This window comes from Lichenostomus cassidix, chromosome 7 (assembly GCF_008360975.1).
Source record: "Lichenostomus cassidix isolate B80296 chromosome 7, HeHo_3.0, whole genome shotgun sequence".
Classification (NCBI taxonomy): Eukaryota; Metazoa; Chordata; class Aves; order Passeriformes; family Meliphagidae; genus Lichenostomus; species Lichenostomus cassidix.
This window is the reverse complement of record NC_139488.1, coordinates 18,684,824-18,903,109: the sequence shown is the minus strand read 5'-3', so window position 1 is coordinate 18,903,109 and position 218,286 is coordinate 18,684,824. Positions and strand designations below refer to the sequence as shown.

The following is a 218,286-nucleotide window of genomic DNA, read 5'->3' as shown; positions in this document are numbered from 1 at the left end:
CAGTTCCCATAATACTAATATCAGTCATATAGGGATCTTCACACATCAGTTGAAGTTTTGCTGCTGAAAGAGAAGTAAACATGGGGATTTGCAGTGTGTTTAAAGAACTAATTACTGTTGTTAATATGTCTCTGTTATATCTCTCTGATAACATATCACATATGTTATCATATGTGATAACATAGACAGACTCTTGTAGTACATTTAATACAGCATTTCAGTTCCTGTTTATTGAAGATATTTATGAAGAGATTTAATTATGTGGAATATTGTCCAGTTGTATGTCTAATGTCTTTTGCTCCCTGTGGTATGTATACCCCTCAACTTATATAGTAAAAGGGAGAGCCAATGTGTACAGAAGGTGGCTCAGGGTAATGTGATAAAGAGCCAGACTTTTAGGTTCTGCCTGTAAATCTGTAAAGGCCCCTTTGTACAGGGAACACCATGATTCTCAGATGAGAGCAGAAGGTCTGTGCTGCTTCAGAAGAGTTAGAAGTCGGTGACACAATTTCCTGTAGATTTAGAAGGTGAGTGGAAGGAATCCAAATGTGTAACTGTGCCAGATGAGCAAATTTCTGCATGACTCAGTATCTCATCATGCTGTGATGGACTGAGGTTGGGAGCTTGTGTGGAGGGATTTTAGTCGCAGCTCTGCTAGTGGGGGTGGAAGGTTCTTGTTTCCCTAAATTATGCTGGATTTTTTGGTCTTTTTGGTGATCTGTTCTGCTGCACACTAGTCCGGCCCCTGGACAGATTTTCCACTGTCTGCTCTTGTCAGCCAATTACCTTCTTAAGTGGGTTTCAGAGAGCAGGATACCAGTTTGTTTTATACCCATGTTCTCCAGCCCCAAGTCTGCCAAACCAATGATGATTCTTGTAGAGGATTTTTTAAATGGAGAGTTTTGTGCAACACTGGCATGTTCCTGAGATTATTAATTTCAAAGGTAATTGTTTGCATATGATACAGAACTGTTAGCTTTTAGTCACTGGTATGTGAAATATAAAATTAAGTATTAGAAGCTGAGTATTGTGGGTTTTGTCTGTAAGAGCACTATGACCTACTTGTAATGTCAGTGCTATAGTTCCCTAATTAGATGAAAAGGCAACATACTTTTTAAATCTAATGGCTGGCAACCAGTGTTATATAATATATATAAATATATTTACCTTCCCAAATTAATACTCTTTCATACACATCTGAAAAACACCATAGTGGGTGTGATTTTTGTAATTTTTAAACACTTCAGAAGGTAAGGCACTCTCCCTCCCTAGGAAATACTACACAGGTTATTTCTCACTCTTTCCAGAACAACCAAGCAAGGTCCCTATAAAACTGCCATATTTTTTGCCATATTTATGCAACTGTTTGTCATCTCCCCACACACAAAAACCAGTCCTGAAATCCACAGGTGAAATGTGATCCTTCCTTAATTAAACTTCCATCAGCTTTCTCACATTAATCTAACTAGCAATTTTATGTCCTGTTTCTGAGCTTTTAAGATAACCTTACCTTTTAATTCCCAGAAATGGTAATTTTGATTACCGTTGCTCTCCTAAGGTATCTTTGAAAGAGCTGCTTCCTACCAGAAAGGCTTGCTATTTCACACTTATTTTTGTTTAGTCTCTCATTTAAGCATAATTTAAACTTAATTCATGCAAAGCATTTAGGTGTTACTGGATCTCATTTTTGTAAGTAATTTCTCTGAACCATCTCCCAAAGTGAGATCACTGCCCATAGCTGCTACTTTATGGGGCAGTCTAATCCATGTTTCAGCTCCAGAAAAGGATTTGCATGTAGTCTAGCTCACTTAAAGGTCCAACATTTGGTCCTTCGGCAATGTTGAGGAAGTTATGACCCAAGTTGTGGTACCTCTTGGACTGGGTGGATGTAACAACAGCCAGAACTTTGTCCAGATTAGAAGCAGCTGCCTTTTCACATGGATGTTTTTTAATAACTGTTCCACTTTAATACCAATTTCCTACTACCTAAATCTTGTTTTTTTCAAAGACTTTTTGTCAAATAAAGAGTGTGTGAACCATTGAGATTACATATAGTTAAGCTGTGATGGTCTGTGCTACTCTTGCAACTTGTCCAAGTATCCAGCACAAACAGAGCTGTTTTGCATGGGAGAATTCTCACAGAAGAACTCACCTGTAAGATTTGACAGGTAACTATTACAGAATAGTTATATTAATAGTTATAGTTATATTAATAGAATACTCCAAACTGTATTATTTGGGAGATGAAAAATGGGTTGCTAACAGCAAAGGGAAACTGTAGGGGCAGTTAAGAACAGTAAACCATCTTTTTTGTGTAAATTGCATTCACATTGGCTGTGAATTTCATATTTTGATTCATCAGGATGCCATTAGCAGAGCACTTAGTAAAGGTGATCCCTAGTGTACTACAGTCCCAAGCAGACTGTCAGAATTGTGGACTAGCCTGAGAGAAGGCTGGAGCCTAGAATGACAGGTAATTGCTGCAGAGTTGTGGTTGACAGCATTGAGAATTGCAAGTCAGAAGAGGATTTCCCTCTTTCCTTTAGAAACATGATTTTATCAGATGGCTTACCTACCTTTGCAATAAGCATAGGAAAATACAGGCCACTATGCAGATACAGCTAATATTAAAAAACTACAATTACCAATTTGCTGCATCGTCTTTCCATTAACAAGGTTGGGTCATACATGGAGTTAGACAAGCAAATTTATCTCTTCTTAGCTTTGTGTGGAAAGTAAAGTGTTAGTTGTTTGCCTGTTTTTATTTTTAACCTATGAGGTAAGCATTTACATTAATGTATTATGCTGTAGCTTAGATAGCTAGTAAGCCACCCACAAGGTCACCTCTCTGTCACTTCTACCTACTTGCTTAGCCAAAAAGTTAATGCAGTCTTCTCTTAAAAGCCTGGATTCCTTTATGGAAATTGCAGTTGCCATCAGTATAAAGTGTAGCATGCTTCCAAATCAAAACTATAATGATACATAGCTGTACATCAACAGTTTGCTGTATGGCCAGCATTAGTTCATGATCCATGCGTTTCAGACTTGACCCTTGGTAGCTAAGTACAGGCAGCAGTTTGAAAGGAAAAGCAGTGTTCAGGGTTGGGCAAATTGATTTCTGAAAAAAAGCATTTACTAACCTTCATTAAAATCTATGTCTGTCTTAAGATCCTGCTGATAAATAGAGCACCAGCACTGGCTGATTGTGTGTCATAGTCCCTTAGCTGCATTGCTTTTGAGCTCGAGAGCTTTCCCATCTGCTCTTTGGGACATTTCAGTCTGTATTTGTGTACTATCCAGCACACTGGCATCCCAATAACTGTTGGGTCAGTATATTGTATTGTCATAGTTGTCCTTACTATTGTTTGATATCACTGTATTATGCAGCTTCACAACAAACAGAAAATTCCAAATCACCACAGATCCAGGTGTGTGACATTCTAATTAGCACTAAGTGCATTTGTTAAAGGCACAAAGGTTTTAAAATGTCAGGACAGATCCTTCACTAAGAAGGCTGTTTTATTGAAGACACAGGCCAGTTTTACTCGTATTTTATAATAAGAAGCAAATCTATTGTATACACTTTCCTAGCTTTTACCCACTTTTGAAATCCCTGGCTCTGTTTTAGTGGATGTAATATCTCTGTCTGATTTGCTTTGGCAAATATAAGCAGGTATATTATTCCACCTCCAAAAGGAGTTGTAAAGGTTTAATTACCCGCAATAAATATTTCAGACTTCTTGCTTTAGGCATATGCACAGGTAATTTACAAACAGGCACATCACATTCTTTAGCAAATAATTTCTAAGAACGTATATTCCAATAAAGTAGTTGTCACATATTTTATGTTCTGTGCATAGCAATCTTGACAAATTCATTTTGTTACCAACTACTCATGCCTGGGATTAACAAGAAAAGAAAATGGCATGAAGTTTGAACATCTGTCTTCATTACTCAAAGCATTTCAGTTTCTTTCTCCTATGAAGATGATGATCAAATCAGATATGCTACAGAGGGTGTCTGAGCAATATGTATAACCTTAATGAATAAACAGCTCAATTTGAAATCCTGGCAATGAGGTAGTTGTGTTCTGCCTTTTTGCTTTCATACAACAGCTCTAAAATATTTGCTTGAGCATCCTGAAGTTGTTACTTTCAGAGCAGCTCAGAGGGGCTTGGCACAGACAGGTGAAGTAGGGCAAGGTATGCTTCAAAATTAACAGTCATTCCTGCTATGAGGGCAATGGCATTAGTGAGAAGCCAGAAAGGACAGGCTTTCTCTCATGGAACGTAAGGGCTTCTGTCTGGGGAAGGATGAGATGCCAACAGCAGCTGTAATGCCTCGGAGATGATAGAAGTGACAAGCGCAGAGCTGGCTCAATATATTTTTTTTTAAACTGGCTAGTCTATTGACCTACATAAAATGCCTACAGCATTCTTTTAGTGGTAGAAGCAGTTAGTTGAAAGAAATACCTGCAACTTAAATATTCCTGCTAATCTGACTGAAAAGGAGCAAATGCACTAATGAACAATGAGACCCTTGGAGTCAGGCTCCATCCTTTGCCTCATTGTCCCATAGTCAGTTACAGAATTCTCAGAGAGGACACAGGCCCTCTGTCCACAGGTTTATGGACAAACCTTTGTCCACAGGTTTATGGACAAGGCAGAAATTGAAGATTTGTTTGATTTGTCATTTGGAAGTGCTTAGTAATCCTCTGCTGCCATTCTGTTCCAAAATTGCAGCGTAATCAGTTGGCACCTATACCCTTCTTACTGCTCTTTACGTATACTGGCTGTAGCAGAGGAAAAAAAATCAATAGGGCATACCAAGGAAGATGATGCATTACTTAGAAAAGAGCAAATTATATCGCACAGGGGAGAAGAAATGGAAGATTACCTCTTACTTTTTTTTGTTAAATTGCACTCATAGGTTGAGGGTGTAGTCTGTGGTGCACCCATCAAGCTGTATGGATAAGTTTAGACAAACCAAGTGATGTACAATACAGTTCAGAGCTAACTGGGAAATATTCTCTACTGTATTAAGAGTATTTGACTAGCATCATCACATTTAAACATGCCCAAATGGCCAGGTCTTAAATACTAGTTTTTTATTCACTAGAATTTCTAAGACTGAATTTAGTTAAGATTTTATGTGAACTATGGTATGTCATCAAATAAGGCATTTTTTTCTTATTGCAACTGTCCATGTAAATATTCTGTAAAAAGGAAAACATTTTACAAGATAGAAAAATAGTATTTTAAATCAAAGCTGAGCACTGTGGCAATAATAGTCTTCTTGATAAGATGCAAAATACACACATGATTTATCTGTAACCACTATATTTCATACTTCAGGCTTAGCCATGTGAAAAGACTTCCAATGACAAAGTTTAACAGACCAGAAGAAAAACAACCATTTAGATTCACGAATAGAAATACTAACATTGTAGAGTACAAGTTAGGGTAAAAATTAAGACAATGACCTGTGACACAAGTAACTGAAGTCAGTGCTAAGTTTCAGCATACTTGTTTTTTTGATAGGTTTCAGGGCTATTTCAACCATACAGAAACCTGACAGACACATCAATGCTTTTGGAAAAGAGACACAAACTACAGAAGGTACTTTATTTTGAATATCTCCCTGGGGTAGCTAAATACAAATCAATACATCATTAATGGAAGTAATGGATCAAAACTTACATGTCCAGAGACATTCAGTTAAGGCAGTAGCTGCTGATACTGTTGTTCGAAGAATGATCCAAAATGTGTCTAGAAAACAGTGGACTAAAATACTGTTTTCATTATCTTTATTTAGAAATGAGGAGTCAGACATGGATAAATACATACTTTCACCACCAGAAAGGAAATAAGAGTGCTCTGCAGCGAAAAAGAGAGGTACAGGCTAGTTTGGTGCACACTGTTTATATGATAAAGCAGTGAAAGCTTTTCTGATGTTGGCAACAAATGCAGAAAAATTGTTAGTTTCTCTCAGTTTGAGCTGTAACTCTGCGATACAGTCCAGAGGAGGAGTACAGGAAGTCACTAAAATGACACAAATATGCAACACATTAGACTACTATTAAAAAAAATAAATCAATATTAGTGCTCTTCCATGCTTATGAAATATTAATGTAGTTTGTTATCTTTTTATGTTTTAGCTCCCACCTGCATTATTTTTGAGTAGCCTCATTTTTTTTCAGCAAAGAGAAAGCCTCAAAGAATGTAACTGGTTTTTTGATTTCCTGACCTGTCACTCAGTGCTATGCTCCCACTTGAGTTGTTACAGCAACTCCCAGGAATCCATAGCCTGCTCAAAAACTGAAATGCATTCCTAAACCATTTTGTTGCTCTGCAGGCAAGCTGGTTGTAAACTGATGTAGCCCAGCCTGTGATAGACTTTTAACTTCATCAGTTTATGTTTGAATCAGTAAAACCAGTAATCTGTTCAGTTCATACTTACAGGCATGGCAGAGCCCCAGTAGCACCTGTCTAGAAGCTATATAGCTCAAATTTAATAACTGAAGTAAGATCCATATAGCAAAACCAGCTCTGATATCCAAAAGGCTGTGCCCTTACGAAAGGGGAATGCTGGATTTCAAGTTTTATTCTTTCACCTATATCACCTTTTTTCTGCCCTCTAGGGCTTCTGGAACAAGTTGAAATATGCCTGGCAGCATACACACCCACTCTACCATAAACAAACTAAAAAATTAAGCACCCTTATCTGTATATCCTCCTTCTCCTGCTTTGCTTGATACAAAGTAAACACCATCCCCACAAATGGAGGGGAGATAAGCAGTTGTATTTTCACATAAGTTAATATAACAAACATAATTAAAGAAACTATATTACCATTGCAAGATTTTTCATTCAGAAATTGGAAGGCAAGGATGATTTTACTCCTCTCCTCCTTGTTTTCAAATAGGGACATCAGATTTAGTTCTCTTAGTTAAGTGTTCAAATTTCACATACCTTCATAATCTCCTTGTTCATTTAGGGAAAGGGTAAACATGTATGGCTTGTCAGGATCTTTGTGGTCAATGTGTCTGAATATAAACTGCAATTGTTCATCTAAAATAAACACAAACAGAATTAATTAACACCATTAACCTCTGCTGGAGAGTCATAATGATGACTAAAAATCACAACATTAAGTTAGTTTCAATTAATATTCTTAGAACACTCACAGATCAAGCAACCACTATCTCTTTGTATGATAAATGCATTTTAACATATTTTGCCATTTGAGGGGCAGTTGTAATAGCTGAGCTAAGACAACTGACCAGGTGTGTAAGCTCGTGTGTTTTTCACTGAACAATCCAAACAATCCAACATGAACCACATTGTATCAGTGCACACAGGAACTGTGGAAACGACAGAAACTTACCGTGAATTCTACGCATCTCCAATGCAAGACGCTCTTTAAACAATGTTTTAGTCTTGCTCACTTTTTCCACTTTCTCCTTGGCAGCTTCATTTTTAGAAGATTTTACTAGAATTTTAAAATCCATAGTGAGTATGAAAGGCAAAACAAGCACATGAAAAAACATTTGGAACAGCAGAAAGGCCATAAAGAGCAAGTGTTGAGAACAACTCCTTCAATTAAAATTTACTTATTATACTCCTCTTACTTTCCATTTTCTTCATCAACTCTTCTTTAAGCTCTTGGATGCTGTCAGCCAAGTTTTTCTGTTGCTCTTCTTCTTGACTTAGCTTCAACTTTATTTCTGTCAACTGCTCTTCCTTTTCAGCTATGTATTTCCTCTGCTGGAGAATCTCTGAAAGGAGGCAAGAAAATATGAACATATACAGTTGATTAAGTACATCCCTGCTATTTAAAACGTAAGTAGTTTTAAATTATTTATATGAATAAAACATAGTGGAATGCATGCTACCTTAGCTGCAGAAAGAAGTCAGTTTAACTATACCAAGAGCAACAAATGAAAGCTGAAAGTTAAAGTTATTCCTAAGAGAAGCTACACGGTATGGAGCTTCTCTGATACTTTAATAAGATGAAACTTGTTTCTGGTGCCAGCACTACATACATCTTCAAAGCATGAAAATGGTGACTCCTGCCCACAAATAATGACAGAAAGCCAAGAATGGAAACAATGACTGATAGGAGAGTTGCAGTATTTTTTACCTGATATTCTGAAGTTTACCAAATTTAGACAAGTTAACCCTAGACTGATGAACTGAGAGTATTCTCTTACTAATATGGAAAAAGCATAAATAACCTCACAATACTTACCTTTACTAAGCAATTTAATTTACTTTTCCTACTGCAGCCAGAAAATTCAGATACTTTATTGTCTTAAATACTTAAGCTCTCTGCAGAAAACTTTTACCAGACTTTTGTATTTTTGCACTATCGAAGTTTTTCAACAAACTGCTTTTGCCTTGAAATTTACATTGTAAATTTACATTGTAACCAACTCTATCTTACCCTAATTCTATCATCATTCTTACACTATTACTTACCTTTTTAAATGTGAAGTTAAAAATACTACTCAGCTGTATTGAGTTAGTTTTATAAAGGCTGGACACAATAAATAAAACACCATACTGTACCATTGTTACACTCCTGAATTTTGTCAATCATCAGGTCCTCTTCTTTCAGCTTCTTGGACCATTTCTCTGTAATGGAAAGTTACTTCAGTTATCTGAAAAAGTTTGACGATAACTTGCAAAAAGTAGAATTAACAGGAACTCAAGAGCCTTTTTACCTGAAAGAGCTTCTATAGCCTCCTTGCACGACTCTCTCAGCGCAGACGTCTGGCTGATCTGTTCAGTGCTGTAGCTGATTTTAAACTGAATCCAAAACTCTTTCATGTCTCTTTCAAAGGGTGCTATTTCATCTTCTGTCTGTTCAGGCCCCATGGCTGTACCACCCCTGTAAGCGAACAGCAGCAGGTCAGGTCACAGGAGGCGACAGCGGGTGTGACTCACGGACAAACGCTCGGGGCTGCACCTCCCGCCTCGCCGCGCTGGTGTTGCCATTGGCTCGGCGGGAGCCGCCTTTCCCTGGCACCTCTGCGAGCGCTCGGCGGCCGCTGCCGGAGCACCCCGCCCTTCCCGCCCCGCCGGCCCGGGAGCTGCCCGCCGCTGAGCCCCTCGTTAAGTCCCTGCGCTGAGCTCCGGCGCTGAGCCCCGGCGCTGAGCCCCTCGCTGAGCCCCTCGCTGATCCCCGGCGCTGAGCCCCGGCGCCGACCCCCTCGCTGAGCCCCCTCGCTGAGCTCCGGCGCCGACCCCCTCGCTGAGCCCCTCGCTGAGCCCCCTCGCTGAGCTCCGGCGCCGAGCCCCTCGCTGAGCTCCGGCCCGGGCCAGGCCCGCACCCACCGCGTCCGAGCTTCCCGCCACCAACGGCCGCTCCGCACCGCCCCGCAGCAAGCGCGCCGCTGATTGGCTGAGCCGCGCCCCGGGCCCGCCGGGCCGTTGCTGCGGTGCCGCGCGCGAGGCGTGGCCGCCATGGTGAGGCGCGGCCGCCGTGAGGGGAGGGGCAGGGCGGGCCGGGGCCCTGAGGGGGCGGCTGCCGGGAGGGGGCGGCTGCCGGGAGGGGGCGGCTGCCGGGAGGGGGCGGCTGCCGGGAGGGGGCGGCTGCCGGGAGTCCCTCCGTTTCCCCACCTGTTGGCATCGAGATGTTTTCTCAGGGTCTGCTCATGGGGCGATGGCGGGGCTGCGTGTGGGGCCGGTGAGGGAAACAGCCTTCTGGGTGCTGAACAAACAGCCCGGCTCTCTTACTCTCCTTTGAAGGCACAGCTTGTTTGCAGTGTCTGGTTGACTCACGGAACACTTGCGGTAACCGGTCCTAAATTTTGTGAGGTTCCGAATTGCTTTTTAATTCGCCCGGCCTGCATTCTCTCAAGAAAGTGGACGAAGCTCGTTCTGACTGGAGGCTGGCCTGCTGGGGTAATTCCGTCCTTTTTGGTGTGAGCAAACCCACCGTACAGCAGCCCTGCCTGTACCGAGTCAAACATTTGCCATCAAACTCTGTCATTGTGAGTTTGCTCTTTATGGCAGTGTGGCTGGCTTTTCTCCAGTTGTTTATATTCCCTTTTAGCTCTTGATAAGCTCTGGTTTGTGATCCGAGGTAGCAGCCTTCAGTTTATCATGAAAGCTACTTTTATTTATTTTGTTACCATAACTAACCAATTACTCCTACCTTTAGTTTATCCCAATGCTATTTAGATAATCTCAGAATAATGTAAATGTAGCATGGCTCTGAGGTTTGCTGTCTAAAAGTATTAATTACTACCTGCCACCCTCCGGATGCATAGTAAAGTCTGAACTGGCACCACCAACTATTAGTTGCATTACTCTTGTACAAACTTCTTGTATAGACACTCCTACCCTACTGTATTCCTGTCTCGTTTGACTTGGACACACCATCCTCCAGATTTCACAGTTTCCTTAGCATTATTCCTAAAACTAATAGACCCCTGTTTCTCACCTGCTTCATACTTAAACATACTGAAGTTGGGCTGGTCCAAGAATGATTACCTAGCCATGTATGAATTTGGGCACTATGGAGCCTATACCTTATGACTTTTTTTTTTTATGGAGCCTATACCTTATGACCTTAGGAACATTTCTCTCCTAGCCAAGTGCATGCTGTTAGTATAAAGTTTCAGAGTTGCCCCTGACTTCATTAGCTATTATTATTTCAGATTATAATTTTCTGAATACACAATTTTCCTAGACACTGGAGTTTAATATATACAAATTAATCTAATCTAAACAAGTCCTATTTTCTTATCCATAATCTTTTGGTGGGCTCTGGAGCCTGGTCTCTTCTGAATCCTTTTGTTAACACAGAGAATGGCACTAGCCCCACAGTAGCTGGCACTAGCTCAAAAATGTTAGGTATCTTTTTTCATCAGTGAATTTTTCTAGATTTCATTAGTCCTATTCCTTTGTTTTACACCTTCACCCACCAAAGACTAAACATAGCCTGTGATATTTACTGGCAAAATCCATACCACAATTGATTTATTTTCTGATAGATTTAGAGGTTTTGAGAAACATGAACTGTACTATAACCTAACTTCAACCCTACTCACTACTCTCCACAGTCAGTTTACCAAGTGTTTGTTTCAGGGAAGCACAGTGATTTTGGCAAGTATTAGTTTTCTGTTCAAACTGACAGCTCTTGCCAGCTACAAACAGGAATGTAGCCTCATGACCCAAACTAGTGCAGGTCAGATGCTTTTCCAGTCCTCTGCTAGGTCTGACTCAAGACGCTCCATAGACAGAAATGTTGTCAGCTAAGCCTCCCTAATGCTTGTTATGAAATGTTTTTGTCTAAGTATCTGTCATAGCAAGCCACAGAGTAGGCACAGATGGAAAAAAGTTCCAACCATTATTTACCCAATTTTTAGCACTATGAGTTTGGCTGGGGACAACTGTGCTATGTACCAGTTTTCTGCATTTTCTAGCTCTTCATGGGTGTCCTTTTAACCCCAGGCTACTTGGTTAAACTCAGGGTTCCAAGGGGCACAGCAGCAGGGTGACAGTTCCCTGCAGTCAAACCAGCAAAAATCTGTTGCTATATTTTATTGCTAACAGAAAGTCCATCCTGGGTTGTTCCAGTGCTGGGTTAAGCGGCAGCTGAAAAGTCTAGCTCAGGGTTGGAGGAGCTACTGCAGCTTAGAAGGACACTGCTAGAGAAACACAAAATGGAAGTGCTGGTGCTAAGAAACACAGTCAGCTACTTCTTGAGACAGGTTTCTGACTGCCTGGACTGGGGTTGGCATAGGGCTGATTTTAAGAATTAGAGAAGGCTAGTTTCAGGGATTAGAGAATGACTGTAAAACAGGGATCTTATTGGAAAGGGAAGTTAAAAAATGAGCTGGAGATTGTTGCCCTATTGGGTCCAGTTCCATTTCTGCCTGCAGTTCATGGAACTTGAAGGAATTCTATCCTCTCTAAGTTGCTTCTAATTTCTAAAGGGTAGCTCTTCATCCTTACAGTGAGTAAAACTCCTTAGATGTCACCTTTTCTTAGACATGCCAGAATTGTATTCCATGTGTTTGCATCATTTATACTGTTGCACATACAAACACAAACTAATGTAAACAAGTACTGAGCTCTGGCAGTTATAGTGCACAGATTAGTTTTGTTGGTTTTGTGTATTTGCATAATTAAATTTATAGTAGAGTAATGACTGTGTGAATTAAGAAAGATCAGATTAAGGTGGCAGAACAAAGAGAAGGAGACTGGGTCATGTTAGCTATTGCTAAGCATGTATCGGTCAGTCAAACCCTAAAAAAAGCCTGGGTCCAGTGAGGAATGCTTGAGGGCATGGGATAAGAAAGAAAGTAAAAAACAAGAGAGAGAAAGCACAAGCTTCTTGAAATATTCTTCTCTTCCTAATTAAAAAATCAAGGTGTATCTTCTCAGTGTTCCACTTAGAAAATCACCTAAGAAAATAGCTGTCAGCTGTTGTATACAGTGTCTGCTGATGAACTTAGTAAATTGCTCATTAAACCTTGTAGTTGGTCCAGTGCCAGTGGAAATATTGGTGTGGAAATTAATGTTATTGTTCAATTAACTAAGCATAATGTACCAGAAAGGTAAGCCCAGTACATAGGCCTCCATTAACAGTGTTTTAAAAAATGTTTGCTTTGCTGGCTTTTCCCTCCCTTGCAAACATTTACCTAACATCTGATGACCATTATGTAATATTTGCTCTAATATGTAAGGTGCAAGGGAGCCATAAACATTTTATCCTTCCTTCAGTGGATCATCAGCATGAGTCTTGTTTTTACATTTTATGTGTGTGTTTATATATGCATATATATACACACACACACATATATATATAAGCCCTCTGGTTTTGTATGTCTTGGAAAACATCATAAATCAAGAAATCATCAATAAATTAAAAATTATATGAAAAGATAGCATTTTAAAGGTTTTTTTCTTTGAACTAAGAATTAATCTGATTATATGAAGGCCAAACCTGTGCTCTAAAAGACATGTCTAAAAGAGTGATTTTTACTGTTGTTACTGTAAGTCTTACTTATCTTTAAAAGTGAAGTACTTTTGCAGTAAAAAAATGAAGCAAAAGGACATTTTCTGTAGCAGTAAGGTATAAAGAGTTATTAGAGAGAGATTTCTAAACAAGTGTTGTCTTGGGAAAGTACTGGGAGAGGGAAAATTAATTCCATCATTCATTTATATAACAAGTGCTGCAGACTCTGAAAAACAGTAAGGTATACAGCTTAGCAAGAAACAAACCTCCTCAAATATTTTCAGCTCAAAAGCTAGGAATTTTTTTTGTTGTTGAAATATCATGAAATTTTGCATTTGGAAGGGTTTTCCTTGAAATCAGATAACACTAATTGAAGTGAATACTTTGGTCAATATATAGAAAAATATTGTAGTTATTCAGAAGCAGTGCACAGAACTTTTAAGGTTTGCTAAATGGCTTAATGCAATTGGTAGCAGTAAACATAGAGGATTTAAATCTGCTAAATTTTTTTTTTAAACCAGACTATTAATAGCTAAAGTAAATGGGAGTAGTTAAAGTAAATGTGATATTGTGTCAGGAAGAGAAATCTTGTACGTCCATTTAATTGTCATGCCTTATTTGTTGAATCTACTTAATGTTTCCATGTGACTTTCCTGACCACACATCATAAAGCCCTCTTAAGCCATTAAGCCCCTCTTCAGCAAAAACAGTTAAGTAGTTCACATCTTTTTCTCCACAGCTTTTGCAGTTTAGCTTGAAGTGCATGGAAAGAGTGTTAGGGAAGCATGCAGTACATATATAGAGCTGCTTTTGTCTTCTGACTCACAGTGTTTCAAATACACAGATAATAATTTGATAGAAGACACATCAGAATATTAGAGCTTGATAAAGAGCTTGAAGTTTTCCTCTTGCCATCTGATAATATCAGAAGTTGGTATCATGAGGGTTTTAGTATACATTTAATCTCTTGCAGAAAAAGCTGTTTTCATTAAGCCACCTGAAATGAACATAATCTTGTATGATACAGTTATTAGTAGTAATATTGATAAATATGATATGCTAATATATTACCTGCTGTAATATTTTAAACTCCTTCTGTGTGGCAGAATCTGTTTGCTCTTGGCTGTTTGTCCTGGAGAGCTGCTCTGCTTCACTTGACAACACTTCAGGGAAGTACTTGATTATCTGTTCTCAACCTTGCTCTGGTTTGTAAAGCAGGTCTCATTTCTGTTGGGCTGGGCAGCAAGAATGGGGGCTGCAGCTCCTGCTTGGCAGAGGGGTGTAGGACTGGCGTCATGTAAGCAGTGCACAAGAATGGTGGTACTGAAAGGTGACTCAGAGACTGAGCATCCTCTGCATTGTGCCCTGCATTAACAGGCTTCTTGTATGAAGAAAACAGTTGTTTTTCAGTGTTTTAAGAATATTGCTGCTCTAAAAATAAACCTAGAGCTCTACAGCATTATTGGTATGTGGATGCTGGTTGTACTTTCCCTGACTGAAAAAATGTGTTGTGCAAAATATTAGTTGCAGCATGGTAGCCAAGTTCTGTTTCAAAGTGAAATGTACAGCTTCAGTGACAGTTCTGCAAAGGTCAGTTACTTGTGTATTCTTTCTATCCTTTAAACAGGCAACTCTTAATGAAGTACACACATTACCAATGTCCATCCTACAGAGAAATGAACTGTGAAAAAATTTAAGCAAACATGTTCCAACTGTTCATACAAAGGATTGCACAGGTCACACACTGTGTTTCCACAAAACTTTCCCCACAATTTGCTGCTGCTCAGCATGTACTTCACTTAGCTTCCTACAATTAAAATTTGCAAACAAAAAAGCTTTCCAGTGCTAACAGACTCATGTGCTTTCCTGGAGATTTGGAGCCACGTGTTTCAGGAATGGCTGGGTACACCAGGCCCATATGATATAAAGGCAACGTCAATCACCTTCTCTCACTTTTTAATAGCTCCCCTCCATGGTTCTCATTCTTGGTCACTAGAAACTTAAGATTAAAGAAACTTTACTATATTGCAAGTACAGTTTAATCCATTAAGATGGATCTCCTTCATAGCAATGGCGTGCTTATCATTCAGCATTTACAGAGGGACTACAGGGCTTACCAGGATTTCCTTAATTTTATGTCTCATGTTGGCGATCCCCGGAATATATTTTCAATTTATTTTCCTCTTTGGTTTCAGCTCAACCAAGTGGTTGGTACTAAAATGATATGGGTGGCAGTCATTGGTGATTGGTTCAACCTCATATTTAAATGGTAAGAAGTTGGATTTATTTTAAAATTTCGTATTTTTAATAATAGTTACTATGTGTACCTCAAGTTTAGAAAACTATCTGTGAATAGTGTACTAATGGACTTTCACTGATAATTATAAAATAGGAATTCACAATGAAGATATTTAAGATATCTTAATGTTTGAAATGTCATTGTGATGAGAAGAACCTGTAGAACTATTATAGGATAGTTTTGGAAATATAACTCTTCATATTCTTTGTAACATTATTTATCATGCTTTGCTGAGGCCTTCGTATGTAAAAATGTTTTCACTGAATTTATGCTTTATTTTTATTTTATTTTTTGTCAGGATTTTATTTGGCCATCGCCCATACTGGTGGGTGCAAGAAACGATGATTTATCCTAATCAGTCAAGCCCATGCCTTGAACAGTTTCCTATAACGTGTGAGACTGGACCAGGTAAGAAATGTTGGAGATTACATTAGTACATTTAATAGGGATAGTGGCTTCAAGGGGGAGAGAATGTGACTAATAAAGGTCTTATATGATACACAAATCTCAGAGCTCACGTATAAAATAGCACAAAAAACAAGTAGAGGAAAAGGAAGAAATACAGTAGGTAGGTATTTGCCGTGTGACAAGAATATTTACTTCATTGCCCTTAAAAGGTGCAAGGGAGGGGGATTTATTTTAAAAATAACTACTACTGTAATGAACTGGCATATTGGGAAGAAATTTTCACAAAACCTTTGAAATACATTGTTCAATGTTTTCCAAGACAGACCATGGGGCTGATGAGTTGAGGGCTTGTTCATTTTTGCAAGAAATATTCAAACCCCAAAAACTGAGTCGGTGGTTCAGTGTAAATAACAACAGTCTCAGCAATCAATGATATGATGTATCATGAATAGGAAAGGGAACCACTCTTCCCAGAACCAGACACTGGCACTGAATGTATGTGGGAGTATGTGTACAAATATATGGGGAAAAATTATTTTTAAGATGTACTTTTTCAATATATTTTCACTTTTTATGTCTCATTATCTTCTCTGTGGAACTCAAATGCAATACTGCTGAAGTTAAATGAACTTGTGCAATCCTATTGTGTGAAATAAGATGAACTTGTTTGAGCAAACTAAATTAGTTTAATTCACTGTCCAAGAATATACTGACTGTGGAAATTAATGTGCTTTGCATCTTGTCAATGCCACTGAAAGCTTTCAAGCAGTGTGCATAGCTGTATTTTGTTAACAATATCCTGCATTACATCTCATTGTAATTGTGAACGTGAAGCTTAAGCCCTTGTATGAGGCAGGGTTTAATAATGCCTGGTCTCTATGTGATCTGCAGTCTCTTTCAAGTCAGTTCATTTGGGACCTAATGCAAAGTATTCATGTCCTTCAGATCTTATCAAAAGCCTTCAGAACTGAGCCTGTTCAGTGCTGCATGGTTCCAAGCCCTGGCTCAGGAGACAGTCAGCGTGTTTCATTTTGATTCCTTGAACCAGAAGACGTTTCTTCTTGTTACTTTCTTTCTGAAAGGTCATTCCTATTTCTGTCCAGTGGGTACAACTGTCATATTGACTCCTTCTTTGCACTTATAATGACCACATTTTCTCCCACCTCCAGACTTATCCTGGACCATTAACACTGACACTGACCTGTTTCTCATTAGCAAGAGGAGGTGCAGTCAGTGCAGCTGTTATGTGCACACAGCCATTGTGTGAGCTTACATGGTACTTCACACGCTTTTTAAATAGAAATTTATATTAAAATATTAGAGAAGCAGCCACAGACATGAGAAAGGCAGATCCAAATACTGCTAGGATAGCCTGAAGCCCAAACTCCTTGTCTCAGCAAAAGGGAAAGCTGAGGGAACTGTTCATATGACTACATGGCAAACAGGCTAGGACCTGAGTTTGGTTTGTACTTCTGAAATTAACTGAACTAAAACCCTGCAGCCATTTTTTCTGTGCTATTTGTAAGGCTTTAAGAACATAATCCTTAAGGTGGAATTTATGCTGTTTGTAGTAGGTAATTTGCAGAAGATCTATGGAATATTATTCTTACATGACATTTTCCTAGATGACAGCAAAGACAAGCTTTTCCAATGCTGGCATAAAACATTACTGCTTCCTTATCAGTGACATTTGTTCTGCTGTGAGGTTTAGGAGTGCTCGTCTGTTAGGAAAATTAACAAAAGAGCTGGTAGAATGACTCTAAAGGTACCACCAAGCAGAACAGCAAAAATGAATGCAGGGAGTCAGAAATAATTGTGCTTGTCCTGGCTAGACATTTCTGCTTTGCTACTTCACTGAAATTTTCTTTTACTCCACACCCTACTAGATAGTGCTGGATCATAACACATTCTCAAACCAAAATTATTTATTATGACAGTGAAATAACCCCGTCCCTTCTCTTTTGTCTACACAGAAAGCCAAGCTGTAAAGGTCCAGGAACTACAGATTCCAGTGAACTAATTTTCCCTCTTTCCCTATTTTGATTTGTTGAATGTAAATCTGGTGAACAGGGGAAAGGAAGTACAGGGTAATTTTAGGAATCACTTCCCTTGTATCATACCAGCATACCTTGTTTCTTGTTAATTTTCACAGTTGTAGGAACTTCTGTGTGGCTTCATATTGTTTCCAGAAAAATCAATTAATTTTTTTAAATTAAAACAAATTACACATCTATTATTATATCTTGGACTAAAAAGAAATCACCATTGTTCTCTATATGAGTGTTCCCTGTCATAGACTACTGTTGGATATGTTACAGTATCATTTCATGTACCACTTTCACTGATAATCTGTTTTCAATCTAGTTGATATGTACAGCACCTTAAAATTTATAAGATTAATCAAACTAAAGCACAAAGACACAGTTTTTCCATCATGCTTCAGACATATTTCTCAATTTATTACAAAACTACCCAAAATGTTAATTGCCTGATTTGTAATAGTGCTAATGAGACACAGCACACAATCATTAACACCATGGTAATTGCAGAAGCAGATAAAAGGCAGTGTGGAAAGGCTATCTGAAGTTACACTGGCACTTTAGTTTAGAATCTTACAAAGAGGTAAATCTCTGTTGCTCCCCTTAATTATGGAGAGGCTCATTCAAAACTTCTCTCATATGATCCTCATATATAAATTCTACATTCTGTGCTATGGCTCTAAGAGAGCCCTAGATGCTTTTTTAAAATTTGTTTTTAAACCCAAGTAATGGGAAAATACTATGTTTTCCAATCAAGATTCTTCCTCACACCAATATAAGATGATTAAGGTGTTACCTTTTTGATTTCAGACAAGTATTACAGATTCCCAGTAGATGAACCTTCTGAAAAATTCATATAGCAAAAATTAACTTTTGAGAAGCAGTTGATATTTTTTCAGCCTTCGTTAGCCATTTTGTTTCTAAATTATTAGATGCCTGACTAACTGCAAGTAGACATTTTCTGCATGACAAATGTCAGTCATCATTCTTAAGCTGAATATTTCCTTTTTGTTTTTACTAGGAAGCCCATCTGGACATGCTATGGGATCATCCTGCGTTTGGTATGTAATGGTCACAGCAGCACTTAGCTACACAGTTAGATGGAAAGATAAATCAGCTGTTACCCTTCACAGGTCAGTGTCTTTCCATGATTCTAACTCACTATATTCAGATATTTCTTTATATACATGCAGTGTTTATAATGGGTTTAATTTAAACAGATATTTACAGTCTGTTCTATCTTGTAAAAATACCCAAAACCCCTTTATTATTATCTACTTCAGCTGAAGAAAAAGTATATTAAGAGGATTTATCCGTTTGTACAGGTTGGTGTTTATCAACTTACAGACGTTGTATGCAGTATCTCTGAATCCATCCTATTAAAGGCTGTGTCACATCTCCAGTGCTGGAAATTTTTAATTCTATTAATTGTCATTATGTATTGGATTTTTTGGTTTGTACATAAATTTGCTGCTTTGATGGTCATCCTTCTTAGCCCATTTTAAAGCAAATGCACATAATGTTGACAAAATTTGCATGTGTTGCTCAGCTCTGTGTGGAAGTCTTGCAATTGCTTTGGTGGCTGTTCTTTCCAAGGCTAACAAGGTTGTTCCCACACTATGTGGATTTTGTAATGAAATAATTGAGATTTTGCATTTTGCTATGACTTCATGATGAGAAATATATGTTTAAAGTATTAGTGTTAATTTACCCTGCGGTTGATGACTTTCATCACTTAAACCACAGATGTTTCTTGGACCTGAAACTTCTGGGGTCTGTTCCTGTAACCACTCTTGATAATTTTTTAGTACTGACTTCTAGTTTTTAATAATCTGATTCTAAACTGCTCTACTTGGTAAACCTCTGCCTGGTAAAAACGTGAGCCTCACATGGTGGGGCTTGGGGTAAATAAGTAGATGAAATACCTTGTCTTAATTTTTAAGCAACTTCCTTTTCCCTCTTAGACTAACATGGTCATTCCTCTGGAGTATTTTTTGGATTATCCAGATCAGTGTGTGCATCTCAAGAGTATTCATAGCAACACATTTTCCTCATCAAGTTGTTCTTGGAGTATTTGCTGGTAATGCTGATATTTTTTTCTTTTCTTTGTAATATATATGCAACTTTTTTTTTTTTTTTAATTGAGAGAAAACAAGAGATTTTTAATAGTTCTACTCATCTTGTAGCCCCAGTGGTTCTGTCCACTCTCAGGAAAATCAGGGATTTGATAATAGTGTAAAGGTAAAACTCATAAGGTAGAATGTACCTGCTGCCTATGTAATTCACACAGTGAAGGGAGTGAGCCCTTTTCCACATGCCAGTTGATGCTGACTGTATTATGTGCACACTGCCTCAGACTAGCTCTGACTGCATTGTACTGGCTGCATCTGGTCTTTAACTGTGCTGCCTGTGTGGAAGAGATCGGAGAGGAAGTTATTCCTCTCAGAAGGAAGCTACTTGGGCCACTTCAAATGGTGTCCAGGTGCAAACTAGCATGTGTGCAATGTGGACAACACACGGTCAGGGACCTGGGGCAAAATAGAGCAAAAGGTAAATAGCAGGACAAACTCCCCTGCATGATTTAAGATGCTAAAATACCTTTTTTCAGAGTTACTTAAGCATATTTCAAATTGGTAATCAGGGAGTCCAAGCTATGAGCAGTATCTCTAGTATCTATCTGATTTTAGGGAGGGTCACCAGCGCATTGAGCAGGGGCTGCCTGCTCATGTTCTCTTTTGTGGATGCAATGCAGCCTGGGCAGCCCTGGCTAACAGCTTTCCTTCTTCACAACCAGGGTAAAATGAGTACAAGAGAAGATAGGTGTGCTCTGTGTCTTTTCCTTCAACACTCAAAGCCTGTGTGGGAACTGGTGTTGAATTCTGCATTGCTGGAGCCAGTCTTTGAGTGAGGGTCTCTTTTGGAAAAGGAACGTTCCAGTTTACATCTAATATTTGATAGGTTGTCATCTGGGAGATGCAGTCAGGCCCTAAGGTATGCCTCATATCAAAAGCCATGTAGTGCTTGGTATTTAATTTTTTTTTCCCAAAGTGGCAGTTTTGAGTGGGAGGAAAGGTTTTGTAATGTAGTGCAGAACTGGTAAATTTTGTATGTGTATGTGTGTATACATATATATACACACACACAGGTATGAAATACACAGATATATTCTTCTGTCTTCAAAAGTAAAATTACAGGGACACTGTAGAAAATGCTTCTTCAAAGTATGAGTGTGTTGTTCCCTGTAACACTGAGTTTCTAATCCGCAGGCATTCTTGTGGCAGAAGCATTTGAGCATACCCCTGCTATTCAGACAGCAAGCTTGAGAATGTACATCAAGACAAATTTGTTTCTTTTCATCTTTGCCCTTGGCTTTTATCTATCCCTCAAGCTTCTTGATATTGACTTGCTATGGTCTGTTCCAAAGGCCAAGAAGTGGTGTGCCAACCCAGACTGGATAAACATTGACACAACTCCATTTGCTGGACTGGTGAGGAACTTAGGTGCACTCTTTGGTTTAGGTCTTGGAATTAATTCTGAAATGTTCATCACGAGCTGCAAAGGTAAAAATAGCTGCAAGATAAGTTTCCGCATATTGTGTATAGCTGCTTCTTTAGCTACGCTGCAGCTGTATAATTTTGTTAAGATACCTACTCATACTGAGTATTTGTTCTACATTCTCTCTTTTTGTAAGAGCGCAGCTATGCCTCTGACTGTAGTTGCCTTGGTTCCGTACTGTGTCCACTCGTTAATGAGGACAACTGAAAAGAAACTTAATTAGGTAAAGTTTCAAAATGGTTAGAAATGTGGGAATGGATGTGAACTGCTCAAGAACCTTTGCAGAGGCGGTTTTGCTAACTCATTTTAGCCAAGGGGATGCCACTGCATCTTTGATGTACTCCTGGTAAGTAACCAGTGCATCCAAAATCAGTACACTCAAGAATGACTGTGGCAGCTCAGAAATATTAGTTGCTGATTTTATTCCTAGAAATATTGCAACTGCAGTATGGTTAGAAATGGCCCAATACTCTGGGTCATAACAAGGTTTTAAAGTATAATCAAACAGCTTTTTTTAGCTATATAGTGGTCTTTTAGTTCTGTCCATCTCTGGCTAGATGATGCTTCAAGCATCACTTGTACATAGTGATACTCAATATTTCATTTTTTTATATATAGATACTGTGTGTTAAACTGCTACATAATGGTGTGACAGTATCACACCACCTACGACTGTATGGCTGTACCCAGGCACTGTGAAAAAGGCCAGCATAGTTATAAACTAGGCTTTAGATTTAACTTATTGAGCTTCCTGAGCAAACCAGCTTCTGATTAAGTCAGATGAGAAAAAAAGTTTATTTCCATTAGACTCTGTAGAATATATTTTTGCATTACTGTGTGGTTTTTGTAATTTTTACTTTTGAAAGTGGTCATATGAACCATGAATGATACAGATCACATCTTTGATAGTGAAAATGCATAAATATTGTGTGAAAAATCTTTGGGTTCTGTACATCTACAGAGAGCAACAAATGAAGTTGTCAATAATGAAATTATCTCAGTATATGACCTCAAAAGTAATGTTCATGCTCGTGTATTGTAAAGGTAATTCTCTACTAATTCTCTCAGATCAACAGTCACAAGCCTGAATCACTGTTAGTAGTTGTGTATATTATGAAAATATGGTTGCAGACTGTCATTTCAAGTTTATATCCTTGTCAGCTTTGTTTACCGAAGCACACAAGTAACTAATATGTTGAAAATATATTTGCTATATAAAATGGATATTCTGAATAGGCAAAGGGGGGGGTACTTTTCATTTGTGTTCATTATTTGGCATCTATTGTTGTATGTTCCCTTTCAGTGGACAATCTTTAAGCAATATGTTGCTGATACCATCCCATAATAATTAGTGTACAAGCTACATATATAAACTCTTAGTATGTAAGGCTATAATATGGGTAATGAGGACTACATATATATGATCTGAAAGCAATAAGGCATAGAAGATGTAAACATGATATTGCTTCTAGACTTCCAGTTAGGTGGGAGATAATTGAAATTGAAAGGATCTTATTTAATTGGGTAAACAAGGTGAATAGTTCGGTGTTGGCCTTTGGGAATGAACAAGATACAAATTACAGAAGCAAGGCATTTTTAATTAAGAGCCTAGTAAGACTACCCTGACTTAAGAAAATGAGTCATCTGCTTTTAACAGTCTGAGGAGTATTCTGCTTTGTGCATCTCCTGATATCTTCTGTAATGGTTCTCTGAACATTTTTTTCCACAGCAGCTGACCTGAAACCAGTCTTTTCTATACTTGTGGCTCCTTAAGCAAAATTTCTAAGCTAATGTGACTAGACACAAATAGTGAAGAACAAAGACAGTTATGACAAAGATTACAGCTGTATTCAATTGTTGTGTGCTTTGTTATTCCCTATGAGCAAGATGACCTACAAGAGGCATCACAGAACAGTGGCAGGTTGGTGGAGCTGTTGTTCTGTTCCTGTCTCCTCCTGGCCAGCAGTAGGGGATTCTTTGTGCACAGTTGTCCAAGGTTCTCACAGCAGCATTTGGATTTAGTGGCAAATTTAAGCTGGGAGTTATGGGTAGCCATCAGATTTCTAGGCTTCTAATCACATTAGAGTCTCTGTTTCCCAGCACTGACAAAAAATCTTGGTGCCTCTTTTGGGGTAGACACAGCCACAAATGTAGAATGACAGCTGGTATTTCTGCAGTATTCTTCTAAGCTCCGTACAGATACGTAGGAAGACATGGGCTCTCGCTCCCTTGCTTGGAGTATCCTATTAATTCATTCTGCAACTTCAGTGCTTCAGGGAAAAGGACACAGAACAGCTTCCTGTCTGAACCACCTCTTATTTTTTCTGCAGCTATTAAAACATCACTAAAACAAAGAATGGTGGGAAACCTGAATAAATTTTACTGTCATTTTACCAGTAACTTCAGAAATTAACTGATAGTGCAATGGCCATAAAATAAGACACTTTCTGAGCAGCAATGTTGTGCTGTGGAGATTTGTGCAACTTCTTAAAGAATCTCCAAAGAGGGCTCCCAAAACTTCAAACAGAGTTAGCCTTTTCCAGAGTGGTGGGATAAACAAGTGTCAAGATATAATCTTGATATTTTGATAGAATTAGAATTGAAAATCAGGAGCCAGGCATTTAGTTGTTGCAGTGAAATTAACCTGCATGTCCCTTACTCAGGCTTTAGTAAATTTATTGCAGTTGAAAATTACAGTTAAATCCTTGTTTAAATAGACTGTGTGACCTTATTAAGAGCTCAAATTGTTAAACATACAAACTGTAATTTCACCTGGCCTTTGATGATGTTTAGATTGTTAATATTTGGAACATACAGCACTTACACACTTAAGGGATGAGCTAACTATGCAGCCTAGTTTGGGCCACAAACCTTTTGAATTAAAGTTTTCCTATGTAATAAGGGGGTTGGAAAGCATGTGATTGATCCTTCTGTTTCCACTAGTAGGAACCCAGGGGAAAGTTAATTTTTTATTCTTGACTTAAAGATACCCAAACTGGGATAATGCTATTCCAAAAGTACTACCATCTCTGCAGAAAGATTCTCATGAGCCAGGACTTATATGAAGTGAAGGTGTCTGTTGATCCTCATACAAACTAGCTGACAAGTTGTCATTCTATTCAGTTCCTAACACTTCTGCTACTATACAGCTTATCTTTTTATCCTCCCCATTCCCTGTTCAGCTTTCCTAGTGGAAGGACTCTGGGCCCAGACAAGCTGTTCCTACCCAGAGTAGTCTAGGTGGAGCATGGGATGTATTTGCAGAGGAGTTACTCAGGTGCTATCCCAAACCAGAATAGTGGTTTTACCTATCCAGAGGAATGGGGTGGTTGGAAAAATGCAGCTGCCATGGACCATGCAGAAAAGCATACAGCAGGAGACACCAAATGACACCATCTACTGTTAAGACTAACAACTCAGGGCTAGCTTGAAAGACGTAAGCAAATGACTTTGGAATGGTTTGGTAAGATTGTCACCAAGCCCCAGGGCTGGGACTTCTTACCTGTGAGGCAGCTGCAGCACCAAGGCCAGTCCAGCTCTGCACCGGGCATTCCATCAAGGCTTGCTGCTCGTGCCCAGACACACCCAGTAGCGCCACTTGCAATCCAGTCCCTTTGCATAGGAACCAGAGGTCTTTATCATCAACTGGTTGTCAACAGCACACAGGAGTAAAGTGGCAGGAGGTGGCACCCAAGAACGTGCAGCTGTTTGTGTACATGGTGAGTGCATTCTGTTGTAGCACACTTCCCAACACTCAGCTCTCGGTATTTCCTAGCTGCCTGAAAACAGGATGATGTTACATGGAAGAGCTGTAGCAGTACCACCCAGCTTGGGCCATGTCCCTGTGCTCCTACAGGGAGACAGCAGGCTCCTGTCCAGGCAGGGGCTAGTGCCTTCTCAGCAGCTCCATCCTGAACAGCAAACCCTTGTCACAGACATGATCCAATTACACAGAAATACTTGCTGGCTGCTGCAAGATACTCATGTGCTTAGTTGATGAGTAAGAGAAGAAATGCTAGAGCACAAGAGCCAGTAAAAAAATACAATTTATTGGTTTAATTCGGGTCAGAAAAGTGTTGTCCTTTAGGAAAAGGAATTATGAAATAAGTATACATAGTCATTGTAATTTTAAATAATACTAACATTACTTTTAATAATACTAATATAAATTAAATATCATATACGTAAGTCACTAGGTTATTGATAGTCACTCTGTCAATAGTTTCAGTCCTGAGTCATCAAGCTACTTATTGCTCTGAAACATAAAAAGGCTAAAAAGATTAAAGACAATAATGCAGCTTTTTCTTTTAATTTTCAGTTAAGGTTTAAAATAGAGACTTCCTTGGGAAAATAGCCATTTCAGTGCCAGCTGTGTGAGTTCAGTAGGGTTTGTGGCAGTAATTCTGTTAATGCAGTTGTACATAAGTTGAAATTGGGTTTTGCTGCTTGGAATTAAGGGAGGTATCCTAATAAACTTTTTACCCTTACAGCTCTATTCTAGTACTGGTACTGTTGCAGTATTTTATAAGAAGTGGTGTCACTTCTTGTAAAGTAAATGGAAACCTGCTCCCTCTCACCCTGCCCCAGCCCAGGTGCAGATTTTAGGACATAGTGAATGATTTTTGCAGTTAATACCTATTGTTTAAAATCAACATTTAAATATTGAAACTCTAATCTATACTTTCTATCTGCTTTGTCCCCAAGATCCCAGTCCCTAAAGGAAAGAGTCCTGTTATGCTGCAGACAATAACTGATAACATATTTCAGTGAAACCTGCAGTAGATCTCATAATAAACTGACAGATACAAGCTTCTCCCAAAAGAAGCTCCTTCCTGACCTTTGTCATTTCTGAATACATTGTTGCTCTGTTTATCAACTCTATTTAATACAAAGAGCTAATTATGCCTATTTTTTCCACCTTTACTCATCATTATCTTGCTTTCTGAAAAAAAGAACATATCCATCTCAGTCTCAGTAGAAGTGGTTTACATAGCTGATGATTAACTGCAGAATTTTACATTAATTTAACTAAGGCATTTACTCCTATTCAGAAATCTTTTTGACAGCTTTGATCAGAGTGATGACTGTTAGGTGGAGAGTGGTGGGCTAGGAAATGATCCTCACCAGCTTCTGTTCCTTACCTTGATTACTTTCCTTACTTTGTGGAGCCTGGTGTTTTGTAAGTACTGACTGGTTTGTTGAAGGGGCACAGCTGTGTCAGTGCTGCAGGTGCACACAAGGGAAGCCCAGCCTCCCCCAACAGCACCTCTGACGTGTGTGGTACGGTACAATGGGGTGAAAGAGTGGGGGTTCTGTATGCACAGGAAGGGACTCTGCTGTAATCCTCTGCAGACCAAATGTTAGGACAGATTTGACCCCTTCAGATGTACAGCATCATTTGTGGGGCTGTTTTCACTCACTCAGCTTACCTAAAGAAGGGGTGGTTTCCAGAACACTGAATCAGAGTCTTCTTTGATTGCTAGTTGAGGCATGACAGGACTGTGCAGTCTGACTGCAGGTACTGGCAACTCCACAGATCACCAGAAAAGATATTTCCCATTTTCAGGCTTTCTTTCCCTTATTAGTGGGATAAGCTACTTCCTGAATGCATCAGCCTGTGCTTAGTCCCCTGCATGTGCAGGACAAGTGTGCTTGATGCAGACAGCTACATACATTCAGGGTTCCACAGGTCTCACAGGATGGTAGAGCACTCTGTAGCACAATGGAGCACCAACATACATGTAGTTGGTGCTAACCCCAAGTATTTGCTTACAGAAATATTTCAAATTTCAAATCTCAGTAATTCAGCTAATGGGCGCTCCAGTAGTAACAAGCTTCCAATAGGCTCCTTCCATGGCCATGAGTTCATCATGAGTGCCCCTTTCAATGATGAGTCCTTGTGACATCACAGCGATGATGTCAGCGTTCTGGATGGTGGACAGGCGGTGGGCAATGACGATGCAGGTGCGCCCTTCTCTGGCCTTATCCAGCGCTGCCTGCACGGTCTAAAGGCAACAGACAAAGTGTCAGAGCGAAAATGGGCAAACTGGACAGGGCTCAGAGCTGCAGGAACCCAATTGCTTTGCATTGATTAGCCATATTGTGCAACACTTGTAAAAGAGACAATGAGGCTAAATCAGACATTCTGATGCTGATGTGCTTAGCTGGGCCATGAACTCTGTTCACTAGCAGTACAAACAAGGGACAGCTAAACACAGACAGCAGTAGAAATTAAGCCTTTGCTCTGCTGACATGCTAAATGCCAACTGAATGCTTTGAAATCCAGACAATTAATACCCACATTTCTGAAAAAGTGCTGCCTCTCATGGGCAGTTTAAGAGCCCTTGGAGTTGGCTGCTTTTTCTTACAGCTGTGCCTTCTGCAATTTTTGGAAAGATCATTAAAGGTGAAAGTACTGAATTCACAATGGGGAATAACATGCAACTGTGTAGTGGAGTACACTGGAATATCTATAGAACAGAAAAGGTATTGTGTGTTGTAGGCCATTGTGTTAACTTCCCCTTATTGCTTATCACTGCGCATTTACCTTTTCACTTTCTGTGTCTAAGGCAGATGTAGCTTCATCCAGTAATAAAATTTTAGGGTCTCGTATGATGGCCCTTGCTATGGCAATGCGTTGCTTTTGCCCACGAGACAGCTGGGATCCTTGAGCCCCAACATTAGTTTCATATTTCTGAAAAACATACAAAAGGAACATTTTATTCAGGTGTAAGTTAACACACCAGTACACAGTGTAAAGGAAGAGCAGAAAGAGAGAAGCAAGAATGCTGACCACTGCTGCCTCCTTGAGAACCTGGGAATGCAGAAGCACTGTAGAGCAGTACATGTGTTTGCAAAGAGGTATCCAAGCCATGCTTTGTCTGCACATGGCCCTGAGGCCCAGGCAGCACAGTGATGGGCCTGGAAGAAAAATGTGTCGGCAAGATGTTGGCTGAGTTGTCTGAAGCAAAAAGAATTCTCCCTGCCCTGGATTTGGGAGAAGAAGATAAAAGAGATTTAAGGGCTTTCTAGAAAAGTGCTTTGTTTCTGTGCCTACATTGTATTCATACCTTATATGTTCTTTTTATATTTATATTATTGCAGTGCATTTAAATACTTCTTACGTGTACATAAGCAGCCAGCTTCAAATATTTTTGTCTATCTGCTCTACTCAGGCAAATCTCCCACAGCTGGGAACAGGATTTATGTATTTGCCTACTATGTAAGAATTCAGTAGTAACTCACACCCAAACTCTCAGAACACAACGAATGGTCACAGCACCCTCTCTGCTCCTACTGTTACAGCTGTAAAAGGAATAAAAGGTGCATGTGTGTAGCAACCTTTAACTGGTTTGGAGCAACTCCCACTGCAATGAACACTGAGCAGCCAAGGCCTCATGGGTACTTACATTAGGCAGAGACATGACAAAATCATGCAGTTGAGCCTTCTGGGCCGCTTCTATGACTTTTTCCATCGTCGCCTCTTTTGTGTTACTGCCATATTTGATATTATCAGCAATGCTGCAGTCAAATAGCACAGGCTCCTGCGACACTATTCCAATTTTTGATCTAAGAAACTGTACATTTATGTTCTTAGAGTCATGTCCATCTATTAACTACAAGGAAATGGGAAAAAACTTGAAACATCATTACAAAACAACAGCCTGCAACACCCAAATAGTTTATAGCAAAATGAAATTATTTAACAATATCACTAAAACACAAACACAACTGATTTAATGTGATAGGTTGAATTGCTTATATTTGACTCCTTTGTGCATGATGTGTATTTTGTGGTATGGCTTTGATCCAGCCAAACACTAGACCATTCACTCAGCCTTAAGTCCTAGAGAACTATTTAATTGCTTAAGGTGAGGCACATGCTTTATTGCCTTCGTAGTGATCACCACACAGATATTTTCCTGAGAAAGAGAAAATCGATCTAGATGGGTATTTACCTTAGGAAAACATACAAAATCTCTTTAAACTATCAGTAATTTAATAACTGAAGTTAAATCTAGGCAGGTCCCAGGCTCTTTGTTGCTCCATTCAGACTTGATTTTTGCTTGTGCACTCACAACATACAGCACACATTTTTATGTTTCATACAGAAGCTACCAAGGCAAATGCCTATGGTCTGCATAATGCATGAGGGTGCACCTGAGGCTTGTAGTTCTCTGATCTTTTCTGAATACATCTGAGATAATACTTGGGAATTTTCCAAATAGTCTACATCTGTCCTTATGAGAAGAAGCTGAAGCCTGTGCCTGCACGTGTATGTGCCACCACTTCTAGGCTGCACAGTAGGACACAGGCAGTAGGCCCTTGGAGCATTGCTGAAAGCAACAGCACAGAAATCAAATTTTCTTTGCTTACCACACTTCCTTTCTCAGGGTCATAGAAACGCTCCAGAAGCTGGACACTGGTGCTCTTACCACAGCCACTACTTCCAACAAATGCCAAAGTCTGTCCAGGCTTAACAGATATAGAGAGTCCTTTCAGGACCTGAATATCAGGCCGAGAAGGGTATGTGAATTTACAGTTGAGAAATTCAATGCTTCCCTTGAAATCATCCTGTGGAAAAAAAAAAAAAAGGAAGAAAGATGTTACAGTGAGCTTGAGCTCAACACTGAATTGTAAAATACAAAATAACTCTTCTTCAGATCCATTCTTGCATCTTTTGTTTAAAATACAACATTTGTGCTTGTGAAATTATCCCTGGAAATGGGGAAAAAAAACTATATTGGAGTATCTGTCCTAGAGATGAACCTATTAGTCATAACACTATTTCTGCTTACACTTACTGCATGGCACTGGTCAGAGGCATCAACTGAAAATAGCATTGCCTTGCAAATGGGTAAGTTTTTAATTTTAATACAGACACTGTATTTCAATTTTGTGGTTTGACTTTTCAATTCACCAGAAATTGAGCATTTTCATTTTGTCTGACAACAATTCTTTGCCTCCTCATGAAATCCCACTAGTTTGATGTGGATGGAAAAACCTCCATTATAAAATACCAATAGTCAGGTTTGTCATAAACTGTAGAGCAAGAAATAAGAATTTGAAATCATGTGAGTCATTCAAATAGTTCCATTCCTATTTATAGGAGTTTTACACTGACAAATTCCTAATGGCCAACTTTACACTACTCTCGCTGTCTAGTACAGAACTTGCTGCCAAAAGAGCAAAGACAAATACAAATTTTACAATCAGCATAACTTTCTTCTAAAGCATTGATCCTCACTGACTCGTAAATCATTAGTGCAGCTTCCATGTCTGTATTGAACTGACTGCCATCACAAATTACTCATCTCCACTCTTACCCATTTCTCCCCTTTTCCACTGTAAACACTGATTTTAGGAATCCGATCAACCAGTTGAAAAAAGCGTGCAGCAGACGTTTTGGCTTTGGCATAGTTTGGGGTATAGGAAGAAGCTCTCCCCAAAGCAGTTCCACTGGTGACAATAGCAGAGATCACCCTGTGGGGAAGTGAGACATGGTCACTCTTGGGGAGCCATCAGGAGACTGAACACCACACTGAACCCAGAATTTTTGGAAACCTGTTTGTGTCTCTGGGCAGGCTCTCACCTGAACACAAAGCTGTAGTGGAGTCCTTCAGTGTCAACGAGAAAGCCCCCGTATCGGTACGAGACAGAGTTGGCAATGAACACAATGCTCTGGGCAAAGCCATAGCAGAGTCCATACACATGTGCTTTTTTGATTGCAGCTCTGTAGGGCATAACCAGGTGCTTCTCAAAATTGTTGATAAACATTTGCTCTTTGCCTATTCCAGCTACTGTTCTGATGTTAGAGAGAGCTTCACTGGCAATCTGGAAGAGAAAAAAAAATGGGCAAAAGCTCTTAATTTTTACTTAGAAATGTAGCATGTGCTCTCAAAAATTCATGGCTCTTTCATGAACTCAGGACACCAACACAATATACAAATTCATTCAGACATGATACAGACTGGCCCCAAACATCAGCCAGCCTAAACAGAACAGTTCCTACAAGCGATTACCTATTGATATCCTCGAGAGCAATGCTCTGCTGCTCCACTGGAGCTGTTACTGCAAGCACTCCTAGGGAATCAGGCATATACTTCTCACTTGAGACTTATTTCACATAATGTGAATAAATGTGACATCCACAAAAGGAAAGATGGTTTTAGGAACTTCTTTGACTGCGTGGGTTTATTAATTAAATATGTTTATTTCAATTATTTTGTGTTACTTTTAGCAATAGTCAGAGAATTAAAAGGGATGCTATCCCCAACTTCTGTTTCATAAATTAAACCCACTTGAATTTATTAAGTTTCCTCACCTGCTCACCCTCCCTCCCTCTCTTATGTCCAAAAGGCTGATTAGATGGAACATATAAATCATCAGTGACACGATTTCCAGGATTTTTACCTTGTACATAGGCAAAGAGTAAGCAAATGCTTACCTATGCACATAGGAAAATGCAACACAGGAAATTATGAGATAATCCCCACAGAAACTTCTGTGGAACTTAAATTAATTGTAGGCTTCATACTGTAATTTGTTGCCAGTCAGAATTCAGGTTTATATCCCAAAAAAAAGGGCACCACAATTTGATCTACAGAAGTAAATTGACAGCTTGTTTGGTCCTAATTTCACCCATCTAATCTCAAGCAAATTTATTTAGAAATTGTTTTAAAATGATGTCGTTTGCTTGGACTTTGATAGTAGCTTTATAATCACACTTGGGAAGCAAGTGTGATATACTGATTATTAATGTTTTCAGCACGTAGGAAAACATCTGCATATAGATAATTAGATATCCAATTTCAGGGGTTTCTTTTCCTGGCCAAAATTAAGAGTCAATGTCTTCCACTATCATTCAGTGTGAAAGAGCAGATAAGTAGGTACTGTGAATTGGATTGTGCAGACTGAGCTTTTCCATGTTTAGCGTAAATGATGAGCAATCACTTTGAAAGAACTCAGTGTTTTAAGCATTTGGATGCAGTGCTGGCAAATAAATTAGAAAATAACACCAGACACAATCAGTCATCACCAAAACTGCTGAAGCATTAGGTGTCTTCTTCATCATAGCCTCTGGATGGTTCTATTGAGGAAGAGCTGATGCCTTAACTCATTAGTGAAGTTTCTCTCCTTGTAGAGAAGTATTTTGATTTATGACTTTTGTAAATAATTAAACCATTCTGGATATGGGCAATTGATCAAGTCCTAATTCTTAAGATGGGAAAGGCTAAGAGAGTAATTCTTAAGCTAGTAGAACCCACTGAATGAACAGTTGTCCTCTCCAAAAGCCACATACTGCTTTGTGGTTCAGTGCCAGATTCTTGGGTGTGAGCACTTCTAGGGGAACAAGTAGCACCGCTGAGGACAGCATAATCACAGGGCACCAACAAATGGGTGTTTAAATAAAACCTAGTGAAGGTGAACCAGACTGCTGAGAGATCTGTGTGTACCACTTCAGTCCAATAACTTTTCAAAGGTCAGTCACATTCCATACAGCAACTGCTTTTGCAGTTAGGGAGTTCCCAATGGTATTTCAACAGTTTGACAAGCTGAAATACTGCAACTTACTCAAAAAACATTGCCAGTTTCATGATATTTGGATTACTGATGGTCTCAAATGACTGATTTTTATCTACCCATGACTGCAAATATAAATTAGTCTTTAGACAGCATTACCTGTCCAGCAGTTTCCAGCGCTTTCTTGTCCTGCGAGGCAAATCCCGTCAGCATTTTAGCCTGCACAGCTCCAGATAAAGCCAAAAATGGCAGGAAACACATGATTACCAAACTCAGTTTCCAGCTGAAGTAGAAAGCAATGATCATGGCCACTCCAATGTTAGTAACAGAATTGACAATCATTCCTATCTGCGATCCAGTTGCCTTTGAAGAAAAGAAACAGACATGATTGACTTGTACTCCAAAAACAAATATAAGAAATTTTCCTATAAAAATTTAGAAAACTGTATATTAAAATAACATAAGGCACTAACAGCTACTGACTGCACTGGAATTTAGCCTGTTTGGATATACTGCTTCCAATTAATTGTATTAAGAGGAGGACTGCAAATGTCCAATATTCCTTTCATGCACCAAATTTTCCATTGAGAATTCAGAAGATTGTTTCTACTGATTGTGAGAAGGATAATCTAAGTATTGAAATCAGTTGCCCTGGTTCCCTGGAGAATCACTCACCTGAAAACATTGTTTAGCCTCTACATTTATCCATCTAGATATAAATAATCAACAGGACCCTTTTGTAACTTAGCTATTACCAACAAAGCCTCAGCTGTGCTAAAATCAGTAAGCAACATCACTGAAAAGGGATGAAACAAAGCGGTATTTCTGCCTATCCCTTTATTAAGGAAAAAATTAAATACAGCTTTGACATCAACTTTATTGAATGCATTTATCTGGTCCTTATATACTTCAACAACAATATTCTTTTTAATAAACTTGATTTATTTACTCAAAGTAATTTTCTTTCATAGCAGTAAACAGCACCCTAAATAGGAACTACATTGTTATTTATTAGAATAAAAATGTACATGTGATAGCCTTGATGATTTTCAGTCAAATTTATTCGCAGGATATGAACTTGGCAGCATGAAATGCTCATCATCTACTCCTCCCCTGACCTGCAGCAAGGTCTGTGTCAGGCAGTGAAAGGTGAAGGGCACTGCTGCTCAGGTAGCTCTGTTCTCCCCCAGCCCTTGCAAGCTGTGGGTTGGATGGCTGTGCCCCACTGCTCTGCATGTGCTTGGAACTAAGATTTTCCTTAAAGGGCTATTAAATGGTTCGTTCAGTCAGTGGTTTACAAGTTTATTTATTTCAAATAAAAGATGCCCTGTAAGTGCCTGTGAGGTTTGCAGCTGCTTTCTCTGATTCTGTAGAAATTGCTGCTGACTGGAAACCTCTAAACTTTTAAAACTATCTTGCCATCTTCAGTCAAGCTGAAACATGACAATTTTTGCAACAAAAGAAATCTGTACATCTCCATCCTTATTGCTAGAAAATTGCTTGCATTGGAGTGCTGTAAATGGCATCTGACTCACTTCTACCAAAGGATCAGTTCAGATAGGTAACATTTATAGCTCAGCATGATTTAACCCTTAGCCAGCAAGGAACACAATGCAGGCATTAATGTTTCACTTTCCCAAATACTTAAACTGGCTGCAGGACTCCCAGCTGGAGCACCAGCCAGTACTTCAGATTGGTTTTTCAAGTGGATTGTCAGTTTAAATCAAAATTGCCACAACATGCACAATACCATGCTGAAAACTGGAAAACATGGTTATTAATGTCACTAACATACTATTTTGACATGTTTTTGAAACAAATACTTAAGCTCTGGGGCTAAAAGCTAATTCATCTCCAGAAAAAAAGAAAATCAAACTTCTGTATTGGGTGTTCCTTCCCATTCCATTGCTGGTTGCTATTTTATTGATTTTCGTGATCTTGTTTGACCCTATTTGTACTTTGAGGATATACTATATACTATTATTAGTTCCACGGTGGCAGTCTGTGATAAACAGAAATAGCTTAATTGGCTGACCAAGAACTGATGTACATTGATCTGGCTGGTTGCATGGTGGCTAATTTCTGAGACAACATACCAAATTAGGCCTTCAATCAGTGCTTATAGTAAAAGGATTCATAGGATGCCAGGTCTTACCCCTTGGACCTGGGAGGCATCTGTTGCGAGTCTTGTAGTCAAAGCACCAGGGCTGTTCTTCCGGTCATCAAACCAACCAATGTCTTGCCCCAGCATAGCCTGGAAACCAATTTTCCTTAACCTTCTTGTAAGCAGCTCACCAGACTTGGCAAAGGTGTATCCCTGGGGTGCATGAGAATAAATACAAAGATTGTACACAGAGAGATACCCACCAAGAAAGGGTTCAAACCCAAAATTATGTGTATTGGACTGCTATTACCTGTAGAAACTGTGTGAAAAATGAAACAACTCCGACTAAGACAAAGAGCACACAGACACCATTGATCTGGTTTTTCTGGTTTTCTTCATCAAGAATGGAGAAGGTCTTGGAAAAGAAATAAATAGAAATGTCAATTTTGCTGTGTGTGAAGTTTGTTCTTGACTCCCAATTGCCAAGTGCAGAAACCTGCCCTAGAATCAAAGCCAGAACACAGAGTTCTCCTTCACCCCCTGCAAAGGTCCAATTCCTTATTTTTCCTAAGGTGAGCCTGGGTTAGAACAGAATGGGTTTTACTCCTGTTAAACAACAAGTTCAGACACACTATTTCTATTTGTAGCCAATCCCTAGTTATAATTAACCACTCCCCCCCACCCCACTGTAAACAATGATAACCAGAGAATATCAATGCAATAAATAGCAGAGCAACAAAGCAACAGTGCTGCAGCATCTCACCTCCTCTCTGGTCTGTGCCAATTGTAACTTTTTTGGCTTGTACAAAATAAAGTCGGTAAATAATTTTACCGCAGGGTGACTCCCTGCACGACGCTTACAGATGCTGTAATTGCCTTAGATAGGCTCCAAGAGGAACCCACTGTTTTCCTGAAGGAGTGTGGATACAAACTGTTAACTTACTGCTGGGCACTTCAGAAAAAGCCTTACTGCCTAAAGTGGAGCACCTCCACCCCATTCAGTACCAATCTTCATGGTATTTTCATTTTTAATATACGGTCTTTTTTATCACCTGCCAATGTTATTGGTTGCTGCTGAAGAGGTAGTCCAAATTTATCCTTTAGCAATTTGTTTCATTCAGAGCAGTTTACCTATCTGAAATTCAGTGGTTCTCCTGCTTTCTCCTATGCAAGGAATACATTATGAAAAGCCTTCCCAGTTCCTGTACCCAGGCTCTCCATGGTGCCCAGATAAAGGCTGAGAGCAACACACCTTGAGCATTTCTGATGAAGATATTTATTGGTCAGCATGGGATTCATCTTGCAAGTTTTAAATTCAAGAAAGAATGAGCTTAAGAAAAGAGTGGGCTGAAGTACATGCTTATACCCTCCCTAAACTGAGAGTAGAAACAATTTATAGTCCTGCAGAAGGAAATGGGGATAACAATCATCAGGAAGAGACCTTGGTATTGCAAACTAAGGATTTTTTTCACCCTGTACAAATCTGTCCTGTAAAATTGATCTGTCCCATTCCGCAGGTATCATAACATGCTAAGTTATGCTTTTAATCTTGATTAAAAAATAACACTGATCATGGTAACATGCAGCACGGACAATAGCAGCAGGTTTATAAAAAGAAAGATTTGTTGCAAAAGTGTCTATGTTCATATAATATAAGCCTCAGCAGTTTTAGTGTGGACTATCTTTTATCTGGAGCCATGGACTCCATGCCCAATAGCAGTAAGACCACATCCTTCAGCTGAGTTTCACTGGAAAGGATCCATACGTTGAGACAATTCCACAGGGAGAACCCAAGCATAAAGTAAAAGAAACTACTGAAAACTTTGTTCAAAAGGTACATACACAGTATATCCAGTTCTTCACTGACTTCTTGGGACTAATTTCTGAAAACTTTCAGGGCAGACTTAGCTAAATTTATCCTTCCACTTCATAGCTGTGGGGATTTTTCCCTCACTTCCCCAGCATATTTGTCCCAGAATACAAGCCCACGTGTCTGACACAACAACATTGCAGATATCTGGACAGATCTGAAAGCAGATGTATATTCCATCTGCCTGACTGCCTTGGCACCAGGCAGAAATATTTTAAATTTATGAATAATGAAACACAGATATTGGACTTTGTTCATGTTCATTATGGCTTGTTTTTTCTTGCACCTCTCTTTGATAGACTGAGGCCTTCAAGACTAGGAATTCATCCTTGGCAATGAAGGTATTTAGCACCTTGCAGGATGACATCAGCCCCAGACCTCTCAAGGTCTAGAAGACTTTCCTCCAAAGGAATCAAAGGTTAAATTCACTGTGGAATGTGTATAGCAGTGTCTCACATGCTGTCTAGTGAAAGCCACAGTCCTTGGCACAAGGTCTAGACTCTCAGAAAGTGTTTGGAGGTGGCACACCTATGCCTAAGGGCTAAGTGCACTGGGCAGAAGCTGCCAAGGGGATCAACAGGGGCCTGGAAAAACTTTAACTCTCCTTCTCCTGGGATCCTACTTAGCAAATGTCAAACTGCAAGTGAATGTGATTCAAAGTCCTGAGCAACTTCCTAGAGAAAAATGTCTATGCCAAAACAACTCCCCCAAAAAAACAGACAGCAAAAGGTCAACTTTTCTTTTGAAAGATTGCTGGCACGGCTCTTAGAATCCTTTTCTACCAGTAGCTCAAATGCTGGGGCATTCATTCATTCATTCATTCACTTTTCCCTGCCTGTAAGGTTTTCAACCTCCAATATCTGTCTACCTTTTAGGGCATATATTTTTGCACACAGTATACCTACCATGACCCAAGCAAGTGTGTGAGAAGCTCAAGTTTTATCCTACCTTAGATGGGTACCAAAACCACAAAAGAACAGTGGCATTCCCATTTTACTCCCAGTGAATGTGTCATTACTTTACTCAAAAAGATACTGCATGAACAGATTGGTTTTCTCTAGCCTAATTCTTGAAAATTTAGTACACTTTCTTAGGCATTAGTTAGAGCAGCACTGAGTATGTTCAGGCAGCCCTCCAGTTTCCCACCATCTTGGCAGGCATTTCCCCAGAAAGCTTTTATACAAAAGTGGAAGCATTCTCTTTGTATCACAGCAAGTTTTTCAAGAAATAAACACTCATGGCTGAACTAAACAAGTTTCAAGAGAGGGTGTGGATTTTGATAATATTGTATCCTTTAGTGAATGTTAAGGTTTAAAGCATATTTCTACTTCCTGCTTCCAAACCTCTTGATGCAAGTCTTTGCTGGTAGCAGTGAACCCAGTTACAATTATCTACCTCTCCCTGGGTATTCTGCAGGGAGAAGGTAGCAATGAGGTGCCTGAAATGTGCAAACAAAAAAGTGAAGTATTTTTTAGATCTGATCCAAAGCTTTCTCAAAGGCTTGCCTAAGTCTGTACAATATAATTCTTCAGAGAAGGACCTTTGCATGTGTCTCTCTCCACTGTACCTGCTTGTGAGGTTCATTTTGTCTCATCTAAAATAAACTGTATGTAAGTATAGAAAGAAACCCATTCCCAACAGTTCCTGGAAAGTGAACAAAAGAGATAATGAAGAACACATGACAAATGCTGATAAGCCTACCCCTTCAAAGAGCTTTAATGATAGTGTGATGACAGTGATATAAATATCTCTACTGAATAATTGTTTATAGGCAAGAAGGCTAACCCCATTTACTTGACAAGATCTAAAGATTTGCCAAAACATGTCAAGTTGTGCATCATACATTCACTCTCCTCTGCTTCAGAGCTAAAATACACTTTAAAATGTTACCATAACATACCCCAAGGATCTGACTGAATAACAAAGCATAGAGTGGATTCACAGCTCCATTCACAGCTGCTGCCAGGGATCCAACCACCAGGTATGGCCACTCAGAGGCATTGTATTTCAAAATTCTGGTAAATGGTACAGGCTTGGCATCTTCCTCCACAACAGATTCCTAAAAAAACCAGATTCGATTTATTAAGTAAATGCATTTCCCCAGTGATGCTCTCCCTTTGACAATCAGATAAAATAGTTAGCCTGGTTTGTTAAATTAAGCATCTTGTGCCCAAACAGCTGCTCTAGCTTTGGACAGGAGGGGCAGGGATGGCTGCTGTGTGGAGCTCTTTTGTGGCCCTAATGAGTCACAAGAGGGTTAAAAAAATGACAACCTTTTCTATCCCTGAGGAAAAAGAAAGAGATTCATATCTTGTGCAGCTCTAATTGTTCCAGATGCAGAGATTATTTACAACCAGTTTAAGATTTTTTGCCACTGAAACTCAGGCTTTTCCCTTTCAGCTGCCTCCAGACAATGTGTGATGCAGTACCAGTGCCAAAACTTAAATTTCCTCCTCACAAGTAGCTTTTTGTGTCACTCATTGGATCTGTTAAATATTAATTTTAAGTATTGTGAGTGACCACACTGATCAGACTGCATCAAATTAACAGGTATGTGATATAATTAAAACAAGAGAAATCTCAGAGTGATAGCTGGATTCAGGCTTTTTACATGCAATTATGCCTCCCTTCTGTGAAACATCCACAGACTATATGCTGAATTCCCATAATTATGCCCAGTAAGGGCAGAATATTCATCATCAAATTATAATTTACCCTGCAGTTTGATTTGTGTAGAATTTGTGTAACACTTAGTGTGCTCAGCCCTGCTCACCTCCCTCAATTCATATGACTAGAAACAACCAGACAAAAGAGACACTGTGAAGACCTGTCTTCTGGAAATATGCAGGGAGGAGTGGGTGGAAACATCTTGTATTTTCTCTTTCTTCTGAGCTGGTGCCAGAGTGACAGCACTCAAGCCCTCTATTTATCCACAGAATAGGCTTGGCAATAGCAAGAATAACTTCTAACTGCTGCTCTCTGCACTGAACAACTGCAGCCTTGCAAATTGGTGCAGGGAGCTTCATAAACCACTGAGCATATTCCTACATATTCTGTGTGATTTAAGGCATTCTGACCTTTATTTTCCATGCCTCTGATTGCTTGGGGACACTGACAGCGAAAGGATTCTGGGTTAGGTTGCAGTGAGGGTGTGTCCCTGCTCGAGTCTCCAGGTGATTTTTAAATGAAAGTGAATTTACTCTTTAATGAACAAGAAGCAATGCCATTTGTATCACTGAGTGGCCAATAATTACATTTCATAGACTGAGCAGTTTGCTTTTTGTCACTTAATTCAGCTTTTATGAATACATGTTTTTCAACTAAATCTACAACATATATCAATTTACCAACAGCTAGATTGCAAAAAGCAAAATTTCTGCGCTAGAAATTTTATGTGGACCAATATTTATAACAGCCATCAAAATGCAGCCTAGGGTTTACAGAGAGAGAATTGAAGCTTTGGTTTTGTTTAAATAGAGAAAAGGATCAAGCCAAGAAGATGTACCTGCCAACAACTCCTAAGCAACAAGCACATAGCTACAGGTGATAATTAACAAGTAATATAACCCATTCAGTTGAAAATTTCATAGCAAACTGTTGGACCTGACCTTTCTTGCTTTTCCATCATCTTCTCCGTAAGGCGTAAGATAGGCAGACTCTGCAGGATCTCCTCCAATAGACAGGGGAGGGTCAGGGACCACATTAGAGAGCTGCGATCTTGAGCGCTCCCGGAGTGAAGCTCTGTGAAGAGGACAGAAATGGTCTGTTCTTCACAGCTTAGGAAAAACAATAATTGCTTGCAAAGCAGGTACAGTTTTCATATCAACTAAATCAGAATGCACTGAAGCAATTAATAGGAATCCCACAGACTTTCTTTCTTTAATATGTTCTCTCAACTTCTTGGGAAGAAAATATCTCACCAACAGGGATAAACACTTTTCAAAATCATATTCCATTCACACTACTCAGACATCATCTCAGATGTACCATGTACTGTGTATTTGTTAAGTAAAACTGTGGTGTGTCCAACTACATTTGCACAAGTTATTGAGACACCAAGTCAAATCGCTGTTACCACTACCGGTAATTCAGTTCAGCAAAACAGGATGTGAAACAAACCTCCTCTCTCTCTGACAAAGCATTACTCTGTAATGTAGGAGATGTATTCATTTGCACATGCCTGACATGGGCTTGCCTGGAAGAAATAGTACGTGTCTAGCAACAAGACAGTCTGGCTGTAAAATGCTTTAGCTTTCATCAAGTAGAGGCCATAATAAAAATGTCCTGGCATTGATTGCATTGATTTCTCAAGTAATTGCACAGCAAGTAATTTTTCAAATGACTGTACTGAAAGTGCATTAGATATTACAAATACGGCTGTATGTTAGTAATATCAAAAAAAGAACATTGACACAGTAATCAAAACTGGAGAGAAGGTACTGTAGATAGAAACGAGCAAAATTAAGAACCTTGCTACTTATCCATGGACTTCAATCAGCCACATTATTACTCAAGCTATTTCTTTCCAAGTGAACTCTATCTCAGTAAAATGCTTGCAGCCCTTCAGCCCTCTTTTACACAGCACACAGAAAGGTGATTTGTTAGCACTACTGGGATTTTGGAATAGTGGGATGAAGTAGAAACATTGAGAGTAGTCTGGAAACATTGAGATTTACAACCATTTTTAAGACTCACCGCAAACTGGCCCGATAGCTTCCCCTCCTGAATGACTGGACATCCTCAAGATTTGGCTCAACCACATTACTCTCTGCTGCTGCAAAATAATGTATATAGAGCTCTTCAATTAGTGCTAAAATTGAATATAACCTAAGTACACTGTGGCTCTGCAAAAAAGTGCAATGTCTCCAAGTCATAAATGGAATACTTCATAGAAGACAAGGGGTGTAATACAACCTTGCTACTCAACCTACACGTTTTACAAGTTTAATATTTGTATTTGACATGATGAAATTAACTGAATATTAGCCCAAGGACAAGCTCACTTCGGATGTGACTGCTAAAGACTTTTTACCTATTTAAACTCTGCAATTGCTCTCTTATTTCAAGATAATCATATTCAATGTATGCTTCACAAAAATACAACAGATCATTCTATAACACCTTAATTTCCAGAAGCTTTGATTAAAATCTGCTTCTAGCAAAACAAGGTGGTTTCAGCATACTCTGTAATGTGCCTGAATTCCAAATGCAGCACAACTGGACTTTGGGCACTCAGTGGAGCTATAAAATGATGGATATTGCAGGTCAGGACTAAAGTTTCAGGGCAGACTTATATTACAAAGGTCGTTCAGTGCAAATGCAGCAAAACCACTTTGGCCAGGACTATCAATGTATTACTTCTATGAATGATAACATTCAGCCATAAAAGCAGAAGAAAAAAGGAAGCTACTAGCCGTTATTAAAAGAAAAAAAAATTGCATTGTGTGGGATTTTACATAATTTTTTAAAAGAAAACAAAATGCTCACTTTCTGTTTCTTCTGTGTTAGGTGCTGTGTCTCCTTTGCTTTGCAATGTCACCAACATGAAATAAACCCCTTTCCTCTTCAGGAGCTCCTCGTGAGTTCCTCTCTCCACAGCCCTGCCGTGCTCAAAGCCGATGATGACATCGGCAGCTTTGATGGCTGACAGGCGGTGAGCGATGGAGATGGCAGTGCGGCCGAGGCGAGCCTGCAGGAGACAACAACAGCCCCACTCCCAGCACTGCACACTGAAGTGCTGCGAATCAGCTGTGCAATCTAAAGGCTGGTCGAGTTAAGGAGTCTTTCTAGTGGGTTGAGCTGACTTTGACTAGCTCCATGCACAGCCCACAGAGGAGCATCTGTTTCTGGCCAAAGGAAGCTATAGATTTCTCTTGATATCCCAATGTATGAAAAAGTTATTCTCTATCAATAGTATTAAGGTTCTACTTGTACACATGAAACAGTTATTAAGAAAAGCTTCCTACCGATTTGTTGCAATTCAGTAGCACCCTCTGCAGAGTGCATTAAAAATAATTTCTGCCCTTTCAAGTCTGATTTTTGCTATACTACAGCAAACCTTATGAAGTGCTTCTTGGACAATCGCTTCGCTTTCATTATCAAGTGCTGACGTAGCCATATCCAGGAGCAGGATTTTGGGGTTTCGCACCAGAGCTCGAGCAATTGCTATCCTCTGTTTTTGACCTCCACTCAGCTGGCTTCCACCCTCTCCAACATGAGTGTCAAATTGCTGTGGGAAGGCAAAAAGTGAAAATGAAACTGATAAGAAAAAGCCTGTCAAGCTTCTGGAGAAGATATTGTTAAAATGTCTCTCAGAGTTGTCCTTGGAGTAGACTTAAAATAAATTATTATATTTGAAAAATAAAAGCATTGTTAGTGCAGCAGATTCAAGGAACAACAGGTGAAATAACTTTCTTCATAATGTATAGGATCATTTTGCCTGAACCAAGTTTCCAACCCCATGCCAAAAGTATGCAGTGGTTTAAAAGGTGAGATGTTCTGGTTCAGCTCAAAACAACTACATCAGCAAAAGCTGAAATGGAGAGGAATCACCCACCCACTCCCCATCAGATGACCCACAAGCAAAATTTTCACTGAGCTGGACATGTCTGCTGGTGACCTGTGACTCATGAACACTGTGTCTGTGATTCATGGATAACATACTCTGGTGGCATCAGGTTCAGGTAGAGAATTAAATAAACATAGCCTGCCATATTGAGAGACAGGATAATTATATTCACTTAGAGCTAAATCTTTTTCATTCCTCCATTTCCATGAAATAAATAGGTGCCTTTAAACAGCCTTTTAGTGAATAGTTTCTTGGAAGCCTGGAAGTGCATAGATGGAGGATAAAGAGAATGTACTAACATTAGTTAATGGTACTTGAATCCTGTCAATAACATTCACTATTGTAATGTTATTTGCACAAGCTACTTGGCAAAATAACATTCTAGAAAAGAAGACAGCTCTGTGCTTTCCAATTTGGGCTTTGTAAGGAGGAGTGACTGAAGCCCCATCATCATTAAGGAAGAAACTGGAGAAAAGGGAACCTCCAGCTGGCTTACAGAGCTTGTACAAGAAGTGAGGATGTGAGCATCAGTACAGACAGCTCAAGTAACATATGCTGGTTAGTGAGAGGCTTGGCTCTACATTGCTTTTGGCCTGAGCAGAAACACATCTCCATAGCATGGAAAACACAGTTTTAAATCATGCTATGATCATTACCATGATATTGAATGTTGTGTAAATGATTCCTGAGGAGCTAATTCTTCTCTGGGCTGTATTTGGTGGGGGGGGGAGGAGAGGGGGGGTTGTTTGTTTTGTAACTTGGTGGCATACATGTAGTAAGATCAAAGTAACCTGTAGTCAAAGGAAAGGTTGTTGCCTGCTGTCTGTATTAATCTTCTGCCCTTCCACCTGAGCACGAATTGCTCCAGGCTAACAGGGACAAAAAGGACAAAAGGATTATCTTTTTTTAATCAAATTCTGCCAAACACTTTCCAAGGCAGAGCATACCTGTGGTAAGTCCATGATGAAATTGTAAGCATTGGCCTGTTTGGCTGCAGTGATGATGTCCTCCATGGTGGCCTCATCGCGACCGTAGCGAATGTTCTCTGCGATGGTGGTGGCAAAGAGCACTGGCTCCTGCTCAACGATGCCGATCTGGGAGCGCAGCCACGGGATGTTCAGGGAGCGAATGTCATGGCCATCCAGGGTAACCTACAGGAGCCAGTTAGATCATGGACACAAAACCAGGAAAAAAGTCAGCAAGATTACTCCCTCCAGTTCGGAGACAAAGAAAGACACAATGGAAGTGAAAGGCCTGTGATGCTGTGTTTCCATGACCAGCACAAAAATCAGCTTTCAGACACAGAAGGTGGCAAAGTAGTGCCAGTAGTATTGGCTCTAGGAGTTGTGCTGTTTGATTTCATTTCCCATTTCTGCTTGGCCTCAGAAATAAAACCAGGTGAAAAGTAATCATGCAAGTGATGATTACATGTTTACAATAATTTGTTTCTTTGTCTTTTATATATTCAAATACAGGTCAACATGCATGTGATTATGTGTTCCTATTTGATATAGGAACACATAAATGGAGTGAGATTTTGAATAGATGTAATTCATATTCTTAGCCAAGCCATTACCAAGAGGTAATTGGATATACTTAAGCAATATTACAGGTTAATGTTTAAGTGTTCAATATCGTGTTTTCCAGAAACATTTGTCACTCCTGAATTATCATTTCTATAGGTATAGTTTTTACACAGATTTAGCACTGAATTTTTATTTTCTCCTAACAATTTGCTCTTTCACATAATTGTTTTTGTAAGACTATTAAGCATGGTCTTATAAAAGAAATGTGCAGGAAGATATTTAACTCCTTTAAAAAATAATTGGGAAAAAAAAAAGAAGACATGAAAGAGAAGTTAGTCGTCTTCCTTTCTGCATTGGAGAAGTAACCATGCCATTCTTTCAAGTTCCTGGGGCCAGAGAAACATCTTCTAGGCTATGACACTCACCATGCCATCCTTGGGGTCATAGAAACGCTGGATGAGCTGTATTGCTGTACTTTTTCCAGCTCCACTAGCTCCAACAAAAGCTGTTGTCTCTCCTGCTTTAATCACCATATTAAGGTTATCCAAAATCTGGACAGGAAAAAGAAAAGGAAACAGAATCTATTTTAATTCTCTCACAGTCCTACAAGCAAGTGAGTATATTCTGTATCTTAAAGATTCAAAGTAATTTTACAAAATTCAGAAAAGTACTATGAAGAAAGAGGATAAAGCAAGCCACATATTTTTACACTGTTTGAAGACTCAGTAGATGCAGAGCACTCATTTCCACAACAGGCAGGCAGATTTTGACCTTTCATTGTTCCTGTTGTTCATCATTAAGAACTAGCCAAATTAATAACACCAGAGAACTTAGTAAATTATATTCCCTTTAAAGAACACTGTGCATATATTGTGAATGTTAAAGCATAAATATTAAGAATGTAACAGGGAAATTCTGCAGAAAAATCTGATACCACATGTGTTTCTGTCTTTAGAAGTAAGAGCACTAATTTTCTTGTCCAATAATATGCTTTTCCAAGAAGAATTTGTCAATTCAAACACAAGAGTAGAGAAATAGTGGGATATACAGCCTGCACTCCTTTTCCTTTCCTAGCATTTTAATGGGTCCCATGGTGCATCCCAGGGTAATGGAAGAGTTTAATAAAATCCCCTCACACCATTCAGTTTATTACTTTGTGTTCTATCTCACACACATTGATACAAGTGCAACATGTATTGTAAGAGAAGCTGTAAGCAGGTGAATTTGGCTGAAATTACTGGGAGTTCATGTTCATCAGCAAGGAATATGCTGATGTGGTAGTAGATATGCCAGAATGGTAAAATAAGCAGAATGGTAAACAGAAGAACTCTTTAATAAAGGAATTATTCAGTTTTTAAACAAAGGATCTGGGCTTCTGTAAAACAACCTCTACTGAAAATCTAGAAATTGCAGTAGAACCAGGGTGTTTTGCTTCTTTATCATATTTGTGTTCCCAGGATGAGTGATGAATAATTACCTTTACATCTGGTCTGGAGGGATAATTGAATGTTACATTGTGAAATTCAATTTCACCTCGTACTTTATCCAGCTTGTAGCCATCTTCTGACATGCAGTCAATGGTGGGTTTCTAGGACAAAATGTGTTGTGTTATTTATTTGCTGTTAAACAGTCAGCAGGGCTGCAGTAGGTAAATATTCCCAATACCATACAAAGCCATGGCACTTCTGTTTGAACAGCACTTGGCTGCACAGAGCCAGCTGCAGGTTCTGCCCCAGGGATAGCAGGCAAGGGACATGGAATTGAGGGCCAGAGTGATGTCACTGGTGGGTAGCACAGACAAGAAGGATGCACCCTCTTCTCATTGTAGAGAACTGCAAATACCATGGCCAGCCACTCAGCCGGTTTTTGCTGGAACAGAGTAGCTGACTGAGTGAGGCACTTTGATTAAGCTAACCTAGCCAGCTCCTCAGGGATAAAACAACACTATCTCACTCATAAACACCAAACAACCAGTTCATTGCTGAGAATCTGCAAGCCTCACCACTTGGCAATTAAAACATCCAACCTTGCACAGCCAGTCCTAAGAGCTGAAATATTGAAGTTTTCCTATGAAGTGCTTTGGGTCTTGCATACTTTTGGCCAGGCCTTGGGTACTGTGGACTGTTAGACATGAGCAGAGAACTAACAGAAATTTGAGGAACCACAACAAAATGAAATTTTCTACAGACAGATTTCTGAAGCATGGAATACAGACAATGAATTACAGCTATAGCAACACCAACGTTCGATAATTGAAATGTGCATGATTTTTTATATAGCCTAACAGATTGCAAGTTACAATGAGAAATGTGTATATTCTAAGATGTTAAGAACAGCTGTAAGTTTGGTTCATCTTTTGGAATATAACTTACTTAAATTCAGATTCTAATCTATGAAGTTTCACTCATCCTGCAAATAGGAACCTCAATATGACTAAGTTTAGTGCCAGGGCAAGAGCTGTGCTTGCACTGTCTAATCACAAATCTACAAATGCAGCAAGCAGATGGATCTAATTTTGTCACCCTTTCTCTAGACAGATGAAATCTGACGTTGGTTTGCTTTTTTTTACCCTGAGGTTATGTGACTCAGCTTTATATTGAATTTTGTGATTAATCCTTACTGTTCCAACTCCTTACGATTTTAAATTTTTTCTCAGAAAAACATATCCCAAATTCGTCTCTATTTTTAGTTTATTTTAGAGCTTTAGCTTATGATGTGTATCTGTTTTATCATTATTAAAGTTTGAAGGGTTACTAAAAAGTCTGTTAGCATTACCATAGCCTGATGTGCTCTGTAAAAGTCAAGCAGCATTTTAAAGAGTTTTCATAGCTTTTGGCACAATAAAGCTTGTCAGTGAACAGAAACAATACAAACTTTCAGAAATCAACAGTACTTTTCCAACCACTAAATTTATAAAGCTATAGAAAGAAATCCTCATCAATAAATTACCGTGGGGTCTCCCCATTTACACACTAGATGAAACCAGTACAACTTGAGGTTTATTTAATTATTTTTCCACTACTAAGTAACACAGCTTAGAAATGCGTTACTTACTTTATCTATTGTCTCAAAAATGTTTGTGGCAGCCCCACGACCAGTGGCAAAGGCTTCCAGACAGGGAGATGCCTGGCCAAGATTTAATGCTCCTACTAAAACACCAAAGAAAACCTGAAGAAGTGGAAAAAGAAGTTAACAAAATATGACATCACATTTTTATTACAGTTTACAGCTTAGATGAGCAAACCAAACCACAGTGGCTTAATGACTTCTCATGCATCTGCTGAACTGCAGTTATTCACTATTGGAGCATTATTAGCCAACAAGAAAGCAAATAAATGCATTTTAGAAGGCGTTTTCACTGTCTTTCACTGCTCTGCCTGAGGCTGAAGTAAATCAACTTATATTTGTCTTGGCCTAAAAAAGTATGCATCTAGGTATTTACTGAGATGCCACTGATGTATTTTTAAGCCATCTCAGTTTGACTGGGTGCCTGTTCCTTGAAACAAAGTCTGAAACAGAATGTTGGTAAGAAGTAGATTATTTTGGGGATGCCTTTTACCAGTAAGCAAAAATAGAAATCAGCCTAAAACACTGTATAACAACCTCTGTATATTGCAGTTCCTGTCCCATCCACAACACAAAACTTACTTTTGGAAGCAGTACCAGCTATAGAAAATATTTTTTCTCTTGTCTCACAGAGATATTAACTGTAAGGGTTGCTACCAACACTGGATAAGCAGCTTTTTGAGGTGAGATTATTCTATCAGTGTGAGTGGACAGTTTCTACAGGTAGCACATACTCAATGTGCTCACTTCTTCCAGTCCTTTTCTAAGAACCAAAATGAAGAATTACTCACTAATGACCCTCTTCTGAAAGCTCCAGGATACTCTTTTTGCCTAAGCCTAGGACAACATGAGAGAAAATGAGCCACAGCATCCACTCTTCCTAGAAAGACTGACAGACAATAAAGGCAATAAAGGCAAATAAAGAGTACTGAATATCAGAGGACTCTTTCAGCCTTGGTATGTGGCCTTGCAGATCAGAAGCAAGTGAAACTGCTGCATATAAACTAAAATACCAAAAGTGATTGTTCAGAATTTTCCAAGAGCTGCCAATGCTTCATTTCCTATGAAAGGTTTTTATCAAAGTTCTTAAATATAGACAGGAATCGCCTAAGGCTGAAAATGCTGGCAGGGGCTTCAAAGAACAGGACACTGGAAGGGGGTGAACATAAAGAAGGTAAAGACTTATTTAGCACTTACATACCATATAGATGCAATTTATTTCATTGTCTGTTTCTAGAAAAAGGAGCAAGCTGCATTGTTAAGTATAGCTTATTCTTCTCAGTGATGCCATGCCAGGGTGTGCTTTTTAACAATTTTTGACAGTTTTTTTCCTAGAATTTACTCTGTTTTACTTCTTAGTTTTGCAGTTACAGAGGTGCTTTGGCAGAACAGATTATAAGGGTTGGATAATATCTTTGGTGTAGGCTTTTGGTCCATTTTGTTGCTTTGTTGTGGGTGATAGTTTGAACATTCTCCCTGCACATGAGAAGGCACGTAATGAAATGTCTGGTATTTAACCCTTTGCTCTAGTTGGGCCTGAAAATTCTGCTAAGAAGCAATCAAGGACCAAGCTAAGCTTTTGGATGCAACACAAGCAATACTCAGCATAAATGGGGCGAAGTGTAAAGGGAAACACTACTGTTGAGAAAGAAATACCAGTGCACAGGAGTCAGTTCTCCTTTGCACCATCATGATGTTTACTGGGAATATCCCTAAAGTGGAGGAATCTGCTGAACACATACTGTGCACTGCAAATGTCTACGTTGGGATGTAGAGATCATGCCATATATTTATACTCAGCTGTACCACTAACTAATTGTCTTGCATGAATGAGTCTCAAAGCAAGGAAGTTCTATGCCTGTCTGAGACCATCACGAACACCTGGCAGAAGAGGAAGGGAAGGCAATACTTAGTGTTATCTCAATGCAGTATGGCTATGCATGACTTTTTGAGAGAGCAGAAAAAGCATATTTCAATGTTCTGTATCTACAAAATCCCTCTCCTGCCCCCTGCCCAACTAGGAGTGTGTGATAGTAAACATAAAGTGGAAGAAAGATGACTGGAAACTGAGAGGAAGGGTAACATAAGGGAGAGTCTCTCCATTGACAGCTACAGTTTTTCAGCTACAGGGTAGCTCCCCACTGTTTGCCATTTGTCATTTGGAAGCAGTGGACTACAGTTATCATGTGCAAGGCAAAGAAATTGCTCACTTTGATTTTCACAGCACTACCTCATATCAACTACTGGCGTTGAGAGCAGGTGGAAATGATTTCCTCCTTGAACAGAATGACTTGGGTTTACAATATTCTTAGGGTAATTTGCCAAGTTCCATTTAGAAGGAAGCTTTGCACTGCATGCTGTGAATGGTAGGGAACTCTCAGGGTGTACAAGAGCCAGAGAAGGAGCAAAAAGAGATGTCTCATCAGAATATCCAGAACCTACTATGGTTCAGGAAAAGTTGTTTTGGTTTTTGACTGGAGTCTGCTATTTGAGCAGTACTGGCTTAAGCAACTAACCAAAATATCTGTGGATGTTGGCTTTGTTGCTTTGAGGCCAGCAGTGCCTAAAGCACCTTCGGTGCAGAAGGGGATGCATGAGTGCCATGCAGGTTGCATAGACTTTGTATACACTGCAGCAGCCACAGCCAGCTGTGTTTTTATCTGCATACATGTTTACATGTCCTCTGTAAAAACAAAACAAGAGGAAATAATTTCTCAAAGGAACAGAAAGTGTTCATGAGAGAGGGATTAGATATGACAAGACTTTCTTTGGTTAGGTTTCTCTTTGCCATAATGTTTTTCATCATAAGTTCTTCAGAGAAGCCAACATACCAGAAGCTCCATGCTGACCCACAATCTTGGAAAGCTAGTTTCAGGCCTCTGACAATTGTATAGTGGGCTGTCAATTGAAAGCATTATTCTGATCACAGTAAGTAATATTCAAAATCTTTAAAATAAACATGGACTTTTTTTTTTGTCTTATCCAACTGTGTTGTACATATACTGAGTAATGATCTTTGAAAGACATACATAATGTTTGTTGTCATTCAGCCACCAGATAACAGAACAGGTATGTGTTCCTGAATTATTATTTTAAAGAACAGTCCAGAAAAGTTGCATTAAGCTTAAAAGAGTACCTGCAGAAGAGTGCCAGGTGAATACTCTTCTTCTTCAAGGACAAGTTTAGAGCCATACCAGAAGGCTAATGCATAGCTTAGAAAAATTATAAACCACATGTAGCCAGTGAATAATCCCATTATTATTCCTTTTCGAATTCCCCAGTGCTGAGCAAACACCAGGTTCTTATCATATCTGTAGAAAGAGAGAAAAATAAAAGGGGATTAAATCAATTTCACAGAATTTTTTAAATGAGCAAAGACTGACAAAATGTGGCACCTTTGATGACTCAGCAGAATGTCCACATATAAGGTCGATACAGAATGACTCTGAAGTGAGAGATCATTGCTGAAACCAGTAATGCTCCCAGAACATTAAATCCTTGTATGTTCTAGTGCAGTAAGCACAAGAAAAGCCACACTCAATGCACATACTTCACCATGGGATTTGTAGTTTTAGCAGAGTAACACAGGATTTGAGAATGTGGCCAAATTCCCAAAGACATCCTACAGCCATGTTATGTTTTCACAGAATTTAAGAGAAATTTGCAGTTTAACATCATCAAATCACATCTTGCTGAAACTAATTCTCCTACTGAGTTTACAAGTACTCAAAGTTTTCAAATGTGGTGCAAAAGTGATAAATAAGTGTTTAGGGAAAAATTTGACAGAGCGTTCCTACAAGTAAGAATGAATTGAAGATAGTATCGCTGATGCTTTATTTCACTGGTAGACTGAATTATAAAATTAGTTTTGCATACATTAATTGAAACCTAAATTTCTGAAACATACATGCATATAAGTCTCAAAGCTAATAGGTAGTCATAGTTGTAGAATACAGAGATTAATTGCTGTGATTCTGATGTGTATTACAGCATTACATTGCTTCAGGAAAAAGAAATCAGAGACCTGACAGTTTGTTCAAACAAACCTTTCAACTTCTTTCTTCTCCCCACCAAAAGCAGCCACTGTTCTGATGGATGAGAGCACTTCATCAGCCACAGCTCCAGCTTTTGCATAAGCCTTTAATTCTCGGCCTGTTAGTTTTGCCACAGCCTACAAAAGCATAAGCAGTGCTGGTTACCCCTGAACTGTAGGCACAGAAAGGGACAGTGATAAGCAATGGTGGCTGTCACTCTGTGCTGGCTGCTGTGCACAAGGGTCACCTTCTGCACTCCAAGCAGGCTTTTATCATGCTTGCTGCACATTTAAAGACTCAGGTCTTCTAGTACTAGAGCATATACCTTTGCAGCATATGTTTTGCAGCAGCTCTGCTGCAGGTAGCTAGAATAAGCAGCAGACAACTCCTGCTTTCCCTCCCTCCCTCTCTCTGCTCCAACTGGGCAGAAGCAGATTGCAGGCTGAGGGATGTGCATAGTGCAAGGAAGGGGAAGCTAAAGTGCCAAAAGCAGCCCTTTAGCCACTGTGGCAGAGCCCAGCTTCAGGAAGAAGAGGTAACTGTAGTGGTGGGGGAGGATAAAAAAAATGTTGCCCACCACTGTGCTTTGTTTCTTGGGCTGACAGCAAACAGGTCCCTACCCAGCAGCCCAGAGCACACTGGATGCCAAAAAAAATTTACTTCTAAAGAATTTACTTACTAAAAAAAAAAGCTCAAATTAATGGAAGAAAATGTGGTCATGTACAATTCTACACCGAGATACTACACTGACTTGGGAATGAGTTATCATTAGAAAGTGTAATGTGTCATTCTTTGCTTTCTCTCTTCAAATACCCTACCCCATGCATCTATTAGCCCCCTTTGAAGACAGGAAGCCAGGCTAGATTGACCCCAGGTCTATTTTCTTCATGGTAAAAAACAAAGACTTGGGCTGGAAAGGCTCATAACGAGGAAACACTTAACAGTAGGCATATGACTGGAAAGAGATGGGTACAGAGAAATAATAATGAAAAGGGGGAAATAACAATAAAGGGGAATAAGGTCAGAAAGAAATTGCAAATTAAGCAAAAACATTTTGGGTTTTATTTCATTCCCTGCCAAGCTTCTGCTCTCCCACTTCATACGAGTCATTATTCATGTCCTCTCCTTGCAGTCAGCACAAGGTGCTGAAGGAGAGCTGGAAGACAAGAAATTTGTCACAGTTACATTAGAGGTTTGATAGCAAAATGATAGCCAGCTGCTCCAAATGAAATTGCCAGAGGGCTGAATGCAACAAGAATGCAGAGGATGAGCAGGAATTACCCAGCCCTGCTGAGTGTGGGAGAGGAGGTGAGCAGGCAGAGGATCCTGCCGTCTCCCTTTCCACTGTCCTTCCTCTGCACAGTGACAGGGAGTTTGTAGGAAGTGGATGAAGAAGCAGAACAGGAACAACTGGAAGAAGGTGCAGCAGCTTACAGGAGCAGGGACAGCTTGAGGTAAGTTTGAGTAGTTGTTTTCAACTATTTCATGTCTCTGAAACTTATCACCCAAGAAAGTCACCGATTTACATAGAGAAATCAAGTCCTTTATCTTGTAACCATCTAAATCAGGTAAGTAGTAATAGAGAAGGTAAAGGCCAGCTTCTGATTTTAGCAGTAATACCCATCCCCAGGATCTCTAGGACCCCCAGGAAGGTATGCTTACATTCTCATCTTAGAAGCAGGATTTATTACTCTGGGAATCAGAATAAACAAAGTGGGAGCAAAGCCCACACTCCTCCCTCCATCCCTCCCCCTCACTCAGTGCTACTGTGACCGTAATCTGCCTCTCTTGACTTTAAGGGGGTGTAACTGACTTCACCAATCCTCACAGTTCTCTGGCATGATCTTGCCTGCTCATGATTGCTCAACATGAACCTTTCACAATTCACTTACCAAGCCATAGAGAGCTGCTCCAACCCCAAGCAGAGGGCTTACTGCAATGATAACCAAGGTCAATTTCCAGCCACTGACAAATCCCAGAAGGAATCCACACACAAAGGTGGTTATGCGCTGGATGAAGACTGCTACTTGGTCAGCAATAGCCTCATTGATTTTGTTAACATCACTGGAAAACAACAACAAAAATCAACAGAAGACTGGTGAGCATAACTTGTGTTTGTGTTGGAGGTCTTGTCCACATTTTTGTTTGTTGCTTTTCACTGGAGAGGGCCCTTCCTCATCTCTATTCTTTCACCACCACCCCATACAAAGACCCTGGACTACAATGAGAAAACCTGATGCCTTTGCAATAGAGAAGGCTTCTAGGCATGAATGCTGCAGAGAAGATACTGTCCTTTCCCAGGAAAAGTTGTCCTGGCAGCAGACTCATTCACTAGCTGTCTCTTATTACTATGTCCCAGTGGATTCAAAGGATGGGGCAGAGACATCCCAGCTGGATGCAGCTATCTGATAAAGGAAAAACAGCATAGCTGATATAGCATTCCTCACATCATGGGGCACTGAGAATGTTCCATACTGCCCTGCTGAAGGGACAGGAAAAGAGAGGAGGTCTCTGACTCTCTTCTAGTTCACCTACCACCACCTCCCAGTTCCTCTCTCCTCCCTACAGGGTACATTGTTCTCTAAATGAGAGGGAGGGTGGGAAAATCAAGGAGGGCTATTTTATGACTGGAGGCAGTGTGAACACATGACAGTTCCATCACATGGAGGACAGTGATGCAGCAGGTGTCATCATTTGGCCTCTAGGCAGTTTCAGAGTTCATTTGTTCTCTCTTAGGCATTGCTAGCACAGAAAAAGTGTCTTAAACCAAAACAGTCCTTACACTTCTGCCACTCTTGGCTACTACCTAACCTCTGAGATTAGAACAATTGGGAACTCCTGGAATAAATTGCAGCAAGTGGCCTTGAGATTTAAAGTGCAAAGTTGTAACCTTATCAATAGTCGAGTGAAATTACAGTAGTCTGTTGTAAGAGTGTTGAGTAAAAGAACATGTTTATATTTCTTGTGTTGAATGTTCGCAGTCAGAAAGATTTGTAGGCACAGGACAATCTTATTCAAAAACAAAGGAACTAAGTGTTATTTATTAGACAAATATATGCTTAGTTCCTACTTTTTCCAAATAAATTCTTCCCAGGGACTAAAGCTTGACATTTATTCTTCATAAAAAGAACACCACAGAAAGTAATAGAAACCAATGAGTAAAGGCAAATAAAATCCCTTCCAACTACAGAAAATTCTTCTGCAGACATGACTATTAAGCAGGCATGACAGAGAACAGGAAGCCATCTACAGTCAGTATATTCACCCCACAGCTGCCTGTAGCCTAAGGAGCAAGCCTTAAACTCTGCTTTTTTCAGGGCTAAATGTTTACCCAGAATAAGAAGTTTTCTCCAGCTGCCTTGGGTCCCTTTCTAAAGGTAAGTGCTTGTGTCTTCTTTAGCAGAAGATTAGGCAAGACTCATTCTGTCGTTCTAAAAGCCAAGAAAAGCAAAGTGTGCCCCTAATGTAATTTTCATTTCTGGGAATTGAGAGAGCGTTCAAATCAACACTCAGACTCAGGGCGTGTGCACTGGCAGCCAGTGCACTGAAAGGACTGGGCACACAAGAAGAGAGGAGAGGCCAAACTGGAAAAAAACCCTACCCCAAAACCCATCCAACCCCCTCCTCACACACACACATTTACTGACAGACAAGGCACAAAAGGGAAAATAATTGTGGTTTTACAGTTATGGTACTCAGTTCAAAGATGGAGGAGCTAATCAGTCTGGTTGCCGCTCCCATGAGCATAGCTGAATTTCTACAAAGAGGTCTTTGTCAAATGCCTGATTACTGGCACTCTGCAGTGTTTGGAATGAATTGCGAAATGTTTGCTGTAGCATAAGGGTTTTTTAGATTACTTACTCAGAAATTCGGGTGTTCAGTTCTCCTACTGATGTACAGTCAAACCAGCCTATATCCATTCGCATTATTTGCCTGAAATAAGCTTTCCTGATTTTCTGTATCTGACGAGCTGCAGCCATAACCCAAAAGCAGATCTGGGAAAAGCACAAAGCAGCTGATAAATTGCAGCAAAAAGTCTTTCTATTCCCAACCAATCAGAAAAAGCAATTTGGCTAGAATAGGAAAAGCTATTCATAAAATTACTATTCAGGTAAAATACATTCTGGCAAAATAGACATAATAGTTGTTTCGATATTTAAATAATCCAACAATTTTACACAGCCTCTGGATCAAGCATTTGTCTCAGTTTTGATAGGATGAGAGGAGAGGCAAGTTAAATTACTTATGCTGTTACATGAATGCCATATGGACAATATTTTTGCCATCTACAACTGTAAGTAATATAGAGATGGCAGCTATCCTACTTCAGCAAAATTCTTGGCTAGTTTTCAGGAAGGAGATTGACAAATTATTTTTGCTACTATAAAAAGCTTCAAAAGCCATGGACTCTTCAGCAGACTATGCAGGAATCATCCAAGGTTTTATTCACTTCAGTCATAAGGACTGAACAATTACTACAGAGTATGTAGGGTACGATTGTTCTCCACCCCATTAGTTTTACACTAGTATTGCTCTGTAATATCTCTGTAATAGAAACAAGGCTCAATATAGCTGAGATGCCTACTGGGAATCTGCTTGCCCTTCAGCTGTTTTTTTGAAGGGCATGTGGATTCCATAGTAGCCACACTTGAGCAAGTATTGCTTGTGGTGTGGGTAGAATACATCCTTTTACAAAGGTATGCATGCACAAATCCAAGGAGCTCTCAGACTGCCAGAGCTAACATATTTCAACAACACAATGAGAACTGAAAGCATCTGTTCTGCTCAAATAATTAGCTAAGCAGTCAAAACTAACATATTTTTCATAAACTTAATTATTTAGTGATTTCAACTTTGAAATCAAAATAGAAAACAAAATACTGACTTGGAGGTATCCTAACACAAGTATGGCACAACCAATTCCTGCATAGTATCCTGCAAACTTGGTCATTTCCTGTTCAATGTCCAGCAGCCTGAAAAAAGAAAAAAAGTGAGTAATACTGTTTTAAATTTCTCACAGATTTCTAATCTGGTGTTTCCTCAACAGAGTCAGGTCAGGTGGAAGTCAGCTTGTTTTGCTGTTTTGCTTGTTTGCTAACAGTTTTTGCTTTTGTTTTGCTTGTTTTGCTAACAGTGGCATTGTCTCCCAATACTGAGTCTATTGCTAGTGGCTGGTTTCCTTGTTCTGCCTGTTGCACAGGGGTAGGGAGCTGGCAGGTACCAAAAATTGCTCTGGCATCCTGTACCAGCCCTGCAATCTCTGGGAAACCTCCCCAGAGTGCATGCACAGGGGAGACAGTGTTTCAGGGAAGAGCTGTCCAAAAAGCTTTCATTAGCTGTTGAATGTGTTTGCTTTGTGCAATGATACCAGCTAGTAACATTCAGATTTCAACTGCATTTTATGGTGAGAAGTGAAGGCTGTTGAAGTAAATTCAAATAATACTTTGTACCATAAGCTTGCTAAGCTGAAATGATAATTTTTGTTACTCAAGTAGGAGTGCTAAATTACTCCTAATATCAGTGAAGGGCATTGAACTGCTGCTTTTGCATTTAAACTACCTTGAAAGAGGTTGTTATAGGTTATGCCTTTAGACAACTTTTTAGAAACATCCTGCAGATGTACAGTAATACAGTAAATACTATTTCATTTACTCCAAATTTTGTACACTGAAAATTTAAGCCAAAAGGGAACACTATGCACCTGACCTGACCTCTGACAATGGAAAGAAACAGGAAATCATATGGGGCAGTTCTTTTGATCTGCCTCAGACATCCCCCATAAGCTAAGATGAATTGCATTCTAGAAATGCTCATTTCTTTCAGTGACAAAAGTTTTGCTAACTTGCTCAGAAGTCAGCAGGCACCTGTAGGTAACTAAGTCCTAACTGCAATCACCAGAAGTCATTATTACCTACAGTGTAATCAGAGAAAATAGATTAATGACCTCAGATATGTAACACATATATCTGTTATCAGAACAATCATGATCAAAGATTATTGTTGCTAACATCTATAACTGAAAGACCAAGACCCAAGAAGCTGACCTGTTTCTCCAGATAATATCTCCAGCTCAGAAACAGGGCTATGTAACAAGAACCATGCCTTTTTTCTACCTTATGAACAGAAAATGTAAGATTTAGAGGCTGAACAGGACCTTCAATTGCAATGTGTTTTCTGAAAAGCTACGATAACAATGGGAAAGAAACAAACACATCCATTACTTACCCACATCTTATTGTGGCATTCTTTTCATTCTGATGAATAGTACCATTAATCCACACTACAGTGTTATTTACACATGTCTTGTTTGGGTTTTTCAGCTCTTGCATTTCAATGTCATATTCAATAAATGTGTCTGCCATAGCACCAAATACAAGCAACACAGCAGGTTGGGCTACTCCATGAACAATAGCACAGAAACTACCAGCAACCATCATTAAAATCTCCATAGATGACGAAAATCGAAACTAAAGAGAGAAGAAAAATACGGTCTCTGCTGTGAGGCAGTCTTCATACTGGTTGTACAATGATAAATCATTAATTAGGTGGATCAGATGAAAAAAACATTCTCTTTAAATTTCAGAATTATTTTCAATATAGAAAGAAGACAAATCTCTCTGTCCAATCTAATCTAATTACATCTGTGATTACAGCCTCATAAATTATTATGAGCTTCCTTTTAACACGGGAACGAATGTATTATCATATAACATTAATAGCTCAATATCATTCCACATTATCATCATTCCAGAAAGTAGCTAATAGATGAAGAATAGTAACTATAATTCATATATATAGTCTGCTTTGCATATTTCCTGTGGGAATAGAGAGAGAGCAAAGGGAGGAAAAAGCCTTAGGGCATTATGTAGATCCTCTGAATAGAGTTAGCCAATTTCTCAAAAGTCTGAGAAACTGTGGAAGAAAACCAACTAAACATCTCAGAGCAAGTCCTCACAGTTAATATTCTAAAATTAATTGGCTGAGCCAGGCAGTTGTGCTTTGGCTCCTAATCTGGGAGCAATTTATAGAAATATGACAGAATGCGGTAAAAAAATGACTGAGCCAAGTCCTCCTTACATTTGCTATGGGCCAAGAGCTTTCACATAGGTAGCCCAGCAAAGATACAGTGATATAGGTTACCTTTGCCAAGATTGTGTGAAGTCTGATTCACAGGGTGAAGTCAGGTGCAAATATATAGATTAAACTGTCTGTATAGAATATCAGTATCAAAGGCTACACATTTTGAAATAGAAGTGTGAAGAGGAATCATAGCCTGCTGAAGAACCTGTCCAGGTTCTGTAGGTGCTATGTGTCTAAGAGAAGAAAGGGTAGGAATTTGCAGTACATATGGAAAAGGGACATTAGGGCAAAGACAAAATACAGGGAAAACCAAGTTAACACAAAAGAGAAATAAATAAAAGGGTTTTCTACAAAAAAAAGAAAAAAAAAGTCAGAAGTCAGAAATTGTAACACTACCACTGTTTTATAAACCTTGCTCATAAGAAGTCTAGGAATTCCCTTGATTTTAAAAAAGCACACAGAAAACGCACAGATAGGTGATATCTGATCTCTCAGCACACCTGAAGCAAACATACTGTGTTTACCAACAGCACTTTAGGAGTTAAATATTTCTGCAAAACAGGCTACAGAATTGAAACCCCTCTGCTTGCCCTCTGTGGGGACAGACAGTTCTCTCTACCCAACCAGGAGCTGAGGTACTAAGCCACATACAGTGCAAGGGATGCTACTGCACTAGCCCAGTACTGCAGCCAGGACCATATCAGTTTGGACATATTACAGGCTAACTGCCTGGACTATGTGCAAAACAGAAATAGTAAGACCTCATAGCCAAATGCTGCTGGGTTGGACAACTCTTGACTACATTAATTTTAAAATTTAGATGCACCCTATGGAATTATATCAAAAGCTAGGTGTAACACAATACCACATGGTATTGTGCATCCACAAGTTTCCATTGCTACCAAATCTTCTAAAATCTGTGGCACAATTATGAGGGAGCTAAATTATCTGCCAAATATCACACAGAAAATTTTGGCAGAAATAAGAATGAACCAAGGTCACCTAGATCCCTGCTGTGCATCTTACCTCATTTACACATATCTACCTGTAGCTTAAATATAATGTGTTTGTAAGAGATGATTTTGACACCAAACTGACAAGATGACAAGGGGTTCTATTGAATTCCCATTGAATTTTATTGGTACAATTTCAGGCCAAAAGATTTCATCCTTAAAAGTCTGGCTTAGTCACAGCTATACCCCAAAACAACCTCATTGGTTATTGTCACTTATTCAGCAGCACAATACACATAAAATATTTACAGATATTGCTTTCATTACCAGCTGAAAGAAGCCAACACGAGCACTCTTCTCTTTCTTCTCTGACGACCTTCAACAACAGAAAACATAAAATTATAAACGTGTAGTTTAGTACTTATTTTGTTCTATATGCAAAATATAAAGAATTGAACTTAACTCACTTTTCACTTTTCTTCTCTACAAAAGGTTCTTCATATGCATAGAAATTTCTGGAAAAAAGGATAAGATTTTACATTATTACTTTTACTCTCTTGGTTACTTCTCTGAAATGACATTTTATTTTAGACATTCTGCCCAGAATTTTAAGAGACAAGCTGTTTTTTTCAGATTTCTCTGGAACCAGTGATTTGATTGTTCTTTTAAATTTTAGACAGGGACTAGAATGGAGGTTAGGTTAAAATTGTCTAAAGGTTTATACTTTGTTCCATAAGCAGCTCCTCAAAACACTGTTGCTATAATGTGGATTGTGGGTCCTTTGAGGACAGCTAAAGAAAAACCTACTACCCAAATTGCTGGTTAATCCTTCCTTTAGGACAGGGAAAGTTCCTGTTCCCATTCCTTCCTATATTATTGTATTGCCTGAATATTCACATTGCCAAAGTGCAGTAGAATCTTTCACCACATGGGTGGCTTTTATCTCAGTGCTCACATTATGTGTGATCAGTTAAAATCCAAGGGAGTGACTGCACTAGTATGGATGGGATCTATACCTAGCAAGGAATCATCATCAGGTGTGTACATTCAATGATGAATGAGTAGGGATATTCTGTTTGTGGTGGGTTGTTTTGGTTTGGTTTTTAATGAAGCAAATTAATTCAATCTATATTTATCATAAAATGTTTTCAGAAACCAGATCCTAGAAAGCCTAAAGGAAGCTTTCCTTCAGGTATGTAGGATCATATGTGTGTTACATGAGAAAGTCCAGCATAACTTGGGTTTCAAGGTGGAAAGGTAGACCTTTAATATTGGGCTGGGACTTTCTTAGATGGGCAACCTGACGAGAAAAGCGATGCTCCAGTTACCCTATTCTAGGGGTAGCTCCCAGACTGGGTACACTGTGTCAGAAAGAGCTGGCTCAAATTATAGCATTAGGTTGTCCAGCCTGCTCCAGAGTTGTCCAAAGGTCTAGGAAGGAGGAGGCTCTTAATCGCAATCAGATCTCTGATAATAGCGGAAGGTCAGATTCTCTAAATCATCCCAGCTTTTAACTATCCAGAATTCTACATTTAAACCTTCATATCTGAGATTATTCCTTTTGTTTTAAAATACCACAGTTAAACTTTAAGATAAATTAATCAAGATTGATTAAAATTCCTGAAAAAGTAATTTCTCAAACTAAAAGCACAGAAGAAAGACAAATTTGAATATCAAAAACATTTTCAGAAGGAAGATCATATTGCTGGCATTTAAGTTTTTAAAGGTTTCTAGGACTGCTTTGGTCTACCTGTTCCAGTTGTATCAAATAAGGCAGTTCAACTGCTAGAGAGAATATTTTTTTTAAAAAAAATTATTTCCGTCAATTTGAACAGCTGACATTAACTTCTTTGAATATTCCTAAAAATATTGATTGTTCCATTCATGTACATGACTTACTCTGATTTCTTGAAGCTGTTACCTGTTAGGGAAAATAAAGGTACAGTCTAGTTAATGATTATTATTAAAGTGCATAATCTTCTGCAGACATGTGAAATATAAACTCTAGAATGCCAATGGAACCTGATAATTCCTGTGTTATAAACATCTTATTCCCACTAGTACATATACCCAGGATGTGATTTACACTAAAAACCTTATTCAGGACATTTGCCAAAAGTCATTTCCATTTCAAACTGTTTGCTAATATTCAGCTAGTTGTCTTGGGCACTGTCTCATTGAGGATACTACTGTAATGTCACTCCACGCATGCTCCCTGAAAGGAGGAGTGGTAGCTCTTCAGTCTTGCCTGCCAACAACTCATAGAGACTTCACATCCTGTGGAAGAGGGGCAGTTGTGGTCTTGGAGGGCAGGATGAACTTGTCACACCAATCTCTACTCTTGCAACATAGTCGACAGAGCCACAGCTTAGAGGAATGGAATCATACTACAAGACATAATTATGTTGTAGGAAAATTCCTTAGACCCCAGAAAAGGTCTGGATTTAGCCCCCTTCCAAAAGAGGTAGTGAAAGACATAATAAAGCACCAGCACAGTTTGTGTTGTCAGAGGCCCCAGTGTCATCAGAAAGTCTGATGGAGAAAATATTTGCTGTACATCACTTGAGATGATAATGAATAAAGAGCTAGTTTTAGACCTACGGAACAATTTGGATAACCTAAGGGCACTGAGCATATGCACTTTGCTCAATTACGATGCATTTGCCAGTTCAACATTAAGTTCAGAACCATGGTTTGCATTTCAAGCACTGCCTTCCTTTCTTCACATCTAGTGACACATCACTGAGCATGCACAGGGCTGTCACACAGAGCAGGCACAGAGAAGTTTGCATCACAATTCACAGAGAGTACAAAGTTGCTGCAACCAAAAATTTTGCCTCTATCATTTTTCTACCCAAGGGAAGAAGGCTTTTCCATTACCTCCAGGGTTTTGCATTTCCCAAGAACACAATGTTAGATGGAAACAGTCTGAGTTTGGGACTGAGGGAACAGCTGATGACATCCCCTTTTTGGGGTTAATAAGATAACTTTATTTGGCTTTAGTTAACAATTACTCTATTGGTTGTATTTTGCTCCCTGTTACTTGGGGATGGTAAAAAAAAATACTATTTCAGTAAGGGCACATGTATCTCAACAATCCTAGACATTTTCCAGGAAAGTTCTCATTTGTAAAACTAGTATTACAAATAATCACTTGGTGTTAAAAAACCTTTCTTTTGTGAAGAAAGAAGAAACATCTGTTTTTTTGAAGTTTGGCAGCAGGTAACAACAGTAGTGGTTTGAAACCATTCCTGGAAGATTCTTCAAGGTTTATCAGAAAAGTTAAGGTATAGAGGAAGCTTTCTGTATAGGCTGGTAATGCATAATGTTTTCCAAGAAATTAAGGAAATGGCTAGTGGGAGGAAAATGGAAGAAACAAGAGGGCGGTGAGAAAGCTCTCTGAGTCATGAATTTAGAGAGCAAAACAAGCACTCTCCAAATGTGAAGAATCCCTGATCCATGAATTTGAAGAGGGAAACAAGAATATATCAATGCTATTCAAGAGTGCAAGGAATTTCAGGCCAGCTCCTGGGGGCCAGCAGTTTTTAAACAGAAGAATTTAGAAAGAAAGAATTTTAAAAGAAAGAAATAGATGAGTAACAGTTCACACTGTGAGAACTGCAAAAGTAGAAAAAGAGGACAGAATATGATTTTCATAGAAAAGAAAGGAATGTAGAAAGATGAAAGAATTCATTAACTCAAAAGAGGAAAAGCCATAGTTATCTTTGAATGCTTAAAAAACTTTTGAAAGAGGAATTAAGGCATTTAAAAAAGAAATTTTACAACTTGGAAAAAAAAAAGCAGAGACTCAGTGAAAAGCTGAAAAACATTGACAAGAATTTTAGTGTGTACTGTTATTTTGAGAACACACAAGGAAGAAGATCTGTGAGAGTTAAGTGATGAAAAATTGTACTCAATAAGCTCCCGAATAAATCTGTCCCTTGCCTGCACTTACAGCTCTGGTGTTCAACAGTTGATCCAGAGAGGGCTAATCCTACCTAATTTGTACAAAAGGTGGTTATTGAAACAAACCTCACAGGAGATGAGATCAAGCAGCAGAATGCCAGTGATGTTCTAAAGCTTTATCTGCTGTGGGAAAGGTGCTGTAGCACTTCAACAACCTGCTCCTTACATTAAACAGAAAACAGAGTGTGTTTCCAAGGAAACTGAGAAACTGGAGGCAAACTTACTTGATAGGCTAAAAAAAAACCCCCAACTGTCAAAAGAAGAATAGTCTTTTGCCAGTAGATAGTCTTCTGCCAAAATCTCATAACAATTAAAAGCAACAAGTGTGTAAAACAAACTAGCTGACAAAAAGAACTCCTCAAACCAGCAACGTAAGTCTAAGCAACCTGGGATTTGAAAGTGAGTTTCTGGAAGAGATGAAAAGTTTTCTGTCCCAGAAACTGGACATATCCCCTTTATCTGTATTGCAATTTAGCTTCCATTACAGACTACTGTTTTGCTTTCCTTTTTATTTTATGATCTGTATAAATCTTTAACACCCTCTTTTTTTGTTTGCTTTTCTCAGGTCACAAAAACAGAACTCAAAATATTTAGTAGTTGCTCTTCATGTTTCTCCTTGACTCTTGCTGCAGTTGGACTGACAAAATGGAAAAATGCACATTGCAAAGGAAAAATGAAAAAAGGGAGGACAAGCTCTAATGAGAAGAGGGAATGCAGATCTTCACTTAGAATGAGCTCATAAGAATTCTGCCTAACATATGTAAGACTACAAATATGAGTGTTTGCTGGAAGAAACTATGCAAGACAGCACGTTTTACTTTTTTTTGTTCAATAAAAGCCTTTTACTTGTGCAACAAAGCACTGAGTGTAGAAGTTAGCTGTGTAGCTACCTTGAACTTGTTTAGTTGACCTGTAAAGATTATCCATGAGTAGGGATTGTTATATGTAGTTTTTTACAGAAAAGTTGTTTTGGAGGCAGTGTACCTATAACAGCAGGTACCACATAACTCTATTTATTCCACAGACTATTTGCTTTGTATTCTGTAGACTACTTGCTTCATTTAGGCCACCCACCACCTATTTTACATGCTTTATAACGTAAGGAGGTGACTGAAGAATAAACTTCTTACATTTGCCATCCGAGTCAAAAGCATAGTTATCCTCTCCCATTCTCTTGATGCTACGCAGGACAACTGGGTCAGACATGATGACAATTAACTTCAATCAGAAGTCCTGAAAAGAGATGAGGGTGGGGATGGGGAGAGGAAGAGTATCAGCATACATTTGTCTGTGAACTTAAAACAGTATTATGTTAAACTCCTGCTTATTTCAGTTTTGCCCTCATGACCCCGGGACAAGACCACTGATTACAGCACAAGTTGTAACAGGATAGATGTCACTGACTCAGTGAAACTAGAGAGTAGAAAAACACCTCAGAGAGTGCCTAACAGCTGTGTGATTAGCTACAGCCAAGCAGTTCATTACAAAGTAGGAAGGACTGAGAAGCAGCTTGGCTTTGAAATTACCCAAGGATGAAAGAAATACACCCATTCCTGGATTGAAGTGGAGCAACATCAGTCCAGTGGCTGGGGATGCAGGTGTGACTTCTAATAATTTCACTTCAGGTAATTGCCCAACCTTTCTTTTTTTGTTACTTTTCTCTCCAATTTGGCTTTCAAGAACTGCTGACTCCCAGCCAAACCCTTCTCTTTTTATCCTTCCTTCGTTTTATGTATACCTCTCTTGGCACATCACTGAAACATCAATAAGTCAGACTGGAAAGACCAAACTCTCTCAATTAATTCTAAGCATCTAATGCACAGTCCAATTATTCTTATCTCATTTTAACTAATACTTATCAAAGATGCCTGAAGCATTTAGAAATTAGTGCTTCAGTATCCTTCTTGCTAACGTATTTTTTTCCTAATGTATAATTTGAACCTTTTACTTCTTGTGCAATCCACCAAGGAGATGAAACATAATATTCATTTTCACTTTTAAGTAGGTTGTATTTATTTTAATAATACTAGAAAGTCTCCCTCTTCAGATGAAGAAAGCAGCTCACTCAATTTCCCTTGCCAGGGTGTATTTCTTAAACATCTGATAATTTCCACTGGTCTCCTGAGGATTGTAGCACATCTTTAATGAAGTCATGAGTTCATAACAGAACTACAGCACCAGTTTTACCAATACCAGGCAAAGGAGAAAGATTATTTCACATCATGGATTATAGTCCTGTTCAAGCAACCCAGTAAGTCATTTGGGTTTTCAATAAAATTATTCCCTTGTTGATTCACATTCATGTAATCCACCATAGCCACTATATTTTTGCAAACAATCTGCTACAGAGTCAGCTGCTTTCTAAACTACATTTTCACTAAAATTTCATTTGATTAATCCTGCCTGAAATTGTCCATATTTAATAGTCCTCTACATTCTTCAGCCCATTTTACCTGTTTGTCAGGGGGATTTTGACTTCTAATCCTCTTCAGGAATAAATGCAAAACACACCTGCAGTTTTTCCTACCTTTATGTTACAAGCAAATTGAACGAGGATATTCTCCATTGTATAATCCAGATAATTATTGACATTACTGGATTATACCATAAACAAGACAGACCTCTGCAGAACTTCATTCAGTACATCCATTCATCTGGACACTGGTTCATTGATTGCTACTCTATTGATTTAATTTTTCTTGTCTAAAAGTTTATGATGAGCAGAGACAATCCATTCATCTGATGGACAGTAAATTCTGATCCCCTCACATTTTTTGATCTAATAAATTGTGACCAAATTGTCTCCTTAAGTAAGTGTGCAATGCCAAACAAAGAACAACCACAATAGCAAAATGTCTGACCAGGACTAGAATAGGCACAACATAAAGGCACAGGAGCATTTAAGTAATCCCCATATACAAATGAAAAATGTATAATTTTAACAAGAATTTCTCCATACTCTAAAACAGGTGGCAAATGGGCTGAACAAGTTATGGTACCTCCCAAATTAAAGTCACTAACGTGCACATTTTCAAGTTGTCTTTCTACTTCTGACCAGAAATAAAGGAAAGCATCATCTACATATCACTGTTTTACATGGGATTTATATACAAATCAATAAATTTCATTTCAGCTGGATTTGCATCAAGCATAGGGAAGAGGATTTAAGAAGGGCTTAATTTCCAGATTACAATATTTAGCTTATATTACTTATTAATTGACTTTGCATTCATAACATCTGTAGAAAATTTTGCAATGAAACACTATCAAAATCAATTGCCTATACCAGCATTTAAGCTGGTATAGAACATCATGCTGGGAAGTCCCATTTCAGTGCTTGCTCTGATACTGTGTTTTAATACTACAAAATGTATTTTGTAATTGATTTCCTATGTCTGAATGCTGATACAGTTTTTATTAACAGGGAAAGTGGGAAAAACCCCAATGATTGATAGACTTGTATAAGAATTCTAGTTACAAAGACTTGCTAGAGCTAAATTTTCTGGAATGATGTTACTTTTCCAATAAAATTATGACTGTCCCATATTTCTGAAAGGAAACATTTTTATCTATAGCTCAGCACCTCAAATAATATCCTGTTCCACAGGCATCATTTATTAGCGTGTGTAAACAGATTAGTATAGCAGATTAGCATGCTGTAATAGATTATTAAAATAACCTTCCTCAAGGTCTGAATGTTTAATGGGGATCATCTTGAAACATACCGAAACATCTTGAAAAATACTGTTGCTGATGTGTGCATTTAAAATCGAGATAATAGAAATCAGAGATAATAGAAGGCAATAGATCATCGCATCTACCCATATGTGTGCAAAAAACAACCTCGTAGCAGAGAATACCTCAAAAACTGCACTCAAGTGAAACAGCATCTTACTCTAGCCAGTTACAGTATGGTTGCTGGATTTTTGAGAAAAAAAATCTCTGAGCAGCTCAAAATCCAGATTTAAATAAGTAATACTTGAAAAATGCTAACAAAGGAACGCATCCTGTAAAAGAACTAACATTAGGACCTAATCCAAAGCCCTTTGAAATCTATTTCAAATCACCTCTTTTTTCAGATCGGATCTTTATTTAACATAAAGTGGAGCAGAGGGAGGAGGGAGAAAAAAGTAATTAAAATTGGCCCTGAAAGCACTATTCTTAGTGTTTCTCTGAAGTTAGATTCCTCACACATTAGTGACAACATCTATGCAGAAAGACGTATTGCTTCAAAATAGGACTTGAATGTCTCGTTCTTCAAACAATCCCATTAAAAAAAAATAAAAACAAACAAATGAAACAACACTAACTGTGCAAAGGGAATGCAGCATTTAGCTTAAATTGTCCCATAGAAAATCATAAAAGTACCTTTCAGTTCAGGAAGTGTCATCAGTTAACTCTGAAATATCAAACAGAATAAATTTGTTACTCACCCGTGGCTGTGAAAAATTGAAGAATCAAGACAAATAGCAAGGACCCTGTTCAATTAGTCAGTGAAGCACCCAACCATTTTCCAGCATATTTTCATTATTTTAACCCATGTGTCAGAACTGAATCTTTCAATTGGGCATTGGCTATTTGCACCTGGGTCAATAACCGTGTGGTCACAATGTTTTCAGTTCATTGACATTAATGGAGGTTTAGATTTGACTAATGCAATCTCACAACACCAAGTCAGGGCACTTGGAAAACAATTATACATGAGGAGACCAGACAGTTCTCTGGAAAACAACTCACAGTGAACGTACGGGAAGAATTATTATACCATTATTTTATCAGCAACTTTATTTGCCAGACAATAATTGTGTGCACTCCTGTCCCTGCTATAAATAGCAACATCAGCTGAATAACATAATAACTGGTTCAGAGATTAAGCTAAATTCAGATTAAAAATTTGCTGAAAAGCTTTGTTTTCTTACTGAGATTGCCCCTCTCCACATGGTTTCTAATTTTTTATAGTTTTTCCTTTGAAATTAATATTTTTACAGCCTGGAAGCTCCTGAGTAGTAGTGAATTCTCTTTGGACATGAGCCCTCCATGGATTTTTCAATAAGGGACACTGATGAGGACAGTGCTACGACCTCAGACAATATGGCAAGCAGGGTTTAGTTCCTCTCTGAAATCAGTTCTCACTACAGAGGGCCCTGACTGATAGGACAAGACAAAAAGACAATGTCTTAATATACTGACCATTGGCTCTCCTCAAGTCTTCCCACTCTCAAACTTTCTGTGATAAAGCCTCATGGCCAAAAGTGTGTCACAATTAAATGTAGCTACCCAGAAATCCAATTTTCCTTGTTTAGCATCATTACCATGTTGACACTGGCAGCATAACTAAGTGCAAACCTGATGTCTTCTCCCACTATCTTAACAAAAAGAAGTCTCCATCTGTACACAGCACAGCTTTGAAAATAACATTATCAGAGGTAACATCACAGTGATAATCATTTAGTCCACCACAGCACAGAGCAAGAGGAAAAACAGTTACTTGCAGTGCAGGGAGCTACAGTTACTTGCATGGGAGTGGAAAGGCTGGAAAAAAATTATATGATAGTGTAGAATTCTGCTTTATTTCATTCACCTCTGACTGCTTCTTCAGTAGCAAAGTAGCCAAAGGCAATGCAATGCCTTTGCTTTCCAAGGTGCTTGAGCAGAACTCACACTTACACACAAAGCCACCCAATATCTTCAGGTGAGACTTGGCTTGACAAAGATAGAATATAATTTTAGCTTTACACAAATTACTTCAGTCCTCTCATTTAAAGACTGCTCATTTAAGCATTCAGAAAGTGTGCATAGAGCCTGTTTCAAACTGCTAATGAAGCAGATTAAGGCAGTGATTAATTGGAGCTGAGATCATAGGCTACCTCAACCCTTTTGAAGGGCTCTGCTCCCTTGTAAACCTCCACTTTTCTCAAATCATGCTTACAAATAATCCTGAAGATCAATAAATTCTGACCTGACTTTATGACATCAGCCATAAAACTCAATCTATGCTGAAAAATCATCCATCTGTGCAGAGCAAAGGGGAGAATATAAAGCCCTCAGAGTCACCTTCCCATTTTTACAGCTGCTAGTGGAAAAACTAGCCAAATCCACTCCATCTCCTCAAGTCCTCTTGTACTTTGTTTCCTTCTGATGTTCTGGGAAGGGAAAACTCAGTTTTTCTTGCCAGAGTCAATCCTTCAGAGAATGAAGAATTAGCCACTGAACTAAACCAACTGAGTAGGACTTCAGTAAGTCAAGGAGACCAAGAGCAGATGCTCCAATCCTTGAATTCTCATAGGGGACATATGCAAAGTCTCTGAAATTCAGTACATTAGAGATACTGTTTAGCTCATGAAATACGAGCAATAATGTCAGAATAATTCCCTTCAGTCATGGTCTGAGCAGAAACGAAACATTTTGCTTACAGATCATATAATTTTAATACCTCTTTGCACAAGAAGCAAAAGATCACAATTCATTGAGCCAAAAGCAGTAAAATAACTGCTGTTCCCTCAACTTCAGTAGCTGTTTATTCCAGCATATTACCACTCCAAATGAAGTCATTCTCTCTTCTCTGGTTTTTTCCCATAAATTCATAAGACAAATTGAATAAAAATAGATCTTACTTATTTGCATACAAGTAATTTCTCAGTAAGACATGAAAGCCCGTGCTCTCTTTAGGCACAGGACTTAGCTTAGGATGTAATCTGTAATTTACTGATCTTTATTCCAATATTAACAACAGCTAGTAAGAGAAATTAAATAAAATGCTTCATTTTTAAAGATAGCCAGAAATTTAGCACAGAGTGCTCACAGCAGTGGAGGAGTAGGTTGCCACAGTTTGCCACCAGGTGAATAGACTCAGTCTGCCACTGCAGGTTGACAGTTCAGATCAGCAAGCTGTTTCTGTGCTTTGTGCTAAAATCTGTAAGTGAGTAAAGCAGTCTGGACTCTTGTCTAATAGACAACATTGAGAAGACAGCTCTTATGCTTTACTAATTTATTTTTGAATTATCCATAGGCAAATTTAGTTTTGTTACTAGCATACAGTGGTTCCAGGGCCAAACACTGGATTTTTTGCTTGAAAAAAATCCCCATCTTAATTGCACTCCTGGAAGTGAAAGCACCCCAGACTGTCAGAATGTACTGCAGATCTCAGTACTGCAGTACACTTCTGCTTCTGCACAATACTTTATCTTCCTGACCTCTGACCCTCTGAAAAGCAAACATTTTGCTAGCTTCTTTATTTCTCCCAGTTTTTGAAAATATTTTTCGTTATTTTGCTGCACATGCTATTACAATTTTTTCACCTAAATAGTATGAAGGCAAAAGCAGAGGGAACTCAAAATAAAGGCAAGTTATAGCTTTCTTTTGGTACCCTGATTTAAGACGAGGGACATTTGAAATAAAGTAGATACAGTTTGCAGCTTGAATTATTTGGCAAATGATGTTCACACCTGTTCTTGGAGTGTCACTTGTAAATAATGTTTATGAAATTAATCTAAAAAAATTATCCCAGTTACAAAGGTATCTAGAGGACAAACCCCAAAAAATTGGGCTGGAAGAGAAGCAGCTTCTGTACAGAACTCTGACAGTGGCAGAGACTGGAGGACTGAGAAGCTGCAGGAAAGGTCAGTACACATGCAGAGTTGGTCAGGTTGGCAGCTATCCACATGCTGTGTCTTCCTTCATTCCTTGGCACTGCAACACTTATACAAACATGACAGACATTTTGTACAATGCTGCCCAGATTGTACACTGATCTTGATTTGTGATTTATGCTATCAAAAATGGAATTATGTTAATCCCATAAGTACATATGTATATTATTCCTTTCAACACAGCATGACTTCAGGAAAAAAAAAATTACTGTCCCTTCCAAACATCTTCAGCAAGTCTTCTTTTTTACACTTAGGAGCAAGACTTTCTTTTGATGGCTGGGTATATAATTTCTACTGCAAGCAAAAATCTGTACATTGATAAGGAATCCTTTTTTTTTTTTTTTCCCCATCAAACTACATTTCTTCATACTGAAATGGGGAATAGCAGACACTTTGCTTACAGTGAAATCAGGAAAGTATCTATGAGCATTATCAGGAAGTTTCTGTGAAGGTGAGTCTATATGGTTATGAAAAGTAGAAAGTCCAAGTTGTTTGCTGAAAGAAGACACGTCCAGGTGGGAGGCCAGCTCAAAGAAAGAAGTAAATTTATTTCTTCTCCCGCAGTCTAAACCATGATCAGAGACACAAAGTCACAGAATGTTCATTTCCTGGTCACAAAGATATACTATACTGAAACTAGAAAATCCTGCCTGGAGTGGGTGCAGCAGAGAGGCCAGGAGGGAGGCAGCAGGGACTGACTGAACTCCAGTAACTTGCCCTGTTTCTATAGTTAGCCTCTCACCATCTGCTCTTGGAAATTACCAGAAGCAGGACATGCACTTACTTATCCCATTGATCCTGCCCAAATCTGGCAACCAGTTAGGATTTTTTTTTCCATTCCAAATACTTGTGCAAACAAAAATAGCAGAGATAGCATCAACATTTCTTTAAAAAACCAAAAAAACCCAAACAAACAAACAAACAAAAACCGAAACAAGAAAAAAACCACCAAAAACCAAAAAACAAAACCAAACCAAACCAAAACCCCAAAATAAACATTTTTTTAAAATCAAACAAAAAAACAAAACAAAACCCAAAACAAAACAGAACAAAAGACCACCAAACCCCCACTATAAATTTTAAAAACAAGCTAAAGCTTTTTTATCAAAATTAGGTAAATCAAGATGTTAAAGTAAAAAAATCTTTCAAAAAGACATCTTTCAGAGTGTCTGCCCCACGCTCTGGGCAACCAGCCCCACAGGTAACCTCACCTGTTCCTGTCAGAAACTGGCACTGTCCATGTGAGTCTGCCTCTCCCCTGTGCCTCAGCTTTGCCAATCACTCTTGCATACCACCAAACAAATGCCTTTGGGGCTTCTCACAGAATGCCTCTTATCACTCTCCCTCCCGGAAACTGCAGAAGAAAAAAAATTTCTTGATGACTTTGGGCTTTTAGGAAGTGTTTTTTGTTTTGTTTCAGGTTTGTGGGGGTTTTTTGGTGGTTTTTTTTTGTTTGTTTTTTTGTTTTGTTTTTTATTTCATTTTTGGTTTGTGGCCCCTATAAAAAATTGTAGGCAGATCTTTACATTACAAAGTTGGACCACTGTGGACAGACTGGACCTATCAGTCTCCCTGGCAGGCTGGAAATAGAAACAGACTGAAAAGTACTCTAACTGCAAACCTTGTAATTTCAGAATTTTTATTAATTTGATATAAAGTCCCATCTGCTGATTAAAGTTCACAGAGATCAGTTTAAGTCCCATGTTTGTAGGCATGTCTCTTGTCATGGCAGAACCAGGCTTTTTCCTTCAGTCCAGCTAAATTTGCTTTTATTCTTGTTTATTGACCAGGTTACAGATCAAGCCAAAACCCTGTTTTGCTTGATTATAGCTGATGCAGGGTGTGATGAAACACATTTCTGCCTCCTTCTCTAGAGGGACTGTTTTCCAAGTGTCTCTCACCCTGGCCCTCGGTTGCTGCCAAGGCCCAGCACAAGCTTTAGCAGTCTTGAGGTGTAGCTCTCTGGCATGGCTAAAGTCCCAGGACAGGTAGGTGTGGGCAGGCAGGAGTGGCAGGAAAACAGTGCCTGTGTGCCAGGGAGGGCAGGTCTCTCCACAGAACCCAACCTGGCCCTGCCTCTGATGAGCAACAGCCAAGGACTGCCCAGACTGCAAGTCAGCTGTAGGCAAATGAAGGCTTCAGCAAAGGAACATGGCAACTCCAAGCAGAATAAGGGATATTATAAAGAGAATGGTCATTTTAATAAGATTTACAAGAAAAGGAAAGCCAGCCTCTGTGCTGGGTCTGTTATGTGTGCATACATATGCCAAGAGAAAAATTTCCTTGACCTAAAGGAAAGCTGAAATACCACACAGAGAAGGCAGTTACCTAATCACTTCATACTTTCCTCACTACTGATGCTGCAGAGGAAGTTAAGCAATAAGAACTGCATCTCTCACTTGCAACTTTTGCGAGTGCCGGGTAACTTCCAGCCAGAAAAAGAAGCTGCATTTCACCAGCATACATATTTATGTAAAGCACCATGAGCAGCCATGGGGTTTGCAGTAAAAATGGAGATATATTGAACCTCTCATGTCAGAGCAGAAAGCAGATGTACAAGCAGAAAACAAAAGCAGTGATCTTGTTCCTACTATCATGCTTAAAAATGTCAGGTGATTGCAATTTCTTTTCAAATTAAGCTTTGCCAGAGGAGAATTTGATCATAGTAAGTGCAACTGCATTGCATCTTGCCCTGTAGAACAATCTCTAATCTTTTAAATCTATTTAGAATCATTTTTTTAGTCAATTACATTAGGCATGTCCAATTTTACAGGCCAAGAGTGCCCATGGAGAAGTATAACTGAACCTTTTTCTCTTAGCGGAATTTCATCCATCATCAATAGTTACTCATAAATTCACTAATAAGTCAATTGGAATATAATCCCAGATATGCAGGCTCTTTCCAAACATATTTTGCAGTATTGATGTTTTCACACAACCTGAGCTTCAGTTTGGCAGCTGAAGTGCTGCAATTTGAACCCTCCTTCCTGTGCTCAGGGACCACAGGCAAATTACCACAGCATAGTGGTGCAAATCCAGTGCTTCAGATGCAAAGAGGCAGTACTTGCTACCTTCTTTCCTGAAGGTTCAGCCCTGACAACCAAAGGTTTTAATAAAATAAAGCATTATATTCTGGGTAGCATTTCTTAAGTATCCAGAGTAATGGGAGAGGTTCTGAGTCCTGCTTGCCTTGCTTAACATTTGGTGCCTATTGGCCTCAGTCTCACTCTTGTATCACCAGTTCTCATTTCTGCTCACGAAAGGGGGGGAAAAAGGCAGGAGAGTTTTCCTCAAAATACCATGCTATATTCACAGTTTATTTTACTTGACATTTGACAAGGTTTGTTACCTTTCATGGAGGAAGGTCTCATTAGAGGGATGCTTTATACATCGAGTTAGTGGTAGATAAATACTTGGGAATGTGTTCAAAAAGTCAGGGTTATCAATACATCATTGTCAGAACAGAAATCCGGTTCCTGGAACCTTTATTGGGACTGTTTACGTTCCCAGGCTTATCTGGGTTATGGCACAAATGCTCATTTGTGCCATAAATGCTCAGCACCTCCCATGCTGTGTTACCCAGCTAAACAACAAACTAAATAAATTCTGCTCAACAAGTGTGGTATTGCTTTAAAATTTGAATACATGTAATTAATGACTTCAAAGTTATCACACATTCCATCCAAAGCAAAAATTACATATTCACTCAAGTGAACAAATCTGAATGTAACTACTCTGGAATACTGCTTGCAGACCATCTGAAAAATAGAAAAATCCCATATGTCTGACCCGAGAAGTTGTGAAAGACAAGATGCTGCTGCCATTACTGGTGCAGTAGAAGCTGTACTGCAGTAGAGGTTACAAAGGCCCAAAATCCTATTGGGTGGACTCTACTAAATTTGAGTCTTAAATCTGGTCTTATGATGTGCCATAGTACCAATTATACTTATTGCTAAATTCCAAACTCCAGTTGACCTTTCATCTCTTCATAAAATTGCTTGAAACTTGCCAAATTGCTTTTATTTGAGCTGTGCTTGCTTTCAGGCCTGAAATGTTTTTCCCCCCTTGAAAAATTTTGATTAAAGTCAGAACACCAAAAGTATTCATTCAACTAACTCTATGAGCTGATATAAAATGGTTTACATCTTTCTATTTTCCCTCCTCCCCCCCGTTCTGAGGGCTCAGAAATGTTTTTAAAATGAATCCAGTGTTTTTTTCCCTGCCTTCACCTCATTTTTTTACACATTTCCTGTCACCCAGCATAGTTGCTCTTTGCCATACCTGGTCTTCCTCTACTGGCCTTTCTCCCACAAAAAGCCAACACCATCCCCTGCCTGAAATGCTGTGGCAGGGTGAAGACTGTGCAAAGGGCAATGGAAAGCATGGTGATTAAACCTGGACACTGAGAATAAAGCTGAATACTGGGGACATTCTCAAGGAATTCCTTCACATCACTGCCTTCTTAGTCCCCCACTGATTTTCTGTGAAGTATCTCCCAGGTCAATTAATCTAATACATTAGGTTAAAATTTGCTTCCTGACTTTCATCTCAGTTTCCCTGCAGGTCTCTGGGGACTCGTCAGTAATGATGGCATTATGGGGCCATCAGTGCTTGCACACTGAATGGACACTGAGCACTTTAGAGAACCAATTGAAGTTACTAAGACTCACAAATGTTACAATAAAGATGCTTACCCTGGAAAAAAAAAAAAAGATAGTAAATGTATCCAACGTTGTAAGTGGTAAGTTACCAAGCACTTTGTGGTGGAGACTAATTTCCTTTGTAAGCATTTAGTGGCAGCTTACAGTATAACACTCACTATGAGGAAAGACCACTCTTTTTCTTTCCTATGCCTCATGTACTAACTAAAAACTGGTAGATACAGAATAACAGCTGATTTACAACCTTAGCACTTGGCATCACTTTGGAAAACATTAGTCCCACTTGGGACTAATTCTTCTGCCACTTTTGAAACGGTACAAAGTTTGTTGGGCACACAAGCTGCCTCAAGTATTACTGCAGTGTAGTTGGTACTCTTACAGACTCACCACTAACCCATCTTAGTGTGCAGAAGAGGCCTTATTGCAGAGGAAGCTCTACTCAGGGGAACTGAGAAGTCTTTGCAACATAAAAAGTGCACCTAGAAATTTCCCTCAGCCACCCATCCAGAAAAAATACATACCATGAGTTATTGCATGATAGTAACTTTGGTCTAAGCTTTCTTCTACAAAGTGTTTTCTCTTAATTATTGTTGTAGTGCCAAATTGTCTGCCCAGCACTTCCCAGCCCTCACCTAGTGCACCGACTCTTATGGCCCAGCAGTCTCTGTCTGTGAGTGAGGATGTTTCCTGCCTGAGGCGAGCCCTGCCTCCGATGAGCGGCTGGCACAGTGCGATGGCAACGGGGAGGAGACGAAGGGCAGAGGGACAGGGTTTCTCCCTCATGCATTCACAGCCTGCACCAAGGAGGGAGAGGTCTCTTGGGCCCTGACGCGCAGCAGTAAAGAATGTGCAGCCAAGCTACCTGCGGTCTTCCAGAGGTTTACTGTAGGTCCATCAGGTAAGGGTCCAGGGACGGAGAGGCAGGACAGAGAGGCCAAGATGGGCTAAAGGTCTGGAGGTCCGGAGGCAGCAAGGCCCAGAACAACCAGTGGCAAGGGATTCATATAGGGAAGGAAAAAGGGGCGTGGTTTGGTGCGCAGACCAACCACGACAGTCAGAGGGAAGAGGGACAGGGACACAGACCAATAGTAACACAATAGGGGAGGGTACAAAATTCAAATGAACCAATGATACACAACTCAAGGGGGAACAAAGGAGAAGTCTCTAGAACCAAGTCCATATAAGGGAGAAAAGGCGGATAATTAGTTCTTCAGCCGCAGGGGCTCACCATTCTGCTTCTCTCTGTCACTGTAACCCAGACAGCATGGGCTGTCCCAGACCCCTGGTCGGCCCCTTAGCTACTGTAACCTGCAGGCATAGCCTGCCATAAATTATCACAATTGTCATGAAGATCTAGAAAACGCAGCAAACTAATCCCAGGGACTATTGCCATGGTGGCTTCCTTTAGCACAGACAAGGAGCCATTTATGTGCCTAAAAATGCATATTGCCATTTTAGATACCCAAGCACTTACACAGGACTGATAGATACCAGATGGGGCCAGAAGAAGCCCTACCACCAGTCAGAGGTCTTTCCTAAAGAAAGGATTTCCTAAGATATGTAAATTGGCTCTACATACTTGCATAAGGGGTCCAGCCAGTCTTTCAGACAAGTCAGATAACTAATGGGTTACTGCAACGTGAACTAGGATCTGAAATACACTGTCAGCTACTGTACATGCACATTCTCACTCTGGGAAGCAGGTAACATAGCTCACCCCTCTTTCATTTATGGAGAACAAGCTGAAAGTTCACAACCATGAATAAACCTTGCAGTACTTGTGTGCTAGAGTGCCATATAAAGACAGAAATAAAAGTGTTAGTACAGCAAAAAATCCAACGGTATCAATAATAATAATGTCTAATGCAATTAAATGACTGGGCTGCCTTTGCAGGAGAGATATGAAAGCTTTTGGAGTTAAGGTTTGTTGCATTCAACCCAGACTGTTCAAAACAACATTATGTAATCCAGCAAAGATTATGAAAGAGAAGGAGGTTATTTGGAACAAGTTTCTCCCTGATATTAAAACACAATAGGGAAAGTAGCATTTTCAAAAAGGTGAGGCAATTTCCAGACATTTTTGTCAAAAGAAGCAATGCATTTCTCACTGGGAAAGCTTTGCAAAATAGCATTATATCTCCTAATAATTCTGACTTTTAAGCAAGACTGTGATGTAAAAAGCTACTCTCAAATGCATCTGCACCACAATATGACTATCCACACAAAATATTTGCTCTAGGAAGACTTATTCAAATCTCAGTTAATGATTAATTATTCATGTTGGCATGCTGGTTTTGAGTGAGCTCCCAAACAGAAAAACTTTTATCTGCTGATGTAATCAATGTGCTCAATGTGTTCTTTCTGTCATGATTGTTTATTTAGAAATCAAATAGGGATCAAGTCCCTTTCTTCTGCTACCCCCAGTGATGAAGTAGTCATTCAGGACCTGTCTAATAGACACTTGCCAAGCCTGTTTGAACAGCAACTGTTTGTCTTTTAATCCTTGGATTTTCTTGTTTCACACAGAGGCTTTCTAGAAGCTAAAGCTTTTTATCTTTTCTCCACCAAGATTACTCAATCAAAAGGATTGATTAGGGAAACAAAGAAACTATAAAATTACACCACCTACTCTGATCTTTATCTTTAGAAATTACAGTTTGGCTGGTTTAATTCAGTCTCTGTCAGACCACAAGTATACCATCAGGTGCTGTAAGACACTATCACTGCAAATGTTAACATTCCTAAGAAAATACAAACAGGATTTGAGATAAGGCACACTAGATGCAAACACATTTTTTAAATTAGAAATTCAGGAAAAAGTGTCAGCTGCCTAATGTATTACTTCTGACTGGATGGAGGACCAGATTCTGCTGACATTCACTCTCCTGGGACCTGGTGCTTAATTTTTTCAAAAGCCAGCAAGAGAAGCCAGTAACTTCTGGAAATAAGCAAACCATGGTGTGCTCTGCTATGAGTAGCAAAATCTGACCTGCTCACAGGACTGTATGAGGCAGGTGAAAACATATTTAGACGTATGTTTTTAATGACTAGAAGGGACTTCTCATGGGGGAAGACCCATAATGTCCAGGAGGTCAGAACCTGGGGATTGCATCCACAGAACCCACTTTGGTTTCCTTGTTAGAGCCAGCGCAATGTGCACTTCAACACCTTTGCTTGTCCAGCAGGAGTAACTCCAGCTTCTTACTTCTCTCTGGAGAACCAAATATCCTTCCCCAATGTTATGATTCAAGTACCACAATTTTTCCTTTCTAGGAGTAAGGGATTTCGTTACAAAAATACACTTAAGGAATCAATAATAAATGAGACAGTCAAGTTCTGCTTTCTGCAGAGGAAAGACTGTCACATGCCAAGCTAACAGAAAACTACGTACAGAGCTCACATTTTGCTTATGTGATTTTTTTCCAGTAAGCTCCCTCACGTGCTCTGTTCTGAGAGAACTGGAAGACCCTCTGTGAGGAACAGAACTTAATGGGAAAATTCCCCTTTTTAATGCTTTCTGAGATGCTAAGTAGGTTCTATTCAGCTTTCTGAAATTACTTTCCGCAGTTCAAAAGCAGTTTGCTGAGAGAAAAAAAAAACAGTGGTAGAAAAAAAAGAAACTCTTTTATGTTTTTCTCTCCTACATTTGCATGGCAAGGGATTACTACCCACAATAGCAAGGCCCCTGACCTGACACTGATGGAGCAAAGATTCCCTACAACAGGCTTTGCATGCCGGGGGAGTGCTGTTCTGTGGTCACTTCAAACTAACTGTAGAGCCTATCATTAGAATCAGGAGAGACAGGGCCACACAGGTACTGCTGCCAGGCTTGTCCTGGAGAGGAAACCTTTGCCAGCCACCTGTTAAACCCCCAAATCTCCAGCAAGCTGCGCATGTCTCCTGACTGCCCCAATAGTGCTGAAAGTACAGTAAGAACCAACATTGCAGCTGGCGGCACTCTAGAGTGGCAAAAGAACCAAGAATTTCCAGGCCCAAGTGAAAAGCAGCAGACAGAGAAATTGGAGGGGAAGAGCTGCCCACCATGCAGAGGACGAACTAACAACTCTGCAATTCTTGTCAGGGACCAGCCAGACCAGGTGTCACCAGCCAGTCTGGGACAGGCTGCCATTGCCATTGTCCACTCAACTGTATGGGAAAGATCACTTCCAGCTCCATCCTACCACTTTACTTTGCCAAGTTTTAATTTCCTACTCATTCAGTTAGCTTCAAATAAATTTTCCCAAAAAAAGCTTATTCATTCATTTTGCTGTTGAGAACGGGCTTTGCCCAAGCCTCCCCGCTTACTGCAGCATCTGGCACCACACAGCACTGTGAGTGAAGAGATATAAAGAATTGGGAAAAGAAATTCTGCTGCTATGTTTATGCAGTAGTACTCAGAGTTGGATCAGAAATGCCCACTAGACTCTGGGCCAAAGATTAAGCAAACAAGCCACCCAGAAATCATATGTTAGGATCTGTGCCCATTCAAATTGTAGAGATTCCATTTGTGCAGTTTGTAGTATTTGAACTTTTATCTGAAAAACATTGAAATTGGTTTGTTCCTAGTATGAAAAAACTGCCCCTAGACTAGTAAAAATAATTTCATCCTTGGAAGTTTTCATACACAAATATGTATCTTAAAAGATTAAGTCATATCAACAATAACTTGCTCGCATGCAGGAGAAAAGTCTGAAGCAAGCTCTATTAAATCAACGGAAAGACTCCTGATGGTTTCAAGACAAAGCACAGATCAGTCCTTTGCAGCTCAGTAGATTAGTTCTCCTTAATGAGTCTGGACAGTCCCCCAGCCTCTTTAAATCACTATATATAGCCAGCAATGCTTATACAACAAAGGTAGGCAAGCAGGCATAGAGCATAGCCAGATTAATACCAAGTACATCCTTAAAGTGGACAGATCACAGCACAAGTCATTTTCAATAGCAGAGAGAGGGGCCCTGCTGATGTGCATCAAGCAGGAAAGTACCATCAGACACAGAATTTACAAGATTTTTTTTTTGAAACCACCATGCAGGTCTTGGTGCACAAGCCTATGAGCAACTTGGGCTGTTTCTGTGTTCTTGCACTGGAAATAACTGGTGAAGGCAACTCATGAGCACCTGGAGGTATAGACTGAGCTTGCAGATGTCTCCCCAGAATGTGAGTAGAGCTTGTGTCTATTGTTATAGTGAGCAGTACCTATTACATGCATTTGCAGGGTAGCTAAGGCAGCTAAGCATTTGTTTTCTAGTGCACAGACAAGAGTCTGTGCAGTCTCTTCCCTTCTAGAGTACTTTTAACAATTGTTACTTAGCTAAGCACCTACAGGGTCTGAATAAAATGCGAACTCAGAAATGTTCTTCCCAACATCTGGAATCTTTCTCTACTTCAATTACTGGGTCAGTGACCTAAGAGTTTAAATGGTTTTGTTTTCCTGGGACTTTTAACAATGCTGTGGTAAAAATAGGAAGTGCAAGCCATACAAAGAAAATGCAATCATGCTGAAAAATCAGCCTCACTGTACCAGCCTACATTCATCTCCCTACAAAATGCTGTGTAGGAGAGTTTGGAGGTATATTTCTTGAAAGGTGACATATTAACGAAGACCTTAACTTATCCGTTGAACACCAAACCAAATTATCACATTGACATATTTACACAGCAGACAAAAAAGCACTCTTTTTCCATGAAACAAAGGTGTAAAGCTCTGCATGTGCAGGGATAGCTCACCTAAGAGTGGGAGATATGATGTGTTTGTGCCTGCCTATTTATTCAATTAATTAACTGAAGCCTAGCGGGCTTGTAGGTATGGCAGGATGACTGATAATTAAAGTTGTGCTTCCTAGGCTCTGGAGAGCTGCTGGATCATCTCTCAGTGATACATCTCTCAGCCTGATAGATGTAAACCTTCCACTGAGTGCTACATGAATGCTCATTCTGAAGAACCACAGCCCCTAAATTTCCCCTTGGCAGTTTTTCCTCAGCATGCCAGGCAGGTCACTCTACTCACTACAGAGCACTCACTTGTGGAGGTTTGCTCTGCCTGCACTGTGGCAGTGAAGGGATCCAAAGCACACCCAGACCCCAGACTTCACCTCAACCCAAAGTTCTTTGGCATAAGCAAACTTGCTGTGGGAGTAAATCAGTAACTCCCTCCTTCAACACAGTGTCTATGTGCTTCAGTTTCCTTTAGTGCAGAGAAGCAGAGGGATGCTGTACTCTGCAGTCATCTAAGGATCTTAAAGGGCTATTGCAGCTTTTTTCTAAAATCAAGTGCTTTTATAATGGTACTTGTCTGGGCATGAGAAGTCAAGCTCTATCACATGAGTTATCAATTTGCAGGTAAATAAAGTTTTGATGGAAAGTAGAATTTGCTTTTAGCTATATACTGACAACATTATTAATCCAGATTCAGTATTTATGAAGATATATCAATACTCTTGAAATACCATGCTGACATTTTCTCTGGAATCACACTGCCACTCCATGCAGCTATTTCAAAATCGATACGATCATGGAAGGTAAGAGCCTTTTTTTGACTTTTTTAGAACTTCACAATTACCAAGCAAGAAATAGTTTGGATAACATCATACATTTATAGAACTAGATAATTTTCTTGAAAGAAAACTTTAAACTGAGATGGTTTCTCCTGGTTCTGAGCCCAGGCTCCTTCCAGCAGTAATGACATCATCTAGCAGAATACACAGTGGCAGAAGGCTCCAGCAGAGCAAAACCTACCATGATGCTCAGGTCATCATGTTACCAGAGAAGGAGCACTAGTACATGGGAAGAACTAGGCAGTTAGGAATTACAGCTTTAGTAATACTGGCCCAGGCTCACAGGGAAAAGAAGAGCAGTGGAGGCTCCACAGACAGTGCTGCCCTTTCAGCTGTGTCCTCTGGAGCCTTTTGTCTTACAGATCCTCTGTGCCAATTATTGCTACCTAAACACAGTGGCTAACACTAACCAGAGCAACCCCAGGCATTTTTCTTACAGAAACCAGGTTGGCATTCTGGCCAAACACTCCAGGCCTTACCCACAGAGTCCAGTTTCAAATTTAAGCTGCTTTCCTGAAATGCAAGCTCACTGCCTACTGCTTCCTCCCTACATTACAGCCAAGGAAGATGTGATTTACAGCTCCCATTTTCAATTAGGTTAATCTTTTTTTCCAAAACTCTAATTATTTTATTTAATTTTGTATTGGAAAAAAGGCAACTTGAGTCCTAAAGTTATGTATATATATCACTGCACTAACTTGCCAAATACCATGCTGTGGTTTAGTGGCCTGGAGTTACTAGAGCCTGCTGATAGCAACTCTTCTCTCTCTTTGTGTCTAGCTCTGCTCCAAATTCCAAATGAGCAGTCAAAGGAAATGTCATCAACTGGCACATCATTGCAAATGGACTGGGGGGATCTATGATCAGCTGCTGCAGCATTCTGTTTTCAGGCTTTATTTTACAGCATGAAAGCCTAATTATCTTGAGTGCTTTCACACAGTTGTAGTGGCACTTTGTCAGAGCACACTCTGAGTCCTCTCAGAAGATAAATGTCACCAACACAGGAAAAAATTACAAAAATTATTTCAAAGCACAAACATTCAGGAACACCGCAATCCTTGTCAAATTTAACAGGGACATTCACAGCAAGAAAGCAAAGTGTCCAAGCAAAGTACCTGAGCTAGAGGGCCAGTTACATCAACCTCAAAACAACAGGGAGATGGGCTGCTAAAATAAGCAGTGCAAACACCCCAAAAACTGAGTGGAAGCCCTCCTGCAGACTGTAGCAGAAGGAGAAGAAAACTCCTGCCTGAATATATTTACTTAATGTTTTAAAATCAGAGAGCATTAGTCAATAGCTCAGAAGTTCATCTTGATGGCTACTGAGGCACTCACATACGTAAAGTAAGACAATTAAGTGGCAATGAATGTTGTCACTTGTTACACTTGATTAGCTTTTTACCTGATTTAATTATTTAATGGGAGTTCAACATTCATTTACTATCAGATTCTGAGATTTCTTCCATACCTACTTGTTGAGGTGACAGCAAAATTTAGAATCAGAATAAATCCAAATCAGTCCATCAACTCAGTAGGAACAAGAACAACAGACAAGCTCTAGCAAATAGGCCTAACACATTTGGCTTCCTTTAATATTCTTGTCTTGAGATAGCAAGAACGTTACACAAAAGTCAGCCTTTAAAAATGTCACATTTTAAAGGTGAGATGACATACATATATATGTGAGATGACATTTTAAAGGTATAGACATATATATATGTCTATACCTTTACATATATGTAGGTAACTAGAGCCTAGGTGACTGCTTAGCATCTGCAAAAAAGTTTCTCATAACAGGATGTCTGGAATATGCTTATTGGATGTCCATAAATATATTTGCTTTAATTAATTAATTTGGTTTAGTTCTTGCAAAAGTCTAAAATACAAATAGAAAACTAGTAATAAATTCTTAAGAATTTAAATGCTAGAACTGTATTCTACATTTATCAAAACATTTTGCAATAAGCAAACAGTATCCTCCCCAACAGAGTTAAGAAACCTTGAGTTTCCTCAGTGCTTTTTTAAAAATGTTTTTGAGGCCCACATCTTTGTGAATTTTCCTATACAGTATGTTCTACTGTGCTGTGTATCAGTGCTAAACAGGCAGCAAGTGACAAGACTCAGGCACTGCCCAAAAGTCTACCTTGTCTAAGTGGCAGGGAGCAGATCACTTGCTGTCACACTACATGAGTCACATAACAAATTAGTCATCAGATCCACCTCTGCAGCTTACACTTCTCTGGTTGTTCTTGGGGTCACTCTGCTTCCACGTTACAGATCAGAAAAGCAGCCTGGGTGGCATCATACAAGTGGTCAAAGAGAATGATCCTTTTTCCCGTGGGAATTTCTCTCCAGTGTCAGCACAAATAATGACCAGCACCCACAACAAAACTTAGACACCACTTTCAGAAGTGATGAGGTCATTCCTTTCAGTCTGAAATGTCTTTAAAGGACTAGAAAGCTCGGTCAGCAAAGCTTGAAAACAGTGGAAATCTATTGAAAAGAAAGATAGGGAAGGTTCTCTCAAGGCATACATTATTCATGGATTCCAATCACATTGTGCCAAAGCTCCTACTCCTGCTCTCTCCTATCCTACAGTGATCTAGAAGGACCACAAGCAGAAATAAAGCCCCTTACAGGAGTTGTGTTTTAGGAAGTGGGAGGGTTGGCTGAGCACATTTGCTTCACTGCACTTCTACATCATTAACTTATTTGCTTGTAGCTCTCACTTTCAGACTCACTGCACATAGCAATTTTGGCTTCCGTACTTTCTCTTGTAATTTACTGGCTCATCAGAGACAGATACAGAGTGAGAAACGTGAATGGAAAGTATGTCTTCATAACAGGCTGTGACACAGGACTTGGAAACTCACTGGCTAAATGGCTTGACAAAAAGGGATTTTGTGTCATTGCTGCATGTGCCACAGAAAAAGGAGGCCAAGAGCTACAGTCCTGTTCTTCACTCTCACTGAAGACAGTGAATCTGAACCTAGCAGATTCCAACAGCATTGCCAGGGCCGTGGTGTTTGTGACTGAACAGACAGCTGGCAAGGGTAAGTGACAAGACAACTTCTCAGAAAAATGATTCCATATAAGCAGGTCTGGTCTAGCAAAAACTTCCATTGTTCCCCCCACTCACTGCAGAGGCATTTTTCATCTTACTGATGAAACACCTTCACTATTCATTTCTGTCATTTCTCAGTTCAAAGATATTCTCTCCAGCAATGCTTCCCACTGCTTTCACCAACAGGGTGCCTAAAAATCTAGTTGCTCAGTCTGTTAAAACCAGATCATTTCCAGGTGCGTTTTTCAAACTCTTTTTGGGACAGCTGAAGAACATCAGTGGAAGGATGGTACTAACTAGTACTATAAAATTTTCTTGACATATTCAGCCCACTCAATTAAAAATGGTTGATGCAGGCTTCTGCAGCCCTCCTCTAGTAAACAGAAGGGTATATTTTTGCATGGCTGAACAAGTCTGACATCTGCATTGTACATAACAATTGCATTGACTGTAACAGTTAAACACTTGCAATTTCAGCCAGTTTTCTTGGAGTTGTTACATAGCTAGCTCTCACTACCTCCACCATACACCTCTGAGCACTCCTGTAAAAGAGGAAGAGCTTGGATACCTATGAGACTTTAGTGATGGGCTTGGCAAAGGGTGCTAAAAAGATCTGCATGGTAAATATATTCAACTGTGGCAACACAAATTTATCAGCACTGATAGCTCAGACTAAAGGTTACCAAAGGGCATCACAGCACTTTAACTACTTGTTGTAATATACAGCTATACCAAATATTCAATAGGTTTATCAATTCATTAACTACCTAAACCAGGAAAACGTATCTTCTACCAGCAGAACTTTCTCCTCAAATCTTGTAGAAGGCTGTTGGCCTCATCATGAGTATTCCAGACTATTCTTGAATGCAGAGATTGAGAGAAAGTTTAACAAAATTATTAGCACTTACCTCCTTCAGCAGGCTCTTGCTCCCAACGTGTAGAAAGCCACAAGTTCTTGCCAGGATAATCACTGCTAATGCTGTCACCTCAGTGTGTGAGACTCTTTATGGAGGCTGAGTGCTGGACTTTCAGCCTCTCCCCTCAGGCACAAGCTGTCCTCAGCAAACTCTTGGAAACGTCACTATTTATCTAAAGTTCCTCGAGTCATTTATAAAGGTAGTAAAGCAGTATTATCAATAAACAGGGCTGACCTGGTATCTTTAAAAGCTTGACTAATCCTACACATTTGGTTCAGACCTTTAGACCCCAACCTAGAAAAATCAGTCTCTCCACTTCTATGCAGACTATTTGATTTTCCCAAGAATACAAGTGTGTATTAGGAGCCTACATACTTGAGCTGATCTAGATAAGCATGGTGGCCCACATCTCCAAACAAAATAGTCTTCCTTCAATACTCTGCCCATGCTCTTCAGCAAATTTTACCAGGTGTACAAACTAGATCATCCAAGTAAACCCCAGATAACTGTATTCATCTCACTGAAGTTTTTGCAGACTGTATGGCTTGGTTTCCAATGCACATATGATACTCTACTGTAAGATAGTGCCATATACTGAAATAAATGGTTTTACAATCTTCCTAGGGCTTTTTGGCTTGGTGAGTAATGCTGAAGGAACAGCACCTGTAGCACCCACCGACTGGCTGAGGATTGAAGACTTCCACTCAGTCCTGGATGTCAGCCTGCTGGGATTGATTGAAATCACACTCAAGCTTCTGCCACTTCTGAAAAAAGCTGAGGGAAGAATCATCAATCTAATTAATGCCAAAGGCCTCATGGCTTTTGTAGGGGGTGGCTACAGTCTGTCCAAATGGGGCATGGAAGCCTTCTCTGACACCTTACGGTGAGTAGCCAGAAACATGAGCATGAATCCAAGAACAGATTCCATATGTTCTGATGAAGGGTGACTGTGTTTGCCCATCTTGATTTGTCTCTGGAAGTCTTGCCTAAAAGGGAAAAGAAAAATAAGACGACATCAGTCACTTTTTTAGGATTTCAGTCTCCAGTACTATGGATGGCCCCAGCAAAGAACAGCACTTTAAAAATTTTAATATCCTAGACAAGTTGTTGGCATGCAGATTCCAGATTCCATGTTGGCATGTGAATTCACTGCATACTTGAAAGTAAATCAACAGTGTTGCATGGTCAGATGTCCAGTTTCTTGGGCAAGTTGTACTTGCCTGTATATTTTGCTCAAATTCTCCACAACAATCTGAGCTGGGTGATCCCAGACAGCAATCACATTACCAAAGGTACTTGTAACTTCAGAACATTAAGCTGAGCATCCTTTACTGAAGCCAGTTGTACTGCACTGATTCTAGGAAGCTAAGGCCTAGCCTAGTGAGTCAAATCTTCATGATGATGGGAAAGTCGGTCTCAAACAATTATGAGTACTTATTTAAAGAAAGTGTGTACCCCAAAGAAATAGGAAGTAATGGCTAATGTACATGTGATCCATTCCTTTGCATGCTCTGGTATGTAGCTGCCTCTGTCTCTTGAGCTGTCCAGCTAGACAAAGATGCCATTTTCACCCCAAAGGAGTTGCATTGCAGCTCAAAATTGCATAGAGGAAACCACACTATGAGGAAACACACTAACCTTTATTGCATTAACATTTATCATTTCACTATAGCTACTTAACCACAGGATAGAGAGAATAAAGTTCTAATCCAATAGAAATTTTTTTTCTTTTACTTTTTCCCAGACACTAATAATCTGCTCTTGCTGTAAACTAAAACCATGCAACAGTGTATGAAATAGTCAGAAGCTTTAGCATGATAATACATGACTAAGATGTACCTGGCTGCTGCATCCTTTGTGTGAATCCATCATAAATCACACAGAGAGTTGTGAAACTACTTGACACTGCTTTTCTTCCTCAGTTAATTGTCTGCTCTGCTTTTACAGGGCAGGTACATGGCAATGAAGCTAACTTGAACATCTCAAACAATTCTGATTTTATGAAGATAATTACTCTCCAATATTCATGTGGCACATTTTCAACTTACTTATGATTCACAGTTATGCCACTATTGGGTGGTCAGGAGCTTATTGGGTTTTTTTCTTCTAGGATAGAGATGCAGCATTTTGGAGTGAAAGTAAGCATCGTTGAGCATAGTTTCTTTAAGGCAGAAGTAGTTAATTCAGATATCATCGAGAAATACCTCTTCAAACTTTGGAACAGATTGACTCCTGAGATCAGGGACTCCTATGGAGAAAAATACTTTGTTGAATGTAAGTAGAAAAAGGACTGTATGAAAGCTCAGGGGGGATATTATCAACATACACAAATACCTGAACTGAGTCTGCAAAGACAATAGAGTCAAGGCCTTTCTAGTGTTGTCCAGGAATAGGACTCAAGGCAATGGGCACACACTGAAACACAGGTTATTTCAGGTGACTGAGGATTGGCACAGGCTGCCCAGGGTGGTTGTGGAGACCCCATCTTTGGAGATATTCAAAAGCCATCTGGACATGTCCTGGGCAACCTGGTCTAGGTGACCCAGCTTAAGTAGTGAGGCTTGGCACCAGAGGTCCTTTTCAATCTCAACCTATCTGTGATTCTGTGAACATTTGCTGGGCATCAGTAATGATGAAGAAAGAACTCATCCCTGACTGTTCTCAACTATGTGTCTATTACATAAGGCCTGAGCTATCAGCTCACACATGAGATTGGTGAGATGTGAGCTACCTTTCTTAGTCCCTCAATACTTAGTGGTGGAATGCCCAGTGGGAATGAACTGCTATGACCATATGCTACATTAATGGCTTAGTGATATCTGAAAAGTTGTGCTGTGTCACACTGCACTTACTGTACAGAACATCTGGCTCACAATATGGGCCAAGGAGGCTTTCGTTTATTGGGGTTCAGGGTGTTTTGCAGCCTTTATGGTCTCTGCTTTGCTGTAGCTATACTGCTCTCAACACTTGAGACAGTACTTTAAAGCAAGCCTGAAGCTGTAGCCAAACTTTTGAATATAAAGAACACTCTCGCAGAGATGTTGCATATAAATGCTTTCAGGTTTATTTTTTTCTTTACAGATATAAAAGCCCAAAGTTCATCAGTGAAAAGACTGTGTGACTATGATATTTCTAAAGTCATAAAATGCATGGAACATGCCCTGATAGCAAAGTACCCCAGGACAAGATACAGAGCTGGATGGGATGCAAAGTTCTTCTGGCTGTTTCTCTCCTATGCCCCAAGCTGTTTATCTGACATGCTGTTACGTATGACATTTCCAGCTCCAGCAGATAGCAGGAGACCAGTTCGTGGCATTCTAATTAATGTCTAGTATTAAAACAGTATCACCACTGCAGAAATAAATATTTATTCTATCAAAACTAGACATCCTCTTCTTTACCAGTTTACTAGACTGTTTAAATTCTTTTCAAAAGACACACTTTCTCCCTACCCCACCTCACCCCACCCCACCTTACCTGAAATTCTGAGTTTGCAGGTAGGCTCGCAAATCCAGCATGTTTTTGAAGGTCACTTCTTAAACTCAGAAATGATACCTCTGTTGGATCTGCATTCATACAATATTTAGCTACAAAGCTAGTCAATACTATTAATACAATTTTTAAAAAAATTCAAATAAGGAAAATAAAATCACTAGACGAATCAGTTTTTCAAAGAGACTTCCTCAACATACAGGCTTCTAGTGATCTTGAAATACAGCCTTGGTTTTTCAGAACACATCCACATATGTTTTACAGAACATATTTAGTCAGATTCAGTCATCTATTTCACAAACAATTTTATCATGGTCATATTCAGGAGCTGCTAATCTTCACAAGCTTCTGAGCACAAGACATGAAGTAAAATAATAACAAAGCCCAGCTATTGCAGCATATTCCAGTAATTACAATTACAGTATCTGACCACACCTAACTACCTGATTATTTAATTCTGCAGAGAAAAAACACAAGACATTTTACAGATACACAATTGCAGGGAAAATCAAAACTCCACTGTGCTATGCAAACAGAGTATCCAAACAGATATTTTAACTTTCTTCCAAGTATTAGTATAGTTTATTAGGAAAATACTAAAAACAATATGCATTCACATTTCTTTCATTCTCTGTGTGTTTCACAGGTTAAAAGGATTATTATTTCACTTATCAGATGAAACAGGTCAGTGTATACTATGGCAAATTCTTTCAATTGTACAGAGCATGTTCAGAATGGTAAAACATTAGTTGAGGCTACTGTGCCTCTTGTACACTGTTTCTCTTTCTCAAAGTGTTGGCCAGAGGCTCACAAACTGGTGTTTCTAGAGATATTAGAATTGAAGGGGTAAAGGTTTTATTTGCTAAAGTGCTGTGCTGGCGATTAATCATTAATGAGCAATTCAATTAAGCTTAAAAAAATACCATGTGCAGGTCAGAGCTCCAAATGTATGAAAAGAAGCTTCATCACTGTGTGTGAAAGGGCATGTGTGTGTGTTTGTAATGTGCAAATAAAGGTCAGAATGTAAAAAGTGTTAGTAACCTTTAAATATTTCATTGAAGTTCTATTCGCTAGCAAATGGCTTCAAGAACAAATTTATTTTACTTCATTTCATGATAAATACCTGCAGAGAGAGAAACCTTTCTATTTGGCCTGACAGCTCTAATGACAATGTACATGAAAAACCTTAATGGTATAGTTTACCAGCCCTGTAGTTGAAGATCATAGACAGCTGCTGAAATACCTAAAAATCAACTTTCTTTGAAACAGAAAGAATCCAAAATTTAAGAATTCAAGCAGGGACTGTCCTGATAAGGGAAAAAGAATGCAAGGAAAAAAAATGAAGTTAGGAGTATAATCTAAAACTTCTGTTGTACAAAGTATCAAAACCTAAATTTTAAATTTTACATAGTCAGAAAGGTACACTTTCTGTGCTACTGAGGAGTCCCAGTTAAAGCTTAGGACTCCTTCACAGTTAGATATGCTAAAGAACCAAACCTACATACTAATAATCTACAGAGTAACCCAGGGACCGTGTCCTTCCATATCTGAAAAGTTAAAATTATTACGGGGGAAAAACGCATTTCTGATACATGGCTGACACACTAGCAGTTTTCTCCAACACTGGTTCCAAATCTTTGAGTTGACGAAGACTATTCCCAAAACTCATGCTACTTTTTCTCACAGTCTGCAACTGCAGGCTAGTCTTTCCAAAGTGTCAGCCCCACCTTTTCCCTTTAAAAAACCTTTTGAACTCTTTCCTTAAGAGTAGCATCCAGCATCTCAAAGAAACCCTTACAGATGCCTCCGTTATGTTGCAGACTCTAAGGAATTTTCTACAGTAATGCACTCAGAAAAAAATGCTTTTAAAAAACATATAATGTGCTTAAAGCAAAAAAAAAATCAAAGCATCACATTGTGACTTCAGATATGAAACTTAATTGAACTAAGGTTTTAATCACTTATGTCCATACTACCTTGACTGTCAGTCTCAATAGCAAGAGTTTCCTTTTCCAAGGGCCAGTTTATTAAATGTGGGTAATGGGGCAGTTTTCACACTTATAGAGATAAAATGTCAGTATCAAGACAACATCTTACATGAAGAACTTTAGACAGTTGTGTGAAGCAGTAAGCACTATTCTTATTTGACTATCTAAAGCACTGCTGTTTTCATCTCAGAGTGCACTGAAGTCTCCACAACTGAAAAAAGTACATGGAATCTTGACACAAATTATGGAATAGGAATGTGATAAAATAATACATTTATTAGATTTATTCAGCAGCATCATTTTCCAGTTGTCTTCTCTAATCAAAGTATGTTACAAAGTAATTACAAGCATTCTAATTAGAAATAGTATATATTTTGAGAATTTAGATATAAAACAATCAAATAGCAGAAGTCTCAATGATTATAACTTTAGAAATCTTTTATATGAGTAGCTAGCCAGGAATGCTGAAGAACATGTTCCTGTAATCGGAGTTTTCCCAAATGGCTCATGTTGTGGAAACTACCTTGGCTAATCAACAGAAGAGTTAAAAAGATCAACAGTATATTCTGATGGCAGGTTATAGAAACAACCAGATAACTACAAAGACTGCATTAGCAGAAATTGTTTCCCTTTCTATTAATATCCACCTCAGGAAATAAATAGTCAATAAAATTAAATTTTCACATTAAAAAAAAACCTGAATAACTTCTGAAATGAACCAATATTTTTCATATATTGCTGTTTGGAGAAAAGCTGTTGTAGAAATCTAGCTACTTCATAGTACAAATTACTTCCAGAGACTCCAGCCAAGAACAGAGGTATTCCATTGGTGAGCAAGAGAAGAGCTCATTAAGTAGTTGTGGCACTAAAATCTAAATATATCCAATCTTTATAGGAACACTATTAATGGAATGGTGTTAATTGGAACTTAGAGGAAAAGTATGTGTCTTATAGAGTGGGAGAAAATTATCTCAGGCAGTTAAAATATTGTAAGAACAAAATTTTGCACAGGTAACTATTCAGCATAATAATGCTGCATTGACTCTTTCATCTTTTGTTTAACACAAGACAAAGAGACACCCATTTTCACATACAGTAGTATATAAAATAGGTGGCAAAGATGCCCAGAGCACCAGTAGAAATTTTAAAAGGTGCTGTTATAAAAGATATACTCTAAAGACCCTGTAAATCAGTAATGTTCCTATATCTGCCTTGTTTGGTTCTTTTTTAATTTGTTTTAAGCATTTATATATTTAATTTAGCCCTAAGTATATCACTAATTCCATACAAATTTCTACTAGCAACATCACTGAACAGGATAATCTTAGAAAAATTTACAAATGTACAATATATTTATAACATTACTTTCAGACAGCTTCAGTGCAAAGATATACATATAGTACATCACGATATTTGTTCATAAAAATAGAAATTGGCATTTGTCAAAAAACAAGGCATAGTTTCAACGTACATCTCCAGCCACTGGCCACGAAACGTATATATTTTTATAAAGCATTTGAATGTGAACCTTACTCTTCTGTTTATAAAAAATATATGTGCAAATGGATGTCTAATTTTCCCTAAATGAGTTACTTAGTTATACCACAGAGTCCTCTTTGACAAGATTGGCCGTGTCCTTAAACGTATCCTCTGTTGCCGTGTAAGCTAATGGCTGGTCTCTCTTCAGAATAATTTTGGGAGGCAATGAAGGAGAACGGGTAGGGACATTTTCTGTGTCCTGTTGCTGTTCTTTTTCCATCTGAAACAATAATCATAAAATCAAACTTTACATTCAAATGCACCATACATCCAACATCAACTTTCAGAAACGTTTATTCACTATATTATTACGATATTCCTAAAGGCAAATGTCATGGTATAAATTATTTCTGCAAATCGCCACCTGTAACAAAATTAAATACTAATTTCACCTCAGATAGTACAGCTGAGTAAAAACAATACTAAAAAACTTACTTTATACACTAGAACTCTTACTTTAATGTTTAATGTCAGGAGCAGCTGTGGCACCTGAGCTGAGTCTGCTCAACACCTCATTGTGCATGACATTTGGTAACTTCTCACAACCACTTCAGTCCTGCCCTAACCTGGACTGAAATTTCTGTTCTGTTTCACATAGCAGCACAATCTACCAATAATCTTTATCCTATGAAAGCAAGAAAAAATTCCAGCAGTACATTAGCTGAAAAACAGAATTATGTATTATAAACAATACCTCTGCATATATTGGGTTTTCAAAATTCGTGTTTTGTTTCTTTTTTCTCTTGAAGAAATTCCACTTTGATTCCTGTAACACAAAAATTAGTAGAGCTTTATACATTTTTCTCAAAACTTCTCTGGAAACTGCCATTACAGTTTTTGGATTTCACCTGCATTGACTGCTACCTCAGTGATTTCAGATGGATGTTCTTAGATCACCATGTTGTAATTCTAAGCATGGAACCCAAATTTCCTTTTTTGCTAGATAACCAAGTTATTTCACCTAAAGAAGTATTCCCACAAGGCTAGGCAATACAAATTACTAAATTACTTCATGGAAGCCTACAGTTCCAGACAAGTACATCAAAAAGAGAAAAAAAAACTGTCTTGAAGACAACACAAGTGAAATTATTGAGGGACATGAAGTTACAATAGGTTGACAGAGCTGTCATTTCAAAGCTCATCAAAGGTGCTTTTAGTGCAGAATGTATGAAAACAGTCCTTTATACAAGCCACCATCAGCTCATTCAGATGGATTTTAAGACATAAAAATGTGTCTTCCATGAATCATTAATAATCTAGATGAGGCAATATTTTGATCTTGATTGTTAAAATGTCCTGGAAGAAAACACAGACCAAGTGTCTTAAATGTCCTTGATAGCTCTTTTAAATAGGGATAAAATTACAAATAAATGAGAAAAAAATTATGACAGTACACTGACTAAATGTTTCTTCCAATTTTTCATACCACAACCCCCTGGGTTTTCACTGTTTAAAACAAAAATGCAATTTTTCTTGAGTTGTGTTCTATTTTGTGGAAAAAGAAAACCAGAAAACTCCACACACTCTGATGCTTCTATCAAGGTATAAGTCATCAAGGGTTTACAAAAGAAGTCTGAAGTAAAGCCTTAGTTATAATAATTTCTGCTGGGGAGCAGTGACAATTTACAGCAGCTACACTTTACAATTTTCAGACTAGTACCTGCCCTCAAAATGAAGTACAACGAACAGCGAAAAGAAACTCTGTATTCCAATCCGTTCACTTCAAAATAACTAGATAGGCCAGGAAGAAGAGGGAGTTTAATCCAAATAGGTCCTTATTGTGTGCCTTGAGCAACACAGTGCTTGTGCTGCTTTTCTCTTATCAAACTCTTGATGACTGGCTACTGTAAATCTTGTAAATATGGCCCAGTTAGCTGGACTTGATGCAGATGATATGCCAAGTCCATGGCAGTATTTAAAGAGAATTGCAACTATACTGCAGATTCTCTAACAATTCCATTTTGCTGATCTGGAGCAGAAAACAAATAAGGCAGCCTTAGAGCATTTCTGTTTCCTACCTGAGGTGCCTCTGTACTCTGAGGTGCCTCTGTACTCTGAGGTGTTTCCTTTGGGCTAGTAGATATCACAGAGGAATAGACAGGATTTTCAAAATTTTCATTTTCCTCTCTACCAGCTGCTGCTACCTGTAGGAGAAGAAAGAAAATCAGCATTCTTCAAAGAAAAGGTGGTCATAAGGGAAAATTAAAGGCGAAAGCCTAAATTTATCTTACAAGTGTTGGCTGAATGACTGTAACTGCACCAGCTGTGCTGGCTCCACCATCTCTGGTTGTATACATTGGATTTTCAAATGTGATTGGCTGCTTCCCTGACTCCACTGCAAAGTTTTCATTCTATGAAAGAAAAAAAAAAACAACAACTGCAGTGCAATAAACACCTCCATACTCCTAGGAAGTAACTTCTAGTCAAATTCTTCATCTTGGGGAACAACACATATTTACTTTCACATAGGCCAACACATATTTACTTTCACATAGGCTTAGATGAAACCTAGTATCTGTTAAAATTATAAAATCAGTTTACTTTTACTCCCTGACTTAGCAGCCTGGACTACTGATTGTTCCAATATTACCCCATTTCCTAGCTGGACAAAAACCCCCATACACATTTCAATACTTGACTCAAAGTATTTTATGATGAGAGAAAATGACTTTCATAAATCATACCTTCAACAGGGAAGAGATATCAAAGGAACAATAATCCCCAAAAAATATTTTAATTTAGAGACTTTAAAATGACAAACAAATTAGTAAGCCTCAGCTGATATATAAAAGAATGGGATTAATTCATTTTGTCCCAGCAAAGAGATTGCTATGAGACAAAGCAGTAAATGAGTCCCCTTACTTATGTCAGATGAGTTACATCAGGTACAAGGATAATGAAAACAAAACCCCACTCATACTCACTTCTCCTGCTCTTTGGCACAGCCTCATCACAGAACTAGCAAGGAATAACACAGGAATAGTACAGCAGCTAATTCCTTCAAACTGCCTCATTTTTACAAACCACTGCTTCATGCCACAAGGATTCATGCTTTGTGCTACCAGAATATGACTTTTTACAACACAGTAAACACTTGTCAACTCCCTCAAATTAGCTTGGCTAAGAATAGCCCCACTGAAAAATATCCCTCTAACACCTGTGCATGCTCACATAATGTTAAAATTTTAGGAGGCACATCCCATAGTTCTTCACTGCTGTACACAAAACACTTTGAATTCTTTCCCAGTGAAAATAACAATTTTTTGTTTATACTCTGAATACATTGGGAGAATTAAAACCACTTAAGTAGAAATAGTCTGGATCCAGACCTGTTATTGGCAATGTACAATGTGCATTGCTTGAACTTCAGTATGTCAATGTTAGGCCAGAAAATGCCAAGTACAGTCAAATTTTGTGCTTGAAAAAGATTTGGGGTAATATACAAGCCTAAAGCTATTTTCAAAGTATTTATGAAATGTTCGTGTGGATGTTTCAATACACAAGCTGCTTAGTTCTAACAAAGACTGTGTTTCTTCATCTAGGCAAAGGTAATATATTTTTATTAGGAGCTTATCTTCTCTAGTTGTTTCATTTCATATCAATTCACTATCAGTTTAGGGACTTTCCACTGCTTTTTGGGAGCAAGTGCTTACTATTCAAACATATCCATGGTCTGTTTCCTACAAGTAAAAATCATTTGTACATTGTATTTCTTGCGAACATGCACAAGGAATAAACAGGAATATATTGTCCATGGAAAACCTATACACAGGGAAAACACAGGATCTGCTATTTCTCAGATGTGCATAACAAAACATGGAAGAAGCAGAATTACATTTTATGATGTCCTCATAACTATTAAATATGATTTGTTTAAACTTGATAAATTAAGAAATTGTCAAACTTATACTATGTTGTCCAAAATAGTGTATCCTGTGATTACGCTTGAGTTTTACCTCTGAATTCTCTAACATACTATCTGGATTTGAAAACCACACACATTAAACTATTCTGTGGAACACAAAGGTCCTACAAAAATTCCCTGTTGCAATGCTGGCATTTGTCTATTCATTCCCTTTATATTCCATATATATATTCCATGGATACGCTGAAAGAGGAAAGCGGGTAATTGATTTAATTTTTACTATATAAATCTTGAAAAAGGTCACAGTATTTTGAAGAACATGCAATATTTGTTCTTGCCTTCAAACTACAAAAATCTATTTCAGGAAACTATCAATCGTTCACTTCTTTTTCTAGAACACATTTATCATCTTACTATCATTTTATACATAAAAGGCTCCCTTCTATGCTAATAATTACATTAAAAGCAAATAATTAGAAAAATTATTTGACAATTAAACCTTACCATTTGCATTGCTCTGTCTATAGCAGAATCTCCCCCAAAGCCAGAGACTCCTACATCCATAGTCACATCTGCTCCAGATCGGAAAGTCACCCCATTGCCATTTTCATTTGATTTTACAAGACTGCTTAAACTACAAAAAAGCCCAAACAAACAGAAACAAAAACAAAAACAAAAACAAACAAAAAAGAAAAAGAAAGCAGAAGAGATTATACAGAAAGAGGGTTTATAATACAGGTTTTTCCATTTCTACTTGCTCTTCCAAGCATAATTATCACTTTGAATTTTTGCAAGCTAGCAAGGGCAACAGAGGTTGTATTTCTTTATTAGTTCTATGAATTTTTTAACCTAAGTTAGCCCATTCAGAATAATCTCAACTACCTTTGTGTGCTCATGTAGACATTAAATGATTTCAATTAATTACTATTCCCCAAAATTTACCTATATTTTGACCACGTACTTCAGTGTTGATTTCAAGACAAATGCATGGATCCACTGCTACTCAAATTCATTGAAACTAATTTTTAAAACATGCATCTGAAGTCAAGTCAGTACAATATAATTCCACTAACACCTATACTGAAGATGTTTATGCATGCCAATCATGAAGATACCTACGAGACACTGTTTTCCTATAAATAAATGTTCAATCTGTGTACGGATTTATGACAACCACAAGTGCACACTAGATATTAATGAAAAATATTGGAAATGGTCTGAAAGCACACTGTCAGGCTCAAAATATTAAGAGGACTGAAAGGTAGAAATCAGTAACCAAATACAAGACATTCCCACACAGAAATCTGAGCAAGTAACTCCCCCAAAGCATCGAACTACAAATCTGCTCCACAGTTAACCTTTGGTGTCCTTTTGTAAAATTTACCTAACCTGAAGGAAGGCAGAAGCACTGGAATAATCTTTCCATTTGTATGTCCTCATTGGAGCTGGCTTGGCTAAAATTCTTTGCTATGGCTGGTGCATTGCACACACACATTTACCAGTTGGCCCTGTAGGCATCAGCTGATTCAATTTTATAAAGGTAAATCTCAGCTATGATTCCTCTACATGGACAAGTGCCATATTACAGGCAACAGCTAAACTATAGCTTGAGTTAATTCTGCTGTAAAGGTATGAGTTCACAGTTTAAAGAGGGATTGAGCAATGGCAGCACTAAGACGTATTCATGGCAGAAATTAATGCAAATCAAGTCTCACAGACAAAAAACTGACATCTCCTTTTCACACAGTCTCGTAAATTATGTAGGACTCATTGTTGAACAGTAAAGATCAAGTCAGTACATTAAAATTTCAGCTTGTTCACTATCTGACAATGCAGAAAGTTTCCATTCAAAAAAAGCAGGAAACAGGAAATTTCAGTGAGTACCTTGGAGATCTCTTAAAACCTCTTTGTCCTTCAGAATTTATCTGCACAAAAATTTTGCCCCAATTTAACTACATCAACTCATTAATAAATTGGATTAGAATCATAGAATGGCTTGGGCTGGAAGGGACCTTAAAAATCATCTAGTTTCAACCCCTCTGCCATTGGCAGGAACACCTTCCACTAGACCAGGTTGCTCAGTGCTCCTTCCAACGTGGCCTTGAACAATGCCAGTGATGGGGCATCCACAACTTCTCTGGGAAACCTGTTCTAGTGCCTCACTACCCTCACAAAGAATGAATTCATAATATCTAATCTAAACTTACTCTCTTTCAGTTTGAAACCATTCCCCCTTGTCCCATCACTATGTGCCCTGGAAAAAAGTCTCTCCCCATCTTCCTTGCAGACTCCCTTCACCTACTAGAAAACCACCCTTAGGTCATCCGTAAATGTATTTTTTTTCAGTCTGAACAAACCCAATTCTCTTAGCCTTTCCATGTAGGAGAGTTGCTCCACCCCTCTATCATCCTGGTGGTTTTCATCTGGGCTCTCTTAGTGTCATTGGTTCAGTGTAATACTCCAGTGAGGAAGCAGTTATAGCTTCATCCACATTACTGATTACAGCAATTTAATTAGATTGATTTAAGAGCTATTACTGTGAAATCAGTGTAAGGACTATGAAGATGTGCCTTTATGCCTTTTAAAACACATCATTTGCTTAAAGCTAAAAGAAATTCAAAGCATCACATTCTGACATCTTTTTTTTAAAAATTAATTTAAAATAATTTCAAATATGTTTTCTTCATCTTCCTTTGATTTAAAACATCAAATATTTTTTATTATATTTCATAAAGCTGGTTTTCACTGGACCGTATGACTGTCAGCAGTGTAGGCATTGTGTCAGGCATTGGAAACAAGATCCCTACACACACGTCATATTTTTAAGCACATGAATGCAGAGATGCAGGTGAGCTCAGCCTTTCAATGTTAAAAGATCCCTTCAACTCTTCAAATCATCTCATGTCAAAGTTTAATAAAAAATTAAAACATTTAACTGTGGTCTTTTGTATCTTTTTGAACTGAATAAGGAGCTTCAGATCTGGTAAACAGTCTTCTATATTGCTCATTATTTAGAAGCTCATTTAGAATGTCAAAGAGTTTTACAATCATACTTTTTTACACAATAATGATCAGCTATGGTATTGCTTGGAATTAAAAATTCACTGGAATTGCTGCAACACTGCACTTCCCATATTCCACCAGAATGGGCACACAGCAAAAAACCTATTTTTTCGTAAGTATTTGGAAACACACATACATTTTCAGTTCACTGACATTCCCTTTGAAAGCCTTCAACACATACCTTGGTAGTTTGGGAAGCGCTGGTAAAAGGGAGCCTGTTCGTCTGTAGTTAAAAAAGCCTCCAACCGCTAGCACTCCAATTATTATGATTAGAATGACTGTCAGCAACACTGCTACTGCTGCTGTCAAAGACAGAAGAATAAGCAAACATTCAAGCAAGCAGAGTTCAGTGCAAAAAAGAGCCCAGAGAATTAGAAGCCTGACCCTGAACAGGTATCATGGTGAGGTATTACACATTCTTTAGCTCAAATGTCAAGTGCAATATATACTTGAACCTTACTTGTTCCAGGAGGGACTCCTTTTGAAAATCCCATTTCACAGTAATTCCCAGTGTATCCATAAGAACATCTGTAAATGTAAGAAGGACAGCTGACTGAATGGCTTTTAATAAGTTTAGGATCTCAGCTTTATCATTATATTCTGCAACATTTATCTACAACCCAGAAATTTTAACTCCATGCACAGTAATTACATATTTCACTGACTGTATGTAAATATAGTATGTCTGCTATATTCAGAGAATTAAAAGTGAAAATAAAAAGTGCTGAGTCAGAAGGTCTGGTTTCAGTGGAGCATTGGTGGCATCTGCTGGCTATTCCAAGCTACATTTATTGAGAGTTACTTTACCATTGTTACAATTTGGGGGTGTATCATTTTATCAGAATCTTCAGAGGTTTGCCTTTCTGGGTTTTTTGTTTTGGTGTTTGTTTGGGGCTTTTTTTCCCAAACTGATGCATTTACATTACTTATTTGCTGATATTTTTATGCATGTGTTTTTCTGTATTTGTTACAAAAATGGTACTGCAGATGTATGACACCTTCTGAAGTGTTTCCAACAGATTTCAAAGAGTTTAATTGTTTTGTGAGACTAAATCAGCACAGTCTAAGCTAGGACTACCCTAGCAACATACTGACTTACTTGCATTTGGGAAGACTGCTTTCATCTATGTAACATGTTCCTCCATTCATGCACCTGCAAGCTGGTGGCATTGTGGGAGGGGTTTCAATAGCTGCAAAATTCAGAAGCCACATATACATTATCAAGACATCCTCAACAAGCTAAATACTATCAATAATGCATTTCCTTTGTCTCTACATAACTTTCATATGCAAATTCACAAACTAGTTTTCAGACTTGTTTTTGATAGCACATGTGCTTGTTGCTCTTGTGTCTACTTTCTTCTGCCAAATCAGCTTAAATTAATTGACACAAAACTTGTTCTCAGAGTATGACTTCATGGAGTGTAGGCTCAGTCAGCTCAAGAGCTGCATGTCTGCTCACTTTCTTTTGCTCATGCAATACAGGCCAACATCACCCTTCAAACCTCTCCATTCAGAAGGCAGCAGTGCTTTCTCTCTTTTATTCACTTTTCCATTCTACCAGCAGGAAGTTGCACAGAGAAGGCCAAACTGGAATGCATTTACTTATGAAGAAAAACAATGGATGGAAATGCACACACAGGAGGAGCATTATTCTAATGCTAAATCAAGTGGAAAAAAAATACCATCCTTCAGTAAGAGCTCAGGACATGCTGTCAGAAAAGTGTACTTAACACCGGAAAAGCTCTGGATCAGAGCCATTATTATAGGCTATAAATTGAGGGTGGACTTCAACAGTCTATCTTACACAGATGAGCTAGCTCACAGTACTTTTGTCACAAAATTTTTATCGGGGGATGGAGAGGAAGTGTGTTGCTACAATGTTTCTAACAGGTAAAACTCCCTTCAAGTAAATGGGAAATCCAAAGGTTTTACAGGTTTCTCAGTAGCTGTAATATGAGCAAAGGGTTAAATAAACCAAATGTATGTACAAAAGCTAAGTTTGGTCTCTACATAAGCATAGCTTTCTTAATTCCCAGACATTTTACATAAAGCAGTTTAAGCAAAGAATATCAAATTCAGTGTCCCCAGAACAACAGACATCAATTAGCAAATGCAATCAACACTGTTATTGATTCCTAAATTAAACACATATTGCATACTTTCATTCACTACTACACATTACTAGCACCTCTTTCTGCAGCTCACACCATGTGGCAATAAGAAAAATTGCTAATAATTGTTAAGAATATGTAATTTAGAGGTAAGGCAGGGTAAAAAGTTAGGACATTTTCTTTTCCAGTGCAAAAAGAATGTAATTCAGAGAAGATTAACCATAGGAAAGATGCCAGACATAATATTACAAATCATTATACATTAAACATACATTCCAAGGACAAGTACAAGGACATCTAGCTACCACCCACATCACTGTAAGCTACGACTGCAGACTCTCAGCTTTAGAGAAATAGTAATCCTGCAGTGGTATTTTTGTTCTTTTCAGTAAAGGCTGAGCAATTCTGTTTGATTTGTGCTCCTGGAAACACTGTGAGGGTTTTACTGCAATGCAACAACCAAGCATGAAATTCTATTGCCTAAAAGGCTTTCCAGAGCACGATAATTATCTAGAAGTTATCTCTGCCCACACTCTTGAGTTCTGTAAGCTTTAAGTTTTATTAAATAAATTTGATTAAATAAGAGCTTTTACAGAATTGTAAACAAAATTGTTAACAATAATTTGTCAGAAATTCTTAGTTCTGAAATTAATGCATTCTGAAAAAAATATTTTGGAATTTCAGAACAAAAATCAGAAAGTGCGACCAGTTTTGTAGCTGGGTCTGTCTGGATGGAGTGATATACATATATCCATTTTACAAATAACATGCAAAGGGATTAAAGAAAATACACAAGGTGACCACAAATCAGTGATGACTGAGAATAAAAGCCAGGTATTCTGACTTACCAATACCTATTATATCAGTTAGCTTATCCCTCCATACTCTAATTCAGTAATGCATTTTTATCACTAAAGAAAAGCTTCTGTTGCTTTCATTTCCAGTTTGACAAATTATTCTACCTGCATCACATTCTGTGCTGCTTCCTTCTAGGAACCGAGTCCCTTGAGGACATGAGCAGGTGTATCCTCCTGGTCTCAGCAAGCAGAGGTGGCTGCAGACATCTTTACAAGGATTAGGCACTGAAAAAGTGAAAAAGTAATAAAGATTTGAAGAAACAACGCAGCATATTCCTGAGGTAAGACAGGGTAATTCCATAGTAGTGTATCTCATCAACACACCTTCTCTCTGCCCTTTCTTACATCCTTACATCCTTAAGGGACACACAATGGCTGCTGGGAGCCCATATGGCACCAAGAACAAACTTCTCCCAGTGACATGGACCTTTCTGATTCCGAAAGCTAAAATGCCTTTAGCAAGAAGTATGCTGGATGCCCCTCTGGACATCTTCCCCTGTGATTACTGTGGACATATAGCAGGATGCTCTGCCTAAGTAGGGACAAAACTACTCAAACTGTACTTTGCAAAAGTTGTCAGTGATGGATGGAGAAGGGGGTCACAGTGGGCTCGGTTTTGAAAAATGCTGAGACCAGCTGACTCAACAATCACAAAATTAAACATTCTGAGGATGTGAAAAACAATGCTCCCCGACAGAAGCTGGTACTGGTGAGCATGTGGCAAAGTTCATGATAAAGGAATCAACAGGTGATAGTACTGATAACTTATCCAAAGACTGCTGAGCTGATACAAATAGCCTAAAAATATATGACTGACACTTAATCCCTTTATACTATAAAAATTCAGTTTCACATTTTAACAGCAGGGTCTTCTAATGTATCCCTTCTAGCAATGTGTGTGTGAAGATTCCTCCTCTGTGAGTGGAGAGGCCCCTCAAAGTTACTCTTTGAGGCTGAGTGAAAGACTTTTGCCCATGGCCATTGGTATGGATGAGCAACATCCACCTCTACTTCATAATTATCAATCTAGCTTTAAAATTATTAATTGAATAAGTAGTGCTCTATACTAGTAGCTATAAGTATTTATATGGTGTAGTAGATAAATCTGATTACAGTATTTAATAATTTTCATTAATTTAAATAAATTATTTTTGTATTTATATTTGGTTTGCCATTCTTAATGCCACAGGACGAAGTTGTAGAAAGGCTTAAGCACACCAATGTAATCCTTCAGACACAAACTGTTCACAAGTCTGAGACTAAAACTGAATCCAGCCACCCTTAAGACTCCTCTCTGAGAAGGCATTAAGAAAGCCCTTGCCTTCTGAAAGGGGGTCCTTTCTGAAGGACCTTCTTCCTTCCTTGTGAATCAATGCGAGGGTCTCCTGATAAACTTTGTCTGAAACATCCATTCTGCCAACAACACATCATAGCTGAAATACTCCCCTTGGAAGCAGTATTAAATGTTCAGCACTTTGCCAGGATAAATATATATGACTGCCCTTAGAATGGAGGGGAAAAAGAGAAAGGACAGGGTCATAACTTAGAACTATGAAACTTCAAAGACCAGTGTGTGGTATTCCACTGTTGATTTCATTTTGGGTGTGCAGAAAGTACTTGTCAGCCTCTTATTTCATTTTTAGATTTTCAGAACGTCATACTGTTGTATACTAGGAGACACATTATCAAAAGATTACTAAGCTCTTTGAAGACATCAATACCAACTTCTATTTCATAGCAAAAAATGGCTCACTGGGATCCTGATTACCCACCTGACTGATTGTATCTGTGCTGGTGATAGATGCGCACTTGGGTAAGCCATGGATTTACAGTTAGCACTTTCACTTTTTCTCCATTTCCAAATTTATCCTTCTTCCAGACTTCTCCTCGTTCTTTAGCTATCCAATATAAATGGCCTTCAAAGACATCAAGGCTGTATGGACTGCCTACTTCTCAAAGGAATCAAATAAGAGACTGTCAGCAAACAAATTTTCAGCAGGAGTGACAAAAATAAATACATTATTTAATGCTTTCATTTTAAGACATATGGAGTCATATATTTATATCCTCATGTGCCTGACCTCTTCATGTCACTGCGCCTGCAGACTGATTAATAGCATCCATAAAAAAGCAAGAATCCATTTTTCCACATTGTCCCCTATTTGGGTCACATAAACTCCCCTCAGGGAGTCCAGTTACCAGGCATCACTGAACCTGGTGTGCCACTCATCACTGCATAATGGAGAGAACATTGCTACGATTTACTGCTTGAAAAGCTCCCAAATCTAGCTCCACTTGTTGAGCCCAAGTGCTTGTTAGCACACATCTTTATTACTATTAATTGTATAATAAGTTCTTACCTCCGTGTAGTACAATGGTTCTGTCTGTCCCATCAGGCCGCATGGATTCAATGATATTTTCTTTAGAATCACTCCAATAGATCCTATCATTGTTCAAATAATCAATAGAAAGACCAGTTGGCCAGCCAAGGTCTTCAGAGACCAGAGTTTGTCTCTGCTGTCCATCCATCCAGGCACATTCAATCTTTGGCTGCCTTCCCCAGTCAGTCCAATACATGAGCCTGAAAGGAGAGAATAATAAATATGGTTCAGAATTTGGTCACCAAGATTATCTTTTGGAGTTTCATGGAAAAAGTCAGAAACGGACCAAAAGCTGTACAGCAACCTATGTTTTGCAGATGTGATTGGGAAGGTCACAGAGAGTTCACTGAACAAGCTTGTTTCAGGTGTCAAAATAAATACCAAAAGAACATCCATCAGTCACAATAAAGCTGTAGTGTCCAGGTGACTTCAGGGAGCTCTGCTGCTGTACTCCCACTGAGAGAAGCACATATCACAGTATCTCATGATCTATCATTCAATCTGAGTAGAAGCAAGCCCAGCTGTTGACTGTACAAGTGCATTTACATTGCTCTCCCCCATGGTGGAGGGCTTCGACTGTCCTGCTTGGAGCTGGTGAAGACACATTCCCTATTTCCCTGTTTCAGTATTAACAGAAAAATTTGGTGGGCACATAATAATGTAGAAATGAGATTTTTATTTGAACCATCTGGCCTTGTCACCAACACAAGAATCCATAAGAAATCAAATCCTAAAATGCTTTCCCATGCCCACAAACTTTGCAATATCGGTAAAGGGATGTTCCAGAATATATGCCCTTAGTCTTTCCTGAAAAATTTAGCACTGTGGCATTTTTTGGTTTTGAATAGCATTGGAAATAATTCTGTGAAGTCTTGCAGTACTCACCCACGTTTTGGATTGACAGCAATAGCTGCTGGTTGATCCAGCTGAGAAAAAATAAGCCATTTTCTATACCGTCCATCTAATTTTACCACCTCTATGCGATTAGTCCCTGCATCAGTCCAGTAAAGATGTCTGAATTACATAAAACAGAAAATATTCCAAAAGTAAATAGTTTATACTTTGAAGAGGAATAAAAAAAAGTTAAGAAGAAATTCTCTATATCAAACTCAAACAAAATTAATATAATGAAACTGCAATGATTACTGAACTTGTATAGAATATAGAGACCCTAAATACAGGTGAGTTTAGCAAATGTGATTTGTTGGCTCACTAGCTTTTTCTTCTGAAAAGGTTTCTGCAGCTACTTCTGGTCCCTGTCAAATAATCTCCATTGAAGGGCTACTGAAAACTTTCATTGTTACTTTTAAGCAGCAGAGGTGGCTAATAAGCCTCTTTAAAGACTCCAATTTCCAGGACAATGAGGTTCATTACAAGTAAAAATTTATTTACCATGTAATTTATGCAGCAGCTCTGGAGATACCCAGCTTGTTAGTTCACAGCTGTTCTCTAGACTTCTGTCTTCTGACAGAGATACTACTGAATAAACTGTTACCACATCAAACGCAAACACTTTTAGTCCTAATCAACAGGGCACTCAGTTTACTCTTCCTTGAATTTTGTTTATCTTTATCATCATAGCTTTATTATTTTTTTGACTTTAGATAACAAACAGACTCATTATTATCCACTCACTAATCACATGGTGCCTTCTGATTGAATAAATTATCTCCTAACTGGCCTGGGAATGTGAAAAAATACTGTAATTCCTATTTAGCAGATGAGCAGCAAGACTAAGTGTCTCAAACTAAGTGTAACATTTTATATAATGCGCAGATAATTACATGTGGTTTTTTAGAATACATTTCAACATTGTTCTGAAATCACTGCAGCACTATGCAGTGCTGAATATGCTCATCTAGATGAAGCTGAAGCCTCACCAGTATGCCTATGCTATAGATCCTTGATGCTTGCTCTCATGACATATGGATTTGTAAACTGAAATTCAGACACTCCCTTCTGCCTTCAGAGACATTTTATTTTCTATGTGCCTCCAGTTCATGAAGCAAACAGCAAAACAACCTGAGAGCTAGCCCAGACCCTAATGTATCTATCTCTAAGTTGCTAGAAGAAAAGACATGATTTTTCACTTTTTCTCTATTATGATTTGTACCAGGAACATCCAAAATCTGGCAACAGCATTCAGAAGATTGACTACTCTCTATAACCTCTGTCTATCCAGCTTCAAACAGAATCCTGACTACATTTCATGGTATCTATCTACAAACATCAGGTTCCTCTCAACATTATACCAAATGAACTGCAGCTGTGCCTGTCCACCCCATCCTTTAACAGTTGCAAAATGAAATGACACCATAAATATCAGCATCAAACTCCCAAAAGTCAGGCCCAACTTTCTCCCAGTTCTTTTACAAGTTAGTAAATGTAAGGAGTGCTTCATGATTTCTATGATTAAATTTTAAAAATTACCATGTTTTAGCCTAAAAAAAATCCACAAGGGAAAAAAACCTCTGAAACACAATTACAAAAATGTAACCATTTTCTGAGAAAACAAATGTATTCATCAAACTTCAGAACTATTTCCGGTTTGGGATTGGTCATACAGCACAGGGTTGGTCAGGAAGAAGCAAAGATAAAAGATAAAATTCCATTGTGGGTTAGGGAGCTTTCCTTCCAACAGCAAAGAAGCTTTTTCCCTGGAGCCTACCTAAGTTATTGAAGAAGAATCCATCTGACATGAAGGCTAGTGTATTATCACTTCACTGATGCACAACTGATCTGCCAGTTGCAGAGTAATGCCACCCTCCTCAGAGAACATGTGATGCAGTCAGCCACATGCATTTTACCTATTAACCTCCTGTCTGGACAAGAGCAGCTTACTACATTGTTCTGAACTACCTTCAGACTAGACATAGCCAGAGACAATTCATAAGGAAGAAAAAAGTGGATTTTTCACAGCCTGATCAAATCCTTGACACATTCAAGGTACAGCATTTTTCTAGCTTTTCAGTGTACTCACCTTCCAACCCAGTCAACAGCTAACCCATCAGGATTAACAATATATTTGAGATTCAAGTCAACTTCCTTTGTTGGATTGTTCCTACTGCTGTCAAATGTGGGGAGATAAGCACGTTTGATGGCTCCAAACTCAGAACCCTGTCCCAGAATGCTGAAGTACACAATACCTTAAAAAAAAAATATGACAAATGTCTAGTTAACTACATATTTGTTGACAATTCTAATCTTTCTGAGGCGCTTGTGTGAAGTTACCAGCCACATTTATTTATGAACAAGCTAAGAGTTGTCTGTCCAACTAAATTACATTCTGTTAGTGTATAAATTTTTAAGTCATCCGTCATATGCAAGATACACATCTAAAGTCATCTTGAGCTAGATTATCAAGAAATATATATCACAGTTTTGAAGAGTAGAGAATCTTAGCTCTGAAACCTTTACACATAATTTTGAGAGTAATTTAGACTCTCATAACCCTAAGGAGCAAGTATGGTCCTGGACAGTAGCCCTAGGGAAATGGCAAAAAAGGGAACCTGAAGAAGAAGCAAAAATATCAGTTAATGCAGGGAGCTATTGGCTATTCCTGATTAGTATACAAATTATTTCTTCAAAGATTTGAGCCAGGTTTGGGAACTGGCAGGAGCAGAAGAAAAAGGAAGGGGTTAATTAATAATGATCCTCTATTGCAGCATAATCCTAAAAGAGACACAATTCTACAGTTAAAATCACACTGAAATGAAAGGAAACCCAGATAAAAATCTAGCTAAACTAAATGAAAACATTAAAAGAAACCACACTGATGCTGGAGAATGACTGCAGGGGAGGGGCACATTCAACCAACACCTGGTCAGTTGATCTAATTTGATTTTGCCTTCCAGTGTAAATTAAACACCTATGCTCCAGAAACACATCTTTTTTTTTTAAACCCACCATTGCATGGCTGAGTATTAGCATACTCACTCAGGCCTATCCCTTCAGGGTCCCAGTCATAATCCAGAGCTTGGATGCGCTCCTGGTTATCGATATAGTCAGAGTACTGCTCTGATGAGATATTGTACCTTCGAATCCGCACATTATCTGGCAGCAGTAGCAATGGAGGATTACCTGGAAAACAACCATGAATTTATTTTCATGTATTTCTCATTTTAGAAAAAGCAGATGAAATTCACTCCCAATTAAAACTACCTGAGATTTTCATAAGCTGTTCTGTACAAGAAGTAGAGGGAATGTAGGGCCACTTCTAAAGTTTCAGAGCTATTCAAACTTCATGGCTTTGAAAAATTAATAAGAATTGAAATGCTTACTACTGAGGATAGTATAATCCCTTTCACCATAGACCTTGTGCAGAGAAAATTCCATAAAAATTCTTAAACATTACATTGTTGGCATATCACCACTTCACATCTCAAAACCAGAATGCCACTACAACACTACGTGGTTCCACTTCTCCCTTGAAGTACAGCAAACAATTTTGAAAGTACAAATAAATTGCCAGCCCCTTAAGCCATGACATGTCCAAGTACCACCTTTAAGTTTTTAAATTCTAATGTCTCCATGTTCCGATGAATGTTCTCCTGACCACAGCTTAATTTTCTTCTACTACTTAGCCTTGAACACTTTGTATGTCTAGATGCTTCCTGAATAAAGCCTACGAGAAAGGGTATCAAAGAACTGGATTTCTGGCACAGGCACAAAGAGGCAGCCAGGCAGAAACTGAGGTGTAAATGTCCTTTTGAATTTCCAGCCTAATGTTTCAGCAGTAAGTATTTGCTGAACTAGGCCCCTGGACTGGTAACCTGGAGACCTCATTTTCTTGTAGCATTTTTCATATTACAAATAATTTTCAGGTTTTAAAACCTCTAGTAGTGTGTGTGTTTGGTTGCAGCATTCTGTTCTGAAGATTTTACTGTTTGACTAGGCACACCATATTTCTATCATTTATCTCTTAAAGCTGTTAAAGCGTAAATATTTTTCTAAATACGGACTGTTTCTGTTTTTTATATAATACTGCTTCACTGTCACTTTTGTTTACTATCTTCACCTCTTTATTATCACTGATCTATTACTATTATTTTCTGAATTAACTCTACCTATTCAAGGACTGCCACACACTGTAGTCACTGCCCTAAGGTATGATAAAAAGCCTGATCTGAAACATTGGCCAAAGTTCTTTTGTTTGTGTACATCAGCCCATTAACAATATATGGCAATCTGTCATCAAACTGCCTTTGATTTATGCCAGTTTAATGCAACTTTTTCCTGATGCATTATTTTGTTGAAAAAATCTAAACTTTAGGAATAGGCAACATTAATTTCCTTCTGATGACAACCAAAGGATAACAGGCTTTTGTTTGCAGAATATTTCAGGAGAAATGAAGACAGGAATCCACATCAAGGTATTATTTCTAATGTTTACAACTGAAAGCAGAGATGAGCACTATTATTCCCGATTATGCAATAGGTGGAATACACAGCAAGTATTATCTTACAGAATAAGGTTTGGTTTTCATTATCCCCTTCTTATGAAAGAGAGGATTACATTCATTAAGTTTCTATCTTGCACTTGGTCTCTTTACAGGTGACAATCAATGTCTCGATCAGTTAACATACCATCAGCTGCGCACTGTTTCCCTTGTTGGTCACCCACAGACCTGAAGCCATCTGCACAGAAACATTCATAGCTTCCTTTGGAATTCTTGCAGTCCTGGGTGCATGTTCCAAAGATCTCACACTCATTGATATCTAGACACAAGAAGAGAAAAGATCCCTAGAACTTGATTTCTTTCTTGTTTAGTCTTTAGGACTCTCAGGGGCAACCTCATCACTCTCTACAATTCCCTGAAGGGAGGCTGCAGTGAGGTGGGGGCTGGTCTTTTCTATGGTGCCTGCAGTGAGAGGAGCTGAGGAAATGGCCTTAAGATGAGACAGGGGAAATTCAGATTAGATATTAGAAAAAAAAAATTTCACTCTTAGGGTGGTCAGGCATCAGAGTAGGATGCCCAGGGAGGCAGTGGAGTCACCATCACTGGAGGTGTTTCAGAGGCATCTGCATCTGGCGCTGGGGGACAGTTCAGTGGTTTAGGGGTTACAGTGGTGCTGCTGGGTTGACAGTTGGACTGGATGATCTTAAAGGCCTCTTCCAACCCTGATGATTATATGCTGGTCATCTTTACTCCATGAAGTGGTAGGTTTATGTCTCCCCTACATACTCTAAAGGATCAGGGACCTAATAAGTGATCCTTAAAATCAGCATCTGTTATCTAATAGAGCTCCTCATCGAAACTCACCTACTGTTTACCATGTCTTAACTACAGATTGCTAATAGCTGCATTACTGCAATCCTGCTTAACAGATTTATTTTCAGAGATACATTTTTGATCATGTATTTTTGTGTTAAATCAATAAGGCAAGACAAAAGATGAGGCATGATTAAAATGAGATGCAAGAGCAAAGCTTTCTTGAAATGCTGAAGTAAAGACACATAGTCCTCAGAAACAATATCAACAGGAATGATAAGGAGGAGTGGCCTTGGATCATGTTTAATAAAACCACACAAATTGTCCACCAGCACTGGAAGAAACAAACAGAAGTACTCTCATCAAAACATACTGAAACAGCAACTGGGAAGGTACTATACTGCAACCACAAACCATGGCCTTTGAGAAGACTCCTCACCACATTTTACCTGCATAAAACTCAAGGCAAAAATATGGCACAACATACCTTTTCTGTAGGTCTGTTTGGGAGCAGAACAGGAGAGTAAAATCTGCACTAAGTTTGCTTCCAATAAGGAAAAACCCCATCAAACTTCCATCCCTCAGATTGCAAAGATATGATAAAACCTATATGTTTTATCATATAGGTTTTATAAAACATATAGGCTTTATAAAACCTATATGTTTTATCATAAGGTAGATGATAGACAAAAACATATCTACATATCTGTAGACAAAAACATATCTACAGCCACCAACGGCTTAAAAGAAGTCTGAACTGGGAACCAATTTTTTGCTGAATGAGACATACATGTTAGAAAACGATTCAGCAGTGAAACTTTTTAGGAAGCATATGCTGAATATACAAAAATCCTGTTAGAATGTGAAAATGAGTGGTCCTGTTAGAATGCTGAAGTGACAGGTCACTGAACACTTATCAATGAGAGGACATCTGTAAGATTTAAAATACCTTCACAGGAGTTGCGGTTAGTTTCACTGGCCTTGTACCCAGGCCTACAGGAACAGATAAAGCCTCCTTCATTCAGGTTAGTACAGTTATGTTCACAGATATTTTCTGCACAAGTTCGTTCTGTTCCAGGATCTGGGGGCAAAAAAAAGAAAAAGAGAAAATTTTACTATTGTAACCAAATTATAACCAAAAAATGAAGTAATAAGGGGGAAGCATAATAATTTTGATCCTTACTACAACTGAAAATAGTTTTCCGGTAGATAGTTTCCTTTCCTTTTTTTTCTAACTAAAATTAGAGTCCAATGGTAACCACTGGTCCAGAGAGCTGTCAACTAAAATGCAGTGAACAGGGTCAGGATAAGAGCCATAACCATTAAGCTCACCTTCCTTAACAGAAATTACATAATACATTACCACCAATCTGCAGCAACAGCAGCATTTAAGAGATTTGACTCTAACTCCTAACTTCGACAACATACCTCTTCCTTATCCAGTGTTTTTTATCAGCAGATCAACAAATATTCTCAATTGATATCATGCATAACACAGGCCCTACATTACTAATATCTAGAAACTACAGAGATGATGTGTAGTTCATGCCAAACCTAATCTAAAGCCTACTGAAGTCAGTACAGGTCATTGCACAGAATGCATTGCCCTTTAAAACATGCCTATAATGGAAAAGCCAAGTCAGGGATAATAGTCTATAACAGATAACGAAAATTATGCTCTTCCAAACATACATATAGAATTCTATTGATTCTGACATACTCCATATATGCACAAAATACTTGAATACAAACTCAAATCTGTTATTTAAGCAGAGGAGATAAACAGCAAGTTTATTGAGATATCATGTGGAAAAGATACAGATATAAGGTAAAAACTTTAGATTAAGTTGATTATCTCCTTTCTATATACACATTCCAGTGCTGATTAAGTTTAAAGAGCTCAATTTCACACACATGTAGAAGCATAAATTCACTGTACACATTCACACACAAATATTCTATTTTCATTATAGAGAATATTTGATCTTGGGAAGGCTCCAAATGTTACCATCTGATCTGTATTCACATGTATCCCCAAAGAGCAGAATGCAGACATCAGAAGGTGTTTGTTTCACAGACTTTTTATACTTCTATATTTTCATCAAGTCATCACATTAGGCTATATTACCTAGAGACCATTAGGAGGGTAATTTAAACAGAGAAATCAGCTGCTTCAAAATGGATTGCACTATAGGCTTCCAAGTTATTTGTGTTTTGCAAGTCTACTGGATTGCAAATCACCAGTGTAGCATTTGGCACACTTTTCACTTGAAGCCATCACAGCCTGACAAATTGAAATTACAAGTATATGCTCATATTATCACTCTGCAGCCGTCTATATATTGACACAAAAAGCTAGGAATTGTTTGAGATTCCATGGAATACTGTCTCACCTCAAAGTTCAAGTCATGGATTTTGCATTTAAATGGATGCTAGTAAATTTATAATAAATAGTTAATAAAAGCTGTGCAGAGGATCTGAGAGGGCTGTCAGGTGAAGGACTGGTGGTCCCTAAAGAATTCTGTAGTCATGTCCATAAAAAGGAAAATAGAAGCATCTCAGTACACTTTTGTTTTTAACAGGGCTAGGGCAACATATATCAGAGTCTGCCCATGAATAATTCCATAGGTTGGTCCATTCCAATCATGGTTGAAATAGATGGACACTCTTGCCTCTGTAATGCAACCCATTTCAAAACAAGATCAAAACCAAGACCGAACCTACTATTTTTTGTGGTGCATAAATACTCAAAGCCTAAAAAAGACTGTTCAGAGCACTGAATATCATAGAATCACGGAATCATTCAGGTTGGGAAAGATGTTTAAGATCATGAGGTTGTACTAGGAACCTAACACTGCCAAGACCTACTAAGCCATGTCTCTAAGTATCACATCTACATGTTTTTGAAAGACATGGATGAAAGAACAAAAACAGAAGAGAATTAAAACAACATGAATGAAAATAATGAAAGAATGAAAGCAGAAAATACTGTCCCTGGTAATTGGATAATCCTAGAACAGGCTTATTAAAATCAATTAAAAAATTCACACAGGCTAATTAAAAAACAATACTTCTTAGTATGCTATTCAAGAAAAAACATGCACTGTTTTCAGTTTCAGAAAATTCTATTTCAATAGCATTGTAATTTTGTATTTTACTGATATTATTACTTACTGCAGCCCATTTCATCAAAATGGTCTCCACAGTCATCATAATTGTCACAGACATAATGTAGGGGAATGCAATTTCCATTACTGCATTTGAACTCTTCAGCTTTACAAGGTCTTGGTGTCGGCTCTCTACCTACAATCAGGAAGAGAAACATTACTCTGTCACAGTTTAAACTACAAAGTAACACCACTCAGCACTATTCCATATTTCTAATGGGGAAGCTGCTGCCATCTGGTAAACAATAAAAGCATTTTGGAAGTCTGTCGTAAAGTTGAAATGATAACCAGGATCTAACATCCTGACTTCTAGTCACATCTCCATGAACTCAAAGAAAATTGCTATTTTATAAAAAATACAGGAGAAAAATTCTTCCTGTTAATAGCTGATTGCACTTTCTTTTTAATAGAGCAAACTTATTAACATCCTTTAATTATATACTTCATACATCTACTGCAGACTTCAAGAAAATTATGGAGATATTAGTAAACTATTAACTTTTAGAATATTGTACAATAAAGCCAACAAATAGTATCATTAAGCAACCAAAAATAAGATTAAACTAGAAAATGTTCAACATAGTCACTGAGAACTATATAAGATATCTGAGGGTGAAAACCTATCAAATATTAACAGAGCAGAATTCTGCAGGGCCTAAATATCAAGACTGTTAATATGTGCATAACAGTGCCACAGCTTCAGAAAGTATCCATTTCTTTATTTTAGAAGTCCCAGCAGGCCATCCCATCCTAATTTGATGATACAGCCAAACTCCTTCTTCTTCCTCCTTTTAAATGGAGTTCATAACAAGATGAAAAAAATGTAGCTGGTGCTCATAATAAAATAATTTTTTTTTTAAATCATGCTCTTTACTTTTCAGACAAATGTTTGCTGAATTTTGCCACTTGTAGAGAGAGCTATAAATACATAGTACCAATAACCATAGCTCAAATTATTTCACACTGAGCTCTTGTTTTCATAATTTATGGTAAAGTTTGACGTCTCTTTGTTATTATTAAATATTAAGCACATCACAATTACTGAATTTGATGCTCAATTTTGTGTAAACATACAGTGCTCCTCTTTCTCATCACTTCCATCTCCACAGTCATCCTCCTGGTTGCACAGCTCATGACTGTATATACAGCGATTGTTTTCACATCGGAAACGGAATGGAGATTCACAAGCAATGTCCACTGAAAGCACAGAAGTCAAGTCAGTCACACTTTGATACTTCAGGCCATTGGGTCACAAATTACTCTTACCACTTTTATCTTGCAACATTTATATGTTTTGTGTATTTCAAAATATATTTGTATATTTCATATTTTGGGGAGGCATTCAGACACAAAAAATATTTTCTGCACATTTTGGTGATTGTATGTTAGGACATTACACATTTCTTCATCAGAAGACAGTACCTTATCTTTAGCCAAAGGCAAATTCTCTAACTACATATAACACTGAGGTTTCTAGGTTTGTTTATGAAGTAAATTGACTGGAAATTGAACATGTTATTTAAGTGCATAAGTGACAAAACCAGTTTAAGTAGCACCTCCAATATCTAATTATTAGAGCTAAAGTGAGCAATTTTCAACCATATTTATACAAAGATGTCCTGACAACACTAATAGCTTTGAAAGTTCAGCACCTTTGACAATATACACTATCTAAATTAATGTTTAATTTCAAATTGATATTCCTATTTTAGATAACCAACTTGAACATGTGAAATAATGTCCTTATCTCTTTGATATGCTTCTCACTACTTTTAGAACCACATATACAAACATTTTCAAAGCAGAGAGAAACACTGTCAGAGAATGAACTTGCACATAAAGCAAAATTTAGCACTCATCCCGAATAATTAAAATTTACTTTCTAATTGATCTGTATATTGTATGTAGAGATTAAGTATATTGTTCATTTTAATATAATTACTCTCTCTTACAGCAAAGGTGAAGTTCTTCATCAGAGTCATCTCCACAGTCATTATCACCATCACATTTCCAGTATGGCTGAATACAGACATGGTTTTTGCATTCAAACAGCATGGGTGGGCAGTATGTACCGTTAGGATACCGTGTTGCTGATGAAAAAAAAATTATTACATTTTCATTTACAATAAATATTTTATGTTTTCATGAAAAATATTCAGTCCAACCCCGCATTAGTTTTTAAAAACACTTCTCTTCATAATAGGAGATATTATATGAGGTGCTTTCGATAATAAACAAATTAATTTAACAAATGCTACTTGAATTTGTTTCTGACAACTCTAGTTCAATAACGAAGATAATTAACATCACTGGCACCAAATGTGAATGATTGAAGAAGCACATAAGATACCTATTTCCAAAAGGACTCATGTTGATACAGCAAAAAACCCTCACTCATATTCTGTAAAAGCTGTGAAAGAAACTGAACTAAATCAAAGAAAAACCAAAATTATTATTCTACCAACCTATATAAATAAACCACACTCTTGCCCTTTCAATGGCTTCTCATACACTTTCTCCTCCATTTAAGAGCAGTCAAATGTTGTATAACTCAGGTTCTGAAACACAACTGCTGTGATGTACATTCCAGGATGTAGTTACCATCAGAAAAATAAAGTACCGTGTGGATGCTCTTTCTTACTTAAGCACAGGTGTTAAAATTAAGGACATGGAAAGAAGTAGAGAACTGCCCTGATACCAACATGAAGAGAAAGGAATTGTCCCAAGTACTGAAGCCTAAAATCATGGGAACATATAAGTCAGAACCAACACACAAATATAACACAAACAGCTGATGTCAGTCAATGCAGATAGAGCACAGGGGAAATATTTTCATTCCAACTGGGAACAATACTTTCTGGGTAAACAGCTGCAGCTGTAGCCCCAGGTAAGCTACAGATTTTTTTTCACAGTAGATCAATATACCAAAGGAAAACAGAAATGGAGAAGCATTTTATTTCCATGGCTCCACTGATACTTTAGGAAACTTAACACAACTTTGGTAATTACAAAAAACCAATCTCAGTACAAAACCTTGTTAGAATTTCGCATAACTGAAACAATTTGGATCTTGTAGTCAAGATAGTAAAAATTTTTAATTTGATCACATGTGTATCTTCTCCTGGATCCTTGGTAAACACATTTATTTCCTACCATTAAGAATGTGTTTACAATCACTGTAAGAGGTGGCAAAACATTATTATATTAAAAAGCGGATTCAAAATATTATGCTTATCCTGAATTTTTACTGACATCATTGAGTGTTACAGAATTCTATACCTCTAAGGAATAACCTCACTTAAAAATAGAGGAAAGTGCAAATCTTCCCAAAAGTGAGTGCAATGAGCACCAATTGCAAAGGTTGAAACTCACGACAAGTTGCTTCATCAGAGAAGTCAAGGCAGTCTGCATTTCCATCACATCTGAAGCGCTCTGCAACACAGTGTCCACTATCACACTGGAAATAACCAGGGTGGCAGGTCCTCAGCTCTGAAAAGATTCAGAAGTAACTGTTGAAATATCTTCTTGTTCAAAAACAGATAAACTATTTACTTTTTGAGAACAATTTTCTAAAAAATGCTGGAAAATCCCATACTATTAAAACTGTGGTATTCTCTACTTTTGGTGGAGTGACTAAAGTGACATAGTGAACATTACTTCTTTAAAGATGCTTCCCATAAAAGACAATTTTGCAGAATAATTTATCACATTAGAAACAATAGTGTGAACATGTAAGAGGTGGCATCCAGATAATACACACCACAATCACGTTCATCTGAATTGTCTTCACAGTCGTCATCATGGTCACAGATCCACCGGGAAGGAATGCAGCGCAGATTGTCACAACGGTATTCACTTTCTGTGCACTCACGAGGACCTTCATTTAAAATGAATGTACAAATATGAAAAGTTCCCCAGATACAGAGTTAAATATCCACACCTGTCTCATTGAACCAGATAAAAGTAATGTGGGAAGATAATGAGGTAAAGTGCTTGAAATTAAATGATGTTAGAACATCATTCCCCCCCAAGAACTCTTCAAATATGGTGACATTTTATGTTCCTCCTGACACAGAAAAAAGGAAAATCATTGCAGACTTTGTTTCAACACAGAATTATACAGAAGCTTTAAATTCAAATTAGGAAAAAAAGATCCACTATTATTGTTTAAGAAACTATATAATACTATATTTGCACACAGGACAAAATTCAAATGTCACTTCTTAGTGGAAAACAGGAATTTTTGTTATTGTGACGATTAGATTGATCAGTGGTTTTATGTAACCAAAATGCATCCTTGTGATATCAGAGTGGTATTTCAGCAAATAAAGACAGACTACTGTATAAAACAAAGAATGGTTGCATTTAAGAGCTGTCTGCCTTGTTCTCATAAGAAACAGAAGGATATTTAAGTCAAAGTGGGACTATATCATTACAGACAAAACAAGAACTCACTGCAGTTATGCTCATCAGAGTTATCTCCACAGTCATCAACTCCATCACACTTCCAGCGCAGTGGGATACATCGATGATTGTCACAACGGAAATCTCCATAAGGATTGCAAGTCATCTCCTCTGCAAATGTAGACAGTTTGCCAACAAAACAGCACACGTTAGCATAGTCTTTGCCCGGGTACATTATTATTGAAGGCTTTCAGAAAATCTGGGTGTTTCCAAACTGGAGAAGTATTTTAGGTACAGAGCTATGTTGAAACGACCTTCTCCAAACTTACCACAGCCTTGCTCATCACTGTTGTCTCTACAGTCATCATGCCCATTGCACACTGCCCACAACGGTATGCAACGGTAGTTGGTTCTGCAGCTGAATTGTGTGTGATTGTCACACCGATACGCAGGTCCCACTGAAAGAGGCAGTTGTCAAAATTAGTTGTGTTACTTAGCTCTTAACTGTCCTCCTTGCTATTCTGCCTCTCCTAAACTTTTATAACTTACGGTCAATTATTTTGACTACAAAGAGCTATCTGCTAACTTCAGTGTTGTAAAACAGAAAGCATTAATTGTATCTGATTTTACTATCTTTTCCAATCCATGCAGCTTGTATTCTGCATATGCTACAAACCCATCACAGGTTCAAGACACACTCATTGTGTTTTTCCCTAAACTATTTAGAGCTGGTAACATTGGCAATAGCCCCAAACCTGGTAGCCAGAGGAGGCAGCTTGTCCTCAGATGGCAAAACTTGGTCACTTGTTCTTCAAGATGCCCAGTGATTCAGAGACACACGCTAGAGCATATAAGAAAATCCTAGCATCAAGAAAGTCAGAGTGACATGCTGCCAGTTTCTGAAAATCTGGCCAGCATAAATAAGCTTTCTCCCCTTCAAGAATAATTAAGCAGTAAATTATCACATAGTCTCTATGTTTTCTAACACTCTTTACTACACGAATGCAATTAGTTTGCAGAAAATATTCCTTTCCAAAAAGCTTTCAATCTTGGTAAAATTAAGTAATGCAGTTCACTCTGCTTTTGGTGCACTCTGATGTAAGCATCTTATTACAGCTGTGTGCTTACTGCATTCGTGGAATGGCTCATCAGAGTTATCGCCACAATCATCATCCACATCACACTTCCAGGACTGTGGGATGCAGCGGCCATTGTCACATTTAAATTGGCCTGGGGGACAGGTTCTACTGGCACAGTGAATGCTATCTTCATCCGAGTTGTCACCACAGTCATCCTCTCTATCACACTGCCAGGCTTCTGGGATACAGCGTTTATTGGCACACTGCCACTGATGAGTTTCACACTGATGATTAGCTGAAAGAATACAAATTAGCTGTTAGGATACTGAAACTTACAGAAATGGTCAGCTGCTCTTCTATCAATTGAGCCCTTATGTTTACACCAACAGTTAAAAACAAAGCCAGAAAAATTTTAAAATATCATATATACTTGCCCAGTTAAAACAGTTAAGGTACACATTTCTAATATCACATGTCACATTTTCCCCAGGCATCTTCAGACAAGCTCACTAACACTCAACATTTTTCTAGGAGCAAGACATATACTATCTTCTCCTAAAGCAGAGGGATGCAACCCCAGAATTCTACAAGATTGAGGCAGGGTATCCCAGTCACTTCACAGAGGAGCTAAAATGGCATTTTGGCTCTGGCCGTGCTATCAACTTAGATGTGTACTGCCTCATGAGCCTGTTTCTCTATGGATGAACACGACAGAAAACATAGCAGAAGACCACGCTAATATCAGCTGCACAACCTACAAATGTATACAGTCTATTCCCAAAGGGCAAAGCACTGAAAGCTGATGTCAACATAGCTGGCAAACTGGGGTAGCTCTGAAAACAGGAGTCAACACTTATCTCTTCTTCCAGACTTCTGTGTCTCACCATACTGCACTCTACTACTTTCTTTTAGATACACTGCCAAACTGTTAGAGACAGCAGTGTATTATAATTTCCATACATGTTTTAGGCCAAAGGATTTTGTTCCCATGCATGAGATAATGAGCAAAAGGAATTACACAGACCTAAACTGATTTTTATTGTACCCACTATGTTAAAATCAGTGCATTACACAGCTGCAATATTTCTACTTTTTAAATTCCCTGTGGCACACTTAAGAGCTTAGCTATTTGAAACTCAGTTAAAATTGACATTTCATTTAATTCTGTCATTGTTGGAAACACTTTGGAATGGAAGGCAATGAAACTATCAGTTATACAGCCACACTGCTTTCCCCTTTGCTTTATATTACTAATCTTGCAACTGCCAGAACTATATTATTTACAAAAAGAGAACCGAGGATGTGCTTTTTTAAATTACATGTAAGTATGTAGAATAGGATAGGTTTTTAAGGAGATAACATTATTCCACAAGCATAATTCCGCTACATTTCTATAAGACTGCTATCACATACAGCTCTCCAAAACAAATCTTGCCACATGAACTGGATTTTGTGCAATGCAGAGGGTGTAATAATTTTGTCCCAACACGCCAAGTAGCATAGGCTGAAAATTAGCACACCTGTTAGGCTGACCTGGGCATTAGGAAGCTCCGGGAATCACCATGGCTTTACAAAACAAAGTGAATCCTGTTTCTAATATAATATAATTTTATACCTCAGATGGTAATTTACCTCAGTGCAAATCTGTCTCAAAGGTATAAAAACTATTCATGTTTTGATATAGTACATTTTTGCTTTCCTTTACCCTGCTTGCTCTGAGGTGAATTGCTCTAGCAGGTGCAAGAATAGAAAAGACTGCATCTGTCTATCTCACCTTTTCATCTTTGAAAAAGGGGTAGTGATATTTTTATGCTGATTACATCTTTTATACTGGTAAAACACTTTAATGTATTTATTTGTTGCAACATACCACAAAGTACAGGATCTTCATCAGATCTGTCATGGCAATCCGGCTGGGTATTGCACAAGAAATGTGAACTTGTGCAGTTCCCATCATTGCACTGGAACTGCCCAACAGGACAGTACCTGTGTGGACAGGTTGGGGGCTCATCAGAGCCATCTCGACAGTCCCTCTGTCCATCACATTTCCACCAGATGGGAATACACCTACAAAGAGAAAACAGTGTCTTCTTTGTTAAGGTTATGTCTTTACAGACATACAACCATCCTTCTACAGCACAAAAACCAGTCTTGTCTCAGTGTTATTTCTTGAAACATCCAAAACATCTTGAATTTTATGTCTTCTATTTCATATGTCAAATGCTAACAAAATATGCTAGAATACTGTCACCAGAAATGTGATAAACAGATGATATTGCCAGACCTCTAGAAGGAAGTTCACAGAAAATAATAAAGATTTAATTTTTATGTTTATTTGTGGTAATCCTCTCTCATGTTTTTTAGAACAATCTCCAATTGGACTTTTAACGAGGTAACATTTCAATAATTCACCCAAACTTTAGCACAAGAATATCATAAGGGATTATCCTTATAACACTTTTTCAAAAGGCAACCCAATAAGCACACCTGCCTCAAAGGCTCCAGAGTGTGATACATCAGTACAAGAGTTCTTATATCACCATTCGTCTCCCTCCACTGCTGTCTCAGTAAAAGGGTTAGAAAAGTGCCCTCACATCAGCTAAATGGCTTTCCTGGGCCACTGGCAGACAGTACATATTTGCCAGAAACGGATACATTGTAAAAGATGTTTAAAAAAAAAAGAGAGAGAGAGAAAGTTCCAGGTTTGAGAACTCAACAGGAAATGGTTTCTGGAGGTACATTTCTAAGAACCCAAACTTTGCTACATTACCAATGCCATATAACAGAAAGAAAAGTAAAAAAGTACTACTTAAGTAGCCAGTCTAGAAGTACTTTTCCAAAATGGAAGCCTGTCTTTTCCTGGTTTTTCTCTTTGCAAGCACATCACAAGCTCACAGTGAGAGCAGAAGGAATCTCTAATTTCATGCCCTTTTGAACATACTAAACTGTAAAATATATCCTTAAAAACACATGGAAAAAGCAATGGTGAGCAGTGGACTTACCTCTCAGTGTCTGCACAGAGAAACTGAGTGCTAGAGCACATTGGAAGGCAGTGGGCTGTATTGCCGAACTGTATGACCATGAAGTTATCAGGACATTCACAGGAAAACCCCTGACCACCAGCTTTTATTAGGCAAAGGTGGGAACAACCACCATTATTGGTGCCACAAGGATTATTAACTGGGAAGAGAAGAATAAATATTACCATACTTTGTAAATCCCAGAACACATAGGTTTCAATCTACAATAGATTCCTTCTATACTGGTTCGAAACCTGAAATGTAAGAGGTTGAAAAACAAATCCTAGATAAGCAGGCATTTCAGGAGAGAAATATATGTGATTTCATATACATGAAATGTATGCTATTAAGCTGTGATGTTTTAGAAATTAATTTAAAATTATGCATTACTAGTCATTGCTGTTCAAAGAAAGGGCAATTTACAAATGTCAAGTAGATGCCTACATTTACTCTGTGCACTTTATTCCCCTCAGCAAAGGCAAAAGCTGAGCCTTTTACAACTAGTCCCCAGGTAAAAGCTGATCCCCTAAACAAAAATCTGATTCTGTTTTCTCACCATATGGTTGTCTGTATGGATGGTAAACATGGATGTCAAATGGTCTGTGCGTGGTGTTCACAAGAACAGTCCTTTGTGATCCGTCATATTTATTTCCTTTTTCAACTGTCCTTGTGTTCCAGTCAGTCCAATATATTGTGTCTTCAAAAATTGTTATTGCAAATGGATGAGGTAGAGTCCCATCGTATACTGTGTGACGATGATGTCCATCCAGGTCAGAGTACCTCCACAAAGAAAAATTTGTGCAAAACATTCACATAAATGCTAAAACTTCTTCCCATCTTTTCTCTTAACATATTACGTATGCTTATGGTACTTCATTATTGGTGAGCAGAAACATGCAATGTAGAATTGCAGCTTCTTTGTGCCCTAATGACAGATTACCACCCTTAGCTAATTCATTTTAGTATATGGAGGAAAGTAAAACAGGCTATTTCAGGGAAATAAATGGAATAGAGTAACATCCACTGAAATGTATAATCTTCCCACAGAAGCACATAAGCTAGACCAATGAAATTTTGCACATTTATTGTTTTACAACAAATTATTTTTGTCATAAAAGAGACTAGCTTGGCCTAGATGATTCAGACCACCTGTATCCCTAAATTTTGTATGTCTTTCTGATTTAGCGCTTCCTCTGATGAACTATGTTTAACAAGATTTTACACTTTTACTATCACCTTGCTATATAGGGAAATTATGAAATACAAGAGAGAAGAGAGAGAAACATACATATAATTAGTATACCTTTTTAAAAAGTCTTTTTTAACACTTCACCATAGAAAAATTTGCCATAAGAATTAATGTAGAAAAGAAGTAAATACAAATATAAATTTAAATTTGCATGCAAATATGAATACAAATATGAACACTAACATAAATACAAATTATTCTTTCAAAGTATTTTAGTGTCATGTATTTCAAAATCACTGAAATAGTCAGAATACTATTACTCATTTTTACTGCTATTTAGGTGGGAATTTTCTAGTATTAGATGCAATTAGTATATTTTTCTTGATTAACAAAAAAATCCCATTTGCTAACAGAACATTCCATATCATACCTATGGACATTCAGACACCTTCTAAAAGTTTGTACACAACTTATTAGCACATAACTAGTTTAGTTACAGCTCAACTCGCATCCACAAGCAGAAACAAGACAACCAAAAAAAAAGAGATTTTATTGTCAATTTTGCTTTGTTTCAGGTTGTATAACTAGATATGGAGAAGCTGCATATTTGAGTACAATGTGAAGCTTTTCACTGTAATTTTTGGACGATTTTCAGTGGAACCTAGAACGTGAATGTAGCAACTAGGTTGCTGTGTCATCTAATGATCCATATCATCTACTGCTCCAGTTTTTTTTACCCCAATTTTCTATAAAGTCAGTAGGCAGAAATACGTATCATTTTTACAGCACCTACAATTCTCCCACCACAATCTGACATGAGCAATTATTCAGTTGTTTTAATATTTTCTGTGCACATACTCAATGTAATTTAGATGGGCATCAGTCCAGTAGAGCTTGTCGTTGGTGTAATCTATGGTAAGTCCATTGGGCCACTCTAGCTTTGTAGAGATAATCACAGTCTTCTCCTTGCCATCCATGCCTGCTCGTCCAATATAGGCTCGATCTGCCCAGTCTGTCCAGTAAACGTGTCTGTTTAAATGAATACTTATAGTTAGGACTGTTGAAGTAAATATTAGAAGCCATGCCTCACATAATATTTCCTGCCAGAGAGCTAAAGCAGAGATTGAAAAGCAGAAAGCTAACTATTTCCTAGTTTAACTGCTACAGCAGACAATTGTGCAATCACAATTGCCTTCAACAGGTACCAAACCATACATACTTCTATCAACCATTTTAGCCTTGCAAGCAGAACTTTCTAGACCATAAGGAACCAAATTCCACTTTGAATGGTATCTGACAGCCATGCATATGTAACTAGAACAGGCAAGCTACCATTTTTCCTAAGCTGCAACTAAGTACTAACACCACGCAAATATAAATGCAAGCAGCCAAAAATCACTTCTGATTTTCAAAATAGCACAAGATTACTAGCAAAAGAAAGGAAAAGCACTCTTAAAATGTCATACCCATATTTTGGATGAACAACAATTGCTCTGGGATACTGAAAGCAGAAAGTATTGTTGGCATCCACACACCGATCCACCAGTTTTTTTCGGAATCTTCCATCAAGTTCAGAGACATAGAGACAATCTCTGTAGCCATCCACCCAGTATAATTTTCTGAAATATTTCAGAGTTGATTTATTTAATAGAATTTTTTTCTCTTATTTTGCTTCACAGCATCTCTAAATTTTTTTCTCCTAGAAGCAATGTATTCACTGTAAAGGAACACATACTTCATTGACATCTCTTCTACACCATGCTCTAGGCTGCCCTTTTCACTCCTGTTGTTCCTGTAACCATAATCAGTGATGCAAAATTCACTTGCAGGTGCCCCAGCTGAGTAATATGCCACTTGCCTACAAATTCCTAAACCTCTCTTCCCTTCCTGTCCTACCAACAAAGGCCAGGAGCAGGAAAACAGACATGCAGTGCAATGGACTGTGACCAGGGCTGTAAGATATTGCACAGAACCATCAATTGTTCAATGCTGCCACCTCTGCTCTCATCAAACAGGTAGAAAAGTCCTTTTCAAAAGGCTTTTTTAAATCATCCCTTCTGCTTGTATGATTTCTTTGCTTATATCTGTGTGTAATTCCCAAGCAGAGTAATAGAAGTGTCAGAAAATTCTAGGTGAAGTTTAAATTAGGGTGTCCAACTGTTTAGGACTTTTCTACCTGCATCCCAACTCCAACAACTGCTAGCAAACAACTGACTGATCAGAGAGCAAATCTGACATAACCTCAGTATACTACACATGAGAGCAACTAAAGAAAAGTGTTATGTATTAGATGCTGATAAACAATTTCAGAGCAGTTGAAACTGAAAGCAATCCAAACTATTTCAGTACTCATCAGGAATTTCATATGAAGTGGGGGAAAACCCCTAAGATAAACTCCTTCACATATCATTTCTTCAGTAGCCCAGAACGACAAAAAATGTATTTTCTTACCTGCCAACCCAGTCAACAGCGATACCTTCCCCGTTGGGCACATCATCACTTATCACTGCCTCCTTATGTGTTCCATTTAGGAACATTCGTTCAATGACATTCCTCCCCACATCAATCCAGTACAACCTCTTTTCCACCCTGTCAAAGTCCAGTGCCACCACATTTCTCAGTCCTTGCAAAATGAGAGAGTAAGACTGGCCATCTGCTGTGAGATTTCTCAGATAGTAACGGTTGCTAAAAATAAGGTATGGGGAGATATTACTATTTTGCCGGCAACTTTTTCCATCAGGCTCCCGGATATAGCCTGGGGCACACTTACAGATGTAGGAGCCAGCTGTGTTCTCACAAATCTGGCTACATACTGATGGAGTTTCATTGCACTCATCAATATCATCACAAGTCCGTTTATCAGACATAAGTTTGTATCCGGGGTGACAAGAACAGTAGAAACTTGTCTGTGTGTCTGTACAGTCATGATCACATCCACTGATTGAAGGGTCACTGCATTCATTTACACCTGGGGAAGAAAGGAGTTCTATTCAAGGAGCCAGCTAGCAGAGTAGTAGTGCAGTCACTTTCCAATGCACTGTCTCTCTCTCCCTGTCACCTCCTGAAAATGCTGAATGTAGATGGGGGCTGCGGTAATAAAGAACGAAAGAAAACAATCTAATCTAATGTAAAATTATTCTAGCATCTCTGAAATCTGTGACAAAACACCCTGAGTGCAAAGTATGGACTATGGCATACTTTGGAAACGCAAGGGTAATCCACATCAATGTATAAAATATATTTAGCTTGTATAATTAGCTCAATGTCACAGTCAGTTAAAACAGTACATAATGATTTAATTAAAACAAAAAAATTAAAAATATACATTTCTTATAATTTTAATTTCTGACAAATGGCCATGGAATAGATATGATTGCCATTAAGGAATTTTCTTAAGAGTAATTTTTTCAAAGACGCCTAAGCATTTTAAATTATATAGTGCAAATAAATCTATACATACCACATCCTTTTTCATCACTGTTATCTAAGCAATCATCCAACCGATTGCAGACTTTAACCCTCTCAATGCAGTTTCCATTGTCACATTTAAAATGATGGGGAGAGCATGTTGCTTCTGGTGTACTACAGAGATGTTCCAGCTCATCAGATTCATCACCACAGTCATTATCCCCGTCACAGATGTAGGCTTTGGAAATGCAGCGCCCATTCTGACAAGTAAACTGGTGCTGTTGACATGGTTCATAGACACATCCTCTTTCATCACTGCTGTCACCACAGTCATTCCGCCTATCACACCTGAAGAAGAATGAATGCTCCCTTCAAATATAAGAAGGCAATCACTGTCTCCAGGGGAGATGGATAGATACACTCTCTCAATTTCCAAAGAAGGTTGATATTTTTAGCTCCAATAGAAAAGACTTTCCTTTCAGAAACTGGGGTTGAATTACATAGCCTGATCCTGTGAGTCCTGCTAGTATTCCCTATGTGCATTACAGACTGGACAGAATCACCCCAGGAGAGGTTACTTGTAACAATAAGAAGGATGAAATGCTAATGGTGAGCAATGGGGATATTAACATAGAAAATTCTGGAGCATTTTCAAATCAAAGCTGATGCATGAACACAGAGTAGATAAACAGTTTCATTACAATATGCAGATCTACTTACAACTTAATGGTGTGAAAAAAAAGTTTGAATTAGCTCATTCACATTAAGCAGGTTTGAGAATTTCTACAGCTGCTTGGGTAGTTACAAACCTGTATGAGTTACGGATGCACAAGCCATTACTACAGGTAAACTCATTTGCTGTACAAGATCTTCGTGTGCAGTTCTGGTGTTCATCCAAAGCATCACTGCAGTCAGCATCACCATCACAGACCCATGACCGAGGAATGCACCTCCTGAGTGGGGGTCGATTGTTGGCACATGTGAACTCTGCCGCTGTGCAGCTGCGGTTTGCTGAAGGAAAAGCATGTTCACTAAACAAGTTATACTCTGTATGTGACACCCTCCTTCACCCCACACACAAACAGGCTGGATATCCACCCACAATCCACACCAGAGCCATGCCCTGCTGCACGTGCAGAGAGAGATACAACTGTACTTTCTCATGTACAAAACTGTGCATTACTCCTCGTGGAGGCTGACTGGGAGCCAAAGATTCCTTACGCAATGCTGACATGTGCAGAAATCTGCATCTTACTGGATTCTCAGTATAAGCTTTCCACATATTCAGACAGATTTTCTGGGAGCTGAACAGTCTCTATTCCCTATTTTCTTCAAGGTATTCTGTGCTCCAGGGAGCAAACAGAGGAAGCACCATTATAGCTAAAAAGGGCAAAGACTACAAGTATGACCTGCTGCTCTCAAAAAAATAAAGAAGCAGGACCAAGCTTGGTAAACGTCCTTCCCTTTGCTCACCCTCTGAACAGATATGCTGGTATTGTTCACTAGTTTTCAAAGATATTAAGCCAAAAACATGTGGTTATTAATATGCACATGATGCAGTGCATGATCACCAGGGAGTATCTCCACTGAAGCTGCTCTAGCTGCCCAGATCATACACACAACCCAGGTTAATTACAACTTCATTTAAGCTCAACAATTCAAAGAAGAGTAATTGCGAAATTAGAACAATGTTTTGTTGGGGTTTTTTGCCAGTGAAATATTCAATTTAAATTCAATATCATGAAAATGAAGGTACAGGGAGATTGTACCTCATGCTTAATGTGCACCTTACGGGGCAGAAAAATTGGCAGTGAGTGAGAGTTCAGGGGCTGCTTGTTTTCTAAAAAATACCCAAAGGACAAACAAAGCGCAATATCTATTTGCATTAACCACCTACCACAATTATGTCTTTGATCCTCATCACTCATATCCCCACAGTCATTATCACCATCACAGATCCATGTTGCTGGGATACATCTTCCATCATCACATCTGAACTGGTCGCTCGAACAAGTCCGCATTTGGGGCACTTAAGAATGAACACAGTCACTCTGCTTGTTAAACTAACTTGCACTGCCATGAAGTCTACTGAGGACTGTATTTTAGGGAGAAGCTTATGAGAATGAAATGTAAAATCGAAGCTTAAAGGTAAAATAGTTAATGCATAAGCTACAAAACATTTTCTTAAGCTAAAGGTGCAACTCCAATAATGTGCAAAGTGAACTACCAGCCCTGCTGAAGCCATAGAAGAACTTGCTTAGAACTTCATACTTTTACAGTGAGATTAATAACTATGTTATAATATCAATTGTCAGTGACTTCAGTTGGCCCCTTCTCTTCTTCCCTGGAGATCACTGTCCTTTTTTTCACCTCCTACCCCAGTCCTCTGCTTATTCCCATCAGTTTCTATTGTACAATACAGGATTTGTTACTATAATACTCATATACTGTGCCATCTGTCCCCTAGGCATCCCGTATTTTGTTTTTCCCCAAATATTAATACTGCATGCACACTTCCTGTACAGCATGACATCTGCTTTCACATCCAAAACAGTATCAAAATTCTTGCGGCTTATTGACATGATTCACTACCATCGTAGTCTTATAGAGACAGGAGGTTATACATTACATGTAATCCCATTACAAGCAATCAGTTATTGCAATCAAAGCCTTCATATTCCATCCACTGCTTTAAGTATTTAAGACTCAAATTATGCAGGGCCTCAGATTAGAGACAGTGAATAAACCCCAGAAGGTACTTATTTTCCACCTAGTCTGGATTTAAGCTTCTGCCTACAAACTACTGATTTGCCATAGCCCACCACGTTGTATCTTCTGAGCCCAGACTTACCACAAGAGGCAGGTTCATCAGAGCCATCAGCACAGTCTATTCCTTGATCACAGTACCAATGAGCAGGAATACAACGCCCCGATGAACAACGAAACTCAGTATTTGTGCAAGTCAGAGAGACTGGAAGAAAAAACCTATGCATGACTTCTTTTTTTTCTGTTACCTATCCAACTTAAGCTGCTTTTGAGTCCATGTTATGCAAAAAATATTACAGTCCCCAAATAAGAAAGAGAAAAAATCACACTAGGAAGGATGTCTTTTCTCAGCCTGTCTGGAAAGAGTTGATTGTACAAACTAGTTTGATATTTGTATGAAAAAAAAAGAGCTTAATTCTCTCCCTGAGTATACATATTAGATAGTAAGTAGACAGAATTTGCCCTGGAAACAGGATTGCATACAGAAACTGTACATATGTTCTATGTTTATACTTGAGATTTGCACACAGGAAAATGACCACAGTCCAATATAGTCATTTTTCCAGTGCCCACACCAGCCATAGCAGACTCAGTGCTTTACAAGAAACCAAAATGCGCACTAAGGAAGTAATGTCTCATGGTAGATAGTTTTCCTCCTACCAGTTTTTCTTCACTTGCTGGTGGGAAACTTTTCTTAATGGCAGTGAAGAACAAACCATAACAATGAATAGTTCCAGCTCAGCATGCTGCAAATACTCTGCTCTTCAGCTGGGCCTTTTGATCCTGGTATGTATAGTGAGTTTGTCCCAGTAGTTACCAATACTTTCCTGTACCCTCTGATGATTTGAAAATACCAGAAGGATTCAGTCTGGCATTTTAACTTGCTCTTCCATGTGCCTTTAATGATGAAAATCAAAGACAATTAACTATTGCTCATTAACGTCTTGTGGTTTCTTTCATCTGTCATTCTCCTTTTCTCGACCTCTTCCTTGCCCTTCACCACTTCTCAATTTAAGCAATTCAGCAGGGTAATAAACAGTAAAAGGGACAAAGCACACCTTTCACAAGGAGAACAAGACTCACTATGGCCACATATTTTTGACACATTGGTGTTCACAGATAAAAGTGACCACATTCTGGCTACAAAAATAGAACTCATATCTTAGAAAAACTGTGACATAGTTAGTTCAATGCAAGTACCTTCAGGAAAACTATTGAAAGCAAAAATAATCTACTCAGGCAATACTAAAACCAAAACACTATCTGAAAATATCCATTATGTTTTACAAATTGATCCATAATATTTTAGATGGGAAAAGTACTACCTAACTTCTACCTAATAAAAATGTTTTAGCAAAGTTAAGCTGGCTTGTAATTAAGACTGATTGAAAACCAGGCACTTCCACACACTAACTAGAAACTACAATGAACAATGAATCATATGCTAAAGCATACATAACCACATGAAAGGGCTAAAAGAAATATACAATTTCATCTGGTTAGAAAGAAAAATATTCTAATGTTAAAGTTCTGGAAAAAAGGCAGCTGTTTATAATAGTTAACTGCCAAACACCTCGTAAAATCATAAAGAGTAAGACCAGAATAAGCAAAATGAACAATTCTCAAAAGCTGTGTTAAAATGCTGCAAAAAATTATCATCTTTTTTAATAGATAAAAGCATTATTTAGATAATTAAGAGCTAACAGTACAATGCACATATAACTTCAGTATTACAAAAGTAGAAGTTTAGAGAAGAGTTGGAGTTGTATAAAAAGTAAAGAGCAGTGGAATAAATAACAGAAATATCAGAGAAGCAATGAAGGCCCTATTAACTTACCACAGTGAGTAGGACTCTCATCACTCATATCCCCACAGTCATTATCACCATCACACAAATATGTTCGAGGAATGCAAATGTTTGTGCTTTGACATTTTGTAAAACCAGACTGGCACGTACGCTCCGCTTTAAGGAGGAAGGAAAGAAAGCAAAAGTGCTTTAGAGCTATTTTAAATACTGTTATGCCGTATCTCACAGAAAGATATATAACATTGTTAAGAGTTCCATGTTGCTCACTTGCTAAAGTAATTCACTCATACTGCTCATGCTGTATGGAAACAGTTAAACCATTGCTTTTATTGACAGAAGTCCTGACAAAAACATGATCAAAAGACCCATGTGACAATACTTGCAGGTGAGGGAATGAAAACCGGCATGTATTCACACTGTAATGCCTACATTTGCAACCAGCTGGTATGGTATGATCATCAGACCAAATACAAATGGCTAATAGATGCAGGATTTCAAATAGCCAAATTCCTCTGAGAATAAAAAAAGAGTTTCACAAACAGTATGCTTAAAAATATATCAGAGGGCATACATAATGCAAAAAGAACCCTACATAAATTTTCATCCATTTCTTTAACTCCAGATATAAATTTTCATTGAAGATTTTAATCTTAGTGAATAAAAGTTATTATCTTGATGAACTGCAAAAGGAGTCAATATTGAACTAACCAAAGTTTATATCGTAAATAAAACATGACTGATAACTTTTTATAAGGCATATAATTTTAAACTGTGCCATTATGGAGTCACAATATACAATCCTGATGATTAAATCTAGTATAATTAATACAGCATGACTGAAAATAAAAATCAATTGTCAAATTCCAGGCTAAGCCTGCAAAAATATAAACCCTGCATTCAATTTATCTGAAACAATCTTTTTGAAATCCATGGGATTACTCACAAGAATTAACATTGCATACTACATGAGCATTTGTTGCATCAAGGCGGACTACTTAAAGCAACATTTATTATGTAGTATCTTAGGGTGTTCCAGAATATGATTTAGCAATTCTATTTACTTCAAATAACACAAACAGTACCTGAAATGTAAATTAAAAAGCCTTTTGTCCTTTTTGCTGATTTTGTCAGATTTCTTCACATAAAACCCCATTTCCCTCTTCCTTTATCTAGAGAATCAGACTCAAACAGATACTAAGGCTAAACTTACGACAATTCCTCTCATCTGATGTGCCATTATCGTAACAGTTGTTGACTCCATTGCAGACATACTGAAGGGCTATACACCTTCCATTATTGCAAGTAAATTCTGTGTGGGAGTCACAGGTTCGGAACAAGCAGCCAAGCTCATCACTGTTATCTCCACAGTCATTGTAGTGATCGCAGCGGTAATGATATGGTACACATCGCCCATTGCCACAGGTGAAAGCTGTAGGCTGACAAGTATGGAAAGCTGCAGAAGATTAAAAAGAAAAAGAAATGTGGATAAAATATAATCCAAGTTCTCTGACAAAGGAACAAGTAAAATCACAATATTTTTACCTGCCAGGGCAAATACAGCTGCAAAACGGACTGCATGAAAAGTAAAATACATATTTGAATTAAAAATTTAGAAATTGGCTATACAGAACAAAAATTCAATACTATAGTGATTCTGGATTCTGAAGCAAATCACTAGTCATTCAGACCACAAAGCTGTGAGCAAGCAAGGGATTGTTTCCAAACTACAGCCATAAAATCCATGATCATAAAGCCATGAAAGTGACAGAGAATACAGAACAGGCAAGACAGAGCATACTTTCTAAAGCAGTTATTTTAAATGCTTACCACACACACTTTCCAACTCATCACTGCCATCACCACAATCATTGTCATTGTCGCATTTCCACCGCTCAGAGATACACTGCCCATTAAGGCACGTGAAGAAACCAGAATCACACCTGGTACCGTTATCCACAATACAGTGCTTGTTGTTATTGGCTAAATACCAGTGACCTTCAGAGGGGCACTGACATTCTGCACCAGCTGGACCTAAATTTATGTTTGACAGTTCAAAAAAATAAAAACAGGACACAAAAAAAGGGAAACAAATTTAACACTGACATTTAATATAGGGGTCTCTGAAAGTGTTCAGAGCTGTAACACTGGAAAAGACAAAGAAATCTTCACAATTCCTGTACGATGTATTTGCTTAGATAGCAGTGTAGTTACTTAACCAGACTTTTAGCTCAGTTAAGCAGACACAAACCCATTAAAACCCACAAAAGTTAGTTCAGAGTTCCTTAGAGGAGCTGAGATCAGAATTTGGAGTATCATAGTACTTGCTTGTAGCTTTTTAGTGGCAGCAAGATGACATGTGATGCTTTCAAATATCACAGCTATACCACTGAGATTTTACTCCTCAAAATCAAAACAAGTGTTCAAAACTCCTTGCAACTTCTTAAAATTAATGAGAAGTTTGAGTTGTTTTCAGGCAAGAGAGATTTTTAATGGCATTTAAGATGCTACAAATGAAAACAGGCGTTGGATGAGTTTTCCAAGCCTGAGGATCATAAATTCCAAAAATCTACAGTATATGAAATAGCTCTGTAACACTAAAGTAATAAAGAAATAGCAACCATAAAGATTTTTCAAGTATGTTGTAGGAAACATCTGATCAGTATACAGTATGAGTGTACACTTCTAACGTAAGCATATCCGGAAGCACTCACTTCATGTTTCATCCATGAAAATTTTAAACCCCAGAAAACAATGCTGTGGTGTAAGTTAGGGAAACCCATAATTTTTACTTTTCAGACACAACCTTTAGGTGTGTTGGTGTAATACCACAATCTTAAATGACAATCATTTTGATTGCATTTATAAATAAAATAAATATTAAAAATTTGGGAACACTAAGAAATATTTCAGCTGTCCCCTTGTGACTAGAATTGTTATAGTTTAAACTCTAATACACGCAACACTAATAGCTTGTAGTAATCAAGTGTAACAGCTTACCTGGTGCACAGATGTGACTGCAGCCACCATTGAACTGGTTGCAAGGGTTAATACACTGCTGCTGCTTACTTTTTGCCCAGACATGAATATCCATTGGTCTTTGTGGAAGATTCATTATCATTACAATCTGATCTGAACCATCATACTTATTAGCTCGATAAATGCTTCGTGTGTTCCAGTCTGTCCAATATATGTGCTGATCAAACAGTGTCATTGCAAATGGATGCAGAGCAGTGCTAACAATTACCTCACGATTTGTACCAGTGAGAGTGCATCTCTCAATCTTCTGCCTACAATAACACAAAAATCATTACACATCGAAAGAAAGAAGTCTTTTAATTTATGTATAAAACCATGCCCTAATTAGTCTGGCAACTGACATCCAACATTTTAGTAGTGTTCACCAATATCTAGGGCAATGCAAGGCTCCCCCACCTCCATTAACTAGAGTTTGAAGCAGAAAAGTGTATGTTTCATTTGACATCCTGAATTCCTCTTAAAATAGACGTCCCATTACAAGTGCCTTGTCTGCCCGCATGCAGATAAATCCAAATAACCACCTTCTTCCCAGAAGATTCCATAGAGGCACAGGCCATAGGATTTATTACATTACAGACGACACTTCTGATACAGCAAAGAAGTCTGAAAACAAACTTCTATGCTGAAGGAACCAGAAGGAAAAGGTCTGATTGCTACAGTGATTTCTCTGAGACCATGGGTGAACTTGAATGGATAGAAAACTAAACTACTTTTTAAAACTTTACTGCTAATGGAAGAAATTCCGTGGCATAAATTCAAGGGTAGAGCTCTGTCTGGTAGACAACAGCAAGGCTACATTACAGGCTAAATTCCATAGGTGACAGGCATTAAGCATGAACAATAAATGATGTAAAATGTGTACTGGGATTGTATTTGCTAGAGAAGACACTTTAAAAAGTCCTGAATTGCAAGTAAGATAAACAAACTGACAGCAGGTACAAATGCATAAAGCAGAGAACAAAATCTACACTGGGACATAATGTAACTTCTTATTCCACAGTAGTTTCCCATCAATATTAAAACTTGACATTGCACTGCTATTAAGTAACTCCTAGCATCTTATAATGCCAAGTACCAAATTCAACTGAAATGCTGAAAACCAGTTTAGAAATGAGGAAAAATAAATCATAGAGCTATTGAAATATTAACCAAATGTACACAAACAAGTGTGTTATCAATACATACAGACTTGCATCAGCCCAGTACAGCTGCTGTTCTTCATAATCCAGGGTAAGGCCATTTGGCCATACCAAATTTGTGCTCACAATAGGTGTTCTGAAGTTTCCTCCAAGTGTGGCTCGTTCAATCTTTGCATTTGAACTCCAGTCAGTCCAGTACATATACCTGTCAATAACATGATTATATTTTCATTTTAAAACCCCTCACAATGCTCTTATCTGCTTTTGGTGCTATTTCCACCCTGGTGTCCCTCACTGAAGTGTGCAGTGCAAAACTACAGGAAAAGATCTTTTCCCTCTGTTTTGTCTCACATTGACATGGGAATCTTCTAGAGGGATCACTGGGATCCACAGGAGTGAACTCCAGAAAATGTTTTCCATCTTCTACATGAATCCATTAAAGTCAATTAATCTATTTCTTATCTTTCTTAATTTTAAACACAGTATAACCAGTAATGAAATTAGAAACACAGTATAATACAGTAATGCCCCAGCCTCTCAGGAAATGTTTTGATACTAAAACAAGAATTCTTCTGAATCATTCAAGGAGTAGAACAGAGAAAGGGTTAGGGTTATAAAAAGTGTCTGGCAGCCTTTTCAAAGTCTAAATTGTAGTTTGACCGGCAGTCAAAACAAACTGCAACACATACCCTCTGCAGGGATCTAATACAATAGCTCTCGGCCGTGGCACCCGGGCGATCACTGTGCGGTTTGATCCATCCACAGCCATGGAGCTGATGGTCTGATTGAGGTATTCACTGTAGTAAACTCTGTTGTTGATCCAGTCAAAGGCTATGCCATCTGGAGTCCCCAAGTCTTAGACACATGCAAGCAAATACACACAAGCTCAGCACAGTTTCCTGAGATACTGCAACACTTTATTATAATTTGGCAACATCAAAGACTTCTTTGAAATGCCATTTGTCCAGTGCAAATCTGTCCATTTAAAAACCTGGAGTAGTAACACTTAGGACTCAAGCAGTGCTAGGTGCTGCAGTCCATTTTTTTAAATATTGGATTACTTTGTATCACAATTTCAGTGCACTTACCAGATGCAACTACTGTTGGAGAGCCAGTTCCTGAGTAAATACTAACATAACTGATTCTTCCTGTTCCTGAAGGATAACTTTGTGTAAAATATATTCGGTTGTTTATGCTGTCGAAATCCAGTGCCACAGCAGTTCTTAACACATTAATTGTGCGGAAGGGAGGACTGTGATTTTCAGGATCTAGGTGAATACTTCTGAGGGCATTCTCAAGAGCAAAAACCAAGTAATCATCTGTTGAAATGAAACATCTCTTGCCATCACTGTCTAGCGTTCCAAAGGCGCAAACACATTTCGGTGTCTGAATGTCAGGGAGGGCAAAGCAGAGATGAGAACAACCTCCATTGTTGTCCAGACAAGGATTGTTGTTGACATCAAGGGGTGAACGTGACTGGAAATTGCTGTTGTAAATTGTAACATCCCTTAGCCAATTAATGTTATCTCTTATTACTGTTGGTTGATCAGTATTGCCTGGCTCCTTGCTGGCTTGGAAGACTTTTTTCAGGTTTCGATCCACCCAGATCATGGAATTGCCAAAGACAGTGATACCATATGGAGTTGGATAGCGACTGCCATAACGTACGATTTCAACATCACCACCATCAGGTTGAATTCTTGCAATCATATCTAAGGAATCATCCACCCAGTAAATGTAGCCATTACTGTGATCTATGGCCAACCCACGAGGTGTGACAATGCCCTCAGACACAAGGACTGTTCTGTTGGTGCAGTCAAGAAATGCACGTTCAATCTTTGGATTTTGCCCATAATCTGCCCAGAAGAGATATCTGTTCTTTGGGTCAACTACTATGTGCCTTGGCATATCTATGGTAGTTTTCAGAAGCACACGGCGATAAGTTGTGTTTAAACGCAAAACTTCTATAAAAGTCTCTGTCAGGAATGCATTTGTAAAATAAAGATTTCCTGCATACAAAAAACCAAAATAAAACAAATCAGAAAAACAAAAGAGAAAGTTAATATAAGCATCAATACCTGAGAAACACAATCTACTAAAATACCAAACCACAAAATGAATAGCTGTCATAAATATGTTAATAGTTGGAAGCATAAGGTACTTGTCTACAATTTAATGAATTGGAAAGAACACAACCAAACTGACAGTAGTCAGTTAATTTCTACATCCTCATGGATTGCCATGTGTATCAGTAGTAAGGCTGCCTTTTAAAACACACAACTATGAAATCCATGTTATGGCACAGGACTGTACACAGTAACTAAATTGTTTAGAGCAGATGATTATCCTAAAACTCATCCCCACAAGCCTATCAATCAACTGAAGGACTTTTGCAAAACACATATACAGTAAATATGTATATATTAAACTAAAGTATTAATGGCAATTAACTTTCTGAAGAGCTAATATTTGAATTAATCTCTAATATGTTTAAGTAGCAACAGGAAGTAGATGTGGAAACTACAGTTCAAAGACAAAATACTTCTGCTATTTTTACTTTTCATTATAACATGTAGTATTTGTACACAGCAATCTGAGGGTAAATGAAAAGTCATTCTTTCTTATTTACAATATCAGATTTTGCACATTCTTCTCAGTACATACATGTTTTCACAATGACTGTGCACAGCTACTTATAAATGTACAGACAAGAAGAGACACCTAAGACAAATATTAAAGCATCAGGAGAGAAAAGGCTCTATACATCTATTCTGATAAACTTTCATCTTTATACATCTATATAAACATAAGAGCCATCCATTACTTCTTGTTTTAAAATCAGTCCATTGATACACATGTTAGAACCATAATACTTCCATTCAAAATAGTTCCATTCGCATCTGTTTGTTAGCCTAAAAATTTTATAGTATGTAAAGAATAACATTCTCCTAAATTCACCTGTGCTTACCTGCTACCCAGTCAATTGCAATGCCACGGATCCCATTTCGTCCTATTCCATTTGTAACAACATTTCTAAAATAAGAACCATCAGGTTTAATTTTACGTATTGCATTCTGAGAAGAAACTGTGCTACTAAAGTCACACCAGTAAATGAAACCAGAAGGCATGTGAACATCCACATGAAGTGCATTTCGTCCTGAAAAATTTTTAAAAGTAATAATTAATAACTTTTTAATATGAGCTAACTTATTTAAAACATGTGTTTTGCCAAAAAGAAATGCCAAAATACTAGGCACTACAAGATTTTTTCTTATTGTAATATTCACATACCTCTTCCGGCCAGTGGAACCATGGCTTCAGAGTGATCTGATGTCTCTAAACTAAATCCTTTAATTGCAGAAAGCATAGAAACAATTACAAATGAACTGTATGGGGAACAGGTTCTGTTATCAGGATTTAGCTGAAAGCCAGTAGCACAGGCACAGGAGAATAATCCATGAGGCACAGGCAGGCAAAACTGCTGGCAAACTCCAATATTATTACTGCAGCCATTTGAGGAACCAGCAGAATCTGTGAAAGACATACATGGCAAAACAAAAATCACAACAGCATCATCACAAACACTTATGAAAATATACCCAAATTCATAAACTTGTGTAGTATTATCAGCTGACAAAAATAAAGATCTTGATCATTGTATATTTTAGCACAGATGTGTTAGCAATGGGTTTGCTGGTCTCTTGTCATCTAAGATCAATGGGGCCAAGAATCAGATGAAACAAATTTGAAGTTAAAGTAACAAAATTTCTTAGTCAACACTACTTTAGTAAAATAACACGAGCCAATAGATGCCTTAACTAGATGGTGGAGGCTCTCTTCACCAAAACCAGGCACAATGCTTCTGACCCTTTTCCTGAAAGCCAGATCAAAGCATTTCCTTTGAAAGACCATACATTCAGTCTCTAAGCAAAGTTTTAGTTTTTGCAAGTTGAATATCCTGTAATACCCCTCAAGCAAGTACTCACTGTCTCTGTAATACACACGTAGGCTCTTCAGTCTTGGGACATTATCTCTCAGTACTACTTTGTTCGCGCCAGTGGCCTTGTCGACTCGTTCAATAACTTCATAATCTCGATCAGTGTAATACAGAAATGTATCATACACAGCAACTCCCCAGGGATGAGAAAGATGAACCACCAGAGTCACACGATTTGTACCATCCACATTGCCCCTCTCAATCTACGAAATCAGTTTACAGATTAAGATTACATTTCTTCTAATAACAGTTCAATGTGATTATATAAAACTAAAATGCAACACATGCTACTAAAATCTCTTTGTGCATGAAATCTTTATGTACAAGGTAGGAGGGAAAAGGGACAGCAGTATATGATTTCTGTTCTTATACTTTTGATGGTATTTAATAAAAACAGCTATTCAGATTTTGCTTGGTCCTGCAACTCACAGTTATAAGAGAAAACTGAAGTAACTGAATCACTCATGTGAACCACAGATGAAGAGACAGGTAAATAAGCAATAATTAAAAGAAAATCTCCTACCACTCCCGTGCTTGTGACAGCCCAGTACAACTTTTGCTCCTTAATGTCAATGGTAAGGAACTCCACATGGTCCAGGTTGCCAGTGAAGAGGGTTTGTATGCCTGATCCATCCATGTTTGCACTGGCAATCTTTGCTGGGACTCCACTGTCAGTTCCCTGGTCTGTCCAGTACAACTTCCTGTAACAGACATCATCAGATCTGTTAGCAAAACTGGCAAAAGAAAACAGTGGACCAGAGAGTCACTTGAGTATATGCTTAAAACCAATTCCTTTGTCAGACAAATACTTCAGCATATGCTGAACACAGCTCACTTTGAATCAAACCACAGTGAAAAAGAGCTTATTTGAAAAACAGAAAAAGTCTTGTTCTCTCAACAAAGAGAAATGCCTGCTTCTCTTGTAAGACAGGAATGCCTCTTAAATAATTTTTAGAAATCCATAACCTTGCTTATATCGTTCCACAATACTATCAGCATGTAAACGCGCTAGAGTATTATGATTATAACAAAAAAGGAGGAGAATAAAAATTCTGTTTCACAGATGGCTGCAACATTTCAGAGTAAGTTTGATTTCAATATTCAGTTAAAACTACAAAGTCAGAAAAAATCTGTATGAAAGAGACAAAAGGCAAAATGCTCTTTTTAGGAGCAAGCAGCAAAATTATATTTAGTGCTATGCTTTTTACTGTGTGACATTTTTCACATGTAATATGTCTTTCTACTATAGATAGGCTCAAGTCAGACATTATAAGATATCTTATAGAAAGACTTTGGAGTTCTCCCTATTCTGGGTTTGCATTTCTTAGGTATTTTTTCACAATCATAATATTCTGAGATTCTTTTCGATTAAAAAATGGTACCATACAAGCATATCGTAAACTAAAGAGAGAGAATATCTATGCAGTAATTTATGAAGCTATGCAATTATTTTTTGAAGTTTAAAAATAATAAATAAATTCTGTACAAATATGAAATAAACAAAACCATGTCAAAGTCAGGATGAAATCTGAAAACACTAAAAATTAAGAAAAATATGGAGAATTCACTCATGAGCAAACACAACATCAGTTTTGGTAATTTACCCTCTTGCTGGATCAACTGCCAAACCAGTCGGTGTGCCAGCTCCCAGAGAGGTGCCATCATTGGTAATCAGTGTTTTCCTGTACATTATGTCACCATGCAGCTTCAGGACCTATGCAAACATTGAATTTGTCAGAGCATGCAACATAGAATTTATGGCACATTTTTGAATTACAGAAAGGAAGCCTACATCAAAAGGGAGTTGAAATTGTAGAAGACTTTCTCAAATACCTTGAAGAAAATGAACATTATTTTGTACCCTAACCATCTCCCTTCTCTAACATGCACCCCTTGAAGGAGCTGCTTGCAGCTCAGAACCTGCCTATGATAACAAGGAATGATCCGAGGTATAAAAATAGTTAATCTCTCAGTTTCCATTCAAGCCCTTAATGGGTTGAGAAAATGTTGATTTAGGAAGCATCCCATTTCATTTGCTCAAATTAGCTGTCTTTTAATTTAATAGAAGGCATTTATAGTTTGGAACTAGAACACTAATGACTGGGCTTATTCACAGTCATTAATGTATTATATGTTATTTATCCTCTATTTCCCTACACGGAATGACAATTTTATCCTTCACATACCACAAGACTGCTTGTCTCCAGAAAGCTCCATAATATGTTATCAGAGCATTTGGGAATGGATCTTACTGCATTCAATGGCAACATTCCTTTACTATCAGAGGCACTGCACTGGGATCATTGATTTGAAGTGAGGATAGTAACAATAGCAACTCTAATCATCAGAGATGTTGTGTGTTAAACACTAGAAGCCTAATGAGTTGTAGGGGAAAAACAAAAGAAAGAGATTTATGCACAAATAAAGTTTGCAGAATAGATCTATGCACATATAATGTTTCCAGAATAGATTGTTTTCAATATGTTTTTACTATGTTCAAGCTTAGGGATCTGTTCAAGTTTTTAAAGTATTTTTCTACAGATTGCACTGTAAAATAAATCTAATTTAAATTTTTCACTAAATAAGTATTACTAATTTCAACCTGTACACATAACAGCAAAAAAATCTAGGCTCTCATTTTCCAATTGTCCCTCTTAAATAATTACCTCAATTGACTGTGTCCCTGGGTTAGTGTAATACAGGTTTGCAGATATCCAGTCCAATGCCAGACCAATAGGAGCACCAATAACAGCTGCTGGAGCAAAAACTGTCCTGTTGGCTCCATCTGACCTCACTCTGTGAATTTCACCCTTGGAAAAAAAAATAACAAAAGTAGAAGAAATGTCAAGAGCAGAAAACACTTTTCCGTTCCAACTACATGAGAAGTTCTCTTATATTGCAATCTTTTCTAACACTAGTCCATTTCAAGAAGGGAGAAGGCAGAGGCAGAGATAGAGCATAACCAAGAGTAAAAAACGGACAACAGGTTGTTGTTGCCATCTCAGAGCAGGCACAACTTTTGGAAAAGGATGCACTGATCACATGTTCCATGCACATCCTTAATTCCTTTACCACATTGTATCAGTATGCTATCTAAATATCTCAGTGCAGAATTGAAAATGATGCTTCAGAAAGCAATCAGAATCTCAGCAAAAAACTGAAAAATTAAACTAAAAATTAAACTAAAACTAAAATTTCTTAGACAGCAACAGAATGCTTCTTGCTGAATCCTTGTGTCCAATACACTGCTCTCAAGGAGATGTGTTCTGACTGTGTTTGCAGAATTGAGTTGTAAGTCAAGAAAGGAGAGAGAGTGGACTATAGCACAGTGGGGCTGAGCGTATGGGTCTGTCAGTGCTCTCCAGTATTTCCTGCTCATGTCTCTGAGCCAGAAAAAACATTAATCAAATGTCTCTGCTGACAAAAATAAGAACTACTTTACAAAAGAGATGAAGCTTCTTTACTTGTCCTAGGAAAAACAAGCAAACAAACAAACAACAAAAAAAATCACAAAACAACAACAAAAACCCCACTATTTAGATCTTTTCCATTTAACAAATTTTTTACCAGCAAAGCTAATTGGACTGAATATATTTCAGTCCAATACACTTTTTAAAAATAAAAAAACAAAACTTAATTTAGTGCACATTTTGAAACAAATACTAACTTACTGGATTTTCAACCCAATAAATCATCTGTTCAGAGTCGTCAAAGTCAACATCAACACCATTTTGAACTCCTGCTATTGGAACCATAGCATCATTTGTCTTCTCCTCAGGATTCAGAGAAATTCCATAAATTATATTATCTCTTACAGCAATAAGGAAGGGGTGTTCAACTGTGAAAACAGAGAGTAATTCAGAGTTGCTTCTGGTCAAGAAAATGGCATTATGATATGCTTTCCCCCTCCCACTCAAAAGTTCTCTGATGCTGAGAATGGTTCAGTATTACCAGTGATGTTTTGAAACCACTTACACAGAAGTTTGTTCCCTCACCAGGAGTGAGGTTATCAGTTATTGAAACTGCTGTAACATCTTAAATTTCAGCACTGTGCAATCACAATGCAAATTCTGAGAAAAAGCAAGCAAATAGTGCAAGCAGGATCACTCACTGCCAGACAAGAGAAGGATATTCACTCAGCTACTCTAAGCTGCGTTTTCAAATCTCTGAGAAGAGGAACCAGCCAGACAAAGCTCTGAGGATTCTGCAGGACCTGTGATGGGTTCTAATGCCTATTAAGCAGGATTCACAAGCATGGAATAATGTCACACCAGCAACCCCTGATGGCTCTTATTAAATATAACTGCAGCACTCTTTTCTTGTTTTATCTCTAAAGGAGCAGACATACTCCCTTGTAGTATGTTTACTTCTAGGTAAACTTGTACCCTTATGCTTAAATCTTATTAACAAAGGGCAACTCATCAGGTGATCTGAGAAAATGCATTGGAAAGCTGCAGAGTGAGAGTCAGCAACTGAATTTCTCATCTGCCAGAGTAGGAGAAGAAAATCACCTGAACACAAATCCCTCTCTTTCTTGTGCTTTGCTCTTTGGAGAACAAATTCTAGCCTCTTCTCATAGGCACAAGCTACCACTTAACAGGGAACAGGGCTGCTGTAGCAGTAACCCATTTCTCCTTTTATAATAGATCATAATATAATAATTATAATTGGTTGGTTGATTTGGTTTTGATGTTCTTTACTGGCTGCTTAATACATTTATATAAATTTTTCAGTAAACATTTTGACATGAAATAATACAAAACACAACATGCTCTATACTCCTCTCTGGCTGCTAGAAGTATTTATCAAATTTGACTTAATGCTTCAAGTTTTACACCGATGCAAATCTATACAATCAGATTACTCCTCAGTCTTATGATGGAAAATAGAGCAAATTTGCTGAGTTACAGAGATACAAAATATATAGCTTCATCAGATTGGTATTAACATAACTCCTGCAATTCTCAAATTAATTACAATCTACATGATGAATTATAATCCACATAAAATTAATGTACTGTTATATTAAATAGGCACATGCACCATGTTAATACAATATTTTAATAAACACAAACTCCCTTCTGTGTTTCCAAGCCATCTTGCTACATTACCACACTTTATATCAACCTGAAATGCAGTTTAAAATAAAATAAGTGCAAAGGCAAGCTTTCTTCATTTTATATGAAGCTAAAACTGGTGCAATGCTGGGATCAATGCCTTTCCATCCACATGAAGTTGGTAGTACTTAACATGCAAACTAAGTAGGCAGAGACCAGCAATATCATCATTTGTAGAGACATTGGCCAACCAAATACATGCAGCTCAGTTTAATAATTCTTCTGAAAGATTGTGCTGGCCTATTAAAGTAAACAATGACAGCAAGGATAAGGACAAGAGTAAATATTAGAAAAGAAATGGCAAATGCCTATTCATGTGTAATCACAGAATCATAAAAGGGCCTGGGTTGGAAGGGACCTTAAAGATCATCTTGTTCCAACCTTTCTGCCATTGGCAGGGCCATTATTCATGTGCAATAATTAAAATATTTTACAATTAAAAGAATCAGTATAATTTTTGTAACTTTTTATGGTGTGCTGACCCTTCAGCAAATACTTTTTTTTTAATTACCCAAATCTGTAGATGTTTTCTATCTATCTACAGATGTTAACTGTATAACTTACACCTAAATAAAAGAAAATAAGCCCATATAGTTTAAAAGAACTGTGCTTCACAGAAAGGTATTTCTGCTTCTCTCTTACAGAACAATTATTTCAATAAAAGGGCCACAGTTGTACCTAAGCAGACACAAGGAAATTTGCAACATATGGGAAATAAAGATAAGAAATGTCAATAGCTCAATTCAGTGACAGAATTGGGTCAACCTCTACACGTGCATGTGCTTCATCACCGCCATGTTCCATTTCTTTCATCATAATCCCTCTATAAGCCTGCACATAATCAAACGAGTGCAGATTTGTAAAATAATCCCTCTTTTTTAATAGATTAAACAAATTCACACTTAGTTTCAGATTATATAAATTGGTAATTCCCTTGCTGCTGACTAAGAACAATGCAAATGCAATACAGTCCTTTAAAGAACACACTGCCAAGTATCAAGCAGACAAATAATGTGATATTGGCCTTTAACATTTAGATATTTTTAAAAGAAAAGCATTTTCTGACTGACAGATTTTTAGTACTAGCTCATCCCAAAGATAATTTCTACTTCAACTTCGGTGATTTGAAGTCTCCTTACATAGGGAGGCAACAAAGCACATTTAATATCTGTACAATTGATGGAAAAATTAATTATGAATGCTTCATCTGACAAAAGCAATGTGATCAAATTTCTAGTCACAAATTGCCTGCCACTAATTTGAATTTTTGTGACTCCTTTTTAAATGAACTGGCTAAATGTTAGAAATCACCGAGGTGTATGGACTATCCAAAGGAAATTCAGTGGTACTTTTTGATAACAAGTTTTGTTTGCAAAGGGTAGTTCTGTTACAGCAGCATCACATTTAATCACATGTAATTTTGGGCTGTATTTCCAGACCTTTTGCATTTGGCACACTACTTTTTTACACTGGAGAGAGAAAAAGCTCTAGATGAGAAATTTTGATTTGAATGTCAAAATGCATTAGTTCAGATAGGCTGAAGAGAGCAATAAGTAACAGGAAGAACATCTCTCCTGATCAGAGGAAACCAAAAGATCGTAAATTATTTCTTAGCAAAATACAGACTGAGAAAGAACATGATAGTCACTTCAAATACACATAAAACAAAACACATACCAGTGCTAAAGGAGAACTACGGATGCTATTTACCCCGAAGGACAAAAATGGCATCAAAATGGGCATAAAATGGGGAAAGACTATATCTGAACAGAAAATCAGGTTTCCAAATATCAAAATTGTAAGGTTTAGTGAATTTTAGGGGCCAGAACCTAGATTAATCTATAGCTGAAATTTGACTGGTGAAAGGTGACACATGATGATTAGTCAAGGGCAGCAAAGAAACAAACTTCAGTGACCAAGAAGTCCCTTCTCGTCCTGCATCCTGATATTCTGACAATTACAACCCTTAAAGACATGTTTCCAAGCTGAATACTTAAAATGAACACAACAATCTGCCAGAGTATGTTTTCATTTTTAACTGATACTAAGCTCCTTCCATATGTATTTCAATAGGTGGTGAGAAATTTTAAAATGTGGCTTCTTTAAAGTGCTTATAAGACTATTATAGGAACATTATTATTATTATGGATTTCACCCATTCTCCCCAAATGAAGCACCAGAATCTCTTTCACGTCTTTCCCAAACCTGTCTCCAAACCTTTAGGCCAAGTATATTCCATGTGTCCTAAATGAAGTCTGTCTGGAGTGGCTCCAGCTGATTTCATAAGCAGCAGCACACTGCAGTATGCTTTTTGCCTGAGAGAGGGATGGATTTGATTGCATCAGGTCTTTTTTATCATCTCATTATTACTGCCCTACCTCTCATGCAGTTCCTGTTGTCAGGAGAAAGGATCCATCCTGAAGGGCAAGCGCAGGAAAAAAAAAGTGGTCCAGATGAAGACAGTAAGCAGAGGTGGCTACAGGGAGACGATGCACAGGAATTAATACCTGAAAATATGAAAAGAACTATTAGCAACTATAACAATATGAGCAACTAGAGAAAATATTCTATCTCATTGCTACTGATAATATCAACAAAGCACTAAGATAGTTTTGCTATTTCTTTAAAATTAAGATGATGAAATTATTTCTAAGAACCACAAGCAATACAATATACTCGTAACAGGATACAATTTTCCATGCAAACCCAGTACCATTATAATAATGGCCTTTTCAACTTTTATGCATCATAAAAAAATCTCAAACTCCATTTCAAACTTTTCTTAACTGCACGAGGAAACCTGTGGGATTTGCAGTCCTTGATCACAATAACACTTCTAGATGAGGGATTTAAATTATTTGCTGAAACTTCTTGGAGAAACTAAAGAGAAAATAGTTGCAATTGCTCCAAGATAGAGGGAATTCAATGTCAAATTTCTTGGATCACTTTGAAACTGTCAACGCAAAGTTGTAAAATGTAAAAAAAAAGAAAAAGACATTGGAGGCCTCTCCTGACTGCTATTATTACTATACACTAAAATTCAACGTAGATCATTTCAACAAACTTGCTGCCAAAAAAGATTTTTCAGAATGAGCAATCTTCATAAGAAAACAAAAATCAGATTTTGAGTCTATGCTTAGCAATTGCAGCAGATCTTATTCTAAAAACCTTGCAAGTTCCAGGGAATTACACAATTGTCACTAAAATAAAAACTAACAAGAACTGGAAACAAATTAACATGACAATAAAATAATGGCATAGACTCAGAACACAGACTGTAAGAAAATTATTCATCTCATCAGTATAATAAAGTACAACAGAATAATTCAGAATGAAAAATTAAAAATGTACTAAATACAATGAAGAAAAAGAAAAAATACTAAATACAATGAAGAAAAAGAAAAAAAATTCTCCACCAGTGATAGAGAGTTTTTTAAACCTTGGGTTGTAAAATAAAACCTATCAAACCATAACTACGATGCATTAATTAAAGCCACGCTCTGCTAACTGGAAAATTTGCAGTGAGAACGGCTTTAATTCTGAACATGACTGAGGAAGGTTTTGTTCCAAAGCAAACACAGCACCGAAAGTAGCTGCGCCTTATTCAGATGCAGGTCTCCACCCTCCCTGGCATGGGGATGTCTTTTGAGGAAAAGAAAAAAGTCACTGTAACATTTATTAGTTGGAAATACTTCATACACAAGAAATATAACTAAAGCTGAAAGATAACATTCGTATCAATATACTTCCCACTCTTCAAGTCAGGTAATGAAATAACAAAAAGTCTGATATGAAAGACCTCTACCTAACAGACAGGATTTTTTTCTTTTTACAGTTTTTCAGCTGCAAAAGATCACCTGCATAAGATCTCAGACAGAATATTTAATGCACTGAAGGGGTTTATTTATTATTATTGTTTCACTGACTAAAATAATGTACTGCAATGTTTCTGCCATTACCAAAGTTGTTTTGATGAACTTACCATTAGGCTGCTTTACAGGATGGACAGCCACAAGACCCAAAGGCTGGTGAATGTTATAAATCATAACTGTTTGGTTTCCCCCATGCCATTTGTTGGCCCGAATTACTCGATTAGTATAGCGGTCACTCCAGTACACAAAATCTTCAAAGACAGTTAGAGCATGTGGATGCTGCAGTATCTAAAAAGGCAAGGATGTTTATTAACTTAGTTCTGGAGATTTGCACATTTAAAGCTTGCAATGAAGTAACAACAGAGCTGAGCATAATTTTTAAATAAAAAGTAATAAAGCAACTGTGTCCCAAGAGATATTTTTCAGCAAAAAAAAATATTAAATATCATCTGTTGTCTGAAAACAAGACATTAATTATGAGGAAAATATTTTTTTTTTCAATCTAAAATGCCATATAGACCCCATGAGATGAACAGAATAAGGAATTAACAAAGCAGTCTAACCACAGGGAAGAACCAACAGATAAAGATCCAACTGTAGATTTTCAAGAGCACAAGAGGAAATGTCTAGTGAGAATTACGGACCTGCCAAGAACTTGCATCCCTGATAAGCTCCCCTAAAATTTACCAGAGGATCAAAGAAGGTGGCTCATTTAGATTTCAGATAACCAGGAGTGGAAAGATTGCCTTGGCTCCTATTTCACACTAACTGTCTCTCCAGCGAAAAGTAAAAGCCCCAAGAGTCAATTCTTGATAACATTCATGTGGTTATTGATACCAGTTCCTGTGTACCAACTGAATATCTGAACTATTATGTTGGCACACGGACAGTGCTACAAGCTGCCAGCAGCACTTCATTGGGAGCTAGCCTGTAAGAGGGATGGTCTTGATGGAGCTGCGGCACACAGCAAGTCTTGGTAGCACAAAACCCTTCACTGCTGCCAAGAATAGTAGCAATAATCACTAACAAAAGACAGGAAAAGTTCCTTCAGGCTTTTTGTATTGTATTTGCCTACTGAAAATGCACCACCTACTAGCAGCAGTGTCAGATGTCACCTTCAGATATCACACATGCAGACAGAATAGATGAGAATGACCTAAAGCACTAAGCCTACACACAGCCCTAGGCTATGCTGAAGATCTCCTGAGAGACTGAATAGGATATACAATTCCTCTTTTTCCAGCAGCAGTAGCTGCTAAAATACTTCACATCTCACATCTGCTTCACTCAAGCATTCTGAAGAAAAATACACCCAAGTCTAAGACAATGAAAATACGTTTTTAAGTATCATCAGCAGGAACATGGGAAAACAGCAGTTCCTTATTAATGTCTTACCAGGTCACTTGCAACCACCTGTCGTCTGTTGTTTCCATTGTAATCACAGAAATCGATATAATCAAGATAGGCATCAGCAAAATAGAGAAGTCTATTTGGATAATCAATGGAAAGTCCATTGGGCCAGTAGATTTTATTATTAATAATCACTGTACGCATTTTGCCATCCATGCTGGCTTTTTCAATTCGAGGGTTTTGGCCCCAGTCAGTCCAGAACATTACATGAGCACTGAAAAAAGTAACTTGTGGTTACCAGTCTGGGAAAAAACTAGCTGCCTATTGAGAAACATTACATGAAGACTCAGTAACCAGAAAACAGAAACAATCTTTCTTAGAAAAGTCCCACACAATAATACTGATATTATTTATTTCATCAATATGCTTTACTTAAGGTATTAAGGTAATTCCTGTTATAAAAAATCTCTTAATACTTCTGCTGGTGTTTTTATTTGTCTATTACAGCAGCATATAAAAGCTACTGGTGTCACTGGTTTTCAATGTTGATTATAATCTGATTCTTCAGTTGCTACATAGTAATATAATACAGGCTTATACTTTTATAGGCATGCATTGAAAATGTTAACAGCACTAAAACTGGCAGTAAACAGAGCTCAGACATTGAAGACCTGAAGAAAAAGTAAAAGCTTGTACATGAACAGTTTAATTATCACATTTCATTTCCTCTATGCCACTTGCTGTCTGAAATGGGAAGGTGCTTTTGTGATAACATGAATATGGATTGATAATTATTTTAGACTTGGGGCTATGAAGGTAGGCATATGACATTAAATCACATACAAGTTTGTGGTATACCACCAACTGAAGTAATACATCATAATTTTGAACTAGTATCTCTTAAGTAGGAAGAAAATGTAGGAAAATCCTTTACAGGTAAAAAGCCATCTTGTTACATGGAAACAGAGCAACACTTCACCAGTAATTATCTCATGACTTTAAATATTAATCAACTCAGCAAATACAATAAATTGCTTTAAGTTGTCTCTTCCACTTGTCATTTACAATTCCAATACAATTTGGGCACGTCTCAAATTTTAATAGTTACATAATAAAATATGTATCTTAAAAAAAAAATTTAAAATCTTACTCAATTCTGGGATCTAACACTAGTCCTCTTGGGTTTGTTATATTTTCACTAATCAGCACAGTCCTGTGGCTCCCATCCATTTTAGAGACTTCAATTGTTTCCAGAACAAAGTCTGTCCAGTAGAGGTTACGACCTATCCAATCTACCGCTATACTTTCAGTCACGGTGACACCACTGTCAAACACCTGTTTAGTAACAAAAAAGCAGATGGGGGAAGGAAAAAAAGATTAGATTAAATTTTTCCTTTTGTATTTCTACAGATATGGAAAACAGGTAACCAAGTTTCCAACATCATCTAGGTCTACCATGCAGAATAAGTCACAATGTACATATTCAAAGTGATGGCAAAGCATAAACCCAAATGCTCCTACTAACATCAGCAGGTCTATTGAAGAAATTAGAATTTACTAATAGGAAAACTAGCTGATAGTTTGATGTTTTAAAAAAGGGCTTCTTGAAAGCATTCAGTTTGCTTTTCCAAACAGCTATATGAAATGTTAGCTTAGCATCTACTAAGTTGTTTCATTCTGTCTATGTTATCCCTCTTCTTACTGTATTTGGATTTCCCTCTTCCCCTTTGTTAACGGAATATACAATGGCTTAATTTTCTCTCCACAAAATACAAGAAAAACTTATTCAGCAAAACTTACTATTTTTCGGTCAGTCCCATTTTGGTAAGCACTCCAAATTTTATCCTGTGCTGTATCAGACCAAAAGATACGATTTGTGATTGAATCAAAATCAATAGCCACAATATTTCTTCCATCCCGAATCAGAGAATAAATACTGTGTGACTGAGAGGTGATGTTATCCACAACGATTTGGTTACGACTTGCTACCAGCAAAAGAAGATTCCCAGATTCTGTCAGAGGAATAGAAATTAAAATAAACCAAAGAGCCATTCAAAAGTAACTGGGTGAAAAAGAAACACTGAATAATTTAACATGACTTCATAGCATCAAAGCAGTTGTATCTAGACATACATATTGAAAGGACAAATTGAAATCAATTCTCAGGCCAAGATATATTGTCATATCCAGTCTGTCTATCCTGACTTTTAAATCTGCCTTGGCTTTTCTCCATCACTCTTTCTACAGACTCCCTTTCAGGCTCCTATCTGGACTTTAGGTCCTCTTCCCCATTGTCTACCAAGTTTGCGGCTGACATCCAATACTCATTCCTCCATAAACCTCTCTCATCTCTCTCTTCTGATTCAACCCTCAAAGTTCTTGGTACCTCCAATTAATCTACTCAGCTTGGTCTTCCTCCTTTGTAACCCACTTTCTCCTTCCCCCCCTCCCCTCCTTAGACTGTGTGGGAACAAAGGAGAAGAAACAAATTACAGGAAATCCATAGATTGCAAATTTATGTCCAGGTCAAATCCAAGTGTATTCTACAACCTGAGTGTATCACTAAACCAGGGAACCTGTAGAGACAAATTCCACTAGGTATATGGTTCCTCCATACTGTCAGTGTACCACATAAGAGATAGACAACAACTGGGAGTTAGGCTGTATCAGTAATGTTTGCTCCTTACAAATGAGCAAAGTACAGCATAGGCACTATGTAAGTCTTGTGAAAGGCTGGGATTTAAACACTTTGTGAGCATTGAACTTTATGAACAGTTAATTTTGGCCTATGGCTTAATAGTCCCTGACATTGCTTTTCTCCAGAACTTTATTTTTGACCATGCCAGGGTTAAAAATTACTTGAAATAATATATTTAAAGGAAGACTGTAAATGTTAGTTTCCAATTAACCCCTCAGCTGACAGTTTCAATTCTCAAGGTCATCTGCCTAGAACAGCTCTAAGTGGCTGTTAACATCAACTCTTTTAAAAGAGAGGAGTATTAAAACGGCAAGCTGGACAGTTTTCAGACACTGCTGTCATTCTTTAGATCATCTTTAGACATCAATGTTTCTCACCTGCTGCTTTACAAGTCCTCCCATTGGCTTCTAGAATGTATCCTTCATCACAGTAACACCTAAAAGACCCTCTCTCATTGTAACAGTGCTGACTACAAAAGCCTGGAGGGTCACATTCATTAACATCTTCACAGGTCTTGGAGTCATTTGCAAGCTGGTATCCAATAGGACAGGTACACTGAGCCCCAAAAGGTCCTTGAATACATTCATGAGTGCAGCCAGCATTATTGTCAGAGCAGCTCTCCTGATCTGAAGTTCGGTTGGGGAAAGAAATAAGCAAATAGTCAACAAAGGCTTCCTGTGATAAATGTAAGTCTTTAAAATTGCATTGCTAGCCTAAGAGTGCTTGTAAAACAACTGCAGAATCATCAGTTTTGCAGTGTGAGACTGGACAGCCATCCTTATGCAAAATATTACATACACAATGGCAAAGTAAAGGCAAGTAAAACCATTGCATGTACTGAAGCCCATCAAATGAAGGCCAAACAGAAGGCTGTCAAAGCATATACAACAACTTTTTCAACAACAGCTAGAAATATACAAAAATTTACTGTACCACTGCAAACCTAAAACTGTATAAATAATAATTTTAAATTGTTTATAGTCATACCTGGCTGGGGTTCATCTGAGAATGTGCATTGATTAAAGAGAAGAAGGAGGAAAGAACGAAAGAAAAAGGTTAAGTTTAAATCAGTTCATAATCAACATAAATACAAATTCTGGCTACACATGAGCTTTTTGATTTTAATCATGATTCTTGAAGTTAGAAATTTAAAAGAGAATATTAAGGACTGAATCACATTTCATCTGAATTTAAAGCATACTATGCTTTAGTGAATGTGCTCAGGAACACAAAGCTCATTCCCATGTAGTTATATAAAAATCTATATTTAATGTCAGTGGAAGTCCCATTGGAATTCAGAGCACAAGACTGGACATAGCTAACAAATTCCTCAGTCATCACTGTAGTCTCCTTTCACTGCAAGGAAGTTCCACTTAGAAATTTGAGCTTTAATTACACTGTGCTTACATTTCTGCAAGAAACATTGTGATAAAAAATAGAGCAAGCTGAATATTCCATTTCTTTCTGCATAACACATAGTAGTTTGTAGTAGATGCTTGAAGAGTAACTTACTGCACAATGGGGATTCATCAGCTCCATTAGGACAATCAGCAGTATTATCACATACTTTGCTGAGATTCACACAGATACTGTGACCTGGACACTGCCACTGCCAGCTGGGGCACCGGAAAGGTTGAGTTGGACAATCTCTCTCATCACTCATATCCCTGCAGTCATTATCACCATCACAGATCCACGCTCGATACACACAGTTGCCATTATCACAGCGAAAAAGCGATGGAGGACACGTTCTGGGAGGACATCTATGATGTTCATCTGAGCCATCTGCACAATCAAGATGGCCATCACATTCCCAGTTCTCAGGAACACAATTGCCATCTGACTGACATTGGAATTCATTCTGGTGGCACATCCCTGGTGGTCTTGTAGCTAGAATAATCAAATTCAACAGTTCAGAAGCGGTTTCAATTTTGGACAGAGAAGCAAAACCACTATGTTCAGTTCATCTCTTATAACTAGTTAAAATGCTATTAAGAACTGTGTTGCTTTTAGATCAGGCCATAGAATCACAGTCAATCTATATGACATTTCAAAATGTGACCAATTTAACTGCTACTTTATAATGTGGTCAACAATAATTGTATTGTTACACTTCGAGCAAGCACATATTGATACCTATGTACGTGTCCAAAGCTACAGGAAATTGGTTTCTGAAATTTTCACCACCCTGTGTTGTAATATTTTAAGTAATTTAAGAGTAAAAAACTCCTCAAAGAAAAGTTTCAGTCTAACTCTCATGAATACCAGTTTTTCTGCTTTCTAGATTAATAGACTTAATTTTACTTTAAAATCCTGAAACTGAGATGCCAAGTAAAACAAAATGCTAGAGCCAAAAGGAATGCAAACTCTCTTCTTTGCTTGAACAATCTACTTTTGCCAGCACAATCTGCTTAGTCTATTCTAAGATAGTTAGAGGGATGGAGCTTCTCTCTTATGAGAAAAGACTAAAAGAATTGAGATTGCTCAGCCTGGAAAAGAGTAAACTTAGGGGTGACCTAATTGTAGGCAGCTTTCAGGTACTGAAGGATGGGGAGAGACTTTTTACCAGGGCATGTAGTTACAGGACAAAGAGGAATGGCTTCACACTGAAAGAAAGCAGGTTTAGATTGGCTATTAGGAATAAATTCTTTACTGTGAGGATGGTGAAGCACTGGAACAGGTTTTCCAGAGAAGTTGTGGATGCCCTATCCCTGGAAGTGTTCAAGGCCAGGTGAGATGGGGCTTTGAACAACCTGGTCTAGTGAAACGTTGTCCTGCCCATGGCAGGGGGGCTGAAACTAGATGATCTCTAAGATCCCTTTCAATCCAAGCCATTCTATGATTCTATGATACTCTTGAGCCGGAATCTGTGTTTGAAATTCCTGCTCAGGAAACCAATAAAAAGACAAGTTTCCCTTAAAAGAATATTGAGGTTTCAACGACAGTATTTGACATAGCATATAAAGGACAATTCCAGAAGCATCACTTAATAACTGAAGTCTTTCTTTCAGCATCAGTATACTTACGGCAATCAGCCTCATCTGAGTGATCGTTACAGTCAAAAACACCATCACACTGGTAGTAGGTGCTGATACACTGGTCTCCACTTACACATTTAAACTCTGTGGCACTGCAGTTATATACTACAAAATTAAAAAATATTGAACATTAATTACTTATTTTACAGAGCTAGACTGCACCAAATTTACCTACAGGTGCCTAAGTCTGATATGGCATCAGTCCCACTGAAGACCATAATTTCTCTGAGACACAGAAAATGCAGTGATTTTGGAATTCACAGAAAACAGAGGAAACAGATTTAAGCCCTCCACAACCAGCCTAGAGATCAAAAGCATCACAAACAGGGTTAATTTAAGGATGGGTTTATTATGCATTCTGCTGTCTTGGAGCTGGTAATATGAGGACACCAAAGAGTCCTTTGGGGGCAAGTGTGAGGAAACAATAAAGAGGCATTCAACAAACAAAGTTACACTTACTGCAGTCACGCTCATCAGCACCATCTATACAATCTTTGTCTCCATCGCAGACATAGAAAGGGTCAATACAGCGATGGTCTGGACACTGAAATTGCCTCGGTTCACAAGTACCTGCGAAAGCTATTAAGAATGATAATAAATGCAAAAGTGTTTCTTTCCTCTCTTTTGAAATCCACACATTGCTGAAAAAGTAGAAAGGAATTATTCCTAACTTGCAGCATATAATGCAGCAAGTAGTAATCATATAAATTACAAGCACTGATAAATTGAAATCCATAATTTTTCATTTATATGTAGGTTTGGGCTCATGGAAAATAAACAGAAGATTCCATGTAGTGGTAAATAATTCGAAAGAAAGTATACAAAAAAACTATTGTCTTACTTCTGGTAAAAACCTTCAGCTTAGCTTAACTGACTATACCATTAGCCATCACTGAGATGACTCATGAAGTAAGTGTTAAGGACATCTACAGTTTAGCTGCTTTTTTGCAAATTACAGAGGATGACATTATGCAGTACCATGATTATGACTATCACATTTGTCCCTTTTTATTTTTTTTAATTATTTCTCTGCATTCTACTTCACCCTAGAAGTTCAAATTAGACAAGTTTTCCACATCATAAAGACTAAAAAATATTACTCTAACTTAGACACTAGTCCTTTTTTCTCAATTTCATTTATCATCCTTATAACAACAGATATGCCTATGTAGATATGCACAGATGACTATAGAAACAACAGGCAGTCATGATACTCACTGCAGTTTCTTTCATCTGAGCCATCACCACAGTCATTATCAGTATCACACAGCCAGATTCTTGGAATACATCTTCTATTATCACAGGTGAACTGGGTTGCAGGGCATGAAGAGGGTCCTTGTGTAGGACAATGCAATTCATCACTGCCATCAAAACAGTCATTATGTCTATCACAATGCCAGCGACCCGGAATACACTGTCCACTGGCACAGGTAAAAGCTGATGAAGCACAAGTATTATCTGAATAAAAAAAAATAAATCTTTATAAAGATCTCCAAAACTTGCATTTTCCTGCCACTGTAATCAGTACATTCAGTACACTTACAGAATGCCTAAAATATGCATCAAATTCTAAAATCGACATTGCTTAGAATTTAAAAGTCTGTTAAGCAACATGCTGAAGAACTGAATACTTATAAACTTTCTTTAAACTGCAAGAAGCAATAAAAAATTAAACAGCTAAGGACCCCAAAACAATCTAAAGAACAAGAAAAGTAATTTCTCTTAGTAACCATTTGCTTTATATGTTTCCCCAAAAGACATTCTGGTTATTCTAAAATAGCCCATTACTAAGAAACAGTTCATACCTCAGTCATACTAGATAGTCCTACGCATTAGGGAACACATTTTACTACTGTGTCCAATTTTCTTGTTCATCATTTGAAAGAACTAACTCTGAAGAAGTACCAGGTATGTAATAAAAGCCTCTTTGATATCTTCAGTATCTTATCCCCTCTTATATGCCTTATCAACGGTTATTATCCCACTGTTCTCTCAATTTACTTGAACAACAGAACACTTTGTGTGAGACACTTTACTGTAAAACCAGGAAATGAACCAACGTCATTTTAATTTATTTAATTGTTAAAATACAGATGTAAGAAATAGATCAGCATTGCCCAAATATAATGAAAACCAAATTTTTTATTCTGATGTTAAGTGAAATAAAAGGTGCTGCTTTAATCTTAGAGGAAATTAGGCAATGTATCTGGTTTTTTTATTTTCCTTATGGTGCCATTTTTTAAGTGTCTTCATCCTTACTAAGACAGCTTGTTCCTCTCCATGCATCCAAATTAGGCAAGCTATTGATATTCCAATATCTTTCAAAATTTACAAAAAATTAAGAATAAAGACAACCTTTTTCTTTAGAAAATAAGTTTTTGTTATTCTCTAAATTGAATTTTGAGAATAGTGAGATATTAATATTTTCATGCATCGTTTAGGTGGCTAGTACTGAATCCTGTATTACTATGCTATAAATTCCAAAGTACCGCATTATTCCAAATAATTTCTGAAGTACATAATCTCCCAGGAAGACTTCAGGATTTATTCACAGATGCAGCCCTAAAAAATTGTAGTTTATTCCAATGAAGCCATATTGATTCACTAAACTCCCTGAACTGCAAACAAGGAATACTAACTGTAGATTACAGAGACTACTTACTTAAAGAACCACAGTTTTGTTCATCACTGTTGTCATGGCAATCATCAACACCATCACACTGATAATATCGAGGCACACATCTTCCATTACCACAGGAGAATGAGTAGGAGCCACACTGCAAAGTGGGTGGCTCATTGGATGGATCTTCAACGCATGTCAGTTGATTTGAAGCCAGCTTCATGCCATAAGGACACCCGCAAACTCTCTGAAAGTTTGGCACTGGGAAGCAGAAGTGGCTGCAGTCTCCATTGGGATTTGTTCCTCTATTACAATAGTTAGAGCCTTAAAAGGTGATGGAGAAGATCAGTGTACACACTACTGATGACATCTTGGGAAATGTTAAAAGTGAATAATAATTGTAAAAAAAGGTGCTGTAACAAGTCCTGGTTTTGCACACACTATAGAACAAGGTCAAGTTCATTGACAGCAATAGCAGCAGTAATACAGAAGTGTCACATTACCTATACTCTTCCTTGACACAAATGTTTAGGGAAGCCAAAAACATACTACTAAATTTCATTCAATTTTCTGACAATTTTTGGCAACTGTCTGGAAACAAATGAGAAACTCTGTCTGACCAAGGCTGGGAGACCTGATCCAATCTTTGGATGCCAAGTAGTCAGTAAACCTTAGGTTTAATCATATGTTTGATGAGTGCATTGGGTGTTTTACTGAATTAACTAAAATATCAAATCCTTGGTTTAGATCATAGATTTGCATAGAATTCAGCAGTGAAAATAAGAAAAAATGAGTGATTTATGCATAGTAATTACTTGAAGTAATTTGATTATTAAATATTTACCCAATACTTGAAAAGAAATAGTTTAGTTTAACTAAAACTTCTACCAGAAAAGGAGAAATACAAAGTTGTAGTTGGTGATACAATTACACAAAACACAATGGAATCATAATTTCGTTTTGCTCCGCTATTAAGTACAGTAACAGAAGGAGTAGAGGAAAATTGCATCCAGTCACAAACTAGTGACATGTACAACATGTGATTGCAAGTGTCTGTGCTGCCTCCCTTGCATGTCAGTTATGAATCAGTGAAGCCATTTATAGAATTGAAACTGGAAATCTGCTGTCCTGACATTTTGTCCCCTATTCCCTATTTCACATCTCTCATCTGTACAAGGAAAGGGCTCACCTATTTGGGAATGAGCATCGAATGCTTTGACATGCATAATGTTACTAATGCCCCTCCTAATAATGGTCATTTCTCCTCCATCAGACTTCCTCACTCGAACTATTGCACCAAGTCTCCAATCAGTGAAATAGGCATAACCTGTTTTGAAAAACATTTAACATATCATAGAGCAATATGACATAAAAGATCGAGCATCATAAAAAAACCCTAGAAGACTTTTCATGCAAATTTAACCATTTTTCATAATTGTTAAATGAAAAAGACAAAAGAACCTTCACCACTGTCAAAGCTTTCAAAGTGAGCCCTTCAGTCACAGGACGACAGTAATTGTTAAAATCCTAAAATGTTGACCATCCCTGAAGTGGTGATTCATTTTTTCTGTTCAGTATGAATAGCCCACCTTGGAAGCTATAATTAGTACAGCACTACATGAACTACCTGACCTGTCTAAAATTATTTGAACACAAATATACATAAAATCAGTTCTAAAAACAAGCAAGTACTACTAATATATATTTTAGTAGAAACTTGCAACAGTGCTTTTTTGGGAAAATCAGTATTACAAAATCTCTGTCATTTTATGTCACAAATTCACATATCACCATATGAAAAGAAAAATCTATGATAACAATAGATAATATTTTTCAATGTCAGACTTACCTCCAAAAATAGTAAGGCCAAATGGGTGAGTCATCTGAGTAATATGTTCAAGAGTCCGTCTGTCCAGCCCATCAAAGGTGCTGTGCTCAATTTTATCAAAAAAGGCATCCACCCAGTACAACCTCAGAGAACTAGAAAAAATGAAAATTTCAAATTGAGAAGCGATTCTGAGAAAACCTTACATTAAAAGGCTTTTCAACTAATTGAAAGAAAAAGTCTTCAATAAAAGATTGCCAGTGCACACAATCTGACATAATTCCTTTATTTTTAATCCCTAACAGTTTAAAGGAAGAAACATGTTTGCTCAAAAGAAACTTCTCTGTCTTCTGTGTTGCCCTTACCTCCAGTCAATGGCAAGGCCATTTGGCCAGCCTAGTGTTGTATTGACAATTGGCAAGGCATGGGATCCATCACTCCAAGCCCTCATGACTTTTGCAGGACGGAACCAATCTGTCCAGAATATATACCTGAAAGGACACATGTAAGAAGACACATACTAAATGACACAATGTGATTAAACACAGCAAACATTTGAAACAGCATTAACATTTTTCTTTCCATCACATCCTTCACATGACATAAAAAAATACAGTTTTATGTTGTCCCTCTTCTCAAGTGGCAGTGGTACCAACAATTAATATTTATCCTATATACAAGTTCCAGAATCTTTGGAAGTGGTTTGGACCTTCACATATTAAATATTCATAAATTGGTTAACATTGTTAAGGTTCTCATGTAATTACTGACAGAAATATAATCAAGCAAAAATGCATCTCCCAGGTAAAACTTACAAGCATTTGTGAATATTACAAAGAATTTTCTCCCAATCCATTTGATTTACGCTTACATTCAAAGAGTTTAAGCTGGTATATAAGAGCTGAATATTTATATTTATATTTATATTTATTTATATTTATATTTATATTAAATATAAAAATATTTATAAATAATTTTATAAAGCAGCAAACAAAAACCATTGGGATAGACCAGTATCCAGATTCAGCATTATTCTTATGAAATTACTTTCAAAATATTGTATTTGGTTATTCATGAAAAATCAATATCCAAGAATTTAGAAATTCAGTAGTACAGCATTATGAAGCCAAACCATACTGCAAAAAAGACACTGTTTTGGCACAGACAAATAACACAGTGTATGGAATTTCAAAGTAAGCATTTCCATCAAAGAAAAGCAAGGCTTAATTTTGTGTATGGAATCACATATTGTAAGGTCTGTATCAAACACAGCCAGTAGTATCCAGTATGTTTCAAATAAAGAAATTCAGATAAAATTACAGAACCAATGTTAGCAGTCTGAGAATTGAAAGTATATTAAAAACAATTTAGCAAACTTCAGCTTTCAACTACGAGAAATAGCTTTCTAATCTGAGTGACAAGAAGTGAAAGAAACCAGGTTCTTTGGCCTTTTTATCAGCAAACAAAAGTAAAAGGAAAAAAACATAGTGCTTTTAAAGAAAATTCTTTTGAGTGCTTCGTTTATGTGGAATGTCTTTCACCTTTCCCTTTCCTCTGGGTGCTGAATCCTAGGCTGGAATGAAACAAACAAAATAAAGACAAGACAACTGAAAAGAGCTGGTATTTTGAAAAGAATGTGAATCCAGAATCAGATGTAAGTGTAATCTCACCAATTCTGTTTAAACCATAAATGTGTACATATAGTTTAAAATGAGAATCTAAACTTACCCAATAACAGGATGAACCACTATTGAGCGAGGATTGTTTAAATTCTGAACAATAGCTCTCCTGGATTTATCTGCCAGCCTCATCACACTAATGCTCCTGTATCGAGGGTCTGTCCAGTACAGGTTCTTCGAGATCCAGTCAAAAGCCAAATCTTCAACACTTTCCACTCTATTAGCTGTCAAGATCTCTCTTCCTAGAATTTTTAACACACATAATGATTGTAAGTGTTTAGAAATGGGGGAAGTAACATGAATGCAGTATTCTATTGACAAAACCTGTGGTTCCCCTTGGTAAAAATGCTACCTCTGTGCTACTTAATGTAAAGACCAATAACCAAGGGGAGGGAGGGGTGCCCTTTGCCCTAGACAAAGGTGGTGTATGTTCATGAGCACAACTGCAAAAGAGGGGAAATAAAGACTAGCCAAAGACCAGAGAAAAATCTGCCATTAAGTTTACACTGAGAGTTTTACAAATGAAGGTCAGTAAGGTCAATGCAGTAAGGCCATCTTGCTCAACAGCCAGACTTTACCTACTCTTTGCATAGTAAGGGTCAGCTGCAGTCTACCATTACGCAAGGCAGCAAGCAAGCTAAGAAGACTATATGCTGACATTTGATCTTCATTATAAATTGGAGAGAAACATTCTTTACACTAGCACGAATAGGATTTCGAAATATCTCACAAACTTAATGTTCCTTTTCTCTGTGATACTATCATAGCCAACATCCTGTTCTCCAGATAGGGAAATTAAAATAGAAACTCAGTTTCATACTACTGAGAGGCATACTTATCTGCATTAACAGACTGGTGAGGGCAAATACTAGTTGTGAGAAGTACTACAAATAGTTAATTCCCAAATACATTCAGCAAATTTGTCAAACAAGAGACTTGAACAAGCTTAATATGAGTTGAACAAACATTTTTGAGAAACATTTTTCAGGTTACTGGGGTCACACTGAGATTTATCTGTATATCTCACAATGTAACTCTACACAGTTTTTTTTAGAAAAATATATATAACAGTCTCCTTACCATAATGACTCTACAATTCCCAAGCATAATTCTCACCTGAACCATCAGTTTTCTGTTTATAGATCATGTCTCTACTTGTGTCTGAAAAAAAAATTGTGTCATCCTGAGCACAGAAGTCAATTCCAACAAAGTACGAAGGGCTCCCTGTTACAGGTATGATCACATCTTCCTGGGTGGAGAGATTGAATGGGATTCCCCGCACTGCCATCTGGGATGAAAACAGCAGAAACTGCCGCACAGCTGTGAAAGGAAAAATCAGACACAGACTTTACTTATTCACAAGGTGAGACACCTGAGCATTATGTAAAGCATTGTTTTATTTTGGCAACACTTACAGACTGGAAGTAGAAAAAAGAAGAATGAGAAAAAAGGCATTTAAATACTTACAGACCTAAAACCCGAAGAAGAAAAATCAACCCCAATCCACATTATTGGTCATGGGGCCAAATATTCCACTTCCATCGTTACTATGGTCCTAATACACTTTTAAAGCAAACATTATACCTATGGAAGCAGAAATCTGTACTCCATTCTTTACAATCATCCATAAAAAAGTAACTTACAGGGTTTGTGGAGCCACCATATACACTAGACAATACCTAGGCTAGCCAGATAACTGCATGGCCAAATAGTAAAATTGTAGAAAACATATCTGACTTGATTTGTCGACAGTCATACTAAATGTCTGTCAGTAACAATTCTGCACTCAAATAGAAAGCAGAAGACTGCTGATAGAAACTCAGAGCTCCAAAACTGAATCTCTTATTCTTGCCGTATGTGCTCAAAGGAAGAAGACCAACCTAAACTGCACATTACCGCACAAGAAAGCACGCTTATGTGTTCAAAATAATGCAAAATCTGCATATTGGCAAGCATTCATGCTTCATTTCAGGATTAAGAGCTCAATCATACAGCTGTCTACACTTTTTCCATATCTAACTCTCTTAAAACCCTCATTAAAGGAGGTGAGTTTAAGTTGTGAGTTGAAATGATCGTCAGCAGAAATTACTACATTTAAACTGTCAAAAAGAATTGTGGTGAAAAAACATGAAGTCCTTAACATATCGAAGCTATTGAAGAGAAGAAGGATGTTCTAGAAATAGCTCTAGAACTAATGGAGTAGCATTATTTCCAACAATTGTAAGGCATTTTCTTACCAACACAATGTCGTCCATCTATGTCTAGGTCAAAGCCCAGAATGCACCTACAGCGATAACCTAGGCCATCATTATCTGTTTTGTGGCTGAGAACGCAGATCTGTTCGCATCCCCCATTATTACTTCCACAAGGATTTCTTACTGGAACATAATACAGATGGAATTATAACTTCATCTATTAACCTAATGGCATCATTATCTTGATTTTTCAGGACTCTTTTCAACATCCAAAATAAATCATGTGGACTGTGTGAGAGTTAAATCACATGTAAAACATATCCCACCAGTTCTACACTGGAATGCACTGAAATCATGTCAGAGGTAACCATTGTTAAAGGAATTCAGCTCTGTACAGAGACACTAAGCACACAGCATTAAGGCCATAATTTGGGCTATAATCTTCTGCATATTTATATTATATATATATGTGTATAGATAGATAGATATAGATATAGATATAATTCTACTTCAGAATTATATCTGACAGACTTCACTGAACACTGGTAGACTTTCCACTGCATTCATTGCAGTGTTGAGGAAAAATTCTCAAACACTCATACTGCTCAAAACTACAAGTTTGACTCCGCTAAATATCAGTCTATTTATAAAGCTCCTCCTACTCTTAAATGTTGCATTTGACAGTTCATTACCTACAGGAGCTGAATGAAACAACTGTGTGATAAAGATCAGTCCAGTTTTACAATACGAATTTCTGTATCATAATTACAGTAAAGGTCTCATAATTTTTACCAATTTTTGGTAGCTTAGTTCCTAAACCTCCCTTCATAATCTACTTACGGACTCACCAAATGGCTGCCTGGCAGCGTGGTAAACTGTCACTCCATAAGGTCTCAGTGAAGACTGGTAGATCACTTGAGGGTTAGACTCTGAAAATTTGTTGGCTTTCACCACTGCCATTTTGGTCCAATCGGTGAAATAAACATTGTGTTCAAATAAAGTGATTCCATATGGATGAGGAATCAGTGAGCCTCCATGAGCTACTGTTCTCCTGTTATAAAGATGATTTTAAATTATTTACCAAATATTACCTAGAAAATAATATTATTAGCAGAAGAAAGGATATAGTATTCTTAATTAATTTCTTGGGTTTTGCTTCAACAGAGAAGCTACCAAAGTACAAATGAAAAAGACCAAATTAACTGAAGAGATAAAGCTAAACAATACATGGTTCATCAACCCAAAGGCCACAGCAATGAAAAGAGAGCAAAAGTGTTAGCAAATTCCAAGAAAACACAGTGAATAAAGATGAGAGGAGAAAAGATACCAACATTAATTTTATAATTTTCTAAGTGAAGCAATACATTGAACAATAAACCTGTCAAATGAGGAGAAGACGGTTTTTCAAATCAATACATAGAAGGTATGCTAAAGGGGACTTTTTTTCTTGTGTTTGAATAACTGATACTAATAACAGATGCAGAGATAAGTAGGCCTTTAAACAATACTATGCTGTAAGACACAGTCCAATAAAACCTCAAGGACTCCCTTCTTGCACGCTTTGATTTAGTGTCCCCAGCATCACAATAGGGTGAGTGATTACTTAATTTTTGACAGCAAAGATTCATAAAATGTAAGAATAGCATTTAATACCTCTCACACAAATTGGTGTTTTGAAATGGAATATGTTGTATAAATTCATCCACAAAAAAAAAGCAAAGAAATTATGATGGAAGACAATGAGTATAATTGAAAAAATAATAAAAAGCAAATGCTCTAAAAATGTGTACTGTACAGGTGGACTATAAAATATACATTATAAAATAAGGGCAAGAGGTATTCAAGCTTGAATAAGAGCAAAGAATAATGAATTAAAGACTGTCTAGAAGTAGCATGACACCATAGACACAAAGGTGCATCACATTAATTATGTTGTCATTTTCATCCTTTGTGTATCTCACTTTATCAGACAAATCTTTTTTGAACTAGATACAAAACAGTGTATCTGCAACCTTCAAGGAATAATATTTCACCTACCTTTGAAGTCCATCATAAGTTACAGTCTCAATATAATCAAACCGGCTGTCAACCCAGTAAAGTCTCTTTGACACAATATCCAGAGTTATTCCAGCAGGCCAGCCTAATTTTGTTTTTATCAAATCCTGACGATTTGTGCCATCCATGAAGGCCCTTTCCACTTTAGGATCACCAGACAGACTGTCCCAGTCTGAGAAAAACAAATAACTATAAAGAGATAAAAAAGAAAAAGGGTCACATTTCCTTGAGATTTTATAAGAAACCCCAACGTTTCACATGGAATTTAAAACCAGCACCCTTTCAGAAGAAAGTCTGTTTCTCAGCTGGCATACTATGAAAACATACTTTATACTTTCTACACAAGAAGTAATTTGCGTTTTCTTTTATAGAATAAATCCATAAAGAAACATGCTTTGACCCCAAAGACCTCCGAAATATTAAATTTCCCTATTAAATCACAAACATAAGTTTACTGCCAAAACTAAACCAGTGACAAAAAGATGCATCATGAAAGCAGCAGCCACCACTACAAGTTGCCCGAAATTGCCCTCCCCATTCTCTGAAGATCCATGTTTTCATGGCTCACATATACTTCTGAAGCATACAGGTTAGGAGACACTAACGTTCCTGGCTTCATTCCACCTCTGTATTTCAAATAGTAGGAGGTCTGTGGATGGTACCACAATTGAAATCTTTAAGGATAATACTCCTCTGCAGGGCAATTCCACAGTTCCCATTTTCAGTGCTGCTCATGCACACACAACTCCAGCCATGAAACAGATTCCACATATTAGCAATAAAAAGCATTTCAGAGCTCTCTCATAATTTAACGTGCAGAATAGGTTAGGATAGAATGCAAGTGTTTGAAATATTTTATGTCTGATTCTAAAATGATCACTCTTGCTGTTTCATAGCTGTCTTCTTTTACATGGGAATAAAGGAATTTCTGACATCTTTTACCATTACCTGATAAAGATCACTTACCCAACAGTCGGATCAAGTGCTATTCCTCTAGGATTTCCAAGACTTTCAGCAATAAGAGTCACACGGTTTGTTCCATCCAAGTTAACCATATCTATTCTGTTCACACTGGTCTCGACCACATACAGTTTATTGTTAACCCAATCCACTGCTAGATTTTCAGGTGTGTCAACTGAAACATTTAAAACTTCTTGGAAATCAGAGCCATCAACATTAATAGAAAAAACCTGAAAACAATACAAATATTGTCAGTATCCGTATGATGTTTTGCTAATCACAAGACACTTGCCTTTTATCATCACACTAAGCACAAATCCACAATTGGCCACCAGATACAACCAATTTACCTTCTAAGTTATTCCTTAGCTTAGGATTTTTTTGCAAAAATCTGGAAAACTATGCAAGAATTGCAGGAAGCTTGCCTTCAACTAGCATTTCTCCCAAATAGACAAGATAACAGACTAAAGCAGCCTCATCCTTTAGGAAACATGAGTAATTGCTTGACAAGAAGAAAAAAAAAATAGGAAAGTACATTTGCTTTCCTGGAATCTAGCAAAATCCCAGTATTTTCTTGACTGAAAACAAATGAACATGTTCTGGTAAAGCTCTCAACAGTGGTCAGCAACAAGAGGGGGAGCTCTTACCACAGCAACCACTAAGGGGAAACAGCAAAATGCAGAAAGAAAGGGAAAGCCCTCCATCCTCAGTTTGTGATCTCCTTTATCTAAGGCTAATTTTAACAGCATGCTGCTCAAGAAGAATAGTGTTGTTATTTTGCAAGCAAGTTCACAGCCACATGAAGCAAACAGTCCAAATATAACAATTTTACCTATACAGTAATCTGGGTAATATGAAAAGGTAGGCTTTTTTCTTTTTAAAAACAGCATGAGATTTGGAATGCAATTAAATGAAAATATTATTACCAAATAAACATATGCAAGAAAAATAAGAGCTGAAAGAGTTGTATCATTTTAAAAATTCTTCAGTTCCAGGTAATAATCAAGATAACCACTTAACTGTCTACTCTGCTCTTTAGAAACCCCGTTGATGAAAGAGCTTATGGGCATTAGGTTATCAGGAAGTACACTAAATGAGATAAAGATGACACAAAACACAACCCACAATTTTCTGGTTTAGTTTACATCTTAATCTTAAAAAAGAAAAAAAAAAGACAAAAAATTCCCTAGTAATATCATTACTTTAGAGATATTAGGTGGAAATATGCATCATTTAAGAAAATTCTAAATGCAATTGTTTTAATCTGGATGTTCTAGCTAGGACTTAATTAGATTAATTAATCTTAATTAATTAATTAGGATTAAACTATATTGGGGCAGATAAAAAGGCAGTCCTGGCCACCTGGTGTGTGCAGTGAAAAATCCCACATTATCTTTTATTTACACCTTTTACAGAGACAGAATAAATCACCTCTCTCATAAAAGTCCAGATTTGACCCTAACTAAATTCAGCCATTGACAATGCAACTGCAGCAATGAGAACCTACTGCAGCAACAATAAAAATGACAGAATTGTGAACAAGCCAAAATTTGTGCATACAAATCTTATCCTGCTTGACAGCCATGCAGTGAATGTGCTTTCCAACAGAATCAGCATGGAACTGTAGCAAGAACGATTGCTTTTGTTACACGTCTTACGTGTAGATTCAGAATAATGACAGTGACACCAAACTGATCCATTAGTGGCATCAGCAGTAGCCAGGTCACAGATTCTCCTTCACTCTGCATGACAATCAACATGAGGATGAAGACTGTGGCGTTTCAGCATTTGACCGGAGACTTTTATTGGTTTCCATAAGTTATGCACAGAGAAAAAGTACAAAGGTGCCATCCAACCTCCACGAGAGTCTCCAGACTGTTTTTCTTAAAATTACTCTGCTCTACTGTATCTTGAAACTAAAATAATTCTTTGTAAAAAAAAAATAGAAAAAGTAACACAATATTGGCTCATTACACAAAATACTGTCAATATTTGTTATTCAAGCTCAATTACAGTGCCATTTGAAGTATATGAAGAAATCTGATTTTATCATCTTGGAAGGCACACGGCTTTTACATTTTAAATGATCATGTTTCAAAAATTACCAAGAAAAATTTGCTCAGTTTTGAAAGAATGTCTACTATTTCTCTTAATTAGTTTTTTGGACTCAGTCTCAAGTAAAATTAAAAGTTGCTCAAGACATTCCCATATAATAGGATTCTTTGTTTAATATGTCACATGTAATAGTATAGTTGAAAAAATGTAGTCATTAACATAAAACATTTCAAGGAGCTTTTTTGTTAGAAAACAAAAATACAGTCAGCTTTGGCTCTCAAAAAGGAAGGTCTATCAACACATTCTGCCTCTTGCAGTTCTCTACTTCCAGGTACACAGAAATATATTCTTCTTGAAATTTCTACCAACCTTATCTTGCACTGTATCAGTCCAAAAGATTCTGTGCAGGTAAAAGTGAAAGTCCACTCCAACTGCAATCCCACGATTCTGTGACTGCACCAAAGTACGAAAATTTCTTCCATAAAGATCTCCAATCAGTAAATCACGGCCATTGGAAAAAATAATTGATGCAACACCAGCTGAAAGCAGGGGTGACAAGGATATGATTACTTTGCAGTCAAGGTATTTTGCAAAGGGGCATTGCAATACATACATACTGGTTCATACACACTGGACACAAAGTTTTAAACAGATGCTCAGACTACAATCTGTGTAAATGTTTCTATGTAAGTACTAACTTGCTGTGATTTGCCTTTGGTTTATACACTTGGAGCAAATGGGCAGGAACGCCTACTTAAAGCCCTTCCAGATAAAGCTTTTATAAAACCCCTGTGCATCTAAACTACACAAGACTATTTCTATTAAAGATAAAATGAACCCAGTGAAGATGAGATGAAGACTGGTCTGCAGATATGGCTGAAGAAAGAAAGTGGAAGGGAACTGAGCTCATGTGTATCTAAGAAACAAGACTGCTAATCAGCTAAGTAAAGCAGGAACTCCCATTCCAACTGATTTTCTGCAGGCTGGAACACCTGCCTTACACAAAAGCCTGTTATGACATTACATCTCCACAATGAAGAGCTTCCCAGGGCCTTGCTTTCGGAACAGAGCAGGAGGTCTACAGCTGATGATGAACTACACTCTGAGAGGCAAGTATTTTTGCAGAGTTCAGACTCTGGGACACTTGAAGCCAAGAGCATGGCTTTGCACATACGCAAGTGTTTGATATCACCATTCAGCAAAACCATCTTCTGGCATAGTTCTAGAAAAAATGAGGGTTTTTTCTTGATCACACTAAGTTCCATAGAGAGCATGACAGGAAACTGCCTCCCACAGGAACAAGAATTTTTACGTTCAGGAATGCTCTGGCAATAACCTCCCCAATCTGCAGAAGTCCAGAGTGCCAAAAAAGCAATGGAGCCTAAAAGACATTTGCTGATTAGAGGAGAAGCAGCCCCAATGAGGCAATCAACACCAACCTACACATGCCAGCAGAGGCACGGTTTTGATATTTGCTGATATTCTGAAAGCTGTCTTGAACATAAGTCCTTAAGGGCAGAATTAAAATCAAACAGAGCTATATGGCACAGACATGAAAAGTTTCCCATTTTACCTAGCTCTATCTATTTGCTCAGCAAGACACTTGAAGGGCACTAACCTGAAGTGTTGGCCCGACAATGCCGGTGATGCTCTAGGAAATAACCTTCCACACAGTGGCACCGGTGATGTCCCACACGATCTTCACACAGCTGGTCACAGACACCCCACATCTGACAGTCATCAAAATCTGTCAGGTGAATAAGGCATAATTATAAACAATGCTTTGTATGAAAGTGGTGTTGTAATTTAGAAGAAGCAAGTCTGTCCTCTCTGCTTGCTTTATATCTATTTGCAAAACTATAGCATGAAGAAAGAGGGTTTGCATGTTTTTCCACAATGTTTCAGTTTTGTAGTTCTGGATAACAAAAAACCTGTGAATCCTGCCCAAGGACCTACCTGCACTTCTGCTCCCCCCTCAAAAAAAAAAACCATCTAAACCATAGCTGTCAGGAGAAGAGGAAAAGTCATTTGAAGGGATATAATTGTCTACTTTCCACAACCCTGTTTCTTTTATTAGGCAGTGCTTATTTTCATGATTCTCAAGTTAGTCTATTTTCAGCTACTGAGATAAATCATTTATGCTACCCAGTTACAGCAGCTTTACAGTTACCTTTATATTCTTGTAAATATTCTTCTTTTTAATGTAAATCATGTATATACCGAAATCCCACAGAAGACAGAGCCTTTACACAGTGCAGATACAAACCACCCTTTTTATTTTCAAGGATAATGTTCTGCTGTCTTTATATACAGCCACTTCCCAAAAGTACCAAAAATTCAACATCATTAATTGTTTTTCCAGGCATACAACACACATCACTGAGGCAGAAACAAACTCTCTCTATGTAAACACTCAAAGACTACTAAAAAATTTTGATAATAAACCAGCCATCTTTACGGTATCTTTATGGTTTATTTCTGTCTCACCATGCTGCCACTGTACTACTAAAATTTTCATACATTTGCTGACTCCTGAGATTTTCTATTTGCCAGTACATCCACCCAATTTGAACTTATTCGGCTCCCTGGAATCCAAACTTTCCCAAAGAGTTGTGAGAAGGCACTAGATAGCTGTAATCTCTGGACTTTACTCACCAATACAAGTGCGACTGTCATTGCTACTTATTGTATATCCTGCAGGGCAATAGCACATCCCTCCTGATGGAGAGGAATGACAGCGATACTGGCAACTCAGCGCAGCGCAGCGTGATACGTCTGAAAGGGAAATAAAATATTGCAGAAACACACATATTATCAGTAGAACAGCTTTCTGCCTTAGTAAGCTGAAGTCTTTTCTATGATCAGCCTACAGTTTCAAGAACAGCTTCTTAAAGCTAATCTTCAGAGAAAATTATGTACAAAGTTCCACGAAATCACATACATGTACATACATGCAAGCAAGGGCGTGGAACACAGAAGATAAGGTATTGCTTTTAATAGGCTTTTAGAACAGAGCTAAAGGATAAGCATCAACCTTACATGTACCACCAATGGTAAGTGCTGTGTAAAAAGGTGAACAGAGGAAGCCATCTGCAATGCACCAAAACTTGCCCTGGTTCCACAAGACCTACTTGTGAGTAACAAATCCTTGAGCTCCATCTGTTGGCATGTAACCTCATCTTTTACTCTTCTATGTGAAAAACCCTGACTATGTTATATTAAGAAGAGTATGTATACTACTCCAATATATTAGAATACGCTGTTTGTATTGTGTTCATGGACAAATGCTTCTTTCTCCTTTCCTTCTATCTCTCTCTCTCTCCTTTTTTCCCTTTACTAATACTTCTACTTGTACTACTATTTAATAAACAACTTGGTGATAGGTAAATTATCATTGTAAAACACTTGAGAAAGAAGGAGGTAGAATTCAGCATTTTCCTTTTCCTCCATTTCTTCTGTTAAATGCCTTGTTTTGCAATTCATATCTGCTGTAACTACCAAACCACTCAGCAAAGCAAGAGGCACTATTTTACAACAAGGTTCCATTTCCTCTTACTTTTTCTGCCCTCCTATTCCAAAGGGCATAGTTTTGTTAATAGGAATTTTTATCTTCCTAGAAATTAAAACACCGTGGTCCTTGTTCTCAGAGGGATTCGATGTCTGTAGGATTAGAGTGAAATTAACAAGAACTATGCATGCTTGTTGCCTTCAACAGAAAAAACACAGCGTACCACTAACTGGAGAAACAGACACCCCAGATAAAAAGATATTTTTTTAAATTCTAATCTTTAAAGTGAATTAGTCAAAGCTTAGGATATACTGATTCAATCTTGTGTTCTGATCAGTATGAAGCATTACTTCTTACTTACACAAAGGGACAAACAGATATCTAAACAAAGACAGCAGATAGCACACCTTTCCCTGCCTGTGTGAATATATTTTAGGGTACAGAGCGCATCCTTATTTCTGAAATGTTGTGTACAAATTTTACAAAAGAAATTATTTCTTTGCAGCCTATATGACTCTCGGATCATCCAGTTAAAACAGTGCCAATGAAAATAGTGAGCTTCCAAAATTTCCATATTGTTCAGGAGACAAAAGGTGAATGTAAAAAGGTTTCAATGCTGGTGTTTCTGCTGTTCTGTGTATCTTTTTGATTCTAATACATACTGCATTGTCTGCCTGCAGTGATGTTAGTTTCATCTTCTCCTTCAGGGCAGTCTGCAGTTCCATCACACACTTTCCCTATTGGAATGCAATGCCCTGATCCAGGGCAGGCCCACTCTCCTGGGTAGCATTCACGGTGACCACTTTCTATGGAAAAGAAAAAAAAGAATAATTGAAGAGTATGTTTCAAATATTACTAAAAATTTCTTCTCTAACACCTTCCCAAAACATCTCGATCCTTCAATACTGAGTTTTTGTCTCCTGCCCACAGCTGGGAAAGACTATAAAAAAACATTATCTATACTTAATTTGTCATGCTTTCTTTTACCTTCAAAGTACAATGCCAACAATACTTGGGTAGACAACATGTGAATCCTTTTAGTTTTTCTATTTTGTTGAAAACAGTAACACCATTTTGCTTTAAACTAACTGGTGCACCAGAAATGGAACTATGGTTTTATGGTTTCAAAACACATAAATGCTGTCTGGATAAAGAGAATAGTGCTCATAATAGAAAAGGCCAGTGAAAAAGAACTCTCATTCACACTTTCATTCATTAAAGCTTCTGTTTCTCCCATGACAAATCTTGGCAGGATCTGAGTTATTTTAATTTTGAATCAATCGGGTTTGGCTATTAGAAGCCTCATGTCTCTTAACAGACGACCTGAAAAATGTCCACAGGCAGAAGAATCAAAACAAAATATAAAAGAGAACATATAAAAGAAAAAAAAGAGATCTTGCTAGATGCTAAACTTAGTTTGCATCATACTCAGTATCACAATAATTCTCACACACACAACAAAAATACTGCAGAAGTTTGAAAAAAGAAGAAAAAATGGAGACAGAATTCTAAGGTTTTAAAAGAAATTAAATGTACTCAGAACATCTTGATTGGTCTAAATTTCATAGATGTAGCTTGGTCTTGTCTTCCTCTGAAAATACCACTGGAAGTTAGCAATAATATTTACCACATCCTCTTTCATCTTCATTGTCTTCACAATCATCATCTCCATCGCAAATCCAGCTCTGATGAATGCAACGGCCACTTGGGCAAGTGAAGAAGTTGCCTCTGCAAGTTGCATAAGCTATGGAAAGACACATGAGAAAATCTAACTGCTCTAGGCAGCTAAAAGGTTAAAAATACCAATATTGTCTCAGAGATTATAATTTATTGTATCCCCTAAAAAACTGAGGCAGTTCCATATCTTGTATATGTTACAAACACTGCCGGTTTTTTCTCATTTTAGATATGAATGTTGCTTTGCTTTAGTTTTTTACAGAAATAAAAGGGAAGGCTATATTTATCAATTGATTGTGCAACTAGATGCAGAACACCATATTAGCAAGATTGCTGAAAGCTGACATCAGGAGGTAAAATATTTCTATGCCTTCAGAGTTAAGAAAACAATGAACATATATGTCAAAGCCTTCTATGCCAAGAGTTCAGAAACATTTGTGGGTACTTCAAAGGACAGGAACTGCCAAAGACATAAGAGAGAAATATTTGGGGTGAGGTGGTGGTGGTATGGAGTCATACTGGTGTGAGGTCCTTGGTTGGACAGAGCAACCACTTGGTAACATGGGGCCTTCCTGCAACACAGAATAGCAAACTAACTGAGATCCTATAATCAGTGGGAGACCTTTTCAAGTATATACCTCACACAGGTGATAACTCTGCAGCCATGCCTCTGGCTGGAGATGCAGGACTGATTGTGACAAAAAGAATGAGCAATAAATATCCAGAAATGGTGCAGTCAAATAAAGATGTCACATGATCATCTAAAGGGCATCTACCTATACAGTTATCTGTTTGTAAAGTTGTACATTATAGTCACTAGGAATAATTTGAGAAGACTAATTCCATCTATCAGAAAATAAAAATGCTAAAAGAACCAGACAAATGTGGACAAAAAAAAAAATATGCTGAATTGAGAATTCAAAGTAAAGGAATTATCTTTGTTTCTTGCTGAAATTAAGAAGATGACAACAACGTAAGTGTAACTATATGTACTAAGAACCAAACTGTCACTCAATACAGCAAATTCAAATATGAACCACACACCCAGGAACTTAGCAGCAAAGACAAAGTCTATCAAAGTAACACTGCAATTTTCATCTTTCTATACAAGAGAGTCCTTGTAGAACAGTGACTAGCTTTTGATGGCTGTATAGCCAAGCAATCTGCTTCCTGCTATCAGCTTGAACCAGGTCTTAGTAAAACAGTTAAAGAAAGTGGGGGGAAAAAAACCACCATACTGCAAGAGTTTTCATCACTTCTATCTCCACAGTCATCATCATGGTCACAGATAAAGGCTCGTGGGATACACTCTCCATTAGCACACTGAAACTGCGTACTGGTACATCCATGTGCTGAAAGAGATTTTAGCACAAAAACACATACAGAAAGTCTGTCAGAAAACTACAGTGTTTAACTCCAAAAGAAGGTGTATACAGCAAATTTGTTTGGGATCACTCTGCACATGTTACTTACTGCAATTAGCTTCATCAGAAGAATCTCTGCAATCAACTTTGCCATCACATCGCTGACTTGCATTAAAACATGCTCCATTTGCACATGATAACTGTTCACATCTTGGGTAGTCTAAAATAAAAAAATCCTTTAGTATTAGCATGAATGTTAGACTCTAATAAGTCATATCCATTCAGTGTCAATAGAATATCTTGATTTAAAGGAAAAAGGGAATACAAAACTCCATTACTAGTAGTCCTATCCTAATAATCCATTTATCCAGTATACTGTATTCTCCAACAGATATTCAAGAATATCCTCTAGATGGATGCTACAAAATTTTGCAAGCAACAACACAATAAAAGTGTTAAGATAGCAAAGGAGTTCCTGAAATTTACAGTTCCTAGGTCCTCTTAATATGTAATGAGTTCTCAAACTCAGAGACCCCAGGTTTTTATGGTTTTGGTCTAATTAAGCCAAGGATATTAAAATTCCAGGTCCCATGAACAGTGTTCAAACCTGTGGTTTTCATTACTTGCTTCCCCCTTCACAAAAGAAGAAAGATTCTGCAGAAATAATGATTTTTCAGGTTTTGGATATTCTACTTAGGTAGATGACCTATAGGCAAATACGAGGGATTATTTCAAACAACTTAAAACCAATTCCGAGAACAGTTACTCATACAAGCAGTCAGTGGAACTGACTCAGTGGAACTATCCAACAAATTAAACATATGTACATTCTAGAGTTGAGTTGGAGATCATAAATTCATAGTTTAGCTCATTCCCATACCGACAAAAATTACATTTTTCAGTCAAATGGCATGTAAGAAAGCAAATAATGGCTAATTTCAGAAATTTTATTTATTGAACCTTTGTCTCTATATAGAAGATAAATGAACTCAAGACACAGAAGAGCCAAATTACATTTTGCACCTTTTAGCTTTTCAGTTTGAATTCTTATCCCATTTTAGTTCTCTCGGAGTTAATAAAGCAGATAGAGAAGGTTCTCAGGCACATTTTCATTCATACTCTTGGAATTCAAAACATGGGTTATAAAATTGCTTCAAGCAGATCTCAAGAAAGCTGCAATTCTTCCAGAAAGTGGCAAACTGTTTTGTCTGCTTCTGCTGCTATCACATGCCCACAAAACTTCAATTACCGATGGAATAGGCTTGTATTATTTTAACTGTTAAATTGTTCATATGAGAGGATAAGCACCTTTGCTCATGTCCACTACAAGTCTAGCCAGACTACCTCCCCAACGGATGCATTTACGTTTCTTTTTTTTTCACTGCAGTAAACATAAGGTGGGGCAACCTGCACGTTGGAACAGTGTGTGCCTTATCAAAGAGCAGTAGTTGCAGATCAGCAGGGTTCCAGCTACAGCATTACTACCTGTGGCCCTCCAGGGATAGTTCCCAATCTTCCATTCTGAAAGTCTGACAATGCCATCATGTGCCCTAAGCATTCTTTGGTCCCACTTCTATAACAAACACCGACTTCTCATCTTTTTCTTGCTTCAGTTAGGCTTAGGGAAAATTCATGATGCTTTGGAAACAGCATGAGTTCTGAAATATTAACTCTGCCTACAAAAAGGACTAAAGCAAGGCCTGACCTGGGGCCATGTTTTATGTTCACTGTGGAATCAGTGCTTCTTCCCTGTCTGAAAGCAGAGAAGGTATCACAGGGAGGAACCATCAGGAGTTCTTAGGCCCAGCAGAAATAGCTATGGCAGTACAAGAATACTGTGAGTATTACAGGGCAAATGGAAGAAAAAGAAGAATACAAGGTACATGCTTGTTAATTCACTGAAGTAGAAAAGCTTCAATGGGATTTATAATGGATAGTTTTGTAATTTTCCTCACTTTTCTTCATATCCCACAAATGCCTCCAGTGATGTTCCAAACTGTTTCCAATGGACTGAATGTCAAACAAATAAACAACTGAACCCATTGCCTTGCACTGCCTGTTTCTTCAAGAATATCCAGGCAGACTAAGGATCTACTTAGTAATAAGATTTTCTCAAGCTTATATTAAACTCCCTCAGAAGAAGGAAAACTTTGTCAAAGTCTTCTCTCCAGCAGCAGGCCTGGAAATGTCCTCAGCTTATCAAAATCTTTTTTATATTGTAGACTCTAGTGTATTGTATAAATACAAATCACTGTAATAAATACCAGGAAGAGCAATAAGTAAAGATGTTTCGAAGACACTTCAAAATATACATTCTGACTAAATTTGTTGTTACCAGAATGTGAACGAATTATTTTTTTCCTTATTCTCTTTTCAAAACTGCTGTGCAGATTCTTTATTTTAATTGTAGTTGCACAAGCAGGAGCATTCTTTGAAAATCCTGATGGAGATTAATTCAATTTTTGTTCTCTGTACATTTAATCCCATTGACAACTTCCTTGTCAAAAGACTAAGTTTAGTAAATGATAGTTCTGATAACAGCCTGCTCACTGATCTGAAGGATATTTTTCACTGCATTATGCATTGTACATTTTACTCTTTGCACCTTATAGCATATTATTTTAATAAAATTGTTTTCATTTTCTGGGGCCTTAAGAATTAAGCCCCATGAAAAATGGCAAAGCTCTGAGCTACACCAAAGGCTGTAGCCTATGCACTGCAGGGCTCAGGAACATCTGTGTCATCACGACAGTTCTGCAGTACCTGGGTTACTTTTATGTGAGGAGAAGTAGAAAAGGTAAAAGAATCAAGCAAGAAATGCTGGCTTCAGTGAGGACATTGTGCTACACTTTCCAATGGTGTCTAGATAAAGCCTGTGTGGAAATAACACACATGAGATGCACCTGTAATACTGTGTTTGTGGTGTCAATGTTGGGGGAATGAAGGAAGTCAAACCAGAACTTCATAACAATGCTACGATATCTGAAAACAAGGGAATGCCTGTCCTTGCAATTGCAAAAACCCCAGGACTTAAACTCCCATTCTTTCTCTCCAAAATTTGGAAAACACTAGCTATGAGTGAGCTTGGTTCTTCTACTCCTATCACCAAATAGGGAGTTCTTAAAAGGAAAAGAAGAATCTAAGTCTTGGCAGTGAGAAGGTAGGAATAGGGTGAACTCCCCAAACTGAAAGACCTATACAATTGAGACAATGAAAAGTTCTCCAACAAACGAAGCTGCAAAACGAGAATCACAACATTTTGAGTTTAAGTGGGAAGGTCATACATCCGTCACTGCACTTGAGGCTTGAAAAATAAACATTTCCGAGCTTTTATTTGATTTTTCATTTACACAAAGATTTCTCTGTACACACCTGATTCAAGATTAGTGCATTTGAGTATAAAACCCCACAGCTATGCAAGAACTGATACCAATCAGAGAAATTGATCATACTGCCTCTGTTGTAGAGGGCACATGGAAAAAATGTCAGTGTTCTGTGAATGACTTGAAAGGGTTCTCTTCCAGGGAACAGAACTTATTTTTTCTTTCTAGGTTGGTGACAAATGGACTAGAAAGAGCAAAAAAGGAAGGATAAGGTTCTGAGTTAAAAGGACAACACAGTAGGCAGTTTGCATCTAAGGAGGTCTGGGAATACAGTTGTACAAGAGAGAGTAAAAGGAGACAGTATATGACTGCACATAGCATTAAGGGAAAAGTAAAGGGACAGAAAAAAATATAAACAGTGTTTTCTTTCACCTTGTTTTGAATGGTCAATAGCCTCCAACATAAATACTATTTCCTTTACCTTTTCCTCCCAAGAACCTGTGAGTAATTTTACAGAAAACTAAAAAGAAGAAATATTTCCATAGTCATGACAATTCCTAGAAGATAATATGCGCTTCGTGAAAACAGGGGGAATGCATTTCACCTATATTCATTCCAATGCTCAGGAAGAAAGAGAGCTCTTCTTACTCTCCCCTCCCCTCAGGCATCTCTTTCTAAGCCAAAATACTTCCACACCGTCTTTCTCCCTGATGCCAGCACTTCAGTCGCACAACATAAATAACAGTAAAACACCAGCACAAATGACGGATGAAGCACCTTGCTCCTTGTAACTGTTTCAAGGCAACAGTTGCAAACACATTTAAATAGCATCTTTCAACCGATGGAGAGGATGATTGAAACCTATATCCCAGGAATTGCTATTTTGTGCTCTTCTGTTCTGCAAGCTGAAAATAAATCCATACAAAAACAGCAACAGCAAACTTTTGCTGTTGCAAAGTTTCCTGTTGCTATTTGTTACAGGGAACAGCTCTAACTAGTATTTGATTCAGCACAAGCTGATTTCTGTCACACAGTCAGCACTGTAAGCTTCCGTAACCCTAGGCCATGTTACAAGAAGGAGAAATGAAAAAGAAAAAAGGCCATTTCCTACTAACAAGTGTCTTTTATTGCAACATTTAAAAACATTTTACAAAATGAAGTTAATTAAAACCCTTTGACTCACTGCCATCAGTCACCACCTCACAGTAGTCAAATCACTGCCCAGGGAGCTCACAGCCTACGAGAGTCACCATGAGGTAGACTTACTCCAAGCCCAAGAGTCCTATGAGCCACATGATACCAGGCAGTGTTCATTGCAGAGATGCTTTCAGACCTGGCAGACAGACCAGACTCTCATTCCTGGCCTTAATTCCTGATTTTGATCCCTGAGACTCTAGTCTTTGGCTGCCTGCCTTAGACTGCTCTACTTTTGCTACTTCCCTGTCTCAAACTCTTCCTGGTGGAGGTATTTCCTTCAGCCTGAATTCTCCCTTCTCCTATAGCTGCTACATGTAATTTATCCAACATCCAGAATATTAGTCTCTGACTATGGCCATTTTCTTCTTCCTTGTACTACGTCCCTTATGATCTCTTCAGCTCTTGACCTTTATTCACTTTCACCCTGGTCTCTGCAAATTAATCCCAGAGCTGGCTGCCCACTTCCTGACCACAACAGCTATTTAGCATAGCAAACAACAGGCAGGAATTCACAGGTTAGGCAGTTGACCTATGGCAGCAACTCAACATCAAAATTAGAATCAAAAATATAGTGTCTCTTGGCTCACACTCAGCCCGCTAGCTTCAAACAAAGTTTTTAAAGTACTGCCCCTTTCTCCCTCACAGCCTCAGTGCAGAGCTCAGATGCCAGAGCAGTATCCAGAAACGTTATTCTGTCACAGCAAAGCAAAATGGACATTGCCGGGATTTTCATTTTTCAACTATGAAGCTGTAGCAGGAGAAAGAATTCCACCTTTAACTGAAAGAAATAAAGTATGTAACAGAGAAAAATTACACCAGTATTGGCTGCCTACTCCCAAAAAGTATTTGCTATCCCAAATACTCTGCTATTTCATTCTATGTTCTTACAGTTTTTTAATTAAATTATTTGCTAGCTGCTGACTATTCAAAAAAGCTACAAAACAACCCAATATGCCTATTGGAAGAAAATTAAAAGCCACAATTTTATGAACTTAAAAGAGCTTCAGTGCACTAATTGTATGACCTGTAGCTGAAACATTGTTCTGATGTTTAACTTAGCCTCTGCACGGGTAGTTTTCTCTTGCTGTTAATCCCATTAGCAATAAAATGGACTAAGGCTCTGAATTCCTTTGTTCTGGTTTTTTACAAGTTTAATTGCAGAATTACTTTATATTGGTGACATTCTGCATTTGACTACTTTCTTAAATAATGTAACTTATTCAGAAATAAAACTTCATCTTCTTTACAATCTAAATTTGTTTCCAGACAGATGAGTGAGTGCAAGGTGTAAGTAAATGGACCTAAGTTTGCATTTTGTTATGCTCTGTGAAACACCAGAATCAATTGTAAATAGCTTTATTCTTTTGTTTTTCATGGATGTTTCTTATTTGTTTATGAAAATTTTCAGTTCAAATTAAATAAGGGAAATTTCATGACAAAAGAGAAGGCCAAAACAGGCCAAATACTATTCCTCTTACATTTGTTTGTATCAGGTAATGTGGAAAAGGAAATACACTAAACAGTGGGAAAAATTAACATTCAAAGCAAGTATTAGAATCCGCCACAAAAATCAAACACATTAATCTGTACTATACAGATAATCATAAAATCACCAAAGTGTAAATTTTATTTTATGGCTTTGTTGAAAGTTCCAGGCCTTGCAAAGACAAAAAGGCAATAAAATTAACCAGCCTTCCTCAAGAGTCTTGTCACTACATTCTTCTTGGATCCTCTTGTCTTCAGCACTGTCACATTTCTTTAAACTAGTCCAACACTCCCACTTTCAATGTTCCAAGTCACAGTCATTCTTCTGTCTTAGAGAGACTGTCAACACATACTCTAATAAACCAGAGTAGAGGCTGCTGAATGATAGGAGGCAGTCCCTCTCCTTGGGGCTAAATATGCTGCCCTCACAACAGTCATGGGACCTATTTGCTGATGCAGCAATGATTGGCTTTCTGCCACAGCAGTAGAGTGCTACTGTTAATGTATCTAGAGGGCCCTTTCCTAACTGCCTTTTTAATTTATCTAGCTGAGAATGTTAAACATGAAATAAAATGTGTTCTTCAATTTTCAAACATCTCAGCAGCCTCTAGTTTGAAACAAGAACTGTAAGTATTATCCTTAGGACTCCACTCCCAGACTGTGATAGATCTACTGCATTATAAAAATCATACCATGGCACCTGGCTGTTCCACACTCAATGACTACTCATAGGTTTCTCAGACATGCTCAGCAGTTCCCTTTTTTTAATTCATGAATAATGCATTTTTAAAACAGGTACCTTTTCTTCAGGATTTTTTTCACGTGTGATAGATTTGTTAAATTAAGTTACCAACTTCTTTTCTTCCTCTAAACTTGAAGAGAAAAAAATGCTAATCTAAAGAAGATATTCTTCCAGCAATGACATTGGGTACTTTGGATCTCGGCTGTTAGCCATTTGTATCGGTGACTTCAGAACTGGCTGTGGGTCTATTACACAAAAAAGTTCCAAGCTGGATGACTCAGCAACATCTTATTCCAGAGAACCATGTAGTCCTAAATCTCCTTTCATTCTACACAGGGACAATTTTAGCCACTTGTGAGCCAGGGATAAACCACATTAGCAGTCATGACCATGTAGTCTTCCTTTACACAGCATAGACATATGCCCTTTTTTCCCCTATGCACAGTCATTAACAACGTTTTATTTCTTGCTTCTTTGTCCATCCATTACCACCCTAAACTCTTCCCCCACCTCCCACCCTGGTTCTTGTTGCAAATGAAGTTTACAGTTATGTCTTTTTCCCAAAGGCACACAATGCTCTAACAGCTGGAATAGCAGCTTATATGTTAGATATGTTAGTCACTCAGGATGTGTGAAGCTTTTCCTTAAGACTAACAATGAACAGACATGCCAGTTACACCTTGTTCTGTAGGTATTAGACAAAAACATTTCTGGAAAACATGGCCTCTATTCTGTGGCCAGCTTTCCTTTCCGTCAGTATTCAATCAAGGGAGACTGTCACCAGAGAGGCAGCCTCAACTCTGGGGAAGTTAAGAGTGAAAAATACTGCTTGTCCATCTGCATTTTGTTGGCACAATATAAACAACCAGTCTGAATACAATACGACTAAATTATCTTCACAGGAAGCTGCAGTCTAGAATACAAATGCTTTTGGAAGGATCAAACTTCCTCAAATAAGTCATCTGGAGTCAAATTTTGCTTTTCTGTACAGGCTATAACTACTACTGATTTCATAAGCAGTATGCAAAAAATTTATGAAAAAATTTGGCAAAGTTAGCTCTGAGTGTCCCAAAGTTATAAGCCAATTAAACATGGTTGCTTTTTTACAATGCAGTATTGATTATCTTTCAGACAATGACAAAGAATATGACCTGATCCTGTGGTGGCAGTTTGCACTTGAGTTCTGTGATACCAGACTTGTATCAGAACATCAGCTCTAATACACAAAAGAATCTGAAATGAAACTCTTGTAACAAAAAGCATATTGTGGTCATCCCATCCATCAACAAGCCCTTTAATCTTACAAATGTATTAAAATGCCACAGAGAGATGAGATGAAACTAGATCTCATGCTAGGAGTTAAGACTCACGGCAGACTCTTTCATCTGTTCCATCAGTGCAGTCCTGCACTCGATCACACCAGTACGTGCCTGGGATACACTGCCCATTGGAACACGTGAACTGCTGGCTCGAGCACGTCCTTCCCGCTGCAACAAACAGGCACACAGTCAGTCCTTCCTATCAACCAAGACTTTTTACGAGAAAAAATATTTTCCTTCCTCTGTAACTACTTTGTCTTTCTCATAAATATCAGTATAACACTCTTTCCCTCTGTATCTTGGTGTATTCAAGGAGATTAAAGAACACTTGACAAGCACATGGCAGATAGCATAGCTTTGTGAGGGCTTCTGTAGCCTGCAAGGTCACCACTTCTCTCCAATGAAGGATTGACCTCTAGGTTAAAAATTACCTCCCTATAATTATTCTGCCTAAAATATTAAATTACCAGTTCTCACTGATTTAAAGTTTTCTCTCTTATTTTAGTTACTGGGTCAAAATCTGTCAGTTACTGTAAGTTATTCAGTCAACCGGAATGTAATAACATAAACATAGCAGAATTGGAGGTAAGGCACCATTTTCTAATTACAGCCAGGGCCTCAACAGTGAGGAACAGTTTGCATTATATAACTAATGGAGGATTAAGAATGATTATGTCTCTTCCCGTGACAGCTGTCAGTAAAAGCAACCACATAAAACTCTTCAGTTCCACTTTGATTCCACTACTGCTAAATTACACTTACAGTTCTTAGGCAAACTAATATGAATCTATGAATATATGGCTGAAGGACAAGCTTAATGCTAACTTTCCCTTCCCTCTGCTACCTGCACATTTGTTTCTTTCAAACTCAAGTTATATCTCAGCATCATCCCAGTCTATACACTGACATCTTGTCATTTGTGGCTCTGCAGGGGCTCTCTATGCCTTCTTTTGTCAGCAGTGTTCCCAAAACAAGATCAGCTGCTGGGATACTAGTGTCATGAGGAAAAACAAGAGCAGGACAGCAAAGTAAAGCAAATTTGTTTTAACTCTTATGATTAACCAGTACATGGTAAACGATGTTACAAGTGACCCAGTTCAAAAGTCAAACTCAGAGCTGTTGCTCATTTTGCATTTTGTATCTACAGATTACTTAGTTAAAACATAACCAGCAGTTGTGTTGACACCTTCTCTGAGGAAGAGGGGAGCAAAAGGTAGTCAACCACCACTCAAAATTTTCCATCCTCAGTGGGAAGTATGAAGATACAAAAGCAAAAACCAAGTCTGTGAGCAAAACCCTCCCAAAATAAACATTTTTAACCTCCCTGGCGTATGGTGAGTAGCTCCAGAGCTGCTCAGGTTAAAGAAGTTATAAAAAAACTATAGATACAATCAAAATGAAAATATCACTTAAAGTAATGTTTAATACTAGATGTGGTAGAAAAAACATCCTTCAGAACACAATTGTTCTCTTGTCTTATGCAATAATGCAGAGAATGTAACTGGATGCAGTAATCATCTCAGTTGACTGTTCACCACTTTGGTGTGTACTTACAGCCCTTCAAATGCTTAGTCATTAAATTATAGACCAGAGTAACATATTTTATTTATCTATCAGTACTAAAAAAAGAGCAAAGCCTATAGCTGTGGCAGCTAGGCTGGTAAATTATTTTCTTGATCTAAACTGTACAGAGAACACGAAACACTTTACTTGGAAACGGCAATTCAAACATGAATAATACACTGTTTAGCATGTTTAAAGTGAAATACTAATCAGAATTATGGTCTAAGTTTAAGCTGTCCAAAGGATAATGAAAAACTACACTCTCATCATATACCAAGATCATAGGTATTTCTCCTCTCTGAATGTGAGAAAGAACGGCTCTGGTAATTCTAAATAATAATGCTACTAAATAGCATTGCTGAAAATACATACAAGAATATTTATCAATGTTTGCTCGAACTGCTTGATAATTCCTCCTATTTTACATACAAATAAATTTCGAAGTTATCTAGAAAGAATTAATTTTTTTTTATATAGTTCTGAGATGCCACTGTGAATTTCATTAGCCAATGCATAGAGTAGATACAGTATTATGTCTATTTCACCATTTTTGAAATTACTAGATTTTGTACAAAATTTAGTATAAAACTAGTATACACTTCTTATTTTTCTTTTTTTTAATTAAAGGAAACATGAGTAATTTTCAGATTTCAAGACCTGGAGATATGCATATTTTCTGCATTTTATCTACTTCAGACTTCAGATTATCTGATTTCTAGAAACACTTTAGAGAGACTTCTGTACTTACAAAGGGCTTGTTCCTGTATGTTCTCAATACGCTGCTATGTGAATTACACATTATTTCACAAAGCTGATATAACACTAGAAGTTAAAATACTTACGACATTGTTGATGCTCATCTGAGCCATCCTCACAGTCTTCCTCATCATCACAAACCCATGACTGTGGAATACATTCACCATCAGTCTGACACTGAAACTGATTTCCCTCACAGGTAGGTTGTGCTAGTGTAAGCAATGAAAAAAATTGTCATTTCACAGACATCTGGGATAGAACTTTCAAAGAAAATAATTGCATAAGGGAGAAGAAGGTTTAAGGTTCAAGTGTCAATGAATTGTAACTTCCATGAAACACATGAAGCATTTAACAGATCAAAGAAAACAGATCAGAGAGGAGAAAGTGGACCAGCAAAACTATGTTCAAAGGCAAAATTTAGCTTAGTCAACTTCTGCATAGCAATCTTCAGCTTCATATCCTCTCCTGGAGACACAAGCTCCTCTAGAAGGGAGATCCCAAAATAATTTCAGGTTTTGAACTGTCCTCTGGCAGACCCCCTTTTTTCACTTATGTATAGAGTCATACTAGCTTCCCTAGTCCCACAGGAGTCTGTTCAATTGCTTTCACTCCACCTCAGGTGCTCTATCCCTGGTAAGCAGATGGTCTTCCAAAACAAGCTCATCATTCTTCCCTGTGAATTCTTGAGGCAAAAGTGAGGGTCAGATCAGAACAATCTGAATGTCGTTGTTACAGCTCCACTCTGTACTTTTTAAATAGACAAACAACAAGGAGCCATCAAAGAGACAGATAAAATAAATGTCTGGAACTGTGTCACAGCGTGCTCCATCCGTAGTTAATATTCCTGGAAGAACCACTAGTACAACACAGTCCAGTAAGCAGGACCCTGGTCTTGACCATCCTTGTTCTCAGGATCATGTTCTTGCAGAAATACAAGGTCAACTTGAAACGCTTTGTGCTCATGGGATGATATGCAAGCACAGCTAGCAATTTAACCAAAGCATCAGGGGAGAAAATTAAAACAATTTGTAGATTTAGAGTTGAAAAGTACAAAATAACATCAGTAAACTAAGTAGAGGGATAAAATGAATCACGTACTACAGACATGTACTTCACGCATATTCTTTTAAGTCCTGCTTCAAGAACCAAAGAATAATCTTTTAGTATGATTTTAACCTCAGACCAGTTTTAAATAGTATCTTGGTAGGCACTGATGTGCCCCACTACCTATAGCACATCAACATATTGTTTATAAAGGACAGTTAACTCAAAAAAATGAAGTTTAATTTTCATTGCTATAGGACAACACTATTTTGTTTTGCCAGTTTAAAGGCATTCTTCAAGGACTACACTGGGTTTTTGGAGCTAACTGAAGTACTAAGCAGCAAATCAGACTGCCAAGCCATGCCAAAGACCTCGAATTACTACATGGGTCAAGCAGCAAAGAAATAATACAGTGTGAAAAGAACTGATATAAATTAGTCTTTCTCACTCCCTATCAGCTGAAAGGCAAAACTTGGCCTAACCTGTAAGTGGGATGATAATTGCACCAGCCTACAAGACTGCAAATACTAGAACCAAAAAGGTAAAATGTAGGTGAGCCCCTGAAAACAGACTGTGGAGGGAAATTCTTCATTTTCTCAACTTTTCCATTCAGCTTGAGAGAATATTTGTGCATGGGTATTACTGTCCATATGAATAAAATTGTTGTTCCTGAGCTGCTGACACAGCACAATCAACTCTAGACAATTAAACATGACTCTGTTTTGGGCACAGTAGGTACAGTTAGTTGTCCAGGGTCTGAAAAATCCAAAGATTTGGAGCAAAAGTGATGCTGGAGGTAGCTGTATATACATCCAATATTCAGGATTACAGTGAAAATAGAATACAATGCATTTCCACATCTACTTAGAATATTAATCATAAGAAAAGGTTAAAGTAATGTTAGAAGCTGAGCACTACTTGATTTTCTGTCTACCAAAGCAAACAAGCTCAGGGAATAAGACTCAAATAGATTCTGCAGTATCTCAAGACAACTTCTGCAGTCTCTCAAACAATAGTTTTCTCCCTATTCAATATTCATTCTTGTACCACAGGTACAGTTGAGCACATTGGGATCTCCTAATTTCCTATATTCCAAAAGAGTAGCTCTGTGCTTGTTTCACTTACGGCAGCCAGCTTCATCTGTATCATCCGAGCAGTCTCTAGCCCCATCACACCTCCAGTCTGCAGGAATACAGCGACCATTGCCACAGCGAAACTGCCCCCGCTCACACCCTGGGGTGAAACAGAGCAACAAGCACCTTAGCAATGCAAACACGTGAAAACAGACAGTGAAATCATCAACTCTAGTTTATCCATGGCCTTGCAGCATGGAGAGAAAATTATAATACAGAAAAAAAACCAACAAGAGATAATACAAAAAAATATTAAAAAGCAGATATAAAAAAGATCATTATTCACCCAGTCAAACAAAAACAAACAAAAAAAGAACCCTCTTCAAACATTATAGGACTGAACAAAATTGCTAGAAAATTCCAATAATTTTAGTATTTGTATACAATACAAACAAAAAAAATGTTATAAAAAAGGAAAAATAACGCAAAAAAGTCTTGGGAGTACCTACAGTACAGAAACCTATTTCGCAGAAACATATCAATTTTAAATTCCCAAGCAGTATAGACTTTAAATAAAGGTAGGGCATCCCTTTCCACATTATTTCTAAGGGCTAAACATGCTAAACATTAGTGTTCTCCGAAGTCTATGAGGATTTAAAAACATACAATAAAAATCCCCTTAGCTGATGTGGAAATCTTGTTTCAGTGGTAACTGCTTGAAAGTAGAGAAAGATCTCAGTTTTGTTTTGTTTTGTGTTTTAACAATGCACTCATACTTCAAATATTTCTTCTGAAGTATGGGAAAGCATGCCTTCAGTCAAGACTTGAATAGCAAATAATTTTAAAAGAAATTAAGCTTTCAGACATTTATGGCTGATCAAAAGCTATCCTGCTGTCATTCTTTCCTGCTTGATCTACTAAGGATTAAGACCTGATAAAGAAGCATTCATTCCCAGGTGTAAATGCAGCTGGATCAGGCCTTTATTAGAGTCAACTAATGAAATCTCCAGTCTGTAGGAAAGAGAAAAGACACTGTTTATGGCCTTTCGTTGTGACTACAGCCTCATAAAAGGGAGTGAACAGTTTTATAGGTCCTCAAAACAATGAGCTACAACATAATTAGGTTCAACAGAGCTCTGTTTCATGTTAATCTGTTGTCAGCACCTCAGAGAGAGGAACACTGACAAAACCTGAGGTAGTAGCAAAATCCAAATCTGAAGAAAAAAAAATCCTGTTTCTTGATTTAATTAATAACCATATGATAAAATTACACCTTTCAATTATTCTGAGTGATTTGTCCAGAGAAGATAACCTCAGTATACATAAAGCACAACTACCTACTTTGTGAATTCATAATGACATAAATAACACGCTACCTAACTTTCATGTAAAACCAGGCATATCAACACTGTCACATAAACACAGTTAAGTGATGTATTCCTTAGGGATATAGGCAAGCTACTTTATGCAAGGAATGTTCAAATCTGATTGTCTGGTAGTGACACCCTGATTTATAATGTATCCTGCAAATGGTCAAAAATTTCACTTGGATAAATGGTGGTACGGAGTGGTACAGGAGTATGTTCACCCAAATACCTTCTATAGACTAATGCATGATGGTGGTTGGTGGTGCAGGTCTGGGGTTGGTGGTGCAGGTCTCTTATCAACTACCTTTAAAACACAACAACCTCCCTTGCAAAAATGCCCTGAAGGAATGTACAAGTTCACTCTGGAATCCCAGGCCCTCTCCCTGAATTTTGCCCTACAAAGCAACATTTTCATATGAGATTAGCAGTTAAAGCTCTAAAAACACAACACAAACCTACGCTTTATCAATTGCAATTACTTTGCAAAAGAAACAGTAAATCTTTCTGTGTGTTTAGCATATTATTACTATTCAAAACAACTGGAACATTCATAGTCACTTAATTAAAAAAGACATTACAATATAGAATTAAATCTGCATCCACATGACTAGAATTTTTAATGAAATGGATGCTTATAAACAAGCAATATGAGCAATTTGTATATTATTTCTAAATCATAACTACCTAAAAAATTTCAAGCACTATGTATGACAATAATTTATTTTGCCTATCTTGTATTCTTATAGTTAAACATACCCTTATAGTGATTAAAACGAGGTGATAACACTGATAAACTTTTTAAAAAGCAGTATAAACACCGCAGTCTTTGTACAGTATCAGAAACGGTAACTGGATGTTAACAGAAAACCTGCAAATCACACAGTTCTGCTACACTCCATAATACTTTTCAGAATTATAGTTTAAGATGCTCACACCTACATACAGTAAGCACCATATAAATGTCCATTTATACAATTCTTCAGTATACCTGTTATAGTTAATTTATTATAGCACTAAGCTTTATAATGTTATCTGCTGTGCTTAAATATAAATGAAGGCCAAGAGCTCTGAAACACCTACGAAAACTGTGAAACAGTAATACTTTATTTATCACTGGTTTATGTTGTCTTTAGAACAGAGAAAATGACCTAGCAGATAATTATGTAAATTTATGAAGAAAACAATCTTTGAAAATCAGTAATACGAAAGAAGTAAAAGTGATCTCCAGTATCAAGGGCACTTCCCAAAAAGGTTCTAAAAAGCTTGTATTTCATCTGTAAGCAAAAACAATTCTAACTTTAATAAAGGAGAAAGTAATCAGAGGAAAACTGCATGATTACAAAGTAACTGCTACAAATACCCAGGAGAAACATCCATAATGAAAGAGAAATAACCATGTCAGCAATAACTAGATTTGGTATATTCTATGCAATGTGAGCCTGCAGCACCTGGGTTTCAGCAAGAGCAAGGACTGTCAGAAAATAAGGGGTATTTGCTTGTTTATTGACATTAACTGAAGCCTCAATTCAGTGAAGAATTAGTCATTAGTAATTTTACGGACGGTTTTCCTTTCAGTAAGTTTTTGTGGGTTTTTTTTTTTTTTTTAATGGTAAGGCAGCTCATTAATCAGTCACATATAACAAAAAATTAATACTAATGAGCTGATTTCCATAGAAATTCAGATTTACTCTGACAAATGCTGACAAAAGCAGACACCGCTTTCAGGCAAACAGAATCCTGTTAGCAAGATTCCTGAAGGAAATAACCACTGAGTTTAAAAACAAGCAATAAAGTAATCAGTCTTCACTGTCATGCTCAAAATTTGCTAATAGAACAGAATTTGGGCGACTTTTGAAAGTTCAAGATTCAGAAATGGTTGAATTTTTGGTGTTGCTCTACTATCACTATAATTCAGTTTTAGTCTTCTGACTGTGATTAAAGCCCTACTAAAACAGGGGCTAAAAAATGTGTGGCAGACCTTAGGAATCACACCACAACACACACATGCACACACACTCATATATATATAAAAGGATCTCTGGGCATTAACAAAAATAATTTTGAAAGGTAAAATCTGTTTCAACTGCTTGATATTCAGGAAAACACCAAAGAAACAACAAATATATGATACTGCCTTTAATATAAACCAGTCTAATACTGAAATTGCTAAACCAAAGATCAGAAACATCACTGGAAAAACATAGACCAAACTGCTATTTCTAAACTTCTTGTCTTGGGACTTCATGCTAACTTTGTCACTGGACTTTCCATTGTTCTCTGTGTCTGGGATTCTCTTGTAAGAGACTCTGAGTGGATGTTTAAGATTCAGAATTTGCCCAGGTAAAACAAGGAGGTTTACATTACTAGCTCTGGGAAAGCTATTCTCAGAAAGATTATGCCAGGCAGTCATTTTCCACTGGACCAGAACAACATAATAGTGATTTTGTCAGAGCAAAGACTGAGAAAATTACTAACTAAACAAAATACCTTTTCTCACTTTTAATTTTTTTAAAGTAAGTGCCTCTTCTACCACTATTCACCTTATTTTCTGCAACAATTGTTGCCTGCATATGAAAGAAGTATCCTATGGTAAACCACTGCCAGTGACAACCCCCACTGCCACTAGAGGATGGTAGTCAACCTTCACACCACTAAAGAATGTTACTCAATGTCACATTAAGTCATAGAGAGTTCCAGCAGAAGAGGGAGAGGTTAACAGCATCATGAATTTCACAGCACAGTGAAACCCACAGGCCTATGGCCCTCAACATGAAGGCAGTCCACTACACCCTCTCAGCCTCCACTGGGCTTCACTTGTCCCATAGTTTGTGTAGAAATATTTAGTTTCACAATTAAAGCTAAAAATCCTTTTGTATCAAAAGCAAGATGTTATGTTTGGCTTATAATAGAACCAAAACAGCCTTACTCTCTGCCCCCTGCATAACTTTAGGCTCCTTGCAGTTCTTCCCTGAACAGTTCTAGCTTTTGTATTTTTTTCATACATTTTTTACCTGCCCATTGAACCTTGAAGTCCCTCACACTTCGCTCTTCCTTCCTTGTACTCATAATGCCTTTGAGAACTGCTAACACTTCTTTTAGCAGTTAAGCCTGAATGAAGAATTTAAAGTAATGAGGAATGTATCAAGCCCAGGGTACCTTTTACCACTCTCAAACTGTCCACCCAAAAATCAAACTTACACTGATGCAAGTACTTTACACTTCAGGAATCAACTCCCTCAACAGATTTATTTGCATTTAAAAGAGTAATGTTCTTCAAGGCAGTATTTTTTCAACTGAACAGTTCCACTTGTAATACATCTCCAGGTTTTTAACGAGTAAATGTAAACAGACTGTGAATTACAAACCTCCTCCACATAAAATTTACCAATAGAAAAGTGACAAGCTCTCTTTTCTCCCTTCCTGCCTTCTAGAAAAGGGTACTCTCTTTCCCATTCAGCCACCAAACACTCTAGTGGCTTTGCAGGTAAAAGAATCCTGGAGAGTCACCTTCCATACACTTTGATGTCAGATTTTTGCCCAGCTTAATTACATGTCAGACAGCCTGAGGTTTTGGAATGCTCAAGGAGGGGAGGCTGAACCTCTGGAAATTCCATCTCTATTCCCCCTCACTAATGTAGAAAGAAGCAAAATTCATAGCTCAGGAAAAACCTTAGCTTATTTTCATACAATGTCATATGATACTGAAAAGTAGTATTCTGCTAGCAACTATAATAGGTAAATTAACAAATATTATTTAAGGAAAAATAGAGTGATAAATTATGCTAATTTTCATATACCTCAAGACAATATTTAACCTTCAGTCTTTCTACACTCTTTAAACTTCATTATATTTAATACAGTCTCTTCAGATTAAAAAAAACAAACAAACAAACCACAGACCACACAAGCATTACAAAGCAGTGCAAGATTTACCTGCAGTTTTCAAGATCTTGCAACAAAAACCATCTTTTGTACCTACGTATCTGTAAATTATAGAAATAATTTAAACTGGCAAAATCAACAAGAAGACAGTACAAATATGCATCTGCACCCACTTCACATGACTGCAAGATCTTTGTAGACAGACTGACACGCATACAGAGGACTAGTCAAGGGACAATCCGAAGCAAAAAAGCTGAAGTGCCAGAGAGACAGCCATATATTGTCGATAGGGAAGTGTAGGATTTCTTTTACTGAATTCTCATCCAATTACATGTAACAAAATTATTATTAGTAAAACAGCATCCACAGACTCAGCAGCTGATCAAGAACTCCTTGTGCCTTGCACTGTACAATCATGTACCAAAAAGGGCCATGCTCTAGATAGTTTGCAGCATAAAGATGATAGGCTCTTGAACTCCCCTGGGTGCCCTGAAGCCAAGAGGCTGAATGGTCCTTTTCTTCCTTTCACCAACACATATTCATATTCTATTTTTAGTCCACTAGCAGCCAAAAAAAAAAAATAAATAAAAAATCACAGTACATGAGAGGCACACTCTGTTTTCCTGATATGATTATTATTAGACAGTACAAGAAACAAGGCACAATTCAGATTATTTGGGAGTGGGAGGCAGAGGGCAGTGGTGGAAACGATAAAGGATTGAAGTTGAGGGAACAGATCTGGTTCTTCACCAGTACTAGCTGGACTTATTTTTGAGTAAACCACATTCTGTGTTCAGCAGAATGACAGGTATCAGAAGCTGTAATAACCGGGTTCTACTCTGACTGGTAAAATCCGATATCTACATTTAAAATTTTTACTCACTGATTTTTTTGAAAAAGCAGCTTAAAATTCAAGACGAAATGTGAAAATATTGTCTTTCATTATGGACTTAGAAATACCATGTTTCTCTGCAGCATCAGCAGATTTTTATGCTTTGCCTTAACTTGCCAAACAGGAAAAAACCCCAGCAAAATCTACATTATATTCTGTGCTTTGAGTCTGCACATTCTTGCACATACAGATACTTGTCAACTAAAACAACTGTTAAAACTAAAGTATCAAATATCATTTTAATAATGCTTACATGCAAAATCTTTGATAAAAATACTTAAAATTATTGTAGTCAATGTTGAACTGTTTTCAGTTAATACAGATATAAAAGGACTATAAATTAATTTCTGCTAATGCCTCAACATAAATCCAAGAATTAAAGAAATTCAGGATTTTAATCTACTGAAACTAAGCAGGAAAGCTTTCCTGCAAAGAAAAAAAGGGTTCAAGTCTCCTGCAGACAAGAAGTTCAAAGGAATGACACTGTAAATGCTTCCTAGCAACATTAAAGATATTCATAATCCTCACCCTCTCTACCTTACTTCAGCTTTATTAATTGAAAATTGCAGCAAATGCAAACAGCCTGATTAAACAGAAATGGTTTATTAATTAGTTCTTAACATTTTTTTTTCAAGTATAATCCCGAACCAGTAATAAAGAAAAAAAGCTCCTAATTTTTTGGTATACCACATATGGACCTCACAAGAAAAAAAAAAAATCTCGGTTTTAATTTTTTTTTTTCTTAAAGCTCTGGTATTCAGAACAAAGTAACAACAGTTTCTACATTACCACTTTAAAACCAATTATTCCAGGAGAAGCAAAAAAATTAAGATATTCAATCTTTTAAAGTTATTCACATTGATCCCAAATGTAAAAAAACCCAACCTTCTTAAATTTCATACCATGACAGTTCCTTTATCATACACGCTCACAAACAGTACATATCCATACAACACATCTTTTCCACCATATAGTACTAATAAGAAATTAATAAAAATTAAGTTGCTTTATAACCTTGCTTCAACTTACGCACTTTTTTAAAGCAATAAATAAACTTTTATTATCTTTATAGTCCTATAACAAGGCAGGAATAAGAAACAATCCTTTTAACTAAGGGCTAATTCTAATAGATACGTGATACTCCTTTCAACTGATAAAGTAAATACTTCTTATATTGAACGGACCAGGTTCCTTCTTTCATTTAAGTCACTGACAAATTTCTTGTACTTCAGTGATAACTGAGGATCAGCCATTAATTTTTCTTGGACACTTTCTATAATCTAAATGGAACATAAAGTATTTTCCAGGAGGACACAAACAAAAGCTGTTTCTACTCCTTAGATATTTTAGTAAAATTATTAACTGTATGGCCAAATTCAAGAAAACCAGTACTTGCAGTGCTGCTGAAAGATTAGCCTTCTCAATATAAAAATGTGTTTCAGACATTACATGTAAAGAACATGTTCTGTACTAAATTGGATAATCCCAACCATTGTCTTGACATTAGGTATCTTAATCCACATAAATCAGTTGTGATTGTGTTAGCTGGGTAAGTGAAGCAAGCACTATGGATCTCTAGGGAAGCATACACATCCCAGCTCTCCTAAATCTCAGTTGCTTATTTTTCATGAATGGCACATTAAGTATGCAAAAATCTGTTCTAATTGACCATATGACATAAATAGGAAGAAGAACAGGCAAACACAGTAGAAATAAAGACACCCACAGTTACTCACAGAAGGAAGCATCCCAAGCATTTTCATAAGAATGAACCTTGCTAATGGCCTCAAGGCTGCTGTAGAATAACAATTGGGTAACACAAGGGGGGTGGAATATGACCAAAAGAAGCAAATCTTCAAGACTAGAAAGTATTTACAACTACACAGTGTGTGGAAAGTGAAAAGAAAAAAAAAAAGTGCTTAAACTTAGAGAGACCATGTACAGTATATACCACTGAGAAAGTCTCATAGATGCAGTAGCAGATAAACACTATCAGGAACCTTTTCTCGTTTTGAGAGCTGTACAGTCTTTTAAATACATTTTCCAACCAATGTGCTGCTTTTTTTCAAAATCAGACCCCATGCTGAGATGATGACCTGCATTCCATTCCGTCATGCTCTCCTGAAAGCTGATGAGTCATTGCAGCACTAGGAACTAGCCTCAGTAAGAGCCTTCCTGAGCAGTTCATGACAGTGAAATTGTGTCATTTTTATATTTTTTTTCTGTGTCATTACTAGAATGAAAATGGCTATGAAACACATAACATTTTGCCAAATATAAACCTTACTATAATCTTATATTACAAGTTATTAAATGAAAAATAGAACCTGCCACAAAAAATATAAATCACTTTCCCTTACAGATAATAAACATGGTAAGCACATAAAATGAAAGCTATTTCTGTCTTCCCGCCACAGAACACACATCCACAACAAAATTCTTTGCCATCATGCTAGTAGGATGCTAGATTAAAAAAAAAAAAAAAAGACAATTTAAGCTGTGCCCCAAAGCTTCACAGGGCACACTAGTCATCATTTTGCACAAATTTCAAAAATTGCAACAGCTACTCCTTGCAAACTAAACCTGTGAGAACATAGTCAGAAAAGCAGAATTGATGCGTCCATACAGGATAGACTGCATGCTACAAGCATCTAGTGTGCCTAGACAGACATTCCAATGCTGCTCACTACTGCCCATGACATTGGGAACTACATATATTCCTTTGGATACATTGACACATCACATTTCTCCCTTATTCAGTAGTGACTCCATTTCAGTCAGCAGCTAATGGCTGGTCACTTCTTATCAAGCTTCCCAAAAAGGAAATTCCATATGTTATGGCAGGCCTGAGAAGGACCATGGAATCATAGAATGGTTTGGGTTGGAAGGGACCTTAAAGATCATCTAGTTCCAAACCCCCTGCCAGGATCACCCGAACTGAAACAACAATGTTGTCTGATGCGCACACAAAAAATGCAGTTTTATCTTAAAGGACCTGAAAATGAGCAATAAGAATTAAATCATCCCTTGGCTGTTTCATTTCTAAGTGTAGCATATTTTCTTTATCATTTTCAGTTTAAAAAATAAATTGAAAAATCCTTTTAAGCAAGTAGTAATACCAATGAGTGTGCCATGTTAAAAAGACAGTACTTGAATTCATCAGGAGATGATAAATACAAGAAATACCATCTTCTCCTGAAACATTACTCTTCCTGTCAACCCCAATGGAAGCAATTTACTTATATTTTCCCTAAGCATCTAAACTCTGTAATGGTCAGATTTACTCATGCATTTGGGCTTTTTACTGATGCTTGATTCTGCTCTGACTTCCCTTCATGGGCAGCTGCTGGGCATAACATTTTAAGCAGTTCTTTCAGTTACATTAGCTAGCTACTCTAAGCAGCATTCCGGACACAGAGGTTAATGGTAGGACAGAACTTCCCTAGCTTGTATAGCTACGTAAGCCCTATACTTGCCACATGCTTGGAAACACAAAAGCATACACATACTACACACTACGTCCTTACATCCAGAAGCAAGCATAAAGAACTACAGGAAAGGCATACGCTGTCTCCCAAGTATCTCAGTGCTAACACATACCATCCAAATAACATTGCTAAGAGGACTGCAGGCTTTTGCCTACAGGCCTGCAACCTTTAACTTATAATCCCTTCCTCGTAGCAACAAGTTTTCCATCAGTCTTTCACAATGTCTGCTGGGAGAAGATTGCAACCACATCTGCTGTATTGATGGCCAGAGAGTCGGTATCTCCATACAGGGTGTTTAACCACAAGATTTCTCCTTTAACAGAGTGATCATCTGGGGCTCTCTCTCCCTCTACTGCCTTACAAAATTTCGTAGGATTTAAATCTTAACTCCCATTAAGAAAAGCTACATAGGCCAACAATCAAAAGGTATTGCACTCATTTTCAGTCAGGCTTTAAAGTGCACTCTGTGGCTGACTTCATACAGAAAAGTAAGAACTGCAAAGTTAACAAACACAGCTCAAATATTCTTATGGAAGACACCACAGACTTTGCCACTCAAATCAGACAAATTGGAGCTTGTTTGTTTCACATGAAATGGTTTTAAAATGTATTAGACCTTGCAGTAGTAAAAGTAATTTTTATTAACACAGCTAGAAGGCCAACAAGAACTGCAGAACATTCCATGTGCTTGGTTATCATCCAATTCACTTATTGCATTGCAGGTTGAGAACAGCCCTACGACCCTGCTCAAAGGTGAACACATGAGCAGCCTCATTCAAGTCAAGCTGCTATCTGTTTACACAAGACAACTTTACAAAAGGGGTTTCCAGCAGCGCTAACACTTGTTCACTCTAGCCCAAATAGGACTACTTTTGTTACCAGCATGGTAAGGTTTTTGGCAGTAGCACTGGACATTGGTTGCATGGCCATCCCTGACTTACCATAGGAAAAAGGAGTGTCTCTTTCTCACCCTCTTTCCGAAACATCTCTTTGTACTTGATGCCAATGTTCCCTTTCTTTTCCAAACTCCAGTAATCACCAGGCCTTTCTGCATGCTGCTCAAAATCATTATGCCATAATTCCATATGCCAGGTTTATTTTTCCCTGGTTTCTAAGTGAAAGCAGCTCAGAAAAGGTCTGATGAGCAGTGGCACAAAGCAAGCACCAACAACTCAAGGCTACCAGCAACACCGACATGATACATTGGAAAAGAGAGGGAAGATGAGTAGGGGCATCCTGCTTCCAGGAGCAGTGAACGAACTGTTCACGTGGCTCATCAACTTCCCATGACACTGTACCCTTAGATGACAAGGTATGACAAGGGCTTGATCAGATCTAAATGGGTACTGGATGATATGAACTTTCCATAGAAGATTTCCTTCTTTGTGACAAATCATGTATGTATTCCAGATCTGCAGGCCTTACACTTCCTCAAAGTAAACTGAACTTTCTATGGTATATTTATATGAGTTGATAATGTGCAACAGGGTTTCTGGAGATAAAACCATTACCTAGATTTTAAATACTAAACTAATGTATCAGTTCCTGGGATATCTTGTGGTCCTGTGGACTATGCCCTTTTTTTTTTTTTTTTTGAGACACCACAGAATACAACAAAAACCCCAGCTTTCTGACTCCACAAGAGCATGACCTTGCAATCCCCATTAAAGGGAGTCCCAATTGGAACAGCCCCCCATTCTCTGACTTGACTCAGCAGGGTGTAGTATCATGATCTGGTTGAGCAGGAAAATAATTGGGCAGACACACTGCTGCTGTAAACAGTGCCCTTTTGCTGAAGATCTGGCTTCTTGATTGTAAAACAAAGGCAACTTATTCATGTTAAAAGTATAAAATAGAACAGGTCATAGAAGTAGAACCATTTCAGTCAACTCTTATATGTTGTTTCATTAATCCAAAACAAAACTTGTAACAGTGATCCTTAGATCTCTAATCCACTTTAGGCATTGCAAAACAAAGAAAACATTAAAACCCTTGAAACCAACAGTAAAAGCTTAAGGAATATGCTGAAGGCTATCCATTTCATGAAACAGTTCTATGCTTACTCACTAAACTTCGTTTTTGAAAATTATTCTACGAGGGTACTGAGTCAAGGGAGCAAAAAGTTGCTAGTAAAATTAACATTATCGTAACAACATGGACTTCAAAATGGATCTCTAACACTAAAAAGCTATTTAAAGAGATGTTTATTCTTCACTGAATCATATTTTCTGCCTTAGATCAGTACAAATGGGGTGATTTCTTTGAAATTAAAGGAATCACACTGGGTTGACTCAGAGGAAACCTTGTTATTCTTTCATCTAGAAACAGCTCAAGGTACTTGTAAGCATAGTGTATTATTATAAAATTATATAAAGAAGCACTTTAGTTTTAAATAATTTTAAAAGAGCTCTGTCTTTTATCTGCCACATTCAGTGGAAGCTATTACAAAGAAACTGACATATTATGATTATTGTCACTAATTAGTCGCAGTGGAATAAAAACATTCACTTCCCTTTAAATAGATGTCAACCTGTAGGTCCTTAATTAGAAGAGACCTTTAATGTTTTTCAACAATAAAAACTTCTAGAAAGTGTACCTTCCTTTGAAACATCCAAAGTACTATATGGTTCCAGTATGTTTTAAGTAGAGCTTTGGAAGAGGAGATACAACTCCTGCTTAAAAAAGTGGTAGTACAGTGTGATACAAGTTACATATTTATCAATCTGAAAAGTTATTGCAACCCCTCAGATCTAAAAAAAAGTAGGGGGAGACTGAATGGATTTTAATCTAATATAATAAAGATAAAATGAACTACTATAATGTGCCTGCTTACTGATTAATTAAAAATAAGATAATTCAGATTTTTTTAAAAAATCTTGCCAGAAAAACCTCCAGGTCCAGTGTTAAAGAACGAGAAGTTAAGGGTGCAAGGATGCGCACGGAGGGGAAAGGCTCTAAACAGTACAACTGATTTCATGTCAATCCAGGAAGCCCAAAAGGAAAAGAATTAAAACGCTGTAATAAAACTGCAGTCTACCTTTCCCCCAAATGAATCTTTGCTATTTCCTGCAAAACACATGGCAAGTAAATCTGGATTAAAGTAGGATTTCATTGCTCAAATTTCCAATCAGCTCAATAGATGAGAGAAGGTTTTGGTTTGTCTTACAGGGAAATAGAAGCATCACACACATCATGCATTTATCTTAGTTGAAATCTCCCTGGATGCACTGTCTCTGTTTTTCTTCACTCCTGTAGCTTAATTATTTACTGTAATTCTAGCATTTGGCATAGAAGCTAAATCTAACCAGGTGTCATTCAATTACTGCTTTCAATTTTTAACTAAAATTCTGGGGTTTGTCCCATTCTTTGCTTTAGCTGATTACTTTGCAAATACCTGATATGCTTTACTGACCAGAATACAGAAAAAGAGTAAATTATTAAGAAAATTCAAGAGATGTACTAGAAGTGGGCTATTCACTGAAAAGAACAAAGGAGAAAAAAAACCTCCTAGTACACAGAAAAACTCATTAAAATGTGAGAAGACTATAACGTGTTTCACTGAGAAGTACTTCTAAATTGTCAGGCCTCAGGAAGTAAACCAATTTAGAAGCCAGGCAGATGGACACTCAGTGGAATTTCTGCCCTTGATTTTGTGTGAGTACATCTCCAAGAGGAACCAAGAAAATTGTACTGGCGCACAATTATGAACCCTGCAGCCCATAGGTCATGCATAAAACCCATTAAATTGTATGTCAGGATTGCATCGGTATGTTCATTTCTCTTGCCATCCTTTCTCCCTTCTCGTTACTTCCAAATCCTCAGTCCCCAAGGAAAGTCTCACTCAAAGTCTTCAAACACTAAGCCTTGGCAGGGGTGGGATCTTAAAGACAGGCTTTTCTGTCATTTAAAAGTGCACAGTGAGGCACAAGGAAGTATGAATAGTGACTCTGGCCTGTCGCCTGCAGCAGTGTCACTGTACATCATCCTACAGACAGATTAAATAGTTTTGAGTGAAGACAATGTCTAAAAAACACTGAATTATTAATTTGGAGATTGAACTATTGCAATGTCTGATGGAAAAGCATGTTTCTCCATGACATTCTAGAAAAAACTACTTGGTTTTACCATACCTATTTCTTAATGGCCTACCACACTTCATGCAAATGGTTCATTGTGATTTCTGATATATCTTATCACACCATATGCATTTATTCTTAGAACAGCCTTCATTCTCAGACTAATAGAGACCTCATAATGGTAACAAATTTTGGTCCTATTTTCCTGGGATGTATTAAGCTGATGATTTATCATTGCAGACACTTAGGATACAAATCAAATTCGGTGCACTAACATCCATCCGCTGTCTCTAGTGTATGACAGTGTGAAGCACTTTGATATTCCTCAAAACAAACACGAGCAATAGTACTATGATGCTTCTTCTTGACACTACCTTCACCTAACTAGTATTTTACATTCCAGTTACACTTTTTTCTGACAATAATTACCCAACAGGCAACAAGAATTATAGAGTAAAGGCTGCAGAAACAGCACTGCTGACAATTACAAAAAGCAGGATTTTTATTCTGCTTATGAGCGCTATGTTTACTCCCATAAAACTGGAATTAGGTAAATTAAGGAAGAGTACTATCATTTGAGCAAATGCTTAGGTGAAATACTTCTAGAAAAATCCATCTTATAATGGGAACACTCAGATATTGCCAGCAAAAACCTCCAAAAACATCAGCAAAGCACCTTTGAAAATACTGAGGATTAGGCATGATAATAGATTTTCACCATTTTCCTTCTAAGCCTTGGGATTCCTTTCATGGTTCTCCAAATTTTGTATTTAAAATAAGTGTCTGACACGATCTCAGCAATCAAGGAACTAGAACTTAAGGTTACCAAATATTTCACTATCATAATCACAGTGCAACCAAGACTGCTATTCAGGTATTTTGCTAGTATCAGTCACTCATTACTAGAATTATACTGCTTGATTTGCAGTAGTTCTACTGTGGAGGGGGGGGGCGGGGGGGAGGGGAGAATGGGAGAAAGAGGGGGAGGAACACCATAAAAGTAAAAACTTCTGTACTTCCACTACCTATGGATACCAATTCCAAGCCTCTCTCTGCTTACTCTGTCACATCATTTATCAGGTACATTCTGAACAATCACTAGCAGCTGGAGAACAAAAAAATAAATTTTTTATCTACATGGCAGCTTCTATTCTACCCAATGCAAAATAATAGTGCATAGGATTAATTCTGCCCAGTGTGACCTCCTTGGCTAGAGTTTTTGCAGGTCTCCTGCTGCACATTAGCTATCTCTTATTTCCCTGTTCGTTAGTGGGAGCTGCTAGCAGCAGTTGCTGTATAATTACTTAGTTGATTCTGTCTAAGGAGCTTAAACTAAGAGTTGAGCAAAGAAAGCAGATTAACAACTTGAACACACACGTAATACAGAGACACACACAGAACGAGCAGGACTGCAGGTCAATACACGGGGCGGAGAAAACGCACTTCACCCACCCTTGCTCCAACAAGACGGGTTTGATTTTCAGTGCTAGGCAATTAAACAGCATTAAGAAGGGGAAGGCAGGAAGATTGGCTGCAGTCACAGACCGGGAAAAGGACCTGGGCACACGGCTACTCCATCCCTAGCAGCCAGATTAGTACCAGAGGAGCGGCACTCAGCCTGCTCTGCCGGTCACATGCGCCTCGATGTCGCCTAGCAACAGTAAAGCCCAGTGAAAAAGTTCTCCCTCTCTCAACTTCAAATCTGCGTCTGAGACCGACTGAGGGGAGCTTATTGTGCTCCAGACTAAGCATCTGTTTCTTTCTTATAGCCTTCTGTAAATGACTGCATATTCCACACGTACACAAGCATGTCCATGCATAACCCCCCCGCCCCCCAGCCCAACCTGCCTACGTGCAAGTGCTGCAGCCTGTGCACTCATCAAAAACAACTCTAGGTACAATTTTAGTGGTCACCAAACCAGCTCTTGGAATGCAGGTGAACTCTGCTCTGCAAAACCGCCCGTATTTTAGAAGCACGAAAGGCACAAAGATCACAAGCAAAAAATGCAAAAGGTCTGGGGCGATTCTTTTTTGCCTTATTCACAGCCAGTTATCAGGACTCACGGGAAAAACTGCCTGCTTGCATTTCTGTAAAACCGTGAGTTTAGACCGTGGAGTTGCAAAGTCTGAGGACCGTGCAGTTGCAAAGTCCGTTGAAATTTAGCCACATTTCTGTGTTGCTGTCTTATAAAATCAGGGGGGGGGAAAGTTTGTACTAACCAGAAAAATAATCAAAGGGAGCATCCTAGGATAATTTAAAACCAAGATGAAGTGAAGCTAAAGAGCCGGTGGTGTTTGCAGTGCTTTTAAAGCGCTACTTCCCTTTCCACAACAGACACCGACCCCATCAAATGACTCCTGGAAAGAGCCAACTGTCTCCCCTAGCTATTAGAAAGAACTCCTTGAATCAGCACCCGTTAACCTTCTACTTTCAGGCACTTTGGTCTTTTTCTTGTAGAAGTCCCCGGAGTAGGGATGTGCTCCTTGCGGTGCAAGTCCCATTCCGGAGAGGCTGGAGCATAGTGCTTACCTTGGCAACTGCCCTGCATTATGCATGCAGTGAATAATATGAGCAGTTTGCAAGCAGTTGCTGCTCTTCCATCCATCCGATGGTGAGGTCCCATCTGGGCTGGGATGATCCAGCTTCCTGGATCCTGGACTCCGGGATGCTGATCTGCACAGCAGCAGCCCAAGGAGCCTGGTGTCTTTTTCTTATCCTGCTAGTTGCAGAAGAAAGGCGTGTTCGCCTGTTGAGACATCGCGTTTTCTATAAACTCCCACCCTCCAGACATTGCATAAAGCTCTTTATACCCGGCGGCCCCGGAACTAGCATGAGGGAATCAGGCACTGCTCCAGGCCCTGCAGCCACAGGCTGCCTCTGCCCCTCCTTCCACACTTTGCAGGATAGCCAAGATGCTTCCAAGACCCTGCACTTTGCAGACTTTGAATCAGAGCCCACTGGTGCTGTATTTAAAGTGCTCATGTATTTTGAGTAGATTGAGGAATTGCAAGTGGCAGGTGAAATATCTCACAGGTTTTAGTGTCCCAAAAATGCTCCAAACAAGAAAAAGTATTTTTGATAAGTCTGAAAAAATCCAGTATCTCATCAATGCAGAAGTAAATTTTAGAACTTATTATTCCTCACATAAATCCTATGAAAGGAAAACTGTAGGGATGAAACTTACTTTTGCATTTTTTTAGCAGATAAAATCAGTTTGGTAAAGTGCTTTGGTTGTGAATTCTCAAGATACCAGCTAGAGACACCCTCCTTTACTTCTAACTCTCCAACACTGTGTGCAATACACAATGAAATATCTCCCTGTGTTTTACTGCTGCCATTTCAGGAACCATATACCCACTAACAAGGGTAGAGCAGCATGTAGGATCACAGGGGAAAGATAAAGATACCCTAATAGTTCAGGCTGGAATGCAACCTTGGTAAAAAAGACAAACATATTGGAGGCTTTGCTTGCAGGATCAGAAACATCATATATAAAATGTGTGAAGCTAAACCTTTCTTTTTTAATATTAGTCAAAAATAGTCTTTCGTGCAGAAAATTTAGTTATGCCAAGCTGTCCTTTCTTCATATGCGTGCCCATACACACATACATGTCAACAATGACTACTGTGCATACACACCATGGGAGAAGGATAGGTCTACTTGTCTTCCAAGAGGCTTTGTCAAATTAATTTTAGTAACACCACCTTTATAAATACCATATATCTTTTGCATTAGCATCATGCCATGCTCATTATACTGCAATGGCTGTTTGCTGATGCTGCAACAGAACTTAAGCTGTATTTCAAAATGTAACTCTTCTTTTTGCCATGAACTGCAACTTCAATAAAGAGGTAGAGATGCCTGTATTGTTGCCTGCAGAAGTTGCACAGGAACATGTTGCTGCTTATTAGCAGACTGATTTCTCTCCAGGTCCTGTAGGACGCTAATCCTTCTAAACCTTTCCGTAAAGGCTTTCTATCTATCAAGATAGTAAAGAGGGGGGGTGGGGAGAGAAGATGTGGAGCATAGGCTTTTGCAAGGTTGTGATTTATGCAGGTTCAGGGCTGTTTGGTGTAGTGGTACGACACAGCACCGGGGTCAAGCCACAAGAAACACTGGGGGCAGATCAGAATATTCAATTAGCTTCCTGGCACCTCTGAATCACAAAGAGAGGATAAGATCTCTCCATCACAAGATCCAGAGCTGCCGGGGGAGGGGGAGACATGCCCTCTTCAAATCTCCCTCCTCCCTCCCACCCTCTCTCCTTTCACTGTAGGGGAATAGTGCTTGAAACATTCCTTTCTGCACGGAAGGTCTTTTCCTATTGTTGTTTTCTTTGTGTTTCAGTGTTGCCAACTTACTGGAATTCTTGTCGTGGTTTCACAGCAAGGCTCAGGCTGACCAAACGGAACCAGCTGCGTTTGTGTATGGGGCCGCTGCTGCTTTAATCTCCCAACAAGGCCGATGGGGAGGGAAGGAAGGGATCCTCAGAGGGGAGCAAGCAGATCTGCTCTGTAGAGATGGGTGCCTGCAAAGCCAACACACAGAGTGACCGTACTTAATTAGAAGAGGAACTGTTTAAAGCAGTTCACACCCCAGCAACACGCAGAGAGGGCAAACAGTGCTCAGGAGCTGCAACCCCAGGTTGGGAGCTATGTGCAGTCTTCTGTCACTGTATGTTTGAAGTGACCTGGATGCAAGCTTTGGGAGGCATCTGTTTCCACACAGCTACTCCCACACAGCTGGCAGCCAGAAGGTGTGCTCCTGCCCCATTCACCATCACAATTTCTACACACCTGTACTTCCCATAGGTGAGAGGCTAGAGGGATTCGCCAACAGGGATGGTGGAGATGCTGTTGACAGTGAGCTGAGGTAGTGGGTCATGCCCTTCCCACCCATTATTCTTGTGCTCACAAGACAAAATTTATATTCAGAGACAAACAAACTGATAAGCCCAGATATTTTACTGCTAAATGATAGTAACAGAGGAGCCAGCACAGGACAATGTTTACCTCATCTAAAATTTTCTCCTCTGGACACCACCAAATGGGACTTCTTCGAGACTAGAGACTTCTAGATCAGAATCAAAACTCCTCAAGGCTTTCCCATAACTACACCCAAAATCGCCCATGTGGGTGTAACACGTCTTCCTCTCATCCTCCTGTTGACTGCTCCTGTTGGCAGCTCATTATTTCTGACTGAATTAGACCTAGGGATTTTTAGTTGATTAGTGCATGTTTAAGAAAATGCAGACTACATCTGTTAGAAGGTTAGAGGAAGAAAACAGGCAATACTGTTGTTCACTGAACTCTGTTTTTAATTCAAAATCCAATTTGAGATGTCTTTGCTTGCCTGGTTTTTATAGTAAGCAAGCACTCAGAAAAGCAGCTAAAGGTGCAATTTAGAGCTAACAATTATGTTGCTTACATATTAAAGATATCTGCTAAGCAAGGAAGTTAAAAATTAAAGGACTTCATTTTTGACCAAGGTTCAGTCTAAATTAGTGTCCAAACTCATGCATTTCTTCACAGATAGAAACATCATGGTTGATGTATGACTAGATAAAGACAGAAAGCTGATGGCTAAAAAAAGTCAAAAACCAAATATACACTCACTATAAGAAAATGTGGGTCAGATCTGCACCTGTAAATTTGTCTCTTCTGAACTTCTTGGAGCTAAGAGTTTACAGAGGCTAAGCATCTGCCCTGTGCATTATCCAATAAAGCTGTAATTGCCATTGGCATTCGGTAATCTTGTGGTCAATCTGTCCTTGGATAAACCCAGGTGTTTCCACACAGAAAACATTTTAAGTTACAGGCTGTGTTTCCAATTTCACATTTAAAGTTTAATCATTAAATCCTATAATATAATATAATCCTTTATTGTGACAAGCTTTTTTGTTACTTTCTGTGTAATCATACTAAAGCAAGGCTATGTTTTAAACATACTAAAGCTGTGTTCATTTTTTAAAAGAACACTGGTAATGACAAGTCCTACAAATCTAAAGACTGTCTCTCTGCTTGGGTAATATTATAAGTACCCAACAGCTGCAATTAACTCTTTAGACTTCATCCATCTTTGTTATTCTACAATCTCAATTGTCCCAGTTCTATAACTAAACCTTAGTTTTACAGCAAGCAACAATTTCTGTGTGTGTTATGTCTGTGTCTGTGTGTGGTAGAGGCTTCCTTTTCTAACAGGCTATTAATGGCAGGAGGGTCTCTTTAGTGATACTATTTTTGAGATGTTTCCTTCACCTAAGGCCCACTTCAGTTTGCATCAAAGCTATCAGACTTCAGGGAGAGCACATTTAGCTGTTTTCATGGGGATCCACAATAGTAATGTGTATTTGGACTTCATCACTTATTTTTTCCAAATACATGTGTTGTCAGCAGAAGTTTCCTCAAAAGATCACGTTTTAGGGAATTGAGCTGCATCTTGTACAAAGAACCAGTATTAATTTCAACTCTACAACACATGAAAAAAACACAAACAAACAAACAATAGCCCCAAGTTCACCATGTTTCTCATATAAGCCACACTACATTTCACAGTATCTAAAACAATGGAAATTATTTGCCCAGGAGGTATTTTGTACCAAGGATTTAAAGAACAAAAAAAAATAATCCACCCAATCACAAACTCAGAAAAAGAGAGCCTTAGCTGATATAATTCCCAAACATCTAATGCATATTCAGCACTAAAGCACAGATTTCCAGAACACTGGATCAAAGGTGGGTCTCCAGACCACATGAATGTGAGAAACATTAAACTGAGGAGATGTGAATTGGTCCAGAACAGAAATCACAGAGTCAGAATTGCACAATGCAGCTGGCATTGTGGCCAAAAGTTCCCTCAAGGTCTTCTGGTTAGTGACACATTACAACTTCTCTCTTTCAACCTGTAATTATATTACTGCATCCTGGAACAAGAAGCAGGAACATGGGAACCATGTGCTTTTTTGGTAACTGTCACTGAAGAAGTGAGACTTGTAGAGAGACAGACAGTAAAGGAGCTTCCAAAACACCACAGTTGTATTTCATGTGCAGAAATGGGCCTGCTGTGGAGTTTAACAGTAACCATGTAGAGATTCCAGAGTTTATTTACCTGGAAGGCAGAAGAAAGTGGAGAAAGATTAAACAGATTCCAGTTTCCCTCTCCAGTTGTCCTTTGGTCAGGACCGTCCGGTCCACCCTGGAAGTCCCTGTGCCTCATCCTGGAGACACAGTCCCAAAGTAAGGGCAAAGTATACTCTACCTCAGTTGTTTCTCTAACTAGCAAAGATCTTGGTACTAACCTTACTGCAAACAGATTTCTTTGGCACTTTCTCTGTCTCTGAGGTCCTCATTTTTGCTTCAATTAACTGGCCCTTCAGTGTCATTCTGCCCTGCAAAGAAGCAACAGACGAATTTGTACTTGAAAAGGAATGGGAGGTAAAGAAGCATTTTCAAATTACTCATGTTCTAAAAACTATTTAGGGTATTAAAAAGGAAAATAGAATAGGCTGGAATAACTCTGAATCCCCTTTACTATTTTCATTGGTTTACTTTCCTATTGATAACAGGTATGAGGTCTGTTCAGGACAAACACCTTTTTAAGTGGGACTCATACTAAGAACAGTTAGGTCTCCTTCCTCCAACAGCCAGGATGAAATGCCTGAGAGATCACAAAAGCAGTCAGTCAAAACACCTGAGGAAAGATAAATAATAAGCCTTCAGTAGTATCAATAAGAATTCCAGGCCAAAGCCAGGGTAATAACAGTAAACAAATGAGAACATGGTTTAACAGTATAGGGATTGCAGATGACAGATTCTCAAAGTTTTGATATGTATTACAGAACTTCAATTGATATTTATTAAAGAACACAACCACTGCTCACTTAATAAAAAAAACTGAAAATATGGTCTAACTCTGAATTTTCTGAACAAGCCTCCATGCTTATTGAAAAAGAGAACTAGACATCAATAGGCCTATTAAACACCATCTTTCTATGAACAAAGTTACTCAGTGTATGATGAAAGCAAGAAAAGCCACCCTGCAACACCCTGTGAATGACAACCACTGATTTGTATACAGAGATATTTGTAGTGTAAATATATTTTTATGTTAAATTAAATGGAAAAACAAGAAGAAAATTATAGGTCATGATAAGCCACACTGTAGCAATTCTTAACTGATTGCTAAGGAACAATTTTCAAAATGTTCGGTTTGAAAATAGCACCTGATGCAGTCAACCTGCAAAACTACTTTGACAAGAAGAGACCAAACTCATGAATGCACGAGGTCAAAAGGATTAAAATAATTTTAAAAACCCAACCTCTCTCCTCCTTGGGGGACTTGTTCACAGGAATGAGATATAGGACAGTTCAGTGAGCACAAACTTTGGTAAGCAGGGTGACTGGCTTGAGTAGTCCACCCTTCCCCCTTCATCCACTTTCCCTAAGAGCTGCAGCACTAGCATTCACAGTCCCTTTTGTCCCCTCAGTCAGCAGGCCCTTAGGAGAGCACTGGCTGCTGTGCCCACTTTACAGCACAGTCCCACAAAAGCACCACAGAGCTGTAAATGGCAATGGGGACACAACACCCTCAAACCCACTGTACTGCTCATGCCAGCATCTCAACAGATTGTACCTCACTAGCCAGGAGGAACAGGATAGCATGCCTGGAGAAGCTATATCCACCTGAGATACCATGAAGAGATGACATAATTTTATTTTTATAGTTGCTTCTCAGAGTACAAAATTGTGAGTTAAAAGTTTGCCATCAAAAAATAGCTTGATGGCGTGATTTGTACTTTGCAAGATGGCTAACTGAATTCCTCCTACCTCTCAGCATTAAATTTTGCATTCAGAAGTTATTATTGTGTTATCCAGTTCAAAAATTGAAGATTTTTCTTAATTAGGACACATCAAAAAACCTCAGCACAGTAAAGGCTACCTCCTGTTGTTTTACTGTTTTGATACATCATGATCAGCATTATGAAGGATGAGATTTCAAATTAAAAGCCACATGAAAGTTAAGAAATTTCAGATACACAACACCTGAGTTTCTAGTGCAGTCGCACAGTACCATAAGCTGAAGAGCATATTCGAGAAACTGGAACACATTCTTGACTGATTTCGCCTAAATTTTCACTGGAACTGTAGTTTCTGAATTCTAAAACTTTGCATGAGAACAGCTAAGCAATATACCTGTTGTAATTACTGATGTCTTAAAAGGCTTTGGTGGAGTTGTTTATTGCTTTTTTTTTTTTAAGATAAACAGCTGCACTAAAATGTCATTGCAAGCCAGAGCCACAAGCTATTAAAAAGAAATAGGAAGTTACATACCACATCTCCTAGATATTAAAACATCTTTGTTCCTTAAGAATTACTCTAATACATAGCCTTCTAGAAAAACTGGAGCTATGTCACTTTGTGTCAGACACTTTAAGAGACACTAATGAAAATGCCCTCAGTCCCCACAATCCTTTGTAGCGGATTAGGTATGGTAGAAGTTGTTTCATTAATTTGAAGGCCATTAGCTTGAACCCTCATATTGACCTGAAAGTAATGTTTTATTCATATTGTAGTGTTGTAGTCAAAACTCCAGAAATAATTAAAAGGACAAGCCTCAAACCTTAGACCTTTGATTTATGAAGGTGGATACCCAGCTAATCATTGCAAGATCCAAGAGGGGGAGTAGGGAGTCAGCAGTCCTGATATATTACTATAGCAATCTCCCCATGAAAAGCTGATGGGTAATCAAATGCATATCAATGAGTATGTCTTCAATTACACAAACATTCCAATTATTTCCACAAGTCACAGTTAAAAACCTTTCTTCTAGATTAAAAAAAAATAAAATTAGACATTAGGTTAAATTCAGCCTCCATTAGACTTTAGAGGCAAAAGGCCAAAGTTTCAGTTCTTAGTTTCAGCTAAGAATCATCAGCAGTCAGTGAACAGCTACCCATAGCCATTATTCAAATGAAACACAAGAGCCTGGATCTACTACAGAAAGAAAAGAGGGTATTCTTCAATAAAAGATGATAAAAAACCTATGCCTGACTTTAGAAATCAGGTTTCTAATTTTTCTAGATGAAAGCAGGAACTCGTAGTCAACAGTCAGTTTTTCTAGTCAATCTTTCAAATAATCAGTCCTCTGAATTTTTATTAGCTGTTTTTTGAGTGGTGATCAAGGTTTTTTACCTTTTGAGTGTAATGAAATAATTCAACCTGAAAAACAAAGCCATGTACATATGAATGGTGAAGTTCTCAAAAAAAAAAAATTGTTAAAAATCTGTCATCATCCAACAGGCAGATAGTAATATCAAGAAATACTGAAGTAAAGACTAGTGAATAGAAAGTCTGCTGATCCATGTTTACCTTTTCCAGCAGAAGTATCCCTCTCTCTCTCTTTATATCCAGCAATCAAAGAAACACAGTGAAAACTCAAGACAAAGATTTACACCCTCTGTAATCAACACAGGCATCCCACACTATCCTTGTAGTACAATTTAGTCGTATCTGGTCCTTTGTGCACCTCATTGCCAATAGTCACTGTGGATTCCATATTGCTTAGGCTTTGACAAGTCTCATGAGTGTGGTAATACATTATCATTAGATGAGCTTTTTCATATTTTAAGTCAACTCAGATAAGTGAACTTCAATGAAACTTACAGAACACATTCAAAATACATGAAACCCTTCTTATGTTTTACTGTCATTCAACTTCTCCATGTCATCAGACGACAACTGTTTCAAATACTAAAGTACGGACTCCAATTAGCAGAGAATCAAATTACATATAGTGTTAGTGTCAGCACTCTTCCATTTCTGCACCCAAGTCTTTTTGAGAAAATATTAAATGAAAATTTTGCTCTTGGAGCTACAGCACCAAGAAACATTTACTGTTCTCTTAATGGACATCATGGTCTTCCCTTGATTTCTGTTGCTAAACTTGCACTTAACCCAGTATGGATCACATATTCTTCTATATTGCTGTTTTCTTTTCCTTCCTTCCCAGTATATTCTGCTCTTACTAATACTTCATTGCAGGCATTGATTTGCTTCTTTAAAGATTAAGGTACAAGAGACAGCAAAGAGGAATGCAAGCAAAACCAATATAATCAATATATGCAGAAGTCCTTACTACTCCTTTCACAGTAAAAATATTGTTTCTTATGTAAGCTGACACATTGATCAAGTTGCAGGGTGAGATACAAGGTCAGATTCACAACTGTGAAACTGCTGATTTGAACTAATTTACCAGTATTAAAAAAACCCATACAAACTGAACATGAGATCACCAGAGCAAATCTTACTCCTGCACACAATTAGAGTACATACCAGAAAGGTAAAACACTATAACCTCTATATTTTCCTATTTCACAGTGATCCCTGGAAACTACGAGATAGAACATTTCATTGACTACTAAATATGCCTGTGATGTTTAAATCCCCATAAACCAGGATTAGGAAAGGACAAAAGGTAAAGGCACCTGTCATTATCTCACACTCATCCTGAGTTAAACACACTGAAAGACTAGGGATTTGTGGGCAGTTTTCCATTTTAGTTTGACCTTTAGGTTTTCACAGTATAAGGTTATATTAGAAGAAAGCTATTCAAAACATCGTTCTCTCCAGGATTCAGCTAAGGGCTAGAATAAAAGAATACATGATTTTCCATATTCTGGAAAACCAAAGAGAACCACTATTATTTTTGAGATTACCAAACCTGTCACAAATGACCACAGGGACACAATTGCACTCCGTGCCCTCAATCATATGCTGCAGGAGGTGCCCTTTTCCCCCCCACAGCAAAAGGTAGTTTCTCATGGGTCATATGCCCAAAACGATGCTATCATCCCTGCTCTGGTTTCATTACTTCTAAATATAGAGGGAATAAGGATATTTCAAGTAAAGTTTTTCATTAAAACCTACCATCTAGGAGCTTAATCATATTTTTACAGTGCTCCATCCAATTAACTCTTCATTCTAACTGAACATTTGTGTGCCACTATCAAATGAGCGCATAAAGCTATTCTCATAATTGGTTTTGTTACTAAGGCCTGAATAATAACTACCCAGAACCCAGTATTTCCAGTATTTTTATGTAGTCTAGGTATTAATTTAAACTTTGATTTTTATGTATGGACATGCACAGATTGTAAATACAAAATTTAAATGCTATCTCTCTATGCGGGAAACACAGTAATATATTAACTGATGCTTGAAACCTACTTACACAGATTTATGATAAAACCATTCTGCTATCAGAGCAATTGCTAGCTAGCTAAGTTTTATCTACTGCTTTCAAAATTTCAAAAGCCAGTACTAAATTTTAAAGAACTATTAGCAATGTCTGAAAACTAGATAAGCATTTGTAGGGTAAGAAACTCCAGTTCACACACTAAGATTTGATTCTGGTATCAAATCACTGATAGAAAACTAGGTTCCAAGATACAAGAGGATTGGTATGATTTACAGGGACTATGGGAGTCAGAAACCCTTCAGCTCTTCCTTCCTCTTGCTACCTCCCTTCCATGGCATTTCCCTCCCAGCTGCTGAGCAGGGCTCAACTGGAAGCAGCTCTTGCAATGTGCATTATGGCTACAGACAACCCAGGAACACAGCTGCATTTCATGCAGTTTAATTCAAAATATCTTCAGTGGGTCAAATTAATTTTGTACTTGTGAAGAACAAGAGCAGACAAGTAACATGTTGAGTCAGAATTACCGGTAAATTTCACAGAAAAGAGCATAGAACTAATCCAGTGATTTGGGAAGAGTAAGAAAGAAGGAAAAGTTGTGGGTGCACCTTCCAGTGTCTCCACCACAGCCTACTCTCCCAGATATGGTCAATCTGAATGTGCACTATATAGCATGGAGACTCTCACTTCAGATTCCCAAACAGAAGTTTTGCCCTTGATTTAGACACCTACAGGAATACTGCATTTGATAGATTTTTGATACAATGCTGGCACACATGCTTGCAGAAGCATGAAATCAGCTGACAGCAGGTATTGAGCCTTCTATACAAAAGAGTTCAATATTTTTAGGTATTTCATCACAGACTATTGCTCTTGTAGCATCCATGTAACTCATTGCTCATTTTAGAATCCGGTCACAGAACAGAGAGGCCAAAAATAAATGCAAATATCTATAAGCAATTTGAATACACTAAATATTGGTTTAGTGGGTTTACCCTACAAGATAATAAAATATTCCCTCTTAGTTATAATGCCATATTGATCTTTATGTCTGCATTCCCCTGTCTGCCAAACAAAGCAGAGATTGTAACTACTGTCACTTGTTTTCTTAAACTAAAATTATACCCCACCACCACCACCATTAGTGAGGAGGATCAGAGGCAAAGTTTTCCAAGGAACATTATAATTTACATTTTCAGACTACTTAAGTTTGCAAGTCTAATAGTCTGTTGAATTTTGGTTTGTTGCATTTTGGTTTACTTAAACTATCTGGAAGAATCCTCTCAGGGTTTGGGTCGCAGCTCTTTCAGTATTTGATTTACACAGTTTTCCACAGAGGATAAATGACAAAAAGGAGTCAACAGAATTTTTTCTACCAACTCAAATGCAACACCAAAAAAGAGTTCAGTTTCACACACACATTTGCCAAAACAAGCCCCGTTTTCTTTGAATTTGCATTTGTGTTATGACATGTTAGAAGCAGACACAAATTCTGCAGCTAGAGTCTGCTCCTTTTCTCAGCAAATTTCTTCAGGTGAAAAAGTGGGAGATGGTTGGAAAGAAGCCTGCTTCTTTTAATCTTATCTAAGCAGTCCTGAAAGGAGCTGCAGCTGAAGATAAGGGATGTCAAGTCACATACCTTTTCTCCCTTAAAGTTTGTATTGTATATGGGGAATGATCCCATTTCTGCAACACCAATTTTAAGCTACTGCAATTCCAGCATATTTACAGGAGATGTTCCTGATATGCACAAATATGAAGAGAACCAGGCATAGTCATAACATTTAACTGTGACAGTAAAATTAGGACTACCATCCACTGCCACTGCAATGCCATGTAAAAAAAATTTTAAAAAGGCATGCTTTGCCTTTGAAGTGATTTTAACTTGGGCTGCCCCTGGCTAAAAGGGTTTAAGGGGAGGAGGAGAAATTTTTCCTCATCTCTGTGGTGACACTTAACAGACCTGGGAAACAGACATCAGCTGTGATGGTCTATTCAGGAAAGGCTATGGCATGAATGACTTCTAAAAGCAAATAAAATAGTAATGCATTCAGTACACTTAACAACTCATTCTTTGACAAAGGACTTCTTCCTTCTTGACTTTATCTTCTTCTTGATAGCAACCATTACCAGCAGGGCTGAGATGGACCAAATACCTGACACAGTGAAGATTGTAGCAAAGAAACACAATACTCAAAGAATGCCACTTCAAAATCCTCGTAAACTTAGCAAATTCCTCCTGCTTGCATTTGACAGAATAACTCTGAACTATGCACAGCATGCTTCACAATCTACAATGATCAGAACCAGGAGCAAGCATTTACATTTCTGGCAACATCTCTCCCCCCCCATTATTTTAAAATCCTTCCACTAGAACTTCATATATTTAGAGTGGGGTAAGAAGTTTGACTCCAGGCCAGAGTTCTCAAGAGGTTCTCAAGCCAAGGAGGCAAAAAGGTCGAAGATCCACTGTTTTGCACCACAGCACAAGTAACAGGCAGGTTGTTTGTGTAAGTGGTTGCTGCTTTGTCTAGGTCAGGC

At 38.0% G+C, this 218,286-nt stretch overlaps 5 protein-coding genes across 10 annotated transcripts; 2 read left to right on the top strand and 3 right to left on the bottom strand.

The window, feature by feature from the left end:
* Window positions 1–5,789: 5,789 nt before the first annotated feature.
* SPC25 (SPC25 component of NDC80 kinetochore complex) lies at window positions 5,790–9,446 on the bottom strand. Its single transcript, XM_085066535.1, has 7 exons — window positions 9,339–9,446; window positions 8,726–8,892; window positions 8,571–8,636; window positions 7,631–7,777; window positions 7,387–7,491; window positions 6,972–7,070; window positions 5,790–6,041 (listed from the first exon to the last, which is right to left on the bottom strand). The coding sequence occupies exons 2-7, from the start codon at window positions 8,877–8,879 to the stop codon at window positions 5,902–5,904; spliced, it is 711 nt and encodes a 236-aa protein (XP_084922661.1). The 5' UTR covers window positions 8,880–8,892; window positions 9,339–9,446; the 3' UTR covers window positions 5,790–5,901.
* Window positions 9,447–14,985: 5,539 nt separating this feature from the next.
* Window positions 14,986–23,821, top strand: G6PC2 (glucose-6-phosphatase catalytic subunit 2). The gene is made up of 5 exons (XM_085066533.1): window positions 14,986–15,241; window positions 15,570–15,679; window positions 18,740–18,851; window positions 19,683–19,798; window positions 20,985–23,821. Exons 1-5 carry the CDS (start codon window positions 15,024–15,026, stop codon window positions 21,494–21,496), a joined length of 1,068 nt encoding a protein of 355 aa, XP_084922659.1. The 5' UTR covers window positions 14,986–15,023; the 3' UTR covers window positions 21,497–23,821.
* Window positions 23,822–25,301: 1,480 nt separating this feature from the next.
* ABCB11 (ATP binding cassette subfamily B member 11) lies at window positions 25,302–86,929 on the bottom strand. Of its 5 annotated transcripts, none has more exons than XM_085066527.1 (30): window positions 86,800–86,929; window positions 68,332–68,362; window positions 65,094–65,196; window positions 61,897–61,918; window positions 60,465–60,512; window positions 60,325–60,373; window positions 58,190–58,431; window positions 56,850–56,937; window positions 55,826–55,959; window positions 53,857–54,028; window positions 51,977–52,101; window positions 51,067–51,241; window positions 47,919–48,032; window positions 46,342–46,452; window positions 45,290–45,415; window positions 44,286–44,489; window positions 42,829–42,999; window positions 42,258–42,459; window positions 41,466–41,544; window positions 40,379–40,511; window positions 38,671–38,829; window positions 35,211–35,315; window positions 34,952–35,113; window positions 32,956–33,159; window positions 30,866–31,107; window positions 30,600–30,756; window positions 29,650–29,847; window positions 28,683–28,889; window positions 27,821–27,967; window positions 25,302–27,278 (listed from the first exon to the last, which is right to left on the bottom strand). In XM_085066527.1, exons 3-30 carry the CDS (start codon window positions 65,167–65,169, stop codon window positions 27,078–27,080), a joined length of 4,053 nt encoding a protein of 1,350 aa, XP_084922653.1. In that variant the 5' UTR covers window positions 65,170–65,196; window positions 68,332–68,362; window positions 86,800–86,929; the 3' UTR covers window positions 25,302–27,077. The 5 variants fall into 5 exon arrangements, with proteins under 5 accessions (XP_084922653.1, XP_084922657.1, XP_084922658.1 ...); XM_085066531.1 differs by lacking the exon at window positions 86,800–86,929 and adding an exon at window positions 77,136–77,253 and having other exon boundaries at window positions 41,466–41,541; XM_085066532.1 differs by lacking the exon at window positions 86,800–86,929 and adding an exon at window positions 77,136–77,253 and having other exon boundaries at window positions 41,466–41,538.
* Window positions 79,200–90,249, top strand: DHRS9 (dehydrogenase/reductase 9). The gene is made up of 5 exons (XM_085066534.1): window positions 79,200–81,430; window positions 85,550–85,880; window positions 87,433–87,691; window positions 88,919–89,082; window positions 89,890–90,249. The coding sequence occupies exons 1-5, from the start codon at window positions 81,383–81,385 to the stop codon at window positions 90,138–90,140; spliced, it is 1,053 nt and encodes a 350-aa protein (XP_084922660.1). The 5' UTR covers window positions 79,200–81,382; the 3' UTR covers window positions 90,141–90,249.
* A 1,129-nt stretch (window positions 90,250–91,378) lies between these two features.
* On the bottom strand, window positions 91,379–206,393 carry LRP2 (LDL receptor related protein 2). 2 transcript variants are annotated; one of them, XM_085066525.1, is made up of 79 exons: window positions 206,082–206,393; window positions 189,899–190,006; window positions 187,816–187,938; window positions 185,462–185,578; window positions 177,454–177,564; window positions 177,219–177,332; window positions 175,931–176,047; window positions 174,966–175,109; window positions 173,451–173,570; window positions 172,414–172,542; window positions 171,165–171,334; window positions 168,747–168,970; window positions 167,763–167,969; window positions 166,574–166,776; window positions 165,768–165,908; window positions 164,647–164,850; window positions 163,580–163,772; window positions 162,217–162,342; window positions 161,876–162,006; window positions 161,216–161,353; window positions 160,069–160,350; window positions 158,625–158,864; window positions 157,866–157,985; window positions 157,395–157,511; window positions 155,881–156,258; window positions 154,746–154,994; window positions 153,471–153,682; window positions 152,821–153,005; window positions 151,716–151,944; window positions 150,431–150,608; window positions 148,827–148,955; window positions 145,003–145,169; window positions 143,998–144,141; window positions 142,936–143,045; window positions 141,855–142,032; window positions 141,321–141,534; window positions 140,626–140,865; window positions 140,303–140,491; window positions 138,423–139,343; window positions 138,024–138,189; window positions 137,381–137,539; window positions 136,157–136,446; window positions 134,987–135,190; window positions 134,370–134,612; window positions 133,190–133,315; window positions 131,438–131,557; window positions 130,484–130,615; window positions 129,396–129,597; window positions 128,639–128,934; window positions 127,630–128,146; window positions 126,645–126,797; window positions 126,037–126,207; window positions 124,546–124,769; window positions 123,972–124,149; window positions 122,840–123,036; window positions 121,019–121,264; window positions 120,220–120,348; window positions 119,942–120,061; window positions 119,247–119,363; window positions 118,859–118,975; window positions 117,439–117,576; window positions 116,561–116,683; window positions 115,494–115,622; window positions 113,269–113,400; window positions 111,694–111,825; window positions 110,044–110,187; window positions 109,088–109,253; window positions 106,993–107,121; window positions 106,087–106,307; window positions 105,499–105,675; window positions 103,832–103,951; window positions 101,855–101,945; window positions 101,216–101,283; window positions 100,937–101,057; window positions 98,197–98,326; window positions 96,059–96,178; window positions 95,846–95,971; window positions 94,522–94,593; window positions 91,379–94,047 (listed from the first exon to the last, which is right to left on the bottom strand). In XM_085066525.1, exons 1-79 carry the CDS (start codon window positions 206,173–206,175, stop codon window positions 93,886–93,888), a joined length of 14,004 nt encoding a protein of 4,667 aa, XP_084922651.1. In that variant the 5' UTR covers window positions 206,176–206,393; the 3' UTR covers window positions 91,379–93,885. The 2 variants fall into 2 exon arrangements, with proteins under 2 accessions (XP_084922651.1, XP_084922652.1); XM_085066526.1 differs by having other exon boundaries at window positions 100,937–101,054; window positions 206,082–206,392.
* Window positions 206,394–218,286: the final 11,893 nt, after the last annotated feature.

What these genes read in the sequence shown, in the direction of transcription:
- SPC25 (XM_085066535.1), bottom strand. Translation starts at nt 8,879, where the DNA reads ATGGGGCCTGAACAGACAGAAGATGAAATAGCACCCTTTGAAAGAGAC. An exon ending in GGCTATAGAAGCTCTTTCAG is followed by an intron (nt 8,637 to 8,725) that starts GTAAAAAGGCTC and finishes TTTCCATTACAG; the next exon opens with AGAAATGGTCCAAGAAGCTG. An exon ending in GGAGATGCGTAGAATTCACG is followed by an intron (nt 7,071 to 7,386) that starts GTAAGTTTCTGT and finishes TGTTTATTTTAG; the next exon opens with ATGAACAATTGCAGTTTATA.
- G6PC2 (XM_085066533.1), top strand. Translation starts at nt 15,024, where the DNA reads ATGGATCTCCTTCATAGCAATGGCGTGCTTATCATTCAGCATTTACAG. An exon ending in AACGTGTGAGACTGGACCAG is followed by an intron (nt 15,680 to 18,739) that starts GTAAGAAATGTT and finishes TGTTTTTACTAG; the next exon opens with GAAGCCCATCTGGACATGCT. An exon ending in TCAGCTGTTACCCTTCACAG is followed by an intron (nt 18,852 to 19,682) that starts GTCAGTGTCTTT and finishes TTTCCCTCTTAG; the next exon opens with ACTAACATGGTCATTCCTCT.
- ABCB11 (XM_085066527.1), bottom strand. Translation starts at nt 65,169, where the DNA reads ATGTCTGACCCAGTTGTCCTGCGTAGCATCAAGAGAATGGGAGAGGAT. An exon ending in TATTCAGTCAGATCCTTGGG is followed by an intron (nt 35,316 to 38,670) that starts GTATGTTATGGT and finishes TTCTTTTCCAAG; the next exon opens with ACCTTCTCCATTCTTGATGA. An exon ending in TAGACACAGAAAGTGAAAAG is followed by an intron (nt 27,279 to 27,820) that starts GTAAATGCGCAG and finishes TGTTGCCTTTAG; the next exon opens with ACCGTGCAGGCAGCGCTGGA.
- DHRS9 (XM_085066534.1), top strand. Translation starts at nt 81,383, where the DNA reads ATGAGCACCTGGAGGTATAGACTGAGCTTGCAGATGTCTCCCCAGAAT. An exon ending in TGCAGATGTCTCCCCAGAAT is followed by an intron (nt 81,431 to 85,549) that starts GTGAGTAGAGCT and finishes ATTTGCTTGTAG; the next exon opens with CTCTCACTTTCAGACTCACT. An exon ending in AGAAAAATACTTTGTTGAAT is followed by an intron (nt 89,083 to 89,889) that starts GTAAGTAGAAAA and finishes TTTTCTTTACAG; the next exon opens with ATATAAAAGCCCAAAGTTCA.
- LRP2 (XM_085066525.1), bottom strand. Translation starts at nt 206,175, where the DNA reads ATGGGACCTCACCATCGGATGGATGGAAGAGCAGCAACTGCTTGCAAA. An exon ending in CTCAGATGAAAGAAACTGCA is followed by an intron (nt 157,986 to 158,624) that starts GTGAGTATCATG and finishes CATTCTTAATAG; the next exon opens with CTTTCGCAGGTACTTGTGAA. An exon ending in TGCTGATGAGCGTGACTGCA is followed by an intron (nt 157,512 to 157,865) that starts GTAAGTGTAACT and finishes TTAATTTTGTAG; the next exon opens with TATATAACTGCAGTGCCACA.